General features: G+C 35.3%; 1 protein-coding gene across 1 annotated transcript; it reads left to right on the top strand.

Moving 5' to 3' along the window:
• The first annotated feature begins 13,639 nt into the window (after positions 1 to 13,639).
• On the top strand, positions 13,640 to 238,256 carry LOC120348902. Its single transcript, XM_039438222.1, has 8 exons — positions 13,640 to 13,717; positions 46,044 to 46,092; positions 170,603 to 170,730; positions 204,175 to 204,254; positions 209,879 to 210,001; positions 226,109 to 226,266; positions 236,678 to 236,805; positions 238,252 to 238,256. Exons 3-8 carry the CDS (start codon positions 170,625 to 170,627, stop codon positions 238,254 to 238,256), a joined length of 600 nt encoding a protein of 199 aa, XP_039294156.1. The 5' UTR covers positions 13,640 to 13,717; positions 46,044 to 46,092; positions 170,603 to 170,624.
• Positions 238,257 to 245,042: the final 6,786 nt, after the last annotated feature.

Raw genomic sequence — 245,042 nt, forward strand, 5'->3', positions numbered from 1 at the left:
AGATTCAAGTCGATGGTATTGCATTTCTATATTGCGAATGTATGTTTTTATGTATGTATGTTCAGCATTTACGGCAGAACGCGACAATAAATTCTCATGAAAGTTGACAGAAATGTTCCTTTTGAATTGCGCGTCGATGTATATGTAAGGTATTTTAAAAATTATGCATTTTAATGATGATACAAAAGGAAAAGGAGTTTCCTTCATGCACTACTATTACCGTAAAAATCAGACTATAGAATTATCCATAGTAGATCAGCTGTCGAGTGGATTATTAATTGCACGCAATGATGCATGCAATATTGATAGCTCGAAATAACAATTTTATTAACATTCTAGAACTATGTCATAGTATTTTCTCTCGATCTTTCTCTGTTTTCAACATGTGCTGACCAGTTGCCAGTATGTCTTTAGCTTTTGATGATACTAATTGTTCACAACAGATGATTAGCATTTCACTGCCACGATGGTTTAATTTCCACATGGTGTCATGTCACCATGGTTTAGGTGAGCTAGTAGTAGTGAACATAGTCAGCATTAGTATTCAATAAAACCAATTAGCGGCCTGCGCACCGTGCTTAGTCCGTTTTTGTTCTTCAATTCTGAACGTCAGGGTTATGTCCGACGATTCAGTGAATAAAATTTGTTTTTAAAAACTTGTCATCTTCTTAGACAACCTTAGCTGGTGCCCGAAGAGGGACGGGTGAAGGAAAATTCGCGATCAAAATTTCGGGTTTTTTTGTGAATTTTAATTCTTAACACCCGTTTCGACTTGAATCCGCGTTCGGAAGTTTTGTGAAGTAATGTGCTATAAAAATGAAGTGGTATCATCATCAACTTAATCCTGGCCGGCAGACATTCAACTCCTGTCATCCAGATTCCTTGAGGTTGAACCATCGACCCTCACTCAGGAAATTGCTTGAGGAAGCAGAAGAAGAAGACAAAGACGTTCGACTACAGCCACCAACACCACCTCCTGCCGAAGACAACATGAATGACGCAGCAGCAGTGGCATCCCTGCAGCCAGAGCAACAAGCATCTGCAGCACAGGTACCGACTATTTCAAAACCATTACCTAAAGGTGATCTCGATCTAATCCCCGATTATGATGGAAATCCAATTGAACTCATATCATTTCTTGAAGTGGTAGAAACTCTACTAACTGAATATTGTACAAGTGACATTATTGAAGCCCCAGCCAATCACTTCTGTTTATTATTTCAAATCAAGAAAAGACTCCATGATATGGCCAAAATTGTAGTAATAAACAGTACTTGCAAATCAGTTAAAGAAGTAGTCACAATATTGAAAAACAATTTTGCAGACAATCGATCAGTGCACCAACTCACATCAGAACTTTTAATGCTTAAACCAAATCCAAAACAACATCCTCTAGTATTTGTGAATACACTTGAAGAAAAACGTACCACCATAGTTTGTGGGCACATTCTGACTTGTGCTTCACTAGTAGAAATAGCTCTGGACAACCACTGCCTGCAATTCGATCTGTTTTACCTGATTTTCCTCAAAGTCAGCACCGGCCTGTTCTCATTGACATAGGCATCCAGATTCCCCTGATTAACTCACTGCAGCGACCGAGATGGATCTTCTCTAAAGCCAGGTGGAATGACTATGCAGCGGATCTTGACAAGTGTGTACGATGGATACCTGCCACCAAGGATAGTTACCAGAGGTTTGTTGGTGCAGTAATTGCAATAGCCAAGAAACACATTCCAAGGGGATACAGAAAAGAATATATACCTGGCTGGAATGATGAATGCAACAACCTCTACAAAAGATTCAAAGAGAGTGGAAATGGACGCATTGCTGAGGAGCTTCTGAAGGAGCTGGATGGTGCAAGAAGAGACCGATGGGATAAAACAGTGGAAAGGCTTGATTTTAAACATTCTAGTCGACAAGCATGGAGCTTATTAAGAAAACTTGGTGCAGCTCGAAAGCCAACCAGGCAAGGAACTGAAGTGGAGCCTGAATTGGTTGCTGAGCACATTATTAGAACTTCCAGGGTGAACCACAATTTGGAGCACACTGATGGGATAAGAAGACAATTGAAGATCCTTAGGGAGAGAGTTATGCCAAACCCACATTTCTCTGCTCCATTCAGTGCTGCAGACATAGACAATGCTCTGAGGGACATGAAACCTGGTAAAGCTCCTGGGTTCGAATTCTTCACCCCGAATTCTTACTCAATGCTGGGAAAAACACCAGGCGATGGTTGAGCCGGTTCTGTTCAGACATACTTGCCACTGGAAAGATCCCACATGCTATGAAAAGGTCAAAAATTGTAGCAATCTTGAAGCCTGGAAAGATGGCTGACCAGGTCGAAAGCTATCGGCCAATAGCTCTGCTTAGCTCAGTTTATAAATTACTAGAAAGACTGCTTCATAGTAGGATAGGCACAGCAATCCTTGAGATAGTCCCTATAGAGCAAGCAGGCTTTAGGCCAGAGCGCAGCTGTGAGGACCAGGTCTTGGCACTGACAACATTCATTGAGGCTGGATATCAGAGACAGAAAAAAACAGCTGTAGCTTTTGTCGATTTGAAGGCAGCATATGATACAGTCTGGCGAGAAGGTATAATATATAAAATGTTGCAAATCATTCCATGTCAACATACAGTAAGACTTGTTAACAATATGCTGAAAAACATATCCTTCCAGGTGTTGATTGGGCATGAGATGAGTCGAACAAAAAGGCTTCATTTGACTGAACCAGTTGAAACAACTGAAGAAGTCGATAACTCCAAATTTCAACAGCTATCAGACAAAGTCGACAAACTCGCCGAAGCTTTCCATGATTTTTTAGGAGCAGACAACACTCAAAGCAATCAGAGGTGATTGAAATGAACTATTGTGAAAAGAACGAGTTGCCATTCCTGTGTGTAAATGATTGTAAAATATTAATTGATACTGGATCCAAATATAATTTTGTAAGAACTGATAATAAGACTTTCCCGTGTATTAATGTAGAAAAATATGAATTCAAAATCAAAACACCAGCCGGAGAAGCTACAGGACATTGGCGTGTTAATTTAGATTTAAGTTCCGTGCATGCTAGTTTAAGTAATGAATTGTATTTTGTACATGACTTTGGTTCTAATTACGATATTTTGCTAGGTCACAAAACCATCAGTAGAATTGGAGCTCAAATTGATTTTCAAACAAACTGTATGATTACCCCTGACAAAACATTTATTTTGAATGGACTTACTCCTGTTAAAATTCACAAGGGAATTAATTCTTTGGAACTACCCCTGATAAACAGATCAGATGCAAAGCTAGGCATAACGAATATACCAGCTTTAGAATTGAATGGAATACTTGTAAATGTAACTGACAGAGATTTTTGTGAATTTGAATATTTTTCCGATGTTGAAAGAGATGTAAATATCGAGTGTCTTGAAATCGAAGAGTGCGAATTAATGGATTGTTCTCCTTCTGAGAAATCCTTGACTCATGACGAAATTTACCAAATTATTCAACTTGACCATATTGACAGACGTGACAAAGACCAAATTGTAAATTTAGTTCATGAATTCCAAGACATACTTAAATTAGAAAACACTTTACTGACTGCAACTCACTTACTAAAACATAGGATTGAGACAACTGACGATTCTCCTGTATATACCAAAAATTATAGGTATCCCGTAGCCTTCAGAGACGACATAAAAATCGAAGTTCAGAAATTACTTGACGGAAAAATCATCCAACCTTCAAATTCACCTTACAATTCCCTACTCTGGGTAGTACCGAAAAAGCTTGACTATTCAGGAAAACGTAAAGTACGTTTAGTAATTGACTACCGAAAAATTAACAAGACAAAAAGTGACAAGTTCCCTCTCCCAAACATAGAAGACCTTTTTGGAAAAATTGGAAGAGCAACTTATTTTACGAGTTTAGATTTAGCATCTGACTTCCATCAACTCGAAGTAGAAGAAGCAGATATTCCTAAAACTGCATTCAGCACAGACGACGGTCATTACGAGTTCGTAAGGATGCCTTTCAGCCTAAAGAACGGACACCAAGCTTCATGAGAGCTATGAATCTTATATTTTGTGACACTCCAAATGCATTAGTGTATATGGATGACATAATAATTTTTTCTGACTCATTTGAAGAACACCTGAAAGATTTGAGAAGAGTTTTCAAGAAATTGAGAGATTATCAATTAAAGATTCAACTAGATAAAACAAACTTTGTAACATGGAATTATTGTTTTTAGGACACATTGTTTCAAAGGATGGAATTCGTCCTAATCCTGCCAAAATCGAAGCTGTCTCACAGTTTCCTATACCGAAAACCGTTAAAGAAATAAAACAATTTCTTGGTATGACCGGATTCTATAGAAAACTCATTAAAAACTATGCGAAAATTGCCCAACCTCTAACTAGAGCCTTGAGAAAAGACGAAAAAATCAATTTCAACAACACTGAATACAAAGAAGCATTCAATAACTTGAAACAAGCTCTGTGTAATTCACCCATATTGACATTTCCAAATTTTGAGAAAACATTTACTCTGACGACAGACGCATCAAATTATGCTATCGGCAGTGTCCTTTCACAGAACGTAAATGGATCCGACCTCCCAATTTCATACGCATCCCGTACTCTCAATAGAGCAGAATGTAATCTACCAACCATTGAGAAAGAGTTATTAAGTATCGTTTGGAGCATAAAACATTTTCGACCTTATTTGTATGGTAGAAAATTTGTTGTTAAAACAGACCACAAACCCCTTGTTTGGCTCAGGAACTTAAAAGAACCAAATTCCAAACTCTTAAGATGGAAACTTCTTTTGGAAGAGTACGATTTCACTATGGAATATTTTTTAAAAGGAAAATCGAATGTAGTCGCCGACGCATTATCTCGAAATCCGATTAAAGCTTCAGAAGTACTGAATAACGGAATAATTGACTTTCAAACTTTTGTTAATTTAGATTCAGAAGAAATACCTCAACTCAATTCACCTACAAATTCTCTTGAAATACCAATGGATGAATTAATGAATAAAACTGATGTTGACCTAGATCAAGTACTAGCAGATTTATTTCCAAATCAAAACCTGAACGTGCCTCCAGATCAAAACAATGAAATGGAAAACGACAATGACTCTTTAGTCACGATTCATTCATAAGAATCATTTGATGACCGAGCCGCTATAGTAGGCGACAGTTCTCCAATCAACAAAGAGAAATATCAAATTGTCCTAAAACGTGGAAAATTTGGAATTCATTTCATGAAAGTGTTCAATAAGAACAGAGTCAACATCACTGTCTCTTCGAAAAATGATATTTCAAATAACTTAGAGAAGTTGAAAACTTATTTCCAACCAGATCTCACCTACGGTATTGTTTTCGAAAGTCCTAACAAGAAATTCGAGCCCATTGCGGAAAGCATTCTCTATTTTTTTATTGAAAAACTGAAAGAGGCAAGTCAAACTACGAAATTCAAAAATTATCATATGTAACCGATGTGGAAGAACAGAAAGAACTCGTTTCATCTTATCATGAAGGTAAAACATTCCATCGTGGAATAAACGAAAACTATTTGAAATTGAGACGTAATTACTATTGGCCCAATATGCATAGTGATGTAACGAATTATGTAAATAATTGCCCAACATGTCTACGCACAAAATACGACCGAAGGCCTGTTAAAATTCAGTATCAAGTAACACCTACCCCAATGCGACCTTTCGAGAAAATTCAAGTAGACGTATTTTCGTTCGAATCCCATAAAGTGATGACCACGATTGACTTATTTTCTAAATTCTTCCAAGCTTTTGTGATTCATGATGTTATTGGCCCTGCCGTAACGAAAGCGCTGAAAGATTACATTTCAAAATATCCAATCCCCGACACAATGTGTATGGATGGAGGAAAGGAACTTGATAATGCTCTTGTGAGACAATTTTTAGCATTATATGAGATAACACCCCATTACGCTTCATCTGGACATCCAGATAGCCAAGGTTCGATAGAACGTGCGCATTCCACTCTGGTTGAATTGCTTACTGGAATTGGAACTGAAATGCCACAAGCATCTTTCAAAGAGAAACTAGACTTTGCTATTATCACATACAACAACTCTTTGAATTCGACTCACCAAATGACCCCACTAGAATTAACTTTCGGCAAATTCAAACATTTGAATACTTTGGATAAAACTCCAGTGCAAATTACTGAAGAATTAGCTGACAGATATTTCCAAGAGTTGGAAACTTTCCGTGATATCATCAAAAAGAAAACTGATCAAGAGAAAGAAAAGAGAACAGAGAAACTTAACAAGAATCGTGAAGAACCCCCAAATTATTCAGATGACGTAAGATATGTGAGAAGTATTCAGAACAAGAAATATCTCCCAAAATACTTTGAAGCAAAAAAGATAGGTGAAAATACCTATCAATCTAAGAAAAGAACTTTGAAACTTAATCCCAATAGATTGAAACGAAATAGGAAAGTTAAAAAGAAACGTATTGTTACAGATAATACTGCTTCTGGCTCTAATCCTCCATTACCAACCCCTGGTACAAGCGTACGAGCTAGTGGACTTGACTAACACAGCCGGACTCATACCAGTACAAATTGAACGACATATGTACATAAACGAGACATTGACATTCTTACATTATTCTAATATAAGTAGCAATAAGATAGAAATTAAAGATTTATCAGATTCTATTGACAAGTTGCAAAATGTATCACCATCATTGAAAATCTTATGATTCCCTTCATGCAAATGCGTGACAATCTTTTCGAAAAATTAAGTTTATTGTTTCCTTCGTATCCTTCATCTCGTAAAAATAGAGGACTGTTTAATGGATTGGGGAAAGCTATCTCCTGGTTCACTGGTAACTTAGATGCAGATGATAAAAAGAATTATGATCAAATAATCAACCAATTAGAAGAGAATGAGAAGATCCTTATTGAAAATGAAAAGAAGAATATTGTTGTAAATAATAATTTAGTTGATAAGTTTAATTACGATTTGAATAGGATTAATAGTAATAATGATTTGATTAAGAATGTGACTCATTCACAAGTACCTATTGAATCAAATTTTATATCTCTAATCAATTTGAATCTAGAGTTAATGGAGATCAAAGTAAATGCATTATTAGATAGTATAGAGTTTTGTTCCAATTCGAAAATTCATTATTCAATTATCCATAAATCTGACTTTGTAAATATCACACTTTCCCAAGACGAAAAATTGCTAGTGAGAATATTGAAACGCTGTGGAAATTAAGCACAGTTCATTGTACTATCTCTGAGAATTTCATTACATATTTTATTTCCGTTCCCATAAGAAGCACTATGCTTGATACCTATCGTCTCATCAATTATCCTGTATTCCTTGATAATCATTTCTATACAATAGATGTCAGTGAGAAATTAATTCCTGTGGCTGAATCAGGCTTAGTGGTACTAGACCAATGTCTACATGACCTCAACGCCTCTTATTGCCAAACAATGCGTAAAATCAATGATCTTTGTATTGAGGATATCTTAGAAAATAATGAATTGACCAATTGTCAACGTAATTATATTTCTGAACCTATTCCTTTTATGAATTATGATGAATTATGTAATTGTATCTATGGTGTAGCAGTATTCAATTGTGAACGATGAGAATTGTGCAAATTATCATGACAAGTTAGTCTGTGTTTTGCTTGTTTTGCTTTTCTGCGTTGTGTAGTGTCGACTCTGTCAGTGTGTGCATAGAAGTTGTAGTACTAAGAAAAACAACAATTTTCCTGGAGCATCAGCTTGGTTCATGACCTCTGCTTTTCTGCGTTGTGTAGTGTCGACTCTGTAAGTGTGTGTGTAGAAGTTATGATGCTAAGAAAATCAACGATTTTCTTGGAGTATCAGTCGAGTTCAGGACCTTATAAGGTACGGAATTTATAGCTGTCAAGAGAAAATAGCTGTCACTTGGTGGGAGAAGGTGTCTGAAATTATAGTTGTACCATTACTTTCTATTGGCGGAAATTTTTCTAGAAAATAGTGGCTGCCAATCACAGTTGGCGTTGGTTGGGTTCCCATCTAGTGAGGCCGTTTGCAGCTGCCCACAGCAAGACGAGAAAAGCGAAGTGCATTCACTCAGCGTCTGTCCTCTGTCATAAGCAGTACAAAATGTAGTCTGATCAATATTTTGATTATATTTAATATTTTAATATTTTAATATTTTCAATATTTTTGAAGGTGGCTTAAAATATTAAATATTAAATATTTTAAATATATAAATATTTTAAAATACAAATATATATTTTATACAAATATATAAATATTTTGATTATATTTAAATATTTTAATATTTTCAATATTTTTTAAGCTGGCTTCCATGCCAGCTTTAGGCTTTTGAGTGTTTGACTCTGGAACCTTTTGTTTCAGTAGCATTTTTAGTTTTTTCCGCCTCAGTAGTTGCTTTAATTAAGAAGAGAGAGAGTATCAAAAATTGTCACCTCACAATGGAGATTTTCCTCCTATAACCGCTACTAAAGGTACGTCGTAGATTTATAATATAATTAAGGAAATTATTATCGATGAAAGCTTCCATCAAAGTATTTATTGTAATGTAACATAATTAAAGTGTAATAATTGAGAATAGTCCTTTTGATTTGAATGGAAGATGGTAATGGTAATTCAAACTGATAAATGTTGGAAGAAAATGAACGATACATGTGTTGTAGAAATTTAGAATACCTATTAGTAGGAATTAAGATATTTTTTGATTTAAATTATTTTTGAAGAGGAAGCTATTAACCTAAATTTCAATTACTGTTGTTTTAATCCAAATTGACTGATGTTTATAGTATATTATTATGAGGTCTATCAGGATTTTGTGTTATAGATTTTATTTGTTTGTTGATTCTAATGAAAAGCTTTCTTGATTCTCAAGGAAACACTATCATGTAATTTATTCTTTTAAATTATACTATATATGTAATTTATGTAAGAGAACTGACTAAACTAACAACAATACTCGAAAGACCTTGTTATGAAAAGTTGTTCAATCAACTTGTGATTTATGTAGGCCTATTATGGAATACTATGTACTCACTTCTTTGTATAAAGGGCATGACCTTAATTAAAAATAAATTCTTTTCTATCAAATCAAGATATTGAAGTAGGTAATGTCTATTTGTGTTTTAAAGTAATAAGTATTGATTTGAGTTTTATATAACCTAAAGTAGGTTGACTTTATTATATAACTGAAGTTAAGTTAATTTGTATTATCCTAGTTTATTTTTTATTCTAACAGCGGTCAAAGTATGGATTCATCAAAGTATGGGCCCATCGATGTACGAGTTCATCAATTTACGGGTTCATGAACGTGTGCCTCTAAGCCGCTGAGATGCCTCTAAATCGATAACAGTCCTAGAAGCATGGGGTATGCTGTCTCTTGATGGTAGACCTCAATCACTGAGCCTAAATTTGAGTTGAAGAAACAGCTTTGAGGTAACAACCTTTTTTCCAAAATTAAACGAACGTCCCAGGAACTCCGGATGTGACAGAATGAGTTTTAGTAATTATAGACTTTCAAAAAGGGAGGGGTGTAAAACGTGCGGAATTAGACCTTTTGTTAAATCGTAATTTTGAGATATTATTGGAGATAGATAGATTACTAATTTTATTAATTTGGTTTGAGTAATAGATTTTCGGTTGTATCTTTACATTGAAATGTGAGGCCATATTTTCTCTAAGGATCCAGCTGGGAATTTCAGTTTTCTTTAAATTTATATTTTGATCTACTAAAGTTGAATTTGTATATGAAATGTTTAAAGGTCCCTTATTGATAAATTAATGTTTTAAAATAATTTTGGTCTTAAAGTTGTAAAGGATCGAATAGGAGTATCAAGGACCCTAGTTTTTCTAAATTGGTTTTGATAAGACATATTTTTGAATAGTCTTCCTATATAAAATTCCGTGATGTGATACTTGAGGAATATTTGTCATTGCAGCTTTCATGATATAAAGATACAGAATAGTGTTATAATTGGGGATTATTAATATTTGAAAATGTTTTAAAAGTTTCCAAGTGTGTTCTAAATGTTCTAAGAATTTTATGAATTCTATGTTGATATTTCTTTTAAAAGATGTATTGTTATTTATGATTAACTTCTGAGAAATATCTATGATATATTCCAATTCTTCTTTCTGAAATTAGAGTCCTTAAAGCTTCTCATGATTCAATCTAAAAACGTTTTCAATGTAAAGCAGAAAGAGTAGGATACTATCGAATTAGCTATATCGGAGATAACTTTCTAAATTTAGTAATTTCATTTTCGGTTTTCATGATGTAACTTCATTTGTTTTATTAATTGTTGAATTTAACTGTAAGAGGTGGCAATATAGTTGATATCTTCTCTCTATTTCGTTGTCTCTCTTGTCATTTCTGGATTCCCGTTCTCTAGCACTAGGTATGTTTATCAAGCATCCCTTTTATTAAGTTATATTGTGTGTGCTTCTAAATTCTAAATTCCAAATTAACTTTCTAAATTCATAGCACGGCACAATGGATATGGTCAATCACATATCAAAATCAATAATGATAAAATAAATCCTTCAAAATCATTTCTTATTAATTTAGATAATGGAGATGTGATGGAAGACCAAAGTCTTCCTTCTACTTTCAAAATGTCTAAATCATTTAAATTGACTAATATTCCTGAAAATATTTTATTGATAGAAGAACTAGATAATATGAAAAACATGTCAACCTTTGAGAAACAGAATTATAATTTTAATGATTTATCTTTGTTTAACGATTATGGTAGCGAGAATATAATGTATTTGTTAGTTGCTATTTCTATTTTTGTATTGGTTTATATAGTCTTTTTATATCGTAATCATGCTTCGAAGCCTAGAAATGTATCATTGTTAAATACTCCACAACAACCCCCAACTTTGGTGTATGCTATACCCAAATTATGAACTTTAAGTCCAATCATCGAGGACGATGAAAAATTTTGGGGTGGAGGAGTTATAGGTGTGCTAGTAGTAGTTAGCTTAGTCAGCATTAGTATTCAATAAAACCAATTAGCGGCCTGCGTGCCGTGCTTAGTCCGTTTTTGTTCTTCAATTCTGAACGTCGGGGTTATGTCCGACGATTAGGTGAATAAAATTTGTTTTTAAAAACTTGTCATCTTCTTAGACAACCTTAGCTTATGTCATAGTATTTTCTCTCGATCTTTCTCTGCTTTCAACATGTGCTGACCAGTTGCCAGTATGTCTTTATCTTTTGATGATACTAATTGTTCACAACAGATGATTAGCATTTCACTGCCACCATGGTTTAATTTCCACGATGGTGTCATGTCACCATGGTTCCACTACCATTATGGTTCCACTGCCATCATGGTTCCACTGCCACCATGGTTCCACTGCTGAGATCAGGTTGTGCGTCCATCGACTAGTCACAACACTTCCCACAACTATTACTACTTCTGACTATTACCACACAGCATCTCGGCAGCAGCCTTCTTCCTTGACATGCCAGGTGAATTCCTGCTTGCCCCTTGACACGTAGATCAAGTGGTGGGGTCACAGCATCTATGTGCTATTGTAATTATTAATCCTTATAAATGTAAAAAATACTATAAAACATATGCTGCATCTATGGAAATGGTGTGGTACGTAGCCAACGTTAGACAGTTCTGTCCACTAACTTTGGTACGTAGCAATAATCCTTATCACAAGTCCCCTTCTAATTCTTCTCACTATTTATTCATTATTTTCAATTCTACTTAGCTGTGTGCTTGTTTATATTATTGCTTGTTATTGTAAATATTGTGAATTCAAATGAATAACATTTGAATTGAACTTATTATTGTATGGGACTTTTTGAATTGCATACAGCACTGCACTAATCTCAGAGGCTATGAGCCTGCGCTTGCTGCTTTTTGGCCCCATTGTGTTTCTCATCACTTAAGCTACGGCCAAGTTTTATGTGCTTTCAGCGAAGCTTCTTATAAACATTCCTGCTGAATGAATAGTGTTTGATTATCAGGTCATTCCCTAAGGTACTAAGGTACTTCACCTCTCCTCCACAGACTTGAAAGGAGATGTCCACATTTATCTCTTCTAACAGCCACCACAATTGCCTCAAACTTACCTGGTGCAGTTAAAGGATATTTAGAATCATTTATTGTTCAACCAAACTATTCTATTATTTACCAAAATTGTTGCTCAGGATTGGTCTTCCATTTGAAGTGAGAACTTCAATTATAAAAATGATAATACTAGAAAGTAATTGAAATATTACAATGAAATATTGAATCAAGTAAGTCATTTCAATATCTAGAATGCGACATGACATATGACCAAGATGAAGATGTTCTACAAGAAATATCAAAATTCAGCTCTGTATGTGGAGCAATAAGTAGGACCGCAAAGAAACTAAGCTAGGATGGATACTTGAATAAAATTCTACAAAATTATGGCTGTGCCTGCCTTACCGTTTTTTCCACTATTGTTAATCCTCTCTTCCACGCATATTCTTCAACATTCTTTTGGGCCTACACAGGTTTTTCATCATATACATATTCTATCCATCCATATATATTTGAAATAAACAAATTCATCATTGATTCCAATTCTTACTGATCTGAATCACTAATTTTGGGCTAACGACGTGATTGAGTGGTAGAGAGGACATCACTGTCCAAACTTAGCCACGTCAACAAGTAAAAAGGCATTCTATTTGTACTATCACTACTATATCAGTTTACGAAAGCGAAGCAGTATTGTCTAAGAAAAAAGAATAAAAAATTCAGGCGGCGGAAATGATGTCTTTTAAGCATGTAAAGGGATGCACTAAAGAAGATCATATTCGAAATGAATTGATAAGGAGAGAATTTGGAACGCAATCGCTAATAAGTATCAACAGCTAAAGAGAAAAGTGGTCTGAACATTAATTTTTCAAGAGCGTTGCGAGATCGTCTCCCCCTGAATGCATGGCTCCATAGACCAAGAGGAAAAAGGAGCAATGGTAGACCGAGGAAAAGTTGAATGTAGAACAGGTTAAGCTCATTGAGCTAATTAAAACCTAAGCCATGACGACGACGAATATATTAGTAAGGGATTAGTTCCCTATTGATAGAAGATGTAAGTAAAGATGAATATCGTATTTAACTGAATGGATTGTGAGACGTGTTATATGCGTGTGAAGTCGGTAAACAGAGTAGGAAATGAGGCAGCAAGATGTTTGTAAGACGCCTACTTTGTCACCGAATCAATACAGATGGTGGAAATCAGCGTGTACAGGGTGTACCCGAAAATTACAACAGCGGAAGACCATACGGCAAGGGGGGTTGTTGGCCTTAGAGTTGCAATGTTGTTTCTGTTGGTGATATGGGGGTTGTGGAAGGAGGCGGAGGAGGGAGGGGTATCGTAACGAGTTCACTGGGTTTCGGGGGTGTTTTGGAGGGGGGATTATCCTGGAGAAAAGCCTTGCATTGAAATCGAGGGGGTGCATTTCACCCTTCAGCCCGGCTGCCGTGCTCTTACCTGTTGCTGTTCCCTCTTCAACCCCCGATCAGGCTCGAGTGGGGAAAATGCGGGTCTGCGCATGCGTGCGTCCCGGGACTGGGTAACTGCTTCTTCTGTGTGACAGTGTAGTCGAAGCGAGTCCTCTGTCTGACACACGGTTGTGCTGTAAGCTGTCTCGTCCATCGCTCTTTATTTCATTCAAGGTAGCTCATCAAAACTCACTCTGAAAAATATTCTGAAATCCATACAAATACTTTGTTTAGCCTCCAAAAAGCTCTGTATGAACCTCAAATAATAACTTGTTGCTCTAGTTAGTTTTCTGTTACCTGAATTTATTAAAAGTGCGCCAAACTGATAAGTACATGAATAAGTTAAATTTGAAATGGTAGTACTATAATATTAAACTCGAGTTTTACTGCTACAGTATATAAAATGATGTAGAACATTCATTATTATCAAGAAAATTTACTAGATTAAAGAACATGAATTGAATTAATCTGAATTTGTCATTGTGTTGTTCTTGGAATCTCACAATAGTGATTTGAAAGGATCTTAAAAAGCATTAGTAATGAATAATGGATTATTATATTTCAAAAAATTATGTTTGAATCACCATTCATGATCACCAGGTGGAAGATAATCGTTAATAGTGTACAAGAGTTAATTCAGTAAATGACTGGAATAATGTGGGGAGATTCTATTTAAACCACGATACAGGAAAAATTTTCGTAACACTGAATAAACATTCAGTTTCCAGAAATTCTTTAAATATTGTTTGCATTACAAATTTATTCTATGTGAATGATATATTGAATTATTATAAGGGAGGAACATGAATACCGAAATTGGAGGAATTCATAGAATTCATTATTGAAAATATTCATATCCATTTACATGCGATGATAAGACGTTCAATTATCCTCACATTGTTATAATGAAATGAGAATAAAAAATATTAAATAATACTCTTTAAAGAGTCCATTTGATGTTGGTGTCTCATTGCAATGAGAAACTTCAACTACTCAATAAAAAAATATCATTCAAACAAATCACGAACAATTCAATACAACATTGAGCAAGCAATACAAAGTTGAGAGCATGATCAGTTCCATGGAATATTATCTTGAGCATGAAGTGTAACAATTGAAATTTACATTGACTGGGTTATGATAGTGGAAATTATTAGATTATCAATTTCTAAAGATTATTCTTCCAAGTGTCCAAAAACAAAAATATACTTCGAATTTAAGATTGATAGAGCTTGATGAACTGATAATAAAGTAGGCCTAGTTTTTAAATAATGATTCCTGGGCGTTATTACAGCTACTCTCTTTGGATTTCCAACTTTTCTTCTTTCTTCCTCCTCGTCTGTTTCTAGCTTTCGGATTTTATCTGTCCTTGACGCATCTGCTGTTACTTTTTTATCCTTCCCCTTGTTTTGAAGCCGAACTTGTCAACCAAGTCCGATACGTCTCTATAATGTCTCTATCCATTGCCAACGTCTTATTTATCTTGATCAAACTTCTCCTCCTTTTTCCTCAATATCTCGTCTTGAGTATCCACTCAATTACTCCTCCCACAAAAGTTTTTCTCAATCTCTCATAAATTGTCTCTCTTATTTGTTGTCATTTAATGGCTTCTCAGCACTCGTCTATAATATATTTAATACAGTATATATTTTTGTTTTCCTTCCAAAGAAGTTTTTCAGCACTTTCCCAGGAATTCTCTCCAATGATATAGTATAAAGAACATGAATATATTTTTCTCCCAATTTCCTCTTGCTCATTTATTCGTATTTTATAATCTTACTATTCCAGTACACAATAAAACTTTCAGCTGAATAAATTGAGTGGATGTGGAGATAAATGAATAAATTAGGGAATCAATGATTAGGGAATAAATCTTGATAAAACAATCCTCTTTTATTCCTAGTTTCTGTTGATGATGATTTTTCCAATTAGGTGTTTCAAAGGTGTTAATTTACTTATTTCTGCCTTTCACCTGTTTTAATGATTACAACGAGTAAACTACCCATTGAGTAGAGTATGCCCATTGAGTCCAGTGGGCCCAGTGAGTAGAGTGGGCCCATTGAGTCCAGTGGGCCCAGTGAGTGGAATGGGCCGATTGAGTCCAGTGGGCCCATTGAGTAGAATGGGCCCATTGAGTCCAGTGGGCGCATTGAGTAGAGTGGGCCCAGTGAGTAGAGTGGGCATAATGATTGATGGCACTCATTAGCGTCTGCTCATTAGTTGCATTCCAACTGGTGAGATGCGGGTTAGTAGCAATTTCAACATTCCCTAAACCAACTGTACGCATAGCAAAAACTATTTGTTGATACTCAAATATTGAATTTTCCGCCACTGTACCGTGTATTCTATCAAAAGTAGTGTAAGTTGAATGTTATCTAGATGGTAGACACTTAAGGCTTGAGTTACTGCTTCATAGACATAAACATACCCTCTGTGATAAACAATGCTATATGAGCAGAATCTACTCTTTTTTATGTTTCTTGTTCCTTTTCCTCGGTGCCACCATAGAAGTATGTCAGAATGAAAACAACAAGGCAGATTTTATGTCTCTATCATAACTATCCTCTCCAGATATTACTTATGTATTTGTTGAAGGTGTTTAAAGTTTTGTCAAGAAACGTTGGAGATTACGTTGTACGATATGACTTTCACGCATGTAATTGATACACAATTTCTCTGGAGTTTTATATCATTTCTCTCCAATGACAATACAATCCTGATGAATTGAATGTCCAATAGATATTTATGATAATTATGTGTACTTCAGCTTAAACAATCAAGTTATGTGAAAACTTCTTAATATTTTTTGTAGTTTCTACTACTTCTTCAAGAATTCAATTGTCATAATAATAGGTCTACTGTATGCCATTTATGTCTTTGAAAAATTTCTTCAATAATTTTTACTGAAAATTGAAGATTCGAAGCAGTTTTCAGCATCATGACCCCATGGTCCCTGTCCCTAATAATAATTATTAGCACATACTCCTACTAGAGAAACAGTCTGAAATGGAGAATCATCCAACGGATTGATTTTTTAAAGATTCTCGACTTTCTTGATTGATTTCCACTTTTGAGACTTGAAAGCTTATTGAACAATACTTCCTTCGAAACATTTCCTTTCCATCCACGTAGAACACGATCTACATAATTTTAGAATATGTAATAAATTTGTTAGCAGCTGGTAGTTATTATGATCGTACCTTTACTGGTACTGCTTTTACAACAAAGCGTTCAGAATTTGCAAAGCATTAAGTCATTTCCCTAGGGGTGTGGTCTTTGTTTCAGTGCCGCTTATGGCTAGTAGCAGCAATAAGTGAGTGAAAGGGGGTTGGATTAAAGTGTTGCTTGCAGTGGATGAGTGGGTGGGTGGGTGCTTGCTGCAAGAAATGAAGTATGCAGGCAGCTCTGAGTATGGATTCTTTATAAATTCCAAGCACACCGAAAATTGCTTTTCTCAGCGGCTTAAGCGCTGTCCTCCATGCTTAAACACTCAAAACATCTTCCTACTTGATGTTCAATCTAAGCTGCTCTTGAAATAAATTGGATGATAAAGATGACAACTCTCAACAGGAAATCTAATTCTTTCGAAAGTAGAGGGCTTGAATTGATTTTTGTTGAACTACGTGTTGGAGATATGAATTATCATTCCAGTGAATGATCAATTTATTTTATAATTACCAAGTATTCATTTCACCTTCTATCTGATTATTATGATACAACACCACAGATTATAACAGAGAAAGGGACAACTGATTCGAAACAGCTCCCAAATCACATCCTCGCTTAATATTATTGAAAATTATGTTTTGCTTTCTGTCTGTTTTTGAAATCTGTGGTTGGTCAATATCTAGTCTTTCTATTCAGAATCATTGTTTGATAACTGAATCAAAAAAATCAACTAACCTACTCCTGATAAAATAATCGAGAGACAGAATAATACGAAACCCCCATTTCAACTTGATAACAAACACTGCTGGATGAAACTACTATCAACCCTCATCCAGTGATATTGAATCTCTATAAATATTTTATTAACCATGGATTAGAGTAAATTATAGCTGATTTTGTTCAAGATAAATGCGAAAACAAATAAACGTACTTTAAAACCACCCCCACCTCCTTAGCACAGTGGGAAAGGGTGAGGACTCTTGATATGTTTACCTCCTAACTATCCTTAGAAGAGTGATCAAAAATCTGGGGTCAAAAATTGTGTTCCAAACTTTTCCCTTAATACTATTTTTGGAGCATTCCATGGTCATTGCTTGGACTATATGAATAATAAATAATATCTTGGTGTCTAATGTACCATGGAGAACTGGCCATATAAGTATTGATTTGAAATTAAAAATTGGTAATAAATGGAGGAAATAAAACAATTTTACTTTCCACTTGAAATTTATGAACTTCTGGCCGGTTATTCTAGCCTTGACGTGGCACCCTCTGGTCTGCTAGCGCTACCTGGTCGTGAGCTTGAATCCTGCCGGTAGGCATGAACGTTTGATCACCTCTTCATCATCATCTCGTCTAAATAGTAATGCATAAGCCAAAGCGATCATGTAGGTATTATTTGAAACAAAAAAGTAGGTAAAAACAGAGACAAATAATCTAGAACATCTAAAGCTAAATGATGATTTTTCGAGAAGGATCAACTACTGTGGACGATGATAAGTTACTGGTGTGATTCAACATAGAAAATCGGGCACGTGAGAATCGCTGTTCACTTGAAACAAACACAATTTGGCCGCCCATTGTGTGAGGATTCGCAATCAGTCTCACATTGATGACGTCATTCAGCTCCAATCAGAGCCGACGACGCAAAAGGGCTGACACAGCATCTGAGCGAACAATGGGGTCCAGTCGGACGCGGATTTTCGAATCCGTCGACCGCACTATCCGGACCTCTCAAACGGGGAGCACTGTTGTGATTGTTAGCCATTCAAATGGTGTATAGATTGATGATGCGCCGCAAAGCATCATGGGTTTGTTGATAGCTTTTGTCGAAAGAAGGGACCTCGTTACTTTTCCCGGCACCGGATCCTTGGATGATTGACGCTCCCAATTTTCGCCCATCCGATGATAAACGGCGGAAAAGCTCGCTGCTGAAATGCTCACAGATATTGAAAAGCATCTGATTCCATTACTGGCTCGGCTGAATGGAGCGTCATTCATTTGGGCTGTTCTCAATCGAATTGAATTTCTACTGGCAATCAAGAACTCCAAATCCAGAGCAGGAATTCTATTCATTTTATAAATAAATGCTATCTTGGAAAATGTTTGATTTATATTGGGGTTGATTGGAGGATATTGATCGATCGATAACAACTGATTTATAATAATAATAATAATAATAATAATAATAATAATAATAATAATAATAATAATAATAATAATAATAATAATAATAATAATAATAATAATAATAATAATAATAATAATAATAATAATAATAATAATAATAATAATAATAATAATAATAATAATAATAATAATAATAATAATAATAATAATAGCGGTTATAATAGTGATGGTAATAATAATGATAGTAGTGATTATCATAAGTATGATAATAATGATGATGCCAATAATAATAGTACTAATAATATGCTCAATTCTCAGGATATGATAGAGGTTTCATTCAGTGTATTTCACTGGAATACTCAAGGTATCATACAGAATAACAAGCTAGACGAGATTAATTTGTTCATTGCCAGTTTACAAAAAAAGCCTACCATTATTTGTTTAACCGAGCACTGGGTAGGAGAAAACAACCTCTTCCTTCTACATAGATTTCACGAATATAACCTAAGTTCGTACAATTTCAGACAACAAAAAATAAGAGGAGGGTCGTGTATCCTATCGATAGATAGTCTATCTTGTGAAGCTATACCTGATTTTCAGAATTTTTACATTGAACAGTACTTTGAGTGCTGCGGAGTTAAAATTAACGAGCATTTTAATCTAATTGTAATTTGCATATATAGATCTCCTAACAATTCCAGGCATTCCTTGAACATATTTTTTGAAAGATTGAATAATTTGTTAGAATTCTGTTTCAAAAAGTATCCCAAATACAAAAGACTTCTCTCAGGTGACTTCAATATAGATATAATGAAGGAATCAATAGCACGATCCAGATTCCTAGATTTATTACAATCTTATAACTTGTTCCTGCACTACACAGATGATCCGACTAGACTTACACCGGGCTCTAGAACATGTATCGACAACGTAGCTTCCGATTTTGACCTACGACAGTGTAATAGTACAATCATTGACAATGATTTATCTGATCACACAGCACAACTGGTTGACATTCCAAATAAACTGCTTACTTCTTGCAACCGAAACAGATCAAATACAAATAAAAAAAGAGAAACCTTTAAAACAATAAGAATATTTTCGAAAAATAATATTGATCTCTTCAACACCATTCTATCAAGTGAGAGCTGGGAATCGCTTTTTCAATTGAGTGATACTATCTCCGACCCTAATATTTTGTACAATAAGTTTCACACAATGGTAATCTTATATTTTGAACAATCTTTCCCGCGAAAACCTCATACAAAAGAAAGATTACTCAACTGTGATAAGGGATGGATTACATCTGGAATACGTAGATCATGTGCCAGGGCCAGGGAGCTACACATGCAAGGCAGATCACGTGACTGCTCTGAATTCAGAGAATATGTGAAACAGTATAAAAAAATATTGAACAGATGTATTAGACAGGCGAAAATAATATACAACAGCAATAGAATAAAAAATTCTGACAATAAGACAAAAATGGCGTGGAAAATTGTTAAGCAAGAAACAGGCATAAACACTAAAGAATTGAATCTATCTAAAGTATTTGAAAAAACTCCTATAGAATCCACACTGAACTCATTCAACAACTTCTTTGCTAATATTTGCCAAACACTCAATCTAAATATCAACATGCATGCAGCTCTTGATTATTGTAGAAAGCAACCAGAAACAAATAATATTCTCATTTCATTTAATCCAGTCACAGAGCATGAAATAATTAATCTAATGAAAAAAATGAAGGCATCAAAGGCACCTGGATGGGATGAGTTCCCTCCTTTCCTCTTAAAGAAATGTATTGTAAACTTGGCTAAACCCTTAACCTTCCTAGTCAACCAGTCTTTTAGATATGGAGTGTTTCCCGATCTCTTAAAGTACAGCAGTGTGCTACCCTTTCTGAAAAAGGGAGACCCACAGGACTTTGGAAATTTTCGACCCATAGCAATACTATCTGTATTTTCAAAAGTATATGAAATGGCGGTCGCAAGCAGGTTGACTGCTCATCTTGAAAATAATGGATTATTTAATGAGAATCAGTTCGGTTTCCGTAGGAGCAAGGACATTGTAGGTGCAATTTATGAATTTGTCAGGGTTATGTCGCATGCGATTGACAGGTCGCAACATGCTGCTAGCATCTTCTGTGACCTGTCAAAAGCTTTTGATTGTGTGAATCACGAGATATTACTGAAAAAGTTAAGCTATTATGGAATACATGGCACCGCTCTAAAATGGTTCAGCTCATACCTTTATAATAGGCAACAATGTGTGAGAGATAAATTGTCCGCTAAATCTTCTTCATATGCTTTAGTCCCAAATGGAGTCCCTCAAGGATCCGTACTAGGACCTTTGCTTTTCTTAGTATATATTAATGATCTGACAAGTGCTGCACCTGATATAAGATTAATTATGTATGCAGATGACACAACTGCTCTGGCAACAAGCCCCGATCACATCACTCTTGCAAGTAAATTGAAGAGTGCACTGTCAGCAATGTCAAAGTGGTTTGAAGCAAACGGTCTATCGTTAAACTATAATAAAAGCCATCTTATTCAATTTAGCTCTGCTCGTAATCAAACAGCAGTGAACAGAGTACATCTTCCAATAATTGAAGACAGTGTTGAAGTGTCCTCTTCAACAAAATTCCTGGGACTTATAATAGATCAGAGTTTTACTTGGAAGGAGCATATTCAGGTCCTTGCAAAAAAACTAAATCAAGCTTATTTTGTAATTCTCACCCTCTCTCACTCACTAGACAAAAGCACCCTATTGGCCGTCTACTACGCATATGTCTACTCATATCTAAGCTATGGAACCATTTTCTGGGGAAATTCTGTTGATAGCGGTAAAATTTTTATAATCCAGAAAAAAATAATAAGAGTCATTTGTGGATTGAGATCAAGAGATTCTTGCAAAGCATTCTTCAAAAACCTAAACATTCTAACGCTACCATCTATTTATATCTATCAATTGTTGGTTTTTGTTAAACAGAATTTAGATAAATTTCAATTTTGCACAGATAATCACGGGTATAATACACGCAATAGTAGTCTCATTGCTTTTCCAGTACATAGACACACAGCTCTAGAAAAAACTCCATTCTACTCTGGAATACGTTATTTTAATAAATTACCTGCAGCCATCAGAAATCTAGATTCAATAAACAAATTCAAACTAACAGTCAGAAAAATGCTAGTAGAGAAAGCCCTATACTCTGCTGCCGAATTTTAATTTGTGAAAAGGGGCTGTAGAGTGTAACTTAACTTTTTGTGACTTTCATTTCCATGTGAATTTGATGAGATACATCATAGAGTGTATTTATTTATTTTACTTTTAAGAAGTTAGAACTAAGTCTTTTAGATATAATTTTGTTCTAGTATTGACATGTCACCAGTCAAATGAGTGTTACTCAAAAATTGATGTAATGTGACGATAAATAAATGAATGAATGAATGAATGATATTCATTCTGCTTGCAAACGTGGAGTATTGTATACTTCCAGCAGGTAGTATTTTTTATTCCAATTCACAAATTTACCGTATTTCTAAAAACATACCCTTATTTTATTAATTTCCATAATTATTTTTTATCCTACTGAGCTGTGTGTTTTTGTTTTTCTTATTGATTCTGATTGTGAATATTGTGAGTTTAAATAAATAAAAATTGAAATTTGAATTGAATCCAATAGTAATTTCAAATTGCATTCAATATTTTCATCATTCAAAATCTTTTCAGTTCATAATTTGTAGTAGACTACAGAGTTTTTTGTGTACTATATTATTTACCATGATATATTAAAATCTCCTTATTGGAAAATCACATATCCCTATAATCTAATCCTTCTCTATCCGGTCTCCATTTGGTATATCATTTGTCACTATATACCTATCTTTATATTTTCCTCTCTCACTTTCACTCTCTTTCTATCGCTATCGCCACGTGCTGTGTGGAATGTCCTTAATACTGTCATCAGAGTAAATCCTGTCTGTATGTCGTGTCGGCGAGATATCGGTGTGAAAACGGCTAATGGCTGTTGGCGTTGGTGTATAAGAAATGCTAACATCAAAAGCTAATCTCCCTCAAGACTTACTGGCAACAGGACAGCCCAAGTTCAAAGCAGAGAAAGTTCGAGAGACAATACTATGTTATTTTAGTTATTAATTGCATGCGTTATTGCACGCAATCAATAGTTCATTTATTTATTCACAATGGAGACAACGGGTTTACCCAAATGTGTCTCCTTAACAATAAAAGTTGTACAGATACAAATGAAAAAAGAAAAATAATACGAACTTATGCAATAATAAATAATACAAACAACAAAAATACCACCCAATTCAAAAATGGAAAATACAAAGATTTCAAATACTTATGAAAAAAGTAAAAATAAAACAAATTGAGAATTCAAAATTCTAAAACTTATGAAAATTGAGGAATATAATAACAAATAATGAACAAAAATTTTATCAATAGAATAAATAACATTTATAACTGAGCGACGTCCCAAACCATATGCACATCCACACTGATACACCAACTATTTATTTGATCAGATCATGCTCACACAAGATTTTAATTATCATATGACGCTTTTCGAAATTTAGCGCGAGAAAACCAAAAGACATCTAGGCGTCCAGACAAGCTGTTATAAGTTCTTTGCATCCTATTGAATAGTGCATAAAAAACGCATTCAATGAGGCATGCAATTCATAGTCTACACAGCTGCTGATTTTTTACCAAGTTACATTGAGATATTGAATTGCATGCGACATTGCATGCGATTTATAATCCACTCGACAGCTAAAAAAAATAATAATAATATCGTGTGACCTGGCTGGCTCAGGTCTGGTGTCAGAGTTTTCAGGTCGCAACTGATCAATTTCAGGGCCTCTGACATGACCTAAAGACTGCTTTTTAGGCAGCCAGGACCGACGGCTTAACGTGTCCATCCGAAAAACGGGAGTGGCCCGAGAAAAATATCTTGCCCGGGCTGGGATTCGAACCCGGTTTATGAATAATTCACAGCTGATTTATGTGAATAATTCTATATTTTGATTTTTACCCTAATATTGGCGTATGAAGGAGGCTCCTTTTTCCTTCTATATTATCCTTGAAATGCAAAATTTCCAAAAACCTTGTATATAAGTCGACGCGCAATTTAAAAAGGAACATACCTGTCAAATTTAATGAAAATCTATTACCGCGTTTCGCCGTAAATGCGCAACATATAAACATACTAGTATTTCTGTGAACAGTAGACCTCACACAGTATTCTCATCCACAAGTACCTGATTGAAACTATAGACCTTATGGAAATACAGCAATAGACTGGCTTCTCAACACATCTGTGTAATCACTTGTCAGTTGATTTATGACCAGTAGTTCTGTGAACAGTAGACCTCACGCAGTATTCTCATCCACAAGTACCTGATTGAAACTATAGACCTTATGGAAATACAGCATTAAAATGGCTTCTCCACACATCTGTGTGATCACTTGTCAGCTGATTTATGATGAATAATTCTATAGTCTGATTTTTACTCTAATATTGGAGTATGAAGGAAGATCCTTTTCTCTTTTATACTAGTAGTTCTGTGAACAGTAGACCTCGCGCTCAGTGAGTTACATTGACCTGTTGTTATGTTTTCTCAAAAGATAATAAATAGTTTATCAATTAAAAATGTGTAGAAAAAATCCTAAATAAACATAGAGCTTTCTGTCCTATATTGTACCATGACGTGTCGTCCCGGAATGTGAGTGTGAGCGCTGTTATCAGGTCTGGCTGCAACTGTCTACAACGTTGATGGAAAGATACAATTTTAAAGATGTTCGATGTTTTTGAACGGGTAGTATTATAGTCAACTGTCTACTAAAGTTCCAACTCAATAGGTAGCATATCAAAATTGTTATTCCAAAATAAATGGCAAGGATCAATGATAAATAATAGCATAACGTAAAATGAAATGTTCATTTTTTTATCAATGTTTCAAAAGGTTAGGTTTTGCTTTGAATTTATAGACCTACACCATACAAAGAAATCGAAACGTATTTCCACAAAATAATTGATACAAAACAGTTTGGAGAGCATTTGAATTATCCCGCTGCAATCAGCTGTTTTCGTTTTGCTATAATGCCAACAATACAACAGCAAAATATTGTGAATTTCCCTCATGTTCACAACATTTAAGTCCTGGACTTAAATAAGTCGAAAACTTAATGGACCCCGGAGTTTGGAACATAAACCCGTGACTCAGAAAGTTGATTTAGACCCAAGAGCTTATTTTAGTCCTGGACTCTGTAAGTCCAGAACTTATAGATCCCGAGCTCGGAAACCGGCCCTTAAACGATTAAACATTCAAACATTCAAACATTCAAAGATTCAAAGATTCAAAGATTCAAACATTCAAACATTCAAACATTCAAACATTCAAACATTCAAACATTCAAACATTCAAACATTCAAACATTCAAACATTCAAACATTCAAACATTCAAACATTCAAACATTCAAACATTCAAACATTCAAACATTCAAACATTCAAACATTCAAACATTCAAACATTCAAACATTCAAACATTCAAACATTCAAACATTCAAACATTCAAACATTCAAACATTAAAACATTAAGAGAAATGCCAAACCGTCGACTTAAATCTAAGATCTCACTTTGCACGGTCAATAAACATTAAGAGAAATGCCAGACCGTCGACTCGAATCTTAGACCTCACTTCGCTCGGTCAACAATAAAATTGATACTAAGTAAACAGGAGAGCAAGCAGGAATGTTTATAACTGTGAGAATGATCAGAACGTTAGAGGACTTTATTCCTGAGAGAAAGGAAACACTCGCAAATCTCGATAATCGTTTTCCTTTTTAAAAAATGCATTCTTCTTTACTCCAATAAGTTGATGTTCTTCTATGATTTCTAATGTCATAAAGAATACAAGCGTGTTCAGAGGAAAATTTTGAAAATTGAAGGAACGGTGAACTGTTTAGATACTGTAGGGGTATTATTTATATCTTCCAGGAAAGAAGCATCTATACTATGATTTGCATGTGCAAGAATGGCTGACAAAATGTCGAAAATGAAATATGACAAGGATCAAGACTTGTTTGGTTGTACAAGCTTTCAAGCTCTCACTAAAAGGTACCAGAGAGAAAAAACGAACATGTCGAAGCTTTCAAGTAATTTATTGAGAAATAAAAGAAGGTAAGAGGTGCAAGCAGAATGAAATATAACAGCTTTCCGCACATTACCCCTCTATTCTTTTCCCTTCTTTCGTTCCTATCTTCTTTCTTCCTTTCTCTTTCCTGCAACGCCCTCTAATACAAAAAGCAGGACCTGGCACTTGAAAGGTAGTAATGCACGTCTTAACGCGCTTCAAATAACCTTGTTCATGTGAGGGAAAAGCCAGCAGAGAAAAATCTCTCTCCAAAGAAATATTGGTGATATTTTATCAGTACAGTATTTATGGTATTTGGTAACTCTGTATCTCTGCAATACTTCACTTGCACTCGTATATTTTCACTGTCATCTGTGACGGTTTCTTCCCTAATAAAATCCTGAATATAGGCTACTATTTACATTTCTCCCCTGACTAACAAAATAACTCAAAAACAGACAATTTGACCATTTTGCTACCAAGGATCAGATTGGATCGTATTTATGCAGATTACAGTTCAATAGAAAACTAGTAGGAAGTAAAAATGTCATACTTCAAATTAAAAGTTACTGTTGAAGTGAGGATATAAATTGGAAGATGCATTATTTCACAGATGGTATAATTTCCACATTATTACAAAAATACATGAGTAGAGAAAAATACAACATGGTGACACATTTAACACTTATTTATTACATTCATTGACAATCACAAGTCGATAATTATTTTATATCATAATATGAATGGGAGAAGACAATAACAGGCATAGCCCAAAACTGTATTTCTTCCAGATTTTGATGAATAGAAGTTTTAAAAGAAGAATGAGGTTAACATGTCTGATAAAAATAATATAATATCACATTGATGATGGATTTCATATTATAATTATACAACATTTAGAAACATCAAACATGTCTTATATTTATGATTATCTTGGAAATAGGAGAAGCTATTCAATATAAAGCTCTGAGCTTCAAGTGGGACTCGAATAGCTGAGAGTATGGAGAACTTTGAGTAAATTAGTCGAAAGTTAAAGCCAGAGATTGGAGCGAGGTTTGAAACTCAGGCAATGGGCAGCGCGATAAATTGCTGGGACGTTTTCTTTGGAGAGACTTTTGTGGTGCTAATTTGAAGCGCTGACTGGGAGATATATAGGCCTAGCCTACGATGCTGCAGGCTGCTGTGATCCGATGCAACTTTATTAATCCCATGAACAATGGTGCGCCTTCGAGTCGGTCTCTCATTTAAATATTCCTAATTAAAACCAACATCTCATTCGGACTCTGACCAAGTGGTGGGGGGGGGGGGGGTTCCTGAATGGTGACGTGGGGAAGAGAGGTAGAATAGGGAGGAAATCCAATTACAGATGCACTAAGTTATTCTAAAGGGAGCTAGCTGTTTGTTGAACTGGGTGCGATGCTGGAGGGAGTAGCATGGCGATGGATGGGGGAGGTGGGTTAAATTGGATTCGCAGAAACGAAGGTGAGGACAAGTCGGGGTCAATTTGTTGGTAAATTCCCATAATAATCATCAAAAGTCATTTTGATTTGTCTTCTTCTTATTTTTCTTCATCTTTCATATCTAGTATTTGAGTTTAATAAGTAAAAAGTGCTGCAATTAGCAAGAAATATAATAAGAAAGCAAAATTGAAGTAGAGAATAAAAGGCGAAGAATAAATAAGAGGTTATGAGGATAAGAGGACAGTATGGAGAAAAGTATTATAAGAGAAGTAAGATTTACAGGATAAGAAAGTGTACGAAAAGACACAGTCTTTTCTTAAATCAGAATAATAATGAATAATTACCACAATATCAACTTCTCAACTACACAAAAAATGTACGAAAAGAGGTAGAAGGAAAGTGGAAAAGAAATAGAATGATTAATTCAAGGAATAACACAGTAGAAGTATAAGGACAGACGAAGAAGACGAAAAACGAAAAAAAAGATAGAGAACGAGAAAACATTCATAAAAAATTTATTAAAATAATAGGAGAGTTACAAAAAAATAGTAAGTGTAATGGAAGAAAGAAGAACAAATAGATTGTAGATAATAAGGAAAATGGAGAAAATCTAGTGATGTTGATCAGCTCGCTCACTCACATAATGAAACAAGGGCAAGAAAATTAGAAGTCTTTAGCTGGAAACTGGAAAAAATTATCTCTGGTATGGATCTTGGCTTGGATCCAGAAATATTCTGAGGGGATTGTGAATTCTGGTTGTTTGGCCGGATCTAATCTTCGGCTTGTTTGGCGGAGGCCCATTCAACTTTTGTGTGAAAACATCTTGTATTTGTTGGCTTTGTTTATTTTCCTGAGATGTCAATACCAAGGTTGAATCCGTTCGGGGATGAAAACGAAAACTGTTCAACTCGATCGGTTGGAGATTCTAGTGTTGTCGAACACTAGATTAGATTCCAGAAAGTTGCCAGAATGTCGAGGACAATTGTTGGTCTAGAGGACTTCAGTGCATAAGTTTGTCAAGAAGATAATTGGGAGACTGAATATTGATCTGCGAAAATTTTGGATTGGTTTAATTTGTCGGAGCACTGTGTCAAGCTTTCTGAAATTACCATTTAGTGTAAAAAAATTCCAAAAATGTTGAGATGACTACACATTTTTATGGACACAAATCCAATTCCTTGATCTTCAATATTATTCTTCATTCACTATTTTTACAAATATATCCTATCAATATAATGATTGGGAGAGAGAATAGTATTAACTTTGATTACTGTCACGAATTTTACATGTTGTAAAATTGTATAAGTTGATAATGGATGAGAATGTAAGAACGTTGAAGTCTGTAATGAGTGAACAAGAGTTTATCATGAAAAAAAATCGAAAATAACCATTTTTTTGAGAATAAATTATAATATTGAGTCATAAATTTGATTATCTTCATCAATCATGAATCAACTGGGTTTTGTATTGATTCAATCTAATAATTGTCGGTAGAAGATTTTTCTGGTTCACAGATTGAAAAGTGAGTTCTGTCTGTTGAATTGCTTGAAGCACTGAATTCGAAGAATTAATACGAGGAAGAACACTCTCAATAGAAAATTAATTTATTATTGAATGTACTTTGTAACTTATCGATATAGTATCCACATCGATATTGTATCCACATCGCTTGAGGTAGCTTATTCATTCAATAAACGGTTTTTCTATTCTATTTTATATTGTTGAATGTTATTAATGTATATGTTATATTGTTGATATGTTCCACATATCGTGTCAATAACATGATAAATACGATAGGAGCTTTCTCATTGGAAAAATCAACACATTGCATGACTTACCTATTAGAAAATCATCAATCGATGACTGTAATAATTACTATTATTGATAAGTAGCTTTAATCACTCAACATCAAGTTGTAACGATCGTTTCTGATATTCATCGACGTCACATAAAAGCTCATTACTCAGGGTCATAATTTATTCAATAAAATGTAGTCTCGTTCCAATCTATCGATGAAGGTTCACCTCATCCATGTGAATTACTTGATATTGTCATGTGATTAGGAAATCGTGACAAATGAGCGGCCTTGAATTCTTGAAATGGCTAAAACGTTCTCGACTCCATGGATAATAATAGTTCACTTTAATTTCTGATATGCAGAATTATTGTTATTGACTCAATGTTCTTCACTAATGTTAATGGAACGCTAATGGTTCATGTTCTGGTTGTTATGTAATCGATTGATTTAGATAAGAGCTTTTTTTTTGTTAAGAATACTTTATCCCTGTTGCTTGCTGGAATATTCATATGTTGGATCCAACGGTTAGATAGATATATTAGATTCAACGGACTGCGATGGTCCAGTTAAATCAACAATTTGCAACTCTAGAAAAACAACACAAAACAAGCAATGCTTAAAGACAACATGGAGTTACTCATAACCCCAACTTTAAAATATCTAAAAATTATTACTAGATCCATTTTTACCTTCCGGTAGTCGCGCATTACTCTATCACACGAGCAAGTCGCGTGTTGTAATTTTTACAACATCCAATTTTCCAAGTGTTATGTACTCTGTTTACTGTCAAAACATATCAATCAATTGTATAATTACTATTCTCATCTCATTGGATCATTTTACGCCTATAAAAATTTGGATGATTACCATTTCGTAGCCCAAAAAGGTACACCAAGCAAAGCCATCAATTTTCTGTATTATTGGTTTGTTTACAGTCCCCGTATACAGTTTTTCCCTATCTTATGCACTATCGTGACTAAATGGCACCTGAAGACTGAACCATTGCTCGGTTGATACTGCAACTCAGTGGAGTGATGGGGAGAAAGTTTTGGAATGCATAGGTGAACTATTGACACCACCGCATTCAATAGTTTTGTGCAGCAAAAAACTGACACTGTTGTACATTTTACAACAGCGCGACTGCCGGAAGGTTAACACCATTTTTCATGAACAACCTTTCAAGTAGTATCAACTTTTGATGTTTCTTACGTGATTTCATCAATGGGATGAATATGAATGATATCAAATAACCTAATGAGCCACCAAATCTGATACTTTTTGCAGTAGCTCAAAACTACTTTTACTTTTACATTTGATTGTGATTATTTGTATCCAGTCTGTCAAAAAAATGTTCAAAACTTGTCAATGAACTATAAATATCAATTTAGGAAGGTTCCAATTTGAAAAAAGTGAGTCAACCAAGATAAAGAAAGAAGTGCGTTATAGTCTATGTATTGATAATTTATGCTAGAAAACATGAAGAAACTATGGAGTATAAAGGGTGAAATAATTGAGATTCTTTAAAAATAATAAAGCGATAATGCGAAAAATAATAAAGCAAACACAGGCTTAGAATCTGTAGAGCTTGCTGAAGAATCTAATTGTGAATATAGGTCAATGATGTGCTCTTATGATACTTTTAAACACTCTTTACAAATATTATCATCGAGTTTGAGCGTATTTCTAACTGGGAATTCATAATTCAGATCGTCTACATCAATAATATTTGAAAATTAGCCAAATTTTCGAGCGAAGTTCAAATAAATCAACTATACACTGAAGACAACAGGGGTTACGCTTAACCCCAAGAGATTTTTTTCACCCACTTCTGATCGACTTACAGCTTCTAAAGCACGTGTGCAGAAAGTTAATGGACTAGTTAGAGAATACAAAAAATCCCAGATCTACAAGTTTACTGCAGCCAAGGTAATAACAGAAAATATAATAGTCTTGGGTTATGCGTAACCCCTGTTGTCTTTTTAATGTCTTCGGAACAGCCGTGGTTTGAATAACGACAATAATACTAGGCCTATTGCATAGTTTTTTTTCAATAACTCACTACTCAGGCACGAGTGAATGCTTATGTGTACTTCATCCAGCGGAAAAATAGTATCATAATTATTAAAATGTTGTAGTAATATTGACAGCTTATGCATAAAAATATAGGTGAATGGTTTTGCTTGGGAATAGATCGTGGTCTATTCACAATGTAATACAAACGTTTTTATTGATAAATCTCTTGAATATAAGGTTAGCTGACAATAAATAATCTTTGTAAGATGTGTTAGCTGGCATAGGCTAAATGAACAATAGACAATGGGCAAATGAACAAAGATTACTGATGAATAAAATAATGAAGTGCCATGAAATGCGTCCAGACTTGCAAGCAAGTTGCAAAGTTTGAATAAGTGGATCATAACGCTTTTTTATCTATCAATACTACGCGGACCCAGCACAGAGACCTGTGGGGGGGGGGAGGGGTGTTCGTCCCACACGAAAAAATTTTGAAGTTTTTAATCGAAAACAGCATTTGAGAGCTTCATTTGTTGAAGTTGATTGGATTTTTGAATTTGTTCATTTAAATGCCAAGGTCATTTCTGGTACTTATTTCTGCAACTACAGTAGTAGTCCAGTTACTAAATACATTGGTGCTTGCATTTTATATTGTAGTTCTGATTATTGATATATTGTTTGGATAAATTGGAGAAATCCAGAACCAAGTATTTTATGGGAAATTTCCCTTGTGCTAGATACAGAATGGTCTAAAAACCTCGTATTTTCGATCATTTTCCAGATTTTAGTCATTTCCGCCAAATCCTGTAATCGATCAGAAAGATTTGCTCTCGTGTTTTATTTAGATTAAGAAACTGCTAATAAATTGAGATCATCCGGAACTTTCTATCTTTAATGAGTACTGAGTTACAATTTTTCAAAAAAGTAAAGTTTTAAGAAAAAATCATTTTTTTTATTTTAGTTTTTGATTTACAATATCTCCCGATTGTTACCATTGTATGATTCAAGATTTCTCTGAGCGTAATTTTGTGCTCCACAGGTAGAGTGCTGTATCTCATATGGATTCCCAGGTAAACTCGAAAAAATGATCCTTCTATTTTGGAAAACACCCAAGTTTTAGCTTCAATCATCATCAGCAACTCTATTGTCATCACATTCAGATTCCGCACCATGATATAAGTTCATAAGATATGCTTTATGAGAATCACCCGTTGGATGCTCTTAATTTAGTGGAAAGGCGCGCATAAGGACACTTCAAGAATCAAAATTTCAAACGATCATAACTTTTGACATAATGATCAGATCTTAATGTACCACAGCTCATTCTTCTCAGCATTTCAAAGCAATTCAAAATTATGCATCATAAGTGAAATTCGATTAGAAAATAGACAAAACATCCTTGAGTGTACTTCAATCAGTATTTCAATCCAAAAAACGACAAATTTCCATATTCAACAAACCTGCGTATTTGTGAAATACTTCGGATAAAATTTCAAAATGTGGATTTGGGAAAGTATATTTTCTTTTTCCACTACAATGAAGAATAGTATCAGTATCATTAGAGAGTTACAGCCTATATTAAAAATAGCAATTTCAGTTTCTCATTTTTTCGCGATTTTTCTGTTAATCAAGAGTTTCTAATGAGTCTTATACATCATAGAAACTCATCATTGACATCGATTACAAATTGTAGACAATTCCATCCTCTACGAGCTCAATTGTCTTAAATCCATTTTGAATCACTGTTTCCTATCATAGAACTCCCCAGACCATTAATATGAGGGTAGTATCTTCGATTTCTTGATTACTTTAATGATTGAATTTTACATTATGATCGTATTCTTCCATTTACAGCAACTAAAAGAGAAGAAAAATTCAAATTCAATTCTAAAATTCAAGATCAAGTCCTTTTTCATAATAATGGGTTACCGAGAAACATAGCTCTGAATTATTGGTAATTTTTGTGTATTGAGATACTGGTTAAACTACACTCAGGGATGAATTCTATATTTTTCGATCGAATTCGACTCATGATGCATGATTTTTAACCATCTTGACGAGCAGAGAAGAATGAGCTGTGGTACAATGAGATCCGATCATTATGTCAAAAGTTATGAGTGTTTGAAATTTTGATACTTGAGGTGTCCTTATGCGCGCCTCTCCACTAAATTAAGAGCATCAAATGTGTAATTCTCATACAACATGATCCAATGAACTTATATCGATGCGAAATCTTAATGTGATGGCAATGGAGATGTCATTATTGAGAATTTCATGATCTAAAAAAAGGCGCAAACGAATTTTTGTGTCAGGATTTGGCGGAAATAACTGGAAATGGAACCGAAAATAAGAGGTTTTTGGGCCATCGTGTATCTAGAACAAACGAACTTTGCATGAAATAATTGGTTCTGGACTTTTTTTATGTATCCAACAATTGAAAAATCAGAACTACAATATAAAATGCAAGCACACACCTTTTTCATGTTTATATTGACTGGACTTAAGTAACTGTAGATTCTTCAAACACCACTCGGAAAATGGGGGGGGGGGGGTGGCGATCGCGCCCTCCTGGATCAACGCCTGATAGTACATAAATTACAATGGAACAGTGGAAGAAAATAGGATGAAATAAATGAAGAATACATGGATGAAGATATGGGTCAACTGCATTTTGTGAAGTAAAGTACATCACTATAGCTTTATAGGCTCCTTTATAACTTAGAAGAGTGTCCTTCTACCACTTAATCTTAACCTATGTAATTCATTCAAGGTAAAAAATAGAAAAAATATTGATTGAGAAATTAACAATAACTATTGAAAGAAGAATCCCAAACACAGAGATCGAACACTCAGGAATGTAAATTCACTTTTGATGTGGATTTGAATGTAAATTCTGTATTATACATTTTTTGGATAGTCACTAGTCACTATTTTATATTATAAGACATCAAAGAACTAGTGAGACATTTGAACATGAAGAGTTTCTGAAGGAATAAATTGAAATTAATGCATTTCCAGCTGGACTGAATTAAGGTACCGTATAAAGCTTACTGCCCGAGTTGCAAGCAAAGTATACAACGATCAATGGATTTGCGCACAATGCTATATGCCATCGCTGGCTGCATCATTAACCTGGCAATAAACTGGCAGATATAGGCTGGCACTGGTTTTATCACCAGCCGGAAATGACTGTTTTGATGACTTCCATTAGGAGCGCCGCTGTTCCTCTGACGAGTGACCAGCCAGCTTTATTACCCGTTCCGTGTTCCTATACTACTGGCTGTTGGCAACAGTCACTTGCCATTCGACACAAAATTCGCACCCCTATTCATGTATATATTTCCAGTTTCCAGAGATTCAATCTCGATGTACATAGGTATATTATTTTGAAAATATCTGATCGATTGCAGAAGGCGTCTGGACCACAGATTGCAGATTATCCCTTCACACCTCGCTATTCATTCCAACTCTCCAGATTGAAACTCATTTCACACAGATTCATCCCTATCAGTCCCGAGTTGACAGTGGAAACATGTTTAGGGTTTAGCTGACGGACTGTGGAGCAATTTATCCTAGTTTATATCTTGAAATGTACAGAATAGTGAACGGAATCAGCATAATGAGCAATCACCGGCAGCAGGAAAATAGTTTATTTAGGAACTGGGAAACAGTTTTATTAGGAAACAGGAGAAAATAGAAACGTTGAAAGTTCTCTATACTAACAAATTTATGAGTTCCTGGAAGGTATTATTATCCACTTATAACCTAACCTGAGGATAATTATCCAACAGAAAAGCGCTCGATTTTTGTGGATCCTATCGTTAGAAAATTATACAAGATTATAAAAATAATCAAAATGCTATGATATACTAAAGAAGTAAGCCACCACAGGAATATTGTCTTCTATAAAACAATGGAGAACTCTACAATCCGCTCCTCTTTCATTGGTATGAGCTGATGAAGGGAGCTTCTGAGGTACAGATTTGCATTTAATTGCAGTTCTTGATAATAATGGTACCCATGTATGTTCAACAGGAAGGTTGTCGGGGAAAATTGAGTGAATCTTGTGGACGAGATGAAGTAAAGTATTGTGATAATGGGTAGAAAAACAGATGCAGAATGGATATACAATTCTATTCAATGAAAAATACATTATTTTAACTTGGTTGTTCGTTGTAATAGTATCGCCACTTGAGCATGTTGAATGAATGAATGTCAGCTTCCACTGAAAATTTTCAAGTATCAGCCGGTGGGCAAAAGAGATAAGACAGGCCACGGAAAAGGTAGCAATGATTATTACTAATATTATAGAATTGAATTAGATATTATTAGGTTATACCGATGCTTATCATGATATCGATCTAATTAGATTCGATTATATTAATGTTATCAGTTTATACAATTTTTCATTATTATAAGCTGAATATATAACAGGCAATAGCCTATTCCTTGTTTGAAAGTAGAAGAAATGGAACTTGGTTGATATTTTGTAAGACTTGATTAGTACGAGTACTGGAAAAAATTAATGAATTTTATTTCCACCATAACAAACAAAGAAATTTCACAAACACTTTTTGGAAATTAACTGTTTGTAATTGAACAAAACCAAATCCAAAAAGAAACAGAGCATTTTACCGAAATTGAAAGAAAAATCCTGCAAAGGCATAAACCTGAGCGCAGGAAAACTAACAAAATAACTTGATTCTCACTGAGACCATCTATTTTGAATCAACTGATCTTACCAACTTAACATTACGTTGATCTGGTCTCAGTAGGCCTATTGATCTACCTCGGTGCAGCAGTCTTTAAAGTTCAGAGTATTAAGCACTAGCCTATAGCATTTTCAACTAAGCCTATTTTTCTACTAGATACAACTACTAGTTTGTGACAACTACTAGAATACAACTACTAGATACTAACTACTGGTTTGTGAAGAATAATTCGGTCCCTGTAACCCACAATTCAATAACAAATCGCCTAACAGGTGCTGTGCCCAGCTTAATGCGCTTAAGCTGAAACAATGTTCTGTGTTTTGAAGTGCACTCACTAATCGGCCACAGAGTAGCATGATCGTGTACAATGCATGCAATTGTATTACAGCCAACCTATTCAGCTCTTGTAATCCTGTGCCGCAGAAAGCGAAACATTATTCGAAAAGAGACACAACACCGAGCAGGGTAGTGTAGCGTAATACCATAATAGGGTACATCTCTATGCCCCAGTATTATTTACTCATTTGTCCTTTGCTGCATTATTTCGGCTCAGTGCTACTCTTCTAATTGAAAACAAATATTCTTGGGTACCCCACCCACGCTATGCAAACTCAATACATTGCCTTTGAACATGAAATTCGCTCAGGTCTTACTGCGTGGTGTTAATTTGAATCTGTATATAATATAAAATATATGATAAATATAATAAATACTACATAATTTTAAGATGTATGAATTCAGGGCTACTTTTTATAACGTGACGATGGTGTGATCACCGAAACTGCTAGTTACGTTACAATTTGTATTCTTGTTCTATTATATTATTAATTTTAAGGGGTACTATAATTATATTTTATATATACTACATAATATATAATATATAATATATGATATTTATTTGGATATGTATAAAGTGAGCCTCTAGGTTGGAGAACTCGCTCAAGAACTGTTGTATTGCAATCTTTGAAACCCGCAACTTTTAGTTATAGGCTACAGAGTTGATGAAGATCATGGAAATATTTTTCTCCAACAAGAATAATTCGATAGTAGGTTTCATTGGAGATCCTATTTGAAATAAAAAAATACTGGTCTGGCCAGAGAATTCGAACTGTAGCGCCAAAATCCCAGACTGCAGTTCTGCCAATAGCAGGCTTGTGTTTGCGCCAGCGCAGACCGTCCAGCTGTTTTGGCCTTGTCAATGTTAAAGCCCCAGTCCATCTTGTTTCGTCAGCCCGTCTTGTTGTGCAAGACCGAGTTTGTATTTTGTCATGTAATTTCGATCAGAAATTTCTTGTAAATGATTGTTTGAGTGTCGTGTGTGTGAATTATGAGTATAACAGCGTAAATAGTGTTAAATTGAATTAATTTGAATCGGATTTGAATTTATAAAGAATCCAGTTTGAGCTTTGTTCGAAACACAGTGTATGACCTGCAAGTTGAACACAGAATCAACGCAAAAAGGCAGCCCGGAAGCAAACCTGTCTTTTCCCAGATTTCATCCCACCCTGAATCTGACCAAAACACCTAATAAAGGCTTTGAAGGGCAAGTAGACAAGATTGGAATCAATCTGGTGAGTTTTTGCTCTTTTTTATTGTTCATTAATGCAGAGTTTAACTGTACAAATAACCTGGCTCAAATTGAAGTTTAAATTTTGCCCCTTGTTTGTATTTGATTATTTGAATAGTAAACTACAGTCCTCTGGTAGCTCTAGCCTGAGCTTTGTTCAGAACATTTCTTGGTCCTGCCAGGCCGTGATGAATTTAAATTTGTAATTTGTTGATTAATTCACACACATTGGATTTAAGCAGTTTCGTATTTTTCCAATGTTGGCATGTTGAGAATGGTCTGATCTATGCTCAACTTAAGTTTGTTGTAGCCTTGTTCTAGAGCAAGGTTTCTTGTCAATTTGTATTTGTCTGAAATTAAATTTATTTCAGTTGAAATTGTAATTTTCCTGAAACTAGGCTCATTGTGCTCTTTTTCGGGAATTTGTTTGTTTGTTGGAATTTGTATTGTCCATTTTGTTATACATGTTAGTGAAGGTTAATCACCAGCATGAATTTGTTTGTTCAATTCAACAAGTTATTGTTTGTTTGTGAGTTGTTGGAAGAACATTATCTAATCATAAAGTTTTGTCTTCAGCAGTAACTTATCTTGTGAATTGATAATCAAAGTTTAACTTTGATAACTTACTAGTCGTGATTCTTCCTTTCATCTAGTTTTGAACTCATTCTTGTTTTATTGTCTGTTGTTTGTATTGTCGGGGCTGAATTGTTTTGTGTATGAGTTCAAGATGGAGGAAAAATTACAGAAACAAATCAGGGTGCATCGCGCTAAACTGGAACAGTTGTATGCCAGATTGCAAAGAATTTATGAACTGTCTAAAAATGTCTCTGATCCAAAAGTTGCTGAGCAATTTTCAATCTTGTATCCTCGGGTGTCTCAGACCATTTCGGATTATGAAAGGACAGAATTAGTGGTTAATGAGTTGGAACTTGAGTTGAATAAAGATCATGTTGTAGCATTCAACGACTCACACCTAGATCAGTTTCAGTATATTGAAGTAGTGGCTAACACTCTCAAACAGAAAGAGGCGACTGATGCTATTGCTCAATCTTCGGCAGCTACAGCAGCTAGTGCACAGCCGGTCGTGTCCAAGTCGGTGCTGCCTAAAATCGACCTTCCGAAATTTGATGGGAACCAGACTCAATGGTCGGTGTTTTATGAACTATTTAAGGCATTGGTACATGACAACAAGAGTTTGAACGATCAGCAGAAGGTCCAATATCTTGTAAGTAGACTTACTGGACAAGCAGCAAATATTTGTTGTCATTTGCCACCATTGGCTAACAATTATCAAATAATTTGGCAGGCATTATTGACCCGCTATAACGATCCATGGGCGCAACTCGATGCCTATTTCAAACAAATTTTTGAATTTCGTCCAATAAAATCAGAATCAAAGGCAGGTTGTATTGCGATTTTGGATGGGTTTTGCAGTTCAATCAATGCAGTGAAGAGATTGCGACTCACTGATTTGTCAGACTCGATATTCCTCTATCATGGCTTGAGATTGCTGGATCCAAGTTCTCGTAGAAATTTTGAATCGGCCGTCCGTGACAAGGCTATGCCAACTTATACCGATTATGTCAAATTCATTGAAAAGCAAATTAAGACTCTTCCTTCTGATGAGAAACAGACTGAATCGTTTAATATGAGGCACAAAAAGGATAATAAATCAAAGGTGTTTGTGGTTCAATCTAATGATTCATCTAACGATGCATCTAGTAAAAATCCCAATTGTCTGAAGTGCTCAAAACCGGGTCATTGGTTAGTAGATTGTGCAAGTTTCTTGAAAATGACTCCTTGGGATCGTTATTGTTTGATTAAAGGAAAGTTTTGTTGTTTTCGTTGTCTTGATGTGAATCATTTGAGTAGAGATTGTTGTAGTAAAACTAAGTGTGCTCAATGTCGTGAATCTCATCATTCTTTATTGCACTTTTCCAGATCAAGTTCCAATGAAGGTGTTGCGTCCTCGTCGAACTCCAAGGCAGGTGGCACATCACCTATTAGTTGTTGTTCTACATCCAACGATGTAAAAAATTCGACCGTTGTGTTGTCGACCGTCACTGCACATGTTCGAGATTGTAATGATCAGCTTTGTGATGTTCGTTTCTTGGTTGACACCGGGAGTCAGTGTCATTTTGTTACAGCCAAATTGTTTCGGCGTTTGAGACTACCATTCCAGCCCATGAAAACCGTTGTTTGTGGATTCGGTGGTGGTACTAGTGAAGTTTGAGGTCGTACTTGTGTGTCGATTCAGTCGAAGTTGGATCCTACCGTCAAGTTTTCGATGGATGCCACAGTGGTAGATAAAGTCATCAACAAGTTGCCTTCTTGTGAAATCGACAGATCCAAACTTCATCATCTTGAAAATCTCACACTGGCTGACAACAAATTCTACCTTCCTAGTAGAATAGATGGCATCATTGGTGCGGAGTTAGTTCCTCACTTGCTACATGGGACTCCTAGTACAGGTGAATCACACGAATTGATGACTGTTAATAGTGTCTTTGGTCACATTCTGATGGGGAGAGCGCCGATTCTCACTTCAACAACGAATGTGTCAAATTGTTTTACAGCCATCTGTAGTCCATTCGTTAGTAGTTCATCGTGGATAGTTTTGTGGAACGTTTTTGGGAGTTGGAATCGTGCCCTGCACCAAGCTGTCAACTGAAACCGGAAGAGTTGGAGTGTGAGGTAAATTTTCGGAAGTCGTGTGAATTCTGGTCGTTTTGTTGTTGCCTTGTCATTTGCGGAGCCGCCCAGCAGCTTGGGAGATTCGTATGCTGTCGCCGAACGCAGACTGCTGACTTTGGAGAGACGACTAGAGCTTGACAGCAATACTCGTATTTCATATCATGAAATATTGATCGATTACCTACGTCAGGGTCACATGTCGTTTGTAGCAGATCAGACAGACCGAGGTGGTTACTACATACCGCATCACGCCATCGTGAAAGCAAGCAGCACTACCATGCCCATCCGAATTGTATTTGATGCTGGTTCCAGAACATCATCGGGTTTGTCATTGAACCAGGTTCTTCATGCTGGTCCCAAATTGCAGACTGACATTTTTGTTTTGTTAGTTAATTTTTGTTTGTTCCCAATCGCACTAACTGCCGACATTAAACAAATGTATCGACAGATATTAGTGGAGGATTCCTGCCGTCGTTATCAGCGTGTATTGTGGAGATTTTCGCCAGAGGATCCGATCGAAATTTATCAGCTCAATTGTGTTGTTTTTGGTGTTTCAAGCTCTCCATATTTGGCGCTTCGCACCGTCCACCAGCTTGTAGAGGAGGATGGAAATCGTTTTCCAGCAGCCAAGGCGAGAATACCAAGAGACATGTTCATGGACGACTTAGTCACATCTGTCGCCACAGAGTCAGAGGCCGTGGAGCTGTATCGTCAGTCCAAGCAGCTGTTTGAGAGAGGAGGTTTCTCGCTCACAAAGTGGACTTCAAATTCACCATCAATGTTGGAGAAATTCTCGGAGGAAGAGAAATCGTTTTCGTACAAGGATTTTGAAGCAGACAACTCCTTGGCTATCTTGGGATTGAATTGGCAACCTAGTACTGATCTGTTTCAGTTTTCAGTCAAGAGTGGTGAGGTCGTCGCTACTAAGCGTTCTATTCTGTCAGTGATGGCTCGTATCTATGATCCACTTGGTCTCTTGTCACCGTTTACATTATTTCTAAAGTGTCTTGTCCAGAAACTGTGGAAATTAGGAGTGGATTGGGACGAGAAGCCGCCTGAGTCTATCTGCACTCTTTGGGAGAATTGTCAAAAAGAGTTGCCTCTATTGTTGAAATTTGCCATTCCACGTCACGTTGGTTTGTTTCAGGATTCTCACATCAGTTTGATTGTTTTTGTGACGCATCATTGTCTGGTTATGGTGCAGTTATCTATGTGAAGTCGCAGAAGGAGAGCGAGGAGCCAAGAGTTGTATTATTGTGTTCAAAGTCCAAGGTAGCACCATCTAAAGTTGTTGCAATACCTCGTTTGGAGTTGTGTGCGGCACTCTTGTTGGCAGAACTCATGAATTCAGTAGTCACTATTATTAGTGAACGTTGTCATGTGTCTCGTATTGTCGCACTCTCTGATTCTACAGTCACCTTGTGTTGGATTAATGCTCCATCCGCGAAATGGCAAACTTTTGTTGGTAATCGCGTCTTAAAAATACAGGATTCTTGTATACAGGAGTGGATGCATGTTGCCGGAATTGAAAATCCCGCTGACTGTTTGTCTAGAGGTTTATCACCAGTTGAGCTTGTGAACTTTCCGTTGTGGCTCTCAGGTCCATCATGGATAGCAGAGGACGAATGCGATTGGCCTGTCTGAACTCAAATGGAAGAGATCGTGGATCCACCGGAGGCGAAAAATCCGTCAGTGTTGACAGTCACAAAATCTCCTGATTGTAACAGCAATGCAGTATATTCATTGATTGGTCGTTGTTCGGATTATGGTCGTCTTTTGAGAATTGTAATTCTTGTTCTCAAATTCTTACGAATCTTACCCCAATCAGAAGAATCAGATTTCGATGTTGCTGAGAGGTATCTATGTAAAGTGGTACAGAAGATACATTTTTCATCTGAATTTGTGCAATTAGAGAAGGGAGAAGATTGTTCTATGCGCCTACATCGCCTGTCTCCATTCATTGATAGAGGTGTGATTCGCGTCGGCGGTCGTTTGTCTCATGCTGGACTTGAATTTGAGACTTGTCATCAGATGATCTTACCAAAATCCGACGCTTTAGTATCGATGTTGATTGATTATCATCACAAGAAGAATTGTCATGCTGGACCTTCGTTATTGTTGTCCTTGATCAGACAGAAATTCTGCATACTGTCTGCTTGCTCTATTATTCGTATTTGTGTCTTTAAGTGTAATCGTTGTTTCTGTATTCGACCTAGTAACCAAATTATATCCACTCCCAACTCAATAGTTATGTGCTTGTTGCATTTTTTTCTTTGTGTTGTTTTTTGGTGTTGGTGTTTTTGTTCTTTTTGGCATGTCTGGATTTTTTCCTTTCTGTGGTTTTTTCAGTTTTTGTAACTTGGCTGAAAAATAGTTTTTCAGAGGCGGGGGTATGGTCTGGCCAGAGAATTCGAACTGTAGCGCCAAAATCCCAGACTGCAGTTCTGCCAATAGCAGGCTTGTGTTTGTGCCAGCGCAGACTGTCCAGCTGTTTTGGCCTTGTCAATGTTAAAGCCCCAGTCCATCTTGTTTCATCAGCCCGTCTTGTTGTGCAAGACCGAGTTTGTATTTTGTCATGTAATTTCGATTGGAAATTTCTTGTAAATGATTGTTTGAGTGTCGTGTGTGTGAATTATGAGTATAACAGTGTAAATAGTGTTAAATTGAATTAATTTGAATCGGATTTGAATTTATAAAGAATCCAGTTTGAGCTTTGTTCGAAACACAGTGTATGACCTGCAAGTTGAACACAGAATCAATGCAAAAAGGCAGCCCGGAAGCAAACCTGTCTTTTCCCAGATTTCATCCCACCCTGAATCTGACCAAAACACCTAATAAAGGCTTCGAAGGGCAAGTAGACAAGATTGGAATCAATCTGGTGAGTTTTTGCTCTTTTTTATTGTTCATTAATGCAGAGTTTAACTGTACAAATAACCTGGCTCAAATTGAAGAATAAATTTTGCCCCTTGTTTGTATTTGATTATTTGAATAGTAAACTACAGTCCTCTGGTAGCTGTAGCCTGAGCTTTGTTCAGAACAAATACTTTGTCGCTGTTTAAAAAATTACTTTTTTATCTAGCGCTGTTGAAGATACAGCAATTCATGTTCCTATTTTTTCGCCTTTAATTTCACTAGCACATGGTAGCGCAGTGCTATCTTATTATGATAAGATAGAATATTCAAATTTAATCATCCTATTATTATTAAATTGATTTATCAAATTAATTTGATAAATTATTTAAAAAAACCTCTTTATTGTATTGGAGTCCAATACTGCAGTTGTAGAAAAAAAAATTGTATGTAACTCATCGAGTTTTATGCTCTCAATTTGTCTATTATTAATTTAACTATTATTGTCTAAGTTACAGATAACTAAATCATTTTAGTTGTGGTCAATTTTTATCATCATAATAATGAATCAACAATTATTTTAGTTGTAGACAATATTTAACATCATAAACATTTCTTTAATCTCCAACTGCTTCTATTCATAACTATAAGTTATTATTTAAGTTATTTTTTAACTGAATTTTCAGTTTATCAGGTACAATAATTATTATATCATTAGCTTATTCAAATTGTTAAAGACTCATTTTTTGCCTTCTCATCCACTTTTCATGAAAAACATCATTAGCAACCTCCTGTCATTGTCACCAACAGACCCATCTTATTTAGAAACATTTTCCGTCTCACTATCGTCTGTGAGACGATAAATCGTCTAAATTGCCTACTGCATATACAATTTTCCCGTCAGTTGACCGATTTTTTATAATTAAGTATTAGAAAAGTTGTAATTCATGTTAATATTGCAAATATGGAGACGATATAAAGGTACCTCCTTGATAGTCCGGTGTCCCTGGAAACAGTGTCTCTAGCACTTTCATTGGAGAAAATAATAGATGACATGGCTAAATTTTCACAATATACTGTACATACTGTACTGGCCCTTCTCATTAGATAGAAAGTTGTATTCATGAGCGAGGTCTACTGTTCGCAGAACTACTAGTAAATAATATTGGTATCACATCATATATAACAACCAAATTGATCATTCTTTGTCAAGCCGAGCTAGCCATTCTATAACAGAAATCTGAATGCCGGAAAAGGACCCTGGCAAAGGTGGATTGCTCATCGTGATGTTTGTCTAGTTCTTATATATATTTTCATCTCAGGAAATTTATTCACTCATGGACAGCTCTCTGACATTTCAAATTTCGTCTCCTTGATCCTCCATTTCATGTGAAGAAGTCATTTAAAAAGCTCAAAAATTGAACTGAGATATTAACCTTTAGATTGAAAGAAATAATATTGATTTGGCTCAAAGACTTATCTTCTAGAAAATGTTCAACGATTTACTAAACTTCCACGTCTGTTTGAGTTCGTAGTGATTGAATCTCAAAAGTACCTTCGTTTCGATGTGACTTATTTATAGTTAAAAATATGAAGACAAAACTATTCTGTTGAATATTTTTTTCACAAAGAAGCTATTTAGTCATAGATAGAAATTTGCATTGAGGCGTAATAAGCCGGAAAACTCAAACCAACTAACGACTTGTGGAGACTTTTGCGGACGGAATGACAAAAGAAAGAGAATGCAAATAGAGGCAATGGCAAAGTTTCAACACTGATAATGAAATGGGGAGATAAAAACAGCCGATTGCCGGAAAGTTTTTGTTAAAAGAAAGTTTCGGATAAATAGTAATAATAGCCGGGAAAAGTTGGACACGCTAATAGGACGTCGGAAGTTGGGGAGAGAAGAATTTCAAGTTTGGCTCCTCAAGTGAAGTTGAGCTGCAGTAAATGGCAAAGTGCGAACTGCGAACACTCAGGCACTGGAATAGGGCAACGCCCATCAGATAGCGCCACCGACACCCATTATCCCGATGAAAGCAAAAGCCTTCTAGCCTACTTGCCTAATACCCTTTCTCCAACCCTCAACATACACGTTCGTTCCATGCTATGATGTTTATCCACGCGATTTCCCTGTCTTGGTTGGATAGGTTCGTTAGTGCCACACTTATTAGCTGGCCAACTTCTATAGTGACTGATGAAAGTTGTTTCTGTTGGAAATCACCATCACTGTAATCGATACATTAGTGTTATCATAAAAATATTGCAACAGATGAAGTCTCAAAGAAACTATTCGACTCAGTATTCGCGCTGATAAGCTATCGCTTAGATAAGTCAAGAATCATGCGCCTGCCACTCCCGTTGGAAGGGTGACCACTTGAGCCAACTCCTCTGCATATGATTCAAGAGTTGGAAAATTGCTTCCTGATGGTTCAGAACTCACCTGAGACTGATTTCTCATAGTAATTAGCCTCAAAACTCACGCACAAGCCCAAGGCTCATGTATGCATCACATCACTCTCAGGAAAAAACAGTTTGAAATCCAAGTTTTGATGTAATAGAAGTTGTAACCATACACATTGTTGGTTGATGGAGAAGTGACTCATGTTGAATTTATTCATCTTAGATAAAATCACTACAATTGAATAGCCTAAAACCTTGGCTCCAATAACTTTGAATCTAGAATAAGAGTTTAGAAAAATACAACTCTAGTATTATTCTTAATTATTATCAATAGTATTATTTTTATCATTTTCAACATTTCACCATAAAGGAATGGATTTTCGCCAACAGTGGTTGTCTCTTGATTCTACTATAGTAATTTCAAGTTAGTTCAATACTTGAAACATAGTTGTGAGGTCAAACTGACTTAAGACAAAGATAACATTCAAATCTGCTCAGATATCCCAAAATTTATAATTATTCATCTATGTTTCCAGATACGTGATTGAGCCCATGACCACATTGTTAATACATCTGCTATAGAAGGTAAGAAAAAATCCTCCATACTCCTATCCTCCATACTGAAAAATTCAATTTTATAAATACGGTCACAGGTGTGTGTGAAGAGCATCATCATAAAATACCAGTAAAACGTTCAATCTTTTCAGAAAATTGTCCATTTATTATAATGCGTCACTATTATTAAATCGATAATTATTTATTGAAGAGCAAACGTTCATAGAACTTCGTATAATAACATATAATAAACATACAAATTATTCATATTCCATTAACGCTGATTGCTGGAGAATAATCCTAGTAAAAATATGTGAATAAGAATGTGGTAAGGGTTGAAAAGCAATGTTACCAGTATAAATAGAGAACTCTTAATCAGACCGCATCAACTTCAATTTATATCTTCCAATAATAAATTCAGTCTTTTGGTGTGCTTTGTCTTCTTCTCAACCTCATGAATGAGCAGAAAATGCATAAAGAAATCTCTCTATGAAAGAGAGGAGCTGTGCATATTGACTGGTTAGGTCTCAGAATTTAAAACCCTACCTATAAAATGCTCTGTTTTTAGCATTCTACTAAGAGAGAGACCAATTTATTATACGTTGTCTCGTTGTAGTAAGAGCTTAATGAAACGAGCCTTGAAGTCTCTAATGTATCTTGAACATTAAGTGGAAGAGGTTGAAATGATTTGCTGCTACTTTACAAGAATAAACGGACAATTTTTGAGTAGTCATCACACTTTCACTTTGAAGTTGAGAGAAATCTTGTCATCTAATATTATCAGCCTTCCAACAACCTGCAATGGAAATCATTATTCACAAACGTGCATGTACTGCTCCAACAGACGCACCTTCCTAATCAGTTTATTTTTGAAGAAGAAATAGTAACGTTTTGTTTGAATACAGTACTGTGAAATTTATCGCTCTGAGGATGGATAAAGAAGAGCGTGTTTCTGAAGAAGCTTTGGAGAAGGTTTAAAAGAGAATGATATAAGTTGCATAACCAAAAATGAGACTCACTAAGAACATTAATTTCATCAAGATCAAAAGCACAGAGGGCATCAAATCTGTAGCTAATGTATAAATCATCCAATTTATATAAAGTTTTATAGAAGATAATGTAAGGATTCAATCATTCTTTTCTGACAATAAGAACTACTCAGTAATGAGAATTACAAGCTTTTCAGATATTTTTAAAGGTCTTTCCTACCATAACATCTATGGTTCAACTATATTTTTTCATCAAATACCTCTAGACAATTCAACTGTATCAAAATAAATATTTGAATAGATGAGCCTCTAGATCAATAATGAAAACAACATTATGTGATTGGAGTTCTTGCAGTGGTGGAAGAATCTCAAGCTAATCTCTCAATAAAAATAGCCTGAATAATTTAGATAACTTATCCCAGTAAACACTTGTGTAGAATCAATGAATTTTGGAGTCCTAAAAAGGCTCTTGACTATGTAAGTTTTGGAAAATCTCTCGACGAAATGCAAATGCATGTGTCGCTGAACGATTTCCCAGGTCATTTCAATTTTTGTATTCAATAGTTGGCAGTTGACTTCTATTAGCCATGTTATTGAAAAAGTAGTGAAAAGAAAAATGATGGGAATGTGTCTGATATAACAGGATTCTCATAAATAGTTCAATAGGTGCCTGTTATTAATGCAATGTTGTTTTTTCCTCAAATTGAATGTTTTGGAATTGTTGTTATATTTTTCTCACAAGCATATAAAAATACATTCTTTGGAATAAATCCAATATACAAGCTTCAGCTTTAAAATAATGACCCGAGAAGCTACAAATTACCATAATTTTCAACCAAGAATAGAAATCCAGTTAATGCTACAGTGTAATCTTACTGTAGGACTGAACAGTGAACACTTTTGTTTGCATGGGAAGTTTCGGCAGATGCCTGAGTCTTCTTCAAATATGAGCGTTGCCCCTAATGAGTGCATGATGAAGAGTGGAAAGGGGGAAGGGGAGTTTAAGAGAGAGTTAGAAAAATAGAAGAGTTCTAGAAGCGGAAATTAGTCCGACCGGAAATTTCATTGCTGAGCTGCTCCTTAATCACTGGCGGACCTTTTTACGAAAAATCATTAAATGGAAAAGTCGAGAAATGTGGTGAGGTGGGGGGGAGGAGACAGGATAGGGAGTTGAGGAGTAGGGGTCCGATGAGCGTCTCTTCAAGTCTCGAATGTAACTTGAATGGAATTTTGTTCGTATGTTGGTCTTTTATTTCTCCAGAATTGTAATGGGATTTGAACAAAGGGCAATTTTCAACTTCACCGTTTCGATTAACTTTCTTTAATTTGAAAAGTCTGCATTGTACGAGCTCCCAACTTTTCCACTACATTTAGAACTTGTTGAAACATTTTTATCCACTCTTGAAACTGTTTTAAGTGTTGTTTCTGAAGCTATTCAGCTATACTGGTGATTTACTTCTGCTTCAAAAATACTCTTAAAACATCAGAAAACTCTCAATTTTGAAATTTATTTATCCGTGACAAAATACTGCGTGGAAGTATTTGTCTATACTAATCAATAAAAACAATATAAACACTTGTAGTATCCTTTCATTAAAATATTTTGAAAACTTTAAAACTTTCAACGACTAGTTCCGACCATTGGCCATTTTCAAGTTGAAATGTAAAAATAAACAGGTTGATACTAGATAATAATATACAAATTTATATTATATGTTCATATGATTTATTTATTTCTTATTCATTATTTTTGGTTAAAGTTATTCAATTTTCATTTTTAATTATAATTTTATCAGAGATAGGATTCTTCAAGTCAAATTGAATTATTTTTATTAAATTATTCTTATTTAATTTAGCTGTTTTATATATATGAAGTTCTTCTCTTACATTCAATTTATTACTTTCATTAACAAAGTTCAATGTTTTCATATTAGAATTCATATCGATATAACTATGATTAGCTTCAATTAAATGCTAAGCAAACGCCGATTTTTGAGTAGTATTTCTCGATTCTAAAGCCTGAATAATTATGTTCATTGAACCTTTTTTGAAAACTTCTACGTTTCTGACGAATGTAAAATATTTCACAATAACTACATTTCAGTTTATAAGCACCTGATTTTTCAAATTGTTCTTGTATTTTTTCATTAGAAATCTTCCTCATTATTCCAAAAGCATTATATTTGTTGTTCTGTATCCTAAATAAAATTTATTCTTTGTTAAAGCAGAGACAAGAATAATATAGTTATCCTTCTTACTTTATTCTTCATCTATGGTTAAAGTCTTCCTAACCGGCTTATTGAGAATAGTGTTGTATGGAACACGAATTAGTGATATCGTTAGATTCAGTTGTATATGAAGTCTAATAACATTGGAAAACGTGTTTTACAATAAACTAAACTCTCACCACTAGAAGAGACTAAAACACTATACTCAAGACGGATTTTTAAGCTAACAATTTTCATATTCACATTAGACGTCAAAAGAAAATATCGGGAGATTGATAGATTAATGTATCTTACATGTACATTCAACCTGAATTAATGATAGCTCAACATCCTCGTTTATCCAATAATCAATAATATTACCTTATAGGAAAGTTTAATGAACATTTATGGAACAAATAATTCTTCAGTCTAATAATAAGTCAGTACATAATAAGTCTTCAGAAGAATCGTATCCAATTATTGTTCAAACATGGCATGTTAGAACAATAAGTTAATTTGAGAGGTAAGTTTCAATTTGGTTCCCTTATTACCTTGTGTGTGTGCGTCTACAGTTGTATTCTACTAAACTCTGTCCAAATTGTTCACCATTTGTTACTACTGGTCCCTATCTTTTGTGTCTGGCTTAGAAAATGTGGGGGAACATATTGGAGCCTACTTTGCATTTCCCCGTGTGCATGCGATCGTTTAGTCACATATCTCTTGGCATAAGGTGTATGGCACCACCTGCAATCATAACTCATTCTTTCAACTTACCAGGAATAGGGAGAATTTAACAGTTCCTCACGTTCGACTGAGGAAAACTTACAAAAGCCATTATTTCCAGCAAATAAAACTATTCAACAGGCTGCCGCTAGAAATTAGAGCGCTTCCAGTTGGTCGTATCAAGATGGTAGATAGCAAGTGGGTTACATCTAAGTCCTTCTATACAGTGCAAGAGTTTCTTGAATGTGATATTGTTATTAATTTCTATCAGAGTAAAGTTTGTATGTTTGTCCTCTTCACAAATAAGCTATATTGTGATAATGTTTCACTTGAGGTACAGTGTTGAGTGTTTTAGTCAGTTTTATGTGTTGCTTTTTTTTGTGTGAATGTATTCGGTTGGTTCAGTTGTTGGTTGTATTGTCACTTGGTACTGTAACTTGTATTGTATTTCTATTTCCGCCAGTGTAATGATTTTGTTACTTATTGTATTGTTTGTATTTTGACTTTTGCCTATTACTGCATTGTATATGTTTATTGGCAATAAAATATATCTTATCTTATGACACAATAGGGAATTGTTCAGAGAACAGGAGGAAGAAGAAGAAGAAGAAGAAGAGAAGAAGAAGAAGAAGAAGAAGAAGAAGAAGAAGAAGAAGAAGAAGAAGAAGGTTCTATCAGGTCTAACCAATTTTCCAATTGATGTATCACACCATCTTCATCATCATCAATATAATTAATTTGTTTAACTCTTTAAAGCGTGTGTTATCTGTCTGTATTTTCTCGCCTCCATACATTGTTCAATCCCATGTTTCCTCAGAACTGAGACTCTTTTTCTGTTCTCTCTCATGAGAGTGCGCAGAAAAATTCTCTCAGACTTAATCTTGGGATTTTATCCAACCGAATGATTACTTTTCCTCCCTCTCGAAAGTTCTCCACAGTTATATGTCGTGTGTGTAGAGTGTGTTTGTCTGCAGGCCTGATTTCTCTGTTTTTTATTGTTTTTCTAAACAAACAGCTTTCAATCAACGCGTTGTGTTTGTATCCGGCGTTTTTCCTCAAGTCTAGTTGTCTATATTCATTCAGATAGAAAATGTTGGCTCCATCCCTCGAAAAGCCTTATACAGGGTGGAGAAAATTCATAATTCTTGTAAGAGTCAGTTAGATGTCCAATGCTAGTGAGCACACCAAAAGGCATAACAGTGTTGAGTTGTGATTAGACCAGTTGTGAATTATTCAAACTCTTCAATAAGGATTATATAGGTGAATGATAATATATGAGCATATCCTTCTCACATAATTATCTTATTATTTCCATAGCCTATCCTACTAGGACTTCACACATGTAAGACTGAGACAGAAATGGCGATAAGAACGCAGTGAGTGGAATGAAGGTGAGAGGAGAAAGAGGTTTCCTTCTGATGTTCAAAATACATTCTTATGCTGGGCTCTCATCAATTCTATTCAATCACTATATGAAAAAGACATCACACGTAGAATACGTTTAAAATAAATATATACTTAGATGATGAGTGAAAGTACAATCAGTTCTCTATCAACGGAAGAAATTACTTTTAATTTGCTGATTGTTAATTACCTCGATTTTATAATTAGGTATTCAAAATCATAATCTTGAAATGATATTTTAGAAAATAGTCTTATGGAGAATGGATCAAACAGTAACTTACTCCTTCCTTTACAGAGTTAACATGAAAGTAAGGAAACGAGCTTTCTCCCAATGGAGGAAATTCGTGTGACTAAGTGGAAATGAGTTATGGTAAAGGTGGGGTGAGCAGATTGCGATGGACAAGGGAGGAGTGCTATTGAGAAAGAGAGAGAAAAAGGAAGAAAGAGAGAACGTGTGAGAGGAAGAGAGAGAAAAAGGAAGAGAGAGAGAAAGAGTGAGAGAGATAGAGAAAGAGTGAAGGAATGTGTTTCAATCAGTTTAAAAGCTTTCCCAGGTGGGTACAAGGTGTCTGTACCGGGTCCCGGGTCATACCGGGTCGAATGAGTTTTCTGTCGGAAGCAAATCCTTCATGTTGAATTCCAGCAGCAGCAGCAGCAGTAGCAGCTAACATGAATAGAAAACGAATTGATTCATTCCGATTGGCGCATCACTGTTCTTTTGACAGCCTATATCACAGATATCCAATTATCCAGCTATCGATAGATTTTCACAGCTTACATCTATTCAATTCCAATAACACAGTCAAATAGGCTCAATCGCGACAGGAAATGGTAGATATATTTATTATTCTGTGGATCCAGATTTTGTGATTCATATATTCATTTGATACATCAATCAGATTGATACTGTATATTCATTTCATGAATGTGATCATTGATATATTGATTTATTTCATTGATTGGAATCTAGAAATTACATTGATTCATTCATATCAGTAGAATTACAATTCTTTATTTTCTTATTCATTTCTCTAGTCTAGGGCTAGAAATAAATAAATATAAAAAAATTATATAAATGAATAGATGATAATAATAATAATTCTATTTCCATTAAAATACTAACTTGATACAAATAAAATACTATGCAGGAGTATTTTATGTAACCTGTGTGTCTTTATCATACAAAAGTGTAATATCATAACTCATAAGATTATTGTTATTCCTGTTCATATTATTATGATGAAGTTATATTATTCGCAACATATATTATTATTATTATTCCCAATTTATGATGGGAGAGTAGTTAAAAACGTAAAAAGCTATTTTATCGATTCTGGCATAATTATTTTATTTTATATTGTAGCCATAGACAGACACATAGACATGTATTTATCTAATACAAAAGTGGATCTAATACTTGCTCTCTCAGGTTCAAAAACTATACATGGAGCTCAAACTACCATAGAATAGACTTATTTCGACAATGCTGATTCGACCAATTTCAGGACTCAGAGTTCAACAATACAACAATTGAAAGAATTCAAAACAGTATGCATTCAGCCTTATAGCTTCATTATGATGATATAATGTTTAGAATATTCAAGATAAGTACTCAAGGTAATACTGTAACTCATTATTAATTCAAAGTCGAAACATTTGTTGAAACTTCAAGAAGCCTGATTCATATCAGTGCTGCTGTTTCTTCTAACATGATTCAAAATTGATAGTGTTTTTGAATTTTTGATAAATGAAATTGATAGGAATAGCCATATTAGTTCCTTGAACTTGAGCGATGATTTAAAAATATCATGTTTCATTATTTATGTTGAAAATAATACGTTATAGTAGGTATAATGAATCTAAACAAAAGACATTGAAGTTATTGAATATGGTGAAAATGATAGAGAGCAATTAAATGGGAGTGGTTAAATATAGGCTACCATTTCATCATCCTCATCAATATTGTTCCTTTTTACTGTGAATTTGTTGAGTTCACAGCTTCAGACATATATCCCCAGATCCATATCCTAGACATTATAATAAGAATATGGTGGAATATTCACTCACTAAGGCCCGGTTGCACATAAGCCGGTTCAATTTTGATCGTGATTAGTTTCACTAGAACCTATCAAAGAAAATGTTTTCAAAATATGCATCTTTGATTGGTTCTTGTGAGATTGAAATTCAATCTGCTTTTGTACAACCGGCACAAAGTGAGTGTATGATGGATCATCCTGTAATACTGCTCAGAATATAAGTCAGGGCCAAATCGTTATTTTCAAGGGAGAATCCCTTCGCTAGGGAGTTATAAACGTATTTGTGCACGAGCTATAAGTCGATTTAATAAACTTTCAGGAGAGGAAACTTTAATATTATGAGTCTCGTGCCACTACTCTATCATTCCAGCCGCTCTTCATAATAATTACCTGTAGCGAATATGACATCAAACGAGTCATCCAATTTGAATGTGTAGCTGTAGGTCACTCGTAACAAAGCTCATTGAGTTCGTTCACGCTTTTCGCCTGCATCCTTGCCGTGATTCTCTTTGAAGGTGCTCTGTAAAGTGGGACAAAACCTCAGCGCTGTGTGTTGAATGGTGAGTTGGAGCTCATGAATGGAAGCTTGGAGCCTTTCATACACCTGCGTCTATTTACTATGAGCTCTGGTCTTTTGATCAAAGAAATTCCAGCCTCCAATGAGACAGACCATCCTCTTGTGGTTTACTATGGATCCACATCAAATGGACATGCATAATTGGTGTCTGGTGTAGCTACCTTTCAACCCCTCTCTCCCCCCCCCACAGGCTGGCTCACACAATTTGCATGCTAAATCCAGCCCCACTCGAAGAAGTCGAAAGTATTCTGCAATTCAAATTGAGTTGGTTTATTGGCTACAGTCGTTATTCGTGACTCGAACTAATTTCGCATTGTTTGAACAGCTTGAAATGATGCTGCTGTTTGTGATAAAACATTCTGTTTTATCAGAGTTGAACGAGCATTGTACGAAGTTTTGTTTAAGAATAGTAAGGGATTTCAGCTTCCCCCCAAAGGAAATGCAGTATTCTTCATATTTGAAATGATATAGACTGTGTCTATGTAGGAAGACAGTGCCCATGAAGGTGAAACACTTTTAAAATCATCTGCCTCAATTAATTATATCAATCTCGAGTGTATCAAGGGAATGAATTCATACTTCTTACTATAATAGAATGGATTAATGTCCTGGAGAGGTCTGCAATTGGTGCTGAAATAATGCCTCAGTAAAAAATCGTACATTGCTGCTATAAAATCTAGATACAGTCTCTTTCAATTTACCATTATATAGCAAATTATAGCTATATTCATACGATTATACAATGGAATAAAACAAGTAATTTATTGTTTGATCAATTCCAATAATAGGAGTGAATTAATCTAGACTTGCTGTACTAATAATCCAAAAATGCTCACAATAATAATAGAGCTTTGCATGTTTGCTGACTCCTGTACCATGTTTTCCTATTCTCTTCTAATATCCCAGTCAAATAGTCATTACAATGCGGCCCGCACAAACAAAAATTAAGGTAATTGATTTTATTGTTTGTGATGTACCAATGATCGTACAGTCCTCAAAATACAGAATAAATTTGATCATAGGCTAGTACAAGAACGGAATAGCTTCTATCACCGTAGAAACAATATAATCTTATCTGAGGTCGATAGACGATTGTTATCTAACTTACAAGGCAAGAAATAAATAAATCTGTAATTGTATGCCTTCCAAAAAATTAGTCAATGGAAAAAACCATATATGTTTATATGCCTATGGATTAGAACAGTAAAGTTATATTTGAAGGTTAGTTTCGAAATGAAAACATAACCCCGAAACAAACCAAGGCTAGCTCATTAACAAGTAGCAAATTGAGAAGGCAGTTCAACTAAACAACGATCATAGAAATAATATATTATTAAATTTTTCATTTTTATAATTTCGTTTCTAGGCCAAAAAATCCCGAATATTTATTTATTTAAACTACAAAGAAAAATATACTTGTTAAAAATATATGAACAAATTAGCTTAGCCATATATGACGTTTGAGGGTCGATATTCTAGCGTATAAAAAACAATATAAACAAAAAAAATAGAAAGAAATATTTATTTATTATGATATTCGTTATTGTTATAAACATATATATCCTTGTCTACTGTATCTTATACTAGCATGTCTGTGTTCTATAATCATTAGCTGTTCATTGAAGCCAATTTAGAAGCATATCATCATAGACGAATTCTATTATTTATGTATTATTATAATTATAAAAAACTATATGATAATTGGAACAACTTCAAATCAGGAATTTCACCATATTTTTAAAGCTTTAAAGTTGGACACAGTGACACCACCCATTCGGCGTATTGGTTACGTCACAGAATCGGACCAATCCCGAATTAATATGTAAATTTGGCAAGATAAAATTTGGAGGAGAAATTGAAGTGAAAATTAGAAGAGGAAGACTCGAGGCCATTTTGCAAGGATCATCGGTAGGATGCAAACCTAGTCCACGTACCTAATTGTTCAAAAGCTTTAATTTCTGTTTCATGTAACTTAATCTTCGTTTTTCTGTTTTTTAAAAAGTTGTTCCAAAGTTCCTATAATAATTGTGATATCAAGATTTTAAATTTCATTCAAATAAACCCTGAAATTATATCAGTGAAGTCTGTTCAACATTTTTCGCCACGTGGAAGGACCCAGCCGGAACGATATATTCTACGGCCGAATATATTTCGAAAAACCAAAAAACGGAAACAAAAGTCTACGTAAGTTGTTCGAATATAAAAGGGGATCCCCATAAATCTGCGAAAACTGTACAGCGTATAAATTCGTCCATTTGGAAAAGTCATGACTATAGTTTTAAGGGTACAAAACTTATCATAATTAATTTTTATAATATTAAATACATTTAACTATCCACGCTGTACTTAGCCAAAAGGTCTATTTTCCTTAGGCGAAACCACACCCTGAGAATAATTTTAATTATTAATTTATTCTATTTTCTGAATCACCATTTCATATTAACTTGTTTTTTCTTGTTGAACTAGTTCAGTTTATGACCCTTTCCAAGGGCTATTATCCATTTCATTTTGTTTAATTGAAGAGTACCGAACTTTCTCTATAATATTTATAATTTAAAGATTCAAATCTGCTATCAACCAATATTTATTTTGTATCTATTGAAAATTATTATTCACATAATCTGTTCATTAATTTATTCAATATTTGCTGTAACAGTTTATCTCTCAGAATATATCCATATTACCGTTTTGTTAAACTGGGTTTACTTCATTATACCTCCAAATTCGTTCTTTCTCGACCGACACACATTGGTCATTCAGGACACGTCCTGTTTTGCAATAGTCAGACAGTATAGTATAGTATCTATCATTAGACTATTATCTATTCTGGTGGTAAGTGGTGGTCGTTTTTCTTATCAAGTAATAAATTCTGTCATTGGGAGTATCCCACAGAATCAAATAGTAAATCGACTCCCACCGGCCTGCTACACCGAGGTGAAGTGAAGCCTGCATCAGCCGATCAACGTTGAAAAGAGAGGTAATAGATCGTATAGACAACGTTAGAATTAAACTCGGTACTCGAAATATTTACTATTTTGGTCCAGCACTTCGCTACATAACCTATAGTATTTATCAGAGACCTGGTTCGCATGGATTTGCCATTCTACCTGTTGTTTCATGCGGTCTAATATCTTTCCAAATTACGGCACAAGTATTGGATTCTGGATATATTGGTCATCATTTGGAGAAAAGGTTCACTCCAAAGTTACTATCTCTGTCTGATCATAGTGACAACAGGATTTATTTTCAGCAGATTCAAGTTGAACTGTATTTTATTATTAAAGTGAATTTAATTCCACCTCACTATATTATAGCCACCTACCATATTAAGTTAGAGTCTCAGGTCCCTTGCTTCGGCTACCTTTGTAGACCGACAAACCCTCTGTTGAGCAAATTAACTTTTTCAATCTGTCCCATCCATATACTAGTCATTCTGCTTCGATACATCGATTTAAGTGATATCGACAATTCGATTAAACAAAGATTGATCAATCTAACCTGCAAATATCTATCAGTGAATCATAACCGCAAATATTATAATTTTTCAATTATTTCATTTAATTTAACCATTTCAACTATTAAATACTTTTTTTTTTCAACTGTACGTCCTCCCCTCTCTACGGAGCAAAATAGGTTGCAATAGTCGTCAACCCAAGGTAAGACCCACTCTACGAAGGAATCGTATTCTTGGCTGAACAATTATAACCCTAATTTATTATCAAAAAGTTCAAATTATACATTTCCGTGTCCCCCCTTTGGAGTAAGATCATGACACATGACGCCCCTCCAGAGACTGGGATCTGACACATGCCGACACAACGTGGGGCATCAAACGTTGAGAAATATTGCTCATGGTTTATGATTGTAGTTTTGGTTTTTGGTTTAATTGTTGAAAGTTTATAATTATCAATTTTAGTGCATGTTCATGCCCCTCCCAGGAGCAGAACTTGACATGTTTTAATCGGTCCATTTGAGTATTAGTAACAGTAATCTATGGTTTCCCACCAAAATTTCTGAAGGCATAACTTAGGCAGCCTGAAAACCAATAGATTTCGGTACTTTATATAAATACTGTAGTCTATAATATATTCTATTATATTCTCAATTACGATGGCTATTTTTAGTTCTCACCCTCACAATTAAACGAATGAAATAAAGTTATATAGAATAAGTTATATAAAATATAGTAATATATTTTATATTTTATTTTAGTTATATAGTTTTACTAGCCGTCAGGCTCGCTTCGCTCGCCATATCCGTCTAGCCAGGGCGCTCCGCCCCCTGGACCCCCGACTGGGTCGTCCAAGAAGGAGATCAGCAGGCTCGCTTCGCTCGCCTGCATTTTTCATTTGTAGGACGATCCAGTCGGGGGTCCAGACTAAACGTCTGGCTAAACGGATATGGCAAGCGAAGAGATAATATTCCCAGGAATAGCTCTGATCGAAGTAGCAGTGCCCAATCAATTTTTCCGCGATAAATGCATTCCAATCTTCAACTTGGTGCCAACCTAACAAAGTCAACTCAAACTAATGCCAACCCTTGAAATTATTAATTTAGTTACCAGTTAACAACTGTTTCGAAGAGGTACTCTCTCTAGATTATAGTTCTATATTATCATATGGTATGGTCATTTCAATTAATTATAATTAAGAGATTGGAATAAGAATAATATACATGTTAAAAGACTAACTTTAAACCCTTAAAAACCACCCTTAGAGTTAAAATTTTTCCAAATCCGTTCTTAGTGCGCCTCTAAAGGGCCAACTGAACATACCTACCAAATTTAAAAGTTTTCGGTCCGGTAGATTTTTAGTTCTGCGAGTGAGTGAGTGAGTGAGTGAGTGAGCGAGTGAGTCAGTCAGTCAGTCAGTGAGTGAGTGCCATTTCGCTTTTATATATATAGATATAATAGTTATATAAAATATACTTTATAATAACACAAAACTCATAGACCACTGTATTTCAATTCAGATTGATTTTCATTCTATCGTGTTTTAAATTCAAATCAATGGTGTTCGCCTTTCATCTTGGATGAATGGACTCCCAATGTTCTCTATTATAGTTGAAATAATGGAGCAAACCTTTTTGCCAGAAAATTATTGGTCACCAACAGCCAATGCTCACCGCAAACCTGAGGGTATCGAACTAAATGACGCTGAAAAATTCTGAATTTCCACCAGCGGTGGAAAAAAGCTCATCTGCATTCATCTGGTTGCGGTGGAACATGGAAAGCTTATCCACTCGTAAGCGGCTAAGGGAACAAGTGAAAATTAGGAAGCCCTGCAACATTGTCTCTCTCTTTTTTCACCTTTTTTTCTTCCTGTTTGGGTCCGATAGGGGTACGACGTTTTAAAGCAGTTTTTCTCTTCCCGGCGGAGAAAATAGCTGAAAATGCAATGAGCGTTGGATGAACCGAAGCCAACCAGGTTGGAGCGTAACCGTCATCATGGGAGCCACAGTGAGATTCACTTTAAATGCCAGCATTCAATGTAAATAGCATCAATATTTTCCATCCAACCAATGCTGACAGTTTCAAGTGAATTTCACTACAGAATCCGCTTAAGAGTCTGACTTTGCTCAGCAGGAGGGTGAGGTTAGAGGGAGGAGGACTCTTGCAAATTAGCAACTCACCCTCTCTGTCTGATGGTCTTACTCCTGAAATCTGTTTCATGCTAGATCCATGTTGGCCTAATTTCCTACTGCCGCATCATCGGCAACATCATCGTCCTCATATTCACCTTTAATGAGGAGAAGTAGTCCCTGCAATTTTACAAGCCTGGACTCTGCAAGAGAAAATTTGTTTAACTTCATATTGTTGGAGGAGAATTTTCAGATTCGTATAATCATCGTAATAATAACTCCAATGATTGAATGCTAAGAATTATGAATGGTAATTGAACTCGCTAAATATTCCATGCTCCATGTTTTGAGATAAAGTAGTCGTAGTTCTGTGAACAGTAGACCTCACGCAGTTTTCTCATCCACAACTATCTGATGTCACCTGTTCTAGTTAATTCAGTTGAATCATAATTTACTCTTAAAAACTGTTATTTGTTTTCTCAACAAATTAAGATCAACTCACGTAGGTTAATAAACTCAGTTCACGTTTGAATTTGTATCCCATATGATAATTTATCTTTATCTTTTTATTTTTGATAAATGATCCAGAGAAAACTCAAGGAACTGTGGAAGATTATTATAGATCAGAAAGGAGGATAGCGGATAAGTTATGTAGAAGAAAGAAAAGAGCATATGAGAAGCAGCAGTTGGAGAGTATAGAAGAGCATTATGGCAGAGGAGAGATGAGAAAGTTTTACAAGAAAGTGAGAGAAGATAAGAAAGGGTTTCAACCCAGGGCAGTGTACTGCAAGGATAAATTGGGAAATATGATAGGAGATGAACAAGGAATAAAGAGGAGATGGAGAGAACACTTTGATGAAGTCTTGAACCATGAAAAAATACCACTAGAATGAATCATTGGTATAATTTGTACAGTTCATAAGAAGGGGGACATAATGGAGTGCCGAAACTACAGAGGAATCTCTCTACTGGGTTTTCTGTACAAAGTATTTGCCAAAATTCTAGCAAAAAGGATGACGCCATTGATAGAATGTAATATTGGAGAGTATCAATGTGGTTACCGGCCAGGAAGATCAACGGTCGACCATATCTTCACAATCAGGCAATTTCTGGAAAATTGTTATGAGTTTGATGCCAACGTGCAACAGATATATATTGATTTCCAACAGGCATATGATAGGCCTACTATCAGTAGGGTGAAGGTGTGTGAGGCACTTAGGGAGTTAAATGTCCCCACAAAACCTGATCCGTCTCATAAGTATGACGATGAAAGGAAGCAGTGCTGTGGTCAGGATTGATGGAAAGTGTTACAGATGATTTTGAGGTAAGAAGGGGGGTAAAAGAAAGGAGACTGGACCGCGCTACCTGTGCACTGGGCTATTGTTCCAAAAAGGTGCATCCTCTAACTCTCGACTAGCATACTTTATTGTCCTCTGATTCCGCTTTTAGTGGCCATTAGTGGCCCCGTATGCTTTCTTGAAGGCAATTCTAACTGGTAGCACCAACTTATCTATTACTTTTCACCTTACTTACATCTGTTACTTGTATTTTCTGCAGTTATTGAATGTGAATCAGTGATCAAGTACTTGTATATTATTTTATTATTCCCAATGGTTCATTTGATAAAACTCAACTTGCTCACAATCGATTTTTTGATCTCCTTTCAAATTCTATTAGATTGAATTGAACACAACTTGACAAACATATGTATACGTGTATTATGTGTATGTCAAGTCCCATCCAGTATAGTAGAATTTATAAGGACGGCAAACAAATGTACGCCCAAAAATTGATGTAGGCTTTACTTACACACCACGTACGTTTGACTTAATTTGTACTCATCATCGAAAATAATGTGTGTGTTTATCCAATCACTGTATGCTACTATTGGTTTACAGTTGAAAGTGCCTTTAAGTAATCACACTGGTCCACCAATATATTCCTCGGAATGGAAACCTTAACAATAGATCACGAATATGTCGAAATTCAATAACAATCGGCGAACACTGAAGAGTCACTAGAACTTCTACGTGACCATCCATTGTTTTCGGCGGCCCCGTCTCATTTCTTCAACCTAAGAAGGGGACTGAGGCAATGAGATGGGCTGTCAACCATGTTATTCAATGCAATGCTGAAAAATATTATCAGAAAGGTGACCACCAACAACCCCGGGGGCACACTCTTCAACCGGATGTGCCAAATAATGGCTTATGCAGATGACGTGACCATACTAGCAAGAAACAGGAGGGAACTGACAGAGATATATGAAAAGCTGGTACATGAGACAAGAGAAGTAGGCCTGGAACATGACAGTCAAGTCCTTAGGATACATTAATTTTGAGTTTTTGAGAAACCAAAAAAGTTACCTTTAAACCACCCCCACCCCCTTAGCACAGGGGATAGGGGTGGGGACTTTTGATATTTTACCTCCTAACTACCCTAGACAGAACGGCGGGGTCAAAAATTGTCTTCCAAACATTTCCCTCTATACCCTTTTTTGAGCATTCATCGCCTGGACTAATAGTGATATCAGAGTATGGAGGAATTCCTTTTCTTTTCATATTATCTTTAAAATGCAAAATTTCAAAAAACCTTGTGTATACATCGACGCGAAGTTGAAAAAGGAATATCATCGATTTCTATCAACGCGTTTGGCCGTAATCGCGTTACATACAGACAAAAAAAAAGAAATCCGAGTTAAAACATAGACCTCACTTCGTTCGGTCAATTACTGATCGTAGTGGAATTGACATCTTGACATGTTTAGTTGTTAAATTTGTTTGGGAATGCAATTGCATTGCACTGAATTAAGTTTTTATTCCCCACTTGGAATTATCAGCAGATCTTCATGCAAACAGTTCAAATTCAAGTTCAAATTATAACAAAGTTCACTGCAAGTAGCCTATATATTCCATTTATTGTTTTAGGGTTGAAGTTCCTCAAGAAAACTGGAATTCCTCTAATAATAGATTTTGCAATAAATCGTTTTCGAATCCACATTTTACAATACATATTATTATACACGTAAAACGAAGATTAAATGGTTGAAGTTACTGAATTTCATATTTCCTGACACATAGGAACTCTCTCTCTATAAGTGATTAGTACTGTCTTGTTAGAAAATATTAAACTGTAGTACAGTATATAAACTGTCCTGTTTGAATCAGTATAAAAAAACATTGTATACCGTTCATGTTTAGCGTCTTTGAGTGCTAAACAGGAATCTATTAATATAAATAATAACTCTGATCATTTACATTTGAGTAAATACAGATTTCCGATAAAAAACCGTGAATACATAATTTAATCCAATGTGTTTATTACACACTTTATACGGCATGTTCGACGATTCTTTGAGCTACAAAAAGTTAATCACCGTAAAATAGAATAACAGCATGGATAATAATCAATATTTTATTACCTAGTATCGCAGTTCAAATAACCTATCAAGGGATTTCATCAGAGATGATTATTTGATAATCCCCTGACCATAAAATACATTAGGACAACATTGTTGTCCTATTTGCAATCATACTATCTTGACACCATTCGCTGAGTACTTGTTCGCTGAGACTGCCAAAGAAATCTATTTCAATTATTATTACTATTTTAATAGCCTTGAAGATTTTGAAACAATTGAACGCCCCATAAAAATTGTTATTAGCGTAGTCCGGATCCCGAGATCATTGCTTTGGGTGAACTATGGATCTCGTAAACGGTGTTCGCTTTATCTCAGGAGTACAGCTTCTGTGAAGCGGGTTGCCTATCCGCTGAAAATGGTAGGGGATTATATTGTAGTAGGGAAATGATAGGATATCGCTGTTGGAATTCGGGTTAACGATTCAGCGGTAATAAATGTGGGTGAAGGGGGTAGAGGGGGGACCACAGATGGCTGAAAGCGCCCCTCCCCCCACCAAACCACTTACTCAACCCCTAAAACGCAACCGGGGAAAAGTGAAAATTGAAAGAAAGGGACACTAGAGAGTTTCCTGGCTCTTTTCTCCTCTCAGATACTAAAAGATGATTAATAAGAAAGCGTTTCATTTTGCCGGCGTACTTTTATTTCAGACCACAAGAGAAACTCCATCCACAATGAGAGATACTTCATCTATCTCGTATTTCCTTCGAGTAATTTCAGTAATAATGAACGTTGCCCGAGTTTTCTTTGAAATTAATTTCTGCTATCATTCAGTATGATTAATTCTGTAAGAAAAATTCTTTTCTCAATCTTTCTCTTCCAGGTTTTCGAATAATAATGATAGCAAATGTAGTAGCAAATGATGCTCATCCTTTGAGAGTAATAATAATTATGATAAAATATTTAATAATATTTTATATTTTATATTTAATAATAAATATGATAATATTCTAAAAGATAGAATTAGATTACTTAGTGACAATGGAAACTAATAATAATAATAATAATAATAATAATAATAATAATAATAATAATAATAATATTAATAATGATGATAATAATAATTAATGGCCTTTATTCAAATATACCACAAAAAAATGAGTATACAAAGCAAATCATTGAAGGCGTTTTCATCCTATGGCATAGTGCCGTCTGGGGGAGTTGATTAGAAATATCAAATAAAGAAGAAAATTGAAAATTATGCTTTCACAAAAGTTCATATATAAAGTGTCAGAAAATTCCAGATTCGAATTCAGCGCCCCAAAATACATATAGAACCGTCGAGAAAAATTCTTTCGGGGCTGTTTCCTGAAAAACGACCATTTGCCTGGACTATAAGTTAGAAATTGAATTGCTGAACCAGGAAGTATCTATACTGCCAGGCATCCTTGCAGTAGCGGCTCACTGCCTGCCAGTCCCGTCCATTCAGGTGTGACAGCAGCTCCTCTTCAGGCAGGATACTCTTCTGAAGGTGCCTTCTCCGAATTTCAGTGAGAACAGGGCATCTGGCAATAAAGTGCGGTTCATCTCCCTCCTCCTTCATGCTGCAGAGCGAGCAGATCCTCACCTCCCGGCCAAAATAAGTACTTGTTCAGCAGAATAAGCTCTGTCCTCGCCTTCAAAAAACACTTCACCAGCGCAAAGTCGATCGGTTGATGTACATAATCGGTGAAATCTGCAAGCTGTGGATAGATCGAGCATCTGTGACTCCTCATCAATCTTTACTTGAACCCGCGCTGCAGCCCTTATCAACCTTGTTGAGAACCTTCTGGATATCGCACGTTAAGAGGCCTGCAGCAGGGACTCCATACACCCTTTCCAGATCCATCCAGTTGTTATGCCAGAATACTTTCACTTCAATGATTTCCCTGAGCAGTATGTTGGGATATCTGTGGTCAGGCAGCCTCATACATCGATGCAAGTATTTGAGATGCAGCTTCTAACGTGTAGAGCAGCAGTGGCCTCACTCCTGTCTCCAAGAACAAGCGGTAGTCAGGTGCCCTCACTGGCAAGCTGAAGATCTTTCTCAGAAAGAAACGTTGCACCTTTCCCACCTCCTCAATCATCCTTCCTCCCCAGATTTGGGCTCAATAGCAGACTATAGATCTTGAAACAGCCTCAAAGATCTGAAACTTCTGTTTGAGTGGGACACTGCTATGTGTTAAGAGACTATTGAACACATTCAGTGTCATCTTTGCTGCAGATGATTTCTCTCTGATATGATGCTTCAGTGATAGTTGAGTTGTGAGGTTCACTCCCAGGTACGTATAATTTCCAACTACCTCAATTGGCTCATTCTTATACTTCCATACATCATATCTACTCACTCTGCCTCCTCTCCTGAAAATCATGATTTTGGACTTCTTCAGATTGACCTGAAGGCTCCACCTTTCACAGTACACTTCCAGGCAGGCAATCATCTTCTTCATCGACACTCTATTTAGAGAAAGAATAACCATGTCATCAGTATAGGCTAAGAGTTTCATGCAAACGCCACCAACACTGATTCCACCATCCAAGTAGTCCTCCAAGTCATTCACAAACAATGAGAAAAGTAAGGGGCTCAACAGGCAACCCTGCTTAACGCCTGTGCCAGTGTCAAACTTATCTGATAATCCTTCCTGACACCAAACTCTCGATGCTGATCCATCATACAGGTTCCTGAGTACATTCAACATCTTTTGTGACACTCCGATTTTAGTGAGCTTGTAGAACAAGGCATGCCTATCAATTCGGTCGAATGCAGCAGAGAAGTCCACAAAGAAGACATGAACTTTCTTTCCTCTTCCACTCAACTTGATGTTTATGATACTCATTAGATTAAATACATTATCGACGGTGAAATATGACCTTCTGAACCCAGCCTGGAACTCCCGCAAAATGTTGTTGTGAGTAATCCATTTCTGAATCCTATCTAGCAGTGTCCCAGCAAACAGCTTGCCCACTGTATTACAAAAAGATATGCCCCTATAGTTCGCTGCTCCATTACTGTTTCCTTTTTTAAAGATGGGATATATTATTGATTCCTTGAAGCTCTCTGGTATGACAGAATATTCTAGCAGGCCATTGAACACATCCACCAGTTTTCCCAAGAAATCTCCTGATGCGTGCTTGAAGAATTCATAAGTTATTCGGTCCTTCCCGTGTGCCTTATTCTCCTTGGCTCTGCCAAGAGCATCATGCAAGTCTTGCAGAGAAATCGGTGCATCGAGAATCTCATCTACAAAGCATTGTGCAGCATACAACACTCTATCTGCCGTAATACAAGGATTTAGTAGCTACTGAAAATGCATCACCCAGTCCCTTAATGCAATATTAGATCCAGTGCTGAACTTCTTTTTTCTAAATCATCGAACGAGCTTACAAAATTGACCTGCATCCCTCACTTTCTTGAACCTTTCAGTCAATTGACTCCAATACTCTTTTCTTTTCTTCACACACAATTGTTTAAAAGTTTTATTTGCCTCTAAGTACTTGGCCTTAAGTGTCTCCGAATTCGTTCTTCTGAATAACTTTGAGAGATTAAAAGACTCTTTCCTTTTTCTCTCACATTCGACATCATACCACAACTGTCTCCCTTCACACCTGGTGTGGGCGTTCAACTGATTTGCCGAAGCAAACTCGCTTATAAGTGAGAGAAGAAACTTCAAATCCTCTTCGGAGTTTTCCCAATGCTCATGTCTGCTGATTTTCAAATCCAGGTCCTGCTGATATTTGATCTTATCCCCTGGCCTCAATTTCAGCTTTTTCCTGATCGGTATTGCACGGGTGTCTGATACTTCAGAATGGTACTGTATAAGAACTTGCGTAGATATTGGCAGGTGGTCGGAGAATATCTGTGGAATCACCTTGAATGACGTGATGAGCGGGAGAGCGTTCATTGAGACAGCACACATATCGATGACTGATGAACCCTGAGCTCCGATATATGACGTGTACTCTCCTTCCGAATCTTCCAGTGAACGACCATTCAAGACAACAAGACCAAATTCGTCAAACATATCCAATAATTCCTTTCCGTGAGCATTTACTATGCGATCCTTCGATTTTCTATTACCATTTAGAGGGAATGACAAGCTTGACAGTATATCCTCCGGTATGATCTGCCTGGTACCAATCCTTCCATTTAAGTCTCCCATCAATATGAATTCGGAGTCGCCACCGTCCATCAACAAATCTCTGAACCCCAAAAAGTCACTCAGCCATCCACTACAATTCAGGTATGCAGGAATGATGAAAAGCCTCCGTGAGTCGACATGTAGTTTGATTACACTATAGATGCCGATTGTCTTGTATGCAATCATATTTTTGTATTTTTTCCCTCTTCTAATGCCGTGAATTGTACCTCCGCTAGCGCGACCTCGCCTCGCAGATCTAATTAAAACTATATTCACCAATAGTGTTATGGTTATGCTTAATACTTTGATAGTTTTTCATTCAAGTGGGATATGTTGCTGTGCTGCTTAATGGGGAGTGAAGTGAACAAGTTGGTCAATTTATTGTGATTTTCAATCAATATTGGATGTCATTAAGTATAGTTTTATTATATTGTTAAGAAACAACCTATATATGTATATAACCCAGTCAAAAATTGATACATTGATATACAACAAATCAGGAAAGAGTTGAATCTCCGCAAGGTGTTAGTATACATAGAACTTAGCATGAGAATGCATGAGTTTCCTAAATCGAGCCAAATTTGATCTAATCATTTTGAGAATAAATAGATTCATAATGAATAATAACATATATAGATATATTTGGTTTTATTTTATCGTATACCTATTGATCTTAGAGTTATTCAAATACGAAGTCTGGAAAATGATGTAATTCCTGTCTCATTATTTTATACTGTGTCATAAAATTGTTTCGGAAGAGTTGTAGATTCAAGGTGTATAATAAGTGATAATGTTGGTCAGTTAATCTGCACTATGTACGATTTTTCAACTTTATACTTTCACACACTCGATTTCATTGATCGAAACATTTTTATTATGAAAATTCCGTTCTAGAATGGAGTTCATGATATCATGAAGAATGTTACATCTATTTGAAGAAAAAAGTAACAGGAAAAATTCAACTTTAGGAGAAGATACCTATGATTGACATTGAAAGTTCTCATATATAAATGAAAATCGAACCTCAAATTTCGACGTTCAATAACTTTTTTATGTGTACACCGAATTTGATGATTTTTTTTAGTTGTGTTCGTTATGTTCAGGACCAGGTTTATGGCCTATAAAATTTATAATCCGACTACAGGGATCTTTTCTACGGTCCTTCAAAGTTTACATGTAATCCTTATGGGAGAAGATTTGTGAGATGGCCACACACAGAAATAAAAATCAGCTGTTATAATCATTGCGTCATCCAACAGCCGTCGATAAATTGTAGACAAGAGTATGTGCTGCCCCATAACCGCCCATGTATTTTATTCTAAACGCCCCGACTAAAAACAAAGAGTAATCAATTTTGTACCATTGATTTCTATCGAAACCCTCGATTCTCCAATTATAATTCCGACATCAGAGTTCATCGTCACTCACTAATTATTCAAAACGTTTGTGAAGCAATTAATTCCCAGCTATTTTCCAAGGTCACGCATTAGATTTTTACTTTCCTTGCCCTATTACCATAGGTAAGGAAAGTATTGCTTTCCGAAAAAAATTAAGTTACCCCAATTTCTAAATTTCTATACGTTTCAAGGTCCCCTGAGACCAAAGAAGTGGTTTTTGGGTATTGGTCTGTATGTGTGTGTGTGTGTGTGTGTGTGAGTGAGTGTATGTGCGTCTGTGTACACGATATCTCATCTCCCAATTAACGGAATGACTTGAAATTTGGAACGTAAGGTCCTTACAATAAAAGGATCCGACACGAACAATTTCGATCAAATGCGATTCAAGATGGCGGCTAAAATGAACGACTAAACCATGAAGATGACAAATCTTGTGAACTAGAGTTGATGTATCTTTCTAGTCACAACCTGACTTCAATTATTCGAAAGACTGTTACTTGAATACCACAAGTCCAAAATTGCTGTGATTCCAGTTAGTAACTGTTGAAATATTGAAACAATAGCTCCAGATAAAATTGTAGTCGCTTTAGAAGCTCTTTTTGTGCTCTACAATCTGAGATCAGGTATAGCGATCTATCTCATATTCCAGGTACACCTGACAACAATGCTCCTTGTATTGTGAAAAACACCTAATTTTCAAGCATCAAGCATCATCACCAACTACATTGTCCTCACATTGATATTTCACACAACGAAATAAGTTCTTGAGATTATTTTCTATGAGAAACACCCGTAAGATACACTTCATTTCAGTATTTCCTAGTGGAGAGGCGCGCTTAAGGACACCTCAAAAGGATAAAAATTTCAAACACATAACTTTTGACACAATGCTCAGATTTCATAGTACTACACTTCATCCTTCTCGGTTCATCACGGCGGTTCAAAATCATGCATAATAAGTCAAATTAGGTCGAAAAATGGAAAATTTATTGTTGAGTGTACTTAAGCCCATATTCCAATACACAGAAAATGACAAATTTCTATATTCAAAGTTGCATGTCTTGTGAAATACTTCTGATAAAATTTCCAAATCTAGTGAGAATGTGAAAATTGTCCCCCTCTACCCACTCCAATAAATAATACTTTCGATTCCAAAACAATTTGGAAGTTAAGATTTTAAAAATGGCGATTTCAGTTTTTACTTTTTTTTCGTAATTTTACTGTTGATCAAGAGTTTCTAAAACATCATAGAAACTTACGACTGATTACAAATTGTAGATAAATTTAATTCATCCTCTACGAGCTCAGTTGCCTAAAATCCATCTTGAATCACTTTTCGCTATCATAGAACTGCCAAAACCGTTAATATGAGAAAAATATCTACAATTTCCGGATTTTTTTCAACAATCAAATCTCATTTTACGAACATATTTTTTCATGAATTGTTTACAGCAGATGAAATAGAAAATTCTATTGTACATTTCAAAATCATGTAATAATTTTTATAATAAGGGGTTACTGAGATACATAGCTTTGAATATAGAAATTGGCCATTTCTTATGTATTGAATATGAATAAGTACCTACACTCAACAATGAATGTTCTATTTTTTGACCAAATTTGACTGTTGATGCATGATTTTGAACCGCCTTGACGAGCCGAGAAGAATGAAGTGTAGTACGATGAAATCTGAGCATTGTGTCAAAAGTAAATTATAAGTGTTTGAAATTTTGATCCTTGAGGTGTCCTTAAGCGTGCCTCTACTAGGAAATACTGAAATTAAGTGCATCTAACGGGTGATTCTTACCCATGAACTTGTCATTGTGCGAAATATAAATGTAAGGACAAAGTAGATGGTGATGATGGTTGAAGCTGAAAATTAGGTGTTTTCCACAATACAAGGAACATTGTTGTCAGGTGTACTTGGAAATCTATATGACATAGAGCGCTCTACCTGATCTCAGATTGTATAGCACAAAAATACGCCTAGAGGGATTTTGAAATATTCATCTAAATTGTAACAATCGGAAGATATTGTTGATTAAAAACTAAAACTCATCAAAATTAATTTTTTCTTCAAATTTTACTCATTTTTGAAAAATTATAACAAAGTACTCATTGGAGATAGAGAGTTCCGAGTGATCTCATTTTTTTTCAGAATTATATAATCTGGGAGAGATTTGGCAGAAATAGCTGAAAACTGGAAAATTAGCCGAAAATACGAGGTTTTTGGGCTATCTTGTATCTAGCACAAGGAAATCTTGCATGAAGAAATTGGTTCTGGACTTCTCTTATGTACCCAAATAATATATTAAAAAGTCAGAACTACAATATAAATTGCAAGCACACCCCCTTTTTTACTTTCCTTGCCCTATTACCATAGGTAAGGAAAGTATTGCTTTCCAAAAAAAATTAAGGTACCCTAATTTCATGTTTTCTATACGTTTCAAGGTCTCCTGAGTCCAAAAAAATGATTTTTGGATGTTGGTCTGTGTGTGTGTGTGTATGTGTGTATGTCTGTGAACACGATAACTCCATTCCTAATCAACCGATTGACTTGAAATTTTAAACTTAAGGTCTTTATACCATGAGGATCCGACAATAAGAAATTCAATAAAATCCAATTCAAGATGGCGGAAAAAATGGTGGATAATTACTAAAAAACAATGTTTTTCACGTTGTTCTCGAAAACGGCTCTAACGATTTTCTTCAGATTTATACCATGGATAGCTATTTATAAGCCCTATCAACTGACATGAGTCTCATTTCTGGGAAAATTTCAGGAGCTCCGTAATATTCTTGAGAAAAATGGTGGATAATGACTAAAAATCCATGTTTTTCACCGTTTTCTCGAAAACGGCTTTAACGATTTTCTTCAAATTCATACCATGGATAGATATTCATAAGCACTATCAACTGGCATGAGTCTCATTTCTGGGAAAATTCCATGAGCTCCGTAATATTCTTGAGAAAAATGGCGGATAATGACTAAAAGACCATGTTTTCCACGGTTTTCTCGAAAACGGCTTTAACGATTTTCTTCAAATTTAAACCATGGATAGCTATTCATAAGCCCTATCAAATGACATGAGTTTTTTCCTGGGAAAATTGCAGGAGCTCCGTAATATTCTCGAGAAAAATGGCGGATAATTACTAAAAAACCATGTTTTTCACGATTTTCTCAAAAATAACTTGACCGATTTTTTTCAAATTCATACTCTGTATAGTTATTTATCAGCTCTATCAACTGGCATGAGTCTCCTTTCTGGAAACCAATGGGGGGTCCACCGCATCCTTGGGAAATGGACTTAGTAACCTCCTTCTCGTGCATGAGGTAGGTAGGTAGCGCAGTTCATAAAAAGAACACATAGTCGAGATATTTCATCTGTAGAACAGCTGTTTTGACGACTTTGAAAAAATGACGACTAAAAAAATCATCGAATTTCACAATTATTCACACAAAGAAAAAGTACTTTGAAAACAATTTTATATACACATATACAGAAGTCTGATCGCAGTTTCAAATATGAGCAAGGAAAGTTGTGTGAGTGTACCACACCAGATTTTTATGACTATATTGACTGGACTAATAGTATCATCCATAAAAACGTAGGGTGATAAACGATGTTTAAAAACATCGATGTTCAAAAACATCGATGTTTACTGTTCGATATTTTTCACTTATCGATGTTAGGATGAAAAAAACATCGATGTTCAAAACATCAATGTTTTGTCTTTCGATACCCATCCCTAATGGAGGAGCATAATATTATGATGGCAGAGATCGTTTAAATGGGAATAATTATAAGCGAGATGGAGGTCACAAGAGTCAAGGTGAAATACATCAAAATCATAATAGAACAAATACATCTTACACAGTAGCACATACAACAAAAACAACCCAAAATCAACATGCAAATAACCCACCACCAAATAAAGAAATCAAATATGCATAAAATTCAGTCTGTAAAAAGCAACCTATACTAAGTCTGCTATTCCCTCCCGAAGATCTACCACTAGTAACCAGCCCACCACCGAAAATAATTTACAGCACTAACACCGAAATAATTAAGGAATCATCGATAGTAAAATCTAAAAATGATGAACCACAGTCATGCATTGAACCTGAGTACCAGCATGCAGCACCCCCATAGCATACCCGGTTTGAGCAGTCACCACCCAAGCATCATTGGATCCACCCGCGGCACACTAAATTCAAGGAGCCAACCGCCACCAAGACAAGCAGAAAGTGTGACCGGCAGGACGACGTCAGAGTGGAACATGGAACCCAACACCGGAAGGCCCACTGGAGGAAGCAACAAGGAAGGCCCCGGAAGAGAGGTTATCGTCCTCATGCTAAATTCAAGCACCGCCAAAAAGAGGCACAGAAACCGGGCAACCAGGAAAGGAAGGCAGCATGCAGCGAGGACAACTGGCACCGAAATGTATGGGATAATGAGACCAACATGCACCCGAAGCACACACGGTTCAAGCAAGCAGCTTACCGTAGTGATGGCAGTTACGGAATAAAGAAAAGGAATATGCTTAAAATTAATGGAAATTCAATAACAGATTCAAGACTAGGTTGTGAAGATAAAGGAAGGAATTATTATTATATGAAATTATTGAAAGATGAATTTTGTGCAATAAAATTGAAAGAAAGAATGAATTGTTTATTGGAAAAGAAAATACATGATTATTGTTTACTAAGAGGTTATGTAATGGGCTTAACAAGTATGTTGATCTACTTTGTTGTTATTTTTTTGTATTACTATGATGTTAATTAAAGAATATATTATTAAAGTAACGAACGCCAAACAATGCAATTATCCAACAGACAAGTGCCCACTCCGACCAGTGAAACCAGTGCCTAAAAACAAAGAAATCGAAAATTTAGAAGCCATCTGTAACACCATCATCACTCACAAACCAATAGAATAATAATTATCCCAATTAAAAGCCAGCTTACAGTATAAATCAAAGATCGCAAAATGGTGACAGATGAATCAATGAAGAGCCCAACAAATCGATTGTACACTGTCACAAATTACCAAGCAGTCAATGCCTAATGAATAACGACCTAACAAAACAGCTTACCCCTGAAACTTCAAGTGTCATAAAATGTGAATTATATGTAAAAACATTGTAAAAAGTACTTTATCATTATTATTAATGCATTACTCAAAGGGAGAAAATAAATAAAATCATCTGCCAAGTGATAAAACCGCATTGTTCAACCAAAGAATGTTAAGCCAAATTTTCATGTGTTTTAATGACTAAGAATTTCTTATTGATAAATTACCAAAGATTAGCTATTAAAACTATTCATTGTGTAAACATAAAGCCCAAATTAATTAAGAAAGAGGAACAAATGTACAAGCCACGATACGATATCGAGCGAAATAGATTAGATTTTACAAGCCTGAGAATTATAGTGTTGTTAGGTTGGCAATGATTTTGCACCAACGTTCAAATTACTTTGATGGCGTGTTGCCGCTAAGAATTGCTTCCAGCTGAGGGTGGAGGTAGTAGCCGAAAAAGATGTTTATGTTTTTGTGTAGAGGAGGAGATGATTTATATTTATGTATTGTATGTAGTAGGAGGTTAGCCGATGTAAGGTGTATATATTTGAATTGAATTCATTTGTTATTATATTTACTGTTAAACTTTTAGGAGACATGATTCTCATTAGATCTATTAACAGGCTTTGTAACTTGTATGATTTCTGATCCAAAACCAACAGGATCATAAAACTATATTATACTCCCAAATTATCGTTTTGTATCAGAAACCAGAGGGCGCATTATGTCACATGGTATTTTTGCATCACAAAATATTTTTGAAATGAACTATTGAGCTTTAATAGAATTATAAAATAGAAAGGAAAGATAGCCTAGTCAAAGTACCACTCAAGTAAAATCGAATGTTATTGATGATAAGGAGTAATCATATTATCTAAAGCGATAAGAAAATCATGCAAAATTGTAATTCAACAATAATGAGAATCCATTGGCAGAATTAAAAATAATTATAAAGCGGCTTATTTATTATTGGCAGATCATAAAAAATAAAAGTTTGCATGTACATTTGAGGTTAGAATTCTTTGTTTTTGTTTTAAATGAATCAATCGATCTAGGATAAATTGACAGTTCTTTGAATCGATACCTAACGAATCAGCTGATTGCTCGATCAACCAGTATAAATTGAATTATAAGTTTTACTCACAAAATATATATTATATACACTAGGGAAGGTTTATGTAAATAGATAAGGACAACTATTATTGCTGTATGACTATTTACTGCAATCTAAAAAAGTATGAAAACCAAGAGTACACAAAGCTCATATAAAATATTAAATGTACACTGCTTTATAGTATTGTATATCGAGATTTATTTATTGGAATAATCTAAGACAATCACTCCATCTATTTATATAAAAACTTTTTATTTATCTTTCTAAAACAAAGTTGAAGAAACCCTGAATCTGAAGTAACCAATTGCATTGAGTCTCACTAAAATTAGAAAGCCAATCAGAAGGAAGCTTACAAATCGTTCAAGGAAGAGATGAAATTTTTCTGAAAATAATTTTTTTTTTGGCTTGTGATCCCAATCTGTGAGGACGCACATGGAGATTAGGGTCCTTACTTTCTATTAAATATTAAAATCATCAAGCCAATCCCTTTGTTAAATGTGAAATATTTGTAATTAACGTTTGATTATCTGTGAACTCAGTGTTGCTAAAGAGTTCTTAATTGTAATCTGTTCCCATAAATATATTCTTAATACTGAGAGAAATTTATAAGAAATCTGGACCACGCGCGAGCCCCAGCAGAGATGAAAAGGACCTGCATAATTAATTATTGTAAATAATTAATTCACTCTACAAGACCTTCAAGAACATCATTACCGTGAGTGTTAGTTCTAATGAGCTTATTAGCCAGCTTTTAATAGTGAATTGGGGAATTGATCAAAGCGCTATATTAATTAATTCAAGTTAAAAAATTCGCAACGTGTTGAGTGCTATCATATAGTCTATAAGAACGTTTTATGAATTCATTTGATTTATGTAGGAAGCTTGCTTCCATGCACGGCACGAACTCGTAAAATCCTGAGATCATTGAATTGTTTATTTTATTAATTATTATTTGCTCATTGATCAAAGTATGTCATGTTAAATCTACAGACCGAACAGGTTTTAAGTTGTAGAATTCTGAATTGACTGGAAGTCCATGTATCAGTATTAAATACAAATTTATAATTTTTAAAGCTCACAACTGTGAATGCTATTAAGCCTTGTGATAACTGTTCAAATTAAAGAAAAGAATTTATTTAAAGAAAATTATAGATATAAGAATATTTTATATATATAATTTTATGGGAATATATTTTATGTTTTATGTCAGCATACAAAATCATAGAAGTTTTTATTATATCCTAATTCATCTCGAGATATACAGTTAGAGCTGTCTTGGTACCAAGAAATATTCGTCAGCAGCACATAAAATTAGTGAATCAATTATTATTGATCTTATTAAGAGCATTCATTTTTTATCATCCTTTGGTGATAGTCATACTAGTCCGCCAGAAAAATCATATTGATAATTATATTAATAAGGTTACAGTTATATCATATAAGGATCCAGAGAACTTCAAGAACTGGCGTTGTAAGTTCTAAGGAATTTCGGAAGGATAAATTGGTGAATACCTGTATTCATGACAAGCGTTTTAAAAATCAACTAGAAAAAAAACATAGTTGGTCTTCATTATTCTCGATTGGATACATGGTTACTGGTAATCAGTCATCAACTGTCTTTTTGATTTCCTTATTGGTATTCTTCCAGAACTTCACGGAAGCAGCGGTAAGAATTATCAATCACCAATCGTTGAACCTTGTGGTGATTAATTATATTTGGAAAATTCATGCATCTACCACTGAGCTAGAGCTGCGGTTTGAACCCAGCAATTTTGTGAGCCGGACGGCCTTAACTTTTTGCAAATTTATTTGCAAAATAGGGATCCTAACAACTGCTCTTATAAATATCAAAAATACCGCACCTCATATGAATGGTTGGCAATCCACATCTTTACACAAATGGCTTCACAACGTGGGACTCTATCATAAGAGATAACCCTCCAGGAAGCACGTCGTTATAAGAGATAGCAGACTTTGTGTGTCTGCAGCGGTATTGTCCTGTCACCAGCTGGCTCGAATCTTTGAATAGTAGACTTGAGATGCGCGGGAACAGTAGCGTCAGGTGATCAATTTTCATAACGGCAAGGAAAGTTGTGTGAGTGCGCCACACCAGATTTTTTTCATAAGAGTTTCAAATTCCCTGCATGTTTTGCGTAAGTGGAAGGAATGAACCGGGGAGCACATTTTGATTTATGCAGAAATATAGCATAGCTTAATCTACACGTCGATTAATGATATGCGTGATCAATTAATTTGTCAGTTATGATTTTATCGTACACGCACATGGAAGAGTATGCTGAACTGATTATTTGGTCAATAAAAAATAATAGGATGGTCTTGATTTGAGAATTGTTATAGATTTTGAGGTGTGCATCCAGCTAAAGTTTGTCATGAGATGCATCAACTATTTGGCGGTACGAAGTTCGCCGGGCCAGCTAGTAAATAATAAAATTCACTTTTACCATTCACTCACACAAATATTGTACTGTAACTTCATTTGCTTTTTTGGACAGATACCAAAGATATTTTCGTAGTGATACATAATCTGTTGCATCAAAACTTCTCCCTCTTCAAGGCACAAGATTAATTTGATGTAAAATAATATCATAGGGTTCTTCTATATTGTATAAAAATACCCTGGAAATGATTTTTGGATAATGCTATTGAGAAGTGCTTTGTGACTGAACGTACGTACACGCATGTATACATGCATGACATATTGTGAACATAGTCCTCAAATAATTTCCCTCTTAATCTTATTAGGAGGTATTTTGTTAGTGAAATTACTTGCATGTATAACAGTATTAAAGGTATTCCATCAGTGAGACGACCATAAATAACAAAACACCGGCTGGAAAAGACAGAGCAGAGGCCGAGCTGATATAATATCAAAGTAACTTCTTTATTAGTTTAGACACAGTGAATAAGAGATTTTAGAGCAGCTGCCAACCAACCTGAAAAGGGCGTTTTTCAAATCGTTTGTGTGCTTTCACTTTGTGCCAACCGACTTGAGATTTGCATGGAAGGAGAAGGAAAACGGGAGGGGAATAAAGAAGGATGAGAAGAAAGAGGAACGAATGTAAGGCAGAGAGAAAGAGGCTCTTGAACATATGAAGGAATATGACGATGAAATTTATTCGAGAGGCTGAGAATATAAGGCGACTGTTGGCATAGCGGCGGTAGACGACTCACATTTATTTGAGAGCTGAGAAAAATATGAACATAACACAGCTTTCATATTAAACCTTGCAGGATGTCGCTGGCAAGCCTCTGGCCTCGTGCATGTGTAATATTTCAAAGCATTCTTGCCAAGGAGAATCGCACGCGAAAGGTGATGAAGAGAAGTGGAGAGGTAATTATAGGGAGTTGAAAGATGAAGTAGAGAAGAAGGAGGTTTAGGAGAAGGAGAGTGGAGTGAAAGATAGTGAGAAAGAGATGAAGGTAGAAAAAGAGGATGTGAGAGAAAAGGAGATGAGATGAAGAATAATAGAGTGGAAGAGAATAGGAAGAGGAGAAGAGAATGAAAGAGAAAAACAGTAATAAGGAAAAGGAGAGAAGGGATTTTGGAATGGTATGGAATAAAAAAGCGTTAGAAGATGGATAATCAGGGTAAGGAGGATTTAGAAAAGGCTGTTACAGATTAAGGAGTAGGAGATGGGTGATCTTAGTATAGATGAGTGAAGGAGGACCATGGAGAATAAAAGTGAAGGGAGATATGATAAGACAGAATAATAAGGAAGAGGGAAAAATAAATGATGGAAGAAATAAAGAAGTTGATGAAATAGAGAATACAAGAACATTAAGGAAGAAGAATAATACGGAAGGAAAGGGAGGGAATGAAGTGAAGAAAAAAATTTAATAATTGGAATAGAGAATGAATAAGGCGGTAGAAAATAATTCAGAGAGAAGTTGAAATGAGAAAAAAATAGAGATAGAGCTGAAAAAATAAGTTAGATATGAGAAAAAGATTCAGGTTGAATAAATTGAAGTCGATCAAGATTGAAAATGAGAAGATGAGGAATGTAAAATTGTAGATTATTGAAACGAAAAGTAGCTGTCTTATTCATGAGACAATAGAAGAGGATCAATAAAGAGAAGAAATATACAAAAGTGTGATAAAGAGAAGAATGCGTAAGAGTCATGTAGGGGATAAAGAGGAGTTGCTAAGAAAGTAAAAAGATGATTGGAAGAAGCAGGAAATACAAGAAAGTAGACACGAGGTATTTGAAAGAATAATGAAAACCCTGAAACTCCGAAGTGAGTAGAAAAAGAAGATAGATGAAGCAGAACATGAAAAGAGAGTGGATGAAGATGGCCTTATACAAAAAGAAGCGTGCAAATAATGAAAAGTACGTCGAGAAGAGGAAACTGGAAAAATGAGGGCAGTGCATACTATGTGAGAGAGCAGGGAATAAGTGATGTAAAGGTGTTCAAATACAAGAGCTGAGAAGAAAACGCAGCAGAGATGTTTCCACGTAAGGTGGAAAAACAGGCTATGTCTGAAGAGCGTACCTAGCTGACAGATTACAAAGTTTGCTCGTACTTTCACAACCAGAGACAAGCAAGACCTTCCCGATGTTTTAATTTATTTTTTCTGCCTTCTGCTCGCTAGTCCTTTCATTGCTCTCCGGCGCTTTATCAACTCAATTTGTAGCTACGCAGAAATGAACACAAAGCCGGCAGGCAGACTTCAACCTCCAGCCTCCTATATTCCAGGCAGCTTCCAGTAGATGTAAATTCAATTCCAGATTTCAAGGCAGGATAACAAGCATATTGTTTGTGACTGTTGAAACTTAGAGAACATTGCGAAGCTAAGCACAACTCGAGACTTGAAGACATTCAAAAAGAATCGTACCTCTCTCATCTTATCCTGAAGGATTTCTTGTATGTTTCTTTGAGTCGGAATGTTATATTTCACAACAAAAGAATTGGGAGATAGCAATATTATTTGCGTTTCAACTTTTTGATATGTACTGTGTTTTTAGAATTTCTCATCAAATAAACTCAATTAGTCTCATTTCAATATTCAGTTTTATTAAAACTTTTCATTTGTGGGATGCTCCTGTGTGAATGTGAATCCGGATCTTCATGAAACCGATATTAAAGTAGAAGTTTTGAACAATGAATAGCTAGGTTTTTCTTTTCAAATATAGTATTTTCACTCGTCAATCAATCAAACTCTTTATTCAATACATACATTAATTATGTACATGAATGCGTCATTGAAAATAAATAATATATAATGTATAATACAATCATCGTCTAGCATTATGAAATTGATCATAATTATTATAGCAAACTAATTCCATCAGGAACTTCTCAAGTTTATTTTTAAATTCGTTACCATCCCTTTCATCTCTAATACCACTAGTAGATAGCCCATACATTTTATACCTATGCAAGATGGACTTTGTTTAAATTTTTATTTTTTTGTGTTCCTTAATTTATTAAGAATGTATCCCTGTTTCTGGTGTTGTCACTATGTAGGTCCCGTTGTCTTGGGAGTAATGATTCATTAATTTTTACACATAGCACTGTGCGGTATAAATAGAGGCTGTAACTGTCATAGAGTCTTGATCTTTGAAAAGTGTTCTGTATGACTATTCACTATTCAAGTTAAAAATTCTCCTTACTATTGCTTATTTTCGTCCAATGAATTGAGTGAAAATAGGTTGAGAATTGCATTATTATTTTGTCATCTCTCATGGAATCAAGAACAAGCTCTATAAGCTTGAATATTCTTAATATTGATAATGTGTACAATAAATATAATCGTATACATACAGTGAAGTATGCGATGGTAATACCGAATGAGGGATAATGATACTACTGTAATGATACAGGTGTAGAAAGATGGGTTGCAAAAAACCACAATAGCTCCATTTTAGAGTGAGATTGAATCCTCCATCGCGTTCTGAAATGGAGATTCCGAATAAAATTTCTCACTGGATTGAAGTACTACAACAACTGGAGACAGGATTTGGAGAAAAAAATGTGTTGGAATGGGCTGTTTCATAAGGGATAACCTCTTTTGGACTAATTTTCAATCGAAATTGTCGTGCGGTAATGTAATAGTAAGGGCTATAAGCCTGTTTTCTCATTCCCAATCATTTCATGGTTATGTGTTTGAATAAATGAAGAGTTGTTTATCAATATGTGATTAATAGAAAGTAAGATGTTGTAATTTGAGTAGTTGATTATGTTATTTCTCCATTTGAGATACATTACTCATTATATATTTTTTTCAAGATCGAAACTATCTCCCAAACCTCTTTACATTTCTGTTTGAACTTCAAAAAGGATCAGTTCGTAGATACGTTATCCACCTTATCATAATTGAGTTCTTTCACTTGATCAAGAATGCGATTACAAGAGATAGATGCACTTTTGCAAATGCCATGTATTAGGATGGTTCAAATCTTTGAATATCGCCCCCTTTATATAGTGTGGTCCACCTTATAATGGCAGTGGATAAAGATAGAAGAATAGCGATGCCGATTCTTTGCATTAATTGATTATATTTTTACACTGTCAAAAACATAATTGTCATCGTTGTGGACCTAGAAAAGGATAGTACCACCAGCTTTGTCGAATGATAGACAAGGATAACAAAACCAAAGTTGATCAAACACTGTCATTATAACGTGGACCTCACTATAGTTCTTTATCGCCCCCTTTCTTTATAGTTCTCTCCATTATATCCTGTATCCACGATTCTAGTACAATGACGTGTCAACGTTCTCATTTCTGCTCGTATATTCTAGCAATAGGAAGTAACGTCGAGCACAAAAACATGGCTCAACTGGGAACTGTTGCTAAAAGGTCCTTTTGGAGGGTTTCTTACCTTTCAGTTGCCTGACGTTAAGTATGCGATGGTGAGGAGAGTAGAGGCATTTGCGGCTTTCACAGGATTTTGTTCAGTTCGCCTAGGAGATTTCTGTTCTGCAGTATTTTATGCTGCAACCATCAGCTCCACAATACTCCATTGCTGGAGAGAGCATTTTAACATCTCAAGTAGTGCATGGTGAAGATATTATGGCAAGACTCTTTAATAGAGGTAGCAATAATGAAGCTGAAGGTATTGTGCACGACTTAAGTTAGGGATGATATGATTCTCACTACTAACGTAATGGTTGACGGAATTGAAGAAATTATAAGTAACTTTGTGCCTGTTTGAATGAGATGTAAATATACCTTAATAATGAAATACGTATTTGATGATAGCTCCTTAATTGAAGCTGTCAATCCCCAGTTCTGAATCAAGATTTTCAGCTTTCATCTTTTCATTTCTATTGAAAATGTATGATGCTGAACAGGCAGACTGGGTCGGTGGTCGGTGCTTACTTGCGTCAAGCCGACTGAGATGGTGCGAATGTTTGCCACTGGAGCGGAATAATATAATTGGAACATGGCCTCCATAATTATTATTCCTGTCTCCGTCAGCATTCATAATCCCCGCCAGTCTCCAAAACTCTTGAGCGCCTCCAGCTAGACTGCAAACTTCTCTCTTCGGTTTGCGTTAGTTGAGATATCTCCGTCTTCAATTCGTTAAACTCTCTCGCGTATTAATCCGTTAATGCTTTATACCCGAGCCTTATTCCACCACGACTTAACGGGGGATAATTGAGGGCTAAGTACTTTTGAAGAACGATATGGGTACTGATGTTTCCAGATAATGTGACCCAGTAAACTTTTAGAACTTAACTGCATTTGAAAAGTATTTAAGATAAGATCATATTTTCTACACTATTTCAGATTCCACCATAGCTATATCAAATAGAAATATCGCAGCTCAAGGATTACAATATCGATATAAATATTCAACGGAGAGAGATTATATCGAACGAGCAAGTATTGATTTTGACTTTGTCATTCTTATTTGAGCTATTCTTATTACTGGATTTCTCGAGTACAACAGATGCACTCATCAATAATATTTCTTAGTTTATCAAATAGAAACTGATTGATTATAATCCATCAACAGTCAAAAATATCAATTTGAGCAGTATTCGACAAAATCCAGAAAATGCTTTCGTGAGTACATCTCTTCATCTCCACCATTAGATTCATTAATAAAAGACAACATGCTAAAAAAGTAAAAGTAAAAGACAAGTGATTCATGATAAAGGCGACTCAAAAGTAGTTGGAAAGCAAAGTTAGATAGCATATTATTAATTATGAAAGAGAGCTCAATCGGAAGGAAATGACGCTGGGATAGAATGGAAAGGAGCAGAATGGAGGTGGTGGTATGCATGCTATGCATCCAGTCTGTTATTAATGAATCACGAACAATTTGAATGTGCAACTGTTGGCTCAGGCTACTGAATAATTAATTGCGAGTAATGAGAAGTAGTGGCAATGAGGTGGTATTGCCCCATCGTGCATTCTTCCTCAGAGTGGAATAATTATTGTTCTAGTTGTTGGTGAGTGAGTGGAATCTGACTCACCCTTTCCATCTCAGCCCTCTAAGTGCAACTTCAGTTGCTGATGGGTGCGATTTGCAATTCTGCATACTTTACTCATTAATTTGTCCTTCTACTATAGTTTTGTAGCACTGTAGTTTCACAATACTTTACTTATTTGCCTTTCAACTGTATTTCTGTAGTACTGTAGTTTATCAATACAATACTTTACTTTCCATTTGTAGATCTGTGAAACTGTAGTTTATTAATAATCAAGTGATCAGCTGGAAACTGGATTTGCATTGTTGGAGAGCTATAAGCCCTTAAAGAGCAAAACATTGAATAAAAACCTGTCATTTCAACAATCACACACCTTCAAGAGCGAATATCTCGGAACTGTTGGGAATATCACAAAATTCTATAAAAAAAAGTGTAGAGAATTTATCAAGCTTCATTTTTTAGTTGTTAGTTATGTTAGTTGAACGCATTGTTCTCAAGATATGAGCGTGGAAATGAAACGCTGAAAAATGCAACTTTTAAACCACCCTCATCCCCTTAGCACATGAGTTAGGAATTGGAAATTTTTATATGTTCTCCTCTCAACTAGTGTCAACAAAGCTGCAAAGTCAAAAATTCTGTTTAAAACCTAGCATCCAAATTCCTTTGTCAATTGGTCTATTGTTGCAAAAATGGAGATTTCACACTCAACACTAAATCTGCTGTAAAAGGTGTAGGGAAATTCGTAAATGTGTGAAATTATACATCACATTGAAGAGAATTTAATGCCCTATATGGATTTCATATGATCAACATGGATTTTTCCCATCGATTTTCAAAAAGTTATAAGATCAAAAATAGAAAAAAATTGGTGGCAAACGTGTCTTTTTCAAAAATGTCACACTTTCAAGAGCGGATATCTCAAAAACTAGAGGAGATATAAAGAAAGTTGTAGAATGAATTATGTAAGCTTAATCTATCTCCTATCTATATGTATAAAAGCGAAATGGCACTCACTCACTGACTGACTCACTCACTCGCAGAACTAAAAATCAACCGGACCAAAAACGTTCAAATTTGGTAGGTATGTTCAGTTGGCCCTTTAGAGGCGCACTAAGAATTCTTTTGGCGATATTTCAACTCCAAGGGTGGTTTTTAAGGGTTGAAAGTTCTTTTAGCATGTATATTCTTCTTATTTCAATATGTTGAAATTATTATAATTGAAATGTCCATACCATATGTTAATATAGAACTATAATCTAGAGAGAGTACCACTTCGAAACAGTTGTTCGGAATTAAGTTGAGTTGACTTTGTTAGGTTGGCACCAAGTTGAAGATTGAAATGCATATTTATCCAGGACCTCCTAAATACCAATTTATCCAATTAGCCAAAATTAGCGTTTTCTCAGCTTTTCTGCGTTCCCTCACCTTTTTCAATAATTGATGGAAATATATTTAAAAAAATTCAGTATACAGCTGGTTTAGCTGAGGTGGAAGAATTTTGTTCGCCAAAGATACGCCGATATAGTAACAGGTGTTTTTCGTGATCAAATTGACATAATACGTTCAAATTCGGTACAGAGGTTCCGCTGAGGTCTACATGCAGGCGAGCGAAATGAGCCCTCTGATCTCATTTTTGGACGATCCAGTCGGGGGTCCAGGAGGTGGAGCCCCCTGGCTAGTCGGATATGGCGAGCGAAGCGAGCCTGACGGTCAGTTTGTTATATGACATTCAAGTCCTTAGGATACATAGTTTTTGAGTTTTATGTATGAAACCAAAAAATGGTACCTTTAAACCACCCCCATCCCTTTAGAACAGGTGGTGGGGGCGGAGCCCCCTGGCTAGTCGGATATGGCAAACGAAGCGAGCCTGACGGCTAGTTTGTTATATGACATTCAAGTCCTTAGGATACATAGTTTTTGAGTTTTATGCATGAAACCAAAAAATGGTACCTTTTAACCACCCCCACCCCTTCAGAACAGGTGGTATTGGTTAGGACTTTTGATATGTTTACCTCCTTATTACCCTTAACAGAACTTTGGGGTCAAAAATTGTCTTCCCAACTTTTCCCTCTATACCCTTTTTTGGGCATTCATTGCCCGGACTATTACCAATCATCCATTTTCACTCAGTTATTTGGATAACACTATACAGACTATTATAAGATGTAGAGAGATCTGAACTAAAGGTGCGTACAGTTGTACGTGCTACGAACACGCTCTGAACACGCTCCAAACACGCTCCGATCATAAACGTTACGCGAGATGTTATGCAAGGGTTCGCTAGTGGTTTGCAATATATTCGCAAGATGATCGCGCGTTTGTCGTATTGTTGACTTCCCTACAACCTAACCTCGCAAATGTGAAACGTTCAATCCAGCTGATCGGGTGACACAACTGAATAAAAATATTCTGACCAGGGGATTGCTGGGTAGCCTAATAATACATTATCTCTTCTTCTTCTCTTCTCTATATCTATAAAAGGCTAAGCCCCGACAGACTGAAATCACACCACAGCCCAAACTACTGAGCCTAAAAACTTGAAATTTTGCACAATTGTTTATGGTAGCCTCAAAACATTCACTAAGAAAGGATTTTCAGAAATTTGCCCCCTGAGGGAGCTGGGGCCCCTCAAAAATTTTGTACTTTTTAACCGCTCATTCCACAGCAAAGTCATAAGGAACTTTTTTGTTCAGCTACGAAAAATAATTAGATTGGATCTATGCAGAGAAATTCCGATCAGGAGCACAGGGGTGTTCAGGAGAGGGATTTTTTCGAAAATTTTTATGTAAAATCACACTACAGCTAAAACTGATTGGCCTACAGACTTCAAACTTTGCACAAATATTCTTCAAACATGCTAGACACGCACTAAGAACGGATTTTGAGATATTTTTCCTCTAAGGATTTCAAAGGATGAAAAAGGATCTTATTAAGTAAGGTTATGAACATGGTAAGGTGAACGCCATATGAAACTGAGATAATTGACACATGATATTCTAACATATTTTGTAATCATTGGAAAGCTTAAAATAATCTTATCAATCAGCTGATCGAATTAATTTTTCGTAAATTGAGAGCGCGAGTACCTATTCTGTGGCGCGAGCTTGCCACGTGTGTGTTTCACTGTTGTATTCTTGGCCAGTTCGGTTTGCGCCTTCTATCAGCTATATATGGAGTCTCATACATTCCGATTAGAACAGAGCACAGAGATTTTCTTTGGGTAGGAGTTTTTTGATAATTCTTTTTTCAAATTCAAATTCTATTGCCATCAAAAATCACATTGAAAACTTTCTTAATAGACAACAAGATTACAAAAAAAAATGTCGAACATATAAATAATGTAGGTATACATTTTATTTGTAGCACGGCCAGAAAAAGGCAAACCTTAGCCATGAGTTCATTCAATATAACTCATATATATTTTTTGTTAATGAAAAGGACGAGTTGATGAGAGATGTGAGTAATTCCTTATATTTGATCCAAATGGTTATTCATATTGTAGTCGGGGTCACTGCAATCAAAAGTTTTTTTATTCTGTAGCTAATAAATTTCATACATATTTTTGAATTGAATTGAATTACTAGAACGTATTGATTCATTGATTGTCCATAATGTATTCAGTGTCCATAGTGGAAGTGATTGAAATACTCAAAATTAATGGCTTACTGGTTCCTCATACAATTTATAGTACCTATTCCCGGTGATTGAGCCTGTCTTTTTTCAGCGTTGATTATTAATAATAAAGCTTTATTTACAACTAGCCTACCCGGCGAACTTCGTACCGCCAAAAGGTCAATGTATCACATGTCACACTTGACTTTATTTGGCGAATCATGAAATTCATCTGAAAATCAATATTTTTATTTACATCTCAATACGGATTTCCTATGTGCTTAGTCATTATTCCGAAAACATATTCTACTCAATCAATTGGTAGTAAGTGGAGTAAGCTATCTATCAGTAGAGTGTTGAATTGAAAAAAAAATAGATAGGTTAAATCAGTGTTTCAGAAATGAATTCAATGTTTTCATAGTTGTTGATAGTCAATAGATGGTCCTGGAAATATGCGATGTACGATGAATCACACAGAATTCCATATTCTTTCCATCTTCCATTTTAGGATGAATATAAGCTAAGCTCAATTCAAAAATGTTTAAATTATTCTTTCATTCTTCAGTAATTGATTGATGCAATATGAACAACTATATTTCATGAGATAAATATTTTTTTTCCCAACATTTTCCAGATTTTCAATGATAGGGAAGTGATAATTATTTGTATAGGTCTTCATTTTTATGTATATAGATTTACATTCGGCTCAAACAAAAGTCTCTCTAAATGGAGGTGGAATGATAAGGTTGACAACTTTCAGTTCTGTTGTTTTAACATATTTTTTTTTCAAATCATTTCCAAAAATGTCATGTAGTAACCTATTATTGTGTTTGAGACACTTCTGGCGCTATCATAGTTTCACCACTATTCTGTTCCACAGTCATATCACTTGCAGTCGTTAACTATATCTATAATAAAGTAAAGAGCTGGCTTATACACGTACGGGATAGGAAAATTATGTTTGACGCATCATCACGTCTAAGCTATTCGACTGACACTAACTTGCAATTTTGCATGTAGATTCTTAATTAACCAAGGATGGTTATAGGCCTATTTTCAATTCTTCAAAATTTCATTACGTCAAGTTTTCAGTTTGTCAAGTCTTAAAATAGATCCTAGCGGAGCACGGGTTTCTGCTAGTGTTCATATAATGAATTGGTGATAAATATTGTTTTCATTTCTTATTTCAATTTCTTCTGAAATATTTTACTGGAGGTATATTAATCTTATCATCTAATCCTTGTTCGACACTTCTTATCTGAATGATATCTTCTTATAAATTGTTATGAATTATGCTGGTCTATAGCTTTATCTATTTAAAATTATCAAAATTTGAAGGTGAATCATCAATATTTGAAATTTAAAAGGTACTATAAAATTTTATACAATGAACAAAAAGGATTGTGTTCACGAATCTTTTAATTTATAATTATTATTGCTCTAATTTTCATCCTACATGTTTATTGAGTACTCAAGGCTACCTTGTGTTTTCATCCCATAGCTTTTCATCCATTTTTTACAGGGTAATTTAAGCCATTCAGGCTCTGGTAGATTTTTCTATCCCTTTGAATATTCAATTCTTATCTTATATAAAATTATTATGAGTTACTGTATTCTTTGAGTCTATGAATAATTTTGTATTTTACCTATAATCTATTGTGTGTGCTGACACACATGTTGAAGAGAATCAAGTTTTTCTCTCTTTCACCTCCTTTGTGTCTTTTGATCATCTAATTTTGTTTTTCTATATGGAATTTCTCATTTTATTTAAGTGTGTAAGTGTGTGTGTGTGTGTGAATGAAATTCCAAAGGAGGTGAATGAATTTGATGCTCATTTTGAATTTCTGGTGTGCCACCTAATCTCTAATATCAAATATTGTTTGTATTCTATGAGTTATAATGGAGGATGAGAATAGTTGTGTCTTGTTGAGTTGTATTGAGGAAGTTAATAACTCTCATATTCCATCAAGTCATAGTTTTACGATCTTCCATCAAAACATACAAAGTATAAGCAGCAATTTTGATAAGTTTGTCACATATATTAGTTGCTGGAAAGTGAGGCCAGCTATTATAGCGTTGACTGAGGTGTGGTTGGATACAGATGAGCAGGTGTCCCAGTATTATACAGAGACCGGCATATTAATCTGACGATTTTGTAGTAATTTTGACGAATTTGTAGGCACCACTGTCATTGAGAAGGCGGGAATGTTGTACATCAACATGATTGTCCATTCTTGCCATTTCAGTAGCCAGTATGTCGTTGTCAAGTGGACATTGTGATGTGATTGAAGCCTATTTTAGAAATAATGACTCAGTTATTTTAACACAGCGCACAGCGTTCATTTTGCAGACATTTCAATAATTTAAATCGACACGCGCCTGTTCCGCGCGAAAATACAATCTTGTTGTGGGTAAAGAATTTCAGGTACACGTCGTCTGCTTTAAAAACTAAACCAACAGGACGAAAACGGACTGTGAGAACGCCTGAAAACATTAACGCGGTAAGAGCATCTGTTAGGCTGTTACAAGGTCTCCATGACGTTCAGCAGCGAAACTTGCTGTTGCGCTAGCAATTTCAGATTGAAGAGTACGACGAATTCTTCATTCCAACCTGATATTCCATCCGTATAAGATGTTAGTGCAACAACTTAATGCAAATGATTGGTCACATTGCAAAGCCATTTGCGAGATCTTTCTCGAAAATGTCTACCAGGTCTCTAAAATGTCTTATTCTTTCAAGTGACGAGGCACATTTTCATTTTTCGGGATTTGTGGATGAACAAAATTACCGTTATGGGGCAGCCAATAATCCACAGAACAAAATAGAGGAAGTCATTCAACTAGAATTTGAAGCAATTCCATTAGTGATGATTGAGCGAGCAATGGAAAATTCTAGAATTAGGTTAAGGAAGTGTGAAAAGTAACGGAAATCATTTGGATGAGCAAGTGATCTATGTAATTCACTGTAAATTGCAAAATTTGATCTTTAACTAGATATATTACATTTTTTAATTGTACGAAGCACACTTTAGTTATTATCCCTCAAAAATCGTCAGGTTTCCATGCCGGACCCGGTATTAATGGCTATGAATCTTGTTCAAGTAGTTCCTGTTTCACAAGAGCCACCGGCTTGATTGTTTATTTTTCCACTGAATTAGTTGGTTTCAACTGCAGTGTAAAGGAATGTGAGTTGGATGGTGCGGACGCTCTTTATCTTCAGTGCACCTTATCGAACTATAAATTCAATCTAATCGTTCTTTATCGATGGCTTTGAATGCGATAGATTTATTACCAGTTTTGACAGTAATTTAAACATTCCTTCGTCTTGTGATACTGGCATGATAGGTGATGTTAATATCAACATTTTGGCGACTGGTTTTGAATCGATTATAGACATACCTACCAGAGTAACGGAAACAACATTAACTTGCATTAATCACGTATTTATGAGATCACAAAATTTTTCACATTTTGAAAAATGTGCAGTTATTGAAGATTTGATTGGTGATCATAGAGCTATGACATTGTCAATTCGCGCTAACCTAGATAAGAGCAAGGAAAGATGTGTGAGTGTACCACACCAGATTTCTTCAAAATGTAAGGAGGAGTTGTCATTACAAAAAAACATGTTCGCATTTTATATTCCTCTTCTTTTTTCTTTCCTCTTCCTTCTCTCTCTTCTTTTACTTCTTCTTTTCTCTCTCCTCTCTCTCTCTTCCACTTTATTCTATCCTTCAACCCCCTCTCTCAGAATAAACAATGAAAAATATTTATTTTCTGTTTCAAAACAGCTGATCTTCAAATCATAAGTTGAAATGTGAAAATTTTCAGCTCACCGATCCCTTTGTTAAAGCAATGGCAAAAATTGAAACTTTGATTCTCATGTTCACGATGATTTTTTTCAATATGTAAGATCGTCTTTCTTCCTTTTTTCTAATTTGTCTTCTCTTTTTGTTTCTTAGTTTATTTTCATGTTTCTCTCTCTTTCTGTATCTTTTTTCTCCTCTTTTTGCACAGCGCGAGTGACCTAGTTTTAAAACCCTGATCACAGTATACATAAAGTATGGAAACTCGGCTAGTACCCTGGCACGAAAATCCATCTTGTTAGGAGGTTCCGCAATGTAATAGTATTGATGGGAGGTTCGGATCACTTTACTGATCCGGATCAATTGATTTCATTCACTGTCTAGTATATTTTGTGCCATGTGAAAAGCATTGGTTTGATAGGCGTTTGATTGACAGTTTCCATTCTGTATCTATTCTGTGCCCTGATGCTCTAATCGTTATGCCTTGCTTCATAATCATGGTGACCGGAGCAAATTCTCAAATTGTACACATGATCAGCTGTTTGAAATTGATGGAATTCGACAATGACGTTACAGCCAAGTTTGGACTGGGTGTGTGAAATGGACAAATTATCAAAAAATAATTATTGGATCTTTGAAAAAACATAAATTTTAATGCATTTCTGCAAACTCACCTATCATCCCCTTTAATTTGACGTATTAAACTTAAAGATTGGTTCAGTTGTTACTGATATCTCAGGGTTGAACTGTACATTAAAATATAATATCGGGGGACCGAGCTTTGCTCTGGAGTGTAAAAGCATAGAAAATTTGTAACGAAAGATTGGATTTATAATTTATATTTATTTATTCATTTTCTTAGTCGTACAATTATTTTTACAGTTATATGAGGAGGCACAACAGGCTTATGCCCAAAGCTGTCCCTTTTCAAATTTAAACTACAGTCCAAATCAAAATCTAGGTTAAGCTACTATCACTAATCAAAAGAACAATTTATCATCATCATCATCTTCTTACAAGGATTAGGCTCTATTGGCCTGTACCGGCATCCATTTCTTCCTTGGTCTTCCTATGCCTCGCTTTCCTTCGGGTTTGTACTTCCATGCTAATATTGGGAGCCTATAGGATGGCATTCTGAATAAATGAGTAGACCAATTTCCCCGATATTTCTTCAGAATATCCAATAGCGGTTCTACATTCAATTCAGCTCTTATGTTGTCATTCCTTATTTTATCCAGTCTACTACAACCTTTGACCGCTCGTAAAAATCTCATTTCAGCAATTCAATTTTTCAATTCAATTCAGTTTATTTCCAAAAAACATAATACAAGAATAAGAAATACAATATACAACATATTTTGGAATCCCCCTACTAGACTATCCATCTGTGTGTAGGGGGGGAGTTCCACTTTATACATAATAAGCTTAATCTGCTCATAGAAGTAAATAATAGAGAATACACTTATATTATGGATGTATTATTAATATTCTGATTATAAAATAGATAATATATTGTGCTGATGTATATTTAAGAATGAGTATGTAGGAATATGTATGTAGGAATAAGTATACTTAATACCTTGATTGATTAAAAGAATAAATAAAGAAGAAAAAACAATATTTTTTTGAAGACCGCAGTGGCAGGGATTCCAGAAATTCTCAGAAGAGAGAATGAAAAAAAAGCATAAACCAGAAAGGCAAAACAGTCAAATCGGTTATATCAATGATAAAATAAATACCAATCAATTGTCTGGAAACCATGAAGTCGTGTTGGTCACCAAGCATAACGAGATTGGAGTAGTTCTTCTGAAGCTTCCCAACCAATCTGGTACAGCCACCTGTCCACCCTCTTCCTAAACACTACCAAACTAAATGCCTCTGCTTCCCTAATCACCCCTGGCACATTTCTGTACAAGATATGGGCCAGGTATGAAGGATTTGTCAATTCAGAGCCGTGAGTCAGCTGAGGTATCTCAAAGCTGTAATTGGATCTGTGGCGAGTTGAGTAGCTATGGTTAACTGTTTCTCCCAGAAGTTCAGTTTTGTATTTTTTGATGTGGATCAACAAGGATTTAATAAAAAGTTGTCTAACATTCAGTACGGGAAATTCGATAAACAACTGTATTGTTGGGTATCTAAAGTCTCTCTTTAAAATTGTTTTTATAATTGATCTTTGGGTGACTGCGAGAGGCTCAATGACTGAGGAGGAAGCCCCTCCCCAAGCTAGAATTCCATATAGTATTATAGATTGGACATAGGCAAAGTAAACTACTTTGCACTGATCCACACTCAGAACATTACTAAGCTCTGAAAATGCGTGAAGCAGCTTTCTGAGCCTATTCTTAGCACACTGGACATGTTGTACCCAACTCATCTTGGAATCCAAGACAACGCCCAGGTATTTGTAATGATCAACGCGCTCAATCATACTACAATTACATCCAGCAGACCTGGGATTATTACAAGAATGCATCGTTAGTATTAGAGAGCCTGGATCAGCTTGATTTCTTGTAACTATTGGCATAAACTTCGTTTTTTCCACATTTACTGTAAGGCTATTGTGATCAAACCAGTTCTTTATTTTTGACAAATCAATTGAAGCACTCATGTAGGCCTCCTCCCAAGTGCTCCCAGTAGACACTAGTGCTGTGTCATCAGCAAACAGATACAACTCACCTTCAACTACTAATTTTGACAGATTGTTGATATAGATTAGGAATAGCAGTGGCCCAAGGGTGCTTCCCTGGACTACCCCATACTCAACATTCTCTTTATCACTATTTTCACCATTTATGCAAACTGATTGCTGTCGATTGTGAAAGTAACTCTTAAACCATCGGAGAGAGATATTTTTTATCCCCAATGATTCAAGTTTTTTCATTAAAATTCTCCTGTCAACTGTATCAAAGGCTTTTGCCAAGTCCAAAAAGGTTATCAGTACTTTTCTTCTTGATTTAATACTACTTGAGATAGCCCTAGACATATTGAAAAGTATCAGATGTATTTTTGGACTTTTGAAAACCATACTGTGAGTTGGAGATGAGATTGTACTCGTTTAAATACTTCGTCAGTTGTATTTTTATACACTTTTCGATTATTTTAGATAATGTTGCCAACGAAGAAATAGGTCTGTAATTGGAGAATATGCCTTTGGGGCCTGATTTATAAATAGGTATTACTCTGGCTGTTTTGAGAGCGCAAGGAAAGTGTCCAACCAGAATGCTTGGATTGACTATATGTAGGATAGGATGTATTAATATGTCAATATTGTTTTTAATCACTCTAGTAGGGATTCCATCACAACCTGGAGCTGATCGCCCTTTCAAACTCTTCACTACCTCCTCCAATTCCTGCCTTGAGACCGGTTGCAGCTGAAATTCAGAGTCCACAGCATGTTCATCATCTCTCACTACTGGTGCATCCTGGGTTATTATAGAATTTGCTAGGTTTGTCCCAACTTTTGCAAAATATTGATTAAATTGGTTGGCAATTTCTTTAGTTTTTTGAGAGTCGATGACTTCACCAGGGCGGGAGAATGCACTAACGGGGAATGATTTACTATTATCTATACGACCTGAGATTTCGTTTATAACCGACCAAAATTTTCTAGGGTTACCAGTCGCTTCTTCAACCTTGTTTTTGTAATAGTTATACTTGGCTCGCTTGATTGCTGAATGTAGCATATTTCTATATTGAGTAAACTCATTTCTAAGGAGATAGTTAAATGGTTGTCTATTGAGTTTTTTCTGAGTTTATCACGATGTCGAATAGAATTTACTAGTCCAGCAGTTATCTATGGTTTGAGTTGAGTATTTCTAGATGAAACTTTTACTTCATGTGATTTTTCGGCAATTATGTTTTGTACCGATTCAATGAAAATATCTGTTGCATTGTCAACGTTGTTTTGTTCAATGACTCTATTCCAATTGTGACTAGAAAGTGTGTTCCTCACCTTTTTCCAGTCTGTTTTAATAATGACTCTATCTGTATTAGGCGGCTTATGAGTTTTTGTCAATAATATATTCAAGCAAATAGCATAGTGATCGGTAACAGAAGATGCATTGAATAAACGCGGAAGCTTGACAAAAAAGTAGCTTGTATACAAGATTCAGTTTGTCTGTTTAAGATCCATGCCTCACTACCGTATGTTATTAACGGTATCGCCATTGTTTTATAAAACTTCAGCTGGGTATCTTGTCTCGTTCGCCTTCCTATAGCTCGTCTTATAGTGCCACAGACCGCACTGAATCTCGCCACTTTTTCACCAACATCTTCATTCTTATCGAATGAAATGCGACATCCCAAGTAGCTGAAGTCTCTCACTTGATCTAATGCTTGATTGTCTATCACGATTTTTGATCTGACTGGCCACTTTCCCCTGAATGCCATTATCTTGGATTTTTGAGGTGAGATTTTCATGCCAAAGTCCAACCCAATTTCGTTTAACTTGAAAATAGCATATTGTAGTTTATCTTCCGTATTGAAAATGATCACAGTGTCGTCTGCATATAGTAGTCACGTCTGCCGGACGTGATAACGATATCTGTATTGGTGTATGCACCCGCAATTGCAGCAACAAGATGTTTGGGATATCCTTTTACGAGCATTATATCCCACAATTTGGCCCTTGAAACGTTGTCAAATGCTTTCTGCCAATCAATAAACGCCATGTGAGTTTTACAATTGTATTCACGGTTTTTCTCAATGATCTGCTTTAAGGTGAATACAGCATCCATACATGATCTTCCTCAATTTATCCACACTTCGAAAACAAACACATCATCAATTACAAATAGATATACTATGAATTCGATTTAGAATGATATACTATGTTTGCTACAATATTTGTTAATAAAAATACTATGTATCACTAACAGCATCTAGTTACGATTTTGGACTTTCTGAAGTAGACATATTTTCTAAACAAAAGAGAAATAAACGAAAATAAGTTTCTCTTGCTGAATTTTTCTTCTCGTGAGATCAGCTGGATGATCCCACACATATTTATGCACTCGTTCACTTTCTTCCATTACGGTATCGACAGACGACAAAATTCCCAGCTGTTTTTCCAAGGACGTATTTATCCTTTTAAAGTCCTTCAGCGAGTTATCCAAGGGTGAAGACCTAGTGCAATCGAATCTTCATATCATAAACCTACTTTGTTCCAAATTTCGTGAAAATAGTTAGAGCCATTTTCGAGATCCGTTGAACATTTATATATACCCATATAACCATATAAACACATAACCAGATAACCAGATAAACACATGAATATATATATATATATATATATATTATATATATATATATATATATATTATAAGTAGAAGAATTAACCGGGTACATCCGTTTGTTCTGACGTTTCGTCGCCATCGCAGACGACATCTTCTGAGGGTGGCGTCGAAATCCACACTGAGTCCTCAAAAATCAATGCCTCAGACATAGATGTAGACAGTCAATTGAAATTAATCCCAAGAGAGGAATCCAGCAGATCCCCAAAAATCTATGGTCTTCCTAAAGACCATAAGGAAAACACACCCTTGAGACCGATTGTCAGTGCAATTAACTCTCTCACTCAGAAGTTTGAACGATACTTAGCCGGCCTCATCCAGCCCATAATAGAAAAATCACAGTCCTATGTAAAGAATCCGTACGATTTTGTCAGCCAGGTGGAAAATATAACACTCAACTCGGGGGATATACTAGCCAGCTTAGACGTTATCTCTCTATACCCCAACATCCCAGTCGACGAAGCCCTCTTCATCATGAAACAGAACAAACACTTCTCCAAATCAACAGCAGAGTTGACTAACCACTGCTTGAAAAACACATATTTCATACACAAAAATCAATATTACAGGCAAATTGAAGGAGCACTAATGGAATCATCTCTCTCTCCAGCCATAGCAAACTTATTCATGATACATTTTGAAGAAGAAGCTCTGATCAAAGCTATTTCCAAACCGAGCATCTGGAAAAGATATGTTGATGATATTTTCATAATTTGGCCTCATGGTGAAGAAAAAATATTGGAATTTCTACAGCAGCTAAATGAAATACACCCTTAAATCCAGTTCACACTAGAAATAGGAAAAGAGTCATCTTTACCCTTTTTGGACGTTCTATTGACGAGACAAACCAATGGAAGTTTGAACTATTCAGTATACACAAAGCCCACCCACACTAACAGGTACCTACATTTCCAATCGCGTCACCACCCGGCTCAATCTTCCTCAGTTATAAACAGCTTAATCTTCAGATCTCTTCATCTCACCAATGAAAACAGGAGGGAAGAAGAAATAAAGACAGTGACTAACATTCTCAAATACAATGGCTACCCAACTATAATCATTCAAAAATCAATAGTAAATAATCTTTCTTCACTTAAAAAAACAAATCAACAAGAAAAAGAAGAATCTTTTGAAAAAACAGTACTCCTCCCATACATCAAGGGCACCACAGACAGAATTGGAAGAGTATTAAAAACCCACAAAATCAAACCATTATTCAAACCTCATCTTCTCATTTCTCAAATCTTGAAAAACCCCATCAACAGACAGTATCCCCTGCCTGAACTGCGACAAGCAATATGTAGGCCAAACAAATAGGAGAATCTCTGCTAGAATAGATGAACATAAATTAAGCATAAAAAATCAACAATCAACCTCAGCTCTATATAACCATGTGAAAAATACTGGTCATACAATAAATTTCGTGAATTCCAAACAAATAGCCAGCATTCGAGATTTTCAAGTCAGGATTGTGAGAGAGGTGTTGGAAATCGAAAAGCAAGGTTCTCTAAGTAAGTCAGAACAAACGGATGTACCCGGTTAATTATTTTACTTATAATATATCCATCCGCGAATCACTCAAATGTAATATATATATATATATATATATATATATATATATATAATATATATATATATATATGTGTGTGTGTGTGTGTCATATATAGCACATAACAGAAGACACTTTAAAGTTTGTAATATAAGTTAAAACAGGAGACACAAGACATAAATAGATTGAAAACACTTAAAAACTTACATTAGTACAAAACTTACCCGAAAATTTCCGTTTCTAATGTGAGTTTTTAAGTGTTTTCTATCTATTTATGTCTTGTGTCTCCTGTTTTAATTGCTCGCTTAATATAATAGTATAGATAGATGTGATACACTACTCCACACCCGCACTACATTCCCCTAGTTCTTAACTTATACTTATATTGATTATGAATTTTCCTCACAAGTTTTCCTCAAAAGTTTCTCAAGCTCTCTATTGACTTTTTTTGGAATTTTCTCATCGACATGAGAATGAGTGGACTGAATTTTCCTAACATGGAGAAGAGAAATTATGCAATAGTTGATACCTACGTTTCCTATTCAAATATAAAAATATTGAATAGTATAGAATAAGAAAAAATTGAATAGATAGAAGAGTTGTTTTTCTAGTTTTATTTTTCAGTTTCCGACTTGTATTTTTTCACCCGAATGTTTGATTTCAGTCTTGTCACTGACAGTTGAATAAATTTCGCATTCCATATTAACATGACAGGATTTCTCACAGCATACTTATTCATCAAGTTGAGCTATATGAAAGAATCTATGCCGATTGAAACAGGAAGGAGGCTGCAGAGTGAAGCAGGCTTATCACAAAATATACATCATACCCGAATAGAGTAAGCAATATAATTCTCATTGGCAGGATATAGTCAAATATATTTCAAATTTCATAGCAAAATGTACATTGTACTATAAAAATGTTAATTTATTGAGTCTATATCTATGAAAATATCCATGCTAATTGAGTGAACTAAGTTCATGGCTAAGATACATTATACTCTGGTATGCAAAAAATAGCAGTGGAAAAATAATGGGAAGGCAGGATTCCTATCATTGATTGAATTTAGTGGGATATAATAGAGTAAATTGTAGGTTTCTGACAAAATATATATATTATGCAAATGTGAACGGCAGTGGAAGAATAAAAGGGAGGAAATTTCTATCAGGTGAATCAGACGTTAGTATGTTGATAAAGCTGAGAGAAAAATGGAGATGGGTGTGTTTGACATTGGACCAGAGCAGTTGAAAAATATTACGCGAGAAAACTTTTCCTGTTGCAGGGCAGCGTGCTCTAATGGACGTGGTAGTGCTGGACCATCAATCCCAAGGCAGAGTAAGGCTTGGCTTTCGGTTATGAGAGGTCGAGGCACGAGTGAAAAGGCTAACTGAATGGCCAAGATTTATGCGGGATATGGCATGAGTTGCCCGGATAAGCTTAACCCCCGACCCTCATCCACCAGTCTCCACAGTTCAGTTGTATGAAGCACTCTTTTTGTGGTTCTCATCACACATGTGTGTAGTCTACCCGCTCCCCAATACACACACATAAGGGTACGCTTTATGCGCACAGTGAATCCCATTCATATGCAGGATAATGTGGGATGGCTTGCTGTGGATGAAATATTCAATTTTTTATCTCATACTCTTATCAAATTTGGGTGGGATAGTTAACTTTGAATCTCTTTCAATGAAATCGGATGTAAAATGTAATTATTTGTGAATTCCAACGTTGTTTTGTCGTGTGGGCGATGTGTTGATTTGAAGCTCATTCCATTGCTCTGATATCCTTCTATATATAATTCTAATATAAGAATGTTCAGATGGCGAGCATATTTTTATTGAGTTGAGATAAAAGAAGTCTGGGATAAGAGTCGATGATAAAGCTGGTTGCATCAATCATCTATTGATTCGTGCAATGCTGTTACATTATTTTGTTCCTGTGATATAGGTAATCTAAATACTCATACTTGATGCAAACTCTCAATTGGGCTTTCAATAATAAATCAGCCCCAAACATTGATCTATTCCGTGCCAGTTTAAATAGTCAAGAGTAATAGAAAAGAAGTAAGTCTAATAGAAAAGTTTATCCTTTGCCTCGCAAATGGAATATTCTTGGTCGCACTTTACCAGAAAAGTCATTCATTCTATTCTAAAGCTGGTAGGCTTGGAAACATCCAAATTGGAAACAGGGCGAGTGGCAACTTGACCATGTTTGTGCAGAAAAATCTAAACATAAAGAAATTCAGAATGTAAAGGTTTTACGAGGTATAGACACAGGGTCTGATCATTACATAGTAAAAATCAAAATTAAGTTTACTCCAAATAAAACAATCAGGAACAAACAAAGAATAGCAAGAAAGTATGATCCATCCAAATTAATAGGTAACTCTACATATGTAGAAATGACCAATAATTTGAAATCCGATAATTTGAAAGAGCTTACAAAAAACTTGATTCAGGCTGCTACTTCTGCAGCACCACCAAATCCACGGAAGAAACATCTTTGGTGGAATGAAGAATGTGACAAAGCATTTGAAAATCGACACAAGTCTTGGCTTGAGCACCAAAGTAAGAAAACAGATGAATCATACAAAAATTTCATGGATATTCGCAAACAAGTCACAAAATTTTCCGAAAAACCAAAAGACAGTTTGAAATAGAGAGAATAGATAGAAAATAGTCAAAAGCCAACAGCCGGGATTATTTCCTTAATTTCAAACAGTCAATCTCTAAATTCGAACCAAATACCCTTTTACTAAAAAATTCTGAGGGAAAACTTGCACACAGTGACAGGGAAAATGTAGAGATCCTTGCTACTACCTTCAGATCTCTTCTGAACTGCGATGATCCGATCTCGACTCTTGAAATTGATATAAATACTCCATAAAATCAATGCAATCGCAAATAGATCCACCTACACGGGAAGAACTCATCAGAGCAATGTCAGAACTGAAGAATTACAAAGCCAGTGGTGAAGACACATTGACTGCAGAGATTTGGAAGAATGCCTCAGCTCAGACAATAAACGAATTGCATCATCATTTAATCAAAATTTGGGAAACTGAAAGATTGGAAGAACACTGGACAACTGCGATTATTCACCCACTGCACAAAAAAGGCGACAGAAGCAATCCTGATAACTACAGGGGAATTTCGCTTCTAGATTGCACATATAAGATACTGTCGCGAATAATTTACAACAGAATTAAAGATCAGCTGGATCTAGAATTGGGAGAATACCAGGGGGGTTTCCGACCGTGGCGAAGTTGCGCTGACCAAATATTAACGCTAAAATTAATCATGCAATATTACAAGAAACGAGGCAAACAACTAGTACTCTCTTTTATTGATTTCAAAAATGCGTATGACAGCATCCATAGGCCATCTTTACTGAAAATTTTAAGGCATTTGGGTCTCAACCCGACGTTGATCAAAATGATTGAATTATCTTTAACAGATACAAATCAAAAATAAAGTTCAGAGGAGAACTGTCTGAGGCATTTGAGATAAAAACCGGCTTGAGACAGGGGATGGGCTCTCTCCAATACTCTTTAACTGTGCTCTAGAATTCATCATTAGGAAATGGAGAGAAATTAATCCTGAAACCATACAAATTGGCTATCATAAAGACAACATCAAACTTAACTGCTTGGGTTTTGCAGATGATTTGGTTTTCCTTGCATATAGGGTAGCAGAAGCACGGCAACAAATAACATCTTTGGAAGAAATAGCAGGAAAAGTCGGACTGAAGATTTCTTACGAAAAAACGAAATTCATGATAACTGATCCTTTGTGTATAAATAAAATTAATATTAACGGAAGTCTTATTGATATTGTGGACAGTTTTAGATATCTAGGAGAGACGATCACATATAATCTTAGTGAGAAGGCCTCATGGAAGGCCAGAATTTCAAAGCTTTCCAAGGGACAGCATGTAACTAGGGACACTTATAAGAGAAAAAGTCTATCCATTCATACAAAACTGAAACACTACAAGGCAGTTCTAAGATCACAAGCAATGTATTGCAGTGAAACACTTTTCAATATTGATGGAAATGGAATTAAAGAAACTATAAGAAGAGTTGAAAGACGGATTCTTAGAACCTGCATAAACAAAAAACATGTAGTTGACAACCAGTTCAGACTCCTTCCAAGTGAACAGATTTATAGAGAAATTGAACCAATAACTGACGCAATGCGCAAAAAGAGAATTTCTTTCTTTGGACATATTCTCAGAACCCCAGCGAATCGATTGTTAAGAAGACTTATTGAAAAATTCATGAGTGCGAAAACAGACAGAGCCACAATTCCTTGGCTTGTGGAAATAAAAAATGACATATCGGAACTAAATTTAACTATTGACGATGTCAAAAATCGCACAAAAATCTATAGGGAAACCATCACGGACAGAAAGAGGATCTTATCTATAAAAACAATAAGGAGAAGGCAACAGGTTTGTTCAGATGAATTGAGAAAAGAAAGATCTGACAGAATGAAAAGGTACTGGGAAGAAAGGAAGAGAATTGAAGCGAATAAGCAAAGAAAGAGGACTAACCAGAGACTACAGTGATCCTATGTGGTCATAAAATTGAAAAAAAAAAAAAAAGCTGGTAGGCTAATCCTGGTTCTACTATCCGTTACATTTTTCCAAAAAAATAAATTCATCTCAAAGTATGGGTGACAAACTGAATTCTCAAGCTCTGATAGTAGAAGTCGGTGTTATTTCTCCACCTATAATCCTGTGATTGGACTCCTACTGATAAAAACTCATATTATAAATTTATTCGAATCATTTAAATATTTCCTGATTCCATGATATTTCGAATGTTACTATGATATTATCAATCTCTCTTTAATTGAATGAATTAATATATGTCTATAATTTTATAACCATTTTAACATTGCATTTTTTAATTTATGTTTCAGAGGTGAGTACAAACAACACAAACCCTCTTCTTAGAACGGAAGAGTGTCTCTTGGTGAGTTGATGGTTTTACCTGGAAAATATCAACTGCTTGCAATGAAAATACTATGAGAAATATTAGTCAATCTGAAAAATTCGCGGCTGAATCGTACCCATGACCAGCAGACTTCTATCTCGAATTACTTTGTCACTGCTACTACATTATTTTATCGATCACTCAGCTCAAACTGCACCTCACATTATTAATTCGAGCTTCATTAATCACCTTATGAATAATTATTTTCGGACAGAAATTGTCTGTGTCTGCATTTCGATCAATATGAAACACAATAATTTTCAACTAGGGGTAGTGACTACCTGTAACACACAACCTGTTTCCATTCATTTCTATTCCGCTCTCCGTCACTCGTCCTATAACTCACTTCCAGATCGTTTAGCTTTGAAAAAAGTTTTAATTACATTATCGCAGCGCGTGTAACCCACAACCTACATTACCGTACAGGCTGGAGATACGCGAGCGAGTATGTAGCATGTATATATTAACGATATAGATAAGCATGTGCGCTAGTTGATGAAAACAAGGTAGGCCCTACCAGGCAACCACCTTGCGGTGAGTGTGATTTATTCTCCCGGTTGGTGGCGCGGTTATTCCCGCGCTGAAAGGGTTGCCAACTGATGTGCGAACAGGCAAAAAATGGGGGGAATATGACACGCCCCACAGCCGCATAATTACCCTAAACGTAATTATCTTCATGGTGCCACTATTAACGGCTTAGAAGTGTCAGGCTGACGTGAATAGTTTAACTAATCACTGGGTGCCTTGGGTGTAAAATACTGGGTATCATAATGTCCTCGTAGGGAAAGCTCCTACATATATGGAGTTGAGATTTTCCACGGGAAAATGGGGAAATTTTTCATTCATGAGAGAGGAATGTAGTGGTAAAATTGGTGCATGTAGATGATCTGATAGGATAAGACTTCTTAGGTTCATAGGTTCTGCATTTTAACTAATATTTACATTCATTACCCTGAGGAAACATGCCTTATACATTTTAAACATGATGCTCTTACTATTCAACCAACATTAACCTTAACTTAAGTCACCTGGTGACTTGATCTTATTCCGAACCTGTAATTTTTTATTAAATTCAATATTCGGAAGAGGAATATTAAAAGATTCGCTCTATCAATATCATTTCAGAGTGATTTTGTTCCAATCTCTATATCTATAAAAGGCTAAGCCCCAAAAGACTGAAATCACACCACAGCCCAAACTACTGAGCCTAAAAACTTGAAATTTTGCAAAATTATTTATGGTAGCCTCAAAACATCGATTAGGAAATGATTTTCAGAAATTTGCCCCCCTGAGGGAGCTGGGGCCCCCCAAAAATGTTGTACTTTTTAACTGTTCACTTCACAGCAAAGTCATAAGAAACTTTTTTGTTCAGCTACGAAAAATAATTAGATCTATGCAGGGAAATTCCGATCAGGAGCACAGGGGGGTTGAGGAGAGGGTTTTTTTTCGGAAATTTTGATGTAAAATCACACTACAGCTCAAACTAATAGGCCTACAGACTTAAAGCTTTGCACAAATATTTTCCAAACATGCTAGACGCGCACTAAGAACGGATTTTGAGATATTTTGCCTCTAAGGATTTCAAATGATGAAAAAGGATCCTATCAAGGTTATGAACATGGTAGGGTGAACGCCATATGGAACTGATGCCCGGTTTCTCAGTCGTTCAATAAACAACGCTATAGCTATTGATTCAATAACTTTATCGATTCAATAAATTTTTATTGGTTCCTTAAACATATTTATAGAATCCATAGCGATTCATCTGTTCAATGAATCTGGCAGCATGGCATGATTCCAAACCGACCACTTTCGTAAACAAACTTTATACATGGTTCCTATGGTAACCATGGTGACCAACCAAATCTTGGATGTTTATTCCATGCTTCCTGTTGTGAGGTAATTTCCTACGGTACTGACATCTTTTGGCTGATGTCTCCAAAACAAGATGACTGACACCAAATGAGGGCTATCAATGCTAAATATAGTGCAACTTTGATTCTGTTTTGTTTTTAAAATACTGGTGATCTACACTAATTTTAATTTTATTTTGTAATTTAATTTTTCTAACTTGATTTTTTGATTGCAACCAAAATTTGAGAAATTTATCCATTCCATAAATATTTATAGACTGGATTTTGGCACTATAGTTTATCGATAGATTTATGGATTCAATAAGTTCAAGGAGCGTTCTAGAAACGCATTTCTCATATTTATCGGTTCAATAAAGTTATTGAATGGAGCTTATGGAACGACTGAGAAACCAGGCATATAGTGTTTATCGAGAGATTTAAGGATTCAATAATTTTATGGAGCGTTCTAGAAACGCATTTCTCATGTTTATCGATTCAATAAAGTTAATGAATGGATAAACAGTTTATGGAACGACTGAGAAACCAGGCATCAGATAATTGACGCATGATATTCTAACATATATTGTAATCATTGGAAAGCCTAAAATAATAATATCAATCAGCTGATCGAATTCTTTTTATTCTGTAGCTGATAAATTTCATACGTATTTTTGAATTGAATTGAATTACTAAAACGTATTGATTCATTGATTGTCCATAATGTATCCAGTGTCCATAGTGGAAGTGATTGACTACTCAAAATTAATGGCTTACTGGTCCCTTATAGAATTTATAGTATTCCTGGTGATTGAGCCTGTCTTTTTTCAGCATTGACTATTAATAATAAAGCTTTATTCACAACTAGCCTACCCGGCGAACTTCGTACCGCCAAAAGGTCAATGTATCTCATGTCACACTTTACTTTATTTGGTGAATCATGAAATTCATCTGACAATCAATATTTTCATTTACATCTCAATACGGACTTCCTATGTGCTTAGTTATGCAGCATTCATTATTCCGAAAACATATTCTACTCAATCAATTGGTATTAATATCTATCAGTAAAGTGTTGAATTAAAAAAAAAAAAAATAGATAGGTTAAATCAGTGTTTCAGGAATGAATTCATAGTTGTTGATTGTCAATAGATGGTCCAGGAAATATGCGATGTACGATGAATCAAACAGAATTCCATATTCTTTCCATCTTCCATTTTAGGATGAATATAAGCTAAGCTAAATTCAATTTTTTTTAAATTATTCTTTCATTCGTCAGTAATTAATGGATGCAATATGAACAACTCTCTTTCATGAGGTGAATATTTTTTCCAACATTTTCCAGTTCTTCAATGATAAGGGAGTGATAATTATAGGTCTTCTAAGGATCGATTATCTACAGCTGGTACCAATCAACTACACTAACTTCAACTCCAAACTACCGTATTAATACCAGTACACAATTTATCACAGGGTGACGTGTTTATTATACAGCTGGTAACTTCAGATGCTCAATCATACAATGATTATCATACAATCATACAATAATACGATGAATTATCACAACATGAACCATGATCATCTTTCCGTTCTTCGTTAGCCGCTCTGTCGAGAATTTCGAAAACATAGGTCTGTAAAATGGATTAATAAATAATTATTATTATCCCCCCTTTTAAAATTTCTCTTCAGAAACCATCCCCAATATTCACACAACATATTCCCAAAGTTTCATGCCGTTATGTCAAGTAAATTTCAAGACTATAGGGAACAAACAAACATACAAACACACAAACAGACATTCATTTTTATGTGTATAGATTTACAATCGGCTCAAAGAAAAGTCTCTCTAAATGGAGGTAGAATGATAAGGTTGACAACTTTCAGTTCTGTTGTTTTAACATATTTTTTTCAAATCATTTCCAAAAATTTCATGTAGTAACCTATTATTGTGTTTGAGACACTTCTGGCGCTATCATAGTTTCACCACTATTCTGTTCCACAGTCATATCACTTGCAGTCGTTAACTATATCTATAATAAAGTGAAGAGCTGGCTTATACACGTACGGGATAGGAAAATTATGTTTGACGCATCATCACGTCTAAGCTACTGGACTGAAACTAACTTGCAATTTTGCATGTAGATTATTAACTAACCAAGGATGGTTATAGGCCTATTTTCAATTCTTCAAAATTTCATTACGTCAAGTTTTCAGTTTGTCAAGTTTTAAAATAGATCCTTGCGGAGCTCGGGTTTCTGCTAGTGAATAAATAAAAAAACATAAGCCTACATGGAGATGATTGGAATGAAATTTCATTGTTATTCCGGTTGTAAGTCGAATGGTGATAAATGGAAGGGGTACTCTAAAAGTAACGAGAGAAGTAATAGGTATAGGCTTTTTTGGATTCAATTGGGATTATAAAAAGATATTTTGATAAATATGGGAAATTAGTTCCCTCCATTCCAATAATCAATTTTCCATCTCATCAAGTATTATTATATTAGATTAGGCCTTGTTAGCATCTTTTTAGTGTGAGTTCATAGAACGTACAGCGCCAGATAGAAGGATTATAAGGGAATATCCTTTATGCCTGATAACTAGTTAAAGCAGCTTAGAATAGAATTGTGAGTGACTCTGGAAGAAGAACTGGATATTTGTATTTTCAGGCTAGGCCTGAAACTTTTTTTATTGTTTTGGGAACGAGGGTCTGAGACCTGATTTTTATTTTCTGAGAATTTTAAAGCTGATTCTGGCATCGGGATCATATGATTGAATGAATGACTTTTGTAGATCTAAGTGGAGAGTAGAAAACGAACTATTTGTTTATATTTTTCAAACTTATCTTTTTAAATATTATCAAAATATTCAAGTTTGGAGTTCAAAGATGATGAATAAAAAACATCAATCCATTATTTTATTTTGAGGTATTTCGGAGTAGTTTGAACATTTCTTGATAATGACTTCACGATTCCAGTAAATCTACGAAATCTTATTCAAAAGTGTTTCAAACCAATAAAAAACTTTCCTCCAACCATATCAATTTCATAATCCAAACAGCATGTAATCTCCGCCCATACAACACTACAACACTACTCTCATGCCAACGTGAATTGAATCAACATGGCATTCGAAACAAGGTCCTTGATTCACTGATTGAGTTGGAAACAACTATTATGTAAGAACAATTATGAAGTTCAAAGACAAGTCGGGGGTAACTCAATTACCAATTGAATTTCTGCCAAGTGCTCGTATGGAGTTCTCTCGGACGACGTTTGAAGTGTGATGAGGTTTTATTTTTGTTGTAAGGATGGATTTGTAGAGCAAAGTTTGACAGAGTTTGGTTGTATAATATGTGCACAAGAGCATCCACATAACAGAGATGGAACGGCTTCACATGGAATTGTATCGACAATGCTTTACCCACTTTACAATACAATTTGTGCGATGTATAGAATTTACCGTGTGACGATGATTATAGTGTGACTAGGAGAACCCAGGAAAGACGCCCAGGGTTGCACCGCGACGCTCAATCTCGTCACACAAACACGCGCGTACACGCTCATCTATTGTAAATTAGGCCTCGCAAACTTGGACTCGCTTTCGAGAAACTTTGCAAATTATTTAGCGCACGCTAAAGCAGATAGAAACTGAGGAAGAAGGTGGGAAAATGAATGTTTCCCTCTCAACTTAAATCATGTATCTCCTCTAACAGCTGGTCTCCTTTTGTTCCTGCAGTCTAGTGTAACAGTTTTATTTATTCCTGCTCAGGACTTGAACAAAATAAATCTTCTATATGAATGTGTTTTTGCTAAGGTAACATGTTTTTACAGGAAGTAATGCAGGAGCATCATACCAGTCTCATTGTTCAACTTCCTAAAATATCTTGATTCTCATACGCAATGATTAAAATCCTCTATAGCTTTGAAATAAGAAAACAAGAGATACAATAAATGTATAAAGATACATTTCATACAATAAAGAAGGTTTATGATTATTTATATTCAATTCAAAATTTATTTATTTTGCACAAAGAAATTGTTTGTTTACATAATTTACCTAATGTATAATTACAAAAATAACTTAATTTGATAAATAAGATAAAATAACCATAAACTGAAAAATAATAGAAAAGTGCAAAATAAAATGCGCACCCCTAGGCATAAGCACGAGTGAGGTGTAATGAGAAGGTTAAATGTTATCAATTGAACGTTATCATGGAATTAACAAAAGTGGAGGATAAGTTAGCTTATAAGAAGCTGTGACTGTAAATAATACAGGAAAATATGTTTTTGAAAATGTAACTTGTTTTACGCTCAAGTGTCATATAAACCTATTTATAAATGTGTGTAAATATTTCATTTGCATAACCACAACATCAAAAAAATGGTTATGAGAGAATCAACAGGATGAACCCAAAACTGTTCCATTCCCTGATTTTGATAATAAAATAGTCTAACTGGAGATATCTAATCACTTTCTATTATAATCTTGAAAGTTCACACTCCAAATAATATATTATAGTGAATATTGATTTTTCTCCACAAGCCTTTCTCCCTCCTAATATCTCCTTTCAATTAACTGAGGTGTTCATATGACCATATTTCCTGTGAATAATTTATCGTTCAACTCCTCACAGAATACTATAAAAACCCCTTCCTATCAATAGAATGAAAAGATTTATGACGTCTATTGGAAATATGAAGAGGTGGGATTCAAAGTAATTAGGAAAAGCTTGTGGGCGTAAAATGAATGAAAGGAGAGAATCATTGATGAGTCAAGCCCAAAAAATGAGTGAAAAGTGGAGGACAGTGTGTGACAGAAGAGAGGGATAGTGTGAGAGAAGGTATGAGGAATAGAGAGATTGCGAGAGAGAGAGAGAGTGAGAGAGAGAGACTGAGTTTGTGAGAGAGTGTGTGTGAGAGATACTGTGAGTAACTTTTCGCCGTTGGTTGTAGGTTGCCATTGTACCCATGGGCACTTTTCAACTTTGCTTGAAGCTGTCTTGTTGCGTTGAACTCATTAATTATTAGCGAACAATATAAGGCCAGCTTGGAAGTTCGTCACAGCTCTTGTACACTTTGTTCCTCTCCTCTTTCTCACGCATTCACTTTTCATTCTGCATTTTCCAAGTAAACAGGCCAATCAGGCTCGTGTAGCACTTGCCATTACTTCATCATTTATAGAATGGCTCTACTTTCCAGCTCTAAGGCGAGTAAATATTCAGTTATACTATCAAATAATAGAGCGTTTTCTTCTTGGATCTCATTCATAATCTTTTTAAACTTTTATATAATCTTAGCCTCTATAAATTTTCGGCGTGTTATATACTGCAGGAACGCTGCTCCCTTGTTGCAGTTTTGTATGATGAGGAAAACTAAGAAAGAATGTAGAGAGAAAGCCGCATAAAAAGTCCTACTTACAGATTTAGACATTTCTTAAGATACTTATTTCTATTTAGAGTTCCACCTTATTAGCGAAATGTCATGAACCATACTTATGAGTATAAAACACTCATATTTAATAGTTTCCAGTTCAAAGTTGATGTTATCTTAGCCCGTGGTTTTTGAACTCTATATAAATTATGTTGATGGATGGTTTTCAACCATGAAAACTCGACAAATTTGCTGAAATATAGTAGAGTACAATGATTTACTGTCAGAGCATAGATTTTTATCACTATGATTCGAAAATAGTAAAGTAGAGGAAGTAGATCCAAAATACACCAGCCTGGGAAATATTGATGTAACCCATTGGAAAGTCCTATTGTTATCTAGTCGGAGATAAGATATTTGAGGATTTTTGTAATACTGTAACTTATATAATTTAAAATGTCTGGCTTTTTTAATTCGACATCATTCAGTAAATCACAGAGAACGAAATGATAAAATTCTAATTAAAGTTTGAAACATGGTATTTTGTGATTCTGACATAGCTGATTATTTTTTGTGACTGTGATAAGCAGCCGGAGTCAACTGTGAGAAGACAGAAACTGAACTGCGATGACTCATTCCTGTTCATGAAATTCCATTTCCTTTCAGTGCTGCGAAATGAAATTCGCATTAGAAGTGCGACGTGGAAGTTACACAAGAGTTTCCTGTTCTCTTTCTCGGCATATCGCACTTTTCCATTTTTCCATCTTTGGACACTTTTTCATTGCTCGTTATCTCTTTCTCGATTCTTTCTTGTATTTCTTCATCCTCCTTCATTTTTACACTCTTCAAGAACTAAGTCAGAAGAGCGAACTGTGAGTGGGTGAAATGATCTACGAAACATAAGAGAGAGTAAGTGATTGAGTGAGTAACAATAAATAGAGATAAGGAGACTAAAAAAAATCAAAATAGAAAGAGTGATGAGAAATAGAACTTTGTTGTCCTCTCAATCTCTAAAGAGGAATTCCCAGAATAGAATAGGAATATTCAGTCTGAAATAATAATATATGAAGATTTATAAGAGAGAAATAAAACTTAGGAGCACAAGAGAAGTGTACGTGAAAGAGACTGAAGGAGTAGACACAGAAAAAGACAGAGAATAATATATAGAGTTTGGCTCGTGTTATACGATAGGTAAGTGAGATTCCTTTGCGACAGTAGTTTCAAATTTCAATGGGAGTAGGACATTCTGCTTGCCATGAAAAGATGAAAATAAATGTTCCTTCGGGCGCGGAATTTCATTCAGCCTTCAACATTATTTTATCTATTGGAATTTGTTCTTCTTGTTGGCTCATATTCAGGATACCGAAAATGTAATAGTACATTATTGATGTTTTTAATTTTTCATATTACAATGATGTGCTTCTAGTAAAAATGAAGTAATAGAATATTTCTACTCTTCTAGTAGAAATACAATTTGTATTATTGTTCTATTATTTTATTAATTTTAAAAGGTACTATAATTCTATTTTATAAATACAAGAAAGTAGCACTGAATTCATACATTTTACAAATGAAGAATATGAGCATACATAAAACTACATGTGCCATGAACATTACCTAGTTAGAGGGGGATTTCAGTGGGTGAATCTGATTATGTTGGAGCCTTGGAAGTTTGTAGTTAATATTTGGAAATTTTTGGAAATATTGTTTGAGCATTAATCATTCTCCATTACACTGCTATCCATCTCCATCTATTTCTAGAATGTAAAGAAGAGTACCTTTATTGTAATGAATAATACCTCTTTTCACTTTTTATAAATTTAAAAAATTGAGTTTGTATCGACTTACACGGAAGTTCAATGGAATATTCACTTCTATCTGCATCAGGCTAGTAAGTAACTCACACATCGACTTTTGGACGTACGACTTTTTGTCGACCTTATATTTTTTTAGATTAAACAGATGATGTTTGTCAAGCTTCGTTCAATCTTGAAGAATTCATAAGGACAGCAAAACTGCTGGACACCAGTCGCGTACAGTTCGATTACGTTCGTTTATGACCGAATATCGATCAGCAGATTCAACTGCTGGCAAGATTCAACTCACATCGTCAAATAGATATGAATTTTCTCAAGGTGGAAGGAAAGGTTAGAAAGGTGAGTTTTTTGTTTTCAAATGGCAATATAGTATGTTGATATTTTTCGGAATCTCCAATCAGTGCTCAATAACCGTCACCACAGAGAACGTTACATTCAAAGAACTGATTGAATGAGAACGTTACCTGCGCATGTCAGATAAAATTCACACATGAGTTTCATAGTGGTTGCAATAAATTACTTATGAAACAGTCTCCCCGCCCCCTTATTTCTGATTCTGTCACTTTTGTCCTGTGCTATTTCCCCCACTTTCTTTGTAGTTTATTTCTCATCTCTTCTATCATACTTCTCAATAGCTACAATCACTCATGGGAGACAGTTATAGGACTCGTTCAAGTGACGTCGGAAAAGTTGCAGAATAGAAATTACAGAAAGAAATCGCTGGTAATATTGTCGTTTATGAAGAAGCGATATTGGATTATGGAAGTGATGTGGCTCGCGTATTGAGAAGCGATAAAAGCAAAGTTAAGCGGAGTTTTTGATAGTGTGCACTGTGCACACTTGAGACGTGTTTGCTTGTGTGAGAGCTTGAACTGAAGTTAGTGCTGGAGATTCAATGAGCGAGGCGAGGCGTCTCGCAGACTTCATTTGAAATTCAATTGTGGAGCCACACCACATGAGGAGATGCCACTCCTCCATCTTCTCTCTCTCTCACTCTGACTTTGGCAAGCCGTGAAGCGCCACTCAGACACAAGTGGACGCCAACTCTCAGGAGAAATAGAATGAGGAATGGCTGAATAAAGAGATGAGAGATTACTCGCGAAAGCGGACTGTTCTCGAGAGTGCTGGATCAAATCTCACTTGAATGGCAATAGCTGCATTTGAATCTGATAACGGCAGCGACCTTGAATTGGAACTCATTTTTCGAAATCCGAGTTAAACTACAATCATCGTGTGTAAACATTGATCTATTCGCAACTGGATGCGAAATTGTGAATAAAACGTTCCTTCAGGAGTTAGCTTGAAGACTTCATAAGTTTCACAATGCATCCATCAACCTATAACTTATGCGTTTTGAGTTTTCACATGTTCAGTAAGTCGATTGCGAGTTTTCAATCATTTCGACATAATTTCAACGATTTCTATTCCATTCAACTAGTAGCATAAATTTTGGATTCGCAAATAGAGAGAGATTCATGTAAATTTTAAATACTTACGAAATAATCGAGTAAACAGGGAAGTGTATCTATCACGTTTCTGCTCAATCTTAAGACCAAAGTTGAGAAAACCTAAAGTTGAAGGTAATCGTTCACCTTGAAGCATATATTCCTATATACCTGTGTACCTACATCTTGGAGATTATCTACGATAAGTAGAACGAATCTTATATCAATCACATCATTTTTTTTATCCTTCGTTATTTCTTTGACTTAAAACATCCATTAAGAATATAATTATTCTTATTATTATTTTTATATTATCATTATTGTCTGCTGCCTTGAGTCGTTCCTGTGGTTCAACGTTGAGAAACAGAGAAGTTTACCACTTCACTCACGAGCGATAATGGAGAAACAAGGCAATTATTTCTCTAATTTAATTATTCATACAGCTGGCACTAAGCTACATATCAAATTATTTTATACTAGCTGGCTCGGCGAACTTTGTACCGCCAAATGGTTAATACATCTCATGACAAACTTCAGCTGGATGCACACCTGAGGAGACGCGATTCGGCATCCAAGTGCTTCTTGCTTATTGGTTTGAATGGAAGAACTCACTCTCACTGAATCGGGCATGGCATGGAACAGTGTGATAAGGCAATCTCCATAAGGTCAACACTTTGTATCACCAAGCCGTGCCTCCTCAGGTGTGCTTAGCCTTAGCTTAATCTGATGCACTATATTTTTATGGAAATCATCCAACAATTGGTATTTACATTTATATCTCAATATGGACTTACTATGAGCTTAGATACTTGTGCAGCAGTTTGCATTTTTAGATAATATTATATAGTTGAATGCAGCTTGCTGGGAAATTGAATGGTATGTCTCATTGCTGCTGATTTTCTCGTGCATATTCTGAATTTACATCATTTCGAGTTCTACTACCTAAGTTTGGACGTCATTCGTACCGCGGAATTATTATTACAATGAAAATTTTATAAATCAGAAGAAAGAAAATAGAGGAACAAATTCACCGACCGCTGTTTGATGAAGCAATGATTATAACAGCTGACTTTTATTTCTGTGTGTGGCCAGCTCACAAATCTTCTCCCATAAGGATTACATGCGAACTTTGAAGGACCGTAGGGAAGAGTCCTGAAGTCGGATTATAAATTTGGCCATAAACCTGGTCCTGAACATAACGAACAAAACTAAAAAAAAATCATTAAATTCAGTGCACACATAAAAAAGTTATTGAATGTCAAAATTTTAGGCTCGTTTTTCATTTATATAGATTTTCTTTAATATACAATCCAAAATCACGTATTTCAGTCTCTATTGAAATTCAATAGAATAAAATAGTTAGATGTAGAGTTAGAGAGAGAATGGATTTGATGTAATGATGAATGTTTTGAATAATGAACATTATTGAAATGAAATGGCGTTCACTTATTCAATGATCCTCTACCCTATTATATTTGTATAGTGAATGAATATTCCTTCCTCTTTATTTCCAACACTAGTCAGTGAGCAGGATGATACTGTCGATGGATAATTTTCACCAAAAATTTCGACAATCCAATATTTAATGTTTGTATAGGGAATGGATATTCCTTTATCTTCATTGTTAACGCCAGTCAGTGAGCAGAATAATACAGTCGATGAATAATTTTCAACAAAACTCCTTCAATCTATTCTTGAATGTTTGTATCAAAAACGTGTGAATTGGAAGCTGAAGCAAAAGTTCTTTAGCATGAAGATCCCAGAAGAGTCAAGGTCGCTATTGCATGCCGAAAACGTGATCTGCATATATTTACCATCTTCTACCAGCTCACACAAAATGTGGTGGCAGACTGGATATGGTAGGATTGGGAAAATGATAGATGCTATCATTCAGAGCTTAGATGATAGATTGACAAGTGGCTGCTATTTTAAATTCTGCAGACAGCATCTGCCATTGGCGTCTTCTGATGCTATCGATTCCTGGGCTGGGATTGCAGTGGCGACAAAAGCAGTGGTGTCAGTAGCAACAAAAGTAGCAGAAGTGGTGGCAAAATAAGCAGCAGATGCAACAGAAGCAGCAACAAACAGCCAGACCCAAGACATGAGTGCCGGCTGCTATGATGAGATTCACTTAAACTGTCAGTAACTCTCAGGGATAGCATCTCATTTCATCAATGCTGGCATTTCAATGTGAATCTCACTTGAGGAAGGGAACCCTGGCAGCAGATTGAAGCAAGCAGATTGTGCTAGTTGCGCCTCGATGTGAATTATTCATAGTCCACGTCTGTTCCACACAAAACTGATAAGGTGAACGCTTGGTGTATTGCTAGTGATTCGGGTGAGTTGGGTGAGAAAGGGTGAGGAGGGTATGGTGTGGCAGCTGGAGTAATGGTCCTACTCTAGATTATTTAGATTCGCTACCACCTCACCCCCTCTCACAGATCACTGATTTTCCTTCCCTTACAACATAGCAAGCTCTTGCTCCCACTACAAACGTCATGTCTTGTAACACTCAAACTTAATGCGATCATCTTATGTTTGTTTTATTCCATCCAACAATTGGTATTTACATTTATATCTCAATATGGACTTACTATGAGCTTAGATACTTGTGCAGCAGTTTGCATTTTTAGATAATATTATATAGTTGAATGCAGCTTGCTGGGAAATTGAATGGTATGTCTCATTGCTGCTGATTTTCTCGTGCATATTCTGAATTTACATCATTTCGAGTTCTACTATCTAAGTTTGGACGTCATTCGTACCGCGGAATTATTATTAGAATGAAAATTTTATAAATCAGAAGAAAGAAAATAGAGGAACAAATTCACCGACCGCTGTTTGATGAAGCAATGATTATAACAGCTGACTTTTATTTCTGTGTGTGGCCAGCTCACAAATCTTCTCCCATAAGGATTACATGCGAACTTTGAAGGACCGTAGGGAAGAGTCCTGAAGTCGGATTATAAATTTGGCCATAAACCTGGTCCTGAACATAACGAACAAAACTAAAAAAAAATCATTAAATTCAGTCCACACATAAAAAAGTTATTGAATGTCAAAATTTTAGGCTCGTTTTCATTTATATAGATTTTCTTTAATATACAATCCAAAATCACGTATTTCAGTCTCTATTGAAATTCAATAGAATAAAATAGTTAGATGTAGAGTTAGAGAGAGAATGGATTTGATGTAATGATGAATGTTTTGAATAATGAACATTATTGAAATGAAATGGCGTTCACTTATTCAATGATCCTCTACCCTATTATATTTGTATAGTGAATGAATATTGCTTTCTCTTTATTTCCAACACCAGTCAGTGAGCAGGATGATACTGTCGATGGATAATTTTCACCAAAGATTTCGACAATCCAATATTTAATGTTTGTATAGGGAATGGATATTCCTTTATCTTCATTGTTAACGCCAGTCAGTGAGCAGAATAATACAGTCGATGAATAATTTTCAACAAAACTCCTTCAATTTATTCTTGAATGTTTGTATCAAAAACGTGTGAATTGGAAGCTGAAGCAAAAGTTCTTTAGCATGAAGATCCCAGAAGAGTCAAGGTCGCTATTGCATGCCGAAAACGTGATCTGCATATATTTACCATCTTCTACCAGCTCACACAAAATGTGGTGGCAGACTGGATATGGTAGGATTGGGAAAATGATAGATGCTATCATTCAGAGCTTAGATGATAGATTGACAAGTGGTGCTATTTTAAATTCTGCAGACAGCATCTGCCATTGGCGTCTTCTGATGCTATCGATTCCTGGGCTGGGATTGCAGTGGCGACAAAAGCAGTGGTGTCAGTAGCAACAAAAGTAGCAGAAGTGGTGGCAAAATAAGCAGCAGATGCAACAGAAGCAGCAACAAACAGCCAGACCCAAGACATGAGTGCCGGCTGCTATGATGAGATTCACTTAAACTGTCAGTAACTCTCAGGGATAGCATCTCATTTCATCAATGCTGGCATTTCAATGTGAATCTCACTTGAGGAAGGGAACCCTGGCAGCAGATTGAAGCAAGCAGATTGTGCTAGTTGCGCCTCGATGTGAATTATTCATAGTCCACGTCTGTTCCACACAAAACTGATAAGGTGAACGCTTGGTGTATTGCTAGTGATTCGGGTGAGTTGGGTGAGAAAGGGTGAGGAGGGTATGGTGTGGCAGCTGGAGTAATGGTCCTACTCTAGATTATTTAGATTCGCTACCACCTCACCCCCTCTCACAGATCACTGATTTTCCTTCCCTTACAACATAGCAAGCTCTTGCTCCCACTACAAACGTCATGTCTTGTAACACTCAAACTTAATGCGATCATCTTATGTTTGTTTTATTCCATTCAACAATAGATTCACTGATCACCCTTATTCTCCCTTGAATCTCACCTCATGATACATGGGTTATTAGTTCAATTTAACCTCGAAGTATGTTTAATACAGGGAAGAGATGCACTAGGAGATAATAATATACTCATATATACTATATAATAATATAAGTGTATATCATAATATACTCATGGAGGTTGGAGGAGACAAGGAATGTGAATCCTCTTTGGGTTCTGATTCGTTGTAGTTAGCTTGAAGAAATATCATCGCTGAAATCCCAACGGAACCAAAACATGATCTCCAATTGATTAACAACTCACATTTATTCAAATCACGGTATTTAGATGAAAACGGTAGTGGTCATGGCAGTGGCCATCCAGCTAGATTTCGTCATCGCCACCAACCGAGGTTTCCAACACCAATTGGAAATTTATGTAACTTATTTGTTAAAAACAGATGATTGGATATAAAATGACGTCAGCTACACCAGAAATTAAGCACAAACATGCGCGTGACATCTACCGTCTTCTTCTGTATACCGCGATTCGAATCATCAAGAAATTGAGATGAGAAAATAATAGTAATGTGATAAGTATGAAAATCAGAGTCAACATTACATTGAAAAAGTCAGCCATATCTCAAAGATTGGAGGACATTTTTAAAATGTTTATAATGCATGAAATTTCATATCAAATTATGAGTATTGAAAAGAAATTTGGCGGTATTAAGATGACCTATTCCACCCTCTAGGTTTCCTAATAATTGCGAAGTATTGCTACAACGCGGACTAGCTACAGTCGGATATGGGTCGGGGTCAGTAGCCGTACTGACAGGTGGAGATACCGGACCTACACTTCTCCCTCTATCCTGATTCTTTACCCTCTGCTTCTTTCGCGAGATTTTTACTTTCAGGGGAAGAGTGTTTGCCCGTGCCGTTGCTGGCCGATTCGGCCCTCGGCCTTTGGAATACAGGGTGGGTGTTAAGGGAGATTAAGATAACCCTATACAAGGAGACGGATCTGACTATCAGATCCCTACCAATAATTCTATTTATAAAGGTAGTACGCAATCTGAACCAACTGCGAATTGACGGCGAGCAAGCTGTACCTGCAAGCCCGGGATGTAGGTTTTCAATGGGGTTTAAGGTGAGAGCTATAGAGAATAGGGTGCAGGGTATGAGGTATACGGTATAAGGTATAGGGAACAGAGAATCAATAATAAGATTATTATTCTCTACAGCAAATAAATGTCTGCTCAATAATCCGCAATCTGAGAATTGCGCTCTAGCTCTCAGCAAGCTGGACCTGCTAGCTAAATACAGTATATCAATTTCAATTATGTGGTAATCAAAGTTTAGAGGATAAGGTTTCGGGTGTCGGATTTCTGAATCGCGAGCCTGCAGCTGCGAAAGGATTTTCAGCAATTCTGAAACTGCTAAACAGGATTTCCGCGCTAATCTGAGGACTGCGCGCCGGTTATTAAGGGCCAGTCTGTAACTGCCCTTAAGGGTATGGGAATCACTCTCAATCGTCCGAAACGCTTTTAAATTAATGGTCAGTATGTCGACTATTATGAGAAGATAGAAAAGATTTTTCACAGACACAGTCTGTAGAATAATATCGGGAAGACAACAGTCTGTCGTTGTCAGGGTAGGAAAGGATTTTTCCAGGATTTTCCACAAGGAAAATATCGAGTCAGAGACTCCTAATTCAGGAAAAGATTTCAATAGACTTTTCCAAGTAATTGCCAGTCTAAGGACTACCACAAGATCGATCTCTAATCTGCAACTGAGATCACGGGAAAATTCGTGAATTTTCCACAGGGAAAACCAGCAAATAATATTTGCTATTAAAGAAGACAGGTTTCTAAGAATTTTAGAAAGGATTCGCGGGTCTGAAAACCCGCGACTAGGACGATCTCGAATCTGGAACTGAGATCAGGAAGGATTTTAACACAGGAAGAATTAAGAGAAAGAAAGAGAAAGGATGCCGCAGTCTAAAAACTTCGGCGAGGAAGTCCTCAAGCTGTACCTGAGAGCTAGAAGGATTTTAGAATAGGGAAAGTGAAGAGAAAGAAAGAGAATGGACGTCGCAGTCTAGAAACTTCGACAAGGACGAACTCAAGCTGCACCTGAGTTCTCTAGGAAAAGGATTGGACTTTTCCTACTAGGTATTACAGCAAGTCAGAAACTGCTAAGAAAAGTTAAAATACTGGGCCACTCTATAGTATGAAAACTAAGCAAGGAAAATTTACCATAAATGATAATAATCTCTCTACAAGGATAAAAATTAAACGAGAAAACTATTCTCAAAAGGAACAGGGATTTTCCCACAAGAATAAAAATTAATTGAGAAAAACTATTCTTTAAACTAAAGGCCACCTTACTACAGAGAAGGAAAAATATACGGACTACCAGTCCTGACATACAATTACCTGAATCGACGTGGATACTGATACAGAGAATAGCGAACCGATTCCCACTTCCCGTATTATAATTAAAAACGTCGTGAAGCGACAGAGTCGAGGCTTATAAATTAAGTACTCAAAAATAACCCGCTATAAGAGCCTAGCTAAATTCCCCACTCAACTATTTGTAGCACAAACTTGAGATCCCTTACAGGTTTCAAAACCAAGGATAACTCGTTCACCCCCAGTGATACGAATTTAGGAAAAATAACCAACAAGAAAGAAAATCCCCCAGGAAGTTCTATCTTCAAATACAGTCGGCAATTCGACATACAATATTCCATTCACTAAAATACAGAATAGAATATTAACCCTCTAGTACACCACTATTAGGAGCGCCGCTCGGAACGCAGCCATACATGAACCCGTTCACCGAACAACTGCTTTCTCCCAGGTCTTCTTGAAGCTACACCGGGTCGCTGAAAATTAGGAGGCCGGGGGAAAAGAGCTTCCTGACCAATGAGAGTCTGAAAAGACGATCACGCCACTGGTCATGTGACAGGGTTTGACTCAGCTGCTCCTGATGTTAAGGGTGCAGCAAATGATGACAATGATAGTAATTGCTACACTAATTCAGGCCGGTAAACAATATTTCTATTCCAGAAGTTTCATGAAGAGCGATACCAACCCGACTCGGTAGCCGCTTATCGTTTTGATGATACGGCTGCTGCTGATTTATGGGATTGGCGACGATGGTGATGATGTGCATGTACACAACAGCAAATCTAACAAAATATATCCGGCAGTCGACCCTATTCAAATTCTAAAACAGAATAAATTCGCTAAATTACGCTGGACAACGGCTCTCCATCCGTCTCAAAAATTCACTTTGTGACACCCCACTCCTACTAATGAGGGGGGGGGGGTTGGCGATGAGAAGAAAATACAGCATCCGAGGTACCGGTTGACTCTGTGTTGAACCCATGATCACACAGCTGAAGTACAGCACTCAAGAAAACAAGAAGGAAGTGAAAGAGAGAAGGTAACAGGACGAATAAAGAGAGAGATGAAAGAAGAATGTCAAGCTGAAAAGAAGAATAATTAGTGCAGTAGGTCAGGCTTCCCAAGCCACAAGATAAGCATGGCCTAACGCTGAAAAAGAAACAACCTGTTGCTCCAACTATTATAACTGCAATTAGCAATAGGCCTCATCGCTTGTTATCTCCCGATAACACCGATAACGACAGCCCCTGGCTGAAAGCAGCTGTATAATAATCTGAAAGGAAAGGAAAAGTAAAACGGCGCAGCATCTGTGAAGAATGAAAAGAAAAAGGAGAAAAAGATGAAAGATGAAAAGAGAACCATTCACCCCTCATATGGAACACATTAGGAGTCTACCTACTCCTTTCGCTCTTCTCCATCGGCTCCTGTACTGTTGACAGCTGGAATACAATGAATTGTTATCAAAATCATTCACCCCTGATCTCCTTATCTCGGATTGGGTTTTCAATTCTCCTTTCCCACTAGATTCGCTACCGCTACGGCGATTTTCAATTGAATGAGCTACACTACAACCTGAGTTAACTCTATCCAACTCGCCCTCCTCTATATGAGGAAACCGTGACAGTACACCCCGTACCACAACTTTATCCTGCCTATTCTTAATATTTAAAGCATTCCCCTGCTTCTCTATATTTTTAGGACAGGGATATAGTCTAAAAGGTTCAACCCTCTTATGGAGCTTTACTTTTTTCCCGCTTACAGGAGCTTGTTCAGAGATAGGTGAAAACTTTTCAAGTTTTCTTACAGGGGATTTATCTACCTTCTCCATCCCGGAGACAACTGATAATTTTCCCTCATCATCCCTACTCCCTAAGCGAATACCATGAGGCTGTAACTCTATTACAGCTCTCATATCACGGAGATTTTTCAATCCTAAAACCATTCGCGAGTTTATATTAGATGTGATAGATACCTTCCAATTATAATTTTTCCCACAAACGATAACCGGTAATATGGGCTCCCCCTCTACTCCAAGACGGTTAGCTACTTCAGAAGAGATAAATGTTTTATCTGTCGTCGTATCAATTAAAGCATTGAGATCCATTCCACCTACTCCCACATGGACATAAATTCCATCTCTATCACTCTCATTCTCCCGTCTCCCGCTAGCTACTGTAGCAACTTTTGAGATACAATACTTAGACATCCCTTCACGCTTTAAGCTACCTGTTACTCCATTATCTACTATACTAGGTTCCCACTCTACAATTCTATTACGCATTTGAATATTCATATTATGATGCTTCATAAATGACATACCCAATGACACATCGTGGGAAAGCCCCTCTACAACTACCGGTTGAAATGAAACTAAAATATTTTCTACTTTTATATTAGTTATAATTTTTGTGGAAAAATTATTATACTTCCCATTGGTTAATATTTCATGGTGACTACACTTTTCTTTTCTAACACACCCTACTTGCTCTAACACTTTAAGAGCTTTTCCACTAATACAGGATACCTCTACTCCCATATCTAATAGTGCAATAAATTTTTGCCCTGCAATTTCTACATCAATAAAAATGCGCTCATCCCCCAACTTTGACCTCGTACTTAAAACACGTGATGACTTCACTACAGCTACTTCTGATACCTTATTAGTTTCTGAGACACATTTACAATAATCAAAAATTTCTTTACACTTTTGACAACTAGAAATTTCGGGACAACTCGACTTCCAATGCCCTACTTTATTACAATTCCAACACTTAGGCTCTTGGATTTCTCCTACCTTATTTTCTCGCGTTTTCGGTGCGGCTTTAGACTGAAAATCACTCTGTTTTTGTTCTTCACTTTTCATGTTTTTCAGAGATAACCTCCCGTTTCTCTCTTCAGCACGAATCTCCTCATACTCTCTGGTTACATCTAACAACTCATCTACATTTTTAACCCCTACACTACGAACATATAATTTATACCGTGGTAATAAATTTAAATACAATCTTTGAAGCATCCTATCCCCCTCATAACTACCTAACCGTCTCATTAAGGTAAGCAAGGCTTCGGCATACTCATCAGCCGGTTCGCCCTCCCTCTGCTTCCTTGCAATGATCTGACTCTCAAGGTCGTTACTATAAGAATGGGGATAATAACGGAGTTTAAATGCCTCTACAAAATCAGCCCACGTCCTCCACTGGGAGCGACGATTCCGCATCCAAAGTAGGGCCCCTCCCTCCATCAGCTCCGGCAAGGCTATAAGAGATTGCTCCCCAGAGATCCCATATGCGCCCTGGAGTTCCGCGAGCCTCTCGATGAAACTGGGAGCATCCGATACACCATCAAAATGTAAATTCCAACTTCTTACCTTGTCGCAGACTTCTCCCTGACTATACGTGCCTGAAGAGCGGGACAGTGCCGGCTCTGTACCTGGTTGAGAGGCAGCAGCGGTCCGGGATCGAAGGTGCTCGACCATCCTCCTCCTCAGCTCCTTCACAGTCCCCGCTGCCGACAGGCCGAGACTCTCTAGGTAGCCGACCGCTTCCTCCTTATTCAGCCGATACACCCACGACACTCTGGGGTCGGCTTCGCGTTCCGCGAGGTCCTCCCGGCGGACCGCCTGTACGACTTCATCATCCTGATGAGTAGTCTCTTCTCCGTGTACACTCATCGTGGATTGGGATTCACCTAAACCCTCTTCGCGATTTTCTTGGGCGCCAGACGTCTTAGCCCCACGATGGGAGACGTCAGTTTTATTAGCATGACCTATTCCACCCTCTAGGTTTCCTAATAATTGCGAAGTATTGCTACAACGCGGACTAGCTACAGTCGGATATGGGTCGGGGTCAGTAGCCGTACTGACAGGTGGAGATACCGGACCTACACTTCTCCCTCTATCCTGATTCTTTACCCTCTGCTTCTTTCGCGAGATTTTTACTTTCAGGGGAAGAGTGTTTGCCCGTGCCGTTGCTGGCCGATTCGGCCCTCGGCCTTTGGAATACAGGGTGGGTGTTAAGGGAGATTAAGATAACCCTATACAAGGAGACGGATCTGACTATCAGATCCCTACCAATAATTCTATTTATAAAGGTAGTACGCAATCTGAACCAACTGCGAATTGACGGCGAGCAAGCTGTACCTGCAAGCCCGGGATGTAGGTTTTCAATGGGGTTTAAGGTGAGAGCTATAGAGAATAGGGTGCAGGGTATGAGGTATATGGTATAAGGTATAGGGAACAGAGAATCAATAATAAGATTATTATTCTCTACAGCAAATAAATGTCTGCTCAATAATCCGCAATCTGAGAATTGCACTCTAGCTCTCAGCAAGCTGGACCTGCTAGCTAAATACAGTATATCAATTTCAATTATGTGGTAATCAAAGTTTAGAGGATAAGGTTTCGGGTGTCGGATTTCTGAATCGCGAGCCTGCAGCTGCGAAAGGATTTTCAGCAATTCTGAAACTGCTAAACAGGATTTCCGCGCTAATCTGAGGACTGCGCGCCGGTTATTAAGGGCCAGTCTGTAACTGCCCTTAAGGGTATGGGAATCACTCTCAATCGTCCGAAACGCTTTTAAATTAATAGTCAGTATGTCGACTATTATGAGAGGATAGAAAAGATTTTTCACAGACACAGTCTGTAGAATAATATCGGGAAGACAACAGTCTGTCGTTGTCAGGGTAGGAAAGGATTTTTCCAGGATTTTCCACAAGGAAAATATCGAGTCAGAGACTCCTAATTCAGGAAAAGATTTCAATAGACTTTTCCAAGTAATTGCCAGTCTAAGGACTACCACAAGATCGATCTCTAATCTGCAACTGAGATCACGGGAAAATTCGTGAATTTTCCACAGGGAAAACCAGCAAATAATATTTGCTATTAAAGAAGACAGGTTTCTAAGAATTTTAGAAAGGATTCGCGGGTCTGAAAACCCGCGACTAGGACGATCTCGAATCTGGAACTGAGATCAGGAAGGATTTTAACACAGGAAGAATTAAGAGAAAGAAAGAGAAAGGATGCCGCAGTCTAAAAACTTCGGCGAGGAAGTCCTCAAGCTGTACCTGAGAGCTAGAAGGATTTTAGAATAGGGAAAGTGAAGAGAAAGAAAGAGAATGGACGTCGCAGTCTAGAAACTTCGACAAGGACGAACTCAAGCTGCACCTGAGTTCTCTAGGAAAGGATTGGACTTTTCCTACTAGGTATTACAGCAAGTCAGAAACTGCTAAGAAAAGTTAAAATACTGGGCCACTCTATAGTATGAAAACTAAGCAAGGAAAATTTACCATAAATGATAATAATCTCTCTACAAGGATAAAAATTAAACGAGAAAACTATTCTCAAAAGGAACAGGGATTTTCCCACAAGAATAAAAATTAATTGAGAAAAACTATTCTTTAAACTAAAGGCCACCTTACTACAGAGAAGGAAAAATATACGGACTACCAGTCCTGACATACAATTACCTGAATCGACGTGGATACTGATACGGAGAATAGCGAACCGATTCCCACTTCCCGTATTATAATTAAAAACGTCGTGAAGCGACAGAGTCGAGGCTTATAAATTAAGTACTCAAAAATAACCCGCTATAAGAGCCTAGCTAAATTCCCCACTCAACTATTTGTAGCACAAACTTGAGATCCCTTACAGGTTTCAAAACCAAGGATAACTCGTTCACCCCCAGTGATACGAATTTAGGAAAAATAACCAACAAGAAAGAAAATCCCCCAGGAAGTTCTATCTTCAAATACAGTCGGCAATTCGACATACAATATTCCATTCACTAAAATACAGAATAGAATATTAACCCTCTAACACCACTATTAGGAGCGCCGCTCGGAACGCAGCCATACACGAACCCGTTCACCGAACAACTGCTTTCTCCCAGGTCTTCTTGAAGCTACACCGGGTCGCTGAAAATTAGGAGGCCGGGGGAAAAGAGCTTCCTGACCAATGAGAGTCTGAAAAGACGATCACGCCACTGGTCATGTGACAGGGTTTGACTCAGCTGCTCCTGATGTTAAGGGTGCAACAAATGATGACAATGATAGTAATTGCTACACTAATTCAGGCCGGTAAACAATATTTCTATTCCAGAAGTTTCATGAAGAGCGATACCAACCCGACTCGGTAGCCGCTTATCGTTTTGATGATACGGCTGCTGCTGATTTATAGGGATTGGCGACGATGGTGATGATGTGCATGTACACAACAGCAAATCTAACAAAATATATCCGGCAGTCGACCCTATTCAAATTCTAAAACAGAATAAATTCGCTAAATTACGCTGGACGACAGCTCTCCATCCGTCACAAAAATTCACTTTGTGACAGCGGAAAATGTGAAAAATGAGGAAATTCAAAACATCACTCAAACTAGACAACGATCTGGCAGTTGGGATGGAAAAGGAATGTCAAGGCATGAAATAGTAGTGGGTGGATATGAGTGGCAGAGGTGATCACTCATCGTTAATAATATTTGTGAGTAAACTGCCTCAAGCTTCAAAAATCTTGAAGGATGAGCTAGACTAATCTTGCTGAGTGTTTTCTAACTAGTAGTTCTGTGAGCAGTAGACCTCACGCAGTATTCTCATCCTGAAAACCTGATTGGAACTATAGACCTTATGGAGATACAGCAATAAACTGGCTTCTCCAAGCATCTGTGTAATCACTTGTCAGCTGATTTATGATGAATAATTCTATAGTCTGATTTTTACTCTAATATTGGCGTATGAAGGAGGCTCCTTTTTCCTTTTATATTATCCTTGAAATACAAAATTTCCAAAAAACTTGTGGAACATACCTGTCAAATTCCATGAAAATCTATCACCGCGTTTCGCCGTAAATGCGCAATATATAAACATTTAAACATTCAAACATTTGAACACTTGAACATTAAGAGAAATGCCAAACCGTCGACTTGAATCTTAGACCTCACTTCGCTCGGTCAATAAGTATCAATGATATTATTGTAATATTGTTTTGTGTTATTGGAACAAGTGATGAAAGACTATAGAAGAAGTGGGATATTCGGTCTCATCTCGAATGAATTTAGTAAAGCTGTGGCTGCGTGCTCGCGCTAATAAGTTGGGACAATGGTAGGATTCGTTAGTTGAGTCACAGTCGCCTGTCACTCCGAGTGCATGGATGTAGATAGGCTCCACTTGAAGAGCCAACTCCACAAAATATAATCTGCAAGTTTTTAAATCGCATTCTGGTGGTTCAGAATCAAAATAATAGTAATTTTTAACCCTCAATTTATTGAGTTAATGATAAACGTATGTCGGTAGCACAACCATGAATTTGTTGATCACATTAATTTAAAGATATACTTCTACGGAAAAACTGGACTGAGGTGTTAGATTGAAAAGATTGAAATTCCAAATTTGGCAAAACGAATATTTTGTCTCAAGTCTCAACTTGTTTTATCCAGAGTTCAGTGTAATCGTGGTTGAGCATAGACAAATCCTCAGATAATCGCTGTAGCAAGGAGATTTATTGAACAGAGGTCGAGTCCCAAACCTTTGCTGCTTCCTGTGACTAGATGAAGGAGGTGGTGGCCCTTTTTAGGAGAGAAAGGGCGCTGCAGCTTGAATGTGCAATCTGTTAGCGAGCTGATAGCTAGACAAACAATAAAAGCTCGTAACGAAGTCAACCTGTCGACACTAAATCTTACCTTTCGTCTGCAGGGAAAGTCCTTTCCCTTGATCACCGACAGAGAGTGGAAAGAGCCTCAAGACATTCAATCGGTGGTTACTCCAGAACAATCCAATTCTACTATGCAATCTTCAGATTGTGTCTCCTATGAAAATCTGGAATAGAGAGAGCAATAATTGAGCTTTTAGAAAGATTGAAGTACTTTCCAATTGAAAGTAGATAAAAGGGCTAAAGTATGAAAGGATGTAATTGATGTTATTTCCAATCAAGGTATTTTTCTCTTTGAAATTACTGAGTGAGCAATCTGCTATCACAGATTTAAAGCTTCATAGTTTAATTTATGATGAAAACATATTCATGATTATATTACTCTCATATTACTCTATAAATCCTTGATATCTTTGAGAAATGCAAATTTCAAGCATCCAATTATGAATAATTGAATCATTTTTCATTACTCTGGAAGTCAAACTCGTAAGGGTAAATGAATGCTATCACATAATGAATTATTCATTAAACTCTAATAAATTTATTTTTACTGGTGAAATATTTAATCTGGAAAACGTAAAAGAACTGAACAGCCTTGTACTTTGAGCTTTGAGAAAAAAAGAGTAAGGTACACGATTATTGAGCCTCTCAAGTTCTAGTGAATCCCTGATATCTTCTTGACTTTAAAATTACTTATCAATTCCCTTGTTCAATCAAATACATGCTCAGCAATGTCCCACATAAGGATATTGAACAGAATATAAAGGAGGAAGATGAATCAATAGAAGGAGATATCCATTGAGGAGGGACATATAATTTATGTAAAGGATGGTATATGACATGAAAAAATTGTTATAGAGGAAGATATCCAATAAACAGGTACAATTAATCTGAAGAATGGAAGGTGATTGAAAATTTATGTTTATGGAAATTTTAATTACGTATTGAGTATTGAATTTCCCAATAGATAGAATAGAATATCCCAGTTCTATCGACGCTGGACTAGAATATTCAAAATGCCGATTTATTTGTGCCATTGTGGTGTTCTTGTTTGAATAATTATGAGAGTTACATGAAACATAGTATTAATGTTAATATAAAAATACATACTATTTTTCTAAATTCGATTCCTACCACGTTCTTGGAGTTATGATTACCTGGTGAATGAGAAACGCAAAAACCCACATTCCAAATAAAACCAGGTGGAGAAAATATCAGGTTGTGTGTGTATTTCTGCGTGTGTCTCCTTTGTATTATGTTTGATGATGGGTGAAGGGGTAAGATGGTAAAGGGGTAAGGGGTGCATACCGCACGGGAAAAAGCGATTCATCTTGCAGTGCGACAGCAACAGGCGATTCCTCCCAACAGCAGAACTAACCATTATCAATCATTGTCCTTCCATTAATTATATTTATAGCACTTGCATTGGCTTTGGAATTTCCACTCTCATGTTCGTCGCCTGAAGGTACGGCTACTCCTGAAAGGAAACTCATAACATGTGAATAGGACACATGATTCTAAAATTGTCGGACAATTATCATTCCCAAGAGTAGGATATTATGAATACATCACATCACATCCAGATGTAGATATGACGTGTTTTTAAGAAGAATAGAGAAATATTGTTTAGAAAACTGTTTGATAAAAATTCATCAAACCAGAGGAGAAAGGAACTAAAGAGTTGCTTTATTGAGAAAATATTACAAATACTCTATAAAAAGCCATTTTCAACTCTGCTGTTGTTTTTTCGGTATACCATATTCATATAACTTCCATACCACAATATAGCCTACAATCCCACTTCTATGAAACGATTTCACAATATCCATAAGTCATAGAAATCGGAAGTATGTTAATTCCATCAACAATATGGATTGGAATAATATTATGCTGTACAGTGTGTATTACAGCTCTTTAATGTTACGAGTTGGTGAAATTTTTGTCTCATAGACAATTCTTAACAATATTATTTCAAAAATATTAGAGAAAACTACTTATTACCCTGCGAATTCTCATGATTCAATTACCTCTAATATTGCTTGGATTCCATCTCCTTTTATCAATGGTCCTCTTCTCAAAATTTTATTTGTCATATTTCCATGTTTCAGGAGTTATTAACACTTTTAAGATTCACAATAATTATCATCTCACATAATCCACATTACAAAGCATGAAATGCTTCCAATAGTACAGATAATATCATACAAAATTCAAAATTTTTTTGGAACCAATAAAAATCCAGTAACTTATCTAAGAATACCGCAAGACACACTAAGTTTCATGAAGATCCAAGTTTATCTTGGGACAATATTCACACTTCAATATCACTCACATTCACTAATCATACGAGTATATTAGGATGATTCATTCTATTTGATAATTTTAGAAAATTGTTCAACCAAAGTGCTAATTCAAATAAAATTCAAATTCAAATTTCTTTCCTTTCCGCTATATCACAAAATAAGATAGAATAAAATCTTACGAACTCACATTGGAAAAAAATCAAATAATATCCAAGTTACAGTGTTGTACAGTTTCTAGTAGTTTCTGGTTTATAGGACAGAGAGCAAGTGCATGAATCCCACTCATTTTCAGGCTTAAAACTTCAACTGAGTTTCAAAGATTTGTCGATTTATATGTCGCAGTTCAAATGATATTCAAGATATACTCGTAGTTTCTGGTCGTTTCCAGTTTCCAGAACAAAGAGTTAGTGCACCAATCCACTCACTCGTTCAAACACAAATCTCGCCGGCCAACTAGTTAGCTCACCGACAAATAGACCGTCCTCTGCTCAGTCCTGTATAAATAGAGTATCATGGAGACCATGTTTTGCCAGGAGAGCGAATAGCTGCCGACGACCATCCGTCTTCACTTGACTTGTCTGTCCTCCATTGTAGGTGGTTGGTTGGGATTAGGCGTTGTTCGATAGGTATGGCTGGGTGGAAGGGAGGCTGGCAGACAGGATGGAAGGGAGGGTGGAAGAGAGAGGGTGGAGGAGAAGTTGAAAGAGAGGGTGGAAGAGGGATATTAATGGATTAGCTCTTGATGGTCTGTGGCTCAGTAAAGCCAACAGCTCTCCATTAGATGGCAGCCTACCGTCACGCCCAGATCTTGCCTTGGCTATGAATGTGAGAGAGTAGAGAAAGAGAGAGTGAGGAAGACAGAGCGACCAATAGCGGCACATAAACAGAGAGAGAGAGAGAAAGAGAGCGTGAGAGAGAGTGAGAAACAGTGAGAAAGAGATTGAGGGCGAAAAAAGAAAAATTAGCAGACAAAATTGAGAGAAAAACATAAAATGAGAGGAAAAATTGAAAGGAGAACATAAAATGAGCGGAAAAATTGAGAGGAAAACATAAAATGAGGGAAAAAATTGAGAGAAAAACAAAAAAATAGAGGGAAAAGAGAGTGGTTTTTCAAACAAGTGTGATATATTATTACAGATGTATTATATACAGATTATGTACATGTTCAAATATTTAAAAAAATGATGATAGTGTGTTTCTATAGTAGTATGAGAATAAGAGGAATTGACTAGAGGTAATAGGCCAGAGCTTAGAGTAGAAGATAGAATTGAAGAGGATTTATATAATATAAAAGAAAATGGATGAATTGAATTGAAGAACAAGTAAGTCAATTGAGAACTATTGAAATAAGCAAAATATTCAAAATGTAGGCCTATACAAAAAGAGGGATTGTATTCTAGAATGAGGAGATAAACAGCCCGAAAGTTTATTAGGAAAGGTCATAGTGAACCAGGAGAGTATTTTTACGGAGAGAAATCAGACAATAAACAAGTGAATTGATTTCAGGGCTTATTAGAAAATGTATGACTGAGAGGTTGAATTATCAAGGAAGAATATGGATGTATGAGAGAGTATTTTTATGAACAAATGAAGAGAAATAGTGTGTATGAAAAAATTAGATAGTATTCGAAAATATATTTTGTGAATATTTGAAGTTTGGTTTTTGTTTTAACGGAAGTTTCATTATCAATCTATCTAAATTTGAAATTCTTTGTTTTATTCTGATTCATAGTTTCAGATTGAAGATTTGGTGTTGAAATTGAAGTGAACATAACCTACATAATATTTGGACGATTTGTGACAAAATCAGGAAATTGAAGAAGTTTTGGGCAATAGCCTGTTTTTTCTTTTCCGACTATTGTATTGTTCGCTCTATCTAATAAATATTATACTTCATGATATAGAGTGGAATCAAGTTCTTCATCCCTCAATTTGCTTTCTCGAGAAACAAAATATATTCTAAACAACATAATGATTAAGTACACATGAGAATTGGATAATATACTAAGAAGGAGGGTAGTTTTTTCAGAGCAACGAAAAAGAGAGTTGAGACGAGTGAGAGTATTATTAAGAGTTTGAAAGACAGAATAAAGACACTCGACTGATAAAAGGAAAGAGGGTAAGTAATAGTCAACGGTAGTTCGGAGTGAAAGAGAATATCATTAAACATGGTAAGGAAGTCTCAGTAAAAGAACTGAGTTGAGTCATAAAATTCACATTCAATTCACGTTAAGAACTTTCCACAATTCATTGAAGCAAAAAATATACTGCTCGTATGAAAATCGTGGAGAGCTTAAACTAATTCCAGATGGCTAAAAGCTACACGTTCCAGAAAAAACACATTGAATTTTTCCCAGGACGCTTTTTACACAATACACATTCTGACCGAAAAATGCATTGAAACATCTGAAAATCCGTGGAAATCTATTCTGGGTTCTCTACAATGAGCCAATGATACCCTGTGAATGAATATTTTGGAGCTTGAAAAATCTAATGTTGAAAATATGAAAATCAAAACAAAAATCAAAGACGTCTCTTCTGTTATAAATTATTAAAGTTAATAAGCTTTAGAAAATTGACGAATTTAGACTAAAATGTAAGCGGAGGAAAGCGAACTGTGCAAAAAATCTCAACATTCATGCTCTAAACAGGCTTGCCAACTTGAAATTCGTTGAGGCGAGGTCGAAATTGTAGTGCAATGCAAACAGTGCCGCCACCTCTCGAACGGCCAGCTCAAAGCACATCGCCATTTCATCGCAAATTTGATTGCAGCTTACAGCTTAGATAAACGGATGCGATCTGACTGGCTACTAATTGCGAGGAAATTACGGCACTAATATGTAAACTAGAGCAGCTTTGTACATGGAATGGGAGTGGAGTTGATGTTTAATTTGACACCTCTTAGCAAATAGTGACGTACTGTAGATAACTCTGTTTCTTGCAATCTCATTGGCGAAGAACCTTCATGGAGTGAATTGAACAATCTAAGAATATCTTATTTCAAAATGTGGGAAAAAAAGTGTGAGCCACAAATGGCGACCATGTGCTCTCCTAAAATTTAAAAATTGTAGATATATGTTATTTGTTGCAACACGTGCTCTGAACATATTGTATTTAAGAATATGAACGCTCGAAGAGCTAGAATAATAAAAAGAACCGTTTCTCGAAACTATTGAGAATCCATTTGAATAGCCTAGCTAGACAGACGCTGGGGTCATTATTCTTTTCAAAATAGTTTGAGACAAAATCATTCTTTCCTAGAAACGTAACAGTATTCAAATGTCAGTCACAGACACGTTTACTATAGAAACCACATGGCCCACTGTGCTTTGTGTCAACCCTTGTATATATCTATAGCATAAGTTGATGGCAGGTGAATGAAGATTGTGAATAGCGATATAGATATATAGTTAGGAGAGAAGTAAATATAGATATGTAATTTTCAATGTAACCACGTGGTCAGCATATGCTACAATTTTACCACGTGGTCAGCACATGGATATTATTGAAGCAATTATTTGATGATCAGTTATTTGAATGGTGATCACATAAAACGATAAACATGATATATGAGTAGATGTATTATAAATTAGGTCATGAAGTAGATTAGGCTATATGTATAAGTATTCAACAAATAATGTTGTACAATAAATTATAATTTAATAATTATTATAAGCTAATTAAGTTAGTTGAATCCGAATTCATAGGCTGAGGACAAATTTGTAAATAGAATAAATTAGGTATATTTGATTGAAACATGTTGACAATGAGTATAAGAAACCTGCTTAATTAATTAAGTAGTAATTATTGGTATCTTATTAATTTGATTTATTCAACTCGATTGTAATGATGTACTGTATGACATTGTATTTTGTTCATTTCATGTATTTATTATTGAAGTATTTGCCATATTAGATTTATAAGATTGATTACTGTATTAATCAAATCAATGCATTCAATTGTCAGTATCCAAACTTAGAGTTTAAATATTGGTAAAATATATGATATCATTTGTTTTAATAATGAAGGGGAGCCATAGTTTAAAATGATATAACATAATAAACATTATAGTGAATTCAAATTGATATTTGAATCAGTTTGTAAGCAGAATATTAGCTGAAGAGTTTGAGTGTAGGCGGAGCTAGAGGGCGAAGGGTGATGAGGGGTGGAAAATCGTGGTTCTAGTATATAAACAGGCAGACCATGCCTTGCAAGTTAGTGGCAGTTGAGTGGCAGTTAGTGGCAGTTAGTGGCAGTTAGTTGCTGTTAGTTGCTGTGAGTCTCTTGGATTTTGGACAGTGTTCAGTGTAGGAGTGAGTTTTTGGTCTCAGACTTCAATTATCCTATAGGGAATTGACTGAGCCAGGTAAAGATTGTATTTAGAATTTTCAATTTTTCTCATTTAAAAATCCACACCACCCCACCCTAAAAAGCCCAATAACTATATCAAATTACATAGCATCAAAGTAAACAGCAAATTTAATTATTTAGCTCTTCTAAATACAAATCTGTAGATACAGTTTTAATTAAATTCTTGAAGCTTACAGTTGAAATTTTCTTCTAAGCACAAATAATAGTTTCTTAAAGCAAGGCTCCCCTAATCATATTCATTCTTTAAAATTTATCAATTCTTTTATTTTTGACTATAATCATATTTTTTACTAGAGTTGTTCAATACTTTGATTTTATATCTTATTGTTCAAGTAACCTGATAAAAGTAATAAGAACTGTTTGTTAAATTTTGTTGTTTAAAATTAAACTTGAACTGTTGTACTTTCAAAAACTTAATCATCTTGTATTTATATCTAATCATTACTATATTTTTGATCAATTTTTTATAAATTCATATAATTTAAAGTTCAATAATAAATGCATAATTAACCTTTGTTTTGCCTTTCACTTCGTACATTCCCTTAAACACGACCCTGATCTATCTATCTTTACCATTTTCTTCAATACTATTATTAGTTCAGTGAGTGAAATATAAGTATCCACACAGTGAGTGAAGTTACAGTAAAGTAATTAATTTTATCAATTCAAATCAATTCAATTTTATTAGTTTAATTTTATCAATTCATAGTAATTGATTGGCGCCGGGCAAAATACCGTATAGAGTGAGGGAGTTCGAAACCCACTCTAAACAAAAACTGACAGTGGAAAGAGTTCAAGTGTATTCAATGTACTACTATAAAAATGATACAACATTTGAAATAATGTAATGCATGTTCCTATGTTTCTTGTTTGACAGATCACATAATCATACCTGAAACATCATAATTAAATATAATTACAAATAATATACAAAAATATACTGGGTGATTATAAAAGGACTTTACAACTTTGAAAGCACATAAATATTTATTGAAATTACTTACAGAATTGAGGAAGGTGTCATTTTGTTACAAAACACTTCAAGTTCTAGGTATGGGTGTTATTTTAATTCGATGCGGTTGCACAAGTTACGACTGATAGCCTATGCTCCTACGAGTGTAGCAAGAAATCGAATATCGGTGGGATGTATGTCGCATTACCAACGCCTGTCACATCGAATCCAAAAACACCCTCACCTAAAACTTGGAGTGTTTTGTAACAAACTGACACCTTCCTCGATTTGTAAGTAATAAATATTATGTGCCTTCAAAGTTGTAAAGTCCTTTTCTAATCACCCTATACAAATTAGCAATCTTCTGCTAAGGGGATTATTATAGATTTTGTACACACAGAGAGCGGTCAACATGAGAGCAATCTTGGGAGGATATAGACATTCATAATAATATATCCTTTTAATGGAGCTCCGAAGATCTTTTGCATCGGAAACAAATTGCATTATCGGATGGGCACGTTAAATTGTCGGTTCCGGCTGACGTATGACAGTTGTAAGGACAATTGACGGCTTAAACTAGTACTTCTGCGAACAGTAGACCTCGGTCATGAATAACTTTCAATCTAAAGAGAAGGGCCAGTACAGTAAGTACAGTATATTGCGAAGATTTAACCATATCATCTATTATTTTCTCCATAGAAAGTGCTAGAGACACCGTGTTTCCAGAGACACCGTACTTATCAAGGAGGTACCTTTATATCGTCTCCATATTTAAATTATTAACATAATTATATTACAACTTTTCTGATAATTAATTATAAGAAATCGGTCAACTGACGGAAAAATGGAATATCCAGTAGGCAATTTAGATGATGAATCGTTTCACAGACAATGGTGAGACGGAAAATGATTCTAAATAAGATGGGTTTGTTAGTGACAATGACAGGAGGCTGCTAATGATGTTTTTGATAAGTGGATTCAATCAGGACCTCCTGAATATCAAGTATTCAATGCTATGGCTGGTTATGCCTATGCAGATTGTTAATGCTCACAAATCAGTCTCCGATCTCATACCAAAAGAAAAACAAAAAAATTGACACTTTAGAGCGACACAAAAATGCACAAAAACTGCATTGTCCTACAATACAATAATTATTATTGTACCTGATGATAAACTGAAAATTCAGTTGAAAAATAACTAAAATAATAACTGATAGTTATGAATAAAAGAAGTTGGAGATTGAATAAATGCTTGTGATGTTAAATACTGTCTACAACTAAAATAGTTGTTGATTTATTAGTTGATTAATTTTCATGATGATAAAATCAGTTCACAACTAAAATAGTTTACCTATCTGTAACAAAGACAATAATTTAGTTATATATGTATTGAGAGCGTAAAACTCGACTTTATCGCTGGAATCACATACGGTACACATTTTTTCTACAACTGCAGTATTGGACTCCAATACAATAAAGAGTTTTTTATATAATTTATCCAATAAATTTTATAATAAAAATGATATAATAATAATAATAATAATTCTAATATAATAATAATAATATTTTATTTTAAATCATTAATATTATTAGAATATTAAGATAAACTAAAGTATCATTTGCAAAAAGATTCTGGTCGGAATGAGATTCAAACCTGGGTCCCACAGTGCGAGATCGAACGCTCCAGCTCCCTACACTACCGTGAGTTGCTGATACCTAATTTACAAACAAACAAACAAACAGAAAAAAGCCGATCGAGTCTAAACCATGACCTCAGCTTAGCTTCAATCAATTATTATAATTCAGGAGGTGGGACCTTCCCGCAAGGGACTCCTCACCAAAAAAGCCATACGAATTTACTTTTTTACAAATTGTTACAATGGTTAGTTATCTCAATTATCATCAGCTAGCTTCCTAGTTTGAGAGTAACTGAAATCGACAATAGTTAATACTGTCTAAGCCAGTTAATATGAATTGCAAATGATAAAATTTGTTGAATAGAAATAGGATATTTTGGAATTACTCTGTGATAGGAAAAACACAGTTTTATGAATATATTGATGAGACAAAAATTGAAAAAAATGTATTTTCGCTGTATATTTTCAAATCACAATTGATCCATTCGGTTGTATTTTCCAAGAAACTTAATGCTATTCATCAGATTCATCTGAGAAACGAATTGTGAAATGGTTTGTACCCTGGTTCGCTGGTTGCAACATCATGCTCATGAACTCGCACTTTGAAATCTCATCCTCTTCTTCCAATTTTTTTTTATTTCTTCTATAAATAGTTCATAATAGAATTTAGCTCAGTCTAACAAGTCTTCCACTACTAATGTGATTATTGCCATGCTCTTCCTATCATTCTTGTTTTCACTGTCTAATAGCTCACACCTTATCACATGTATCGCTCTCATGAATATTTCCTACGAGTAGTTAATTATAATTATAAGTTGACTCGCATTCTAATGATTTCCGTTACACACCATTGAATCCTTGCCATTGTTGATATTCTCCCCACCATTCCTGTTCCCTTTCTTCAATGAATCCACAAGAACATGACGTCAATGTTTTTCCAATATGTTCTGCTCTGAAAAAGGAAATGCTGAATTATTGAGTGCGTGAACACGTGGATTGATGCAGTATCTCCTGTTAAATCCGACCAGCTTTTGCGCTTTTCTTCTCGGCAACCTAACGACCAACTGCGAACCAAAAAAGAGCCATTAGAAACACAGCAACCTGGATAAAATATTCGGTGTTCCTCCATGCACGTACTGTGAGGCAGCCTGGAAAATTGCGCAAAATTAAAATGCCGACATTTCTCGCTGCCCTGCCGGCTGGAGATAGAACGTGTGTTTCTGCCATGATTTATGTTGCTGGGGATCAGGGCATGCATTTTGTTAGGTTGGAACGTGTTCGGTGGAATTGTTCAACAAAAACAATGCAATTGGGCTCACAATGTTGGGGCCTTAATTGAATAGTATCGCCAGAGTGTGTTTTCAAGTTGATTCTATTGTGCTGCTAGCAACTGAACAGTTATATATTCCATTAGAGAAACAGTTTTTTTTCAAAGATTCTCCATGGAGAGAATGCATTGTCCTACAATACAATAATTATTATTATTGTACCAGATGATAAACTGAAAATTCAATTGAATTGAAAAATAACTAAAATAATAACTGATAGTTATGAATAAAAGAAGTTGGAGATTGAATAAATGCTTATGATGTTAAATACTGTCTACAACTAAAATAGTTGTTGATTTATTAGTTGATTAATTTTCATGATGATAAAATCAGTTCACAACTAAAATAGTTGACTTATCTGTAACATGGACAATAATTTAGTTATCTATGTATTGAGAGCGTAAAACTCGACTTTATCGCTGGAATCACATACGGTACACATTTTTTCTACAACTGCAGTATTAGAATAAAGAGTTTTTTTCATAATTTATGAGATAAATTTTATAATAAAAATGATGTAATAATAATAATCATAATAATTCCAATATTATAATAATAATATTCTATTTTATAATGATTCATATTATTAGAATAAGATAAACTAAAGTATCATTTGCAAAAAGATTCTGGTCGAAGCGAGATTTGAACCTGGGTCCCACAGTGCGAGATCGAACGCTCCAGCTCCCTACACTACCATGGGTTGCTGATAATAGCACTTTATCTCAGAAAACTGTTATAGCTGGAAAATTAATAATCCATGCCAGGTGTAGGCATTGCATCAGGAAAACGAAGTTTCCAAACTATGTTTTTTACTTTCCTTGCCCTATACCATAGGTAAGGAAAGTATTGCTTTCCGAGAAAAATTAAGGTACCCCAATTTCTAAATTTCTATACGTTTCAAGGTCCCCTGAGTCCAAAAAAGTGGTTTTTGGGTATTGGTAGTGTGTGTGTGTGTGTGTGTGTGTGTGTGTGTGTGTGTGTGTGTGTGTGTGTGTGTGTGTGTGTGTGTGTGTATGAGTGAATGTGCGTCTGTGTACACGATATCTCATCTCCCAATTAACGGAATGACTTGAAATTTGGAACTTAAGGTCCTTACACTATAAGGATCCAACACGAACAATTTCGATCGAATGCAATTCAAGATGGCGGCTAAATTGGCAAAAATGTTGTCAAAAACAGGGTTTTTCGCGATATGGCTCCAACGATTTTAATCAAATTCATAACTAAAATAGTCATTGACAAGCTATATCAACTTCCACAAGTCCCATATCTGTAAAAATTTCAGGAGCTCCGCCCCATCTATGCAAATTTGATTTTAGATTCTCAATTATCAGGCTTCAGATACAATTTAAACAAAAATTTTCTAGTGGAAAAGATTAAGAATGAGCATCTCTACAATTAATGTCCAGTAACATTTTCACCTAAAATTAAAAATAAGCTCGAAATTCGAGAAAATGTGATTATCCAATTATTGCAAACTGTTGGCAACTGTTGATTCTATTAAATGATTCACTATGAAGAGATAGCAGACCTCGTATGTCTCCAACGTTATTGTCCTATCACCAGCTGGCTTGGATCTTTGTTTATAAGTAGACTTGATATGCGCGAGAACACTAGCGTCAGGTGATCAAATCATAACGGCAAGGAAAGTTGAGTGAGTGCGCCACACCAGATTTTTACTTTCCTTGCCCTACTACCATAGGTAAGGAAAGTATTGCTTTCCAAAAAAAACTAAGGTACCCCAATTTCAAGTTTTTTATACGTTTCAAGGTCCCCTGAGTCCAAAAACATGATTTTTGGGTGTTGGTCTGTGTGTGTGTATGTGTGTGTGGTGTGTGTGTGTATGTGTGTATGTCTGTGAACACAATAACTCCATTCCTTATTAACCAATTGACTTGAAATTTTAAACTTAAGGTCCTTATACCATGAGGATCCGACAATCAGAAATTCAATAAAATTCAATTCAAGATGGCGGAGAAAATGGCGGATAATTCCTAATAAACCATGTTTTTCACGGTTTTCTCAAAAACGGCTCTAACGATTTTCTTCAAATTTATACCATGGATAGCTATTCTAAAGCCCTATCAACTGGCATGAGTCTCATTTCTGGGAAAATTTCAGGAGCTCCGTAATATTCATGAGAAAAATGGCAGATAATGACAAAAAATCCATGTTCTTCACGGTTTTCTCGAAAACGGCTGTAACGATTTTCTTCAAATTTTTACCATGTATAGCTATTTATAAGCCCTATCAACTGGCATGAGACTCATTCATGAGAAAATTTCAGGAGCTCCGTAATATTTTTGAGAAAAATGGCGGATAATGACTAAAAAACCATGTTTTTCACGGTCTTCTCGAAACGGCTATAACGATTTTCTTCAAATTTATATCATGGATAAGCTATTTATAAGCCTTAACAACTGGCATAAGTCTCATTTCTGGGAAAATTCCAAGAGCTCCGTAATATTCTTGAGAAAAATGGCGAATTATGACTAAAAAACCATGTTTTTAACGGTTTTCTCGAAAACGGCTCTAACGATTTTCTTCAAATTCATACCATGGATAGCTATTCATAAGCCCTATCAACTGGCATGAGTCTCATTTCTGGTGAAATTCCAGGAGCTCCATAATATTCTTGAGAAAAATGGCAGATAATGACTAAAAAACCATGTTTTTCACGGTTTTCAATTATACAGTAGTCTGATCGTAGTTGCAAAAATATTGCCGCCAATCGTCATTATGTTATTCCCCTAAATATTATTCTCGTTTGAGAATGAGGCTTGCAGTTCAATGAGCAAGGAAAGTTGTGTGAGTGTACCACACCAGATTTTTACAAATTGCATCAGATGGTTAGTTATCTCAATTATCATCAGCTAGCTTCCTAGTTTGAGAGTAACTGAAATCGACAATAGTTAATACTGTCTAAGCCAGTTAATATGAATTGCAAATGATAAAATTTGTTGAATAGAAATAGGATATTTTGGAATTCCTCTATAATAGGAAAAAGTTTTATAAATATATTGATGTGACAAAAATAAAAAATGTATTTCCGCTGTATATTTTCAAATCACAATTGATCCATTCGGTTGTATTTTCCAAGATACTTAATGCTATTCATCAGATTCATCTGAGAAACGGATTGTGAAATGGTTTGTACCCTGGATCGCTGGTTGCAACATCATGCTCATGAACTCGCACTTTGAAATCTCATCCTCTTCTTCCAATTTTTTTTTCATTTCTTCTATAAATAGTTCATAATAGAATTTAGCTCAGTCTAACAAGTCTTCCACTATTAATGTGATTCTTGCCATGCTCTTGCTATCATTCTTGTTTTCACTGTCTAATAGCTCACACCTTATTACATGTATCGTTTTCATGAATTTTTCCTACGTGTAGTTAATTATAATTATAAAAGTTGACTCGCATTCTAATGATTTCCGTTACACACCATGGAATCCTTGCCATTGTTGATATTCTCCCCACCATTCCTGTTCCCTCTCTTCAATGAATCGACAATAACATGACGTCAATGTTTTTCCAATATGTTCGGCTCTGAAAAAGGAAATGCTGAATTATTGAGTGCGTGAACACGTGGATTGATGCAGTATTTCCTGTTAAATCCGACCAGCTTTTGCGCTTTTCTTCTCGGCAACCTAACGACCAACTGCGAACCAAAAAAGAGCCATTAGAAACACAGCAACCTGGATAAAATATTCGGTGTTCCTCCATGCACGTACTGTGAGGCAGCCTGGAAAATTGCGCAAAATTAAAATGCCGACATTTCTCGCTGCCCTGCCGGCTGGAAATAGAACGTGTGTTTCTGCCATGATTTATGTTGCTGGGGATCAGGGCATGCATTATTTGTTAGGTTGGAACGTGTTCGGTGGAATTGTTCAACAAAAACAAATGCAATTGGGCTCACAATGTTGGGGCCTTAATTGAATAGTATCGCCAGAGTTGTTTTCAAGTTGATTTTATTGTGCTGCTAGCAACTGAACAGTTATATATTCCATTAGAGAAACTGTTTTTTTTTCAAAAATTCTCCATGGAGAGAATGAATTCTCCGAAGAAATAAACTAATTTTTCACAGAAAAACTGAATTTTCCTAGTAAAACATATTGCAACAATTATTTTAGTTTCACGACCATCTAAGCAGTTTATTGAGACGATTTTGACTTAAAAACCCTAGACTCGTTACACCAGACAAATTTACAACGGCTATTGCGGGGGGGGATGAGGAGGTACTCAGTTCCAATTTCCATCGGGCTATTCTCGTGCATTTGGATAAAGCTGTCATTGGTATGGCTATCAATCTATAAAACTATAATCAATTTTTTTCGAGTCCATTCTGTATAATTTCATGAGAATAAATCACAGAAGGCTTTTTCGAAATAGTGGCTTCTGTGATTGGCTCTCGTTTAATTAATCACGATTAGAATTTAACCGGCCTTTGTGCAACTGGTATTTACAGTTTTTTGCGTACGTTTGATTAAAACAGTTTCACTACTGTTTTCAGGCCTGAAGCTTAATAGGCCTATAGTTGTATTTTATAAGATCAGGAACGATTTTCAGTAGATGATCCTACAATTCTATAATTTGAAATTTCTACAATTCCAATATTGAAAGTGACAAGATACGAAATCATTTATATACAATTTATTCACAAATGTGAACAGAACACTTATAGTATTGATAAAAACAAAATATCGGAAGAGTGATATTTTCAAGCTGTGTCTGTTGTCCTTTCCCGATCATGTATTCATATTGTATATTATGATTTACTACTTTGATAATGAATGGAATAAATAATCATGTCACTTCCCAATAGCACTGTCGAAAATCCCCCCCCCAAAATAGATGCCTTTCCGGTACTAAAAATGACACAGTAGTGTTGAAATTTGTGACGAAATTTATCAGAGTGGGACATTGGTGTTGAGTGAATAATTCGCAAGCGTGGCCATGGATTTAGCGAATAATCCACGGTCATTAGTCGATGGGTCAGAGCCGCCAGCAGCTTAGTGCCGCAAAACACTGCGAAAAAAGCGATTCGCTCACTGAGACCGTTGCAAATTGCATTTCGTGTAAACGAGCATTTCATACGGGTGCGACTTCGCTGTAGGGAGTTTTAAATTGGAAATTTGAAAATTGGCGATTGAATATGCTGCTATAATTTTCCACTTCGGTTTCTCATTTCATCACGCCACAACACAGGATTAATGATAAATTGCATAAACGTAGTGGAGTCCCAAAAGTTTCCAATTTATTTCCGATAGTCAACAAAAGGTAATAAAAAGTAGTATAGTCTTATTCTGTAGATGCTAACCTGCTATATGACAATGTTCCTGAAAAGCAACTGTAAGATTAATGAAAAAAATAATAAACAAATCTAAAATCACTTCACTACCATGAGCTACTTTTAAAAATTATTAGAAAACACCAAGTACCCTTCATTTAAAATACTTCAAACAACTATTTTCCAAATATTCTAAATGAAGAGTACTTTATTATTTTATATTGTGTTTTTTCTCTTAATAAACATGTCTAGTATCCCAGTTTCAACTGAATGAGAAACATCCATGCAGGCCGCTACTTCTATTAGTCTTTCAAGAGTTTACTTCTATTCCAATGTTATAGTGTACTTTTTATACAGTTTTCCCAGTGGTTCTAGAGTTTTTACTTCGAGTTTTGTTTTGTTTTGTTCATTCACTATCAAAGCTCAACGTAAGAAGTCAAGTGATATTAGGAGCACTTGCGACCACTTCCTCATTCACTTCTATCATAATTTTCTGTGTTATTTCAGCATTGAGTGTCCTCATTCTTCCTATTCATTTGATGGAAATGCTTTCTTACTCATATTTTCCCTAATTGAATAGGATTATAAGCCCTTCATCTAACTTATTTTTCATTTCGTCTGGATTCCCTATGAATGTTATAGCATTTAACATGAATTTTCTGTTGACAGGAGTATGATCATACTTTCGATTTTTAATTTAAATGTATTATTTCATAAATGATCTTTGTCATTTTCGTCTTTGAAGTCCAAAATGGAAAAATAATTTATTAAATAATACATTATTCATCTGTAAGTTTTGTCTCTCACTATTTAAGTTGAGAGAGGAATGCCAAATATTTTGATACTCTCATTTTGGTTGAAACGTAATGAATCTATGTTAGTATCATCTGAACTAAACTATGTTATGTATCACATAGAGGGTCACTCGAACGGTTTTTTGCCATGAATTTTAACAAAGAGAGACTATCACCGATCTAAATGGAAAAATGTTGACTAGGGTGGAAATTCATAGAAAATGATGTTTTATTACATATGAGTATGGAACAAAGATCTATATGGAAGAGGTCTAGAGGAGAGAACCATGGTAAATAGATCCATAAAGATAACGAGTATGGTATATCAAGCAGAATGTGATCTACGAAGCTAATTCTAATAGTCTATCTATGAGATTGAGCTTGTGATCGAAAGGCTATGTCTACTCAAAAATATTAATGCCAGTAACTATTCTTCTCGTGTTTGAATAGCTGATCACTGTTTAAAGTATGATTTTGAAAAATTTCCGAATGACTTCCAGAGATTCAGAAAATCTATATACTTCCTTAGACCGTGGATACCTATGGGAAAGTCTAATAGCCTTTAGTAGCCTCATAGTTCTCGGCTTCTAGGTCAATTTTTGTTCCTAATGGACCATTAAAACTAAAGATTCGATATATATTTAATGGTCCATTAGACTTGAAAAGTGTCCTAGAAACCAGGCTTAAGACTGATATATTATCCCTTGAATTTTATCTTCTGCTAAAATTTTGGATGGTAATCACTAACTTCAAATTCACAAAAATTCCTTAAAAGGGTTAGCCTACTCTTCCACCTTGGAGCTTGCACTTTCTAAGACGTCACACAATATTGTTCAACGATGAGGCAAAGCGGATTAAATGTCGGGACAATTTACAGCCCGAAGCACCAATTTGCCCATCGACCCTTTCTGTATCAGGTAACTCAACTAACTAACCATACACTCAAGGCTTGAGTTGATTAGCTGAAACACCATCTTGCAAGTTGGGGTTACAGGAGACAAAAAGTCGGAGGTGGTATTCATGAAGTTGGAAAATCGCTATGGAATTTTCGTAAAACTTACAATTTAAGAAATAGTGATTGTAATCACTGAGTATTATTGGACAGTATTCAAATGTATTGTTCAATAGTACACTACCTACACATCGCTCAGGGTATTTACTTTATTCCTAATTTCAACGAATCGTAAAGATTAAACTACAGTTAGGTCATATCCAGTAATATTGCATAAAAATAGTAGTGATTATTCCTATGTTACATACTATTATTCTCATGTTACATACCATGCTATAATACTATTATTCCTATGGAAACATGAGAAAGGAGACTCTCATGAATAATTCTAACTAAACATGATAATAATTCTTAACATAACATGTTTTGGGTTGACAAGAAGCTTTACAAATGAGTGAAGATGGTTATTTCTTACATTAGAATCACCACAGTCGATGATTTGCAGATGTATTTATTGAAAATACATGAATACATAATGCACAAAACAGTTCATGAGATAGCTGGTACCCTGAGTCAAGAATCTCTCTGCATCAACTGCGAATTCACTGTGTAACGTATGTATCCTATCTGCTTTATTTCATGTATTCTCAGAAACATATAACTCTGGTTTCCATTCTACGATTCCTTTCCATCCGAGCATATTCATTTCCAACAATAACTCACCTCCAATGTTACTTTTCCAGGAATTCTCTTTAGCCAGTTTTCCTTATTGCAAGTCACTTGCCACATCACTGACAGATTCTGTTTTGAGATACTTCTGTGTTTATGATCTTGCGAGGTGTAACAAAGCACTCCAATGCCCCAGCTTCGGTATTGAAACAGTTTGTATGATCTCCATTATAGTAGGATATATGTTGCAAAATCTAAATTTCATATCACAATAACCCTCCGTTTGTGCAATCTATTTATACCCTCATATTTTTGAACTGAAAAAACAATTACATATATTTTTTGATATTCCTATTCAGTTCATTTCTGTTAGTATTGGGAAGTTTGTTGAGTCCAGTCAGAAATGCCAATTGGCATTTCTCTCTACTTAGTATCAGCACTATCAGCAATATCATTAGTATATGGATTAAGAATTCTAAAAGCTCTTCATCAACACTTCCCACTGTATAAACAAAATTCATTATTGAGAATCTATTAAAATAGCATAACTCTATCCATTTCCAATCTACTCTCATCTAGAAAATAGTCAATGTTTCTGTGATATCTCTGGCTTCAAATTTATCAAGTTTTCCAATGTTTTTCAATTTCTCAATTCATTTTAAAATGTAATAATCATTCATTTCATCTTCCTGATCAACCGAGATACAAAATTTTGATATAACTTAATGTATATTTGGACTGTACATTTTTGTGATTTATATAAGAGTTTTCATAACCTCATTTGGTCTATTTTTATCGAAATTAGGGAGAGAAACAGTTTTGGGTTCATCCTGTTGATTCTCTCCCAATTTGATATTGTGATTGTGGGATGTAATAAATGAATAAATAGAACTTGTAATAAATATAATCTTCTCAAAGCAGAGACCTTTTACCTTTCTTGTATTATATTCATAGATTGATGGAGTGAGATTTGATCATAATGAATTGTGAGCCCTTCTGAATTTGTACACTTATTCACTCGTTCAGTTGAATAAATTTAGTCTAGTTGAGTTCATTTGACGTTTATTATTGATGATATGCAATACTTATCCATGATTGTTACGAATAAAGCTGTAATTTATTCATTCGAATTTTCTCCAGAACACGTTTTCCCACAAATTCCTCATCAAAAAAATCACAGATATGATTTATATCAATCTCAACGCTTGAAAAAATGGCAATGAAATTCATTCATACAGTACCATTTCCATCAATACAAGGGCCGGCCGGGTTGAATGTGTTTTCAGTCGGGAGCACCGCTTGAGAGTGTAGTGGTGTGTGCTCTGAACATCCACAGTTAATTCAATTCCACCACTCGTTGGATTCGGAAGTCCCTCGAATATTCTTTTTTCATCCGGACCCACTGCATGGAATTCGTGGAACACATACATGGATAATTCTGATAGATATTGGTCCTGCTGCTGATCGATGATTCTGATGACGATGATTTTGTTGTTGATGAAGATGATGATGACAATGACGATGTTGACGATGATATCGATGTGGATGATGACAGAGGTGGATCGTGAATGAGTTATTGGCCTAGCTCACTCCAGCCCTGGGGAATCGCCCACGCTTGACTCCCCTGTCAATATGCACCATACCAGCGCTGTAGCTGTAGTAGGCCCAGGCTAGGTAGGCCCAGCGTCATCCAATAATTCGCTCCTATTGAGCCGCCAACCTGCTCTCTGCACTTTACACCACAATCAAACATCATTAACGCGTGCACACATGTTCACATTCTCCCCAAAATCATCTCAGTTTATTGGTTTTGTAATTTTCAAATCATAATGACAATGTTTCATTCATTCGATTTTACTTAGATAATGGCAATAATGGAACCTGTGGGCTTCCATAATTCGCACAAACTTCCATATCTCATCAAAACATTAAAATTCAATAATTCGTTTATTTAAAAATTGTGACAGTGATTGTTATAAGAGGCAATAGGCTGAGCCTAGAACTATTCTTCTTTCGAATTGATAAATATAATTCAAACCAAGTTTATGCTAATCAGATATGTTTGTTGAAAATTAATGACTGTTAAGTTCAGATTGATACAGAATAGAACATTGCAACTAATAAGGAATTGAATATGATAGACTGAATTCAATTATTCATTCATTCATGCAATAAGTACATCATCGAAATTATAGGGATATGTAAAGAAGGTAACCTTGTGATATTCCTCTCCCAAATTTGGATATACACATAGTCCGAAATAGGACTTCTAGGTCTTTTAGTTCTCCACTTCACGAAATTTTCCCAAATTGATCCTAAATTTAGATATTTCAGAACTAAACATGGAAGGAATATTCCACATTATTATAACTGAATTATTCAAGATCATTCAATCAATACTAGAACATGTCAATTTTTCTTATTTTCCATTTATTTATTATTTTATTCTCACAAGAAAGCACTAAATGAGAAAGGAAGGACTCCTTGTACCATTTCTCTCCCAAATTAAATAATATTTTATAAGTCCGAAATGAGGTTATGATTCCACTTCTAAAAATCTGGTGTGGTACACTCACACAACTTTCCTTGCTCATATTTGAAACTGCGATCAGACTTCTGTATATGTGTATATAAAATTGTTTTCAAAGTACTTTTTCTTTGTGTGAATAATTGTGAAATTCGATGATTTTTTAGTCGTCATTTTTTCAAAGTCGTCAAAACAGCTGTTCTACAGATGAAATATCTCGACTATGTGTTCTTTTTATGAACTGCGCTACCTACCTACCTCATGCACGAGAAGGAGGTTACTAAGTCCATTTCCCAAGGATGGGGTGGACCCCCCATTGGTTTCCCAGAGAGGAGACTCATGCCAGTTGATAGAGCTGATAAATAACTATACAGGGTATGAATTTGAAAAAAATCGGTGAAGTTATTTTTGAGAAAATCGTGAAAAACATGGTTTTTTAGTAATTATCCGCCATTTTTCTCGAGAATATTACGGAGCTCCTGCAATTTTCCCAGGAAAAAGCTCATGTCATTTGATTGGGCTTATCCATGGTTTAAATTTGAAGGAAATCGTTAAAGCCGTTTTCGAGAAAACCGTGAAAAACATGGTTTTTTAGTCATTATCCGCCATTTTTCTCAAGAATATTACGGAGCTCATGGAATTTTCCCAGAAATGAGACTCATGCCAGTTGATAGTGCTTATCCATGGTATGAATTTGAAAAAAATCGTTAGAGCCGTTTTCGAGAAAACGGTGAAAAACATGGATTTTTAGTCATCATCCGCCATTTTTCTCAAGAATATTACGGAGCTCCTGAAATTTTCTCAGAAATGAGACTCATGCCAGTTGATAGCGCTTATAAATAGTTATCCATGATATAAATTTGAAGGAAATCGTTAGAGCCGTTTTCGAGAAAACCGTGAAAAACATGGATTTTTAGTCATTATCCGCCATTTTTCTCAAGAATATTACGGAGCTCCTGAAATTTTCCCAGAAATGAGACTCATATCAGTTGATAGGGCTTAAAAATGGCTATCCATGGTATAAATTTGAAGAAAATCGTTAGAGCCGTTCTCGAGAAAAACGTGAAAAACATGGTTTTTTAGTAATTATCCGCCATTTTTTCCGCCATCTTGAATTGGATTTTATTGAATTTCTTATTGTCGGATCCTCATGGTATAAGGACCTTAAGTTTAAAATTTCAAGACAATCGGTTAATTAGGAATGGAGTTATCGTGTTCACAGACATACACACACACACACACACACACACACACACACACACACACAACACACACACACACACATACACACACACAGACCAACACCCGAAAATCATTTTTTTGGACTCAGGGGACCTTGAAACGTATAGAAAACATGAAATTAGGGTACCTTAATTTTTTTTGGAAAGCAATACTTTCCTTACCTATGGTAATAGGGCAAGGAAAGTAAAAATTTACTCCTTTTCCCTCAAGAACAACAGAAACGAAGAATTTTGAATATTGACGGTTGAGAAACTGGATGGAAAACAAAAATATTACACTCGAATCACTGTGTATTGAGATCAAGCTTCGTAGAGGAGCGTGAATAAAATTAATTTTTACTAGTTAAACTATCAATTTAATTTTTTTCTTACATTTCTATTGGAACTGCAGAATGCATTTACGCGAAGATATATATGAGCTTAGCAACCTAATCCCCTCCTTGTGTGGGACTCTCAATTCCTAAGCTGAGAGCCAACCATGCAGGAGACATTCACCACTCTCGTGCGTCTCTAGCATATCTAATCTATAGACTAGAAAATTATAAAATACCTATACCAAATTTTAATGCACGGGATCAATGAGAAATCTAGTTCATAGAAATTTCAATGAAGTTCTCATCTGAAACGATTCATCCAGTTATTAGAAACTCATTTTCAAATATGAAACATAGTATGGCATTTTCCTTGTTATGAACAAATGACGATCCCTGGAGTGAATTTTAGAAATATCTCCTTGATCTATTGTGAGTATCACACAAGCATCAGTGTTACTATCATTCACGTATCCATCAGAGTGCTCACAAACAATGAGAAGTCCAACGCTCCATTAATATTGTATTATCTAGATTGGATTAGGCTCACAGAGTTACCCTCAACTGACTGATTGCTCAATTTATCACTGGAGCAGTCATGTAAAGGTCAACTCCCTTAACCTGCAAACTGTCTATTCTCGACTGCTGGGTGTAGGTGGCAGTCACGGTGAGCACTATGATAGTGAACTAGTACTAGTGGCATATTCTGAGTTATCCTGTTCTGGAAATAGTAGGAAAAATTGATTGTTGGAAAAGATATTGGAGAAATAATAAACTAAATTTATCACCAGTTGATAGCGAAACTTCGGATTTCCTGTATGGATTTGTAGCGTGTTCCAAACATGAACATGAATGAAGGTGACTGAACTTCGAAATAATATTCCTATTAGCAACTCGTTCATGTTGTTACAGACATAGAATTTAAAATTGGCTTCAACACTTTTGCAACATCTAATATCGTATAACAATACCAATTTATTGTTTGAAATAATATTATATTCCCATGGGCAATTATTGAATTTTTCCTGCGTACTTGAATTGGTTCTATATTTTTCCTCAACTGAAATATACATCGTATCAGTAAGTCCATATCAAACACAACTAAAGCTAACTTATATTCTGACTTTGGAACTATGCGATTTTTGTGAAGCTTCTTTGGCTTCTCTTGCATAATAAATGAATAAATAATCATTCCCAGTGTTTTATAATTATTGACTTTCAATCACAAATCTTCTTCAAATTCAAATTTGCTTCAACGAATAACTATAGTGAAGTCGATTCACTTTGGTCCTCCACAATAGAATGAGCAATTCATCTTTGATAATGATCATTTACAATTTTATACACATCATGTTGTTATAAAGCACCAATGCTTCTCTTGTCTCTCTCTCGCTCTCTCTCTCTCTCTCACTCTCTCTCTCTCTCTCTCTCTGATGAACCCTCACCGAAGTAAATCATTGTACATTGCGAAATCACGATGCTTACATATATTTATGAATTGAGCGGCAAACCTTATTCTTCTATCAATAGAATATAACAATACTTTCGGTCAATTTCCATTATACTATACAATATACGGTTGTAACTGTTGGATAGCGATCGATGAATGGAATATCACGGGGGATTGGATAGAAAATACTACCCAACACAAAATTCCTTCCCATTTATTCCTTCCCACAATGACAAAGTAGTGCCTCGGAAATTATAGTTCCCACACACTATTATCAGTTTGATTACTGACATTAACACTAAGAAGCAATCTTCAAAGTCAACTGGCTAATTTTCATGCGACGATTTGCTTCAAGTTATTGATAGAGTTTATTTGTGTGCAGTGTCAAATTGGTTACAAGCTGGGATGTGATGTCATCCTTCATACTGCATTTATTATTCATTTGCTAGCTAGCCCCTGCCGGTTCACAATCCATAACAATGACTACGCCCCTTTCTCAGCCATTAATGAACCAATTACCGCCATTTATCGATTCTGCAGAAAAACGCCCTCCTTCCTTATTTCTACTTGAATCCATCTTGAGTGGATTTGACAGCTTTCTTCAGTTGTCTTACATTAAATACTGGAAACTTTGATAGAAGCTAGGCTGGCTGACAGTACAAAACAATCAATACTCTCTTCTTATTTTGAGTTTCTTCCGCTCTCGTCATTATTTCTAACTCTCACTGTTTATCCTTCCTATTGTTGACCTGTTTTATCTCAATCTGGAATTAGTTTCATTATAATTCAGAGCTTTGTGAAACGGGAACAGAATAGTAGAATGTGAAGGCCGTAGACATCACAGTTACTATCTAAAGTAATATAGTAACCGTAGTATTAGTATAATAACTGTAGTACGGTAGCATAGTAGCATCAGCCATGCTATTGTTTGCCGAGTGATCTAGTATAAATAATAATTACTTTTCCTATTGTACATATTTGCTAAACTCTCATGAAACTAACATAATTATGTTAGTAGATTATCACTTGTTTATTCCAGCCACGTGCTATCCAACTGGATAAGTAGAATATTGAATTAATAAGTTCTATCATATTATTCATTTATTTATTACATTCCACAATCACAATATCAAATTAATGATTGGGAGGGAATCAACAGGATAAACCCAAAACTGATTCTTCCCCTATTCTCGGTAGAAATAGTCCAAATGAGGTTATGAATTATGCTGGATTGTTAATATTTCTCACACTCATTCAAAGTTGAGATAACATTTTCATTTAATTTCCATTGAGGATTCATCTTAATTTTCCCTCAATCAATTCTTTCTCCCTCTATCTGTTCAACTCATACTCTTCTTTTTCCCCTTCTGCAATCCCTATTTTGCCTTCTCCTCCACCTCACCACAACATTCTTCTCATTTTCGTTATTCCACTATTATTTCTTTACTCCCACTTCTCTTTCCGTCTCCGCCTTCGTTCACTTTTTCTTGGAAAAACATCATTTCCAGAGGGATCAGAATATTTTGTTTGATTCAGAAATTCAATAAAGCTCCGAGAAATAAACCATGTTCATAGAGAGATGAATCCAAAGGCCTCAAAAAGAGTTTCTCTCTGAACAAATGCTGTGTACATAAAGTATTCAACGGATGCATGACTCTACACTATTTTTCCCATTAATCCACTCCTTCAATTTTCCACCTCTATTTGAGAGTCAGGAAAGATCATTCTGATGAGTTCAATTTTTCGTTTATTAAAAAGAACCTAGAATCCTATTTGGATCTCCATTGAGTATTTGGAAATAAAATAGTAGTGAGAGGTGGAATTCAGATTTCAAAAAACATGACTAACTAGAGCGTGACTGACATCTCTTCGTGGAACATAGGGACAAACCCACGCATTATTGAAAATTCAAAAACTTTAGACTGTATAAGAAAGTCTTTTCTCCATAGCTGTTGTTGAATATGGTTCAACCCACATATTACGATGTCAAACCTGTATTTGAAATTTGAAGAAAACTTTAAAAAGCTATATTCTCTGGTAATTGATATTAATTTATATCAATAAATACTTCTGCTATATTTTATCTATTGTTCATCCAACAGAACTCAGTTCGAAAATTGTTTGCTCCAGACAGGATAATCTGATTGAAAATGATGAGATGATTGGATACTTGAAGAATACGATATGAACTAGTTTCATATTATTATTTCATAAATTTTTTCTCTAATATGTGAATATTTCCTATTTTAGTATTACATGCCATCTATTGGCATTTTACCATTGGAAGAAATACCATTCACGTACCTAAAATTGAACACAATCAAACAGAGATGGAATCATCTGCGTCAAATTGTACAAGGTTTCTGGCACAAGTGGTCAACAGAATACCTACACACACTCATGCAGAGAAATAAATGGCAGAAGAGTTCGGAACCAAATGAAATTGGCCAAATTATATTGGTTCAAATTTTAAATACGTCTCCAACCGAGTGGCCACTTGCTCGTGTTGAAAAACTTACCCTGGAGTGAGAGTTGTCACTGTGCGCACATCAAGCAATGAATTCAAGCGAAGAGTCAATCGCCTTGTTATCAACTAGAAGAGTTTGTTTATAGTCTACGCATTTCATTTTTTTGTCGTTTTCACAAGTAACATTTTTCATATTTTTCGTCGTATCCATGAATCCTTGTGCTACGAATTTTTTAAGTGTTTCCAATTTTTTCCTCCAATATCTGTTTGAAATATGTTATTTCAAGGTGGGTGCAATTTTAAGTATTACATGCCATCTATTGGTAATTGTGTTAACTATTCGTACTTCAATTATGGAAACGCAAGTCATTACCCTCTCCTATTCCTCTTTCTTGACCTTGGCTGTGTACGAGCAACCAAGTGCAGACGTTCAGATGTTAACACATTGTGTCATCTCGCCAATTCATGGCTTCTTCCATGACGCTCTCAACTCAATTTCCGTAAGTTTCATACCTATGTTTTTACAGTCGTATTGCTCAAAATGTTAATAAACTCGGTCCTCCATAATTCCTTATTGTGCTACAATGTCTGACAGTGATAATGATGTGAAATATTTCTTTTATGTATGGTTTTGAAGCATTTAAATTTGAAAATCTTCTTTGTGAAATAATGAAGGACTGAGAATTTTGTGAAGAGAACAACTACAAGACTTAACCTATTTCGGACTATGAGTAACCATATCTGAATTTGGGAGAGGTTAGCACAAGGTTACCTTATTTTTCCCCTCCCTATCATTTTGATGAAGTACTCATTGTATGAATTAATGAAGAATGGAGAATAAAGAATAAAGTTTTGAATGATCAATAAATATTATATTGGATTCAATCATAGACAGAGAGGTGTCTAGTACTGATTCTAATTTTGTATCATAGTATAATACACTACAATTCATAATATAAAATTCAAATAAATTGTACTATATTTGTAGTGTTATGTAGTCTAATCATTCTTTACTATGCATGAGATGGAAGGATTAATAGTGTTGGAGAATTGAAGTAATATATTCACTCGGAATCAATCAATGAATACAGAAAAATCCAAGGGATTAATAAATATTATTATTCTTAGTAAATCTAGGCATCAGCAAAACTAAGCTCATGCTATTCAATTGATTTTAAAAATTTGAAAACTAATGAACTATAAGACCAAGGGCTGGACCTGTATAAACTCTCCCTCTTCCAGTTGATTTATCAAACTGATAACTGGAATCAATAATCACAGAATGCTGTCTATCGACGTTTTTTGAATGGTGAAAGTAGCCCATACAACTTTTAACGAATAAATCCACTGCAGATTTCTCCTAAAAAGAAGAAAATCTGACCTGCTTCTGAAGCCTAATCCTCGAACAGGTGAAGGAATGAAAAACAACAACTGAAAAGTGGTAGAAGTTGAACAAAGTTTGCTCTTGTTCAAGATAATCCCGGTGGGAGAACATTGAACAATGTATTTACAGAAAGAGATGAAACAATGGAAAAATTTTCCGTCTATCTCGATAGATCAATCTTATGAGTTTTGGCAATGATTCCTTCAGCTGCCTGCAAATATAATAAACTGCGTGTCAAAGTAATACGTCTGAGACCCTCATTTATTCGTATTTGAGTTATGTTTTGACAGAGTGAATGACTATGTGATATTCCATTCATAATCATAATGTTGCATTAATTTTCTTGTGCATAGAATGAGATAATGTTTCAGATAGTAATGAGATGTTGTTTCAGATAACGGGATGATGTTTTAATGATCATCCAGCGAATATTGAAGCCTTGTATGGATAACTTTTCGTCTTTAAATAACTATTGTACTTCAATAACTCATGTGAGTTCACGATTTGAAGATTCAACTCGAAACATGCTTCGCTGCATTACTCTCGCGGACCTCAAAGGAAAATGTTGCAATCAGAGAAAGCCTCTATACTGTATGCTGTACTTTGCAGTAAGCACCACTGACTTGGATTTTTCAGTAGCTTTCTGCATCCAGTAGGCTGTAAAATCAATTCATCTAATCAACACTCTATTCTATATCATCACAACGATCCACTCCCCTCTTTGTCATTGTTTTGAATCATGAGGTTGATTCTCCCAGTCTCCAACAACATAATCGAATCTAAACCTTATCACTTGTACCTCATTGAAATTCTCATTCTCACAAACTGCGATACCATAGAAGCCACCTGTACTGCTATCGTACGAAATCCCCCATTTATCGACTGGTCTATTCTGGGCTATCTACCGAAGGCAAGCTGTGACTACACAGCGGCGACAAGGGCTAAATATAATCGGCGACCATTGATAGTGACAACAACACGACCGGAGTAGATTGTGCGGTTGCATCGTATGCAGCAGAGGTGTCTCTCCGACCGAAATGTGTTTGTCAGACTGAATGTTTCGGCGTCACTGTGTTATCAGCATTATCAGCTCAACAACAAAGGCTTCACACGTCAGGTTACAACAGTTCTCGTTTTGTACAAGATCAGAGTGCTCAAATATAGAAACGTGGCCTGTCTTTTCTCTACCTCTCTACCCGTGAACTGGATTTAGAACCTCTAAAGTTTATTTTGTATAAGAATTCAAAGATTGAATGTTTTAGTAATTGTAGAGTATAAATTATATGAAAAAAATTATGTTCCTTCTTCTACTGATATTACTCTCATTCCTTCTTCAAACTACTTGTGGAAAATTCTTTTACGTTTAAATTTACAGTATTTCGATGGAGAAAATAGAATAATCTCCAAATTAAAGAATTAAAGAATTTCAATGGAGGATCTGAAATAATCTAGATAGAGTTATCTCATTCCAATGGATGAGATAGAGATGCACTTCGAGACTACAGAGACAATATTTCTCATTTCTTCTATCTTGAAATATTTGTTATTTGAATCTAGAAAAGGTACAGTGAGTGTACATAACTTATTCACATCTCGAAAGTGAAAATATCTGTTCCACTTATCAAAACACATCATTTTCGATTTTTAATGATACTCAAGTTCTGTACTTTTAGAGTTATCTTGTGTCGTGCAGTTGAATATAGAATTTCCAAAGGAGTAAGAAAAAAGACAAAAGCAACGTTGACATTGATAAGATGACATGAGACGGCTTTCTATGTGAGACACTACGTGCAAATGCAAAAATCATTCTTGACAGCTTCCCCTTTTCCCTGCTATCCAGTCACAAATGTGTCTCAGTTATTCTTGACAGTTTTCATACATCTACTACATATTCAGTCTGCAAATTTCTCTTTCAAAACTCTGCCGTCAGATTCCAAAGAAATATGAATGGAATTATTGAATACAGCTCAAGCAATTATCGGAATTGCGGATCTGTTGTTTAATGATAATTTTCTGGATGAGAATTATAGTTAAAACTTCATATCCCAGAGTTACTATATGGTCACACTGAACACGCAGTGGAGAAAAGAGTGGAACTTTTGACCAGTTATTTTATTGAGTTGGAAAACCTCATTCATCATTGCTAGAAAAACTAGTCTAGCACTTCTAGCGATAAGTTGAGGTTGAATCTACTTCGATTGACCACAAGATTTTTTTTGTTGCTGAAAGTTATGAACCTACACTTTCAGTTTAGAGAATTTTAAGCAAGTTTTCCTGAAATATCAATCATTTTAGGTTAGATATAATAAACCATAATGAAGAGAGATAACAACAGACAATGCGAAGCTAATGAAGATTGCTCATAATGTTCATAATAAATGAGAAAATAAATCCAGTTGATGATTATTTGGGAAAAATAAAAATTATTTCATGAGAAGAGATTATTACGAGATAATGCGATTTGCATAGCCTATTGGCCCATTTGACAATGGAATGAATCAGTGTGCATATAAATAATATTTGCGTGATTTGGTCAATATTGACCTGTATATCTGAATCAAGTACTGCATGTCAATAGCTGTGGAATCGCTTAGCTCTACCACATGGTCATACCTGTATTTAGCTGACTCATCATACACAAATGCAATCAAGACTCAATAATGCAGTAATGGTACAAACTAATTACTAACTCAGTTTATTTACTACCTAGAAAATTCAAAAACCAATGACCAATTGGTCGATTGTCGATATAATTACTAGATCAAAAGTTCATAGATTGGGAAGATCAATTCTTCATAAAAAAGTATGGCTTATTTGAACGGGTTCAAACTTTTCCACTATTTACTGAGACGTCTCAATTAGATTGATATTATCTATCAAGTTTCAAAATTCCGCTTGTTATACGAGATATATCGAAGTACTGTATTTTTAAATCCCGATTCATCCAGCATAAGTATTTCAGTAAATCTCTGTCTCGGAATTAATAAATTGCTTCCGGATCCATTTTGTATGTGAACGGAAATTTAATAACGTTGCAAGACACCCTTGCAATTGGATGCCACTGGAGCCCATCACTCATGGGCCGACAGCTCTCAATGTAATCTCCCAGCTCAGTGAATGGATGGCCTCTGGGTCACTAGCACCTGCTATTCCAAGTGTGTTATCTTCAAAATTATCAATTTATCCCAATTTGACGCTGCAAAAACGGTTATGTATATTTCATAGAATCTAGACAGAGAGTGAATTACTTGCATTGAGAAACTCTTGAAGTCAATAGATTACTTTTATCGTAAAAATCAATAACACTCATGCAACTACTCAAACTTTTCACAGAATTCACGTGATGAATCTTTTTATAATGTGAGTGAACTGAATAAAATCAAATGAGTCAAACTCAATTATTCCGATGGAAAACAATAGTTCACTTCTTGTTACCTAACTTGTTTATTTGATTGATTCAAAACAAGATTAATTAGAGATTGATTGAGCTCAAAAAACCGTTATTCACAAGCGAGCAAAACTGATCATCATGAATGCAGAACAAAAAATACCACTATATGCTATAATTGATACTAATAATTATATTATATTTCCATATAAAAACTCAGGCGTGAAAACACCACTTTTAAAATAGCTATTTTTCTAGACCAGCTCCGCAAGGGTCTAATTGAAAACTTGACAAACTGAGTACTCGACCCAATGAAAACTTGTAGAATTTAAAATATGCCTATAACCTACCTCGGTAAATCTATATGCAAAATTACAATTTAATTGGTCCAGTTAACATCAATTATGATTCAAAGAATAGAGTCATTCATTATATCTATAGAAATTCGTATTATATTCGAGTAACTATTCATTTTTACTCTCCTTGCCCTATTACCATAGGTAAGGAAAGTATTGCTTTCCGAAAAAAATTAAGGTACCCCAATTTCTAAATTTCTATACGTTTCAAGGTCCCCTGAGTCCAAAAAACTGGTTTTTGGGTATTGGTCTGTATGTGTGTGTGTGTGTGTGTGTGTGTGTGTGTGTATGAGTGTATGTGCGTCTGTGTACACGATATCTCATCTCCCAATCAACGGAATGACTTGAAATTTGGAACTTAAGGTCCTTTCACTATAAGGATCCAACACGAACAATTTCGATCAGATGCAATTCAAGATGGCGGCTAAAATGGCGAAAATGTTGTCAAAAACAGGGTTTTTCGTGATTTTCTCGGAAACGGCTCCAACGATTTTGATCAAATTCATACCTAAAAAAGTCATCGATAAGCTCTATCAACTGCCACAAGTCTCATATCTGTAAAAATTTCAGGAGCTCTGCCCCATCAATGCAGATAGATTCCCAATTATCAGGCTTCAGATACAATTGAAACGAAAAAAATCAAGTGGAGTAGATTGAGCATGAAAATCTCTACAATTAATGTCCAGTAACATTTTCACCTAAAATTGAAAATAAGCTTTAAATTCGAGAAAATGTGATTATTCAATTGCAAATTATTGTTGATTCTATTAAATCATTCACTATGAAGAGATAGCAGACCTCATGTGTGTCTCCAGCGTTATTGCCCTGTCACCAGCTGACTCAAATATTTGAATAGTAGACTTGAGATGCGCGGGAACACTAGCGTCAGTGATCAATTTTCATAACGGCAAGGAAAGTTGTGTGAGTGCGCCACACCAGATTTTTTAAATAATTATCAGAACTTGTATACAATTATACTCATCCAATACAATAGAAAATGTTTGAATGGAAACTAGCTCAGGAATGAAGAGTGTTCTGGATGAACATTATGGAATGTTCTCAAAAGTTCCAATATCTATTTTGACTTTCCAATGAGGATGAATTGATATTAATCCCAGAGTTCAATACAATTTGCATAAATCTCTATATATATATATGGAATGTTCTCAAAAGTTCCAATATCTATTTTGACTTTCCAATGAGGATGAATTGATATTAATCCCAGAGTTCAATACAATTTGCATAAATCTCTCTCTCTCTCTATATATATATATATATATATATATATATATATATATATATATATATATATATATATATATGAACAATGGAAATAGCTTGAACAGCTGTACAATATACACTATGGGAATTATTTTCGGTATAATAACTGATACGTTTCTGAATATTCAATACATATTAATATTTATCAATCCCTTGAATTTTCGTGAATTCATTGATTGATTCCGAGTGAATATATCACTTTAATTCCCCAACACTTTTGTTCCATCCATCTCATGCATAGTATAGTACGATTACATAATACTACAAATATAGTATAATTTCATACAATGAGTACTTCATCAAAATGACAGGGAGGGGGAAAATAAGGTAGCCTTGTGCTCTTCCTCTCCCAAATTAAGATATGGTTACTCATAGTCCGAAATAGGTTAAGTATTGTAGTTGTTCTCTTCACAAAATTTTTAGCACTTGATTAGTTTCAAAAAGTAAATTTTCAAATTTAGATGCTTCAAAACCAAACATAGAAGAAATATTCCACACGATTATCACTAAAATAGGAAATATTCAAATATCTAAGAAATAATTTATGAAAAAATAATAAGAAACTAGTGCATATCGTATTCTTCAAGTATCCAATCATCTCATCATTTTCAATCAGATTATCCTGTCTGGAGTAAACTGAGGTCAGAATCAGTTTTCGAACTGATTTCTCTTGGACGAACCATAGATAAAATATAGCAGACGTATTTATTATGATATTATAATACTATATTTTTAATAGTTGAACCATAAGCAATAGTTTTTCAATGCACATATATCCATACTTTTTTCCACCTGGAAGATAGAATGAACGCAACTTATACTGTGTGTGTTGTTGGTAATATCGCACAGTACTCAAAATGCAGCAAAAAGTTGTACGAAAACTCTCTCCAGCCGACAGAATTATTTACCAATCTCATTTTGGCGAGCGGTGAGAAAGGTGCGCGTCGTGGAAGCTGCGCGCTGCGTTATGAATAGGAAGCAGGCTTTTTGTCGCCGAGAAACGCACGTAGAGCGCCGCAGGCAATGAGCTTCCTGCACTGATCCGGACAGAGAACGCAGTAACGAGAGACCGGAAAAAGATTACGTTGAGAAGAAGCGAGCGAACGTTTTGGCTGACAGTGTCGGTTGGTCGACGCAAAAACCGAAAAGGGGATTTTGAGAGCTCTGAAGAACGATGGCTGCCCGCTCTAGTGGAACTCATCTGGGGAATTGCGAGTGGCAGAATTTTTGCCGGTCACCATTTATATCTGGTCAGTGACAACCTTGGTTAGCTCTAGAAGGTGATTGGAGGGATGGCTTATATCGAGCAGATAAGACGTAATCCTCCAAGGAGCTTGGTTTCACTTTTTCAGTATAGATGTTGAGGGATATTATCTTGAATCACTCTTAATGCAATACGATTATATTCTATCACAATCATATAATAAATCACCCTAAGTTACCCTAAGTATGGTTAGGGTAATAGAGAGTGTTCTAGATTTTCGGATTTTTTTTGTATTATAATTGATTTGTATTTTTCATAATTTTGTATTAATTTCATGATATTAACCTCGACACATATTATATTTGATAGTGAGGTATCATTTTGAAAGAATTGCTAGTATTATTGGGATGGTGCCTCTTTGGGAGTCCTGCAACCTCACGCGATCTCTCAGAGAGCCCTTATCAAAGAGCTGCTTGCCAAAAATCATAGGTATTCAACACATCTCCTCTTCCAGGAATTCCCAGTTTTTAATATAAAACAACTGTTTATAAAAAATCTTCTTGTTTTTATTGAAAAAAGTAACTTTACTTTCACCGAAATCCAACATAATTACCTAACCAGAAACAGATTGCATACCAACATTCTGATTCTCCGGTTAAATAACTTCATTCAACTGGGAAACTGTTTCCACCTAGCTCATTGGCTTTACCGTAATATTCCAGTTGAGATCTCTGACATTGAGGGGTGTAGCGTCGCCATAAACAAGCATAGAGTGAGCAGGTGCCTGCTCTACATTGGGAAAGAGGCTTCGGAGGCTCTCCTAAATTCGCCTTATAGATGTATATTTCCTTTGAAAATGCCAGCATATTATTTCACATATTCATCCAAATTATTATGTTTTTAATTTCTTCCCCCACGAAATATCAAAATAATAAAATTATGACTGCCGAGTGAAACCCTTGAGCGCCGTTGAGCTGAAAATTATTATTATTACTTGTATGTTTATACTGCAATCATATAAATATTTTTTTATATTCCACTTTTAATTCCAAACTATGTTTAAGTATATTAATTTCCCTAATTAAAACCACTGTATTTAACTGTCTGATTTAGTTCGACTCCTCCCTGCACACGGACAAATCATCCACGCAGGGAGTATATTCTTTATATTTATTACTGTTACACTATTATTTTGTAAATATGTCTTTTTAATGAATAAATTTGAATTTGCATTTGAATTTGAAATATTATTATTGAATATGTACAAAAATGTGATGTTTTTGAATTCATGAGTCATAGGTAATATGGATGAAGTAAGTAACTGAATTCAAGTGGACTTTAACAATGATCTGTTGATTATTCAAACTCAAATCAAACCACCCACTGAAACTATATTGTTTAGTCCACGAAACGCTGTTGATCCTCACAACTGCAGGATATATTCTGCGTCTCAAAACTCTACCAACAGAATTCTTAATTTGTATCTGTAGATGAAGATTCAGCTCGTCAGTTGATTATTACCATCCACTGGACCTAACAATCTTCTCATAGCATGGATCAGCTCTACCAATAATGTTGGGAAAGAATAGAGTCCTCGCTAATAAGTCTTCGACATCCGCGGCTCATCAAGATTACTCTTGGAAGGGAAACAATATGTAGTCCTTTCCAATCTCCTGAAAGTTCTCAATACAGATCTTCCTCCTTCTTGAAGAAGAGTTATTTTGAAAACCCCTTCTCGATTCATTGAGGAAACGTTTCCTCCTCAAACGCTAAGCTTCCTCACTTCTCACGTCTCTTATCACTCTTACCCTTCTCAACTGACCTACGTATCTTAGGCCTCTTTTCAATGATGCCCGTTAATTCGTAATCTGTTAGCGAGAAGGCGGTCAGGCCTGATCTCATTGAATAGGAGCTGTGGACTGGTATTGATGATTTTGGAGCTGCTTTGGTAGCGTTCCGCTTCAGTTAACCTTTGACCCATTCACGTTTGCCATTATAATTAACGTTCGAAACACACCAACACCAACGAACTGCCAACTTCCGGAAGGATATCGATTACGGGGCTGCAGTTGGCACAACTGAACTGCTTTTTGTCCTTTATCCTTTGAGCATTGACACAAGGAGAGACAGAGATACATTCAGTGGTAAATGGATAGTGTGAGAGAGAAAGTGCATTAGAAAGTTGGAGAGAGAGTAACGACAAAAGAGCAGGGAATATAATGAGTAAAAGAGATGGCGTGAGTGAGGGAGAGAGAAAGAGTGAGTTACAGAGAGAGAGAGAGAGAGTGAGTGAGAGAGAATTGATGAGTAGCTGGATGTTGGAGTTTCCTGCCTGTTAGTGAGTTCGACTCACTATTAGATGGCGGATATCGCTTTCTCGTGTCATATGCCATTCTGTGGCCGTCATACAACAAAGGACAGTCATGAACTGATATTTCACTGAGAAAAGCCTTTTTCCACGTCGAGTGTTTACCCTGTTGCAACGGCTTGATCGATTATTTTTTGCTATTATCCCTCCAGAAGAGCGTATTAGCACTGTAAAGGGATATGTTCTCTCCACAAATGATTGATAACTGATTTTCAGTGAACGTTCCCTCCAATAATTTGTCATTCTTCCATCAACTTCCAATATGAATATGCATGAAAACTTTGAAACACAGGTGGAATACGCTGCAAATTCATTGTCATCGCACATGCATTTTCAGTGAGCAGTGTCTGTTTGAATTGAATCAAATTAAATCATTCAATTTAATAATACGCTCTTGAATTCGCAATTGTTTTTGAAGAATTATTCAAATGATACTGACTTCTGAAGTTTTTCCAGGCTCAGTTTCCTCAATAATTCAACTTTTCCTGCATTATGATTAAGTTTCGATAATATGATGATCTACTATGATAATTATCAATAATATTGTTGAAAAAGAATCGGCTTACACATGTACGGGATAGGAAATACACGAATGACGTATAATCACGTCTGAATAGCCTCTGTAGTCTTATTCTATACAATTCATCATTGTTAGACCGTTTAAGGATTCACGTTTTTCTCAATCGCATTTTCCAGTGGAATTTGAGGAATAAATCCGTCGGGAATAAGAAAATACTGTGTTACGTTCTCACAACTCGATTCACACAATTCTTGATCGAGGGGATCGACCAGATTCCTGGTGAACAATCACGTGATAGAGAGGATTTTCGTCTTGTCTTCTCGATAAACCGAATTTATAGTCCGACCGGGAGGCGGAATCGGGTCTCCGCGCCTGCCTCAAGCGATTTCACGTACCGTAAAATCTAACGGGTAGAGAAAAGACCCTGTACTACTTGGATTCTAGCCCTTGGATGACTTCGTCCAGCCCAGAATCATTCCACGCGCTTTCCACTGGAAATTCCTTCCACTGAACAATTTTCTTGTTTCAATTTCGTTCCGACTCAATTTAAGCAGCTTACTTGTGACGATTTTAAATCGGTATATATCGCTTTCAGAAAATTGCGCAATACTAGGAGGTTTCCCTTAAACGTTTCGAAATGTATCTTCAACAAGGTAATCTAGCGCATCTTCTCAATCGAGATTATGAACAAAGCGCTCTTTCTTTCAAGGAAGTAACGAGAAAGATAATTTCAAAATCAACAAAAACACAAAGATCTGTGATAAGCTGACTCAAGCTATTTTATTGATATGCAATCTAGCTTGAATAGCTTGTTTTTTAAAAAAGTAAGGTATTTCATCAATTATTACATAAATCCAATTTCCACTCGGAGATTTGATAAACCGAGATTTTCAATTTTTATGTTTGAAAACCTAAATAAAAACAAAAACAATTCTCTTGGATAATCATGAACTAGGAATTTCAGGCTAGAATAGCCTTAGAGCCACAACTTCTTCAACTGATCCAATACAGAGGCTCCATTGTGATTTATATAGAATTTTCGATGTTTTGCTTATCAAATTTGATCGGATAAAGAGAGTAGATGATATTTCATGGTTGAGAAGAAAATCTACATTTGAGGAAACATTTCGTACAATTTTGTAGAAAAATTGAATTTAATAAAATCAAATGGAGTTCTAATCAAACATAATTTTTCCGTACTTGCAGTTCACGATTCCCTCAATATTTTGAGTTTCTTTTAAGTAAAATTCAACGTCTGATATTCAATATTGATCCATAGCTTAATGTTTTGTAAAAGTATTTTTCCTTAAAGGTTTTCCAAATGCACCTGAAATTGCAGCTTTCAACACCCAAAGCGATTATCCAACACTGTCCGTGAAAAATAAAGGACTCGTTTCATGGAATGCATTCAGAAATACAACCCTTTCTGGTCCATTTGTGGGCGCTAAGCTAGCTGTTTCCATGTTATTTTCCAATTTGAGATGATTGCTAAGTGCGTTTAGTTCAACCGCTGTGCGAAGGTTGCCACTATATTCAGCTGCTAAGCTCTTTTCTATTCCATCCATATACGTCGTGCAAAGCTTTCGCTTTCACTGGAAAGCAATCAGAAAAGAAGGGACTCCCCATTCGAGCCATGGGATAAGTAAAACGTACACGTGCTGACCCTTTTTAGCTTTCTGGCCTTTTTCCAAGCTATTCCTCTGCATCGCCCCTCTCTTTTCCTCTTCCTTCGTCTTCTTCCTTTTCCACCATTATCTTCCCTTCCGCCATATTCTTCCTCTTCCTGTCACACCTGATGACGACACAGCGCCGCTATTATCATCATAACATCCTTTGCGTTTTTATCACTGGTCTTTGCAGATCTTTGTCAGCCGAGCGGCGAGCTGTAAAATTGTTGTTTTACTGAATTTTTTGTGGTTTGGAGTATGATATACGGTTTTCTCCTATTGAATAATTCTCCAGTTGCATTGTTCAACTCTCCTGTCTTATTATAGGACTTATTTTTTTATCATTTCTTACCATCTTCTTCTTCAGTATTATATTATATCTTCTTCCTCAATATCATAATATGATAATATTGTTATCTTCTAACACTCTTGTTCTCTTGGAAACTATGATCTGAGAGAGAAAATGTATCTGGAGTTTATTTGGTAAGTAGAAAAATGAACAGAAGCAATGGTATTGGTGTTCAAATAGTGATGCAATCATTTTTTAACCAAACTTTGAAAAAATATTTCACAATTTCCAGCTCAAATTCCACTAAAAGAGGAAAATGAACTCAGAATTTTTTCACCTTTATCAAAAGGACCTGCCCATACCAATAACTATCAACAACCAAGTTGTACCATATGCTAATGATGCCAAGTATCTAGGTATGACCTTGGACGCAAAGCTTCGCTGGAAGGCCCATGTCAAGAAGAAGAGAGAAGAACTTGGAATCAAATATAAGAAGCTGTATTGGCTGATCGGAAGAAACTCTGTCCTTTCAATCCGAAACAAAGTACTTCTGTACAAACAGATATTAAAGCCAGTATGGACGTATGGTATACAACTTTGGGGGTGTACCAAAGAAAGCAACATCAATATCATTCAACGTTTTCAAAACAAAGTGCTAAGGAACATTGTGGATGCTCCTTGGTATGTCAGGAACAGCGATCTTCATAGAGACCTTCACGTCGATCTGGTGTCCACCGAGATCCAGAGGCATGCGGAGAGGCACGAGGGGCGACTGCACCAACATGACAACGTCGAGGCGATCCAGCTGCTAGACAATGGAGGGTTGGTGCGGAGGCTCAAAAGGAGGAAACCGTTTGAACTAGTGTAGTGCTTGTTCAAGTAGTGTCCAGTGAAAGAGCAGAGCAGTGATTGAGTGAATCTAGCTTCTATAGTGCAGTCAATAAGTGTACATATTAATTAAACAATAGCAGTAAGAGTTTCTAATGAGAAATTCACTGTTCAATTTTTCAAGTAGTAATTTAGGATAGAAAAAATTAGCTCATTAGTCTTTAGACTAGATGGCTATAGTATTGACCAATAGAAAAAAAAACCTTTATCAATAATCGAAATTCGGGAGTGAAACAGTTTTTGCAGGTTAATCATGTTGTCTTTCTAACAATATTTTTTTTTCATGTGCAAATGGGAATTTTTAACATAAAATAATGATATTTGTTTAATGGCAGCCATTTCCATTTTCACACTTCTGAGACGTCTTCCAAGACATCATTTCTGCAACGTCTAAGAGAAATCTTCTGATTCTTCTCCAAAGAACCACTCATTTTGATTTCTTCTGCTGTTGGTGAGTACATACTCTCCAGTAACCACAAGATATATCATGTGGAGTCATCAAACCTCATATAACATATACTGTTAATCATATTCCAATCTTGATCCAATGAAAAATCTAATCTTCGGGTTGAAGTTGCCTACATGACACAGAATAAACTTAGTAGTATTGAATCCAATATATAATAATTATTTAAGTTGATCGGTGACATTTCAAGTTCACTTCATATAATACATCACGTCCCTGTTTCCGAATTCTATAATATTTTCTTCCTCATTCCCTAAGTTCATTTTGAATTTCCAAATTCCCTGAAATTATTCTGATGCTAGAATCAAAAACACCACCTGATTCTGAAGTTCAGAAATGGATTAGATTAATCCGCCGCGTGTTTTATTTGGATCGTGTTGACATAACATTGGTTACGTGTAGGCCTACTCACTGGGTGTTGTCCCACTGAGATTGCATGCTGCCCTCAGCACAGATTAATACACATCACACTCCTTTCTACACATACGAAGCACACATGACTCAAGGCTCAGCGTGTGTGTAGTGTATAGTTTGGTGATTTCGGACGGCTGTGAGGTCTTTTATGGTGTAATAGCTATCGCGATTGAGATATCTCGCACGACAGAAAAAGTTTCAGTGGTCCCTTGGGGCGATTGCGTGTATACTTTCGAAGGAGAAGGGTAGATGCGGAGGTAGAGAAGAAAACAATAGAAAGTTCTCGAAGATGGTGAAGAAGAAGGGGACTTGAAAGAAGGAGAAGATGGAGAGAAAGGGAGAGGAAAAGGAAATTGATGAAGGGTATGGATGAAGGTTATAGGGGATGCAGAAGAAAGAATTGAAGCAGGATGGTGGACGTGAAAGGAATATGTGTGGAAGAGTGAAAGGAATGAAAAAGAAGATGATAAGCAACCACAAAAAGAATAAGAAGGAGGAGCAGGAGAAGGAAAAGGAAAAAGAAAGAAAGGAAGAAAAAGAAGAAGAGGAGGAGATAAAGAAGAGAAAGTCTGTTGTAGAATAATAGCATAAAAACAAAATGATTTTTTTATGAAAAACTTGAGTAGACGAAAAAAAATGAATGGAATAAGAGTTGAAGATGAAGAAGGTGGTAAAGAAAGAAGTGTGATTCAGAGTTGGGTAAATGGTGGAAAGTGAAAGATGATTTGAATGCAAAGGAGGTGATGGAGATGGAGGATGATGGAAAAACAGAAAAAGAGGATGAAGATTAGGACGAAAAGAAAGAGAATTGAGTGATGTAAGAGGAGGAAGAGAAGGGAAAGGAATAGGATGAGGAAGATGAGTGAGAGAATTGGATTGAGAGGGAGGAGTGAAGCACTAAATATGAGTAGAATTGGATGGAGAAGGAGAAAGAAGGTAGGAGGAGAAGGTTGATAAAACAAAGTTTGTGTCAGAAAATGGCGGATGACAAATAACAAAAAGTTTGTTAGAGGGGAAGTGCGATTTAGTACCTTTCCAAATCGTTTGCCCTCTTATTCGACATTTTGTTTCTTCTTCCTCGAGAATAGAGCGAATAGGTCATTCTTCTTCCGTTTTAATACCTCCCTCCACATCTGATGAAATCGTAGCAGCAACTCTTTCTCGTCGCTTTCGTCTTGTCCACTTTCATATCACACGCTTTTTCTTCCTGTCTTTGGCACCAAAGTTACATTCTACTAAAACAAACCGAGGTGTCGTAGTGGTCAGCGAAAAACGTTGTTTTATCTCTATCTCTGACATGATTTTGTTGAAGTCTTATTCAATGATATTCACGATTATTTCGATGTGCTCAGCATACACACATTTTATTCATTTATTCATTGGATAGACTAAGAATAATACAGTACAAATACTTTCCATGATATACATTTTTTTGGAAATCACGATCTCATTTGAGATGTTACAGTTCCCAATTTCATTTATATTTAAGAATGCATTTGTTTGTTGAGTACGCATTATTGTTCAGCTATCTTTCTTTCGCACTCAGTTTCATACTAAAATCTATAAATTCAAATAAATTATACTTGATGTTTCTGCCTACCTTATCAATTCTTCATAAGCTTCCTAGTTCTTTGATAACCTATTGTTCAATCAATTGAAACAAAATCGTTAAGCCAAGTAGATTTGGGAATAGATACATTGAAATATGAGATTGTGAAACAAGTTCCAATCTTTTCCCGTTCGCAAATTCTTGGAGAGTTCAAATAATATGGAAAAAATTATAAAATTAGTATAGAATATAGAATAGTCTATTACTAGTTGTTCTGTGAACAGTAGTCCTCGCGCTCAGTGAGTTACATTGACCTGTTATCAGGTCTGGCTGCAACTATCTACAACGTTGATGGAAAGACACATTTTCAAGATGTTCGATGTTTTTGAACGGGTAGTATTATAGTCAACTGTCTACTAACGTTGATGGAAAGACACATACACTTTCTTTCAAGATGGCGTATTATGACGACAAGATACTAGCCGACTTTCCATTCTGTGGTTCATCTGTGATCACTAATCTGTGATCAGGTTTTTTAGTGAACGTAAAAAAAACCCGATGGAATTGATTAGTGGCTTTGAACTCAACCAATGTATCTTTCCATCAACGTTAGTAGACAGTTGACTATAATACTACCCGTTCAAAAACATCGAACATCTTGAAAATTTTCGCCACACTGCACAGAAAGCAGCTGTTTTCCAGTCTCTACGTAGATCTGAAAGACATTGTTTGCAGACGACTCTCGTCTGACGTCAGAACAGGTTTCTTTCCGGCTAAGGCCGGAAATAGTACCTTTTCCGGCCGCTAAATTTCAAGTGTGCTGAAGCAGCACAGGAGACTTCTTTTTCCTTTTATTTTATCCTTGGAATGCTAAATTTTCAAAAACCCTGTATATACGTCGACGTGCAATTTAGAAAGGAACATACCTCTCAAATTTCATGAAAATCTATTTCCGTGTTTCGCCGTAAATGCGCAATATATAAACATATAAACATTTAAACATTAAGAGAAATGCCAAACCGTCGACTTGAATCTTAGACCTCACTTAGCTCGGTCAATAAGATTAGTATTCAAATGTCCTTTAATCATACTAGAAGACTTCTGCTCTCACTTCTGTTTTAGTTGAGATTCTTCTTTAATCTGATGTCTGTGATTCGAGAGTTTATCAAATATCATAATAATTATAGATAATGAATATGGTTGAGTTATCAAATGGAAAGTACAAAATTACAGTATCAAGCTCCAATTGACAATAGTACTAGCTTATCATAAATGTTTGTTCATGTTGACAGGCAAATGTGGTGAGGGATCAGCATGATAAACGAGGAGGTGGTTGAGGAGGTGCTGAGAGGTCACCTTGAGGCCTCAAAATGGGCGATTCCTCGAGTTGTCAAGGTCTTCATTTCTTCCACAAGGGCAGGTGAGTTCCATCAATCCATCTACATCCTGTTTTCACCACATTTAAGGATATAATATTATTTAGTATTAGTTTAATTATTATTAGTATTTTGAGGTTCTAGATTGCTAGTTTAGTATTAATCCGTTTATGATTTCCCGAAATTATTAGTCTATGATTTTCCAATACTTACGAGTTTTAAATGAGATTGATTTCTTCAAACAGTGAGAAACAATATTCTCAATATACGAGTTCCATTGTATTTCCACTTTCGGATTCAGCGCGTTGCAGAGACGTGAGAAAGCCTCTCCCTTTTGTATTCTTCGATTGAAGGAGCAGAGCTGCAACCCGTGTAACACCAATATTTACGACCTACTACAAAAACATCAACTTGTTGGTTCTACAGCAGAACTGTTCTCATTTGTGTTTCTATACTGATTATGTGTGATTGTTTTCGTTTCAAATTTATGCCTTCCAAAAGAAAAAAATATCTAACGGGTAGACTATTATCGATGGAAGAAGACCCTACATACTAGTATATGACTGGAGACATCGTGGCTCTAGAAATTCCACTAATGCCAATGGATGAAATTCTGAAGAAAGTTCAGATCGCTTCGAAGATTTCTAATCTTTCTTAAATATAATGTATGCGACAAGAAGAGTGATAAAGAAATGATTTTACTTTCCTTGCCCTATTACCATAGGAAAGGAAAGTATTACTTTCCGAAAAAAATTAAGGTACCCCAATTTATAAATTTCTATACGTTTCAAGGTCCCCTGAGTCCAAAAAAGTGGTTTTTGGGTATTGGTCTGTATGTGTGTGTGTGTGTGTGTGTGTGTGTGTGTATATGAGTGTATGTGCGTCTGTGTACACGATATCTCATCTCCCAATTAACTGAATGACTTGAAATTTGGAACTCAAGGTCCTTACAATATAAGGATCCGACATGAACAATTTCGATCAAATTCAATTGAAGATGGCGGCTAAAATGGCGAAAATGTTGTCAAAAACAGGGTTTTTTCGATTTCCTCAAAAACTCAACGATTCTCATCAAATTCATACCTAAATTAGTCATTGATAAGCTCTATCAACTGTCATAAGTCCCATATCTGTAAAAATTTCAGGAGCTCCGCCCCATCTATGCAAAGTTTGATTTTAGATTCCCAATTATCAGGCTTCAGATACAATTTAAACAAAAAAATTTAATAATATAAATAATATATATATATATATATATATATATATATATAATATCAGATAAGGAAGAATTGTTTTTTGAATCATGCCTATTTCATTGCCAGCATTTAGAAATCACTACTTGTTGGTTAACGAGTTCTATTCACTATAGTCTTACAATTTTTCTACATGATTAATATTCATACAATCAGGGAATATCAAATCTGCATCTACTACTGCATCCAACTCATTATTAACGATATTGATTCAAATTGAGTATTGAGAACTCTATTATCCAAGTTGTGTTGCTGAAACTCTCTTTACAACACTATCATCAATAGTATCTTCCTGAACTCCAATTTTGTACTCTCCAATCGCGTATAAACACAATAAATCAATTTTTATTCTCATTTGTCATTCAACCAATATTCTCCTTAGATGATATTTCTTTGTTGAAAATAGTGTAGATGAAAATATCAGCGTGTTATTTGACTGTTAATGATCACATTTATGAATTGTTTTCAATGATTCACTCACGTGAGGCAATATGAATGGAAGTCCAGTTCACACAGTTAATGACAAGCTTAATAAGAATATACAAAGAAGTATATACTTGATATTATGCTTCTGACAGCAATATAGTGTTATTACTTGCGCGTTCATCAACAGCACGATATGACCCAAAAGAGGAGTCGTTTTTTCTGACTAGTACTTTGAAAAAGTAGCAAGCACAGAAACTAATTTTGTTTCAATAGAACAATGATTGTTTATCTGCTCGAGTTCTATGTCATGCTTCCGTTGAGTTCATCCGTGTATCACTTTTTAATAGTTACCAGAAACGAAGAGCTCCATTAGTGTGAGTCGCAATTCCTAGAATGATGGGAGTAGATGGGGAATTCAATTAAGGACGCATTTCGTCTGGAGATTAGTTGTCACCTTACGCGAGCTTGCAGCCCGAATGAGAGAATAAGTAAGTTTCTGATGAAGAGAGAGACGGAGAAGGAAACATCAAGTCGATCAAGAGAGTAAAGGAGAAGATGTGTTAAAGAGAAGAGAGAGATAGACAATGTGTGCAAAATGGAATGTGGTAGTTAAAATTCGCGTAGTGGTGTATGTTAGCTTTTGATGAATTGAAGGATTTGTGTATGCCCAGTTATTTGAACTGTAATATAGTTCAAATTATATTATATTATAATCTCGTCATACATCTTGATTACCTGATTACACATAGAATATCTCTATCTGATTATTACATTTATGGGTTCAATGAACAACCGTACTGAATGATGAGAATCAAGTGACATTTACAGGTGAATCAACAATCATGATAAAATTATAGTACTTACTGTCTGATTGAATTCGTACAGAATCCCATATCCTGCCTTCAGCCTTATCTTGCAACGTTGGAATATACAATTCTATCAAAAGTTTTTGTTGTTTATAGAACTATACTTGTAAATGAATTTTTCACAATATAGCTGTGACTGTACCTGAATGGTAATAATGTCATCGTCTTCTCCATTTGTCAATAAATCACAACAGTTTATGGAATTAAAATATTGTCTAGAATACTCTAAACGATATCCTCCTTCTATTTTCTAGCATAACAGTGTATAAAGTCACAACTTTACAATATTTGTAACGATATTCTGTGGTACTTGCTGGATTGATTCAAATATACTTGGAGATTTTTGACATCCGAATGTTATGTGGACAAATTCAAGACCAACGGTTCGAACCGTTCGCGTGGTCCATGGAGTTTGTTGAATATTATGTGAACGACAACAGTATAGGTGAATTACATTGTGTGCCTGTGCTTATTGGCCTGGGACCCATTTGGCGAAACATTAATGAGGGGGGATTACAAGTTGAATAATTTACCGCTGCAGTGGGCCAGCTAGTGGCCAGTGGCGAAGACACAACCATCTCCAGGGTCCACTAACCACGATTAAGCGATGCTTTCCAACTTTCCATGGTGTTTCGATTCTTCGAAGAAGCAGTGAACATTGTTTGGATTTCATGAACTATCATATTTCATATACTAAATAAGTAAGAAAACGTAAAGCCAGTCACACACACAAATCGATTTTTGTTCGTACGATATTTTGACGTCCTTATGAATTCCAGCAGATAGAACGGAACTTGACATACATCATCTTTTTTTATATTAGAATTTATAAGGACGGCAAAAACTCGTAAGAAAAAAAATCTATGTAGCTAGCCTCATGGATTCTTTACCTGGTTCATGTCAAATAAAAACACACTGTCAAGCAAGTTACACACACATCGATTATTTGCCATTCTTATGAATTCTACCAGATCAACTTGACAAACATTATCTGTTGGATCTAATAGGATTTATAAGGACGGCAAAAAATCGAAAGTCGAAAAAACTATGTGTATGTAACTAGATTAACACACTATAGGACACTATAACACTCTGTAAAACACTAACTCACTTTTGATCATGGTAAGAGATTGTAAACTACTACAGAGATTCTGCTATATACTGTAATATAATAACGTACCATACTTCAGCATACCGTATCAAACTGTAACTTACTGTTACCCACCGTGACGTTAAGTGAAAAATAATTTTTCAATACACTCACTGAACTTGATAGCCAATCAATCATTGCGATGAATTCAATGATTTGAACAAATTGGAGAGAAATATTCTTACAAAGAGTTTAGTATAATTGGAAATGTATAATGAAGTAAAAGTAAGATTATTGAACAGGTGCCCCTAGATCAAGTAATAGGCGGAAATCTCTTGCACGAAAATTGGTCTGTACCATAATGTTTTCTCCTTTCTTTGAAAAACAATTTGCTCTTAGCACTGTAAAAAAGACATACATATGACCTACCAATTGGAATAGTTATTAATATGAATGATATTTTTTGGTTATATTCAAAATGACCAAGAGAAGCAAAGTATATCAATTCATGAGCCTTTGAAAATTTTCTAGGAAAAGTCATGCCGGGGAAAACTCAGTGTTCATCGGAGAACAGCCTAACAGCGACCATCCCTGTTTGATCATTCTGTTAAACATTTTAATAAAAACGAAAGCTGAAACAGATGAGCTCTCTCTTCTCAGAAGTCCTAACAGCATTATCATCGTCATCATCATCCTTTACAGCAGTCTTCCTAGACTGACAACATTCATTGATCTTTTGGTAAACGACTTGAGGCTTCCAGCAGAATATAAACTTTATGTAAATGTGTACGTAGCACACTGATAGGCAGGCGTTCCTTCAGGACAGGCTCCAGTTCCATCTCTCCTTTTTCTTTCTCTTTACATGTTTCTCTCTGTGTCTCTTCCCTCCACCTTTATCCTCTAGTCTCCCTTCGTTTGTACCGTCTCCTACTTCACCAGCCAGCATTCCCTTTCTTCCTACAAGTACCCTCTGTCCAAACATAGAACGATCCAAAGTTGACTGAAAGCTCTCAAGCAGTCCCCTGCCTTATCCATCTGTTGTGGTCTGCGGACTTACATTCAGTATTGGATGAAGGGAGCGCCTTCGAAATGTGCCCTTGCTAGGCTCCCAATTTCGTTTCCAAGACGTTCTTTCCCTTGAAAATCTTCTGGGACTGCATGCCGAATAGAATTATCGTAGTAATTGCTTTCACATTGGTCTTTCCTTATTGATGACAAAACATTCTGATATGTTTTCACAGAACAAGTCTTAAAAATGAATTAATAAATAGCATCTATAAGATATTCATCTGATCAAACATCAGGCATATTTCATCAATCTTGTTAGACAAGATAAGTTTAGTTCTCCAGTTGTGTATATTTCTCCATTTTCAATCTTATTTCTTAAATGATGATCATATAAATGATTTACTCACTCATCTGAAATACTTTTAACTGTGAACACAGGACTTAATAATAGAAGAGAGGCTTTACAGCTCCAAGCGGGCACTGAACAATCAATAATCGATTTCGAATAAATTTACTGGAAATAATTGGTACTGATAGTTGTAGCATTCAACTTAGCTTCTCTGTTCAACTGCCTTTTGCTTGATGTTATCGATGACAACATTGGAGATGAGACGATCAACAATAGCGATAGAAGTTGAATCATGTTACTCATCCATGTCTTGAAAAACATAGTTATAAACTATTCATGCAGAATCTCATGAAACTAAAAGAAGATGAAGATAAATAAATGAAAGATTGAATGAATTACGTCCCTATTTGTACGATTCTATGCTCGATGACAAATATAAATTATCAATCAATCAATCAATCAATCATTTATTGTCAAGGAACATAAAAATGTTACAAACAACGTCATTTTCTACAATAGATTATACAAAGACCGACAATACAATTAGTAAACAGTAAAATAATACAATATAATAATAGCAGACACTTAGACGCCTAACACAATTTACAATATATCACAGTTAGCTTTGGTCAGACAAAAAACTCTCTCACAGAATACAGGCACCTTTCTATTAGCAAATCCCTCAAGTGAGTCTTGAATTGTGGAACGTTCATCGTTCGAACGTCAACATCAAGTTCATTGAATAGCTTTTCCGACATGTATTTCCAATTTTTCTGAGAGCTTGTATATCGATTACTCTCAATTCTAACATTAAGACTGCTTCTTGTGGGGTAACTATGGATATCACCATTTAATCTAAAATTACTCAGGTGCTTTTTAACATATAAACAACATGAAAACACATAAAGTGAAGGCAGAGTCAATAACCTTAATCTACGGAATAGCGCTCTACATGAAGCTCGGGGTGGTTCCTTACAGATAATTCTTACAGCCCTCTTCTGCAGTCTGAAAAGTGTGATAATTGTGGAACAGTTTCCCCACAATTGTATGCCATAAGCTAGATGACTAAAGATATGAGCATAATACACACTCATTAGAACATCATGTCTAACAATATGTCTCAGCCTGCGCAATACAAATAAACCTTCACTCAGCTTCCCAGCTATGTATGTTATATGGCACTTCCAATTTAAATTAGTGTCTAGCATAAAACCCAAGAACTTTAGATAGCCTATGTCGGTGGACCTGGTGTTGAAGCTGAACTGAAGGTCGTTGGTTTTTTGTAGGTTCAAGCTTAAACTGTTTGATGCACACCAATCTCTTATAGCCAATGTGCTTGTTTCAACCACTGTATCTACACTTTGTTTATCAGAACCATTCACTATTAGACCTAGATCGTCAGCAATTTATCTGAGTTAAATATAAGAACATTCATAAAGTGGACCTCTAAATAACATCGAAAAGAAAAATGAAGATGCTTTTCTAATCAAGTAATTATAGACTTCTCTATCAGTAATACTATAGACTAAGTGAACAGATCTGTGGTAATACCTATTCTACTAATAAGTAATGTGATACATTGAATGAGTAGCAATTAATGAAAATCAAACAGCTCCTGTGGTCTGCTATTGGTTTCAAGCGATCTAAACCTGACAGACTGACAGATTGATAATATATTTGGTGAGTGGAGAGTAGAGTTGATGTTCTCCTATGAATCGATGTTCCTCATTCACCAGACCTATTTCAAAAGCCATTGCTTGTTCAATAGCCAGTAATCGAATAGCAAATGTTTATATGACAGCATGGCAATTGCCAAATGTTTACTGAATTTTAAACAACCGATGTATCTATGAGGTATTTCAAGTGTGGCCCTGTTTTACTATTATGTTGCTGTGATGCATCGCAGAACGGATGTACTCTCAAATACACACCAGGAAATAGAATTGATGGACAGTTTTAGCTCACTAGAGATCTTCCTGAGAGGTCAGACAATCAACCTGTAATCATCAGATTAGAATTGGAACCATAATTTGAGTTTCTTGCTTATTTATGTTTACTCAACATAATATGTTGCTAGATATCTCCATGTTACGGTATAAACATAATATTATTATGTTTATACCGTAACATGAAGATATCTAGCAGTTTCAAAAAGTGTTCATCTCTAACTAGTTTCTCAGAAAATTTCCATACGCGATTAGAGGTCCAATAAAAAGAGACATATCACCCCAGAGATTCTTAAAATCCGAATAACGGTGGAATGATGAACTCTTAGCAACTTGTTTTTGTCTTTCTTTGTTGCTATACAGGCTATGATTATACAGCTTGTGATACATCATAACCATGAAACATTCCATGTAACTACCATCACAGGTGCAATTACAAATAAAAGCATGTAACAGAAATGTTTTATATAATGTAATAATATCGGGGGACCGAGCTTTGCTCAGGAGTGTAAAAGCATAGAACATTTGTAACGGGAGATTGAATTTATAGTTTATATTTATTTATTCATTTTCTCAGTCGTACAATTATTTTTACAGTTATATGAGGAGGTACAACAGGCTTATGCCCAAAACTGTCATTTTTCAAATTTATACTACAGTCCAAATCAAAATCTAGGCTAAGCTACTATCACTCATCAAAATAACAATTTATTCACACTTCAAAAAACAACACATGATGAATTACAAATAAATATACAATGAATTCAATTTAGAATGATATACTATGTTTGCTACAATATTATTTTGTTAATATACCATGTATCACTAACAGCATCTAGTTACTGTTTTTGACTTTCTGGAGTAAACATGTTTTCTAAATAAAAGAGAAATAAGCAAAGATAAGTTTCTCTTGCTGAATTTTTCTTCTCGTGAGATCTGCTGGATGACCCCACACACATGCACTCGTTCACTCTCTTTCATTACGGAATCGACAGACGACAAAATTTCCAGCTGTTTTTCCAAAGACGTATTAAATTTATCCTTTTAATTTCCTTCAGCGAGTTATCCAAGGGTTGAGACCTGGTGCAATCGAAACATAATATTATTATGTTCATACCGTAACATGAAGATATCTAGCAGTTTTAAAAAGTGTTCATCTCTAACGAGTTTCTCAGAAAACTTCCATACGCGATTAGAGGTCCAATAAAAAGAGACATATCACCCCAGAGATTCTTAGAATCCGAATAACGGTGAAATGGTGAACTTTTAGCAACTTGTTTTTGTCTTTCTTTGTTGCTATACAGGCTATGATTATACAGCTTGTGATACATCATAACCATGAAACATTCCATGTAACTACCATCACAGGTGCAATTACAAATGAAAGCATGTAACAGAAATGTTTTATATAATGTAATAATATCGGGGGACCGAGCTTTGCTCTGGAGTGTAAAAGCATAGAACATTTGTAACGGGAGATTGAATTTATAGTTTATATTTATTTATTCATTTTCTCAGTCGTACAATTATTTTTACAGTTATATGAGGAGGTACAACAGGCTTATGCCCAAAACTGTCATTTTTCAAATTTATACTACAGTCCAAATCAAAATCTAGGCTAAGCTACTATCACTCATCAAAATAACAATTTATTCACACTTCAAAAAACAACACATGATGAATTACAAATAAATATAGAATGAATTCAATTTAGAATGATATACTATGTTTGCTACAATATTATTTTGTTAATATACCATGTATCACTAACAGCATCTAGTTACTGTTTTTGACTTTCTGGAGTAAACATGTTTCCTAAATAAAAGAGAAATAAGCAAAGATAAGTTTCTCTTGCTGAATTTTTCTTCTCGTGAGATCTGCTGGATGACCCCACACACATGCACTCGTTCACTCTCTTTCATTACGGAATCGACAGACGACAAAATTTCCAGCTGTTTTTCCAAAGACGTATTAAATTTATCCTTTTAATGTCCTTCAGCGAGTTATCCAAGGGTTGAGACCTGGTGCAATCGAATCTTCATATCATAAACCTACTTTGCTCCAAATTTCGTGAAAATCGTTAAAGCCGTTTTCGAGATCCGTTGAACATGAATATATAGCCACATAACCAGATAACCACATAACCACATAAATATATCATTTATATGAAAAAAATATATATACAGAAATTGCTCGCTTAATATAATAAGATACAGTGGAAATTCCAGAATTTGTGGTTTGAGTTTAATATTTTTGTTTTCCATCCAGTTTCTTAACCATAGAAATTCAAAATTCTCAGTTTCTGTTGTTTTTGAGTGAAAAAGGACTAAATTTCAGAAAAGTGGAATCATTTAACCTCATTTCGGACTTTTAAAATATTATCTAAATTTGGAAGAGAAATAGTACAAGGAGTATCCTTAGTTTTTCTCTCCCATTCAGTGCTCCCTTGTGTAGGAATAATAATAATATCATAAACATTTTGACAATAGTGGTAGCAATGCAAATCCAAAATCATCAATCTCCGTTTACATCGGAGTTAATAACACGAGTTACTAACAAAAAGCTATTAACTTGACTGAATCGTCAAAAATTTCTCTCAACAAAAGTTAATAACTCGTGTTTTTGATAGAAAATTCATTGTTATTAACAAGATCCTGTTATCAATATAATTGACTCACATATGATTTCATTCAATGAGAGTATTCATATGATATAACAGCCGGAATAAGAAGCAAAAAAATTGTCTTCAAAATACTTTAAATTGAAACAGGTGCAATCATTAAAATAATGATCTTCATCTGATCTAATGTAAACAAATTATAGTGCGTTAACACCTGATTGATAACAAAAGTTTCTAACATATGTTGATAACATTTTCTTTTGGCTGCTAGTTTTGTTATCAACAAGAGTTGATAACTTTGTCACGTGTTTCTTCTGCTGCTGTAGTTTTTAGGGAACAGCTGTAGTTGTAGGGTAGGGATGCTGGGCGAGGGGTTTGCAGGGAAAATAGGAACCTGTTATTAACAAAGGTTAATGCGATAAAAGAGGCTTTTGTTATTAACATAACACATTTCCTTTGATCTTTACCGACTCTCGATGGATAACATAAATCTTTTATTCTTCTATTGATTCAATGATACAAAATTATTATTTAAAATAATTTGGGGGAGGATCAACAGGCACAGCCCAAAACTGGTTCTCCCCCCAATTTTGATTCATTAAAATAGTCTAGACATGTTACCTTCACTTTATAAAATTCTGTCTAATCTTGTCTAAACAAGGAATTTTCTGTTAAAAACACGAGTTATTAACGTTTGTTAAGAGAATTTTTTCTCGATTCTGTCAAGTTGATAACTCTTATTGATACATTTTGTTGATAACTCGTGTCATTAACTCTGGTGTAAACGCAGCTCAACATGATGTTAATGACTTTTGTAATTAACATCAGCTAATAACAAAAATGTTTAAAACATGTGTTATTAACTCCGGTGTAAACGCAGCTCTACTCATCCATTCATCCTCTTAAAGCCATTTTTGGTTCAAATTGCTACCACACTGCAATGAGATATCGTATTTCACAACGGTTTAGTGATTCTAGAACGATATTCATTCTCACATCTTCCTTACATCCCTAACATTCATTCCAAATTCATGTACTTTTGCACGCAAAACTTGTGCATTAAAATCGCTATGGAAAATAAAAAGAAATGTGTGGAAAAATCCATTGCATCGTCTAAAGGTTTTCTCTGAAAAACGTGCCTAGGATATTGAAGCTTTTCCACGAAGGCAATTTGTATTGAATTGTTGAGTAAGTTTTCAGTATTCGTCATCCATATACGCCATTCTCTCCATGAAAACCTATTGCATTCACTTGAGAGGATTCCAGTGCACGTGTAACTTGTTTATTGGAAATATTTAGAGAGATGTGGATTGGTTGCGGATGAAATTGATTGGATACGAACTCTCCAAAGCTCCAATGTCAGGTTATTGGGAATATATTTTGTGAGGAGGATATCTATGGATAGATAGGTCCAAGTCATGAATGGGATTTTTCTCTTCCATCACTGAAGGTGGAATATAGTTATAGGAGAGGTCGCTATTTGTTTCGAGGTTGCAACTCACTGAATCTGTTTCACCAGGTGTTCACCATCGTCATATCTATATTATTTCGATTATTTGTATTCTTGCGCTTTCCATACCCCGATAATTTCATAACGCAACCCGGATATCCAAGTCAGAACCAAACGTTTACTAACGCTGTTCATTTATTCTTTGCCAAGTGATTGACACAGCATCAGAGTAATACGACAACTATAAGAACCGTACTGTCTGTTCTCTTGTTGAAAATGGTGAGCTTTCAAGTCTTTCACACACACGTCGATTCCTAGTCTTACGATTTTTTGCCGTTCCGATAAATTCTATTGAATTAAACAGATGAACTATTGATAGCATACAGTAAACTGGAAATCACTGAAATTCCACTCAGTAGATTCGAGAACTTGATTAATCACTGGACTAGAGTATCAAGTAAGGGATTACTCATTTCGTGGATTTAATCGACAACTAATCCATTTCTAGTTGCTTTGGGACTAATGGATTCGCGACACTTTCAAGGAGATTGGATAAATTAATTTGAGCTCTAATTTCACTGCAAGAGTAGACTATTATCGAGATACTGATTGGAGTTGGAGGCAGATAGGATAGAATGAGAAGATGAGAGAAATTCAACGTTTTTAATCCAATTCCATCTTCTTGGTGAACAGCTTCTAATAAGGATCAAGCATAATTTATCATGATGATGATGATGATGATGATGATGATGATCATCATCATCATCATCATCTCAATCCTTATCATCACCATCTCCATCAGTAATAGACTATCCGACAGCTTGAAAGCTGGTTTGATATTGAAACTTCTCCGTGAGCTATGATCTTGTTTAGAATGATCCCTCCATCTCTGGAAAGTGTGTTTGATATTCAAGTTTCATATAAGATGACATCATCTATTAGATTAATGCAGTTCTGTACCAAAATCAATGCTGGTCATCGATCAGTATTCGATCAACATAAGAAAAATATGGATAAGATAAGCGTTGATAGTGCTTCCGGTTCTGCCGTTAATAGCACTGACGTACACAAGACAAAATGATTTATAATTGCAAAGGATATAATTTATGCTCTATTTCTTCGAAAGATTGACTGTCCAATGTCTTGCATTTCCTACGAATCAATTCCATGTACAGTATTCAAGCTAGTAATTGATCAAAAAATGGCTTCACGATTCCCAAGCATTGTCAAGTTATTCTATCACCACACTGTATAAGACTGTATGTATCAAACTCCTTAATATTTTTCAACAGTACATGATATTGATTTCCAATAATTTTTTTGTGGATTAACAGATTCCTTATTAGGTCTGAACTTATTGGAAGGCCCAGATTTCAAATTCAAAACCAATCTCAAATGTATTACAGTTTATCTCCCAAATCTTTCAATTCACTTTTAGATTTGAGGGCTCATGAAAATTCTAAGATTGAGTGAATTTGTAACTCTCAATATTTAATTCTACCTGGTAGTAACAGAGAGTACGTAGATTGAATGTTAACCAGATGGTTTATAATAAGAATGAATGGCTCTTCAAAGTGTGCAATCTTTTTTAAGAGATAATATTCATTATTGATCTTGTCATGAGAGTGCACTCCAGTTCATAAATAGTCTTAATAAAGAAGCTCACTCTACTTCAACTTGAGTGCGTGCTTCTCTGATATATCTGCATGTTTTGGAATGGTATCAGAGATAGAATAGAAAAAGACGAAATTTTGAGTTGTGAGGAAAGGCTCAGGAAGTAAAGAAAGAATCAACATAATTTCATGGGTACTGTAAAATGTAGTAAATGAATAATGATTTTGGATGAGAGTGGGAAGGAAAGAAATGGGTGAACATTACCTAATCCTGAAAAAACTCATTCACTCAAAATTGGAAAATCTCCTCCGATTATAAGAAATTCAGGTAATGCATGTAAAGCGTTTTTTAACGGCTTCACACATGTAGAGTGAATCTTGCACTGAATCAATGGTGTTGAGGTTATAAATTTGGTAACTGCGTGCGTGGACGCTAAGTGTACACCAGTCCGATTGATTCACCACAAGATTCAATACAATTGTCGGAATCGCAGGAGGCCTAAACGCTCGCTCACCCTTGATTCTTCTTATGACAGATTGTATGGTGATGAAATTATTATAAGTAGTGTAGCGGACGCTAAACACTGAATACGGATACCTTAAAATTATTACCTGTGAAGAATGAGCATACAAAATCATACAGGTCGAGCAAAAATCCCGATGTAGATAATTTACGGGACTGCGTCTCTAATAAGTTCTGAAGGATTAAAATACGGTACTTGGACCAAATATCGTTCAGAATATATTTCGAGAACAGAGTCTTGTCGGGTTTTAAGCTCTATTGTAGGAAATTATATGATCTCTGGCTGCATCTGCTGTACTGTTGATGTATTCGCTCCTAAGTCGAGGTTGGTAACAGATAAAAGCTGATATATGAGCAGGTAAGGACAAAGAACAAATATCTCGATCTGACCCACTCACTACATCCACTTAGACCTGTTCCAATATCCAGCTTAATTCAATTATTTCAATGATCGTATTCGATCGGTTCTTGATGATATAGAACGTATCAGACACAATAATTGACAGGCTTAAGAAATAATCGAACTCAGAAAACGAATTAACAAAATTGAAATATATTATAATAAAATATATGATCTCACAGTGCAGATTCAGAATATGATTTACAGATTGAAAGTGGTTTAACATTAACAAAAATGATTAGCAAATTTCTTGTACTTGCATGAAACCATGCATGATCCGACAAAATTTTACAATTGATAAAAGTTAACAGTTTTGAAAAAATAGTGAAAAATGAATAAAAAATGTTTTTAAAAATTGTTCGGGGTCGTGGTTCTGGCAGCGGAGGATAGTTAATCAACTACAAATTCTTAGAAATTCTATATGAATAAATTCTAGGCTCTTAATAACTAAAAGCGCTTGTCGGCGTGGCCATTAATTAACGAAGAAAATTTTATATTTTCTGCACTGAAATATTTTCGAAGCGTAGATTGGGGCCCCTTTAAACTTATAACTCACGTGAAATTCCTTGGCGGTCGTGGTTTTCTTCTTTGGATCAAAATCGTTTGGTCGGCAGCAATCCAGGCTTCGGTCTCAGCACGTGGGGAATTTCATTAAATATTTCCTTCACCAAATTAATTAAGGGATAATTAACTTTAAACTTTTAATTTATCGATTGATGAACATAGATTTACGAATAACAAATAGAATAGCCTAAAATATTGGCTCACAAATAAAACATATAAAATCGAACGAAAATCTTACAGATAGGTCTTGGTAACTATAACGAGATCTGAACGGTGAGGATTTCAAAAGGGAAGTGAAGTGTCTTCTTCTAAACTTCTTGGCTAGAACCTTTCTCTGAGAATCTCGGTGTAATAAATTTGCATGAAAATTTGCCATTGGTGGAACGATTGTGACGTAGACATGACGTCAGTGGCAAGCAATAGAATATAATTCCTAGACATAGTTCCTCTCATACAATGTACATGTGCTAGCGTATATGATAAGGCAGGTTTGTTGTCTGATAGTAGATTAACATGTGTTGTTTTCAAACGATCACTTTTTGGTGCTATTTCTATGCACTATGATTGGCTTAGGCTTGCCAAAGAGATTAATCACCATGTGGTTCAGTTGAAGTAATAATTAATAAATTAATATTCTTATACAATTTTTATTATGTTGAGACTGTTATAATTAATTTCTGCCGTTTTTATCAATAATATAATGTTCATGCTATGACCTAGTTAGTTACAATAATACTTGACATTAATAATATTTTTTAAGTAATAAATAATTTCAACAATAATACATACATTTTATTTTTTATTCGAAATTCTTGGTCCTTTATTGATAGTTTTACTTTTTTAGAAATAAAATTATAGCTTGCATGAATCTGGCATGACATTTTAAAATTCGTTGAATCAGTCAGCTGTGTTTGGGCTGCTTTAAAACATCTGATCGGTAGTAAACAAAGTGTAACCTCAAAATTCAATGAGCAATTCATAAATGGTTCGTGCTTTATTTGCAGAATAATTATAATTTTATTAAATAATTTTCTAGAAAATATTCAGTACAGAACGGTACTCTTATTTAATGTACAGTTACTGATAAGGAAGCTTTATCGCTCGGTCGCTAACCATTCCTTTAGCAAATTCTTTCATTTTAAAAGGTAATCACAATTTTCCTCTCTTCTCATGAGGTCTATTAAAAAATCATCACATGCATTACTAGATATTTCATCATTTATACATAAATGAAAGTGCAAATCTCTCATTCAAGTTTATTCTCATTAGTTGATTTCTCATGCTTTGTAAAACTCGTTGAATAATTAATAATATCAATAATGTCATTGAATGTGAATTAGTGTATAAGCCAGTTTATATTGTAACATGCATGAATAAAGAACTCAATCTGATCTAATCTAATCAATTCCTCTCATTCCTCCTATTCTTACATCCTCTTGTTTCCATACATGTATCTTGAGAAAAAAATTGAAATAGGAGGAAACAAAAGAGAAGGTAGTTTCTTCCTCATTCGCTAACAATGCCACTTCTCATTTCCTCCGACTTCCTCTCCTCTACACACTCTCTGTCCTATTAATCCCTCTAGTCTCTATTCTCACGTATCATCCTTTCTCTCTTTCTCTATTGTCTGTTCTCCTTTGCACACCCTCTACTCCAGTCGTGTTCCTCGTCTCCACATGCTATGCCGAGTTTACGAGATGAATATTTATGGTGCTTGGTGGCTGCGAAGAGTGTGGAGAAGTGGTGGGCTATTCATTTTGGGATGATTGATTTTCTTCTCAACAAGAGCACACTGCCTTGAATATCTATAGAATCTACCCTCGAAAGTCTGCCTTTCTTCCCTCTCTGAAACTCCTATCGCACTCCAGTAGAGAAAATTCATTGGATTTTTCCGTGCTCTGGAAAATTCCGATGCTGCCTGCCTTCTTGCACTCGGGAAACTCGCGAACGGTGCCGGGTATTCAAACTACGTCACGAGGTTATTGTAATTATTCGAAAACACTTTGTCAGAGTACTGTTGAGGAGTACGCTCAAGAATGCGTTCGAGTTTGGTTGGCTCTTGAAACTTTTGAAATGGTCTCAAAGCCTTGCATTGAAGTACAGCCCACTTCTCAAAGGACGTAATTTAAAACACTATTTTGGGAAACCATTCCAGCTGGTGAGTTCTCTAGCTGAAACAAATAGAAAATACTCCTCTTTACTGCATCATTCATGCTCCATGATTTTGAATAGAGTAAGTTATATAATATGGTGTGTTCCATATCTATGAGCTTTTATGGAAAGATTAATGAGAAACCAACTCCTCTCATCAGTCAGGCTACGAGTAATAATATAAAGCTTGTGTAGATCAACCAAATGAATAAAGTTCATTATTTAACACATTTTACATTGTAGTACAATAAATATTCATTATCCTAATCACCTTGGTAACATCTCATGGTGCACTATAAAATAGATCACTACTTGAAATATGAAATTATCTGATTTAAAAATGATGGAACAATATTCGTTAAAAGACAATGGAATCATGTGAACGTGTATGATCCATGGAAGTAAAATTAAACTGAATATCCAGAGATACAGTGCAGATCTCACTAGTTAAGGCTAACTATGAAAGAAATACGCAATCCAGTTTCCAGATGCTTCCTGGAACAATAAGTCAATCAATCAATTCGATAGAAGACTAGTAATAGGGGAGGAAATCCGACATCCTTCAATCTCTTTGTTGAAGGAGGAAATATCATAAATTTCCAAGGCAGGTCATGAAGCTAACATACATGTTATATTTTCACTGTGCAAAAGTTACTTTGCTATAAAACATTTGAAACACATAGTTGATAACAATATATTTATCATAAACTGGTGACCTTGACGACTACATAACATGATATATCATTCCATTCTAGATTAGAATGGAATGAATGAATTACTCTGTTCAACACATAGTACATTGTAATACAATGGATATATTGTAGCACCTAGTCACCTTGGTAACATCTCATAGTGCACTATGAAATAGAACACTTCTTGAAATATGAAATCATATCATCTGATTCAAAAATAATTAAACAATATTCGTTGAAGGATGATGGAATCATGTGAATGTATTTGAATATGCTATTGTTATTTCATAACAATATTGATGTCATATGAAGAGCAGATGCTTTTCCAAAAACGGATTTATCTCCGTACACACTTTTCATTATCCCCTTACGCTTTCACAAACATAGTATGTTTTGAGAACAGAACAAAGAATTTCTGTTTTAAAAACAAAGAATTTGTACACCGTTACAGCAAATAATGACTCAAATGAAATATGTAGTCACAAATCAGAAACCACATTCAATTTTTTATGAATGGATGAAATTAGAAAGATATTCCACTGTCAACATTCAACATGTCGATTAAATCACCAGCTGTAAGCCGATTTGCAGTTTTAAAATGCAAGGGAAAGTCTGTTGTCGAGCTTTAATGCGGATTGGAGCCTGCTGCAGTCATCTGACTTTCTTCTGTTACCGGAAAACCGCCATGAAAAATCTATTTCTGCAACTTTCGAACTGGGGTTTTCTCGGTCGAGTTTCTCTTCATCTGACGTCACACTCAAAATGCTTGCATTTAGAATCGATTCCTGTTCAATCATTCCACTCTGCTTCGTCCGAATTCTCTCCCATCGCCTTTTTCTTTCTATTCTGCATTTTCTTCTTCTATCTTTCCCTTCTTCCACTCTTCCCAACCTTCTTCTTCTTCTTTATCTCCTTTTTCTTCTTCTTCTTTTTCTTTTTCTTCGTCTCCCTTTTCTTCTTTTTTCCATTCTTATTTCCTATTCCCATACTAAACTCGAATCAGATGATGGCCTCTTGTCGTGAATAGAAAGGAAGGGGTATGAAAGAATCTGGTTTTATATGGTGGCTGAAAACCGCAACTCAATTCTCTGTTCGAGTCGTGCATTATTCATAGAACAAACTGGCGCTGAAGTAACGTTTCTTGTTTGACGTCGGCCGGCTTTCCAAATTCCTCTTCGTGATTTGCTGAGTTTTGGCTCACTGTGCCACAGCCACATCAATGTGGTCAAATCTATGGAGTATTCGACTGAACGTGAGGAGTCAGCAGAAACGGAGACCTGCAAATAATATTCTAATATCACCCTGAGCAAATAATACCTCTGTCTCATTCTTCCACACTCTTCATCTTTTCTCTTCCTCTTCAAAGTGCATGTGGTCCATCATCAGGGAACTTATTTTCAAACTTGAGTTCAGGTCATCTACTTCACAATTGAGATAGCCCAATACGTTTGGATTTTATCACTTTCTTCTGCGCTTAGTTCAACAATCTTCAGTTAGGAATTACTGATACTTTCAGCCAAAGAGTATGAAATTTGATTCCACCAGAAAAAAACATGTTGGAACTGACGCTGCGTTTCTAAACGAGAGAGTAAATTAGATCAAAGTGGCAGTGAGTTGCCAGAACAATGGAAAAACAGTTTGTAAAGAATAAAACAACCTATAAAATCATCAATGTTTGGGAAGATACAGCAATATAGTGAAGCTTTTTTCATAGTATTGCAAAAAGTGTAAGGAATGGATTCGTGCAATATTGAATAAAATACAAGAACTCAATTTTACTTATATTAGTATATTTTTATATTAAATGGGTTCATTGAACGTAGTTTGATTTTCCATTCAGGTTAGTTATTGGTTATTGATATAATATTTTCTTCGAATAATCAATTGGATAACTTATTTATACTTATATTAGTATATTTTTAATATTGAATGGGTTCATTGAACGTAGTTTGATTTTCCATTCAGGTTAGTTTTTGGTTATTGACATAATATTTTCTTTGAATAATCGATTGGATAACTTATTAGTTCAACATTTATATCATTTCGAGGTTTGCTCCTGAATACTATGATCATGATTATTGATTATATCAGCTCACATCTGGGAGTATAGTAGCTGTAATATAATACAGTAAAAAAACGATTTTCGACTCAACACTCGACAAACCTTCGTCATATTGTCATATGACCTCAACGGTTGATGACAGAAGTTAACTGATCAAGATAGGATAGGATTCTTCAATCTTGCTAGACCTCTCACACCGCTAGACTAATTGGCATGAAAGTTTGATCTAGCGACAAAAGTAATTTTTAGTCACAATCATTTCTAATTATGTGTTTCTATAATTTTTGGATGAATAAAAAAAGTCATGAAACTAACATGTCAAAAGTAGCTCAAGAACTTGGATGAAATCCGATTTGTCAGTTGAGAGTACTGCAGTTTATGCTAAGTCTAACGGTGTATTAAATTTAGTTTCTAGTGAAATCCGGCTTAAGTACATTCTATTAGGACACAGGTTTGGAGAGGATGTTCACTTTCATCTCCAATCAATACCTATATTATACATTCGTCTGAGAAGTTACAAATTGAACTCACTCACCTCTGCTATGAAGTTACTGGAAACTTACAAAAATTTTCCTCGAGTTTTTAGCTGTTTATTATTAGATTATTTCAATATTTCTCAAGATAGATGATTATCAATTGTCCTAATCTTTCTTCGAACTTTGTCGGTAATCTCACTTTAATCTAGAACGTCCCTCGAGCAATTCTATTTCTTTGGCAAGACAAAAACTTGCACCAACTTTCTTCGCCTCAAGCAATCTCACGGTTCTTGCTGAGTTTCCCCTCAACCCTCCATTCCACTTCCGGCTTCCGGAAAAACTCTTGCATTTTCCGTTTTTCCGCCGGAACAGATTCGAAATCATCGTGCGGTGTGAACTCATCGGAATTGCAAATTATCCCACCAAGGAAATCTTCTCCTCCGTAAAGCATTAACCAACTATGTTTCTGAATAATTTTTCCGTACCACATTCCACCTCACTTGGCTGCAACTTCACTCTTGTAGGAGAGATTCCATCGTCAGTCTGATAACGAAACAAACTGAAAATGAATCTGAGTAATTATTAGAGTGTTCTTCAGACAGATTCACTACAAAGACGTCAATTCATGATATTTTCATGACCGTTTTCTTATTACATTACTACTTGCCAGTGATAAAATAATCACTGGGCTTCCAAGTATACTTAACACATTATTTTCTAGGCATTGAAATGCAACTGTCGTATAATAATCGAACAGTAAAGCATTGTTAGTCCTTCTATAAATTCCATGGGCTTTTCTTCTTCATAGCTTTCTATAGTACTACATATTAAAAAGGTTTTCGAAAAAATCCTGAGTTTCTCTGAAGCTATAATTCCATCTCGTTTTTTGAATTGTAGCTTCTCAAAACAATTTTCGAACATATAATGTAGCTTAGAAATCGAGTTATCACAATGAAAATTGCCACAGAGGATAAGTGACATAGTTTTTTATTCCTGAATCACATTTTCTAGAAAAATTATGTCTTTTTCAAGATAGTTACAGAATGAACTATAAAAAAACAACACTCCGAGGCTGAAAATTATGATACAAATTTTCGAGCTTATCGTTTTTGATAAGTTGAGAGATCTCAACAAGACCTAGCCTTGAGCTGCGAGTATATCTTGGACTGTCTTTAGGCTGAGTGGAATGAACAACAGCAAATGAAAGCTTCCATGTGAGTGATTGAGAATAATAATTTGTCGGTTGTGGTGAGAGTTTTACAAGGCTGTCGCAATAAAACCGACCGTGTAAGAAAGAGTTGGCAGGACAGAAAGAGATAGAGAAAGAGTGAGAGTGACGGACAGAGAGAGAGTGAGAGGGAAAAGACTGTACTAAGATGTGAGAGAAGGGAGAGAGTTAGGGAAGAATATATATGTTGTGGAGTGATAGAGAGGGAAATGGTGGGGATTATGTGCTAGCAAAGATTAGACTCGGAACTTTCTTCTGTTTCTCAGGGTTGTAATTTATCCGCCGAGTACTCTTAGCAATCGCTCTATTTTCTGGAAATGAGCCGACGCGCACACACACACCTACACACTGATACATCAACAAACAAAGACATTTAGAAGCGTACACGCTACCAACTCCCAACTGTTTGGCTGCAGTAAATTCTGCTCTAATTGAAACAGTTACAGACGTTGCACTATTGTAATCAAACTTGTTCGAGTTCCAATTGTCACGCTGTGTGTGTATTTTGAGCGAGAGCTAATGAGTTTGAGTTCTATTCAGATTGATCATCTCAGAAATGCATTAATCTCATTTCAATCCAACTATACAGTGTAATAATGTAGTATTCAATATGTCCCTTCAATCAATCCCAATCAAACTGAGGAATGAATATGAAGTTGGTATTATAGTTTGATGAGTTGAACATGTTTGGATATTGCTCAATATGGAGTTAAACATTATACCTCATATGAAGTGATAGATCAGTTCATTAGTTACTGAACATGTTCATCCACCTCATACTGATTGATGGATTTATCTGGGAAACATAGTTCTTTTATTCTTAATAGCATTAGAAATCTATTGTCGTAAGTCTATCTATAGTCTTCTCAAATTTGGTTCAATCAGATTCTCGATACTTTGAATCTATTACTAATCAATACTTTGAAGTTACTTCTGAGTCACATGACCAGAGAGATAAGTCCCTTATCTAAAAGATTGGTACAGTGGGATGCGATGCTAGTTCATTTTTCAATTTCAGTTTATCACCGTGAAATTCATTCAATTGTTGTAGTTTGTTAACTGAGATAATATTGTATTTCTCTTCAGTCAATTCATTTCCAAGTGGAAGTGGAACTAGATCTAGAGGTGGAACTGAACTATCTGAATTGAAACTAGATAAGACTGGTGTAAGACTAACAAAATCTTGATAATCATCAGTGGTTCAAATCGTATTAGTTTCTTAATGATACTTCGTATTGATTTTTCAGAAAATACGTTGGAACAGTACTGAAAATCCAAGCAAAGTTATAGTACGTTGCACAAATCTCTTGTCCTATCCATCAATCAATTATTGCAGCTCTTATAGTAGCTACATATACTTCAACTTATCTACCACATACCTACCCCTACAAATTGGTATCGGTCATCTAATCCCTTAAGAGAGCCACTAGCCAATCATTTCGTTCATTTCCTTTTATTTCCTCTCGTAATATACCATGTTCCTAGCAGAGGTCAAGTCTGCAAAGCTCCCAGTCCAGCTTTAACTTGACGAACACTCAGTAGCTTGATCGGAAATATATTTCGACCGAATGGCTCATTGTTGTAAATCAATTTTCAAAGAAGATTTTCCTGTATCATTGCTCTCTATTGGACACAGAATAAAGATTTGATTCGAGAATCAATCAAGTAGGTTCCAACAAGGAATCAATAAAAGAATTCTGTAACACATTACGATGGAGGTTCCTTAATATCTTCAGCCTCTTGAAATATTCTCCTCTATTAGCTAAAATTATAAGAAGCAAGTACATTCAATAAGTCATCATCATATTCCGAATTGACTTTTTTTGTATAGAATCTACTCATTTCAATGAATCAATACGAATGTTAATATTGATTAATTGGATAGGAATACTTCTTAATTACTACCTATTCCATGCACGTTAAATTAATGTGATAGCAATATTTTGAAACCCAGTTCTCTTCCACTGTTTTACGTTTGGGTGTAGCAGAAACAAATGAATACAATAATTTGAATGATTAGTACAGTCATTTATGTATTAGGGATTTAAGCAGATCTCATTTCTACCACATGAATATTTTTATTTCTCCAAGAATAGAATCATTACATTGATTAACTTATGTATGGTGATGATCACTCGTGATAAAACACTATAATATTATTATATGAACATATTATGTTAAGAATTCTATGGTGTGGTAATTTGATGAGTAATTGTTTGAGATGCCTAATGCATCACCAGTTAGCGACTGTACCAAAGTGATGCCACGCTCCATTATCGCAGAACGTGGGCATGCTGTTCGTTGTAGTTTTTTATCGTGGCGTACGTAACGTAACGTTTTTACGACGCGGTCCGTCGCCACGGCGGGGCAAATTCAATTACGGCAGCGGTTCGGTTCGAGATTAGTCGTCGGTTGTCTGACGACCAAACAGGAACTTCCCATGTGCATGAGAGAGAAAGACTCGAGAAATCTCCCATGTGGATGAGGGAGAAAGTGTCGAGGAGAGGGAATGCGGAATCCAGTGTGAGAGAGGCAGATTGAAGGATGAGTGTGAGGAGAGAAACGATAAAGAGTGAGGAGGAGAAATTGTTTCGCGTCGGATGGGAGAATTTCAAGAGTGGAGTTAGAACGACAGCAGCCAGTGATAATGGAGGCAGGCACCTTATTATTAATTCCCTCCACTAAATTGGTCCATTTTAGTGCGGTATATGCTCCAAAACGAGCACGTTCAGGCAGTAAATTGACGCTGGTGTAGCGAGGAGGAAGCTCACCGACTGAAGAGGAAACTCAGGAGGAGTGGAGTGTAACCCCTATCCTCTCCTACGGTTTTCCTTTATCAATTCCTAAAATAAATCTACCTGAATCTTTCTAGACTACTAAACCAATATTCTCTCCACTCACATTTCATCTATTTTCCTATAATTTATTCTTTTTCTTCTCTCTTTGCTCGACAACTCTTTTTTATTCGGATTGATAGGTTTTCTCTCTTCCCGGTAATAATTATAATTCTTCCTTCTTCAATACGCTCCAGCACTATTCGTTCTTCTACCACCTCTCTCATCCACTTTTTCATTTTTCAATTAGGTTTATTTCTCCCTCCTACTTCCTTTGCTTAATTCCACTCTATTATTACTTTTCATTACTCTTATTTCTCTCCATTTTTCTTTCCCCTTTTCGCCGTCTCTGTTTTCAAAGACTTCCTTTCTGTTATGCCATGGGTTCCTCTTCACTTTCTTGACAAATCTATTTGAATTCTTCTTCTTCTTTTTTAATCTCTGTTATCACTCCTATTCTGATCGTTCCATTTTTTTGACCCATTTCTTATTTTATTATATAGAATCACACATCATGTCAATTTTTCTATCATGACTCGCTCTCTCCATTAAGATATTTATTTCTTATTTTTCTCCTACCTCATGTTCCTCGTCTTCACTTCCTTTCTCAATCATTTTTTCTCTTTCCCTTTTTTCGTCACTAGGCCTACAGAACTACCTTTTTTGTCCTCACCAGTCCAACATTACTATTCACTGTATTTAATCATGATGAACTTAAGTTTCCCAAATCTGTTTTTGTTTGTATTTCAAATACTTTTTTATCCTCTACTATTCTCTTTCCGCTACTCTTTCTTCCAAACATCTCCTTCCTGAATTCGTCTTTTCCAAACCGAAAATTACATTATGTAATTGTCTATATCTATTTCTACATTATTCTCTCCACATGTATTTCTCATTTCCTTATGTTCTCTCCACAAGTATCCCTCATTTTCTCCTTATCTCTTAACTCCCTACGTTCTTGTCCTCTCACCTCAACATAGGGCCTGCAATGATGGCATAAAGGCTGTAACTGGCACAGAATTATAGCGAGGCATTTTGACAAAGATGAAAGACTGTTGAGAGCCAACAGATAGCTGCAGCTGGAGATAATATGACGTCGGTGATATGTTTGGTGTGAATAATTAGAGAGCCCTTTAATCTAGACACTGATGGGGGAAATCTTATTCTGCCAGATTTGGGTTAGTGGTGGAAATGCTACACTCGCCTTAATTGTGAAGCACATAGCAATTATTAGATTGCTTCATAATTGGTCCAATTTCGGGTGAGAACGCAGGATGCTAATTTACTTTGTTTCCCTGTTCACAAACGATATCATTTCACAACAGTATAACGAGGATAATAAGTACTGTAGAGTAAGTTATCTATTGACTTATCGATTTGTTCACCACGAGTGAATATATTTCTCCAAGCCACTTTTTATCTTCTTGAGTGATTGATGAATGGGAGTAGGAGAAAATCGTTTAGATTATTCTCACATTGATATCAATAAGTGAACTATGATCAAAATAGAAATAAGCAGCTTGCGATAAGTAATAGGTTCATTCATTTGTGATTGTCCCACTATGAAAAAGTCAATAATATTAAATACTAGGGAATCATAATGGATGATCATCTAAAGTGGGATGTACATATTAAGTCCGTCTGTAGAAGAATTAGATATTTATCTTACAAATTCTATCAAATAAATAAAATTCCAATAAGAAAAATTTAGAAATGGTATATCATGCTCTAGTTAAATCAATCAGTTTTTAGTGACTTCAAGGTATTGAATACTCGATAAAAATAATATGAATACCTTTTTCCTCGCACTTTAAATTCAATTGTAAATGATTATCATTTAAGGCTCACTGCAAATAGATAATATGTCACATATCACACCAATATAGTATGTATAAGGAAACAGTTGATCCATATAAACACCAAAATAATAAACCTTATTCCGGACCACTTCCTCATAGGCTCTAAGATTAGTAAAGAAACTAAACTAGAAATTAAAAATTGGACATGCAGTAACTTTTTCTTCCATATCGTATGAATCTCGGGATTTTTCTGTTTTTTCTTTTCCGATTATTGTATTTTTTTTTTTGCTAACCTTATAAATAAATAAATAAATAAATTTCTGCTCAAAATACTGTTTGCAAGGCCAATTCTTTTAGATACAATTGCTGAAAGTGGACTCGCTTATAATTTTTGCACATTTTTTCTCTCTTTTTTTCCAATTCTTCTTTAATACTTCCCTTCTCTTTTTCTCTTCACCATTCATTCCTTACTTTCCATACCCTCTACTCGCCTATTACATGAGAAACCATAGTTGGCTAGGTATTTTCCGTCCTTTCTTTCTTTTCAGCACACCCCACCATGAAGCCTGTTTTTGTATTTTATTAGAAATGTATCTTTGATTGTGATTTTTTTTGTGTTTTGATTTCTTTTATGTATATTGTATTGTGTTGATTTGGATAAAATTGATAGATTGATTGATTGATTCGATTTAAAGAGTGCTCTGCACTAATGGAAATTCATCTTGTTGTCCAGTAGTTAATTACATTTTAGTGATACTCCCTATGCAATGATGGTTTGTGGAAGCTTTCATGCTTCCAAATCAAAATAGATTGATTTATGACATTTTGAGATCTTGAATGGAGTAGGTTTTAGAGAAAATTTCTAAATGTTGAATGAATTGAACAAATCCTACGCCGCGAAAACAAACAAAGAACTATCAATTTTGATTCTCATTAAACAAGTTTCTATTTTCATACTAGATTGTCATTGGAAAAAAATTAAGAAATTGAACCCTTGTTCAAGGTTAGTAGACGAACAAGGGTCTACTTGATTAATAGTGAATCAAACATCAGAGAGCAGGAAAATCACTTTTCTTCAAAAATTCAACAAGAGTTTGGAGTCGAAATGTGTTGAGGAGCTATTAAAATGAGCGCTGCTGAAGAGTCATCGTGGAGTGTCGTCCGTTGAGAAGTTGAAGTTGCCTTTTAATCTTCTTAAAGGATTGTAAAGTCTCTTGACAATAAGCAAAGCTGGCTGCATTTTTAGCCAGCTTGGGAACATGGATCATTTCCTAAGAAGGCGGAGATGGTCTTGAAAAATCGTTGATTTCTCTAGTAGTGTGCCTTCTACGCACTCACTTACAGAGTCGACACTACACAACGCAGAAAAGCAAAGCAGCGAAATAAATTGTTATTACAGACTGACTTCTCATGACAATCAGCATAATCCTCATCATTCACAATTGGAACAATGAATATTGTTACAGTCTTTATCCATTTTAACGTTGAAGAAATGCATTTGCTTTGGATTGCATGTGCTTCAACTTCCAAAACAGCTTGATGAAAATCGTTAGGCCTATTCTCTTTAATAGTTATGATTTTTAAATACAGTATATTATTTTGATACATGAGATAGTTCCAGAACCAACTCTTTCATTCAAAATTTCCTTGTGCTAGATATAGAGTGGCCCAAAAACCTCGTAGTTTCTGCTCATTTTCTATTTTTCAGCGAGTGGGCTTAAGTAAACTCAACAATATATTTTCCATTTTTCTACCGAATTAAACTTATTATGCTCAATTTTGAACCGCCTTGACGAGCCGAGAAGAACGAAGTGTAGTCCAATGAGATCTGAGCATTGTGTCAGAAGTTATAAGTGTTTGAATTTTGATCCTTGAGGTGTCCCTATGCACTCCTCTCCACTGGGAAATACTGAAATTATGTGCATCTAACGGGTGATTCTCATGAAACATAATCAAATGAACTTCTTTCATCATGCGAAATATCACTGTGAGGACAATTAAGTTGGTGATGATGGTTGAAGATAAAAATTATGTGTTTTTCACAATACAAGGAGCATTGTTGTCAGGTGTACCTGGAAATGTATATGATATAGAGCGCTCTACTTTGTCTCAGATTGTAGAGCACATAATTACGCTCAGAAAGATAATGAATACATATAGATGATACATGGATGATACATATAGATGGTGAAAATCTGAAGATATTGTTGACAAAAACTAAAATTCATCAAAGTTGATTTTTTATTAATATTCTACCCACTCATTTTTGAAAAATCATAGCTCAGTACTCATTGGAGGTGGATAGTTCCGAATGTTCTCATTTTATTCAGAATGCTATAATCTAAAAAAAGGCAAGAGCAAATTCTTCTGTCTAATTACTGGATTTGGCGGAAATATAATAGCTGAAAAATGGAAATGAACCGAGGTTTTTGGGCCACTATGTATCTAGCACAAGGAAATTTTGCATGAATAAATTGGTTCTGGACTTATCTCGGGTATCCAAATAGTATATTAAAAAACCAGAGCTACAATCTATATATATAAAAGCGAAATGGCACTCACTCACTCACTCACTCGCATAACTAAAAATCTACCGGACCAAAAACGTTCAAATTTGGTAGGTATGTTCAGTTAGCCCTTTAGAGGCGCACTAAGAAATCTTTTGGCAATATTTTAACTCTAAGGGTTGTTTTTAAGGGTTTAAAGTTCGTCTTTTAGCATGTATATTCTTCTTCTCCCAATCTCTTAATTATAATTGAAATTTTCATATCATATGTTACTATAGAACTATAATCTAGATAGAGTACCTCTTCGAAACAGTTGTTAACTGGCAACTAAATTAATAATTTTGTCAGGTTGGCATTGAGTTGAGTTGACTTTGTTAGGTTGGCACCAAGTTGAAGATTTAAATGCATTTATCGCGGAAAAATTGATTAAGCACTGCTACTTCAATCCTGGGAATATTATATTACTAGCAGTCAGGCTCGCTTCGCTCGCCATATCCGTTTAGTCTGGACCCCCGACTGGATTGTCCTAATATATGATAAAAATGCCCAAATGAAAAATGCAGGCGAGCGAAGCGAGCCTGCTGATCTCATTCTTGGATGATCCAGTCGGGGGTCCAGGGGGCGGAGTCGGGGGAGGGGGTCTAGCCCCCTTGCTAGACGGATATGGCGAGCGAAGCGAGCCTGACGGCTAGTAGTATATATTATATTGCAAGCACACCCTCTTTTTCATGTCTTTCTTTATTGACTGGACTGGACTGTGGACTACTACAATGTAGGCTTGTGTACGACCGGTTGCATATCCAGTTCCTTCCATCGACTGTTACAATAATAGTACGGGCAGATCGCATTTTAGCTTTCAGTTCCGATCGATTCCTCCAATCAGATGGAAATCGAAATAAACTGGATGTAATCTTGCTGAAACGCGATCCATTATCATGTTTTACATGTCACTATCATGTTACATGAAGGTCCCATTCTTCCAAATACTTATATCTGATTCGAGTTTGGTGGGAATGTAGTGAATGTACATATAGATTATTTTTGATTAAATTTGTTGAATATACATTGATATTGTAGAACTGCTTCATAATTTAAAAAACACAGTTTCATTTTAGTCGAATCCTAATTCTCTATTAAATTTATTAACAAAGCTGCAGGTTCGTGCTGAAACCAACACGTCAATACAGCTGGATATGTGTTGGCTCAACACGTATCTGCAGCTCTGTCAATAAATTTAATGAATATGGATTTGACTAAAATGAAACTGTGTTTTTTCAATTGGATTATAACGTATATAAAATACATAGATGACCTAGACTAAGCTAGTTGAGTGATTTATCATCTTCAACTATTTGGTAAGTGGACGATTTTCTCTCAAGATCAGTTGAGTTTCTATCTTCCAATGATAAACTGATGGAATATTCTTTAATCGATATATTTTTATCTATGATAAAGATTATTCCAATGAACCAAACAAACAGGGTTTTTATAACAACATGTGGATTGGATAGAGATCTAGTATATTATGACAAAACTCAATTCAGCCAATGAGATAACAAACTGCATGACAATGTTTTTATCCCATGTGTCTTCACCAGGGACATATTTATCGGCGAATAAATATGGATGACGACGAATGAGGGGCTGCCCAGACCAACCTGTAGTTTTGCGTTTGCAGTTGACTCTCTCAACAGTCAGCATTGGTTGAATGGAAACCATAAATACTATCCATGAGTAATGCTGGAAGTTTAAAGTGAAATTCGCTCTAGTATCATCGCGGCTAATTCGATTGCGGTCACGTGTTTGTGTGCGCGAGTGCGCGCGTTTAAAACCACAAAAACCGCTCGCGTCAAACAATACTCTGTGGCAACAATATTCCATCCCCAATCTCTCCATTATCTGCACTGCAGCTGCTCGCTAATTCAATTCCAGCTCTTGTTACTCTTCTGTGGATTACTTCGTTGCTGTGATTCACAGTAGAATCGGTTGGGTAATCCTGTTAAAAAGTCGAGATGTCTGTCTTTCTAATCATAGCTTCTGTTCAATGTAATTGGAGTTGATGCTACTTCGTTTCAGATGTCACGTGTGAGAATCATATTCTTAGTGAAAAATGTTTGAGCTTGTCAATTGTTACTTTAAAGAAGACAATTAGATACAACCGCGATCTGAAAATAATATGATTCTTAGTTCTTGTTATAAGTTTACCATCTTTTTTATAAGTATATATGTTATTTCTTATTTCCTTCATAATAATAAAAGTTACAACTATAGCATATATTGTTCTTTAGAAATAGTGTATTACTTTGTGATTTATAAATAATACAAAAATGAATTTATCTCGGCTTGGAAATGCCGTATTTATGAGGCTAATCACATAGGAGAGAAACTCATTAGATATACTCCTTTTTGTCATAACTAGCTTGATTCAATGTTACGAGCGGAATAATGTATAATAGTTATCAATACATGCACATTATCTTCTGTCATCATAATAGTTTAATCAGTTACTTACGGAAATCATTCAAATTGTTTTTTCATTTTGCAAAATATAAATTAATGTATTGGGGATCAAACAGGATGTAGATTAAGCTTTCACTGGTCATACGAGTGTGACGTTCTTATGTGACGAGTGTGACTGATTGGAAAATTATCCTTTTACATTAATGATAGCTAATGTTATATTCTGTTGCTTATTTAAAAACTTGGAAAGAGATACAGAAAGAGAGGAAAAAGTATCAACTATGACCCAAAAGTTTCTCCTAGGAGAACTACGGCCTATTTATCACTCTAAAATTACTTATTCTTTTGCCCTATCTTTCTCTCGTCGCCTTCCACGTCTTCCTCTTTGTCTAGAGTAACGAGAGAGTATCTTTGGCAGCTTTCCCTGCAAAAAACAGTATTAGTTATTTAACGTTGTGAGTTTCCTCTTGGGGCCCATTGTACCAGGCATCGAGAACCGTATATATTTCCTATCTTCTTTGTTCATTGTTCCATCTTTTTCTCCTCGCATCCCAATTCTTTTCAAACCAGCTCATCAATTCTGTTTTTTATCTCTCTCTACTCTGGTAGGCTGTATCATTGACATGGTGTAGAACTGCCATACATTTCACTGCCTCACATCTTAACACTCACATTTATATATTTCTCTATGCTCCATTCATATATCCATTCATTGTTCCTTATCTTCTCCTATTATATGTTCGTGAATGATTAAACCTGTACCTTGGTACCGAGACCAATAGCTATCCTTCGATACTGCAGATGATACTACTCTGAAAGCTAATAATATAGTGATAATGAGGAGAAGAATAACATAATTTGCGAAACGTCAATCTATCATGCAATGTTTTTTCCTATATTGAATAATATAAAATCCAAGAAAAATATTATTATCATGACTCATTCAACCTCATGAAAAAAATATTACTTGAGAACGTAATGCACAACCACCATAGTTATGTAATGTACAGTTATGTTCCTTTTCTATAAATAAATAATTCATTCATTCACTGTTTAAGTAGTTCTCAAACACAAAGTTATAATGAGCAAACTATTGTTACTGTTTGAATTATTTATACAAATAATTTGTTTGCTGATTTCCAGTACACAAGACACATCTATTGAGAGAAGAAATATTATAATATTGTAACTTACCAACAGATGATAAGGATTCTCAAAAGGATAATCATGAAAGAACAGAAATGAATATTTTAGTCTTGAATGAAGGAGAACTAGCTAGTTCCAGTGATGTCTCAGTAATATGGGACTATATTCATGATTCTAATTCAATAATCCACTAGTACAGTTGAAAATATTATACTGAATTGAGTATAACTGCTTTATTGGAAACTTGAGAGCTTTGCTTTTCAAAAACTGACTATTCATATCAGCATTTCACTAGAGAGTGTGTTGTATTCATCAGAAAGGAGTATTTGGATGAAGCTCAGAAAAAATAAACGAGTAGTATTTACAGAAGCTTATATCGACTGAAAAGTATTGAGCTCTTGTTAGAGGAGCATGGACGAAGAGAGGGGGATGAGAATCGGCAATCATATTGTGCTCCTCAAATATATATTTCAGCTCACTAAAGATTACATTATTTGCTTTCCAGCTGAATAAAAGCAAATATTTATCTGCCATTTCCTCTACATTCAGCAATAATCTGTTTGCTCAGACTTGAGTGTACTTATTTATAGAAAGGAGAGTGAATCCGAAGCGAATAAGAGATGATTTATTCGATCCAGTCAGGCAAAGCTTGTCTTTTATGGTTGATACTGAGCAGAACATACTTTGAGAAATCTTGGAAATTATTAATGCACGAGGATGTTGAATACAATATTGATATTTATTTTGTCCTGCTAGAGGAAATTGAAGTTTTGTACCAACAACAAACTCCCAATATTCATAATAATGATATCAACATAAGATGCTATCCATGCATACCAATTCAAAATGCATTGAATTTAATCAAATATTATGTTTCTTTTTGAATGACTATGTGATGTTGAGTCTATGTTTCTTATTTCCAAGAAATCCATTCTTAAAATCGTATTATTATCTCACATTCTTCTATTTTTTTATTAACTTTATACTCCTTATCAAAAAAGACATGGGATAACATCTTACAAGACTGATGAGTTCATGAAGAAGCATTCAAATAGCTACAATCATAATTCTTCATGAAAAAATGTTTCATTATCGACAAATACATACAATATCATGTTTTCTCATCAGTATAATATACGTATAATGGAACGATTATTCCTATGAGATTATTATTATTATTATTATACCTTTATTGGATATATTTTACTACAGAATGCCTACTATTGCAGACTTGCAGTGGAATCGTATAAAGTGATTTATTGTTTGGAATTTTCTCATAATTGATGAATCTTGTGTACTCCATACATGTTATAACAGAACGCCGATATTTCCACACTTGTAAATCATGCGGACATTCGTGCAGAGAACACACCCAAGAGTGCCATAAATATCAGACCTCTCTCACTTCTTCCCTAGCTACATGAATTCTCTCATAACTCTCAACGATTCACACCTATAAGAGATTATTCTGGACTGTTAGTCCTATTCTTCTCAAAAAGTAACTTATTAATCCATCAGACTCAGCGCAAAGTGTTAGAATGTGGATGGCACATATTCTTTCATATCACAGAGATTCATTGTATTTCAGATCTCTAATTATTCAAACATTCTAAAAGTTAATTTGATCAACTAGTTAACTAGAAATTACTTTCTGAAATCTTGCAACAATGAGTACAACCATAAAGGAAAATCATGGACATTACCATTAGATTTCTTCATTCACATGAAATATCATTTATATGAAACAGACATGTATGTTTTCAATCTCTAACAAGTTTATTCCAGTCTCGGTGACCTCTCCGCTTTTCCATTTCGTACAATTGAAATGTACGTATATCCAATAATATCCAGTTCTATACCTCTAAATAATGGTCATTTTTCACTAAATTTAGTTTGTTTAACTATTATGAAACCATATACGAGAGATTTTTTATATCTTTTTTCTCAACAGTTTGAGAGAGTTTCAATAATGTGTGATAATGTTACCTATTCAACAGATTCTCAATAGAATTTCTCTTTTTCCAGATTTCCAGGAGGAGAGAAAGATCCTTCTGGAGCAAGTTGGGCCGGAAATACAAGACATGTTCGACAACACTGGTTTAGAGGTGAGAATCAATGAAATTATTAAAATCAATAAATTATATTTATTCTTAATGTTTGTATCATGAAGTAGTTACAGTAGCATCTTTTTCTATAATGAGACAAGTGATTCCAACAATAACTAAGAACAACAATGATATAAATCATAAGTACATCTATGCGCACTTTACAAACGATAGAGGCTTATATCTTAACGCCAAAATTACAGGCGTAGACTAATTGCTCTTATTCTATTCCTAAATTAAATCTTGGATCTTCAAAATAATGTTACTGAGCCTCCTTTCCATAGCATTTTTGTAAATGAAGAAAGCAATCCGATGCTTTCCACCGAAGTGTTCATTGAAGTGTACACTTCCCAACTTTCTCATGGAAATTGTACTTAATGATAGAATCATATTCTCCAACAAAGACAAACTTCTCTAATAATCTATCGAATTATAATTGTTTGTCACAGAGGATGGGAAATTTCAATTCATAACTTTGTTAAAGATCTTGAGAAGTGAAGTAGAGCATACTTAATGAAGGAGGACGGACTTTTAGAAAACTCTCTGTCGATAATACACTATTTATTCGGTATCGTTGAATGCTATTCGTATCTTCTATTTTTTCATGAGTTAATAGTTCATAGGGTTTAATATAGAAGTTTGCAATATATTTACAAGTAGAATGTATCCCCAGTAAACGAAAATTGAAATACACTGCACATGCACTGCTGATACTAAGAGCTTTTTAAATGTATGTCTCTTTTTAAAATATTAAAATACCTTACTGTGGGTAATTAAATGTTCTTGTAATTTGCATTGTAGAGCATTCTGTAGTTTATTTCCCTTGTTTAAGAATGATTCACTTATACTCTACAATAAAATGACTCCTTGGAATTCGAAATCAAACTATCATCGTATTCCACTCCAGGAATCACTCTGATTAAATCAGTATTTCTCAACACATCTGAAACTAGCTTAAAGAATAGCAAACATTCTCTAGTATTTCACATTTTATTCAAGTCATTGATCGTCGGAGAAGAATGGTTCCTCCTCTACAAAATAGCAAAAACAATTATTATTCTGTAAGATTTAGAATAAAAGAGGGCGATTCTTGTCCTTCTTTGATAGTTTATAAATAAGCGTCCACCATTCTGACCAAGTCGTGTATTCTATTCTCCGTCATTTCCCAATCCAATTTCCTCGACTTGTGAGAAGAAATAGATAGGAAAGAAGACGACCAGTGAAAAAGGGGAAAAGAAATGCCAGCTCAGTCAGAGAATTAACTTTTCCGAATGAAAAGACACCATCACTTTCAGAAGCAACGACTCCTTCAGTCCTAATCCGAAATGATAGCTGATATCTGGAAAGAGACGGGACACTTTTGTCTATGTAGTAGTTTTCCTTGTACTGGAAAACGTTCATTCCATTCCTCAGAACGCCTGCAGGCTTCTCGGCAAAGTGATACTGTGATACTACATTTCTGTCCAATAGAGACGACTATGCCAGGCTATAACAAAGAACGCTTATGACATTTGGTGGATCTATCAGTGGAGTACAATGTCATTCTGCATGAACAGGTCCCAACAACTTTCCAACAAAATTTATCTGAATGGCTCGTCTGCACGAGCTACTGTTCTCAACTAAATTGGAATTCAGTCGTTTGAATTCATAGGATGTAATCTTTTATATTTCATTTCAAATAGTTGGGCTAACTCCTACCAAGAAGTTAAATAAATCCAATAAATCCAACCTCGCGGTGTTCAAGCCTTGTAGTCTATTCAATTTTATCGTGCCCAAAATTAGAAATACCAAGGTATAATAATAAAATACCATTTCACTGGAAAAGGACACAGCTTCAATACAGAACAACTGGAAAGACACCTACTCATCACTACTGAAAAAGGGTAGTTTTATTCTTGGAATATCTATAATCATTCTAAACTGAACTGATCAACTAAATGCCAATTTCCATGTGATTTATTTGTTTTTTTTTCTTTCCATTCGTCTCCTTCAAAGAACGTTTATGATTATTCATTCAATTTTTTCTCCAGTCACATCTATATAACTTCAAAGATAATAACCTTTTTCATCCTCTATCTAGACAGTTTATCAGCAATTATTGAGAGTTAGCAGCGATTCTTTGGTCGATTTCAACAGTATTTATCTCTAACATCATCATCACAAGCACCGCTCATTACTCTTTCAGTAAAATAACATTACAAAAATCATACAATCAGGATGGGAAGAATATGTTATGCTGTGTACATTCTAGGCTAGTGGAAAATGGAACAATATTAGATCATAAAATGCAATTAGAACATTATGCGAATCTAACTGAATAATTTGATAAACAACCTATGGGATAAGTCTCAAGAGGCATGAATGAAATTCCTTGACTGCCTTCATCAAAAACACTGTTTGTTAATAGATCCACACTATATATATTTTATCAATGAATGATTGATTGATTATGAGAAGAAACTATAAACTCACAGTACACATTCCAATACGGTAACTGTCTGTGCAAATTATGATGTTGAAAACAATTGATCTTCTAGAGCGTACTTTATACATCTGGCTTTTACCAGTACCTCATACCAAAATTCTCAACTTTTCAAAATTTACATTCCTAATTATTCGTCGTTTCTGTCTTGTATGTACCTTTCCGCAAGAATCAGCTTCATCAATCTAGTCTTCTTGTCAATAGTGAACAGTACCTACATCTGCAGTCAAATCATCATTCCATCTTCAGGGAGCAGTTGAATCTTCCTTATCAAACGTGACAACCTTTTTTCTTCTCCTTTCCCTCTTATTTTCTTCCAGACGCTGATCACTACAGCAGTGAACGCGTCTCCAAAATGCTATGTAAATAATGTCAACGCCTTGTTCAACTCTATCAAGTTCATGTTTCTGTCAGGCTTCTCAGCTTACTCGTTCTTTCATCTACCTTTTTCCCAAGATGCTCCCTTTTCTCTATCTCTTTCTTGTTCTCCACCCTTCACTTTTTCATGCTTCGTTTGTGAATTTACACTCTGGTTCCGAAAAATGTGCTGTTATCTTTGCACAGTATTCCTTTGTAGGAGAACTAGGCTGTAGGGAGTCACGAAACTCAAATAACTCACGTGTATATCTGAGAATTTTCAAATGCAAGGAGCTCCTGAGTGGTTGGAAGTCAAACTAAGAAAATTATTGCAACAAACAAGAGCAATGTAAATTTGTATTTGATGTTAGAAATAATAGGTAATACTTCGATATTGAGAATTCAAAGTGGCAATGATATCGCGTATTTTTCTTTTCAGTTCAATCAATTCCAATATTACACTCACAACAATTAAAGCATCTCTGAATGCTCTCATACCTCAATGGCAATTCGAATCATCAATATTGTCTACTAGCTTCATTCATAATGGAAGTTGATGGTTCTTACAGTACTGTCTCTCAACTCAATGATGCGTTTTATATAGAAATACTGTGAACTGTCATTACTAACGCATGTATCTCTTCCAACTGTTCAAAGGTGATGAATTATTTATGGTCGTTATCCGTTTCAAGACGAGGTTAGTTTCGGTTATTGTCGTTGTTTCAAGGAAATCCATGGAAGAGATAACGCCTTCTGGAAGACGTCTCAAGGAAACACTCATAGAAAATGGACTTCCATCTCGTCACTCATTTCTACTTCCTCTATCTCCACCTCCTCCTGCTCATCCTCCTCGTCTTTCTCCAGCTCCTTCTCCTCTTTCTCCTGCTCCTTCTTCTCCTCTTACTCCTCCACCTCCTTATCCATTTTTTCTCCATCGCTCCTCATCTTTCTCCTTTTCTTGCTCCCACTCCTACTGTTACTTCATCTTTTACTACTCCTCCACCACCTCCTCCTACTCCTCATCCTCATTCTTCTTCTCCTCTTTCACTCCTCGTCCTTATCCTTCTCTTCCTTCCATTCCTACTCTTACGGCCCATTCTACACCCCATACTTCTACTCCTTTCACCACTCAATCTCCTCCTCCACCTCCACCAACTTCTTTCACTCCTTCTCCTCCTCTTCCTCCTCCTTCTCTTCCTTCCCCTCTTTCACCATCAACTTCACCTTCATTAACTCACCTCCCTCCAAATCCTCCTCCACCCCCTTTATCCCTTCTCACCCTTCATCAACTAACTCCTCCTCGATTCGATTTTCCTCCTTTTCTACCTCGTCCTCTTACTCCATCAACTCCTTCCCATCCCATTCCTCCTTCTCCACTACCTCCTCTCCTTCTGTCTTCTTCCTTCCTTTCTCCTCCTACACCAACACCACCACCACTTCCTCCTCCACCACCAGCCCTGCTTCCATTTTCTCCTTCTTCAAACTCTCCTCATTCTTCAACTACTCTTCTCCACCACATCTTTCTCATTGTCCTCACTGTCTTCCTCCTCCCACCCACAGCCTAGAAGCTTATTCCTTTCTGGAGACAATCTCCGGAATTAATCCTGTCCCTTTTCGTTTGCTAAGAAGGGAACAACTTTAAGTCGAGATCCCGGCTTGAGTGATCCCGCTTCATTGAGTTTGATCGGCCTGAATCCCTCAAAACTTTCACAACGGGGCACAAGTCCCAACACAGCAATGGCAAACAGTTGATGAGTAGAACAACATTTTAGTAGCTGCTGAGTATTCAGCTGCTAAGAAGACACTAACAGCCTTCAGTATCTTCACAAAATGTAATTAAAATCACTACGCTCAATATGTTGAAAGTTGTCATAAATCTGCTTCCTATCGGTTGAACTTTTGAATAAATCAAGTAATCTGTAGGGAACCTGAACAAAGGTCTTTGGAATCAATAATATAGTGAAAAAAATGAGCTCTTCATAGCAATAATCAACTAGTAGATAGTACAATGAAATTATCATTCAAATCATTCATTCATATTCATTCATTGTGTCAACAACACTAGGTACAATATTAGGAGGGAGGAACAGACTTTAGTCCGAAAGTTCTTCTTTTCCTCAATTCAGTCCATTGACTTGTCCAAAGAGGGATTATGTCCATTACATCAACAATATATTGATGATCTATCATGAGCACAAGAATAAGTTCCTCCGATATGAGTTCAAATGACGTTATGTAACCACATTGCCAATTTTATCTATTGTTAGAATTCACCATGAATAAGAATCCAAGTTTTGAATCAATGATTGTCTAAATTATAGAAGGAAAATTGGATGGTAGCTTCTAGTATTTGCTGGGGAGAATACAATATACACTCAGTCAGCATTTCAAATGAATGCAGATATCTTGAACATTTTCGGGTCTGGAGGTTGAACATAATCCTGAAAGTTGAACACAGAGTTTTTGACCATGATAAGCTATTGAGACTCTCCTAATACACAACACACAGATAAAAACTCCAATTTGATGATGATGATGATTTTCCTGTTTGATGATGAAAAAAGTTCCCACAAAATGTTCAACCTGAATATGTTTCGAATTTTGAATCTGTCACTGAACCCACAGGAATCCATCCTCTCACTACATGCAATATGGTGTGTGGAGTAATTGATGACTGTGTAAATAATTGACGGAATTTCAGTTGTAATAACTGAAAAACAGTGTAGAATAATTGATGACGAATGTATTATTATTACATAGTGACCTATGAATGACTTGTTTTCAGGTGGAGCTCGTTGATATGCACTATGGAACTGGGCAAGATGTCCACCTAGATCCATTCCAGTTTGACGACCACTTGCATGAGATCAGGCGCTGTCAAAAAGTATCCAGAGGATGTTTTTATCTCGTAAGTTTCAAATTACGTATTTTCATTGTTGATCTACATTCTCTTTTGAAGTGTACCAGTTGTCCCCGCTCATTTTAAAGTGCTCCTATTGAATATGAGTATCTTTATTTCAATCCCATGATTGTCTTTTGATTATTGTTTCTTGGAATAAAATTCAGATTCACAAATTATTTGTGATACAGATTGTTCCACGTGAATTGTCAATTGATTCTCAGCTTTCTTACATTTCGTAAGTATTTGATCAATTATTGTGTATCATAGGTGCTTAGCTTTTCACACACTTTGATATTCATCCGTGTTATATTACACTATATCTGAACAATCCATTTAGTGGTTCCACATACGATGTTATTTCATTGTTTTTGACGAAAAACCCACTTGTATTCTTATGAGGGTTTCTCATCAATCCGATATTGTTTATACCTTATTCGTTATCTTGCCACGCATGGAGAAATGGCCGCTGAGCTATTAGGTATATAATATTATGTCTATATTACCATTACATGATTGTTGATTAACTAGAACTCCGATATTTATTTTCGCTCCATGAACAATTTCTATGTAGGATTGAACGTGTTCAAATAAGTGACCGAGTTATCAGGGGGGTGTCGAAGAGTGTCTTTAGACAAAGTTCAATTAATAAATAATTACTAAAGACAAAGTGTTCAATTTCACAAAGTGATTATTGATATTATTACAAGAACTATACCATACCACTGACGGGTTGTTTCAACAAAATTGGATGCATAGTTTATTCTACTATCATGCTGTTTTTTTTAAAGAGATTACTATTGAAAAAGATCAGCAAAATTTCCTGACACAATAATCATTTTCTTTGTGGAACCGTAAGGAAAATGCGAGAATAAATAATAATAAATAGATAAATAAATAATAATAATAAATGAATGAATAAATAATAAATAATAAATAATAAATGAATAAATAATAATAATAATAAATAATAAATAATAAATAATAAATAATAATAATAATAATAATAATAATAATAAATAATAAATAAATAATAAATAAATAAAAAATAAATAATAATAATAATAATAATAATAAATAATAAATAAAAAATAAATAATAAATAATAATAATAATAATAATAATAAATAATAAATAATAATAAATAAAAAATAAATAAATAATAAATAATAATAATAATAAATAAAAAATAAATAATAAATGCGAAAATTTCTTGACACAATAATATTATTTTCTTTGTGGAACCGTAAGGAAAATGCGAAAATAATTCGTGTCAGGCACGTTGATAAATAAAAAAGCTTCCATTTTTCTGCTGCTCAATAGCAAGCCCATTTAAGAGTTTATCATTTGACAGTTTTATTCTCTTGTTGTTGGAAAATCACTTGGGTATGAAAATTGTTCATAGCACATGAGTATTCAGTCTTTTCCATTGGATCACTTTCTTCAATTACAGTATTTTGCTGTACATGATATTGAACCAAATTATCCAATTAATCGAATTGATCTGAATTTATTGGAAGAGAATGACTCAAATTGACCTTGGATGGAAGTATTGTGGATGAATTGTGTGAAGACAAATTTGGTTTTGAGCTCCTTTACAGTTGAAAAGACTCTCTTAGGCCGGGTTTCACCAGGAACTAAATTTGTCGTCAAAGGAAACGTAAACTCCAATTAGCCTTCCTTAACTGACAAAATCGGGTTTCACCACACGCCGTTAGAGCAGATGAATCGTTATAGAGTTAACCGGCCAAATTTGGTCAGTCAACATCTGTAATCTGTCGTTAAGAAAAAATGGCGGCGTTCTGCTTACAGTCTTGTTGAAAATAGTTTGTTGAGGTTATGTTTAATTATTTGTTCCCGGCTTTTACGAATATTCTATATTATATTAATTTGTTGTTCCAATATGTAAAGGCCAAATAATGCTAAAAGAAAAGCATACAAATTGGCATTTAAGAGTGACAGACAAGATTATGTTATTCGCCGACCTAGATGCATAAGGGAAAGGGTTGTTGATTTTAATAATTTTTACAGAATCGACTTATTTTTCAATAAGATTGACAAGATGCATTCTTTCAATGTTAATGAATGTTGGGTCCCTCCTTATTTTGATAGCTTTAGGCAACACAACGTTGACAGAATGGCTAGAAGACATCCTGTGAAATTTGAAATTCTACTCATTTCCAAAAAAAAAACAATCTATAGAACAATTATTGAAATTGAAATTCTTTATTCTCCAAAATTTACAATACAATAAATAGTACATATGGTAAACAATTTTGGAGGCTTCTCTTATGGGCACATGCCTGTGATAGAGAAGCGAGTTGTGAAAAATCTTATTTTAAACCAACTTAAAGAAAAGTATAAAACCGAATAAAAAGTAAAATAATACAAGTTAATTTCACATGAATAAGTAAATCTAAGTGGAAAATGAAAACTAAAAATTATATACATATGAGAAAAGAAAAATATATGATGGGCAGCATAATGAGATTGATAAGGATGAACGATGGCTAATCATGTAAAAAAAGGCAATAAACTAACAGGCTACTAGACTGTGGTAGAAAAAACTATCCATTCCAACACTCACACGCGCACACACACACACAAAAGAATATCTTCATTTGTGCAGAATGTCATGAATAATAATATGTGACTCAGATTTCAATGAGAGTAAGGTGACACTAGGATTCTTTCCTGTTCTTCAATGTTCAGAGAAGACACCCAATTGTGACCATCTTTTATAATGGCTTATTCTCCTGTTGCCAGGTGTTTTCAAGTGCACTGGTAATTTTGGAAGAGGAAATGCATTTTATAAAATGTGGAAGTGGAAGAGAAAGTTGAAGTGAGTCTAGGGTTACCAATACCTACGTTGATGCTGTTCGTGTATTATAATTGTGTTGAATATATGGAAATAAAGCTGGATCTTGTTTAAAGATGTACAGGATTAGAGTTCTTATATATATTGTTGAACGTTGAATACCTTAAATTCTTCAAATAGTGCGTCTGATGGGAATGTTCTTGGCTTGCATAGGGCACTTTTCATTATAAGTTTCTGTACTATAGATAGAGGAGATAAAATAGTTTTAAACGCACCTCCCCATGCTATGATACCGTACTGTAAGATTTATTGGAAGAGAATGACTCAAATTGACCTTGGATGGAAGTATTGTGGATGAATTGTGTGAAGACAAATTTGGTTTTGAGCTCCTTTACAGTTGAAAAGACTCTCTTAGGCCGGGTTTCACCAGGAACTAAATTTGTCGTCAAAGGAAACGTAAACTCCAATTAGCCTTCCTTAACTGACAAAATCGGGTTTCACCACACGCCGTTAGAGCAGATGAGCCGTTATAGAGTTAACCGGCCAAATTTGGTCAGTCAACATCTGTAATCTGTCGTTAAGAAAAAATGGCGGCGTTCTGCTTACAGTCTTGTTGAAAATAGTTTGTTGAGGTTATGTTTAATTATTTGTTCCCGGCTTTTACGAATATTCTATATTATATTAATTTGTTGTTCCAATATGTAAAGGCCAAATAATGCTAAAAGAAAAGCATACAAATTGGCATTTAAGAGTGACAGACAAGATTATGTTATTCGCCGACCTAGATGCATAAGGGAAAGGGTTGTTGATTTTAAAAATTTTTACAGAATCGACTTATTTTTCAATAAGATTGACAAGATGCATTCTTTCAATGTTAATGAATGTTGGGTCCCTCCTTATTTTGATAGCTTTAGGCAACACAACGTTGACAGAATGGCTAGAAGACATCCTGTGAAATTTGAAATTCTACTCATTTCCAAAAAAAAACAATCTATAGAACAATTATTAAAACACTACAACCTGAATTGAATTTAATAAATCATACAATTAAAAAACTGCATTATGATTATAATTAATTACTTAAATTTGTAGGCTACTGTAATATCCACTCAATTTGGTAAACAAAACTTGTGTTTTCAGAATCTAGTTGGATTTTCTAGGTTAGGTTTTACATGCTAACAATGTGAAACAAGTGTCATGGCGGCGCACTGCCACCCTGATCTACTCTAATTTGTCATTTCGTAACGTAACGAAAACTAATTCGTTAGTGAAATCAAATTTCATAATCTTTCGTTAAAGTGAGTATTAGTATTAACTGGAGATCACTAAGCGAAGCGTTAACGTGAATTTGGTGAAACTCGCCCTTAGAAGTTTGAAGTCTCTCACTCTCACGTAATTTGTAACTCATATTGTGTTGAAAAAATTTTGTCATCCACATCTCCCTTGACAGAATAATCAACCAATATTTTGATATTTCTGCTTATGTATGTAATAGTCTTCAACAAGTCATAAACCACAGTTGTTTCTCAGTTGTATTTGACCCTCACAAGTGCAATAATCAAACAGAGGAAGGTGGAAATCCATCAGCTCATTCAACAGAAAACGACCTAGTTCATGAGTAAGCAGAAAGCGCTTCTGTCGGTTTTCTTGTAACTTCCTCTAAAATGTCGTTTCATTGTGTCGCCTGGAAGTCAACTTGGATGAAAAGGGTGAACGTTCATTCACTTTACACATCTTTCACCTCAACCTCCACTCAATTCTTCTGTATTTCTGCTCTCTTTCTTCTTAAACTTCTCCTCATTTTCTCTCTCTATTATCTAATTATTTTCTGTACTTGAATTAATTTATTCACATCCCACTTCAGATTCATCTTCATCATCTTCCATCCCTATTTTGAAATGAAGCCTCATATTGCTTCTTTTGTGAATCACTAATCCACTATTCATCTTCTTAGTCTATATGTTATCCCATTCACTTTCCAATCACTAATGATCTTATTGCTCCCTTTATTGCTTAAGGAATCTATTGCTCCCTTTCATATTATTTCTTCTCTCTGCTTTTCCTTCTCCCTCTTCCATTGTGTCCTGCTCATCTACCATTATCTTGGTATAAAAAATATTCTCCATCTTCTTCTTCCTTTTCCATAACTCTGTTTTTCTCTCCCCCTGACTTTTTTTCTTCATCGCCATATCATATTTGCTATCTATGTGCTCTTCCCTCTTCCACGTCTACTACACGTCATTCTCTCCTACCGAGTCTCTCAATTCTACTTCCCTTCTCCTTCTCCTCCTCTTCTCCACCGCCTCCTCGTCCTCCTCCTCTTAATTTCCCCTCTCTTCCACTCCTTGTCCCTTTTTTCCTTCCTGTCTTGCCCAACTTCTCCTCCTCTTTCTCAACTTATCTTTTCTGTCCGCCATTAACTCATTTTCCTACACCTCCTCGTATCCAACCTTCACATTCTTCCTTCACATCATCTCCCTCTTCTTCTCACCTCACCTCTTCATGCTCTCAATTTTCTCTCATGTCCCTAATCTATCCGTTCACATGTTTTATCTCCTACTTCTCTTTTTTATTCACTCCATTTTTTACTTATCTATCTCTCTCAGTGCCTGATTCAGACGTCAGCAAGCGCCGGCCAAATGAAGGGCGTCGAGCCAGCAGACTTTGACTTCTCTGGATGATGAATGATCTCCTAGGCGTCTAATACGATAGCATGACGATAGGCCACCCTTACAAGCGCTTAATAGCTTATTCCTGTCGAATTATCTCCTTTTGTTCAAGAAACTTGGCATGAAGTAGATATCAAACCCCACCCACCATTTTTCTTCCACCGTGTGGACAAAATGGCTCATACCTAACTAATGAGAAATATTTCTAGAGCAAACATTGGTGCCTCTAAGAAATCATGGCTGGAAGTTGGGAGGAAATATGGATTAATGACCAAGAATGGCAAGAAGTTTGATGTCAAAGCACTATTCATCAACGATATAGCCCCTAAGCCATTAGTCTTTCTCCGTGATTCCATGAATAGATTCATGCTCAGCTCAAGGTTGATAAAAGATTCTTCAGAAATTCTATCAGTCAATTCCTCCCAACTGTCCTCAACCCATCATGGTTCAATTTGTTAATGGATTTACTAATAACTCACTATCCTGGCAGAGGATACCAGTCAATATTATGCAAAAAATTGTAAGTTTAAAAACTAGTATTACTCAAACTGCAATGAGGCACAATAACACAGCGATATATTATAATATGCAAAGTGTATACAAACAAATTTCGTGAATGACTTTCTAAAATCAGAATGAAGGAAAAAGTTCTTGTAGACGAATCCAAAAATACTCTGTTACAGAAGTAATAATGACGGAAGATTGTGCATTTTTCTTCAAATTTCTCAAATAATAATTCGTGATGACCTCATTATCTATCAATCCTAATCAGTCACTTGTACTTACTTGCCTTATATACTCTCGGACTTATAGAAATATTATAAGCTATCTTCGTTGAACAATGATTGATAGTATCTATCCTATTTAAAATTCTCTTTGCTTTCAATAAAAATGCATGTGCATCTTTCATCATGTCTATTGCTTTGTATAGTGAATTATAGCTACAGCTATGTTAGTACAGTAGTTGCTTGAATCCTCAATCATCTTCGAATGACTTTTCGTGTTGGCTTAATCAAACTTGAATGGAGGTTATTGATTGTGCTCTGTTATTCAATCCCTTATCTTCTATCACTTCTCTATTCATTCCCATCATCTCTTTCTCTCTTCCCACACTCATCTAAGAGAAAAAGTACGAAGGTCTTGCATACCTTAATCTTTTCCCCGTTCTTTCCTTTATTTCTCAATAGCTCTTTTATCTTCCATACGTACATACATACGATTTAATGTCTCTATTCTACTTTTCTCTCTCAATTTCTCCTTCATCAATGTGAATTTGCTTCGTTCGCATTTCCTCTTGAACGTATATCAAGAAGAACAATAGAATTTGAAAAAGCTAAGAGGGATCCGTAAGGTATAATTGAGAAGGGGTTGGTGGAGGAGATAGTCGTGGACAAGGAGAAGAAAGGAACGGATAGCAAATATATTACATGGATGGGAGATCTGTTAGATGTTAGTTCAATGAACTACTGAAAAAAAATATGACGGGGTATTGATTGATGGTCAGAAATCATATGGGGAAAAATGTTCAAGGAGTGTCATGATAAACAATAATAGGGATCTATGAGAAGACAGAAGGGTAGTGTGAGATTGACAAAAAATATTAACGGAATATTGAAGGTGGAGTACAGATTTTAGGCTGTCTCTGCTTAGGAAACTCTCATATTTTGTTGTGCCGTGCTATGAATTTAGAAAGTTAATTTGGAATTTAGAATTCAGAAGCAAACACAATATAACTTAACAAAAGAGATGCTTCATAAACATACTTATTGCTAGAGAACGGGAATCCAGAAATGACAAGAAGAGACAACGAAGTAGAGAGAAGATATCAAATATATTGCGTAAAATAGATGATTTTCCCAGTAACATACATTCTACTCACACGCTAACAAAGTCGGCACAACACAACGCAGAAAAGCAAAACAGCAGAAAAATTTTCATAACAGACTGACTCCTCATTACAATTCGCATAATCTTCATTCATAATTGGAACAATGGATATTGTTACATTGTACCATATACGAAACTAGATTGGATTTTTGACAATGTACAGTGAAAAAATATTCAAGCACGTACGTCATTCATAGAAATCTCAAATGTACAACATGCACGCAAACCTAACAACACGCATTAACCGAGCTCGAAATATGAAATGATCAATTCTTACAATGTTAGTATTATATCAATAACTAGCAGGTAACCCGTGCTTCGCAAGGGTCTATTTTAAAACTTGACAAACTGAAAACGTGACTTAATGAAATCTGGAAGAATTTTAAATAGGCCTATAAGAATCCTCGGTTAATTAAGAATTGATATGCATCATTTCAAGTGAATCAATTCAGTAGTTCAGACGTGATGATGCGTCAAACATAATCTTCCTATCCAGGTTGTATAAGCCAGTTCTTTCCTTTATTATAGTATAGAAGATGATAGATAGATGGATGAATGGATAAGTACCAATATTAAAATATTTTTGACCAAGAATTCAGTACAACGACAATTCATCCAACTAATTCTGTACTGATGGAATTTTATCATTTTTTTATTGATAATCAATTCCATCAACTTACCATGAACTGACTGGAATAAATACTTCAATTCCCATTTATTTAATTGATAGAATTATAAAAATCTACAGTATAGGTCATATCTAAATTCACAAAGAGTTCGATTGTTGTTGGCAAGATACATGTTATTCAACGCAGAAATCATTGTTATTTTACTAAATTATAGGATAAGTGGAATAGTTTTCCTTTCAGGGTGAGTTTTGACAACCCACAAAACTCATTTTTCATTTGAAGAAATATCGAAAAGATGCATAGGCCTTATTTTTTGTTCAGCTTGCCAAATTACCCTTCATTTAAATATTAAAATTTTCGACTGATTGTACAATGAGTCAATCATTCTATCAGGGCTCGAATAATATTTTGGAATTGCAATTAAATTGATAAGAATTGAAGAGAATAATTTATTCTTGTAAAAATATCAACACCTTTATTCAAAGACATATTAACTGCATGCGTATTCATATTGCGGATACAGCATTGATAAAACTGTGAACGTTTATTTAGCACTTTATCTCAAAAAACTGTTCTAGCTGAAAAATTAGTAATCCATGCCTATGCATTGCATCAGGAAAACGAAGTTTCAAAATTATGTTTTTTCTTAATAGGTGTTTTTGAGATAATTTCTTTGATGCAGCTGTTTCACATTCACCATATTATTATTATTTTCAAGAGTTTGTAAAAATAGAAATATTTATTAATTATCAATACAATACTATTATTGAAATATTTTAATTATTTTATTAAATAATTATCATTGATTATTATTATCAATAAATATTATCAATTATCTAAATGTTATTAAAAATATCTATTATCAAAACAATATTATTTAGGTCAAGTGGAATCAGGTAGAAAGCAATAATGAAACAGCTGTTTTTTTTTTAATTTCTTTCATATGATTTGGTGAATTCTCCGTATGAAATCGTATGTCCCGTAAATAAAATTTGAACATTAATTATGAAAAATCTAGAAGTAAAGCTTTTTTTATTAATTATTTACTATTATTATTAATAACTATTATTGATTATTTCAAAATAATTGACAAAAACAATACATCATATATTTAAAAAAAAAACTCAAAAGTAATTAATTAATAACTCAAGAGTTCAAGCGCTTGAAGCACTAGAGTTAATGTTTGAAGTGTAAAGCTGGCCACTGACGAGCATTCCAAACGGCGTGGCGCGGCGCGATGTCACTCCAGCTGGAACGATCCAAATCCGTAAATATTTTGTGGGTCAATTCACGAGCACTCCATTCCATCACTCCAGTAGTTGATGGTTTGTGATCAAGTATGGACGAGGAACTTCTCCTGATTTCAACAGCTGTGTGTTTGTACGTAAAAAGAAAAAAACCCAAACAGAAATGGGTGAAACGTTTATTTTCGAATAGGCGGAATCACACGCATCTGAATTTATTTCAAGATCTTAGTGTCGAACCTTCGGACTGGAAGAATTATTTGCGTATGGATGAAGATCCTACAACCATTTACTTCGTTTGGTAACACCGATGATTACAAAGAAAGATACAGTCATGAGACAGTGCATTACTCCCCATGAGAGTTGGCTGCAACTCTACGTTTCTTGGCCACCGGGAGAACTATGAAGAGCTGAAGTTCATCACAGCAATATCACCGATGAGCCTCTCATCGAGTTGAGCTTCTTAGTAACTACATCTTTTGTAGCTGTGGGATCAACAGTTTTAAAAAAATCAAGGATCATCTCCAGAGCAGCGTTCCTTTTTACCTTGTCATGGTAACCAGGGTCTGTTATTTTCCACAAACAGGTATGATCCCTGTACATCTCGATCACAGAGATTACAAAATCCCGGCTCGAACTCATGACAACACAACAACACAAGAACAAAACAACAATCAAAACAGCAATCTATCCTTCCAAGTCAACGGTCTGACACGCACTGAGACGGGACAACCACAGGTTTCCACATTCACGGTCGTTCCGTCGTTCCAGCATGCCATCGAGATTCCCCATTCACGAGGAGTTGGAGTGACGTAGGTTTGGCGTGGCGCGATGGATTTTCAACCGGTTGGAATTCCATCGAGCCTCGTCGCTCCACCAAAATACGAGCGCGATTCACCATTCACGTCGTTCCAATGGCACGCTACCGTGCCATTTGGCTTGTTGGAACGCTCGTCAGTGGCCAGCTTTAGGTTGATGGGAATCATATAGAAGAATTATGAAAAGATACTGTGAAAGGAGCTGTGATTAATCAATCAATCCATGTAGATCATAACATTGTAATTCAACCATGTCTGATTCTATTAAATGTGAAATATACAATTTTTACAACCTAATAAACAAATTTAATAACAATCAAAAAACAAGATTAAAGGAGAATAGAAATGCAGACTACAAAGAAAACGATAATTCAGAGAAAGAGTCCGAAAACATGAGAGTCTGCAGTCACCAGTGCTATGATGTAGAGAGAGATAGAAGACACAGATTGAGAGGTGAGAGGTGAGCATGTGATTCAATGTCGTTAGCGATTCTATCGGCCAACGCGCGTTCACGCTCCACCTATTTCAGCGCAGATATTCACGCTTCATCTGTCCTCTGAGCGTCACTTCAGCTCCTCATATTCCTTCCTTGTTAGTGTAAGGGAGGGCGCCGACTCACTCAATGGGCAAGGCTTGAATCAGACACCGCTTTCGAGACCCTACATATCTGATATCAAGCAGCCTCACATGTCTTCGAAGAGACAAATTGCAAGGTCTGCTTCTGCTTCGTATTGTTGTCATGAATGGAGGATATTAAAGAGTTAACAAGTACCCCATTTCCTGATTCTCATATTCAACAATTGGAGTCGCAAGATCTGTCTCCTATTGTTGTTGTGTTGATAGAAGCTTCTATCATATTCCTATTCTTCATACTACTTCTAACAAGACAATTCTTTTTACTATGACTCGCAAGACATTGTTGTAAATGATTGACATTCTAAGATGATTCTTGGAATCTTGGGAATTCTTGTCAATATTATAGCTGTAGTATAAGGACTTACGCAATAATCATGTGTTTCCTCCCAGAAACAGAAGAAGAAGAAGAAGAAGAAGAAGAATCAAAGAGGTGTTCAATCGCTCAATCGCATTTTTTGGATGTAAGGTATCCAAGATGTAAGAATTTTGTTCTATTGTCTATTGTAACTTATTATTTGTATTTGCAATAATACAAGTGATAGTATTTTGATTGTTACAGATTCTAGGTCTAGAATACTGCACGCAACACTTGTTAACTATAAACTGGTCTTTATTCACACAACAATCTATGAGACATTCTCTTACATAGAGAACGGAAAACTATAGATTACAGGACAGACTTTGATTACTAACAAGTCACTTGTAATATGCCGATTCAGACAACACTGGATAGCGCATTTCATTAACAAACTAAAGCAGTCATTTACCTGATGGTCCACCAGCTTGTGGTCCATCATTCAATGTTGGATCCAACAACGGATTGTGAATGGCGTTGTTGGTCGGATGTTGGACGAGTTGGATCAACTAGAGGTCAAATACGAAGGTTCGACATCTGACTAGCGTTTGTTTTCCATTGACTAGACTGAAGCTGGTGAGCCTGTCGGAACGTCCAACATCCGACTAGTAGTACTACTAACCTAATGGCCCAACGTTGTTAGACCACTAGTCGGATAGTGAATGGTCAGCTTGATTATAGGGTACTGATTGATATATTGTCACCGAAATTTTATACGTTCAAAGACCGAATTCAAACGCAATGCATAAGTCTGCCACACTACAACGAAACAGTGCAAAAGTATTATGTATTTGGAAAATCAACTCGAAATTGTTGTTAAAAATACGCAATGTCATTCTGAAGATGTCACGTATACAGACAAGCAGATACAACAGTCCCATTCGACTCATTCAGAGAATCTAGAATCAAATCAATCAATAGTGATGTAATTCCAGCATCATCATGATCATGAGTATAAAATGAAGCTGGTTCTATTTTCATTCGAGTGAATTAGGAATCTGCTCAAACGCTATTTAAATTAATAAGAGTGTGATTCAATCATCATTCAAATAAACAACAGTGAAAAATGTCAGATTGGTCAATAATATATGGGTATATTGGTACAGGTCATAAGTATAGGCTACGAATGAGCCATTGAATCCCAGATGGATGTTGATGTCGAAATATATGAGAGATGCTCAAACGAGTAAACAGCCTGCATGTTTGAGCTGGGAAGTGAATATTGACTCTCGTCGCTTGCAACTGGATGAATCTAATTAGTGCAATAAATACAGTGAATTGAATTGGTTCGCATCACTCCATGCTGAGCTCGTTCAATTGTGGAGGCGGCGGTTTCTAATTTATTTTTCAAATTAACTAGCGGCAATTCCAAACGCCCCTATCGCTTCTAATGGTGCGCAAAATAGATTACATCCTTCGTGACCTGACTACTGATGCAAATTCCCTGTTACCCCGCAGTACCCCTAGGCACCCCGCTTCACCCCCTCGGCATAGCACTTAACGGTGCTTACTCAGAATTGGATATTTTTTATAGCTCTCTCTTTATCAACTGCATGATTGCATGGAAACGGCAGATTCTGAGTTTCTGAAATGACAATAGAATCAGTGATGGCATTTACACAAACAACATGGATGGAATGATGTAAGTTCAACAAGACTTACATGATGGGAATACAGAATTGATATTCAACTTGATGGTCACTTTTCTAATAGTTATTTCAATGGAAGTCTCATTTAATCAATTCTGATTAACTCCTTCCAGACATAATCTACTTGTTACTGGTTCCCAATTCTATTGTATTTACACTTCTTACATAAACAATTTGATATATAAATGAATAATTGATTTAATCGTAGGAGAATCTCTTAAGTTACTGGTTCTCGTTGCCTAAAGATTGAATGTACCAACTAAAGGTGCAAGCAGAACAAGTAAGTCATAATGTAGATTTAGGTTTCAAGCTTTAGGCCTACCATTAATCGGCTAATTAAGCTGTCAATTTATAAAAACATTTGAATGTCATCCTGTTGAACGGGATCGTAAACATACTGTCCACATCCAGGCATTTGTGATATATGTAATGTGCTTTTGCTACATGAAGGTCGATCACTGGAAAGCTGGATATCGACCTGAATGTTTTGTTCGTATCCTTACACGCATGTTCAACTAAGTGTAAGCATACAGCAAAGTAGGATTTTCCCACAAGTTCCTCTTATATTGTGTATGGATAAACCGTGTTCCCCTCACCATTTTTCTAGATTGAAAGCAACAATTTCATTTATCTAGTAACACTTGCAGCCACTAATAATTCATAGAAATGGTTCTCAATTCTGCTCTTGTTTCAAAAAGTAGCTCTTTGTACATTATTGCTCTAGTTGATTGCTAATGGTTTCCCTTCCCTTCCAATTTTTAGAAATCATCAGATATACATAATAACACAGTCAATTGAAGCTTAAAAACCTAAGTTGTCTATAAACTACTCTACTTCGAGGATTACCATCTTGCAAATAATTTATCCAAGGTGAGTCTGAATGTTTATGATGTTTTTTTTATTTTTTTTTTCCTCATTCTGTTTCTGTTTGTCATTTAATTATAATAATATATAGTTTTTAAGATCCTTAACTAATTACCACAAGTTAATTCAATGAGAAAACTAGTTCTTGTACATAATTGATCCAAGAGCAAGAAGCTTATCCCAATTGTTTACTTCAGCTTAGAACTCTGAAACTTTGAATAGATCCTTTCCAAAGAACGTTCCAAGTCAACTGCCCTTCATCTGTCAATTGCCTTCTCTGTGTGCTTGATGTTCGTCCATCAGCCCATTTGCGGCTCATTGCAAGCGATTATTGGACAGCACGACCGGCTTAATTCTGTTGCTTTTAAATTAGAATCGCCAGACCGTACAACTCATGGATTGTTTGCGGGCTTAAAGGCTTCACTTGTAACTTTCAACCCAACTTCGACGGAAAAGGGATGCTTCCAATTCAATTTCGCCTTTTCTCTACAATTCTCTATCCACTTTGGAAGGAGTCGATGCTTTCTACTTTCGAAAGTCGCGTAAATCCAATCAAAGTCGTCTGTTGTTGAACATGAGCAGTGGTCACAGTTTACTCCTAAGGAGAAGATTCATTGTCAACTTTTTGAAACAATAGTTCTAGATTCATATTGAACATCTTTCTGGAGAAGAATTGAAGATAAAGTACCGTATAGTAAATCTCTCTAAATAATATATTACCAAGTTCTTTGAGAATTTTTGTTGGGAAAATTGAAGAAATAACAAAAAGTAAAATGATATTTATTTATTTGATTATGAATGATTTGTAACAATTTACATAAGTTATATGTTATGATGTGTTATTGTGTTATAGCTTCATCAAAATGATGAATACAGAATGATAGAAACAAAGTCATTCAGATTTATCAAGCTATCAATACTTCCACGTTGTTACCACAGTTCGCACTCAATTGGATACAAAACCGACAAATACAAATGATATTATATACGGGGAACATTCCACAAATGAACAACACTCCACTATTCTAGAGAGGAAAAGTTTCTTTACTGTCAAAAACAAGTTCCTTAGAATATGCAATTGACTCGATATTATAGGGAAAATTACTGTGAAGGTGAAGTTCATTTTCATGCTGAAGAATGTCTAGATGAATTGGATGTAGAGAAGAAAAAAGGAAGTTTCCAAATGCTTTGTGAAAGTATCAGTGGACATTGGGGAAGAAAGCTACCACAAGCACCATAATGAAATTTTATAAGACAATGGCAGCTGCACTACTACTCTATGGTAGTGAATCGTGGGTAACATCAAAGCCACTTGAGAGTAAAGTGCAGGTGAGATGAGATTTCTTCGCAGAACTAATTAGAACTAAGGGCTGAACTACTTCGCAGAACTGAGGGCTATAACAGAAGAGATCAGCAATGAGAATATACGAAAGAAGCTGAATATCTTCTGCCTGAATGAGAGAGTTGCATCTTATTGTCAGCAATGGAAAGAGCATGTGGAACGAATGTCAGCTGATAGGTTTCCACTGAGAATTTTCAAGTATAAACCGGTAGGCAAAAGAGACATAGGCAGGCTACAGAAAAGATGGCAATGATCATTATTTATCATAAAATGAAAACAGTAGTGATTGTAGTGATGCTTATGATGATATTAATTTATAAATTTCTTTTTATATTCTAATTACAAGCTGAATGTGAGTCGGAACAGGCAATAGCCTAATCCCTGTTTGAAAGAAGAAGAAGAAGAAAAAAAGAAGAAGAAGAAGAATGTGTAGACGCTCTGAAGTTGTCCATACCCTAACAAATATTCCACGACGATCTGAAAGACTTTTTGTTCTATCAATATTATCGCAGTTCAAAAATCCGACTGAGTCACTGTCAATTGTGTAGAACAATCCATGATGGAATAGAAACACACATTTATTGTCAAATTGTTGACAGTTATATTTGGTAAAGGACCATGGTTTCGTGACCACACAGGTCACATTTTCAAGCTGTTAGCTGTCAGCTTGAAAATGTGTGTTCTTATTCCAATATGGCAGTTCAGTCAATGAACGAGTATTAGAGGTACGAAGTAGTAAGTGCACTCGTACTTGGATTATTCATTGCTCTGTGATTTAACATTTAATATCTGCAATATCAATCTGTGAGCGTTTTCCTTTTCATACATCTTGAGCAATAGAGAATCAATCAATAATAAAGCCTGTGGTACTGGTTACAATAATGTAATATTGTAGACGTTGGACCAGTGAACGAAAGAGTCAAAAAGTAATAATATGAACTACTATGCAAAGAATTGAACGATGAATTGAAGAAATGAGTTCATGTTATTATGAATAATGTCAATAGAATGGAAACTAAGAATGAAAAATATTTAACAATGACATATTATTGATCGTCATAGTCTCAAATTTAATTCCATATGCGATATAATTGAATAAAATCTATATTAACTGTCAAGATAATTTACTGTCATGATTCTATTTAGAATTATATTACTATGATTTTTGTAAATTTTGTATTTTGAAATTTATTTTCTTTCAACAGTGTTTGGTTGGAGAAGAAACTACACCGAGTCCATTACCCGCCACTCTACCAGTCGACCAAGTCACAACTTTGAAAGACAGGTTAGGAGAAGAGATAGAAGCACTATATCCTACAAATAATAATGACAGTGGTGCCGTCAGGTCACTCCAGAGACCCGGGTGAGTTACGTCTTCTGTTATTCTCTCTTTCACATTTCATCTCATAGCAGAGATGGTATTTTAATTTTTTCCAAGAATCAATTCATTGATAATGGTTGGCCTCCCATCTGTTCCTTTCTCCTTCAATCTCCATTCCTTCTCATTCCTACGTTGAAAATTTTAAGGTGCGAACAGAACAATTGGGCGGTTCAGTTCACGGTTTCGATTGATGCCACTATTCTTCTGGCAATGATAGAAACATCTAGATAATGTAATCGTGCTGAAACTCAACCGTTCTGTTCACTCCCATGCTTCACAATGTGCCAGTGCTAACTACACTGAAAACTAAACAACGACCTGACCGACGATCTTCAATCCTATGTTATCACCCACCATCGCAACATTTATCTGTTACATTCTAACAGCTCCTGAATGATCGACTGGCTGAGAACGGATCGTGCTGTAAGATCAACCATATTTCAATTCATATTCATGATATCATGAATGCTTAGGCCTATGAATGTTATTTCTATATAAGTATTGGACAAAAATTGCAAAAAGTAAGCTTCAAAATCATTTCTCGGTTGTTCAGATCTTGAGTTATATCAATCTATAATAAGTTTCATTAGTCTTTATTATAGTTCCATTCGACTCTTACCATACCTTTTATTTCCCATACACATTGGAGCACGAATGAGCATACCCTCAACTTAAAATTATAATTTTCCCTCGAAATCTTTGTAATATATATTTTTTGAAACGTATTCATGATTGTGGATGTTTTTCAAAGACAAAGTAATAATGAATTTATTGAAAAGCTTGACACTTTTGGAAAATTGTCCTCTTTTCCTGGAATACGTACACATTCATCCGTGTCTAATATTCTGAACGAGCGGGAAAAAATCCAGAACTGAATAATTATCCTATACTGGAAATGTTCAAAGTGGAAGCTTTTTCATTCGTTTACAGGAAAATTTCTAATAACATTTCAAATTTTCCAACTGTTCAATCAACAGAGTAGCTCTCAACTTGGATGACTGACGTATTTCGCAATAAATACTGCATGTATTTCCCGGAATTCGAGAGGATTTTATTTTACTTTTTTATCCGGGGAATTGGATCGAGTTTGCTTGTTATTCATCCAGTAGAACTATCACTTCTCTCTTTGAGTTGTGACCCTCATATTATGAATCTGGAAGATGAATGTTCTCTCTTGTCGTATTTATTTGGTATTACTATTTTCATTTTTCTAATAACATTTGGGTTGAGTGGAAGCGGTGGCTCTTATTGTATCAATTTCGCCCACAACACTTGTAACATACTAAGATCTGATGGGCAAGCAAAATCCCTATTTGGGAGAATGTTATAGGTCTGAAGTGAAATAGCTAGTCTAGTATCGCCAAATGCGATAACGATTATTAAAAGATTAGATAATAACAGGTATCATGGCTAAAATTAGAACGGCCGAATAGAAAAAGAAAGTTATTTGCTACTTATATTATATTATATTATAAAGTATTGGAAAATTTGAGGTTAGGCTCAAAATACCTACTGATCGGCGACATAATGATCGATCGAGTCGCATAACGTAAAATCTATCCAGAGACCTTGGCAAAAATTCATTGTAAACAAATGGTATGCAACTGGAGGACTTTAAAAAAGCACATGGCTAATTGTTGTAGAGGGAGAAACAACTTATAAACCTTATAAAAATCTTTTATATGTAATAAAATATACTTAAGCCACCAAATAAAAATAAATTAGAGTATTAAGGAAGTAGGATGTTCCTAGGCGCATGTATACAGTAGTGAATTTGCATGAACCCATCAAATTGTAGTAATCGATGGGCGGCAATAGAGAGCCGATTCAAATGTATTCATAAATATTTCTATAGATGATAAGATTTTATAAATTTTTATTACTCAGTTTATGTATCGGATATGGTCCGAGAAAATATAAGGTATCAGACTTGGGATATAAGTAATTGTTTAGTAGATTGGCATGGACTATTTGAACCTTTAAATGGCGTAGTAGTGAATTATTTAAATTTATGTAAATTAGTAAAATCGGAAATGAAAATTGTAGAAATAAAAGTGGAACCTGCACACTTGCCTGCGAGACACCACTATGGAAGGACACTAAAATTTGTAGAGCACAAGACCCTTTATTACATTGTACTTTTTAAAGACATAAAGTTTAAATTCATTTATTAATTTTCTATAAGACTTAGTGATGCTACATTAAAGCGAAAGTCATTTAAATATTTATTTAATCCCTTGGAGAAGACGACTTTGGCCACCAAAAATCCAGGACTACCAGGAAATTCGGATCGCCGCCAACAGCTTATAAAAATTCAGCACGTGAGTGATATACCATCGAAATATATAAGTTAGGGCGCCCTCAGTGCTTCGAGTGGAACAAATAAAAAAGCTAGCTCGTCGGAAAGGTCATAAATATTAAAAATTAATACAAAACTTACGCAAGTCTTAAGAAGGTATAAGAAATATTTTATTAAATAAGAATAAGTCAATTTACATATCCAAAGGTACACAAATTAAAGGAATATTAAATTTTAATCTTGTAATACAAACGCTCACTCAATCATTGATTCTATTTAATAATTTGTAATGATATAATGTAGCTCTTGTTCACTGGATAAATTGATTTATCTATTTCCATCAGAGGCCAAACCTTATGCCCTGAGAGATATATATATTATTAAGAAATATACTGGAAACTACAGAAATTAATATATTTATAATCTCTGATTTATCAATTTATTATTCTATGATTCTTGGAATAAGATATAAAATGAGATTGCCTAAATCGACAAGCAACAGCAAGTCGATACCTAAGCTGCATACAAATGAATGCATATTATCAATGAATTAAAAAAGCAAATGGTAATGTTTCGTGCTAAAGAGCTAAAGAATAGTGTACCAGTCTGTGATATTTTCTTTTGATATATTTATTTTTGTTCGTTGTGTATGTTTTGTTGCTCTATATATTTTCCATATTTATCTGACTTTTAATATTATTCGTACAATATATGTATCAAATTTTTTATGATGTACCATTTATTTTATTCCCCAATACCACGCAGAACAAATTTCATATATATTTATCACTTATCAGCATTAAATCATTAAGAGAGTTACCATCCAATTTTATCAGTAATAGAATAAGCTGGTACACAACAATATATTGCATTGTTAATTGAATTCTCTGGAAATAATACATTCCAAAGATTTCTATAAATTTTTCAAAAGCAATAAGCTGCAGGAGCTCCTGAGCGAGCCTATAAGGATTTTATCGAAATTAGATTCTAAAAAACCACGACCAGACTTATATATTTTACACTCATGCTTTACCGATTGCAGCCAAGCCGAGGCAAATCGTTATTCATTAAAAAATAACGTCAGACACTTTATAGGTATATTTTAAAGTGTTATAAATGAAGGCAATTATCTATCCATCTATCGATTTGCTTCTTCCTATTTAATTTACACCATTCTGCTATTGCTCAACGTGATCCACTAACAGAGCTGAATAGTAACTAATTTCCCTCTTCAAAGTATTGTAAACTACCACGATGTATCACCCTCTTATTGAAAATGTCACTTTTCAATCATAGTCAGGGCCTCAGCTAAAGAAATCCCCTCTTTTCGAAAAACGAATTGTCTTGGAGTGGGAAGACTCTTATTCTCTTCTCTCATTACTATCTATTTCCCTCTAAATGTTTTTATAGATGTTGGTTTCTTGATCCATTCCGAGCAGCTATGTATTAACATACTTTTCATATATTTCACTCGACATGCAGTTAAATATTTTACTGCATGTCGTATGAAATTCATGAAAAGTATGTTTTTATATCTGAGAACCCACCTCTCTATCAGTTCTCATTGTGGTGAATAGTCAATCTTATATGATGCTATACAAAGCTGTAGGGAGAAAAGAGTCAGTCTTTCATCTCAGAAAAAGACCCTCGTGTGAAATTCTCTCATATCTTCTGGAAGAACAGAAAATTAGTCACTTTTTGAAAATCCTATTCATATAAATCTTGAATGAAATCCATGAAAACATGATACTCCATGTAATATTCCGTACTGGAAATATTCATGTGGAATTCCGTCAACAAACATTAGAAAAATCTTCTGACAATTCAGATCCAAAACCCAAATACTATTTGAAATGCTCTTTTCAAATTGGAAGAAACTTACACTAAATATTTTATTCAATGATTGAAAAATGTCATTATCTTGAAAAATCTCTTGTAGTTAGCCTACAACTACAACCACCCTCGTAATAATATCACTTCTGATACTGTATAATATAATATTCCATCCATCACTTTTGATATTCAAATAGTTTGAGTTCAGAGTTCAGAGAATGCAATGTACCGTAGTCAGACAGTAGCAGTCATCCCCAGATTGCATCAAAAGTTTGCAGTCAAGTAATAGTTTGCCCAGCATATCATGTTAAACTAAAGCACCCTCTGGAGAGTCTTGACAGTATAACAATATCGTTGTTCGTGACTCTTGAAACTGCAAGCTTCATTTTCGAAAAGCTTCCACCAGCACTCCAGTATTATTTGAGTTTAAGGGAAAGGTTGGCTCCTTTGATCTTCACTCCCACTCTACTGAAATTCGCTGTAGGAAGCTGATGAAAGATGCCATTATAATGAAAAATCTCAATCGTGACATGGTCTGTGTGTTGCATTTGGAGTTTCTAGTGTTTAATTTATTGTGCGAGGAAGCGTTTAGGTCAGAATCCTGATGCTTGATGACGTGGTAAACTTCGGACACTAATGTCCACTCTACTATCGTACCACAAATAAATGGAACCACATAACAATAAAAGTGATATTTGCCTTAAAGTTTTATTGAATAGTAAGCTACTCAAACCTTTCAGTTTTTGATTACTAGTGAATTTTACGGCGCAAGTTATGATAACGTGTGTAAATTCTGATATGCAATCTACAAAGGTCTCCTCTCCAGAATTTTCAACACATGAAACAAAGTTCAATCAATCAATCAATAGTTTATTTTCCCTTCATACAATGCATACATGAATGTATAATTACATAAATACAATTGACAAAGTTAGAAGTAAAATAGTATTATTATTAATTACGGAAAGTCCCTGAAAAGGTTGAAAACCTGAGCGCAGGGGCCGAGTGTTTTTACTAAAACAAAATTATTTCTAAGATAAATAAAATTGGTGGATTCCTATTAACATCTAAATTTGAAAAAAAAATACAAAGAAGGAAAGTAGAAAAAAAAGTGAGAAAACACGAGATAACAAACTAGAATAAAAAAGCAGACATTCTTGAATGATTGTGAACTTATCCTAGTTACAATATTACATGAAATCACTTATCCTAGGATGTGAAGAAGCAATCCATAAATCTATCTCTCAGAAGTCTTCCATTCAAATTATCTGTTATAAAAAAGTAGGTATCACATTTATAAGCTTATGAACAATAAAATCAAACTGTCTTCTACAAATGGATAGTACTGCATTGTGTGGTTCAAAGGTAATGGTTGAGAGACGGAGATTGTAAGGCGATATACGGAGGTTGAAAAGTTCTCTATGTTTATTAATGTAAATAATCAAATTCTTTATATACAGCTGCTCAACCGTCAATACATTCAATTCAATAAAATACTGTAACTTGGAAATCGTTTAGGTTTGCCCAAAATTGCCTTTAATAATGCTTTTTGGATGGTGAATATCTTTATTGAAGTGATTCGAATAAGATGCACCCCAAATTTTTATATCATACTGGACATGAGATTGAATGTAGGCCAAATAAACTAATTTTGAAACGGCCATGTTACCCAACCTGCTGATATTATAAAATTTGTTTATCCAGTGCTTGAGTTTATTACAAAGCTTATCTATGTGAATAACCCATCGCAAATGCTGATCAACTATAACGCCTAGATATTGTGATGGTTATACCAGTCTCCTGTCGGTGACGGCACTTATCTGAGGGTTAATTTTGGCCTGTTTTGGGAAGAACCCTTGTCACACGAAATAGGGAAAAAAGTCTAGAGTATACTAGATTATTTTCCTGACAATTAATCAAAGGATTAATTGCACTATTTTTTTCTCAATGTCAAGTAGCTCGATGATGGGTTACTATTGGCCTCTGAAATGAATATCATATTAGCAAATAAATAAGCTATAAGCAAGGTCGAACACAGGGTCACTAAGGAACAACATGTGATGACAAGTTGCATTTATTAAATTCACTAAATCATATAAGAATATTGTTTGTTCAATAATTAATAAATTAATTTTATAATGAAGGGTTAAGCCCACACAAAAAATATAATTTGAATTTTAAAGAGTTCTTTCAAGTTTATAAATTTATTAAGGATGAGCATGTAGTTCTTTCACCCAAGGGTTGCCCGACTCAGGTTTGGACAGTGTAACGTCAGAATTTTCACAAACGATATACCAGTTTGTCATGGAAAATTGAGTCGAAGAGATTTTGAAATAATAATATTATAAATCACTCACATTTGTATGGGCCCATAATATACGCGCACTCACTCATGAAGATACCGCATGGCTGGCATCTTTCGTCAGGCTGCATGGCATCATATTAGGCTTCATTATTTGGCTCGCGATTTTAATAATTGATAACTCCTTTTTAACTGAGACTTGGCAATCAAATTAAATTCTAACGTCACGGGAATTCTACATTAATTGAATTTAGCACTCTTACATAAATTCAACAATGAAACATTTAAAATGACAAAAAATTGTGCGAGGAAGCGTTTAGGTCAGAATCCTGATGCTTGATGACGTGGTAAACTTCGGACACTAATGTCTACTCTACTATCGTACCACAAATAAAAGGAACCACATAACAATAAAAGTGATATTTGCCTTAAAGTTTTATTGAATAGTAAGCTACTCAAACCTTTCAGTTTCTGAGTACTAGTTAAACTTACGGTGCAAAGTGTGATAACGTGTATAAATTCTGTAATGCAATCTACAAAGGTCTTCTCTTCAGAATTTTCATCACATAGAACAAAGTTATCTTCACTGTATCGTTCAACAAACTATGCTATATCATTTCTGAATAATGAGTCTTATTGCCTTCACACTTGAGAATGGAATATGTCAATTCCATGTATAATATACTATATTAATAATTAGCTAGAATTAGCCATGTCTTATTCAAAAATATAGCAATTTAGGTTACAAGCTCATTCATTCAAAACATTCTAGACCTATAATCTATAGTATCGCTCAAAATAGGATCACCAAATTGGTGCTTAGTTACTGAGAACAACAAATTTCTGTATCTAATTCGAAATAACAGATAATACACCTCACGACAAGATATTTTGTTTTTTCTGACATTCAATGGATGAGACAAGATAGATAAGATTCATTCTGTTGATGATGCAAGCAAGACATGGTGACAACGACGATTCATGAGCCGGTGAACCAAATATGTCAGAATGTGAATGCCGATGCCAAATGTAATAATGATGTCAACTCGCAACTAGTGCTCTGTCATACCCACCAATCAAGTCAAGTACGTCACTCACATGCCATCAATGATCAATTCCATGATCATGGCATTCGAAGCAGCCTCATGAAGTCAGTTAAATGCATTCCAGATTCCAGTCAGACGCGTGGTTACGTCAGTATCTGCATCACTCTTGCCCATGCTACGTCGACTGATAACCATTTTCATTGTCATCATGATAGGGGTATGAAGTTTGTCTGTCTGTAAAGTTTTCTATACAGAGTATAGAAACCAGTTTTCTATAGAGTATAGAGTTTTCTATACAGCCTGTATAGATGTTTTCTGCGTGTACAATTATCGCATTGCTCATAACTGTACCTATAGTCATAATTATAATCTTCAACATGCGGTTTTTAACAGCATGAATGTTTAAGTCGACAATAAATTACGTTATAAACAATAGTGGTGATGTCAGAACAATCGTTAGCTCGGATAGGGGTTGCATTTTCGCAAATTGAAAGAAGTTCCCAAATTCGAACTAGAGTTTGCATTCTATTGTTGGAGTTATTTCTATGAGCGGGTCCCGGGATTTGAATTGAAAAATATTGATGATTTCTTAACTCTATGATTCACATTGAAACCCCTCACTTTTATTGGCAATTATTGGACAATAATTCGATAACAGTTTTCTAAAACCACGTTTGTACCTACTGGTTGCTTAAACCTAGTTGATGATTTAAATAAAGCATCTGCATATATTTTTAATGCGAATCAACAATACTCAAGTTTCATGAAACCATAGAACCATAGAGAGAACATGGGTACTAACCTTCTCATTCTATTCCATTCTCATTCTCATTCTATGATGGAACTACCATTTCTAAATGATCGTATTAAACGACCAGTGAAAAAATGATATCAAAACTGCCATAGAAGCGAACTTAAATGAATACCAGTGATATGTTAGCCTAAACGAGCTACTTTCCACATTATTCAAACCGACATCATTAATGATTGTCATCACAAAATTATCTCAATTTGTGAATGTATAGTTATCATCGAATGGGGGAGAGTGAGGTATTTTTCATTTCATTTTGACTGACTGTACACACTTGATATGAATCGAGAATTTCGTGATGATGCTTATATAATAATGATTTATTATTGAAATTCCACTCAATACTCACTAGAGTTCACTCACTAGTGATACTGCATCTTCAGTAATTTTTCTGGATGAAAATTTAAAATACTAGAAGATAATTAATTTATTCGATATGAAAATAAGAGAGCTCCAAGTAGCAAAGAGTTTATTATTGTGGATACTATGATAAATGATAGTAATTATAACATTCAATGTAATCTAGCTGCTCATCAAAGAAATAATGAGTAATTGGATGAGATCTGTAATATATATTTCAAAGTCTAGAATTATCATAATACTCTATTTACCGTACTGTACTTCGAAATTAAAATCAGAATTCTCTTATTTGCTAACAGAAACACGAAGTAGAATACATTATTCGATTATATATTATCAATTCATTCTGGTAGAATTAGGATGATGCCTATCAAATTCATCTCCCTGATAAATACTCAGCCTGGAAAATACTAAACGTTTGATTCCTGTTAATGCGAAGTACATTGTAGTTGATTGTAACCAAAGGTTAAAAACTTTGGCTGCAGCAGCTTGGAATACATACAAATAATTTCAGAAATAAAATGCATAAAAGTAAATTGTATGAACGTAGATAGACCTAATAACCTTAAATTTCCTGCGAAGATGAAAATAGTCGGAAAAAGTGCGACCCGCATGCTAGGTGGTACGCCTCATTTGTGTTGAAATATCGTTTGTAACGTTGCCAACACGCGTCCATTACGTCGTTGATGACGTCAGCTTATGGTTTGTAGGATGGTTTGTGGGGTTGTTTTGTAGTGGTAAGGCTGCCCGTCCGAGCGTCTCATCCTGTTTGTCATCATCTCCCTTCAAATCCGACCAGCTAACCCCAAGATGCTGGGGTTGGGTTGTGTCCAAATCACATACGGCATTTGAAGCTCGTAACATGCTGGATGATACTGGTATCACAGAATAGGCTACAGATAATGAGCTAGCGAATCAAGAAAGGTTTAAAGTCAGCTTTATCACAGTTCAGCTCGGTTACCGTTTTATCTGAACTGTGATAAAACGGTAACCGAGCTGAAACCAATGAACTGAAATCGTTTCCAGTGAATTTTCCTTGATTATCTTATATTTTTTGCAATACCAATGACTTTTCCTGCGCACTATGTAATTCACTACCAACATCAATATCTTGGTGATATGAAATTTATGGCTGATACAGTACCATTGTACTATTATTGTGTTATTTTGTGACACTATGTACATGCTACGATATCGATTCATGATCTTTGAAATTACTTCTAAGTAGTTAGAGACTCATGTAAAATCTACTGTGGATTCAAACATTACTTATGATCTCACGATCATCCCTCCCAACAGTCACGCTACGTTTCATTTGGGTATCATTTTCAACAAAAAATGTTCATATTATTCCGTTATTGAAGCCTGGGTTTACTCTCTATTAGTAGTGAACTACTTGGAAATTACTTATCTCTATTCACTTTTTCGATCATTTCATAGTCTTTCATACAGTACTTTCAACCAATATATTCATATTTGTTCACATTTAATTTCGCTAAGGCTTTCACATTGAATTAAACTCTACTCAAAACATTCTTCTGTCTGAAATACGGGTTGCTCTATTCTCCTAAGTTACTCTATAGGTACTTTGACAAAATGAACCCGGATTAAAAAGAAAACAATTGCTTGAGATCCCAAAACTGGTCGATTTGAAAAATCAATCGTTACATATATTTCTTTTGAAAAATCGCAGAGATAAGGCTCAGTCTTCTTACGAAACCAGTATCTTTTCTCTGTTTCAGGGATATTTCCGATGAAGATTGGCAAAATAGGATGACAACGTTGACTGATCAACTCAAAGAACTGGGAGACGAGTGTCCAGTTCAACTGAGAAGATCTGCAGTTGAACACCAACTACAACTGGCAGCAGGTAAGTCTTGCACACATCAAAAAATCTATTATTTATTTGAAAACTCCACAACAACTGTTATTCACAATGAAAACAGGAAGTCATCCATAACGAATAACTTTAAGCATATCATTTAACCAACATTTCGGTGTTTTAGATTTGTACTACTGAATCATGTAATTATTATTTGATTATGCAAATATTTTGGTAGAGCTACTCGAAAGTTCAATTGCATTTGCATTTTCGTCAAGTCTAGTCGAAACTAGTCGTGTCTAAAATAAAATGAAATGAGGGTATCATAGATTCTTTCTTCTTTGTGATTAATTTTTGATTTTTTACTATATAAAGGTGCGTACAGATATACGCTCCGCGAACATGAGCAATTCACTTTTAATCAGCTGATTATATCTGTATTTTCACAGAAACGGTAAGATACAGATATAAAAAGCTTGGCATCAGCTGATTAAAAGTGAATCGCTCATGTTTGTGGCGCGTAAATCTGTACGCACCTTAACAAGTGGTGATTTGTGTATGGAATGGAGCTAGCAGGCTCAATTTCCTCCTCCTCTATTCAAAAGACATATGTGAAGTTACCTTCCGAAATGACTGCACTTCATCCTTACAATAATATTATATTACTACTCGCTTGATTGAAGGATTCACTCAGGGCAGGGAAAAAATTTATCTTCCTCACTTGACGAATGTCTACTAGTAAGTAAACTCGTGTGGCTCTTTGTTGGTGGGGAGTTCCTTGCGGGAAGGTCTAACCTCGCCTGTATATTATAATAGTATTGAAGCCGCCAATGGGTACTACCACTACCGTCATACTCCAGTCGGAATAGTCACCTACTAGAATAATTCAAGCGATAGTTGATCTCTGATGTGCTTTTTCTATCATTCATTCATTTATTCATTTATTCATAGATAATAGATGCAATGCAGGTAAAAACAACAGGCATTCGCCCAAAACTGCTTTAAACCTTAATTTGGGATACACAGTCTAGAGGTTATGTAAATGATAACTTAATTCACACACTATTTTGAGTCCAAAAAATGTATGTACTACAATAATTTTCAATTTATCAGATTAATTAATTATAGCTACCAAATGATAAAACTCTTGAAATAGGGATTTCATTCTAATGTGGAGTATAACAAAGTGAAAATTAATCTGTATAGCAATTAGCATTTCCTATGTTTCTCAAACCAAAACTGAAAACGAAACAACAATGAAACTATTGGAAACAACTAGTAAGATAAAAGCTAACCCTCCATGGCTATTATCCATCACTTCAAAATTCACAAAACAAATAAGTTTTTCTTATTTTGTTCGTGAATCCATTAAAAACTTTCATATTCATAATAACTCAACGAAATCACATTCAAAACGTAGATACTTACCTAGATTACTACGTCAAATTGTAATTGACAACAATGAAGATGAAATTGACATTTTGTGAATTTCAGGGTAGAAAACCAGTAGAAGGTATTGAGAGACAAAAATGAATACAATGCCAGAAAAGAGTGGGACACGGATACTATGAATGAGTGGGGGAAAAATATCTCTAATAATGCTGATATACAAACTAAAAACGCTGGAATTGGAGTACGCTATAGTAAGAATGTAAGAGACATTAAATGATCGGTAGCAAGGGTGATCATCTCCACATTACCACGTAGTGAACTAATATAGATTCTGAATATTCGGGCCTAAAACTCAGCTCTGATATTGGACCTCTATTATTGGCTCTGGCTTTATTGCGGAAACTCCATGGTAAGATAGGGCGAACAATAGTATCCTCTGTTATTGAGGCCCGACCATGGATAAGATCCCCAGTCGACCATCAACAATTAACTAGCTTCCCCAACTAGCAGCCCTATAATCTGATTTGCAATATCGAATTATTGCCGGGCCAATGGAGTTGAGGTCACCTAATTTGATTTGACCTTCTGACCTTTGCTTTGTTCTGGTTGTTGAGCCTGTCTTTCACAGCAGGATACAATCTATCATTTGTTGATATAACTGCTGTAGTGAATATATTATGGAGATATAGTTCCAAAACAGTTGAACTTCATAGAACAGATTATCAGCGTGTATTGGTGGGAATACCAGGCATGTATCAATTACTTTTTGTGTAGTTGAGAAGTTGATACTGTGGTAGTTATTCATATTGAATGAAAAAGACTAAGAAATTGTCAAAAACCACAGATTCATTGATACTTAGAAAGACCAGTTTCGGTTATTACACAATTGTCAATCTCTGATAGACAAAAACTAAATACATGAGCCTACTAGTATAAATTCTGCTGCTCTTGTGTTTAGTTTTAGTTTATCAGAGATTGACAATGGCGTAATTACCAAAACCGGTCTTTCTAAGTATGAATAAATCTGTGATTTTTGACAATTTCTTAGTCTTTTTCATTCAATATGTATTGATTATTTTGTATTAATACATTGCTAATCGTGATACAACAAGGTGGATTGACCAAATTTTACTCAACAGCATTGTATCTAATCACCATCATTTAAATTTCTGAAGGTTGAAGATGAATACTATTATATATTTGACGAAAACAATTCTACAACCTCCACAAGTGAACATAACTATATTATAATATCGGGTACGCGACTAGGTGCCACCTCGACCACTTGTCCCCTTTTAAAACCGGTTTTTAGGGGACAAGTAGACGTGAGCCATACCCGTCTTGTTGTATCCTTTCTGAGGAGGTGACAACTAGTCGGGGGGATACCCTGTCGTCAGGGTGCGAGGTGTCAAGTTGTCATTTACGGTCGTGACTAGTTGACACCTCTGGTCCAGTAGGTGTCAAGTAGTCGGGGGGACAACTTGACGGCAATGGCATATTTTTACGAGGGTACAAGTTGTCGTCTACGGTCACGACAACCTATCCCCTCGACTCCACTCCACAAGAAATCACCATTCCGGCTGGCTCTTCATTTGAAAGTTGGAAAATGAAGCCAAACTATCAAGTTCTATATGAAAAGGCATTAAGATTCCTAATTTTGTATTTTCAACATAATGTCTTTGTGAGTGAGCCTTTTCAACCATGATGCAATCAAGAATAAGTATAGAAACAGACTGGATGTTAAAAGAGCCTCAAAATACTTGTCTAGCATTAGTGACAAGTTATTTGTAATATTGAGTAATCGATAAACTTTAAACCGGTTTCATTTTCATATGAAACATCTTTCAACTTATATTATTATAATATACATTATAAACTTTATATTATTAATAGACTTATTTATGCTTAGAATTCAATTCTACATCATAACCAGTAATGAAAATTGCTTGACCTCCTCCCTTCGCCGCGGGGGTGTAAGTCGTGCCAACTGGTGCTCTGTAGGTGACAAGTAGTCAGGGTGACAACTTGACACCAGCGTGCAAGGTGTCATGTAGACGTGAGCCACCCCCGTCTACTTGTCTCCTTTGGAAGGAGGTGACAACTATTCGAGGGGACACCCTGATGCGAGGGTGCGAACTGTCAAGTTGTCGTTTACGGTCATGACTAGTTGGGACCTTTGGTCCAGTAGGTGTCAAGTAGTCGGGGGGACATCTTGACGGCAATGGTATATTTTTACGAGGGTACAAGTAGTCGCCTATGGCCAAAATGACCAGGTGTCAAGTAGTCGGGGTGACAACTAGACAACATCTATCATCATCTGGATTTATACATTGAGGAAAAAGATTGCTAATACAACTCCAGTTGGGACTGAAGTAGGCCTTCTTTATATGAGCCGATCATTTATGAGTGTTTAAAAATCGTAGTTTGGAATCCAACTAAAACGGTTGGTCAACAGATCTCCATCATCATCATTCTCATTACCAATTCATAAGCATGGGAAAAGCTCATGTGAGCATCACCCTCAAAAAAAATTCTCACATCGAATGTAATATTCTCATTTACATGGTACCCAACCACAAATCTTTCATGTATCCGTGAGTTCAACCCCTTTTTAATTTTTCCATTCCTCATTTCCCATTTTTACATTTTCCAATTTCCATTTCCAAGTTCCATAATAATATGTGACATAATTAGCAAAGTATGTGACAGAGTAAGTTAATTATCACATTAATACCACTTTACCAATTCCTAATTTTGTAGATTTAAAATGGATTGAATGATTTTACATCTGAATTAACAAAAAATTCAAAAGTACAAATTTATTTATAATTAAGAATACGAATTTTGGAAGCTATCAACTCAACGAACGATTTGTTCGAATCAAATTCATTTATGATTTCAATATTGAAACTGATCTGCGAAGGTATCATATAAATTTATTAATCCAATCCATTCTCCTGGATAGTAGCATAACAAATAAGAACTTTGTCCCTCTGAAACAAGTCTTCGTCACACAACTCATAAATCATTCACTCTCCGACCCCCATACTTTTGTATTATTTATATCCAAAGTCCATGCATGGTTGAATTGAAGAACTAATAAAAATCATCCTAATCAATATCAAGAGAGAAATTTCAAAAATAGGAAACGCTGAATAGGAATCATATCCTATAGGGGAAAAATTGGCAAAGAATATGGAATATTGTATTTGGGAATATTCTTGGAAATGGATATTGAATTTTCCATCTGATAGCAATATTCAATAGTACAGTAAAAGAAACAAAACTTTTTCCAAAGGAGCCAGGCCTGGGGAACTATATTACATGAAGGAGGCTCCTATTTTACAAGAAGGAAGCGCCTCCATTTCATTTCTTGAACGAACTTTACGTGACTGGGGCCATTTACAGACAGACACACCACTTCAGTTCAGGAAGCAAATAATGTGTTTATTCTCTCTCTCTCTCACTCTTTCCTCTTCACTGTCTTCATTTCTTCCTCTTCTTCTTCTCATTTCTCTTATCTATCTCTACATTTCAAGCTCCTCTATTTTTCTATATTTTACTTTTTCTAGCGGAGTGTCAACCGTTAAATTTTTAGAAATATCTATTTTTCCGCTTCATAGCTGCATTTTAAAAACTTTCTTGAATAACCATCAATTCTTTGGGATGTTATAGCGCAATTGCTTGCTCAACTTTAGACACTTATTTCTACTCCATGATTCTTGCTGGAAACTGTTCCGTCCATTTTTATCACTTGAGTTGGTTTTCTTCTCGAAACTTTTCCAATTTCATCCAGTATCTCTTTAAAAATCATGTTCCATCTGAATAGAGCTGTTGAGTCTGTTTGTTTATTTAATTGCCAATTTCAATAGAAATATTATAGTTTTTATTTCATTATCTGTACTTGATCAGTACTGACTTGATCATATCATAGACTAGATAAACATTAGATCTGTGATCATATCAATCATACCATTATTGATACTGTAGCTTTTTGAATAGCTCAATTGAATTTATGTTCCTCCATTCCCTCAAAGGAATTGTTGAGTTGGAAATGTTAGGTTAAACCAAATTTTTCTCAATGAAAGCATTATTATACATCTGTGTTTCTATCTTAGTCTCCGTGATTGCAGTTGGGATTCCGTTTTTTGTAGTGGTGACGTTGACTCTGCAGTAGATAAGTTTTAAAATACTTTACCATCATTTCAATGAGTTCATTCCTAAGAGGAGGGTGATTTTTTCAAATAATAAGTATCCTCCCTGGTTCACACATGATATCATATCTGATTTGAAATTGAAGAATAAGTGTTCAAGAAAGAGAAGAACTTCACCCTATCATGATATATATTTAAAACATTACGAGCATCTCTTAAAACTAGAATTTCAGCAGCCTATGAGGCATATTTAAGTAGAATTCAAAATAGTTTGCGAAATAATGTTAAAATTTCTGGAAGTATGTGAATTCGAAAAGAAAAACTTCTTTTGTGGAGTCGACCATGACACTTGACGGAGAGTCCTACTATGGGGCAAATATCGTCGATGGGTTTTCTAAATATTTTAAATCTGTTTATGAGGCTGATACACCTGATGCACAAGAGGGGGTTCCTGAGATGTCTGAGTGCTGCTCATTGTTGAATGGGGGTGTTGGGTCAGTCTCTTTTGATGACATCCTGTCTGCGATTAATGAGCTTAAGTCTGGCTGCTCTGAGGGTCCTGATGCGATTCCAACTTTTATTGTTAAAGGCTGTGCCGCAGTCTTGATAAAGCCATTGAAATTTATTTTTAATTTATCTTTGAGGACGGGTAAATTTCCTTCAAATGGAAGGTGGCAAGGGTTACTCCAGTTTTCAAATCTGGAAATAGAAATGATATAAAAAATTATAGGCCAATTTCTATTTTAAATTGTTTTTCTAAAGTTTTTGAAAAAGTTATTTATTCCATAATTTATGATCAGGGTCAGAGAATTATTTCACCCCAGCAGCATGGATTTTTACCTCGTCGCTCCACTGTTTCCAATCTTATGGTTTTTAGTAATGAAGTGTCACATGTTCTAGATGATGGAGGGCGTACTGATGTTATTTACACAGATTTATCAAAAGCCTTTGACACTATCAACCATAGACTTCTGATAAGAAACTTAAAGTGTTGGGATTCTGCGATACTCTGGTTCATCTTGTTCAGAGCTACCTTCAAGCAAGAAAACAATATGTAAAAATTCAACAATATAAATCAGAATTCTTTGAGTGCACATCGGGGGTACCTCAGGGCTCTAACCTTGGGCCACTCCTTTTTATTTTATTCATCAATGATCTCCCATCTGTTATCAATAAATCAAAATGTCTTTTGTATGCAGATGATGTCAAGTTGTTCAAAGAAGTCAATGATCTGAGAGATTGTTATGATTTACAGATTGACGTTGACAATTTGTCCAAGTGGTGTGTTACAAATGAACTAAAAATAAATGTAGGAAAATGTAAATTCATGAGTTTTACTCGACAGTCTTCTCCTTTCATACATGTTTACCATATAAATGGTATACCATTAGAAAAGGTGGAATCGTTCAAGGATCTTGGAGTGGTTTTCAGTTCTGATTTTTCTTTCAATGCACATGTAGATTACATATCTAATAGAGCTAATCAGCAGATGGGATTCATCTTGAGGACATGCTCACCCTTTGGAGACATAGTGCCTTTGGTACTGTTATACAAATCAATTGTAAGAAGCCTGATGGAATATGCTAGCGAAATTTGGAATCCATATTATAATGAACAGATTCAAATACTAGAACGAATGCAGAATAATTTCTTGAGATGTATTTATTATAAAAAGCACAATGTTTTCTGCCCGTTTGATTACCCTACCAATTCTTTAAGAAGTATGTTTGAAATTAAATCACTGAAAGTCAGACGTGACGTCAAATCTCTTCTTTCCTTTATAATCTTTTAAATAACAAAATTGATTCTCCGTATCTGCTTTCCAAAATTAATATTTATATAAATACCATTGCTCGCCGTTCGACCTTTTCTTTTCATATCTCACGCTCCAGAACGGTGAGTCATTATAACTCTCCTCTGAATAGAGCACAGAGAATTTTCAATAGTTGTTCTCAGCACTTGGATATCTTTTGGTTCTCCCCGTACAAATTCCGTAGGATGGCGTGCGATCTAGTCGATAATATTATGTGATTTGTCATTTCGTGATTTGCATTTCTTTATTTCATTAATTTTATGTGGTAGTGATTCACAGACATTCTATTTTTCTTTTCATTGTAGGCTAAACTTGAATCAACAGACTTTATTAAGTTTTAAAGTTCAGGGTTTAATTAATTACCTTTGCAATTTCCTCATTATAAATATTGATTTATTTGTTGTGATTTATTGATAATTGTTGATCAATTAAATAATTATTTTCAGGCCTATTGATTAATTTATTGTAGTTTATTGATAATTGATTAATTGAATACAGTAATTATTTATTGATTTCAAGTTTTCTAAAATTGTTAAAATCTTATATTTAATTTCATTCTCATTCATTTGACATACTTTTGTTAGTATTTTTGATTCATTCAATTTCCATTTCTTATTATTTCACTTACATTACATTTCTTGTTTTTTAACATTTCTTCATACTTAATTCTTGAAATACATTTTTGGATTGTATAGTGTATGATTGTAATGTGTGAAGGAGGCAAAATGGGTTTTTACCTGTTGCCTCCATGAATAAAATTATTTATTTATTTATTTATTATATTAAGGACAAATGAGACGTTTCTTGACTAATGGAAAAACCGAATAAACAGATTTATCTAGAAGATTTTATTCTGAGCCTAGAGAATAACGTACTGTTTACGATGGTCATTTTGTTGATTTCCACAACAAACCTCTCACTTTCTT

This window comes from Nilaparvata lugens, chromosome 11 (assembly GCF_014356525.2).
Source record: "Nilaparvata lugens isolate BPH chromosome 11, ASM1435652v1, whole genome shotgun sequence".
Classification (NCBI taxonomy): domain Eukaryota; kingdom Metazoa; phylum Arthropoda; class Insecta; order Hemiptera; family Delphacidae; genus Nilaparvata; species Nilaparvata lugens.

Bases quoted from the DNA above. Each gene is read 5' to 3' on its own strand.
- LOC120348902 (XM_039438222.1), top strand. From the start codon at position 170,625: ATGATAAACGAGGAGGTGGTTGAGGAGGTGCTGAGAGGTCACCTTGAG. The intron at 210,002-226,108 runs GTAAGTTTCAAA...TTCTTTCAACAG, and splicing joins CCAGAGGATGTTTTTATCTC to TGTTTGGTTGGAGAAGAAAC. The intron at 226,267-236,677 runs GTGAGTTACGTC...TCTCTGTTTCAG, and splicing joins AGGTCACTCCAGAGACCCGG to GGATATTTCCGATGAAGATT.